We start from the raw sequence: 286,806 nt of genomic DNA, 5'->3' as shown, positions 1-286,806 counted from the left end.
ATGTCACTTTGTCTGCTGTCCATGACTGTTCTGAGAGGTTATCTGACATTGCAGCATTTCAGCAAAGTTTTAGGAATTTTCTCTTTTCTAATTCATTGTCATGATTTTTCAAGCAAATTTAGTTGCCTTTTCAATGTCACTTTCTCAGCGTCTCCTTATAGTAATTAATCTCTTGAATACCAAAATCTAATACAGAAACAATAAAAAGTTTCATTCTGTCTAAGGCCTTTCATCCCAGGAGGTTTTTCTGCATATGTGATCTGCTTCATAGTGTGGAAGGAGTGAGACCTGCCCGCCTTCTTGCTGCCTTTTCAGCTTTCTTCACAAGTTGCCAATACTACCGCACAAATAATCTCAGTGTGAGAATGAGATCAAATCTTAATACTGCTCCGCCGAATTATTCAATTTATATGCACATGGGTGTTCACTGTGCCGGTGCTGCATCCCATGCATTTCAGTGAGGGCAAGGTAATTCACACTCTGCACAGTTAAAACACAAAACTGTGCTACAACTAGAAAAAGAATGAAAAATAATACTGTCTCCAGCTGAAGGATAATACACAGAAGAAATGCTTCTTGAAATTACTGGTATCGGTCATCATTTCTTCATAAACCTGCATTTACACAGCTTAGAATGCAGCAATGTTAAAATGCATCTGATGTTTTTTCATTCCAAATGCATTTCTTTTCTACAACTGATGTTTAAAACTATTTAACTGTATTTCAGCTGTGAAAAGTATAGAGTGACTAAATGATTTAACTAATTTTGAAAATCCAAATGTTGGCCTAGTTTTTCAAAAATCACAGCTGAAATGATTCTTCTAAGAAGTTTCATTCAGCTACCAGTGCAGAGGTTGCTGTTTGTTCATATTCTTTTTCTTACAGAAGCCAACAGAGCCATCTCTACTCACACTTTCCGAGACCATTTGTGTGGTTTTTGTAACACACAAAACAAATTAAACACATCCTGGAACAGAAAAAATAATAATAAAATCTTCCTATCATGAAAACAAGTCTTCTACTTATTATTAATTACACTTTACAATCTAAAATATTTAAGGACTTAAAAAGAATGGCTTACAACCATGAAAAAAATCCATTCTATGTAGTGCATTATACATGAGTATACGCACAAAATTGAGACACACGGATTATGATTTCCTACCTGAGAGAAGACGGTATAGTATGCTAGAGTCATTAATTATGACAGTTATGCTGTTTCCATTAGAGTTTCACTATAAATATAAAAGCTGTATATATGCATCCACACGCACGTGCACACACACAGAGGTATTCATCAGTGTTGGTGACTGCAGTTCTGGCTCAGTGAAACAAACATCGTTGCAGTTCACCCCCCTGTCATGTTTACAATGACTGCAGCTTTCCACTCCTTCCCATGCACATTTATGCATTCCACAAAAGCAGAAGGCTACGCTCAGAAGCTTTTCCAAGTGATTTTGAGAGTATGGTATAAACAACATTGAAATCAAAATAGTTCCACTGCAAAATACCTCAGGTACTCAGTGGACCCAATATGCTGAGAGATAAAACATTGCAGGCACAGTTATTGATCGTGCCCGTGGGACCCCTGCAGCTTCTGCAGAACCGTATGAACCAGAACGACGAGGGTTGCGTAGTTTCAAATGCTGAAGACCCAACGCCATTTAAGCATTCCCTCAGATTAACAGAATCAGCAGGTGCTGCATTGGCACAACACGTGGCTCACAACTCGAAAAGAGCACTTAGTCACTTCGCAACCATATCCTGCATCTGCAATAGATGGCTAATGCACTCACACTATTATCTATCAGTCTTTCTGATATCCCTTACAGGGTCCAGGTATCCTTGGTTTCATTTCCACTTCTATTTCTTGTGGTCTTCCCATTTCTCCCTCCTTAAGTTTGCTTCTTCCTCGCTTTATTTTGTGACTGAGTTTTTGCTGCTCTTTACGCTTGATTAGTCTCTCATTTTGTCTGCCAAATGACCTCTCAGTTTAGATTCCTCCTCAAGACGATTAATTTCTCCACCTCTACCCTTTCCTTTAAATGCAACCAATGGCTTGGCTCTTTTAGGCTGCAAATCTTTTCACTAGGGCTTACGCTCTCAGTGTTTATTTGTACAATATCTGATTAATTTGTAATCCTTTGAAAATTCTTACTAATATTTTAGTAGGGTTTTTTTCCCCTCACGCTTAGGAAGTGATACAGTGTTTGTCTTTTCTGAAGCCAGAGAGATAAAACGGTCATCCATAACTAGATGTACAAAGCACAGTGGAAAAATTAGGTGGTTTCAGCCAGAAAAACTAACAATCAAGAACTTTTTGGCAAGTTTGAATTTTAACTTAAAGCTGCAAAATACATCATTTGAGACAGTTTCAAGCCTTGACCAAATCTTTACTGGAAATTACAGTAGCAAAACAAAGCAGAGTCTCCTGAGACACCCTCACATCTCAGCAAACATTGTTAATCACCTGGCAGCTTACGAGCATTTATTTCACATAACAGCGAATGTTCCAGATGATTCTGGAATTTGATGGAAAAGATTGTTGAATTCAATAATACTAAAAACTCTGGCAGCACTAGTCAATGTCAAACTTGCTGGGCCCAAAATATGATTTCTCTTAAAATATTATTTCCTTCTCATAGAGTTGAAATGCTGTAAGGCTCCAACTTACACTTGTTCTTTGCAAGACCAACTGGCTAGAAATTTTACAGACAAAACCCAAACAATTCACTGCGGGGCCCCACCATAAACAAAGTCATATACGAATGCTATTTTTATTACAAAAGCTGTAAAGGTTTCCTGGAAGCTCATCTGTGAAGTTGCTGAATACTACATACCTAACCAAGGTTTCCGTGATACTGCCTCCAACTCCATGGGCTTTCCAGGAGGCAGGAAGATTTTGAATATCCCTCTCCTCTTCCAGTAGAAGTGTTCAGGTTAAAGGAGAGTATCATTATGCAGAGTCTTATGAATTTATTATTCTGATTAAGCATTTCTTTTTTCATTCTGGAGATAGCAGTAGCAGCCATGCACAGATCACTTAATTGCCTTTCTGACTTCTCACTTCTGAGTTTTCATTTGAGTGCCTGGAGAGAACAATATTGCCTTTAATAAGTGGAAGATGTGACAAAGAGAGAGACCTTTTTGCACTATGTGACAAACTAGTTTCATTCTCTCTCCTCCCATCTTACATCCCCAGAGTGAGGCATTTCTTCATTTCTTCTCCAGTTTGTTTTACAATCGCAGCTGCTGTCAGTCACGCTTTCACATATAGGTCACCAGCCCTGAAAAGCAGTGGAGGCACACGATAATACAATTCCCATGAAGCTGACCTTTTCCAATAAGTTGATTTTATTTTTCCAGACCAAGCTTGTATCAACAATATCCCACCAAATAAATATAGTTGAGGAAATAAAGAGCCCAAACACTATATGGACAAGCTGCAGCAATGCTATTAATCTGCTCACCTGCCTGGCCTGCCTCCTCCCACCCCAGCCTCACATCAACCTAAGATCTTTCAGATGTCTTTAGTGTTTAGTTAAACAAAGGTCTTTTCCTCTGTTCCAAGACTTATCTTTCAGTTACTTGCCTAAACAGTTATAAGTGACAGTTTTTGGCATATAGCCTTTTGTCTCCTTTCTAGCATTATGCAGAACACCCAGCGCTTCAGCTCCTTTGCCCTCCCTTCTCCTCCTACATCTTGTTATAACTCTGGTGGAAATTTCTCAGAGGATCAACAACAAAACATGTTCAACTTGTAATAAATTCAGCACATAATAGATGAATCCCTGATCCTAACTGGTCCTTGGATGCTATCATAATACAAAGTGACACCATATATTTTTGGTTTTAAAATAAGCTTCTGATTCATGCTCCCCTGTTATTGGCAAGACCATGTGAGCACGACAGAAATAAACTGGGCGACCTCCATGTCAGCTGGATCTGTTTTAGGTTGTGCTCACAGAACAAAAATGGGAGAAGAGGGAGTCAACAAGCAGCACTTTGGACTTCAGTCTTCCTCCCCTTAGTGCGTACCTGAGCCCCCTGCAGGGCTATGCTACCAGCCTCTAGAGCTTAAACTCTGGCTTAAACTTCTGCTTGTTTCACAGCGTCATCTCTCAACATATTTCCAAATTCTACGAACAAACAGCATTAGCCTATTATTTCTTACAATCTAAAGACAAGTGTCAGAAAGCAAACTACTATCAAGCAGGCGAGCTCTAAATGTCTTTCTAAACAGAGATTACTTTGTTGAATAAAAAGCATTTCAGAACCAAGGAACGATCATGTTTATTTGCCTGTCTCCTTGATGAACAGAATCTCTTATGTTCAAAGAGATTTTGCTCAGAAAGCTCAGTTTTTAGAACTGCAACCCTGAGCATTCCCATTAGGTTCTCCTTGCAGTTTCAACTTTTGCCAGCACCAGACAGACAAACCTGCTGGGTGTGGTCTGATGCACATCCAGGAGGAGCCTCAGACCATATGTTTCTAATGGTTCTAATCTATGATCAAATCAATCTAAAAGAACAAAAGCTGTGTGAAAGGAGAAAAGAACTTTATCTAGAAAAGAAAGAAAATTCAATCGAGTGTCATTTTCTGAGGCATTTAAATGGTGCTACGTCTGTCAGCAGGTGCTAAACACATGGGAGCCTTCCCCAGTGATCAGTGCCTTCCCCTCAGTGTACAGATCAATGGCTTCTAGTCCTGAGCCACAAACCACAAGACGGGTGAGCAGCTTTTCTAGCAGAAAACATAAAAGGATTTGCCTTTAAAAAAAAAAAAAAATTATAAAAAGACCCTCCCACAAAACCCTCTCTTGTCCTTCAGAACCCTTTAGACATCCACTTCTTAGCCTTTTCTTCATATTGCCAATTGTAGAGGTGTTGAGAATTACAGGGCAATAGACATGTTTAAATAGTGTGTTTGTATGATGCGATGCACTCATTCGTGCAGAGATGCAGGTTAAGAGAGAGATATGGAATTTATAATGTGGTAACACAACATTGTAGGGGAATACAATAATATGCGACTACTGTACCTCAAGTACTTGGGGTTAAACCTGTTCAAACTGGTAAATGCACTTTTCAGAATAACCATATATACATTTATAACCATATATATATTTATAAAAAAATAATTACATACTGGATTGTTCCATAGTGGTGCCAGATGACAGTGTCCAAATTTGGGTTCCCACATAAAATACCCTATACCAGCCGCTTGTAACAAGAGAGTAAATTCACAGCTGAGCTGTCTGTATGTAGTGCCCACCTGGACGTGGTCCCTCTGCACTAGCGTCCCACCTCTCTGCCAACACAACCGTCCCTGGCCCAGACAGCTCTCTTCCCCAATACCACACGGCCTTTGCCTGGTTCTGCACCGCTCCGCTGCACAGGTCAGGTACAGCAGTGTTTTGTGGCCTCTTGGCTGTAGCGGACTGAGGACGCTGCTGTTCTGTGTGTGCCAGCACAGAAGGACAGTGCCCGTTCGGTGCAGAGAGGCATCATTAAACGTGTAGGGAGAAAAGCAGGTCTGTGGGTTTCCCTGTGCTGTGAGCCTCTCCCTCCTGCATCCCCTGAGAAGCCGGGCTGAGTCTAACCAGGGAGGTGGATGAAAAGGATCGCTAGCTTATTTTGCTACATCACAGCACATTCCTAGGACCCCAGCCCTTAGGGGCTTTACTGAACTTGCTGTGTATTACACTCATTTGGCTGTCTCATTAAACACTACATTTGGCAAATTATACCTGCCTTAGGCTGTGTCTACACTGTAAAGCTTTGCCAGAGTTTTGCACACCCAAGGTCAGCTCAGGGCACGGAAAATGCACATCCTGTAGCTGACACGGTTACATTGGTGGGACTCCAGGGACTGATATATCAGTGCTAGCAACAGAGTCCATGTCAGTGTATATTCTGCTGTTTAGGAAGGTGAAGTCCCTAGAACAGTGTAAACCTTTCTGACAGTATATACTGTGCCTCCACAAGGTAGTCTGCCTTGTAGCCACAGCAAATAATAGTTTTTGCTGGGTGCACAAGACCTACTAATTGCAAGTTCTACTTGTACATTCCCATCTGGCTTCTCTTTGTTCACTTTCTCTTCCTTATACACCTTATAGCTCCCCAGCCTTTACTTTGGAAAAGACTCACAGTTGCCCCAGGATGTAACAGAAATTCTCTGTGAATTTTTCATGTTGTGTTTACAAAATACGCAGGCTAAAACATGCTTGTGGAGCTCAGTTTCTTGCAGATACCAATTATAAGAAGGCTCTTTTTGTTAAAAATACTATCAACATTTCACTGGGGGAGACACGTTTAATACCAAGAATGCAAACTGATGGGAGCCGAGGGAGTCAGTGATATGCAAAGAGGGCAACACCAGGTCTTTTGGATTGTCACTGACACATCATGACAAACAATCCCAAACATGTTCTGTGCAAAATAAACTATGCCCTTTCTCCTTAAAATAAACATCCTTGATATACTCACTGAAACCAGGAATGTGCCATTACTAATGATAATGTGGTGCAGGAGACAGCTTTTCTTAAGGTTACCCAAAATATTTTTGCTGCTTCATCAGATGTATTGTTAGAGCTCACCAAACCCAGAGCTGTGGTGCACCTGTTTTCTCTCAGACACATCTTATTTTTCTTCCTTGGAAGTCCCAGCTGGCGTCCAGGTTTTCTTAAATTGCTACCAGAGCTAATTGCTAAATTGCTACCAGAGCAATGCCCCAGAAGATGGGGAATTGCTTTCTGTGGTGAAAGATGAACAAATAGGTGGACTCACTTGACCAGAATGGCCAATGAGAAGGAAAGAGCTGGTGCTAACACCAGCAAGGGAGGGAAGAGGGGAGGCAGCGGCTGTAGCCAGGCAGGCAACCACAGCAGTTTCAGGGGCCTTGACCTGGGGGTGCTTGAAGGAGGAGAATTTTAGGGAGGCTCAGGGGAGAAAGGAGTAGGTTGAGGCTGGTAAAAAGCTGGCAAACAGCTGGTTCTGTTGGGAGTCACTCAGTTCTGAAATCATGAACTTGGGGAAAATACCTGCTGAAGCCCAGATTTGCTCCACCTGAAGGCACAGAAGGCAGTCTGTTTTCTTCATTTGTTTTTTATTTCTTTTGATTGTTTGGATGCTCTGTGATATTATTCCAATAGTATTTTTGAGAGGTTTCTCATTTAAGTAGATACTGAATGCAGCCCAGTGGAATGGCTGCTCAGCCTGTGACTGGACTCCGAAGCATTGCTTCCCTAACAGAAAAATTAATCTCACACCATAACTGCCACAAACCCAGCAACAGAAACAGCAAATGGCAAAAGCTAAGAATAGGTGATGGTTTTGAACTTGTATCCAGTCAGGGAAGAGAAACGGAATTCAACTCACTCAGCCAGCTCACAATTTGGTAACAGCTTTGTTGAAACACTTGCAGAGAAATTATTGACCACAACACCATGCATGTTGTTAAAACCAGCAATAACAACAAAGAATACCACCACTAAAACCCTGTTCTCAGGGGCCTATAATACTAAAATAATAATGATAATTTAAAAAGTTAAGTAAATCTGGGAAATTGTATGCACACACAACAGAAAAGACTGCTTCCCTGTGATAATCATCTCAAGAGGCTGTATCGACATTTTCGCATCAGGAAATCAAACAAACATTATCCCATGTGTGCAGTGAACTTTCTTGCAACAAGAAAACTAGAATTATTTTCTTAACAAACCTACAACAGACAAAAGCACTAGTGAGAAAGATCAAGACTAAGAGAAAAAATAGTGATACTGATGAAAACAAAAGTTTGGCAAGATGCAACTGAATGCTTTCTTCCTTGCCAGTGACAAGCGGCCGGAATTTACAGACATCGATTACTTACGGCTGGTGTTGCACAGAGGCAGCTTTGCAAGGTGCTGCATGCTATGTGAACAGGACCCAGGTCACCTCACCAGAAACTGAGGTGTGCACTTCATGCTGCTGGGGCACCTTGGAAAATACCCAGAAGTAATAAAGAGGAACAAACAGATGATGCAAACAGATATGTATATAAGCTCAAACTGCCCAGTCAAGGCTAGATGGGATTTCTCTTTGGGGATTTGATCTCAAGAAGAAAACAGCTCGGCATGAGAAAACTCACAAACTGATGAATACCAAGACTTGGTATTTTTCAGCAAAAACACTGCTTGAGGGATCTCAGGGAATAACACTATAAAGGCTGTATTGCAGGGCATGCTTCCTGCATGCAAACTTGCAAAGCGTGTTAAAATGTAATGCATATTATAAGGGACAAAACTTTGTTATAAGGGAAAGCCTCAGTCGCCCCACACCGAACATGGACTATTACCTCTAAGAACACAAGCACAGTCAAGTCATGTTAAACTTTGTCTGCATCACTTTGCCATTGATTTCACACATGAAAGAGAGGTCGGGACACTGCACTAGCAGGCAGGGAAAATAGCATTAGAGATGGGTTTAAGAGTTATTTTAGGGTGGATTCTTTTCTTAAAAGTCTTCGATCCAAAGAGCATTAGTTGCTACCAAACTAAACCACACTGAAAACAGCGCAGGGTGTTTGTTGCATTTCTCTAAGCAGCCCAGCATCTCTAGATTTGTATTTGCCAGTTTCCTTTCCCTTATTACCTCACCTCCCTTATGTTAGGGAATGGAGCCCTGAACAAGAAGGGTTAGCCTCCTGTGAGGGTAGTTACATTACCAACAGTAATAAAAAAGCAGTAGCCATTTTAAACTTAGGAAGGTCTAAAAAGAGATTCAGGAAAATGCTCATTCCCTGCTTTCATTTTCAGGAAAAGGAAAAAAAAATCTTCAGGGGAATTAAGGGGGAGGGGGCAATTCTTCCCTAGAGGTTCAAATATATCTCCCAGGCAGCACAAAAAAAATGTTGGTATTCTGTACCACCCAGTGCCTGCCCACTTCTATGCTTGATTACCCCAATAAATCAGAAAACCTGTTTGTTACAGGCTCTCCTTCCATTACAGCTGTTGCTCTGGTTAACATCTTCTGAATCATCCAATTCATCAGGATCACATACATGGGGTTTTAATCCTTTGATTTTTTAAGTTACTTTGTTCTGAATTTTTCGCTTCATCCCCTTACTGACAGAGGAACTGGATAAAGATAAATAAGTCAGAGTAGCATTGTTTTTTACCCCTGCTTTTTATTTTGCAAGGGGAATAGGGAGGGGGGAAGAGGTTGCTCTCCATTTCACAGTTCTTTAGCGGTATCACTCAGTGTTGACGTTGTAGCCTGAAATTCAAAGAGTCTGAAAACCAGTGCTGAACTTCTGAAGTACAGTTAGCCCTATTGTGTTCTCACAGTCATTAAAATGCTATCTTTGAAAAATGTATATTAAATAGACAAATAGCTTGGTGGTTATTCCAAGCCCTCCATCACTACTGTGCCTTTCAGTACTAATTTCTGTAAAAGGAACAAAACAGGGAATTGAGTTACAACTGAAGGGTAATTGCTACATAAATTATACGGAGTGTCAAAGCTGGAAAGGGAAATGGGGAACACAGTAGGTCAAATGCTTGGTAATGGGCTATCGAGTCATTCACCTGCTCAAATCAAAATCAGACATGAATACACCCATTGGAAGGACACAGGAGAACATACTCTATAACACCGTGTCTTTCGGAGTGATTTTAGGACTAATGCACACAAACACACACACCCCCAATATTCATTCACATGCCTTCAGAAGTCACTCTCCACATGTCTGCAGGCCAACCCACTCCATGAGGTTACTTGCTAGGCTACAGGCAAATGAAGAATATGAGGAGACCAACTGCTTTAAGAATGGTGACAATACAAACCTGCACACATGTGGGGGACTTCAGCAGCAAGGCAGCCACCTCCTCCTCAGGGAGGGCTGAAGCAGACAAATACTAAGTCCTTGATGAAAAAACTAACTACATCCTCTGCCTGCCCAGTGCCCAGCATACAGGAATCCCAGTCTCTAGGCTCCTCTGCAATATAATAAATTGTAACAGCCCATAGCTAAAGGGAAGACACCAATCTCTAATGGTGCTAGTTGATTTTTACAAAGTAGCACATATGCACATAAAGATATGAGAAAGAGGAGTGATGAATAAACCTCAAATTGTTCTATGATTTCACTATTGATCTGACACCCTTTGTTTTGAAAATCGGACTGCATATTTCTTGGTAAAAATGAGCTCTACAGTGACTCCTGAGACTGATTTTTTCCAAGTCTTAGCTTCAGGATACAGGATTTTACCCCTTATCCCTTCACGACAGAGGATTTTAAACCCAAACGTAGACTATTTATAAGAGAAAAAAATGAACTTTGATAGAGAAGGAACGTCTCTAATATTTCACATACCTCATGTTGGGTAAGACTCACACCAGCGTTTATAAATTCTTTAAGATGAAAATATTACAGCCTTCCTTTTCTATCCTCCTCACCTGCTTTTTTTCCAACTATTTTTTCCCCTTTCAATAATGGCAAAACCTTATGCATTACAAGAAAGTATTTTATTGACCAGTATAATGGATTCAAGATCTGAATCCAAGGTCACCAAATGAAAAAGTACCTGTCTAGCCATAATATGTCAGGAGGAACGAGTCTTTAATTACTGAGTTCCTATAAATATGATCAAGGATATTGCTTCTGATTAATTTCCTGAGAGCCATTAGGAATATATGGATCCAAAAAGAAAAGTCTATGGCATCAACAAAAGTACAATTTCTGGCCTCCCATATTTAAGGTAGAGAAAGGCAGACAAAGAAAACATGAATAAAAGAAAAAAATAAAGCACGTACACGAGCCTTCCTTGAAAAATCTGTCTGCTATTTGCTACAGAAAGACTTAAATAGCTGGTTTTGATTGAATTTATCTGGTGTGTTAAGCACTCATAGAAAATATTTTGCACTAAATGCTTTGAGCTCTTGCGCTGATTGGACACAGTTGCACAGTATAAATCTCACCTGTTGCGGAAAACCATAAAATAATAAACTAAACTTGAACAGAAAGAATTTTGTGAAGATCCTCAGCAGCAAAGAAAGCAGTTTTTCCACAGACTATCTCCTACAAGTAGGGGCTCCACAAGCAATACATGTGGGTTATCAGTAATGAACTGTAGGCCCAGTCCTGCAAGGAGCTGAAGTTAGCGGAGCTGCTCAAGAGAGACATTTAAGACTTTTCAGGAACACACCTGTATTCCACAAATGACAAAGAGGACAATACTGGAGTACCCTCCCCTTACCAGAAAATGCCACCTCCTTGTTACTGTAGGAAAATTCCCTCAAACAGAAAAAAAAGATTCAAAAGTAGTAGTACCGTGCAACATCTACCCCTGGTTGCGGAAGCCAAACATAGGCCAGGGCCAAATAGTATACTGTAAGAATAAAAAGACAAGATCCACACCAAGGGAGACAAAAATGCGGCACATAGAAAGGTAGCATAAATAGTCCAGCAGGAACATTTATCAGACTGCGATGAAGCTTGTGCTGACAAACAGAAATGGCATTGCTCAGAAAACAGGTCGGAAAAGATGACGCTGTTTTTTAGAATCACTTGTTGAAAAGAAAGAAGAAAAAAAAAGCCAAATAGCAACACATCCCTGAATATCCAACTTCAAAAATAGAGATTGGACTTGGTAAACGTTACTATTATTCTTTATAAACCAGGAAAGACTTTTTACTTTTCAGTCTATAATTAGACTTCAATGGAAAGTTACATTGTAAGCTCAAGAAAATTGCCAAACTTTCAATACAATTTGAAGAATAGTACAATCTTTATTCAAGTCTGGTCTAGACACGTGTTATATTTTAACAAGTACTTTTGCATTGGAAAAGTTCTCAGTCACAGCAAATTTTTAGTACCACTGGAACCAGATATTTCAAAATATGTAGAGAAACAGATCATTGTAAAAGAGACATCAAAAGTTTTACCCTGAAGCTCTCCAAAGCATCTGAGTATAGCAGGGATAAGAATAATGAAGGCCTACTGCCCACCTCCATGCCCCCTACCCTGTGGGACTGCTTATTTTGCAGTCCTCCATGAACATCATTGGCTCATGGAGGCCTTGGTGGATGATGGGTCCTCGTCACATCATCATCATAACTTTGTACAGTTGGCAGCCTTTCTTCCAAGCCAGTCAGAACACACTTAGCTCAGATATTGAATTTCCTTTCACCTCTCCAGAGTCTGGTCTTTCCAACTCGGGGTTAAGCTTATTTGCAATTCATGGGGAAACAGATTGCTGCTGTTGCTGTTGTCTGCACTGTGCATGGCTTATGAACAAAGAACTCTGGTTTCTAGTGCTCTTGCAACTCTTTAAACAGTCACTCCCTAAACGAAAATTTCCTGAAATCCAACCCTCAGATCTGAACCTCTTGAAAACTAGGGGATGAACAGTCTGGATTTAAATGCTCGGTACCAAGTATCATGCTCTTTTTTTAAAAATTTATCCAGACCTCAATTCAGAAGAAACCCAGATCTGCTTCTAGCATGGCCAAACCAGAGTCTTTTCTTAACAAATCTCATCCCAAGCTGACAGGACCGTCCATGAAGGAGAAAGATACTCATGCAAGATTTCTGCCATCTTCTACTCAAATCTTGCAAGACTGAAGACAAGATTTCAGCAGCCAATAATCTCAGACTCGGCCAGATGAGCCTGAACATGCAGACCCACACTAAACACCACCTCCTCAGGAACTCTGCAGTCCCACAGCACAGGGAGCTGGACACTCCTGCAATCAACAAAGCCATAAGCACTTCATTAAATTTTGCCATATCTTCCCCCTTGCTTGAACATAGCAGTAAGAATGTTAACATGTACTTTAATGCTATGTACTATTACAGGCATTCCATAAACACCTAATACCACTCAAAAGACCTTTATTGAAGTTCAAATATAGCTGCCATTCTCTGCTATTTTCCAACAGGCAAAGAGATTCTCTCCAGAGGCGGTTTTGATTTTTCCGTCGGGGTCTACAGTGGTCCACAGTGGTCAGACAAGAAACTGAACTTTGGGAGCTCTGCAGAAGTCCCTCCCATCATCATAAAACAGCTTTGATGGGATCAAAAGAAAGTTCTATCAGATGGGACTCATGGGAAGTTACATCAGACCTTTATTTGCCCAAAGAAGGTCAGCAAGTCAGAGGGTTCAGAAACAGCATGCAAAACATGGCACACATTGCAGGGTGTGGATAAAGAGGAAGGATCTTTCATAAGAAAGAAAAATAATTGACATGGCATATTTCATCTGACTACAATTTTCCCTTATTTCCTGGAGAAACCAAAGCGCAGAGACAGATAACAATTCGCACACATTCATGTCTAGCGAGTGTATCAGAACACATATCTCTTGGTTTGCAGAACACATTCTCTCTCTCCTAAAACGCTGTTTCTCCGTTGCCTGGAAAGGAATGCACTGGAGACTCTCTACTTCTAAATCTCCTGCTTTACATGTTTATGTTTGTTACCCTATTGCTTGAAAACCGAAGCGTTTCTAACTGCTGGTCTTTTTATTCACAATTCTGTTTGGTTCCAACTAGCTGAGAGTGTATTTACACCCTGGAGTTTATTCGTTGGTCAGAGATACACAGGAGATTGTAGTGGGAAAGCAGCAGGCCTCCTGGCTGACTTCCCAAGAAAGAGGTGGATCCTCTGCTCTGGCACACCCAACACCTGTTGAGGGACACTGATCTCATAGGGTAGGGGGTGCTGGCCCAGCTCCTCCTGACACTCTGTAAGGAGATGGCCTTGTTACAGATTTGAAAGCGCTAGCAAGTCCAACATCTATCTCAACTTCTTTGCAGAAACTCAGTACTAAAAAGTGCAAGGTCCTGCACCTGGGTCGGGGCATCCCCCAGTACCAATACAGGCTGGGGGATGAAGGGATTGAGAGCAGCCCTGTGAAGAAGGACTTGGGGGTGTTGGCTGATGACAACCTCAACGTGACCCAGCAATGTGCGCTTGCAGCCCAGAAAGCCAACCATATCCTGGGCTGCACCCCCAGCAGCATGGGCAGCAGGGCGAGGGAGGGGATCCTACCCCTCTGCTCTGCTCTGGTGAGACCCCCCTGCAGCGCTGCCTCCAGCTCTGGGGTCCTGAGCACAGGAAAGACATGAACCTGTTGGAGCGGATCCAGAGGAGGGCCACAAAAGCGATCAGAGGGATGAAGCACCTCTCCTATGAAGAGTGTTGGCATTGTTCAGCCTAGAGAAAGCTCCAGGGAGACCTTAGAGCAGCCTTTCAGTACTTAAAGGGCTTATAAGAAAGATGGGGACAAACTTTTTAGCAGGGCCTGTTGCGATAGGACGAGGGGTGATGGTTTTAAACTAAAGGATGGTAGCCTTAGACTGGATATAGGAAAAAAAAAATTTTACGCTGAGGGTGCTGAAACCCTGGCCTAGGTTGCCCAGAGAGGTGGTAGATGCCCCGTCCCTAGAAACAGGCCAAGTCAGGTTGGATGGGGCTCTGAGCACCCTGCTCTAGTTGAAGATGTCCCTGCTCACTGCAGGGAGGTTGGACTGGATGAGCTTTAAAGGTCCCTTCCAACCCAAACCATTCCATGGTTCTGTGAAAAAAAACAAAGTCTGAACAAGAGATGACAGTCTGCAGGTAACGGCATTGTGTTCGACAATGGAAGTAAGAGTCAATTATGATTTATTATTTGTAGCAAGGTATCATCTTTGCCAGTAATACTTGATTAAGACTAACTGGCAATAATGAAAGAGCTAAGCATGTTTTGACAGTACAGCAGAAGCCACCCAATAGTCCTTTCTGACAGCAGTACAGTCCCCTAACTACACACACCTGCCAGGAGTCAACCCTGGGGGCAAGTGCTCCCCCAAGCAGTCCAGGAAGAGCAGGACCCCTGCATCGCACCGGTCCCTTCAGGCTCAGATCAGCACCCTGTGGTCGCTCTGGAGAAACTGAGCTGAGCATCCCTGATCTTTCAACTGTTTCACCTCCCCACTGAAACTGCTGATAAATGGCTTATTGTGGTATGGCCTGTAAATAACAACAGTAAAAATCACTCAAGAAACCCCTCCTATTTGTCTCCCAGAAAACACGCATTCACCAGTTCTTTTCACGTCAGTTACTATAACACAGTAAGGTGGGTTTTTTTCAGCCAAGGGGTGGGATGGAGTTTGTTAGGGTGAGAACTCCTGCTCTTACTTAATAACCTCTCCAGAGTTTGAAGGTCTTCTTCCTTTCCTATCTCAGTACCTTTAAAATCCTCTACAATGTATATAAGCTTGAATTCTCATACTGCTAGGAAAGCATAGCTCAGATTTAGAGAGACCTATTTAAAATGAGAGATGAATGCACCAGAAATTCTATTCTGCTGTTGAAAGGCACACTGACCTTGAGGCTTGCAATAATGTCCAGAATTAGCTTGTCAGCAGCCCAGAGATCCAATCTCAGTTTTCATGGAACTGTTCCCAGAGCAGGTAGATAATGCCCAATCTTCAAAGTAACTATGTCTCAAGTTTATCAAACAAGCAGGAAAAAAAATGACACACCAAAGGGCCTATTCACTAAACAGTGGCTTACATGAATCGGCCAAGCATGTGAAGATCTATTTTTCTTGCTTGGGTGACAGAAATGTTGCACTACAAAGGGCAAGAATACAACTTGCAAGCAGATTAGGTGGGTTCAGCATGGACAGAATGAATTATTTCAGCCCAATCACAAATCTACTTTGAACATCAGAGTTCAGAATTTGATTCAAGTGTTAAGTTCAGATTTGATTAGTAGAGACCAAGGAAAGGAAAGCTAGGGAAAAAAGCTAATGAAAAATGTACGCAGCCTCAGCGGCTCAAAAAAAGCAAATTCCTTTAAGCCAGTGTAACACATGCTGGACATTTCTAATCCATGAATGAAAAACTAGATGCTTCAGGATTTATTTAAACAAAATTCAAACCCCCTTGAAGAAACAAAAAACTACAGCATATGCCTGTCCCACGAGACATGCAGAAGGCCCCATAATTTTGTGGGTCTGTAAAAATAACACAAAAAACCCTAAAAGCTCTCCAATGCAAAGACGACTTTGTCTACACTTCTGAAGCCTAGATGTATTTGGAGCACAGAATGAATAACAGCCATCATCCTGAGGAGGGGTGGCTAAGCCATCGTTAGCATAAAATTAGTGTCTGTATTTCTAAAACAAGCAATGAAGACAAACCCTGACTCCTACCAAAGCTTTTTCTGTCCACAAAGGAACAGATCTTCCAAATCTGTGTATGATTTTATGCAGGTTGCTGATGCTTTGTCCACACACAAGATTTTTTTATTGCTAACTCTTTAGCAAAAGATTCTGTACTTATGTTCCAAGAAAGGCGAGTTTACGCCTCAATCCTCATAGCTTTGGCTACATACATTTTATTCACTGATGCCACTGTAGATCACCACACAGGCTTGATACACTAGACACAGTTTTCATGTAACTTACAGCTTCTAAAGTCTTCTTGTAAGGGAATGTAATACCTTATGCAATCTTCACATAATTTTGTTCATCTCAAAGCATCATTCAATATAGTTTTCAGCCCGTGGTCCTACTCCTAGATTTAGCAGTTTGCCAATCCTGGAGGCTCCTGCCTCTTCTTTTCCTCTTCCTAGCTGTCCAGCATGTACAGGGTCTTGGAGAAGATCAGCTCCTTGCCCCATGGCTGAGACAGCAGTAGCAGCTCTTTGCAAACAGATAAAGATGGTGCTAAGCAATCCCCCTTCAGTCCACAAACACAAGCCCACAGGGCCAAAAAAAGGCCAGACCCTCCCCCGCTTCCCAAGAACATACAGAAAAGGTTAAATGAATGCTCCTGGCCTCAGCAAGTTTGGGTTTCATTTAGTTCATTTTGGGGTTGTTTTTTTTTTGAGACAGGCCCTGTACTTTGACAGTGTCTGATCAAAATCCTTTTGCACTTTTAGGTTTAGGGAACAGGAGAGATCATGAGGGGGTTACGCTTTCTCTCTGCCGGGGATGAGGGAAGGCATCTGTAGCAAGAGGTAAAGCTTTGATGTTAAGCAACACGCAAGTATTTGCCACAGCTTCTGAGCCTGACACTAAGCTGCCCAAAGTAATTCACTGAAATCAATTAAATGACATCAGTGTAAAATCAGAACAAGTGAAAAATAAAGTCCAGGGACTCTTCAGCCTTATTGAAGAGATTTGCCAGCAGTGTAGAGACATTTCTGGTTTAATGTCTTCTTTGCATGTCTAACTCATTTTGGTGGCAAGTCAGCTAGGAGGAAATAAACAGTAAGAGCAAGCAAGAAACCTGTGAAGGCATGATGGGCCCATGTCATAACATTTTCGTTAACAAAGGTAAATGTAAAAGGCACATAATGCATCTGGTGCTCAAAGCCAGAGACTGAAGCCATTAAATAATTCTGGGACAATACAGATAGAAGTTTCAGTGCTGGGAGAGATGCGCTAAAGGAAGCGCATTCTTGCCTTTCATTCCTTCCCAAATTTTCCGAAACCCAATTGTTTCAAAACCAGAATTAAAAAGCCCTTACACACATTTAACATTGTAAAAGGACTAAAAGTTCGGGCAGGCCCATAACAGCCTGGAACAGCTCCATTAACCTCAAATGGCAGAGCAGATGGCCAAATATTGACCTCCCATTTCAGGGCCAAAATCCTGTTGGCAAGCATACCTCTGTCCAGTCTCAAATATGGCTCCATTTCAGTCCTGAACCCTAAAGCATTACCCTAGTTCAATCCAGATCTAGACATTGCATCCCTCAACACATCTTGATTGATAAACAGAAAGTACTTTTTGCTAAGAACACACCAATACCCAGACAGAAGTTACCACATGCAAAGTAATGAGGTGCTGAGTAATACCCATCAGGTTGATGACGCTTGCCCTAATATGGTGGCGGTGTGAAAACCAGGGCAGAAGACAGCCAAAGATGACCAGAGGGACAAGCTGATGTTATTTTAACTTAGTGCAGCTTACTGATTCTGAGTGTGGTCAAAGATGTGAATGCAAAGATTTGTCCTGGTTTAGGAAAGTACAGTGAGAAAGGGGACTAGCACTGAGACAGGAATCAGAGGACAAAGTGTAGAACACAGAAGCTGGGTGAGAGGAGAATGCAGGAGAGATCTGGCAGGAGACAGGAAGAAAATCAAGAACTTAATACATGTTAACCACTTATTCAAGACACAGTTTTGTCCTCAGTCTCTCAAAGATTAATTTTTTTTTCCCTAAAGGTGAACAGAACTTAAATTCTAAAAGAAATAACACAAGGAAATATGTGATATGCTTTCATGTGGATTGAACTCTCAAGGATCACTATTCAGTGAAGGTACAGTTGACAGGAATCACAGTTATGTTAAGATCACAGTATTTAGGGGGGGACAACCTACTTTCCTTTATAATTCAAAAACTTAGAAGACTGATTTGCTTGTAGAGGTGGGTCATGCTATTTCCTGCTGTTCCCACTTGGCATATTAGAAATACTGTTACTGAAAGAAAAACCACACAACACACTAGTGAATACCAATGCAAAAAAGCAGAAAAACAGATTGGGTCAAAACTGCAGTCTGAATGCATTTGTTTCTATCCATAATAATGATTACTATTATGGCAACACCCTGTGTTGAGGATATAAAAACAAAATCCTCTCCCAAGAAATGACTCAATGTCTTCACTCTCAACTATCTGTGAGATTCCTTGGAAAGGATTTGAGATCCTCAATGCACAGCTCTATTTCATCCCAAAAAGCTGTCGGAATTCGCAGAGCTGCAGGGGAGTGCTTCATCACAACCTCCCACCTCTCACTGCACCTCACAATGACCACTGCAGCTTGGTAGCAGAGAGAACACTGTTCGGTTTCAGGTTAGGCTCCCAATATTTCTAAGCATCTCCACTGAGAATGACATAGACAGAAATTTCAGAACATTAAAAGACAAGTCAAATGAGCTGTGGTTCTGAGCCAACGCCCATTGCACTCTATTGGAAAGCTCTGCATTAACTTTCTTTTCTTCATGGTTTATCTTTTTCCACTCTTTCGCAGGATTATCTAGAAATACAGTGACACAGCACTGAGTGCTACCTTGTTTCATCGGTCTTTTTTTTAATTTTTATATAACTGAAGTTATATTAACCAGAGCTTTTTTCTTATGCACATTCTACAAGAAAGAATAGTTTCAACAAGGCTAGAGCACCATCTTTTAGTGCAATTAACTGCCTAGAAAATAGAAAGCCCATGACTCATTCCTTTTAAGCTGAAGTTTTGCTCTTCACAGCAGAGAAAGTCTACTGTCTTCCCAGTTCAGTCTTCAGATAACACCTTCATTCAGATCTGCCACTGAGTCTCCAGGTAAAGAATCAGAAAGAAATACACAAATGCAGTAGAACGTGACTTCTGCTACACTGAGGCTGAGAATGACTTTGTGCTTAAAGCAATTCTTCTGGGCTTTTGAAAAGATATGCAAATGGCTGCAAAATCTGCTACAACAGTCATTCAGAAAAGTGCCGATGTTCCAAGTGCAGTTCCTGGGATATATTCCTAGAAATAGAAGTTTTTCTTAGGCTTGGTAGGTCTACTGACGTTTTATTTGCACAAACCTGGGGTTCAGACCGTGGCTTCAATCATGCCCAAATGGCTTCCACCACTCAACATTTACTTCATTTAGTGCACGGCACCTACTACCCCACTGGAGAAGTCAAGCTGAAAACAGCATTTAAAAAAAAAGAAGAAAAAAAAAGTGTTTGGCTCTCAATTTGGGCATAAAGTATAACGCTTGGGAGCCAAACGGATTATGCTGCATATACACAGAGTGAATAGCTGAAAGGCTTTCTAGCCTGAAAGTTCTCAGATGAGGTAGGTAGTTCGAAGGAATGTGCAGTAGCTACTGAACCTGCCCTGAGCCCAGCCAGAATGCAAGTCCAAGCTTTGGCAGAAATCTGAAAGGAGACGGTGCAGGGGGAGAGACAGCATTTGCGGGAGTTTTTTTCCTCTGTAAAGGGCTCTTTTTTTTTTTTTGTAAGCACAGCAGAAAATGCAGAAGGAGCAAACTATTTCTGAGCGCAGGATGATGCCCGGAAACATCACAGGAGGAAGGAGAAGACATTAAGGCACTACACAGGAAGGTGGACTGGAGAAGGAAAACTGAACTTACGAGAAAAAAAAAAGGGGGAGATAAATGGGTAGACTGAAATTTGAGGGAAGAAGTGACAGAAGAATGGGCAAATGTTGCACAATGAGTATTAGGGGCTTCCTGTACCCTCTTTCCAGGTGAGTTGAGGGGTATAAACGTCTTTCTCCAAATGAGACAGCTTCTGAGGAGATCATGGCTGGAATCAGTGCATGAGAAAACCCTGGCCATCGTGGGGTTTTTGTATCTTTTCCCATTGTTACTTCACCAGGGCATTGGTGTGGTCTTTGAATTTAAGCTCAGAAAAACAAGTATACATAATACACATGCCAGGCATCCACGTGATTTAGCAGAGAAATACTTTTTCTAATTTTTTGTGATTTTAGGAAGCATTTTAGATGCTGATATTAAAAAAGCCACACAAATTAATAGACCTCCTGAATTTGCCTAAGAAATATCAGATTTGTCAGCCGAGTACTGAGCTGAAATTTACTTTCCAGGTAGGTTCTTATCTGCCAGACTGATAGTTCCAGCACCCAGAGGACCCCTTATTGCCCTGACTAAATAATTAGTCTGTAGCTTAATTTCAAGGTAGAAAGTTGAGTTAGTTCCTTTCAAAATACCATCCTCAATGTGGAAACTTACTTAGAAGGATGCAAATTCAAAGCAAAATGGATTCCCCAGAACTACGCAAAAATAAATTACACCTAATATTAATTTGCTCAAGAAAGATGCCATCTGGCTTCTAGGCTTCAGAGCAAACATACAGCTGAAGGCACAAGCACAGCATACCACGTACTCCACAAACAACATTCTCATGTCCCTCTGATTATAGTGCCCAGAACACCTACTGCTCAAAACTGTCTTATGCACTTAGTCTCTTCAAGCATATCATTCCTTGAAGGTGGACAATAATTCACATTTTAACCTACATTGACTTCAGTGACTTTCCATCAGACAGGCATCTATTTTCCCAGGTTTGATATAAATTCTAAGTGCCCTGAAGTTAAGGGTGTTCAAGATTTGCTTGCTCTTGAAATTCTCAAAAAAAACCCCCAAAACATCAAAGAGAAAACATCAGACAGTCATGCTTTTATCCATTCCCGATTTTTTTTACTAAAATACATAGGCCAAATCCTGCAAAACATCTTTATGGCCATCTCTTCAAATTACAGAGCCCTATGTCAGCTGCAGCAATTGAAAATGCAACTGAGAAAAGAGCTGTTTTAAGGCCAGCCAAGTTGATATTTCATGTAATCTTTCACAGTGATGAGATCATATTCTACTACCAAGCTAATACTATAATCAAGATAAGTCCCTGTTTTAGAGGGGCCAGGACTGACACATTCCTTTCTTCTGCCTTAAAGGCACAATCCTGCATCTACAGCAATCAAGGGTCCAATGTTTTTTTCTACAATTTCTTCAGATTTTAGAAAAAGAAATCCTTATTTTGCTATTACATATAGAAATTGAAGAACTAGCTAGTTTAATGAATAAAATATCCTTGAAATCCCTGGTCAGATTTTAACCTGTACAAATTTAGCTAGTTCCCACAGTGGCCCACACTCTGCTTAACTCTGCATGTGATGCTGCCTCAATAGACAGAAGAAACTTTAAGTGCTGGCTACCATACTGCCTTCCGGATGAGGCTCTTCTCAGGCAGCCTCTAAAGAACTTGCCCTGCAGATCTTTGCACCTTATTTGTGAGTGCTCTAGCCAGGTTCACCCCAGCATATTTAGTTGTCAATCTGCAGAAGGGCAAATGTGTTTGTAATTAACAGAGTCCTTAGTTTACTGTATATAAATCAGGAAAAGGGAAAGATACTGTTAAATGAAGACAGCTATCAAAGGAATTATTTTGCTTCCAATTAGGTTCATAAGGAAAAAGCCTTTTGAATGACTGGTTTCCGTTGGATCTAACTAGATGCTCTCATTTGTTTTGCAGGGGTCCAAAGATTAGCCCTTCATTAGGGCAAAGTTAAGTGAAATGGCTAATTTAAAACTCATTCCCCTACTCCATAGATTTTTGTCTTCCTTTTAACTGAGATGATTTGCTGGTAGGTCGTTTATCTTCTCTGACAGATGCTGCCATTTAGCTTCTGATCACTTTGTAAAGTGCACACACACTCAAAACTAAGATATTTCAAGGAAATTTTATGACATGGAAACAAGAAAAAAATGGCAGCTTTGTAATGGTGTTGATTTTTCTAAGATGTTGTCCCGCCACAGTAATTAGCTAGCTATACTCTCTTTGTTACAAACCCTTCTTTGGCTTTACTTTTTTTTTCCTGTCTATTTTATATTTTAGATATAACACAACTAAGAAATCACTCAGATCAAGCAGGTATAGTCAGTAGACGAGGCAGACAGACTTCCAAAAAGCTCTTAAGTAGCACTCTGGAAAATCACATAGGTAGACTTGACACACAATAAACTTTCCACTCAAAAAGTATTAAATAAAAGCATAGCCAAAAGTACCATTTTTAAGGACAAGTACAAAACAGTAACTCTCGCCATTTGTAGCCCTTAATATAACTTTTTACTTAGGAAAGCATTTTTTTGCACAAACTATGTTCCAGAAGGCTTCAATAAGGAAGAAAGCAACTACTTCCACAGTCACATGTGATGGAAGAGAAATGCTACCCTCCCCTAATTAAATTCTACTAGAAGAATTACTTCCACCCTCTCAGACTCGTCCCACCTCATTGCAGTTTCTAATTGGCTTCCTGGCTCAAATGGCTAAAGCCTAGGTGCTTTGGTAAACCACTTCTTCACAAGCTCTACAGAGGCAGTAGCAGTACACAGGCAGTAGTTAAAAGAAAGTTCTTTCTTTGGGATGTAAAGTTGTTGGACATCATTCTAGGCAAATCATGCTGTTATTCATTGCGTTAATGAAAACACAGCCGATGTAATTCACTTATTCTCACCACACAATATGGCCCTTAATAGCATACAATCACATATTACCTCTCTTCTCTGAACTATGATACTGGGAGGGTCTCCCTTACCCAAAGGAAAGCTGAGTAGAAACATGCCGATGTTGTTTTGCAGCCCTGTGCTATTTGATTAAATCTCCATTTGTTGTGTTCTTTTGCCACCCCTTTTCTCAAGGCTGTATCTATCACACAGCTGTTCCACATTGAGTTGGGGAATTCATTTGGAGACTCAGGAAAGCAATAGCTTGGCAATTCCAGTACTGCAAAGGCAAAGCTGAAATGCCTTTATGCAGCACCTGCTGAGGGGACCTTTTACTGCTTTCATAATATGGAACAGGAGTTTGGCCCCAAGGGGGGATCTCACTATACACAGGCAAAACCCCAGGTTCTGCCTCATTATAGTTATTGGCCTACCAATTAACTGGCTTCCTGTGAGAGCTGGGAGGAAGGCATTTTGTTCATTGAGATATTCAGGCTCTACAGTTTGTGAAGTTTTTTACTTTAAGGACTGCGTATGTCCCTAATTGGTGTTTGTCACTAGCCATTCAAACCACTTTTCCTAGGCCAGGAGCTATCCAAAGCATCACGCCCCACTTTTTACAGAGTTTACTTGGTTTACTCAGTTTACTTTTTAAACCGAAGTGCAGGACAGGACATCTTACCACAGTAATGCAGCGTGTTCGTAACCCAGCCTGGTTCTCGAGACTCCAGGTACTGTGTGCCATCTGCCACCTCACAGCTTCACTGATTGCCCAGGTATCAGGTAACTGTTGGTACGTGGTTTTAATAAGGAGCATCAGAAATACTCATTCCTGGAAATGTTCTGTGTTTCAGAATATATCTGGGGTGCCAGTCCTCTGTAGGTTTAATCTAGATCTTTAAAATGTCATTCTGGTATGTCATTCAGGGTCATCCATTGGCAATACCATCTGCAACAATAAGATATTCCATTTTTAATAACTGTAAGAGTGGAAAAAAAACATTAACAAACATAAAACTGCCTGAAATAAAAGTTCTCCTCTAAATAAGCTGTGCAATGCTTGCAAACTATTTAATACAAGCAGCACATATGACGTAGCACATACCTAGAAAGTGTTAAACTGTGCTACTGTAGTAAAACTGTCAGCCTTGATTATTTAAAACGTGTCTACCTGTAGGCTTTGCTTTCATTCACTGCTGTTATTAGTACATCCCGCATGTCTGATCAGACTGGCCAATGCTGCACTCTGTTCATATTACACTTGGCCCCTGCTCCTGATTTATCAGCCACACAGACAAAAGTTTGGCTTGCCTTTTCTGAACAACAAAGATTTATTCTTGATGGCATCCCTCTGCAGTCAAATAAAAGTCATGTACATGTTTCTCAACGAAACCACGCTAATGCCATAAACATACATCAGTGTTGCAGCCAAGACAATGACGACTTGTTGTGATAAAAGATGGGTATCACACAAGCGTTGCAGTTGATTTTAATATATAATAAAGTTGACATTGCATGAGCCGTAGTTTCCAAGCTCACTTGTTCCTTCCTGCCCACCACTTTTCAAGTTTTTTCAGCTCTGTCTGCAGGCCCCGTCTCATTCTCCACACCTGCGACTCCCATTCGAGCTCAAGTCTAGCCCACCTTAATTCCACGCACCACCGAAAACAGGAATACTATCTAGTCAACCTCTACGCTGGAGTTAAACAATTTATACTGCCTTCACACCATGACAGAAAGAACGTTTATGCCATCTTCGTGTTTCCATTAAACATTACCATGCATGAAGTAATATCGGCCAGATTCTAAGCTCATTGTCCCTGGTGGACATGGGGAGTAAAATACTTTTCCTGAATGGAATTATTCCAGAATCTGTCCTTTCACAAACACTATGGTAATTTTAAAGTTTAAGAGGAGCTTTGCCTGATTCTGAAGCTTTTAGCAAAAGCTTTTTTAAACCAAAACACACCTTAAAATAAATACAGTTTAGATTATCTTTGATGTGAACTTGTAGCTGAGATTTGTATTGCTTACCAGATTAATTAGACTAGCCAAAATTTTTAATACCATTTTGCATGCCTCAGAGAGACAGAAAGATAAAGATTTACTTTCCTATGAATGGGCCATTACTAACTGTGAAATTGCTTGCTGTTATCTACAGCAAAGCTCTTTGTGGTCTAGCTGTATTTGTTCTGCATAATGAACAGAATGCCAGTGGTTTCCATCTACATACAGCTCTTCACTCAGGGCACTTTACAGATACGGCTGACTACCTTTACTAGTTAAAAATGGAGTTACCAGAGGCAAAGAAGATTTAGCGGTCAAAAACCAAGGCTGTGGCAGAGTCAAGAATAGAACTCAAAGCTTCTAAACTATTCCCAAAGGCCTGTTTTAACCACTACACAGCACTATGCTAGCAGGGTGCAACCACAGGTCGAGTTCTGCGCCAAAGGGAGAAGCCGTCTACAGCGTGTCGGCTCCACTCTAGCCGCGTATGCGCGCGCACACGCTGCCGAGCATGTGTACATGCACATTTCCTTCCCATCCCCCCGAATCTTTGTGGAGCTTTTTTTACGTGTCACAAGAGAATAAATGCCTGAGACATTATCTGCCCATTCCAAGAGTTCAGAGAATGTGTATGACATCATGGGCATGACTCCCCCACTAATCACATTATATGCTGTTTAACTTAACACTGCTAAGCTTTGTCTGATAACATTGTAAATACCATTTTATTGTAAATTAGATTATACAAACTCAGAGTTTAGGTCAGTTCTTGCGTGAGGTCCTTGTTTCCCCCTCCTCTCTATTACCCCAAATTGAATCTTTTTGGTGTCTAAGCCAGGGCATTTCTACAGAAGAAGAAAAGAAAACTAAGCCATTTTCTGTTTCTAAGTCAGCACTGCAGATTGCAGTAAGTGGACAGAAGACTCCATACATCTGTTCTTTCTCTCTTTCTTCCCTTGGAATAAAATCAATAGGTTTTGTTTTTCTCTTGAAGCTGGCTGGATTTCATTACAATCTTCCTGTGAGGTAGCATATACTCGAGACCTATCATTTCCTTCTATCAAGCCTAAGCTGAGTTATTCCAGTTGGTAGCCACTGTGTTGTTATCCTGGCCTTAGGGTTTCTGATTTGTTTACAAAGAAAGCTGCAGCAGTATTATTTTATTTTCATTTTTGCATTTGATTCTGTTTTCTCTAATGAAAGAACCAGACTCCGACTACATTAAACCATAGCCCAGGCATCAGCAAGATCGTCAAAGCGATCGACACACCGATGCTTCCCAATTCCTGAGAAGGATATTTTAATTTTCACATTTTGGCACATTTATTGCTGAGAAAGACGTCTGAGAAGTTTCTAATCTTTTAGAAAACCTCAGCAACAGGATTTCCTAACATTTTTAGACTACTGCCTGAGAAGATGCTCCTCATCTTTCTTCCCTAATTTTATCAAGGCCATAAATATCCCATGCTATTAACACAGAGGTTTGAGAATCCAGACTTCTGAGGTCTCATCTCAGCTATGCTCAGCTTTGTGCTTCTGTCCTCACTCTTAGTGTCAACCTGAATTCTGCTCCCCATCCACAGGAAAAACCCTGAGGCTGGTGATGTGTCAGCCAGAGCTATACCACCCGGGACCAGAACTACCAGCTCTCAACACCAAAACAAGGCTTTCATTTTTGATGTTGGAACCTCTTGTCAGGAAGGATGCAGACCAAGCCTTTGTGCCTTCCCCCCTTCCCATACTTAGGACAGATAAATCCTATCACAGTTAACTGAGAAAAAAAACATAAGTGAGGCTCATCCTTCCTCAGCACAAAGAACCACAGGATGTGGTTGTCTTTCGCTTATGGGATCCCCAGACAAAAAAGGCTTTGCAGCCAGCTCACTTTGTTATTGCTGCTCAGGGCCCTACACATCCTCAGGGTAACTTCCTTGCAAGACGTGGTATTAGGGAAGGCTAGCAGTCCAGGTGACTACTTGGACCAAAGCACAGCTAACACAAGTGCTAGTAAGGCACCAGTTAAGTGCACCAAAGACAGATTCTCACATCCTTGAACAAACCACCCGCCCTTTGCATTCCTACATGTTCCCATCTGGAGAAAGGCAACAGTGATGCTACACAAACACAGCAAAGGATGATGCGAAATAAATATTTTGAGATCTCACATGAAACTCAATCTACCTGAACTGTGATTACTAAATACTGCAATTGTGTAAGGTTAATGCTATAGAAACTGGATTCTGTTAACTCCTGAGTGCTCATGACAGATTTTAATGAAACTCATGTTATGAAACTCAAGTAGCTGTCCTGAAAAGAAACTCCTCTCTTCCTGAAGGAGGTTAACGCACATTTTCAGTGGGTGTCAATCAGATGTAAGCAAGACTGTGCTCTCTCGAATATGTCCTCCCTATCCTTGGCCACTTGCAGAACTCATCAAAAATATGCCTTTACAGTGGTTCTCATAACCAGTTAGCTCCCCTCTCTACAGAGATATAGTGATGAAACGACGTGATTTGTAGGGCAGTTGGTTGCTTGGTCATGGAATTCTCATACAATTAACATTTATCTCGTCAAGTTTGCAAAGTACCTGGCTGCTTTTTTGACAACAGGAGAATAATGCTGTATTTTAATTAATTCATTCATTAGAGAAAAGAACAAACCTAGTGAGGTATAAAGAATTTATATACAGAAAATAATAACTGCAGAATAATTAGCAAATCAGGTTATTTACATTTTAAAACATTTTTATGTGTTTCCTTATAAGCATACTATACAAATTAACCCAGCACTATATAAATGAACTTGAGTAATGTCACTCACATGAACCATTAGCAGTTAAGCTGAAAAGCTTCAGTCATCAAAAATGCCAAAACTGTAGCTTTTTAGCGTAATTGGGAAAAGATATTTTTTTAATTTATTTTATTTTTCCCTTTTCTGTCCCTCTGTCCTGTATTTTAGGATGTCTCATCTAATCACCCACTTCTAGAGTAACTTTTAGCTCAGACTTCCTAACTCCACCTCACTAATATATTTCAGTTTTAGTTCTCCAGTGAGAGAACCAGTGTTGCTACCCTTAAAGAGAGATACGGAGAGGTTCAGCTACTGGGCCAAAACTCCCAAAGCAGCTTGACCACAGAAAACACAGAACTCTTCCAATGTGTAAAACTGTGCCTCGGTCTGAACAGTTCACAGTACCGAGGGTTGACTGAGGTATGTAAAAAACGCTCCCAGGTGATAAGGCGAGAGCAAGAAAGCTCAATGGATCTTTGATCTATGTTTAATACAGAAACCTACAGCATTTTTGCAAGGAGAATGAATTTAAGGCAGCAGCAGAGATGAAAATAACAAAATGATATACGGATTAACTGATAATCCCCACAGGTACCACATGGGAAACTGCCAGATTATTAACTATGGTATGAAATATGGCATGCATTTGTTGGGCTCAATGATCTTGGGGGTCTTTTCCAACCTAAATGATTCTGATTCTAAATCTAGCTCATGAACAAGCCTTACAGCAAGACGAATGAAAGAGAGAATAAGTGGCAATAGCTGGTAAAAAGATCATAATGAAGAGAAATAGGCGTTCAGCATCAGTGATGTAGGGAGCGCCCCAGCAGCCTCTGAATAGGGCCTGTGATGTGACTGCTGCTGTTTCATGTTCCATAAATGATCTGGAAATGCTGTAGGTAGGCGGCTGCCGATACAAAGCCATTCCCAAAAATGAAACCTAAAATGTATTCAGTGAGTGGGTGTTAAAATAGTAAATTTAGTTCAAAATTCATAAACGAAAAATAATGGATGAAGAAAAAGCCATTCTCGCTGTGCTTTAAATCAGCTGTCACCAGCCATGAAAGAAATCCTGCAGAAGTGGATAGTTCTCCAAAAAGATTAGCACAGTGTCAGCAGTTGGGAAACCTCTCCTGTTAGGATTTTTTAGGAGAATGAGAACAAAGCAGAAAATGGCATTATTCCTCTGTACAAATCCATAGCATGCCCATCTCTGCAATACTGAGTGCAGTTCCAGGAATTGTGCAAATATGAAGCTACAGAAAGGGCAAGACCAATGGTGTGGCAAAGCCGTGCAAGAGATGTTGGAAAGCCTTAGCACAGGGAAAACTTAAGCAAGCCAGAGCCTTTCAACCTGGAAAACAAGGAGAATAACAATTAAGTTCTAGACAAGATGTTAGAGCATGGAAAAGGTAAACAGGAATGATTGTTTTAAAGTAGCCTTAACAGAAAAAATAGGGCACCAACTCAAACTGGCAGGCAGCAAGCGGGTTCAAAAGCAAACAAAAGGAAGTTCGTTTTCACACAATGCCTAATGATGTTGTGGAACTCATTGCCAAGGGATGTTATGGCAGCCAAAAACACAAGTGGGTTTCAAAAAAAAAAAAACGATTAGACAATTTTATGGAAAAAGGTCCATCGAGGAATATCAGAAACAATGATACAGCTCAGGAAGGTCTCTAGACCAGAAACCAGTGGAAGCCAGGAGGGTTTACTGAAGGAAGTATCACTCTGTACCCGTCCTGTTTTCCATACACAAGTTATTAGCCATTATCAAGAGGCAGGATATGGGGCTAGACAGACCTTTGCTACGACTCCTTTTTATATTTGACCAATACTAACCAATGCAGATATAAACACATACCCCTCCAGGGTCATGGGTAATTCTGTAAAAGGCTGCTATGGTTAAAAGGCACACACTTAGAAGAGTAGCATAATAAATGACAGCATTTTTTATTTGAGTAGGGCTAAAACTGGATTTCATGTTTCCTTAGGTATGTTCTGAGTCTGTGCTTTCCACAGAGGAGTTATGATGTTATCCTCCTTTTCATTACCCAACTTCAGCAAAAGAGACAAATGCAGTAGAAAGAACTAGCTCCAAATTTCAGCTGTGAGCCACAGAGTGACTTGCATCCTGGTGACTGAGAGCTTCAAGCTTAAGAAACTCTGGAGAACTACTGAAGTAACTGCCTATCGAGTTTGCTGAATATGGCCACCCTGCACAAGTGCTTTAAAACACAGATTAAAACTCCCAGCCATGCTCTAGGTCTAGGATAGAATTTGAAGTCATGGTCAGCCTTCAACAATAGAGTGAAACAGACCTTTAAGATCTTGTTCCTTACAGTTTCCATCATCCTGAACATGCTTTGCAACTTGAATGGCCTCCATATCTTCTCCTTCTCCATCAGTGAAAGCAGAGAAGGAAGTGACTCACTGCTAACTCCACACGCCACCACCCCCTAGCAGCTACGAGCCTACGAATCAGATGACAAACCTGATAACACATCACTTACCACCCTTTTCTTAATTGCTTGCCAAACCATGGTTGAAAAAAAAAAATAAAAAGAAGACAACAATGAAGGGATTTTACCAGGATACCCTTATTCTAACTTCTATCATGCCCCTTGGTTCAACAGCTGGGAAGGGAACGTTGCTGTCTTGGCATTAAATTACAGCATAAACTACAACATAAAAAGTACATGCGAGATACAAACACTGCGGAGAGAAAACTTGTGCATCAATCAGTAGCCGCATGGCAAGTTGCATTGGTGTGTAATATACTGAGGGGTAGAATTACACGGGTATGTATTCTCTGGCACACTTGGCCAAATACTGAAGGCCAAATGACTCAGTAGCCCTGTTATTCTAGCCCAAATGCCATGAAAAAAAATTAAAAATGGAGACAACTGTATTATGCACCACTTTACCCCAACAAAGAAGCCCTCCCCATTCCTCATTCAGCATCTAGTACTTGGAGGTGTATTAGTGGGAATAATTTGAGTCAGGACTCAAACCTGTGCTTACCCATGCCAAGGAAAGGGGTAGTTTTTTCAGGGAGAATAAGTACCTGCCATTTTCAGATGGGACAGCACCAAGGCAAAACTGTGTAAACAAGGATCAACAAAGCTCTGATATTTGTTTGCACATGCTTGTCCATAACTTGTTCCCCTGAGGACTACAGATCTCAGTTACAGCAATTCTCTCCAAATGGGGGTTCTTGGGAGTCAGAGCCAAAATGCTTCTGCCTCCTACTTGTGAATCCATACTAGGATTACTAAAACCAGCAGATCCATGTTTGACACCAAAATAAACAATAACTACAAAAGACGGGTGCTTCCTCTTTTGAAAGTCACATCATTTATTTAAGCATCTGCTCCCAAGACCCAGGTAGGTAAGTCTGCAGCTTTGTCCTTAGACCCTTACCTTCCTTCTGCGCCAGTTCTAAACTTGCCACAAAAATATATACGTACTTCTCTACACATCGACTGAGATTCTGTTGCCTCATTCATGCTGCCTTCCATCAGAAATCCTTCTGCAGGACAGAGCAGTGAGATTCCTCAGGTCAAGAACTCTGGTTTGTTACGCACTTCTTAATGCAGTATCCAGCACAAACAGGGGTCTAGGGCCTGGAAGTGGTACCACAAAAGATAATAATAATACTAGCTTAAGTAAAAACAATCAAAGATAAAAACCAATAAACCATCCTCTGCTCCCCTTAAGAAAATTTGTTTATTCACCCCCTCACAAAGGAGGCTGCCCTATTTATCTGCCAGGAAACCTCAGACATTCCTTGCATGTGCGGCACAGATGGTCGCCACACAACAAAAGGCAGAAGGGCTCCCTGCATGCACGGTGGACGTGTCTGGTTTCTGGATATACAGAAGCTTGGTCAGAGCTACTGCTCCAGCAGGGCTGCTATGCATCCAAAAACCCAAACAAATACAGAAAGCCATGAGTATCTTTTGAACATCTCTTAGTGGAAAAAGAGACTGCCTGGGAAAAAGGAGATGCACAGTGACCCTGGTTGTGAGTCTTAATTTGTTTGTGTATGTAGATTGTTTTGAGATCCCAAGGTGGGAAGTGCTAAGGAAGTAGAGGTATTATTTACCAAAGCTCAAGGCTCTGTTGTTTCTTTATCCTCAGATATTCTTCACATCTGATTTTTCATTCACGGCCATTGCTACTTCAAATTTTTTTCAGCTGTCTTGATCTTTTCTATACTAAATGGAATTGCCCCAGGCAGAGGATATGCAGTTTCTAGATTTGCTCATTGCATTTATTTATCTTATCCTTTTCTAATCGATTTACTGCTTTGACCCCAGTCCTGCTCTTCCTTTGATTTTATAGTCAGATATCAAATGTGGCTGCTCTCCATGAATAGTAATGATTTTACAAAAAAAAATCATTCATGTTTTTAGTACCTTGTTAAACATACACTTCTAGGGTGTAGGGGAAGGGGTCTGCAAGGTCCGTTTTATCAAACTGACTATAAATAACATTACTAATTCTCTGTAAATTGAAAGGCAAAGCAGTTTGGCAGTAACCCTTTCAGTTCCCAAGGGAGACAATACAAGATGTAATCAAAGAATAAACCTGGGGAACCGCAGGAACTGTAACAAAGCAGAGCAGAAAAATAATCATGTCACACATTATGTATGTTATCGTATGCAAGTTTGTGTCCTCCTTCAAGAAATTACTGAGTGCAGAACTGTATTCTGTGTAATACATGGGGAAAAAAAAATCGCTGAACATTTCTTCTTTTGAAGGAGTTATTGTAGCTTTCAGCATGCTTTTTTTTCTTCAAACAATACAGGATCCAAATCTCTCTGCTTTTTCCTCGGCTTAGTAAAAACATAAATAATCCAGGAAATTAAAGACAAAAAAGAGAGAAGAGAAAGCTACCTTTTCCGCATCCTGTTGTGCCTAAATAGAACATGTAGTACCTGGCTGTACAACTTCTCAATAAAATGTTTTGCAAACACTTCAAAAGCTGACCATAATCGTGAGAGTTAAGTGAGGAATGTCAGCACAGATGGGGGATTTCGCTGCTTTTGTTATACATTAGTTAAGCACGCAGGTTTGTGTTTTTTTACTTTATCCTGGATTTTACTGTAATGTAATTGACTCTGTTACCTTTTTCAGTATCCTAAGTGCTCCTCTAAGTGCTTGTATGGATTTGGGTTTAAGGCTATTGTAACAGATCCAGAGGCTATGCTATTGAAGTCAGCAGCAGAAGCCTCCGCAGAGTTCAGTTAGTCCTTCAATGAAGAAACTGTTTTCCTCTTGTCTTAATACCCCTGGGATCAACCTTCAGACATGTTCAGAAATAAGGTGACCGCTATGAATCCAGAGGCAAAACTCACACTTACTTCAGCAGAACCAGGCTTTCCAGAAAAGCGTATCTGATTGTAGTGGGATCATTCATATTAAATTAATTTCATGCATTAAATTCACAGCATTTACAGGATTACATCTATAATAGTAATTCCAGGTTTGGGGTGTCCCATCACTGTGTCTGTGTGTCCTCCATTTGGACCTCTGTCATTTTCACCAAGGCATGTTTATTTCCCTCAGTTACCGCATCACACCTGAGTCTTCATACAGATACTACAGAAATAAAACCACAATCTTTGCAGTGGGACGCTCAAACTCCTCAGACAGTGGTATCTCCATGTAACCATACATGATAAACAAATAGCCAACAAACACACTCCTGTAGATTTTACTACCTCTGGAGCAGACTATATTTCTATAAAAAACCACGGTTTTAGGCTCTACGTGTCAAGTTCTGCATCAAATAAACCCCTTTTACAGCCACAGCTCTGACAGGAAAAACCACCCCCACCCCCATTTAAAAACCAGATTCCTCACCCACTGCAAACACACGTGTGGGTGTTCCACACCGTAATATCACAATTTCCTTCATATCTTTGTGACAGAGCCCAGCCTGGGCCTGTGGGGAGAGGAGGCTGCATGCCATGGTCCTTTTAACTCTCCCTCTGGGGTGGATCTGGGGAGAAGAACCTCACTGTGGGGTGAGACCTCCTGAGGGGAGACCCACCAAGGGGTAGGCTTGCTGAGGGGGATACCCGCCATAGAGGGGACCCACTGCGGGGAGAGACCCACTGAGGGGAGACCCGCTGTGGGGATACACCGTGGTGGAGACCCGCTGAGGGGGGGCATGGCCGATACCTCAGCTCTGGCCGCTGTTGCTCCTCGGAGGAGCCGCAGCGGCTTGGGGGCAGTTCGGGGGGTTTGTCCGTGGTTCTCTCTGGTCCCTGACGGGGCACGAAGGAGGGCGTGGGCGACACCTTACTTCAGCGACATGAAAGCCCGGTCCGACTCCCCAGACTACCGGGGCCTCCTCAGCGCCCCGTCGGCGGGAGGCGACGACGCGGCGTCTCTGGCGGCCACCCCGGGTCCCCCGCGCCCCGGGCCGGCCGTGGCGTGATCGGCAGCGCCGCCTGGCGGGCAGGGCGGCGGGGAGCGGCGGGGGCGAGGCGGGGCGGCGGTGCGGGCCCTTCGCTGCCTCCCTCCCGCCCTGTGTCCGTGTGTCCCGTCCCCCCCCCCCCCAGCCCCGCACGTCTCCCCGAGCCCGCCTGCGTCTGTCTGCAGCGCGGCCGGCAGCTGCCGTTACAGATACGGTGTCGGCGGGCCGGGGAGAGCGCGGAAACACCTGTTTCCAACATGGGGAAGGTGGGGAGGGAGCCCGCGGCGGAGCCGGGCAGCGCCGCTCGCCCTCCCTCACCTCCCGCCGCCTGTAAAGCCGGCCGTAAAGCCCGCGGGATCGCTTTTCCAAAAGATGGCTTTCAATTTTTACACATTTCATCTGAAAAACGCGTCTCGAGCCCTCTCTTCACGTGTTATTTTTTCCACCGTGTCCGTTTCGGGGGGGGGGGGGGGGGGGAAGAGGCGGACACGGCTGGGGCTGAGGCGGCGGCCCTGACGGCCCCGGCGGCCCTGACTGACAGAGCCGGCCCGACCCTCCGCCTCCGCGCCGGGCCCGAGGGGGGGACGCGGCTGCGGGGGGACCCCCGCCGAGGACGGCCGGAGGCTGCCGGCGGTGCGGGAGAGCCGGGGCGGGAGCAGCGAAGCGCCGGCAGCGCCGCGCCGCATCCCCGGGTGCGTGCGGGGGCTCCATGATTTCATCGGCGGCTTCGCGGGGACCTGCCAAGAGCTGTTATGCCTCACTGCGATGTGTAGCTTTTTCCTGCCATTTTTTTTTTTTTCATAATAAAAGAGGGAGTGAAGCTGGCTTTTTTTCTGAAAGGAAAAAAAAAAAAAAAGCCAAATGGATCAGAGAAGAAGGGGAAAAAAAAAAGGCAATAGCCAAAGGGGATGCCAGTGAGGTGTGGCTTGCATTTAAATATCCAATATGTCAATGTAAGGGGAGTGTGTACGTATATAAAGTGCAGTTTGCATCCGACGGCGGGACACATCCAGCTATGGGAGGCGCGGGGAGCGCGGGGCCGGGCCGGGGCCGGCAGCGCAGGGCCGGGCGGCCGCAGCCCGCGCTCTGAGGGGGCCGCTCCGCTCCGCGCCGCTCCTCCGCGCCGCTCCGCGCCCGCGGGCCGCGGCCCCATGGCCGAGGTGGGCGGCTTCCTGGGCGCGTTGGACCCCGACCTGCACGGCTTCCCCCCCGCGCTGGGCGGCGGGCTGCCCCTCGCCGACTCCCCCGGCTTCCTCAACGAGCGGCTGGGGCAGATCGAGGGGCGGTTGCAGCGGGGTTCCCCCACCGACTTCGCTCACCTCAAGGGCATCCTGCGGCGGCGGCAGCTCTACTGCCGCACCGGCTTCCACCTGGAGATCTTCCCCAACGGCACGGTGCACGGCACCCGGCAGGACCACAGCCGCTTCGGTAAGGGGCGCTACGGGGGGCGGCCGGGCCGGGGCTGGGGCCGGGGGGAGCCCGGCCGGCCCCGGGAGCAGGTGCCCCACGCCCAGAACTAATTACCCCGCTAATATAAATCATCCCGGGACGGATATAATTAGGCTTCTAAACAAATGTGCTCATTCCTTAGCAATGCGGGAGTTTTTATTTCTAATTTCCTACTCTCCCGGCGCTCAACCCTTCTGCAGGTGCACAAAAACGTGCTTTAGTATGTGGGGGGTTAAATTAAAAAATAAAATTAAAAAAAGAAAATAATAAAAAAAAAGGGGGGTGGCCAGCTGTAGCCATGCCTCTGAAATTAGTGGTGAGGGAGGCAAAAGAAAGGAGGGAGCGTGCTGGAAAAAGAAATTCCTAGCTTGTTTTGTTTTGTTCTTTTTTCTTCTTTTTCTTTTTTTGGCCTCCGCAGCTATTTGTGAGCTGATTTCTCTTACTTGCGTGAATTTCATTAGAAGAGCATCTCCCCAAAGCGGGCAGGGATCAGCTGGCTGGATGGGTGTCAGAAGCTCGGTTTGGGGAGGTTGTTGGAAAGAAAAGGGGAAGCTGAGGGGGGGAAACCGCTTAGGGGACCTCGGAGAGAAAGGAGGAGATGGAACAATAGGCAGCACACCGTGGATTTACCTTGCCGCCCGGGACACAGCGCCTGTCTCGGTGTCACACAAGAGCAGGGATCTCTAATGAGACTGTATGTAATCTTCAAAAAATGCATCCCAAGCCACAGGCAAAGAAGTACAGTAAGTTTGAGCACAGCTAAGAAAAATTCCCGCTACTTCAGCATCTAGTGCAGGTGTCTGTGTAAGCTATCAACAAGTCCCCTGCCAGTGATCTCAGCTATGTTGTCAACAGGCTGCAAGAAGTGCTCGCAAGACTTTTTATAGTTTTCAAGTGATTTAACTCCTCAGGGAAGGGAATTCTTTTTTTGCCTTTTCTTGTTTGCAACCGGTCCTTTCTGATACTTCAGGAATGCCGCTGCTGCTGCTATTGTTGGTAGCTTAAGACAGGTTTTTGGAACAATTGGAGCAGTTTATCTCCATCCTGCGCTTTCCATAAACACCAGGTGTGTGCGTAGCATGTCCCTGCCTAAATCAACAGGAAAGTCGTAACCCGCAGGTCAGAGTCAGGTACTAATAGGCTCGCGGGGCAAGCGTTCTTTAATTACCTCCCGAAAGACACGCATCTAACCTTTCATGCTGCAGTACGTGATGGGCTTCCACGTTTAAAGAAACTGAAAGCAAACCCCTTGCATCTGTTTGGTTTTAGTTCAGTCTGCCACGTAGTATTCCTATCGGTTCTTTTTACTTACCTTTAGACAAATAAACAGCCAGTTGCAAATGGAAGCGTTTGTCTCAGATCCGTTTTCTTTAAAGATGGAGTAAAATGAGTGTATTTCCAAACAAACTTTGGAAAAACGCATTAAGTGGGCTAAAACTTTTCATGAATTTTGCATGCTTAAGCTTAAGTCACACAGTGCATTCAATAAATCGAAACATTGGCATTCCCTAAGTGTTTTAGCAGTCAGCATCCAGCTACGTAAATTAGACCAGACTTCAGATATAAAATATTATAGTTTTCTGCTTCAGGGTTTTCCCAGAGGCGGTGTAAAATAAATAGTTATTTGTTGTAATTGCAAGACAAAGCCCCAAAGGATTACACTGGAATCCTCATGTTCAGATAAACTTGGACTAAACCTCACTTCAGCAGAGACTCAAAGCAATAATGTATTGGCACACAGTCTTCACCATCTGCATTCAGTAGCCATGAATATTTAAATTCCAATGTTACTGGTATGGTTTGTATTAGGATGTCATGTATCAATGCATTCCTAAATTTTGCATGCAGCAGTCAGAAAGCAGTAACTTATTACAGAAATAGGCAGCCTGAGCGATTCTGGGGAACTACAAAACTGTGCTGAGGGATACAGAGCTGGACGAGGGTTTCAGGGTAGCAGTTTAAAGCTGCCATAAACCTGGGGGCATCTGGGGAAAAAACTTAGACATCCAGAATGGTGGTTTGGTGGATCAAGCTCACGGGGTTGGAAGGTGCTCCCTGATACCATGAGCAGATAATTAATGTGCTCCGTGGATGGCTGCGACACTGCAGGAGAGGCACGTATCCAGCTGCAGATGGGATGTAGGGTGGAACCGGACTTTGCATCCCTATCTCCTAGTACTGGGAGGGGCCCAGGAAAAGATGGACAGTAACTGCGCTCTCCCATGCGCAGCCATCCCAAAAGTTACCAGATGTGCAAGACATCCAAGTCTTCCAGAGAAGAAAATCAAGAGCTAAAGCCTTGTGATGCAGAACAGAGAACCAGGGTCCCAGTGGCAAGGGCTAAGGGAGGGATTCTTTTGCACCACAGCGTTCAGGGGATGTGCCCACAGGACACAGGGGAGGCAGCAGCATCATCTACCCATGCTGCCTGAGCAATCACAGTAACTACTCCCTCTCATCTGTCGAGGACTGGAGCATTCCTAAGTAACACCTGTCTTCTGGAATGCGATATTTTATACTTGTAAAAATACTGACTCGTGCAAGAACAATGGAGCTCAGCTTATTTTTCCTAGAGGAGGCTTAACGCAAAATTTTGTGAAGCCCTCCAGGGTCGCTGGAAGGAAGCTCGTTCTCACAGTAGAGAAGTGCCCAAATTTGCTCTCTGAACTGGCAGCTCCACCTAAGTCATCCCAGAAAGAATAAAGCATTTTCAAAAACATATCTGTTCTCACTGCATCTGCTAAAAACCCTCCTGTACAAAGAAATAAAGGACAGTCAAAATCTGGAGGGGGTTTGGACTGACATTAGCGCCTCTATGAGAGTCCTTTGAGAATGAAACCGAGATAAATTCGCCAGGAAAACCCCTGCCGGGAGGAATTGCTCCTTTCCTGCCTCATGTCTGTTTTACAGCAGCGTTAAACAAGTGACACCAACGGTGCTACTCTTAACTGCAATCGAGGAGAGACAAAGGCCTTGAGTTTGTACTGCACAGTAATAAAGGCAGCAAACGAAGCTCTTCTCGGGTACGGACCTGCTAACGGCTCTGTAACAGCCTCCTAAAGAAGCTGATGAAACCTCCATAGAAAGTTTTGCTGTAGATTTTGCCATTCAGACCATAGCGCACCTGTTGCTGAACAGTTGTTGAGGTTTTTAGCCGAAGCTTTAGGTTTGTAGCCATTAATACAACATCTGATGTTTCTGTACCCCTGCTCCTCGATACAGTCATGTAAGAAGAGACAGGTGCAAGGAGCTCAATTGTTCTTTGAGGGATGGTTTATAGTAAGGCGAGAGTGTGCGGGTCCGGCCATGGCAAAGCTCGGGAGATCATTCAGTGCTTTGGTGGTAAATGAATCCAGTCGGAATCTTAATCAAATCTCTCCAAATACGATCTAGAAAGGCTCAAGGAACAAACAGAATGAATAATCAACGTGCGAAAAAAGAGACAAGTCCCGGGGGAAAGAAAAAAGGAAAAGGGAAAAAAAAAAACCATGTTCTACCGCAAAAATACACCGCTACAATTGGAAAGAAAATTCTTGAGCTGGCCCCAGTGGCCGCTCCCTGCGCTGCTAGAGATCAGATGTACGAAGCTGCAATTTTGTCTAGCAGTTGGAGTGAGTTAAGGACAGGATGGATACCCGCCCACATTTTTTCAGACTTCATTCTGTCTCCTGACTTTTGTGGGTTTAAGTTACGTTCTTAATGCTATTTCAACATAGTCGTCTTCTATGTACGTCTCTAAGTGCCACTCAAAGATCAGAAAAGGGGAATACTGCAAGAGACGTTGTCCGAAGAGATTGTCATGGGCACACCTGGAAGAAATTTTGTTTGCAAAACCAGCAAGCATTCACCCAATCTGCACCAGATGAGGGGTTTCTCACCCACTCCTTCAGAGAGGGAAGGTGCTAATGCTGCTCCTGGGTTGCTCCTTACCAGGTCATTAGAGATCTGGGTTCACGTACCACGTACAGAGCGTGCTTGTATGTATACTCAAGAAAAGCCCTTGGTTTCCTTGCCTCAGACATCCCTTGGTTTCTACATGGGACCAGCAGCGTCTTCCTGCTTCCCAGGGATGACAGAAGACAAATTAAAAAAAAAATACACTGGTGCTGAGGACTGTGTTTATACACATATAGGAAGGTTCATTTACTGCTCTCCAGTTATCAGATATTTTTCAGTTGAACACCCACTTGCCTCCAGCCTGGGAAAGACTCCCCTGTTTCTGGGTATCCCTGTACTCCTTGCCCCCTGTATTACTTCTTATACTTTCTCTAATTGTCAATCTTCCTTCACTTCAGTCCCTCGTCTTCAAACAGTGGTTGTCGTCATTTCTGCCCTGCAGACGGGACAACGGAAGCACACCGCACTCCAGTAACTCCCTCCATGTGTCAGGACTGGTGGGTGGCAGAGGCAGAAGACCACCCCTCATCCTGTGCCTCTTCCCTCCCTGCTCATGCTTCTTTTCAGATAAGAAACCACAGGAACTACCAGGGAGCGGGCTGGCCAGAGCCAGGGTCCTGGTTTGCCTGTCTGGCTTGGTAAGGCTGCCTTCCCTGCCTGCTCCTGGCGTTCCTGATGGCAGTATGTGTCCCCAGGCTGGGGTGTGTAGCTGGGCACAGTTCAGCCCTGAAAACATCCGCACTGGTCCATAAAGCATGTTTTCTGTCGTTTGCTTCCCTGATTGTCTCGAGGAATTGCTGCTCCCAAGTCCATATTTCATCTCCCCCCGCACCCAACACCCGCTGGCTTCAGGGAGGGCTGGATCCAATGCACAAGCCCCAGAGTAGGCAGGAAGAAAGGAGGACCAAAAGCCTGATATAAGGTAGGAAGACTAATTCTTGCACTCCGCTTAGCCCCCAGCATCTGACTGATGAGTCTGCGCTGAGCGAAGAGGGACAGAGGCGTCCATCGCCGTCTGGTCTGTCCTATATTTAGACGGTGACACAGTTATCGTCTGAGAGTTATCACATCCGTGCCTGGCCGAGCAGAAGACACACGCCCCAAGCTGAGGAGTGACCGGGAGCTGCGACTGCCACCGAAGTCAGCCGGCTCAGGTGGCCGTTCGTCACGCGGTGATTTTAGACTCAAGGCATACTTTTAAGAGGAGCAGTTGCTCAGGACTGGATGGTTTGGGAGCTATATTAAGAGTCCTGGAGCCGTGCTAAAGGTTAGAGCAACTTTGTCCTCCTGTCAATGGAGACGTCTTGTCCAGTCGTTAGGTGGGATGGTGAAAACCTTCCTCTGCTGCTGCTTCCCAGCTAATTAATTCAGCACTGGACACAGGCAAAGACTGCCCATGACCTCTAGCTAGGGAGCGTGTGATATCGATATCCAGAGTCTAACACAGTCCCACTAATGCCTTCAGGAGGTTTTCCTGTGAAGTTTGAAAGTCTCCACCACTTGTGATGTTGGCTTTGTTCAAACCAGTTAAAAATGTACCTACTTGGGAGCTGTTTGTTCTTAAAGTGCTTCACAAAGGGTTCTCCTATTACAAGCCTGTCCACCAAAACAGCTGCCGTCGCCCTTGCCGGCAGTGGGGGTGCAGCAGGCAGCGTGGCAGACCCGCTCATTTTTTTGCCAGAGGAAACGAGGCTGCCGCCCCTCATGATTGTCATGTATCTGACACCATTGTTGTAGGCTGAAGCCCATGGGTAAATCGCTTGCTCTTGCAGGGTTGGGGATGGCTAGGACGGCTGCTGCTGGACTGGGAAGGGGCTGGCATGAGGCTGGGGCAGGCAGCAGGACATACGGGGCAGGAGGGGGTTTCTGGCAGGAACGGCGGCAGGGGGTGACGGAGTAATGGAGAAAGGACCGGCAGCTCCCCGGCTCCAAGGGCTGCAGAGGAAGATGCATTTCTACCTGCACGTATTTGAAGTTGGATTTTATCCCTGCAGCTTGTATATACATTTGGGGGTGGCCAGTACATCCCTGGAGTGCCAGAAGGAAGATGGCCCTCACAGACATCTCTTCTAGTGCTTTTTGCTTATTGTTACTGAACTTAGCACTTTTAAACATGCGGGACTATCGCCTCAAACCAGAAGCCCTGTGGTGACAAAAATCACTCTCCTTTCAGTGAATAATAAAATCCAGCGTGGTAACAGCCTTCTGAAATTTCTAGTGGGCCAGGCACAAGTTTCTACATCTGTCTTCTTGGTGATAGTTAGGAAACAACAAAACCCCAAAACCAAACCAACAAAACCTAGCAAACCTTCTTGCATTAGCGAAGGTAATTCCTCTTGGGCAAGTCAAATTTGCAGGGCTGGGGAGAAGCCTAGAGCAGAAATCAGAAGATTGCACGCATATGGCGCTATAGATTTAACAACTGTGTCGTTATAAATAAGGGAAACGGGGTCTGTAGGAAGCTCTGCAATGGCTGGGAAGGGCTGGTTTGTGTTTGCCACTGGAGCCTCGTGTTGGTTTTATTCTCTGTATGATCTGGACTTCTTTTCTGTTTTAGGGATTTTGGAGTTTATTAGCCTGGCAGTGGGGCTGGTGAGCATCCGTGGGGTGGACTCAGGACTCTACCTCGGCATGAATGAGAGAGGCGAGCTGTATGGGTCGGTAAGTTTAAGGTTTTGTGCTGATCACAACACTATATAACCGACACAGCAATACCGGCTGGGGCAGCCTCATCGGTGTCATGAGCTGTGCCCGTCACAGGCCTCCAGAGTCCTTGGGCTGCCACATACCTCCATCCTACCTGTGATGCCCCTGTTGGTAAACATAAATGATATATATGAAACAGGGTTGTGGAGGGAGGATACACTTGTGTGGCGAGAGCCCGTGGTGGTGCCCAGCCCCTGGACACAGCCTGGGGCAGTGCCTGGGGAGCTGGGGGGGCTTGTCAAGGTTTTGTCCTTCAGAAACAGCGTGGCAATGGTCCACTAAAGGCAGAGGGGAAATTTAGCATAAAACCAGGGACTGCTTGTGTCTTTTCATTGCCTGAGTAACACATCGGTGTTATTCTCCACGTGATCAGGATCTGCATTTACCTGCAGATTGTACACGTATATTATAGCTCTTTAACTAACAGAAACTGAAGTCATGGGCTGAGTGTTATTTTATTATAACATTCTCTACAACTCCTTCTAGGAGTTTACAGGAGTTGCTCATAATTTTCAGACTGAAATTTTCCGTTTTTTGCCAAAACCCAAGTGTAAAATCCGTGTCAGTTTTTCACTCCACACAAACTCCTGAATACCTACAAACTCTTCGTAACATCACCTGTAGCAGATGCTGCCTCATCCTGTGCTGCTGTAGGACAGCTCTCTGCTTCCTTCTATTTAATTAAGTGTTAAGACTTGCAGTCAAAATGTCAGGCCTTAACAATTGGGCAGAGGTGCTTCCTGCAGGTTAATTTAACTCAATTCCTAGTTATTTAGCTCAACTTAATACAAAATGGTTATTTCTAGTTAGCTAGAAGAATTATTTCTATTTTGAAAAATTAACTGCATTCTAGACAGCCATTTTTAAGTTTCCTTTTCTGTAGCTGCTGCACTTCATTGGTGCTTTTTCTTCAGATGCCCCATTGCCTTTAATTCAACCCCTCACCCACGTGTGATTTTTTTTTTGTAATGCCTCTTTCTAGATCACAGCACTACCCTGCGTGAGGATACTGATTTTTAAGGATGCATCACAGTAAATTTAAAATGAAATAAAATAAACCAGTTTTAAACCAAAGCGGAAGGCACATGCTGCTTCTAACCAGACCAGATCAATCTCACAGTGTAGAAATTTGAGCTCGTGTACTCTCCATATAGAGAAGCCTTCAGAAAACCTTTGCTTAGCAAACAGTAACAGTAAACCACAGGTTTCCATCATCTTTTCTTCTCCCATTCCCATCTGAGGAGGGTCTGCCACAGACCCTTCCGCTATTTAGGATGCAGTTGCTGATGTTTATGCAAGATAATCAAATACTAGCATGCACCGACAACTGTTCTTTTTCCACTTCATTTCTGTAGTAACATCTACCCTAAGCAAAAGTTAAATGTGGACACAGCGGTTAAATTACTAATGTGCAAGACAGATAAAAAGCAAAATCACCAGGATTCCATAAAACACAAAAAAACCTTAAAGCACGCTTTAGAAAGCAGGGCTGGAGCCTACGCCCACGCAGCAGCACCCCTCCTGTCAAACCCCGAGGCCGCTCAGCAGCTTCTGGAGAGGCAGCTTTTACTCGTGCCTGCTGAAAAGGAGGACACAAGCCTGCATGTTCCCTTCTGTGCTTTCAAACCCTGCGGCTCTGATTATGAATCAACAGTTTCATGATGGGTTAATTAAATTCTAGGGCCTCTGCTCATGTTACGACACAGGAACAAAAATAGGATAACATTTTACAACACTTCATCTGGAAACAGAATTGACCTGAAGGCATAATCATGGGAGCTCTCTCTGTCGTTGCATCGTGTACACCAGGCAATACGCTGACCGGCCGCTGCAGGGACGCAGTCAAACCGCCCATCCAGACTGTGCAGAAGTCACGAGCCAGGTCCCCAAATAACCCTGGAGTTTTAAAATCTGGGATACGTGGGTTGTACAATGATGGCTTTTCAAAATCGAAAGCCACTACAGTATTCTTAATTAAAGGTCCATAAAACAGCGCCTAACAACAGCATTAGCATTACAATGGTATTTTAGGAGATTACAGTACAGCGGTATTTTTAAATTTTCAGCAAGTTTATTATTTCCCTCTGTGCCAATTTTGCCTGATCTGTGTGTTGATATAGCCAGAGCCAGCCATGCCCGCAGCGACACGTGGAGTCCCCGCGGGACAGACAGCTTTTCTGCCTGGCCCTGTTAACCTTGGGCCAACGTTTCTGTTAAGCTTTCCACCGATTTCAGAAACACGACTAAGAGCAGCAGAAGTCGCAGGCAGCACGTTGTGCGCTGCCCTGTACGGCGTCGGGCTCGGTGGGGACATCCCAGAGCTTGGAAAGAAATAAATGGCACCTTGCAGAGTCACCCCATGCTCTCCAAACATTTTACACAACGCTGTACCTCCAGACAGCCCAGTGAAGAGCAGGTAAACTGGGGCAAAGCAGCAGCACGTGAGTTCAGCTGGTCAGCAGTCTCCAACGTATTCTGAGTAGATGGCATCCTAGGGGAAGTGAAAAAAAAAAAAAAGCCTGTATTTATTGACAGATCTGGGAAGAGAAACCCCCAGCTCTCAGTTCCCCAGGTCTCAGATGGCAAGGGCTGTGGTGTAGGCTTTTGGAGGGCTCACCTCAGGGTTTATTTAATTAGCAGCAAAACATTCAAAACAGGTTCTGAGCGCAGGTGAGCTCCTGGATCGTGTTACAAAACATCGACTGCGGGCAATAACATTTACTTAGCACTCTGTATGCTGTAGATAAGACACATTCCCTGCCCGAATAGTTTACTGGGTAGGTGCAGTGTTTGTAATATTATAGCATCCTACGTTTGCAGACTGCCTTTCATCTGAAAGGACTCCCACGTGCCCCCGGCAATCCCCGGGTGCGATGGGACAGGATGGCGGGTCCCTCCGCGGCGCTGGCAAAGCCACCCGTGCCCTCGCGGGGCAGGGCGACGGCCCCGCTCCTCGCTCCAGCCGGGCACGGCCCTGTAGCTGGCGTGGCGGGGATGGGAGGGAGAGGGAAGAAGCGATGGGCATGGACAGAAAAGCCATCGTGCCACGGCCGCTGCCACAGACCCCGGCTGTAAGCGCCGGAGGGAAAGGCCGGTTGTGGCTGCGGTGCCACCAGTGCCATCCGTTCCCCAGCCCAGCGTGGGAGGCACTGGCCGCGGGCTGGCACGTGCTCACCACATCATCTGTCGCCGCCGTAAATCCTCCCCGGGGTTAGACATCCCCGGAGCGCTGCTCCCCAACCCAGACCTCCCCGCGTCTTGTTATGGCCTCACATCACAGCTATCTGGCACTTCAGAAGATGAAAGGCCCGAGGAATGCTTTCATTCGCGCGGCACTGTATACTGTTATGTGCCTTGAACTTTCAAAGCGGTGCTCGCTCCTGTTTAAACCCTTCAGGTGCGCTGCCCGCTGCTTCTCCTGGGGTTGCCTCTCACCTAAGAGAGTGGTTTTGGGGTTTGTGTGGTACCTGTGGACGGGGCTGCACAGGGCACGGCCCTGCCCGGCGCCACGGCCACCCCAGCAAGCTCCAAACTCACGCCCCCATCGCAGAGACCCGGCTCTCAGGTTTAGGGGTTTTGCTGTGGCACTGTTTTCGCTTTTTATGGGGCACCTTTGCAAAATGTACACCCACCTTCTCCTCCTCCTCCTCCTCTTGTCTCCTTCCTCCTCCAGCTTCAGAGGTCTTTGGGTCGCGGCTTGCATGGCTTGTGCCCATTTCCAGCTCTCACGCAGGGGAAATGTCCCGGGGGACGCAGTCCCCATCCTCAGGGGAGCCAGAAGGAGGTCAAAGCTAGGAAAATTATAGGAAAATAAAGTGAAGGAAAGAGGAAAAGACTTATTTTAAAAAAAATTTTTGACACAAATGTCTTTTTCTTCCCCTCCCGCCTCCGCCCCAACGCAGAAGAAGCTCACACGGGAGTGCGTTTTCCGAGAGCAGTTTGAAGAGAACTGGTACAACACATACGCCTCAACCCTCTACAAGCATCCCGACTCGGAGAGGCATTACTACGTGGCTCTGAACAAGGACGGCTCCCCCCGAGAGGGGTACAGGACTAAGAGACATCAGAAATTCACTCACTTCTTACCCAGGCCTGTGGACCCTGCCAAAATACCTGCGACGTACAGAGACCTCTTCCACTACAGGTGATGTTCCCTGCAGCTGCCCCGCCAGTGTACATACTTGGGCTCCCAAGCTTTTTCCCAGAGCACTATATTAATAGTCATTCCATCATCCCTGTAAGTGTAGATGCCATAGGAAAGCACTTACACTGAATTCAGACACTGCTGTTCCTCCTTGTTTCAAGCGTATATCGAACCTGGGTTATTTATGGGGGCGGGGGTAGGGGAAGGGAGGGAACCCTACATATAATCTTTTGTTTTCATTCACTTTCTTTACCCGGTTGCTACAAGAGAGGCCGAATATTCAATGTTACGGTTGCTTAAAGGAACAAGCAGGTGAGAAAGCCTGATCCCCGGGGGGCGGGTGGGGGGGAATAAAGAAACAGCTAAAAATGTAGAGAAGGAAAGAAAACAAGAGACCGCAGAACCGCTGCAGATGCTGCTGCTAAGCTCGGGATGGTGACCTGCTAAGAACAAGCCTTGGGAACGGTACCCTGCTTAAGCAGCCCGGGAGTTTGCGACACGGATGATGCTACATGGACTGGTCCTGATGCGTGGGGTTTTTCCTGCTGTTGGGGTGGGAATGGGGCGAGGAACATTATGCAGATGTAAGCATGGATACTGTGCATAAGGACAAAACTATTTATAAAATGTATATGATATTTATTTTATATATTTATTTATTTCAAAATAATTTTATTTTTAATGAGAGATGCTATGACCGGATTTTCATCAGGAAGAATAAGGTCCTACTGAAACAGGAAAAAAAAAAAAAAAGTTTTAAGAGCTTATCGGCAATAAAATTGTCTTTATATTGTAGATTTCTTGCTAGCCCTTTTTTTTGGCGCTCCGGAACAACTAACCCAGTATTTCCCTATGAATATGGATATTAAGACCACCTCTAAAAAGGCTTTGTATGTTAAAGATAAATTCCCTAAACCCCAAACGCTTGTACAAGAATGCTGTAACACCTTGTACAATCAAATTATACCTGGAAGGGACCTTGGAAGCGTGACCCGACTGAACCGACCGGCCGGGTGTCCGATGAACCAGAATTTCCAAGAACTGCAAATCCAGCCTTCTCCTTTACTCTGATACGGGCAAAATAGGTCCTCAGCGAGGCCAAACACCCGGCACGGCTCAGCCTTCGTAGCCGTCGATGGGTTTGCCCCAGAAGGCGCCACCGTCGCTGCGAAGGGCGGAACCTCGCGGGCACGGTCAGCGTCCTCGGGCTCTGCCCCGCCTCTGCGGCCCCGTGAGCCTGGGCAGCGCCGGCGCAGCCCTCGGCACGAGTCGTTGGCAGCTGAGACGCTTCGGCAGGGACGCAGCCGCTGTGGATTAACTGTCCTGTCCAAAAATCAAGTGGAGAAACATTTGGAGCATCTGCTGAGCGTCTGGATGGACCCATCATTCCTCCAATGAAACCACCACATCTCAGGCGAGGCTTACCTGAAGCATCTTGGAAAATTGGTGAAGAAAAGGTAGAAAGCAACAAAAGCAATTAAAAAAACCACCCCTCTCTTATAAGCAAGTACCATGGATGAAGATCATCCCCACGGGCAGTGCGTGGATGTTCATGGCTGCAGGGCATTTGCTTCTGCAGAAGCTGCCTGCTCATGCAGTCCCATCACCTTCCCTCTGCCCCAGGGCGGCTCCTGCCTCCCGCCGGGCTCAGCCAAACCTGCCAACGTTTTGGCAGCCCCGAGCCAGCCCCGTGTTTCCACCCGCTGCCGCCGCTGTGCCGGAGAGCCGCAGCCCTTCTCGAGCCGGGCTGGCTGGGCTGGGGCGGCTCACGGCGGAGGCTTCGCTCTGCAGCTCGCCCCAGCAGCCAGCACGGGCCCTCGGCGATGCTCGTGCCACGCGCCTGCCCTCGCTGCCTGCTCGGGGCGCCGCAAAACTGCAGGGGAAGCTTCCAGGAATGATCCCCGTTTATATTTTTGTCCCCCGTGATCGGGAGAGAGGGGTTTTAGCACCTGGTGGGAGCAGGAGCATGTTGTTCTATGGACACTTGACAGCACGGATGAGAACTTGGTACAAAACGTGGTTCTCCAGAGCATGCAGAAATACGTGCAAATGCAGATGCAGCGGCTTTGAGTTGGGGTCTCCCTTACCACAGTTGTATTTCTCACAATATTGTTTCTCAGCCTCCCCCCTGCAACGCAGTCGAGGTAAAATCTCAGCCCCCTCAGCTTCAGTCTGTGACCCCCCAGAACGATTTCACTGACCTAGGGACGATCCTCGCCAGCTTCCTCATGAGCTGCGTCGCGGACGGAGCTGCAGCCCCGGTGCCCAGCTCCGCTCCCGGCCGCGTCTCGCCCTCTGCGCCGCCTCCCGCGTCCCCGCCGTGTCCCTCTGCTGTCCCATCCGCTCCGGGGGCAGCAGCCACCAGACGACGGGCTGCGGATCACGACCAGGAGATTACAGGAGCTTTACCTTGAATGATCCAGACATGAAGGAATTTAATCCTGTGTTTGAAATAAAAAAGTGTTTATTTACCTTCTTCCTCTGAGTCACTGCTGAAACATCTCACCCTCAGCCGCCATGTCGGGAGGACGATCGCTTGTGAAAAGCGCCCTAAAATGTACTTTTGACCTTCTCCTGTGCACAAGGAAATCCTTCAGACCTCGAGCTTTGCTCCGCTGCCTGGGACGATCCTGCCTCCCTCTAGCCAGGGCTTTCCATTGCGCTTGAAAATAAATCTAACGGTTAGGATCCTGCTCCTCCTCTCCAAAACGAAGGTCAAAACCTCATCTCAGCAATGCCAAGAACATTTTTCACCAACTCAGAAGGGAGCTGATTTGGCCCATGGGAGCAACGCGATGGGTGCGCTCGTCCGCTACCCGGATTGAAGAGTTGCCCCGGCAGAGCCTCCTGCTGCGAAGGGACGCGCAGGTGCGAGCGATGGGGTAAAACACCTTTTCAGGATGTGGGATCAACAAACCGATACTTGCAAACAAGAAAATCCACAAAGAATTTACTGGAAACCCCTTGGTAAAGGCTGGCATCCTCTCCCATCTGGGACATTCTTTAAAAGGGGGATTCAGCATTGCTAAATCCCACCCGAAAGGTTGTTTTCAGCAGGAATTTACTGGGTTTTGTTCCGGTTCAACAAAATACTTCAGAATAATCTGACTGACCTGGGAGCTTAACGCCAGCAGAATTAACAAGCGCAGACTTTGGCTGCGTTTTGGCGGCACGGGGGCGGCCAGCGAAGCGCGGTGGGCGTTTCCACGTGGGCACGCTCACCTCTCCGGCCCGTCCCCGCAGCGACGCGGGCCGTCCCCGCGTCCAGCTGTTCCCCCGCCAGCTGCCGCTCCGCCCGCCGAAAGCCAACTGCAGACACCGAGTGCTCCTTTGGCTCGGGCGCCGTTACGGGGCTGGCAGACGGACCCCGCAGCTGGGGCAGCGTTCGGGGCCTCGGCCGAGGTGCGGCTGCTCCGGCGGTGGCAGACGGGCCCTGCGAGGAAAGGGTTAGAGGAAAATACGTTTGCGATGCTTCAACCTGAGAGATTCCCTCCTAAATTAGCAAAAAGAAACGTTAATGTCTATTTGGGATCTCAACTCATATAGTTTCCATGTGCTTCAAAGTTACAAAGGCCAGCTGAAAAACTTCCCCCAAAGGGAAGGCAAAGGCGGCCGGTGCAGGGGGCGGCCACGGTCCCGCAGAAACCCCCCTGCGCCCTTCACCCCCCAGCGCTGTTTTACACACAAAAAGCTGTGGGTCTGAAACCACCACAGTAAAGAGGACAAAAGGCATCGCTTTCAACCCTTCCCCTTCTGCCCGAGAGGGCCGGGCACGTTGTGAGGGAAACATTATCCTGGGAACAGCTGTGCAAAGCAGGAGGGAGGCGGTCGGCGGCAAAGAGGTGGGCGATTTCCCGAGTCTGGCCATGGAGGGGTGCAGCAGCGGAGGGGAGCCCTCTGCGTGAGACACCACGGCACAAACCCAGCAAAAGTGTCCGTCTCCCCAGCTCTGGCCTGTGACCCGAGGCACGGGGACGGCCTCGGGGACGGCCGCGGAGACGGACCTGAAAGTGGCAACGCACACGTGGCCTCAGGGACGACCCGCAGAGACCCTGCTGCCTGCGGGGAGCTCTCCCGGGTGGGACAGGCGGCTCAGGGCTCCGGTCTCCATGGGGGGAATGGAGCGGAGGCCCCGGAGACTTACCTCTTTTAGAGAACGCGATGAAGAGCCCAAAGCTGCAGAGAGAGTCCAGAAACTCAGCGCCAAAAGGCAGGGAAGGTGCCTTCTGGTTGGGCGCTGCCCCACCTGGCAGCACGTCCAGAGAGACGCGTCGCAGCTGCCAGACCGTGGCTGAGATGTTCCCGAAAGGGCACCCAGGGACGGAGCATCCCCGAAGGAGAAGGGCTGAAATTCTTGTTGATGGTGAGACAAAGACATCCGCACCCCTTGGGATTGCGCCGGTGGTAGATGACGACATCCTCCCCCGCAACCCAACAGCTGGAGTCAGCGCGTACTCGGGGGCTTGGCTGAAACACCAACCACGCCGGTGCGGGGAGCGGTCTGCGGGGCCAAGTCCGGCTTCAGCTCAGTCCAGAAAGCTTTGTAACGACAAAGGTGCTGCGAGGAAATAAAGGCAGATTACTGAGCGCTCCTCCTAATTAGGCCACAGGACATACGTCGAGGGTGGTATTCGGGTTACCTGGTATCTCAGTATCATTTATTAACCAGTAGATGCGGGTAAATTACTTCTCTGCTCTCGGGAGAACAAAACAGCGCCGAGGCCTTGCTGGAAACCCACTTGGATGGGAAACAACATAGCGGGGACCTGTGCTGAAAGTAATTAACAGGCAAACACGCAGCGTAGGTGCAACGTGCTGCTTCTCCGGGTGCTGCAGGCACCCAGGGCAGCCATCAGACAGGGGCACGGTCAGAAACGCAGGCAGAGCTCGGCTCCCGGGACGGAGGCGGGACGCAGCAGGCAGTGCCGTGGGAAAAGCGCTTTCTATGGCTGAAGCTCTAAAAACACAGACCCTGATCCCGCTTTTAACGTAAAAACAAAACACACCCGCAGTCAGGAGGGGAGAACCAGCAGCAAAGCGCAGCACCAGAGCTTGTGATCCACGCGCCGCCGCCGGCCAAAATGGCAGCGTAAATTGGAATTGTGGAGAGGAACTGAAACCAAGAGGACTAAGTCATGCAATAGGGAGCATAAAACTTGATCTTTTTTTTCCAAAGCAAGAAACTGCTTCGGAGGTGTCACATTCTCATAATGGAACATACCAAGGACGTAGTCCTGTACCTGCGCTGGCTGGGCTCGGGTAAGAAACCCGCAAAGCCAACTCCACTGAGGATCCTCAGGCTCTTCCCTCACTGTGCCGGAAAGTATTTAGCGCCAAGATGCCCGTGACCGAGCGTGGCAGATCAAGACACCGCGAGCGCACGCGTCCGCCTGCGCTGCTGCTAACGGGCAGCAGCAACAATCCCCAGGAACGAGAAACACCCTTTGTGCCACTGAATTACAAAAGTAGCTGCTGTCGCTGGGTTAAGCTTTGATTAATGCCCCAGGTATCAATTACTGCTTCACATTCAGCATCTCTTAATAAGTTTCCGTGCGAACCGGTCATTAAATGCAAAGCCAAGGCGGCGTTTGAGATCAGGCCTCGAAAGCGGCCGAGCACAGACCCGAGGGGTGCCCCCACCTGCCCCCGTGTCCCCCTGCCCCATTCCAGGCGTCAACCCTTTCCCAACACCCTCCTTCGGCCACCACCTCCCCGTACGCCACCTCCTCCCCAGGCACAGCAGGCGCAGGAGCTGCGGCCAGATGAAAAACAGCTTTCTGTGCACCTGCTGCGCAGCGGCTGCAGGCGCGGAGGCGACCGGGGCCGCGCTCAGGGGGCGGAACCGCTCACCCCGCGCGCAGGCAGCCGAGCGGGGGCTGCTCCAGGCCCCTCGCTGCAGAGCGCCCGGCCGGCGAAGGGGGCACGGATGATGGATGGACGGAGGAAGGTTTGCGGCGCCTCAGAGACCCCAACCGCCCCCGCGGCCGCAGCTTGCTCCGAGCGTTTCACAGCCTGGGGGGAGCCCTGCCGGTGCCCCGCACTGGGACGCGTCTCCAGGGTATGTTCTGCAGCCCGGAGGGTGCGCGCGGGGCTACTCCTACACCTGAGCAGGTCTGGGCAGTTCAGGGGCTGCGCGCTTACGTGGCCGGTGCTGCTACACCAGCGTTCTTCCAAACATCTCCAGCTGGGAACATTTAGGACATTTTTCTCCATGAAAGTTGAAAATGCATTCCACTCCACGGGTCTTTTTGCTTGAACTGATGAATTTACTTTTATTTACCCTGCCCAGAGCGGCTCTGTGTTTAAGGTAAACACAAAAACGCATTTCGCGCCCGACGCACCACGACGTCGCTGCTCGGCGCCAGAGCACCTTGCAGGCCTGCTCTGGACGGGGACTCGTCCCAGGACACTCCCCAGCCCGACACGGACGCCAGCATCCAGCCTCCGCCACACGCACAAGCCTCCCGCTGCCCTCTATCGAAAGTTTTCAATCAAGTGAAACGTTGCAGGTCTATCTAAAACCACGTTGCCCACACAGCCCCTTACAGCACGATTTGATTATTTTCACACCAGACGCGATTTCCACGGCACCTGCCCTTTCTCAGCTACTGGCCGGAGCAGCGGTACCCCCCAGCAGAGCCTCCCGGGGCAGCAACGTGGCTGCAGCGCTGGCCAGGGGCACAGAGAGCGCTTCAGGTGCGGGGACCGAGCGCGGGGGCAGATTTAACACACAATTGTCCCGCCGTTTGTTTTTTTTTTTGTATAGGAAAGGGGTTTTTTGCCCGACGGGTGGGATTTAGTAACTAAGAAAGAGAGAAGTACAATTACGAGGTTAAAATATGCCAGTAGGTTATTCTAATTTGACCGAGCAGAGCTTCACCTCACTCTTAACAACTCGTCATTGCTGGGCGCTAACTCACTCTTCATTTTTAACAGACAGGTTGGCTGCAGAAGCGACTATTAATTCATGTAATTTGAAAACCTGGACCGCAACTATTTCCATAAATGAAACACACGGCCACATGCGGTAAGGGCACCTCGCTGCAGAGCACACGCGAGAGCTGGACCTCCCAGCGCCCTTCTCAAAAGACAGGTTCTCTCCCTGCGGAGTTAACGCTGTTTTGCGAATGTAGCACAAGGCACGTTGATGTATTTTGGTCACTTTATTAAATGAGATATTAAATAGTTTAAGTTTCAACTACTAAACAGCACTTTGAATGGTGAAAACACAGATAGTATATCGTCATACTTGAATGCTTCTTCTCTTTAAAAACACATTTCCAGTCCTTATATATATTACAAAACAGCCTTATAGGAAGAGGTGACACCTTGTCTATAGTACTTAGGATATTTAATACAGAACTGAAAAGCCATCTAATAGAAACAAAGGCAAGTCTTCACAGCTGTATGATTTCAGCAGCCAAAGCTGGTTGATGGACTGAAACATTACTATACAACTGGGACAAAACATATACAATATCACAATACTAAGCAAAAACGCTTTACATCCAAAGGAATAAACAGGTTACAAAATGTGGAGAATTTAGCAGGCAAAACTGTATTACAAGCAACATTTTTATTCGTCATCTTAAGCCATTTCATCTAGTTAAAACATCTAAAACAAATATAAAAATGAGCCTTTTATTATCTTACTGATGTACGTCCTGTCTTTAAATATCTGTTAAAGCTTGATGTTATACTCAAAGCACATCGTTATGCGGCTAAAATGTCAAGTGAGAAACATGTACGCAAAGTGGTCCAAGTTTTATTTCAATGCTTATCTCGGATTTCTTCTTATGCATTAGTCTTCTGTTATCCATAGGTTTTGTCCAGAATGAAAAAAAATGTGCCTTTAAATGTTGCCTAAAACTTCCACATTTAAGTCTCTGAGTTATGGTAAAACTCCACTGAACATTCCCAGGTTTGGTAGAAAGTATTCCGCTTATTCACGACACGTAGGAGTATCGGCGAGAGTTGCCCAGAGTACATTTGCTTTCAAACGTTTGTCTCAAAGCCTCACATTTTGTTTCTTCTAGTGTGAACGCGTCTCCTTTTGCTCCTCTCCCCCCAGATTCAATTCAATTGCAGAGCTGGCAAAGCACTAGAACATACTGAGGTTCTTTGTGGTATCTTGTAACAAAAAAGAGTCCCAGACAGCAACTTGTTAGCTGGTTTTGCAACAGATCAAACAAACTCTGTTCAGATCACAAACCCAGGCTCAATCGCAAAATGAAACGTCGCGTGAGGTTTGCGTACTTAGATGCAAAAACCGCTTGTCCGTTCAGGGCAAGAACTCAAACTCCTGCAAAGAAACTTTCCAGAAACCAAAACAATTTCAGTTCACGTCAGCAAGTCGGACGAGTCCAGCGGTACACGGAGCGCACGCCTCCATCCGCTCCTTTCTCCGGAGTTCTCGGTATTCTCAAGCGTTCCTGTCACTTTTACCCCCAGGTTACAAACTATTTTTTGCAGGGGGGGGGAAGAAGCAACCAAACCTTATTCAAAGAAAAGCCCTATTTGTTTTCAGTTAGGTCTTCACAAGCACAAAAAGGGTGGGTAAAGAGCATCCTAATGATATATAATAGGCCAGAAATTTCTCTCTGGTCTAAATTTAAAGAAAAAAAAAACCAACCCAAACAACAACAACAACAAAATCGAGCTCTTTGTGTATTAAACCAAACGAACGGGAACGGGGAGAAGTGTGTAACCAAAACTCTTATCTAATAGAGGAGAAGTATTTCCCTGTTCTGGCAGCTCTGGAAGTTGCTACAGCACTTTCTTTGTATTGATTTTAAGTGGGCAAGGGTTCTGCCGCTCTAAAGTTGTTTCTGTATCAGGGTTTAACCCTGGCCACCACCACTATTTTAACCCCCAAAATACCAGGAATCTAATTTTCTTGGCCCGTCTCCCATTGCCGGCAATGGGAAAAGACAGTAGCACCAGCATTAAGGAGTTAACAGAAATGTGCTTCGTATTGGACTCCGCATAGAGTAAATTAGCATGTGAAGGAAAAACATCTCCAACTCCGAGATCACCATATGTTATTCCATCACACAAAACTGAAAATAAAAAATGGCAGAAGACTAGGGAAGAACCACCGCCTTCCCCAAGTCACTAGTTAAGGCTGTATACACAGTTTCTATGTAACTGCACGACTCAGAAGTTTCAGAGCAGTAGTATTTAAGAATATTGCACTCAATTCTGTTTCGAAGAGCATTTTCAGTTCCTGTTCCATTCAGCACAGATGATATAGTACGAGTCCAGACCTCGGTCAAAAGGAAACTAGACTATTTCTATTATAATATTCCCACTAATATAAAGAAATGGGTAAGCAGAAAAGTATTCCATAATTTGAGGAATCAACTCTAATCAAGAACTCAGCTGTTTACAGTTCATATAGGGTATACTGAAACATACAGACCTGCAGTCCTTCCTAAGCTTCTCAAATCTGATGACGGCTTCGCAGCCACTAAAAGCAAGCGCAGGAGTTTAGACAGGAAACCTGTGGAGATGCTACTGTTACGGGAGGACTTGTTTTCACTGAAAACAACTGGTTATCTCCTGTACTCAACATATGTAAGAAGATTCTAGGCAACATCACTGACAACAGGGAAAACATTATGTTCTATTTAAACAAAGCTGAAACACTAATATGGAACATGGCGTTTAAGGGGACCAACCACACTTTTTTTTTTTCCTTTTTTTTTTTTTTTTACAGTTGAGTTCTGTTAAGCCATTGATTCCTAAAAAAATAAAAGTTCTTTCTCTGATTTTCACAATCCTTTAGGCTTTTAGTGCAAAATCACATTGATTTCCCTTGGGAAGGCCCTGGACTTTTGCCTCTCATTGGGGGTGGTGCTCGTTGTAATGGCGGTGGCTGCATACCGCCAGACACTGACTGATACATTCCTCTCATATCTATCTGTTGGTAGTTGGAAGGATTCATGATTAAATTTGGAGGCTTTGGCATCATGAGATGACTCATTGCTGCTTGCTGGTAAGACATTTGCTGCTGTTGCTGCTGATTGTACTGCTGCTGTAGTCTTCTGTTCATAAGTATCCGCTGAACACAACTGATTAACTGTGGAGGGAAAGCAGAGCTGTTACGACGGCGCGACCCGTCCCGATGCTGCGAGTATCAAGTTCAGAGTTAAAATCAATTGGTTAGGGATAGCATGGCTGAGGGAAAAAAGCACCATTGTTATCACCATCACTAATGTGGAGGTATTCACAGGCTGATCGCTGTAGAAACCATTTAGTAACACCATTTAGGGCTAAGTTCTCTTAATGACTTGCCTATTGTGTTGCATGCAGCATTTAGGTGAGTTGCTACGGCAACATGCACTACACTGTGAAATTATTCCCAGGTATAAGTTACAGCATTATTTGTCAGGTACCATTTATCTTCCCCCTTTGAAAGCCTTGCATGTGGACTGTGTCGCTAAATGTTCGTTTGCCTAAGAGAAAACTCTTCCCATTGACATAGTCTGGGCAACTTTCAGATTCTGCAAAATAATTCCAAGCTAAAAAAAAACATTACCAAAACTTCCTAAGATGCGTATTTCCTAAGTTGCTTTCTGAGCTCTGGGAATCAGATTTCTCTCTAAGCCTCATGACCTTCAAGCAAACGACTTCAACAGAAAAATCCGGTGAGGATTATTTTTTAGGTGAACTTCTCAGGGAGTCTCCCTGATGAGCCCGAGCAACGCAACCCGACTCACTGCAGAAGTCGCCATCTCCTGACGTTACGTCACATACACCGTTACAATATGCCAGCAAACATCTGACCCAGTGAAACACACATTCCGTAAGTACGTATTTATGTGCCTAAAGGTACGCTTCTGTTTTATAAACGCACACGTGCAAAGTCCGTACTCAACATCCCAGTTCAAACACGGACAGTTGATCAAGTAAGTATTAGATACTTTACCATCTGCTGTTTAGTGAGGACGTCGTTATAGATGGCTTCTCGGCGCTTGACATCAAGCTCCTGGCTTGCCTGTCTGCTTAGCGCCAGGGCCTGGACTTGGCTCTCCGTGAGTGTTACGTTTTCTTTCCACTGAAAACAAAAAAAAACCCCAAATGTTCTTAGCACTAGTTGTTTTAACAAAAGCATAATGGTAAGGTCTTGCGTTATGTTCAGAATTGCATCAAAAGTTAAAACACAGCCCAATTTCCAGTAAATGCAAAATTGTGCTTCACCAGAACCGGAACTATGAGTTATGAGTTCTTCTAACTGCTAATTAAGGTAATACACCTCTAGGTTTATAGGCAGCCAGTGAGAGATATGGCAGCCCAAGATAGGTAAGGACAAGATAGAGAAAATACATTTTATTTTTGTGTAATTATTATTTCTGGAAAATTTTCAGAGCATGGCAAATAATTATGGATCTAAACTGCTAGTCCTTTAAGGCTCTATGTCATCCAGATACCATGAAGGGTTACAGCAAGCTGCAGTGATAAAGGTCGATACAAACTGGAAATTATATTAATTAATAATGCAATTAATTAGCTGAATGGCTATATACAATAGTAAATTCTTTGTCTGGTAATGTTTAACATTTTCCCGTCTCCTTTTCTAAACCTACAACTATCCATTTCACTCACTATGGTTGAAATGATGTCTTCAAGGGGCTGAATTCTTGCTGCAGTTACACTGTTGGTTGCTTCCACAACCTTCTCTCTTCCTTGATTAATAAGGTCCTGAGAAAACACCAGAAAATTAATTAGAAAGCACAAGGGACCATTTCTTTGCCAACCTTCTGTAAGTTTTCTTCGTCTTTGCCCTGTGTACCTAGACTCAAATTACTTTTTTCCCTTAATTTGCACAAGCCAATGAGTCTAGGCTTCCACACGACTGAATTCCAGCACAGAGTAACCGAACGGCATGTATATATCTGTATATATATATGTATATGTATATATATCTGTATATATATATAGATATATACATATCTATATATATATATATGTATATATATCTGCCAATTTGTACAGTGGGCAGTATTTATAAAAAAATGTTTTTGTGCCCAAAGGGTTTCAGATCGTCACAGCAGTGCTACGGTTCTACCCAGGCAAATTTTCTGTTATATTGACTTTGATGACGTTACAGTTTCAAGTCATTCTACGTGCTCACTGTATTATCTACCATGCTAAATTACCTATTTTAGCTTAATACTGACACGTACTGTAAATATTCAACGCAGGTCCCCGATCTGCACACTTTGTTAGAGGTTTCCGATTCCTTAGCACAGACTCCTCCCCACACCAGTAGGTACCGTAAGACAACTGTGCTTCAACTCCCGCAGTTTACAGCCTGGCGTCTCGTTAGGAAGAAACGCCCTCAGCTTCTTCAGCTGAGATGGCAAACCAGGAGCCGAGGTAACTGCGGAGCAGAGCACGCGCTCCTCTCCCCCGCTGCTTCTCGCAGAGAAGACAGACGGCGGTAGAAAGCTAGATGTGATAGTTAATGTCTGCAAAGATTGCAGCGAACCTTCCGGAACCCTGAGACGCTACGCAGGTATAGGTTTGTATGCACGCCAGTTAGTCTTCAATATAGCTACACACACACAAAAAAACCCCTACTAAAAATAGGATACAATTACATAAATATCAAGATATTGAAGAACGACATTACCCATTATTTGAGACAGAAAAACCCAGGCACGCTTGCAGCAACACAGGCACGTTCGACTACTTGGATTGCTACTTACCTCCAGCTGTTGATTACTCATTGCTGACAGAGCACCCAAATTGAAAGGAATATACGGTGTTTGAGAGTTGAAATTTGTGGGAAGCATATTGGTCCCGGTTGGCATGTTGAAACGCATAGTCAAGCCCTTAAAAACACAAAATGCACTTATATTTAGGGAACTGATAATTCATGGTCTTCAATAATAACCCATGAAATACCGTACGCAGGCGAATCAGCCCTTAGGGAAGAGCCCGGGCGCTGTACATTGCGCACGAAGGCTAACCCAGCCCTGCAAACGGAAGATCCTTTCCAAACCCCAGCTCAGGACATTTTAGTCACAGAGGAACCCAAGTTCTAGTCTTGAGTAATATGGGAGTTCAGCTTAATTATAATTATTTGGTATACTAAGGAAAAAAAAAGACCAAGGGCTATTAGTGTATCTTAAGATGCTTTTTTTTTTTGTATTGCAAACCCACTACTTAATGTTCAGTTTGACCTGACTATAATCAAATTTTGAGGAAGTGAAATGCATAATTTATTAGCAGGAATATAAAGCTCATCTCCCGTATCGATTTCTCATAGGGCAATTTCGATGCTCGCTGTATTATTCCTTCCTCTTTCTCCTGCCTCACAAAACCTTCTCCCAGTACTCCATTTAATTTGTCATTTGTTCGCTCAAGATGGTCAGTGGCAATTTCTACATCCACTTTTTGTGCTTTGGGATTACTGATCAGATCTGAATACCAAACTTTGCCTTTCCAGGAATTTTCTGCTGTTAAACTCCGGTTACACCAAGTTATTGTATTCCTTTTACAGTAAAAAAAAAAATCCCAAACCTGTAGGAAATTTACAATTTTCTTCATTCTACCACCTGCTTAAATACCAAATAAACAAGACACAAAGAATAATAGGAAAAAAGCACAAGCTTTTAGGTCCTTTCTGGCAGATGCCTGTACGTTTGTGGGACAGTGGCAAAAAAATTCTGAAATCAGTTGTATACCTTTAACGGAGCTAGAGATTTCCCTCAGTAAGAGGGAGGTGTTACACACAACACCAGTTGAGTTTAATTATGAAATAGAAAAAAAACGTGTGTGTAAAAGGAAAAAGTAACTTTTAAATGAAAGTAACAAAGAAAACACACAGAGAAGACCGGCATCGAAAAAGCGAACGACATGGTATCTCCGTTTTTGATACGTCAAAATTTGCTTTATGTACCTGTTTCTTGGCCTACAAGAAAATGAATTTTCCCCAAACAAAGCGAAAAGGTAAGCAGTACTTAAATCTAGATAATTTATTTTCATATATGTGAACCTGACTGGATAGCTTTACCTTCTTTTCTGCTTCGTATTCTGCCCATGCTGCCTTCCTTTCTTCTTCAGTGAGTTCCTCTTCCTCTTTATGGTCCAGGAGCGAATCATGTTCGTGGTATCCAACTATATACTCTTTATTGATCTGAAGCAATTCTGCCAGGATTGTATCCTGTTCAAATGAAGAGATTGTGAAATGAGAAGTCAACTCAGTAGCTCTACCGTACTTTCTCTTTGTGCGTGCCTAACTTACCGCTTTGACCCAATTTCACTAACAGCAGCTCAGAGCGCTTCACAGTGAAACAAAATTAAAAAAATATTTTAAAAGTACAATTTTCCTCAGAGGGAGGGTAATGGATTAACAATCTGGTACAGAGAGGACAGTCCAATCACTTAATGAACCACAGGAATGCACTCGTATTCCGCAACAATAAATGCAGTTTAAAAACCTACAAAGAATGGAATGTGCTCAGTGATTTTTCCTTTGCTTAGGCTGGATACCTGAGAGGACCTATCAATAATCTGCATCTATAATATATAAAGAGCACTTCTACTGGATTTAAAACGCTAAGTAGTACTTTGGTCCATCAACTGTCCATCAGCATTCAACAAAAATGGCTGCTTTCTTAAAACTGTTAAGGTACACGTCGAGATAAAGAGTGCCCCACCCATCTGGACTAAGAAAGGCCAAATCACTGCTACGAACTGGATTTGATCAGCAGGTTGCAATTTAGACCCCTCTATTCCACGATACCCCTAATGCTTAATTGCTTTTAAGGTTAACTGAAATATTTACAATGTCCTTTATAATGGCAAGCTACTGCAAAGGTTTTGTTCACAGGCATACACACTTTTTATATACATATATCTGTATTTTTAAATATATATTTATAAAAGAAAGCTCCAATGTAGCTCAAAACTCAGTCTAAGATTTCTAATACAAAAAATTATACAGAAATCCTACTAGTGTTTTTTGAAATGCAGTTACCAGCACGTTGGCTATTTCCTAGATAAAGCAAACTAGCGGCTAACCAAAACATTAAGTTGCTACTACCCTTACCTAGACTACAGATGCCACATTAGGATGGATCATTATCACAGTTAAAAAATGATATAAAAAAAGACAGAGAAAACGAATGTGAAAAGCTGGTACTTCAAGGTAGGTAGTAATGGTTCTGCACTTTTTCTCCCTGAGTCAACATTCCAGTCTCCACAGTTTTTCAAAGATGACACCTCTTTGTGTTAAAATAAAGGTAACGCTGCGAAGGATGAAGAAAAACACGCTCTGTAAGACTATTAAAAACTGCTCATGCTGCACCGGAGGAGTCCCCTTTTGGAGATCATTATTGAACGTGGTTTTTTTTTAAATGCACTTGCACCACTGAGGAGCTCGCTGAATACAAAGCTCCAATAAATCTCAGCATTCAGTCTAGACTTTGTAATTCAAAAATATTAATCTCATTGAACTTTTGGACCGCTCCTGAGATGAATTACAGTGGATACACTAAATACAATTTTTGCAGTAGAATTATACAAATACCCACAGACCCACTCGACGCCACGCCCTCATTCTAATAGGCATTTGTACAAACAGGAATATAAACTGTCCTACCCTGACATTTTATAACCTAGATAGAGCAATGATTGGAAAGAACGGCTTGTACCCACAAGCAAACAGATTTTTGCAACAACCCTGGGAGCTGCATGTGGCAGCCCTGAGCGGTGGTTTTGTCACAACAGCTACAGAAAGTTGTTTGTTTCTGTGTCCGTTTAAAACTCAATTATGTTAACCAATTATATAAGCTAGTCTTTTGTTTCATTCTCCTACTGTCTGGTCTTCCTCAGTTTGAATCAATGCTTTCATCACCAGCTCCTCAACAAAATAGTCCATGTAATATCTGCATGCCTAATGGGCACAAGGAACAAATAATGGTATTTTTGGGGTGCTGGGAGAGAAGGCAGAGAGAGAAAAGGGATGCAATAATAGGATATGACGAAAACGTCTAGAGGAAGTGGGTGAAGAAGTCAAGAAGGTATTACAAAAGTAAGCCAACACAGTTGAAGCGCTCTCAGCATACCGTAGCTGTACATCAGTGTGTGGAGGGTTCCTGGACATGCATATGCATTAATTTCCATGGTAACACTATTATTGAAAACAATACTGGAATATAATCCACACTCACTTAGCCAACACAGTCTTCAAAATGTGGTTTAAATTACATCCAACTGTGTGTTTGCTTTTCTTTGCCTAAATTTTATTTTGCATTAACTTTAATGATGGAGCTTGAAAACTGGGATGTGGAAGGTGCTGCCATTTAGTGTGTTTAATTTTACAATGAAAAAAGCAATAACTTCACCTTACACACAAAAAATCATCAGAATTAGCATTCCTTTTCATTTGTTTAGCTTGTTGGTAGAACAATGATTATCAGTTGATTTATAAGACTTAAGATCAAAACCTGGTGATGAATGAAAAAATAAAGAGATACTGCGAAAAGATTTTGAACTTTAAAATAAGGTTTGTCTTTTTAAAGTCCTGATGGAAATTAAATGCTATATAGAGATAGATGTATTAGAAAGGAAATCTTCCATGAAGGAATGTGAATTATGTTGTAATTCATAAACAAGTTTTTCCTCAACCAATTGAACATTTAATACCAAGGTTAAAAATAAGAATAAATATAAATAAGCAGCAAATTCTTCTGATTCTGAGATCAACAGCCTTCCAAAATTCACAAAATTGTCCCCTAGTACAGAATTACAGAAAAACACGCCCATGCTATGTCCTGAGGTAGTATAAAATAATGATATACTACATCCAACTGAATCTGAACTACTATTTTAATCTGCTTTTCTAATCTGCATTACATGCCCTCAACTGAGCCAAGTTTTCATTTCACATAAAAATGTGACTGCGACTCCAATCCACTGAACACGATGATCTGGGGAAGAATAAGCAAGGAACAGAGGGTGCCACAACAGTGCCAGCTCCGAGGGACACACAGTGCCCCCCATTTCGTCTTTGCCCACCTCCTGCCTCATATATATCTACTGTTCTGAAATAGGTATCGCACTGGCCGAGGTAAGGCACAGCACTGCACTTACCGAGGGCGGCTACCGCTACCTGTGGTGAAAGAACCTTTCCCCATTAGCTCCGTATCAGCCGAGTCCACCCCAGTACACTATCCGTTGGGAGCTGAGCGTTAAGAGTCTGTGAGAACCTACTTTAAAAAAACCAAAACAACAGCCCGTCCCAAGATCACATTGATTTAAAAAAAGACTCCAGATCCACTGTTAAATTCAGAGCAAAGTAAAACGTAACACCCGAAATACAACCATAATACCTTAAATAGTTTTCTCACTTTACACCATCTTCTCCTTCTGAATTGCTACTCTACAGAAACAATTCTAAAGCCCGCTGATGCCTTTAGTCTGCCTTGGATAATGAGTCACTGCACCTGCATAAAGCTCATGGCCTCTATACAGTAATTATTTATATACTTAAATACAGCAAATTTGACTGATTACTCAGTCTTAAGACACCCGTTACACCTTTTTTTGGACTGAACTCCTAACGTAGTCCTTCTCAACTCTGCAAGAATAGTGGATGAATGAAATCAAGCAGTGGAAGTTAAGATTAATAATTCACGGGAACAACACACAATAAAAACATTCCATTAAAACCAAGTATCTACATTGTTCAAGATGTAGAAGCTGTTTCAGAGGGGTAAGGACAGAGAAAGGGCACTATGAAGTTACGCTGTAGTGCAACAGGCATTTTCCCCTGAGAACCGTACGCACCGGCTCCTCAGCACTTCTCAGCAACCTAAAGGTCTTGTTCTGACCTCACAGGGCAGAAAACTGCTGCTAAAATTAAAACTTGACATGAAACTTTGATAAGCTTCCAGGAAAACTACACACTGCGCATCTGCCGTGTGACTTCTATAAAATAGTAAGATTCAACATCTCCCCCTCCCCGCCTTAACAATGCCAAGAAAACTGGTGTTTGACGAAGTTGGATTATTGCAAAAACAAAATTCTTAAGGATTTATTTAAAAAAATCAAGTAGTATTTGTTTCTTCGCTCACATAACAGCTTTACTTCTGACTTTTAAAACAATATAGAATGAATTCTCCTAACCCATTAAAAGCAAAAGAACGAAAAACTTGTTTTTTCTTACATCAAAGAAGTTGAAAACTGTGTTCAAACTAGGAGTTACAAGAAGAACCCTGACACAGCTCCGGATCAGCCCTCAGCCTACGCGATTCCTGGCTGCACACCTTCCTGCTGCGGGGGGTCACCGCAGCCAAGCAGCTCTCTGACCTAGCAGACATCCAGCAGAGAACCTATCACCCCTCCCTCCAGGCCTTTCCACATTCCGGCTTAGACAGTTGGAGAAAAGATGGAAAACGTTTCACCTGATTCCTATTCATAACTCCCCCGAAAAAGCGTGCATGGAAGGGGTCAATTCTAAAATGCGTATTTTTCAAACATCTTTGTTCCGGTGTTCTGAGGAATCTCTTCTTTCAGAGCCTAGCCGTATCTCCACTTCGTGCTTTTAGTATATTTACGGGCTTCTACTGTGCACTTCACGCCAACGCTGATTACAAAGGCAATCCCTTACCTTACTCTCTGCACAACAGTAAAATTACAGAGTGATAACACTGTTCAGCAGACTATGCTTTGAAGATGTAAAAGAGGCCTGAAGACAAAGAGAGACAATTATACACAAAACCTGTAAAAGGCAGAACTAAAGCCACCTTTTAGCCTAAATGCCTATTTTGCTTTGCTGGTAATTATAAAGGAACGGCCCGGTCTTTGTAAGCAAGGGGGAGACAGCTCAATGAGGGAAGAGTGGTACAGGTAAGGGTTTAGTGGCCTTTGTTTCCAGCCAAGAGCTGCAGAGATCAGGTTGGGAGCGCAACTTACCATGAACAAAGCATCGGAACATCACGCAACATGAGCTTAAAGAAAAAGGTAGTCTCCAACGCCATGTAATTAATCGACGTTACAATAAAATGTTTTTATAAGCATATCAATAGTCTTTTTAATCAACCTTAAAAAAATGCTATGAGTGTGTTGTTAAAGAGTAATTTGTTAAGAGGTTTTATAATTATAAAGCTAAACCATGCATCTCTGCTAAGATTACACTGCAATAAGGAACAGTTAGCTTTCCGAACAAATAACCTTGCAAAATTTAGAGAATAACATCCACTGCAATATCTCCTACAGCTGATACTTGCTTTTGATTGCTTATGTAGGATTTTAGAGAATTGTGCAGACCAAAAAAAGACAGAATAGCAAATAAAACATAAAAGTTAAACTTACGATATTATAAATGAGGCATGAAGCACAATTCAATTAAACAGATCACAGGAATCAAGGCAGGAGTCACTGCGGCTACTAGAGTAGCTCAGTTTTGTGTGCAAAGCAAGAACCTAATTGTGAATAAAATGAAAATAAAATACCCCTATCAGCTGAGCTTCACAGGGAAGACAAATGCAACCAATTAATAAAGAGTGTGATCATCAAAACAGTAGACATAAGTACCAAATGAAACAGAGTTCTCCGATACAAACTCCTTTGGGACAGTTTACTACTACCTTGGCGCTGAGACTATTCACCCAGGCAAGGCAGGTCAATGCCAAACCAGCAGAGAAGTCACCCTAAATGTCACTATTCGCTTGGCATTTTTCCTTGCCTGAAGTACCCAGGATCGATCCACGGTAACTCGCCACTCGGGCACATCTGAAGGCCTTACAGGACCGACTTCACTCCCTCCCTCAGACTCCCTGCCCGAAGCCCAAATCACAAGCAGTACTTTATGTGATGTCAGCTACTGATTTTTATTAAGACTCCTAAAAACACTTCCCCCGCCCTTAACATTCTGAAGAGGTTTTCACCACAACTATGCCAAGGACACATGAAAACACCAGCTGCCACCCACGCCGCCGGCGGCTCTGCCAGCCAGCTACCGACGTGCACTGGGAGTTCGGTGCTTCCTACGCACTGCACACCTGCAGCTCTCAACTCCCAGCTTCTGCAGGAGCGGAGGGAACTCGGCATCCCGCGTGATTCCTCCTCACTACCAAGACTAATTCAGGAGGACGAAGAAAGGGAAGGAATATCTGGGGGTTAATGGCTAGCCTCCCATATTCTGTGAGGCTGTTAGGAGTGCAAAGCCCTGCTTTCAACAAATACAGACACTGCTAAAATAAGATCAATCTACCTGATGATTTATAGCCTTTTCAACCAACAAATTAAAATAAAAGAACGGATTGGAAATTTGCACACAGTATGTACTAAGATGCACATCTTTAAAAGGATGAAATTCCATTCAATACCGGTTGCTAAAACCATGAAAAAAAACCAAAGAGAATTGCAGGGCACAGATTTGCTCTATTTACAGCCAGGGACTTGCTTAAAAGCTTGTCTTCGACTTAATTTACATGAGCCTTACTCTGATGGTTGGAAGGGAATTAACATGGAACTTAATATTTAAAACTGAATGATAAAGTAATTTGGAGTTTATAAAGTTTCCCTTTTACATTGTACTTCATTAATAATTGATTTATTATTGTAAAAGAGAACAAGTAACTTTAAAAATGTAATTATTGCATTGGATTGGTCAGTGCTTTGAGTGAACAGACTCAGTCCTTCATAGGTTTTTGACCTATTTTTGTTTTCTTAAAAACAAGTAGCAGCAGCAAATGGTGGTGCGTTAGCTAAGAGTTTGTGGAAGCATAAATGTACGTGGCATAAAGTAACTAAGAACGTTATCAATTACAACCTAAGGGAAGATGCTTTAGGAGGTGAATAATGAATTTGCCATAATAAAAATGTACAACATAGTAAAAAGTAGAATAAAATTTTCAGTTATCTACAATTAACTGCTTACAGTGAGAAACACTGTAATAAAAAGAGCTTAGATACAGTCATTAAAGTTTGTTTTCCAGGGTTTTAAAATGCATGTGTAACAGTGTCTAACACAGGGCTAACACTTCCTAAATCCCCCCGGCAGCTGCACCGACTCCGTAGGTGGTCTGTTGACTGTTCCAGAGAACGGCTTAACTATTAAGAATACCAATGTGATGCCTGACCACAATTTATATTATATTATAGTCATCTACAGATAGTCTAGAACGGCAAACATACAATTTTTCCTTGGAAATTAATAGATTTACAAACTGGAAATCCTCCCTCCCCACACCCAGACACTGTACGATGATGACTTCAACATAGTAGTAACTCAAAAATTTAACCAGTTAACTAACTTCGGGGCACACATTTCCACGTTACTGTTTACTAGCCTTTCACCTGGTAAGAAGCAAAGATAGCTGCACAGCAGCTTAAAAATCAATTAGTCTTCAGCTGATCACGTACACAAAGAATATAAATTAGACAAAGTACAAAACCGTAGCCTATTCTTAAATACAAACTGACTTGGGAAAAAAGAATAAAATAACTGAACCAGTTTTTCCTTCCTCTGAAGTTTACGCCTGCCTGACTGTAGAAGTTATAGGTTTTCTTTTCAAATTCAGTTAGTATACTTTTCAGTTCTCTAAGCATCACATAGGATAGTGAACCACTACCACATGGAGCAGTGACAACGAACTGCTACTACACATGCCGCACCCATTACAAATAGGTTTAGGCAGGCCTCTGTGAAAACAAACCCCATGGATCTTAAAAGTTCATTTAGCACCAAGCCGGAAAAAGGTCTGACATCACTACTCCATACTATCTCAGAGTGCAGAATATCAGCATTCTCACTAAGTTGTGTAAATGATTGCCTACAAAAATGCCACTGGTCTCTGCTAGTACCGACAACACTAAAAATGGGTTACAACACCTCAGCTTGTCCAATTTGCCTCACTTAAACAGTAAATTAGTGCAATTTTTTCCCAATCCCTACCATATCTCTATTAATAGTCCCTACAAGAAGAGTTAAACAAGGAACTAAAAACCAAAAAGGCTTGGCAAGGGAGAGCATGGATTAATTTGACTCTTACGAAGTCTCACCTAGGTAGATAAAAACCAGACCTTGAAGTACAGTATCACCTCACAGATTTGTTGTCACTAACTGAGGTAATGCTAGGTACCACCAGCACCCACTCCGATGTCAATTTGAATCTTGGCTTCCAGTTTCCTGCAGTAAAACTTCTATTCACTCAAATTGTGTGAAAAAGTGTTTTTGTTTGTTCTGATTTAGGATTTTTCTCTCTGAAGAACTTCTTATACTGTCAATTACAGTGAAGGGAAAGTCATTATCTAGCTCATTATACCATCCGTTATATTAATTATATATTTTACTGTGTTACCTGCTATTCACCTCCATTTGAAGTGAAAGATACTGCTCTAATGTGAAAACACAGCACTCTTCTCCTTCCAAGATCCAATGCCCCATGCCCTCAAACAAATGTAAGTTATTTTTATAGCATATAATCCCTAGTGATGCGTATCGACTTACTTTTGGCAACATCGGTGTATCTCTCTTCTTCTTCTTTTCTGAATTAGGATCATCCAGCAAATCTGGCTCAAAAGTGTACAGCTCTGTAAGTTCGTTCATAGTAAAATGTCGTTCCACTTGCTGCTGGTCAACAACCCGGAAAGACAATGACTGCTTTGTTACCTGACGATCATAGATCTTATCTTCCATTGTTCCCTAAAACACAAAGACACTCACTTTTATACAAATACTCGACCCCATCATATAGGAAAAAAATTAATAACTATAAAAGAGCTAGAATAACAACACGACAGTGCTCTATTTTCCTCATCTCTTTGACCCTGTATCTACAAAGTTACCTGGGAACACTTTGTGTGCTGAGAAAAAAAGGTAAAAAAAACCCTCCTGGCAGCAAACACAAATTAATATGAATGGTGTACGTGACAGATGTCATCTATCTACTGGCTAGAGTAAGAAATGTGTTTTTTCAGTGGTGTGTTGAAGAGACCCGTTTTTGCTTCAGTTCCCCAGAGTAAGATTATGACCAAAAAGTGACAACTTCCACAGCATGCACCTTGTTTTGCTGCTCTGAGCAGCCTGTAAAAAGGAAGACAGATACGGTATCACTGGGGTGGAGAGGAGAGGGGAAGGGAAGCAGTCAAGCCTAATTCATCACAGCTGTGTATGAAAAATTTAGATCCTTGATGAAAAAAGGAAAATTACTTTTTTTTAAAAAGGATGACGGCTATGAGAAGTATGAAAACAGCACAGCCTGTCCTAAACATCGTAGTTTAAAAAGGATATCAATGGTTCAAAAGTGCACATAGAAAACTACAAAAATAGACTGAAGCCTGAAGAAAAAAACCCCATGTCTGACAGTAATGTCTTACAAAAAGCAATCTATTTACATTGGCAAGTAAATAGTGACTTGATCAAGAGTTAAGTCTACGCTAACACCTCAAGAACTAGCAGATGAAGGAAGATACTTCCCAACAGAAATAATGGCATTATACTTAAAAAAAGCATACATCCGTGACTATCAGAATTATTACACATCCTGAATATCTATAGGGTGTGATACAATTTTTCAAATCACAATTGGATGCCTTTTTATAAAAAATTCTTCACCTCCCTGTGTTTTCATCCCAGTTGGACTGTCAGGGCCCCACGGACCAGGGGTCTGTAGGAGACCGCTACACCGAGCAAGCCTACTGCCTAACAACCACCATGCTCTCTGCAGTCTATTCAATTAAGAAATGTTTGGTGGTGTGCAAATTAAAAAAGCTGAGAACACTATTCTGCGTCTGGACGTGTGAATCACTGCTAGAATTCCAGCATCTGTGTTACATGGAGTGTCAGACGAGGTAGGCTTAACAGAAAATAATTTCAGTTGTTATTTATTTTACCGATCTTTACTTCAACGGTTTTTTCAGGGGTCAAATACTGCGATCACATTAGGGCTGGAAGATGACTGGATCAACACAGACCATTACAGACTTCAACATGAGTGCAAATAGTTACAGTCCAAATAACCACAGTTTACAAGTTTGATTGCAGGACCAGAATATCACAAAAATATCGGACAGAAACCTACCTGAGCCAAAAACCTGTACACAAACACAGGTTTGTTCTGCCCAAAGCGGTAAACTCTGAAGATACTCTGGATGTCATACGATGGGTTCCAAGAAGCATCAAAGATGATGACTCTGTTAGCAGCCACAAGATTAATTCCGAGGGAACCTGCTTTAGTGGATATAATGAACAAGCGGCCTCTGGAACAGAAAAGTTGCAAAATTTTAATATTCTGGAAAATGACTATTGTTCCCATGTTGCTGTGTTACTGTGGAGTTATTCATACACTGAAATAACTCAAAAACTTTATTAAAAAACTATATTAAGCATAAAAGAGATGCAGGTTTTAGAAGGGCAATGCTTCTAAGCGGAACATACACTCCCAGAATTACCGATCAGGGCCCTTTGCAAACCAACTGTTAACAAAAACTGGTGTGCAAGGAAAAATATCTTTGGTTTTGCATTTTCAAACTCTAATAATTTAGTTACAGCAAATTAAACCATAATTTTAAACAGGCATATCCCATGCTGTTGAAACCCTTTCCTGCCTAGCAAGCTTTCAGGATAACTCTAGAATGACACCGTCTCTTTGATGTATCTGCCTTTTTTGCATATCATCTCAGTCAACTTAACTGGCTAAGGGTCAACTTAAAATGAGCTCTTGACAGATACCTGTCAGAATAAACTATTTAACAGTATTAATACCAAATTAGTTTACTGCGTTCCAAGTAACCTCTTTTTTTTTAATGTACATTATAAATGACTGCAGCATAACCACATATTTTATTTTTTAAACAAAAAGACTGCCTCTGATCCAAATGGCTTACAACCGAAACAAGGACGGGAACGGCAAGGAGCACTGAACAAGCACTGATCAGGACAAATGGAAGTAATCTCAGGAAACCAGAAGCCTATTGCTGCAGCACATTTTTTTGTGCAAGTTCTGCACCTGACAACATTGTGGTATTTATTTGCCTAGACTTAAGAGGTCATTCAGCCAATACAAGTAACAAAGAAACAAAAGAAGGAAAAGGGGGAAAATTAAGGGTATACAGCAGAAGAAATCTCACCTCACATTAGTTTCATCATTAAATTCTTCAGCCCATTTCTTCCTTGACTGAGCTGTAGTTGAACCATCTAATCGATAGTAATCAATGTTTCTGAACCATTTCCCTTCACCTATAAAGGTAATAGACAAATTATTAAAAAGCTGATTGTGTAAGTAACCAGACTGATAATACTGGATATACACAACTCTTGAAAAAGTAAAAAAAACCAAACAAATATGGAGCATAAAATATACTGTTCTCTGACATTTTAAAACAATGGGAGAGAACTACAGGCTAATCAAGAGAAGAGACCATTTTTGGAGGGTGGAGGTGCTTGCCACAGGCATGCCTTGAAAATCATGCGGTGAAGCTTGTATAACAAAATATAAAATATGTAACATGACAGAAATAATAGCAATTGCATTTGTGATGACAGTGATCATCCACAAGCCTGCAATAGCTCCTACAAACCCTAAACCAATTTTGTCTAAAATGATTCATAAATAGTTCAAAATACATTTTGTCAATAGAAGTTTACCCTGCAAGAAGTATCCAGCATCTATCACTATCCATTTCTTCTTAAGATTTTATTATTCTTTACAAAAAGGTCAACTGATACGAAATGAAACTCCTCAAAGCAGCTTTATACAGATTGGGATTTAAAGACATGAATTTACAATCAAATTATGTTCCAAAGTTAAATTTGAATCCAAGTATTTGAAAAGACCTGAGCTTTTTTGGGGTAGTTCCTCTTATTTTTCACTATTTCTAGTTGTATATACACATTTGTAGAGATATGCCTTGTCTTGCAGCCAAAGTTAGTTTTAAAAAGTTACTATAGCTAATCTTTAGGCATTATAGTACTAATTATACTTCTCTAACTGATCTGTGTAGTTTCATGTTACACAATTAATATAAGTAAGTCTCTTCCACACAAACAGCATTCATAAGTACATGCTCAAAAGGAGATTTCAAAAGTCAAGTTCTAATAATTTTGGAATTGAAATTCAGAAAAATCTTTTCGAGTGTAACTACCCTGTGAGTTGAGTTATGGCTACTTCTTGCCAGATGGGGAAAATAATATTTACAGCTGAAAGATTTTCTTCTCTCCCCAATTCATAAGTAACTTTTGACTTTCTTTGGCCACCAAGGTATATGTACATGAAATGAACCCTGCTGTGCCATTGATTATAAAGAAAATAGCATTTTTAGGAGACAGCACTGCTCAAAACAATCTTTTTTTCATAATTGCTTGTAATGTCAGGAAGGTCACTGCATGGGGAATCTCACTATGATACACAGTGTTAATTGCTTACCAAAAGAACTACCACAAATGAAAAAAAAACCCCACCCTTTAAAACATCATCTCAGGCTAAAGGCACAACTACATAAAATACAGACAGCTTGTAACATCTGAAGATGGCAAATGTTCAGAAGCCAAGGAAGCAACAGCCAGAAACAATAAATCTGCGAGAGAGAGATACTGGAGATCTTCATCTAGCTACGGTGCTGTATCACGAAGCCACATTTCTCTTATGCAACTCTTCAGCCTACTTACACAATGGCAGATTCAAAGGAATTCTTTAATTGATGCGTATTGGGAACCGAAATTTCACATAACAATGAACTGCATCATCAGGAGCTCTGGGAGGATCTCACAGAGTGAACAGAAGAAACATCCTATGCAGAGGATGTGTCTGGCTAGTGAGAAATTCCTCGCCATTTGAGCATTGCAAGGATAATGATGAATTCAGTACTTTGCTCCCTTTTGAAAGCCATAAAACGATCTACTGCAGTACATATAAAGCCTAATTCATATTTCGCATGTTCTACAAAGTTTTAAAGTAGTCTAATTTTCTTTCATTATCTCTCTCCCAGTAGGAAGGATCAGAATTTGCCACGCATCAGCATATAACATCACTTTTGTACAGAATTTAACAAAATGCCTTCTTGCCTTTCAGATGATGAACATTTAATCTGCTCAGGCTATATTAAGCACAGATGATACAGAATGAAATCAGAAGCATGAGTCCATAATGGGATAGCAGAGACCACCTGCAGAGGAGACCAATAGTTTGGCCAACTTCACGAATAGTACAGGGCATACAATACCTCGAATGGAAACAATTTCAAATCCATTCCCTTTGGACTGAACAGAGACTTGTAAAAGAGTTATTAGCTTTGCAACTGTTCAAGGTGACACTCACCTTTATAAATAGGAGGCTTGTCTTTTTCAGTCTTCTCCCTGTTTGCCAGCTCCAGAAAATCTTCTATCAAATCCAGAGATATTAGGGATTGGCTAAACACTAGGCTGAAAACAGAACCAGGGAAACATAAAATTCACCTCTGAGGGTATTTTAATTATTTTATTGCTTTATTTTTCTTCCCTCCTCACTCCAGTACTACCCTTGAAACAAACAGCCTTTCTAGACACAGAGAAAGAGGTTCATGTATGGGAAAGCTCATATAAAAATGAGCGTAGCATGCACCTCTGCTTCAGAAAACTGAGCTACTGTGTTATGAAGAGTGAATGAAGAACACTGTCAGACTAACAAATTTATAAAGTCATTAAAAATACTTCTAGGACTGACTTACACTTTGTCTCCAAGCTCCTCTGCCATTCGAAGAATTTCAAAGAGAAGCACCATTTTCCCAGAATGTTCCAACACTTCAGCATCTGCATCAGTGACAAAATCTTTGTACCAATCTGGCGCTGGGCTCCCAGGATTGGAAGAGGATGTTGCTTTGCCTATAAAAAGCAAAGTAAAAAAAGGTTTTAAAAGAAAAAGGCCTGGTCGCCATTTAAATGCTCTGAAACATCTGAACTACAGAATTGTTTCCTCATTATTAGGCTGAACTGGAAGGAAGAGAGTTAAATAAGCGAAGAAAAAGTACCGTTTGCACTATTTTTAATCACCAGGTGAGCAGTTATTAATGGCAAAAGTCATCAATAAGAGTCACAAATCCCCTTTTTGTGTTGCAGGATATTTGGACAAATAGTTCTACCATCTCCATGGTTTCCCCAACAGTGTTTATCAACAGCTTTGTTTCCAACAAGGATGCATCTTTGAAAACTCATCCATACATGTTACAGCCACTGAAAAGCAGCTTTCCATAAAGAAAATAATGTTGAATCTCAAACAAACATCTGAAATCCTTGGAAAAAAGAGTGGTCTTTTGGGTCACCTAGTTCATCTATCAAGATGAACTCTCTGGCAGAAAGTTTCCCAATGTCACAGTAGTACAAGTGTTTAAGATGAAACCCATAACCCATCTCCTCTCTGATTTAGGATCTTCTTTTCCTAAGCTAATTCAAAAGACAACATTAGCATATAGGAAAAAAATAAGTCCTCCCCCACGTTTTGTATTAAATTGGGGTGGGGGTTGGGGGTGTGTGTGCGGGGGGAGGGACACACACAGAGGCATGATGACACCGAAAATAAATACCCAACCAATTCCACCATCATATTCTGTCTTTTTGCAAAGCTGAGGAAGTGTCTTGCCTGCTCACCTGCTGACACACTATTACACTAACAAAACCTATAAAATACACAGATCAGAACAATCCTTCCTTTAACATGTGACTATCTTAAGAGTTAATTTCCTTAATTTGACTTAACCCCTTAAAAATACAGAAGTACTAGAAATAATCACAAAAATCACTTTGTCATTGTAAAAATACACCAAAATAAGCATCCACCTAGCAAAACAAGTCTGCTGGGGTCTGTACTGCCCCCTCAGAAGTGTCAGATGCTGACCATGCCGATCTTTAATGACACTCCCATTATGTTTATTCTGAATTTAACCAGGAGAAAACATATATTCAGCATTATAATCAGAACAAGACAGATGAACCATGAATTATCTTGATTTACATTACTTCTTTTATGATATTCCTATGATCTTCAATTTAACCTCCTTTGCATTAGACTGATAGAAATTGATTAATTAGATTTATAACACCAATGTTTTTTTCCACATAAGGACTTTGATCTACTGAAATATTTACTTACATAGAAGCCTTCTATCACATTAACAATTCAAAACATTTACATTTTCAGACTATGCACTGCAAAGCAATCCTGACACATCAGTAAATTTCAGGTGCAAGATGGAACTGGTCTTGACAGAACTCACATTTGAGCCTTCCTTCATACAAGCTTTTAAAGAATGTATTTTCCAATACAAGAACAAAGAATGAACATGTTAACCAAAGTAAGAGACCTAGATGTGCTGTGGGAATCCCAGAATCCCAGGTTGGAAGGGACCTCAGGGATCATCTAGTCCAACCTTTCTGGGAAGAGCCCAGCCTAGACAAGACGGCCCAGCACCCTGTCCAGCCGACTCTTGAAGGTGTCCAACGTGGCCGAGTCAACCCCTTCCCTGGGGAGATTATTCCAAGGCTGACTGTCCTCACTGAAAAATTTCCCTCTCGTGTCCAATCAGAATCTCCCCAAGAGCAACTTGTGTCCATCCCCCCTTGTCCTCTCCATGGGACTCTGTGTAAAAAGGGAGTCACCACATGGTGATGGGAAAACCCCATACACACGACCATCTATTTTCATCTTCACCCCTAAACTTTGCAGAAGGGCCTCCAACAGCTGCAATGAGATAGAAAGTCTGCCCACAAACTTCGTCCCATGCAGCACCAAACGTTTGTTTAGAAATTCTGTACCTACATTAAATTGAACAAGGCAGCATGAGAGAGGTACACACTGAAGTGATCCAGAGACAGAAACTCATCCTGCCTGTAATGCAAGTAATTACTTTAATACATTTAATCTGTATGCGTATGTATTTTACATACACACACTTGTCCCCTTACATGTTTACAATGTATTTGTCACTGGGATGGGGACCACAGAAAAAAATATTCTTACCCTAACTGTCCCCCCAAAGTCATTTATTTACAGAAAGTGATTAGACACACAATAAATGATACAATCAGAAAACTAGCTCTATAATACTAGATACAAGACAAAAGCTAGATAATTAAAGGAAAATCAAAAAAATGCAATGCTTAAAGAGATGAAAAGCAGCATCGTTTCTCTGTTAAGTTTGCATCATTTTGTACTTACGAATTAAAAAAATTAACTCTGCGGCTTCCCTACAAGACCCCTGAGCTCTAAACTGATGTCCCTTGCTTTTCCAGGACAAGTGTATTATTAGAAGTAGCGGGAGCTGAGAGCATAGAAGCAGTTCATGGAATTAAGGAATTCGCCATTTTGCAGCAAAGCAGAATTCTAGACAGTCCTCTCAAATGCCTTTTGCAAAATGCAGCTGCCTTGTGTTTTATGTACTGGTATATCACACTCACCTTCATCTGATTTTGTAACAGATGGAGGGTTGTTTCCAAGTTCTTCTGCATTTCCCTCTCCACCTCCACGAGATCTTGAATTCCAGACTTTAATGACTTCAACATCGTTATCACTGCCACTTCCACTTGAGCTACACTCTTTCTTCACTTTCTTCCCCTTGGATTTTTTTTTCCTAGAAAGGTAACATCGTACACCCTATTATTTTTTAAAATTCTACTGCTAGAGAACATATTCTACCAGATATATAGAATACCAAATAAACATTCACTTTTATAGAAATCACTTAAGTACTATTAGGGAAATAAATCCAACAAACAACAACAAATAAAAGCTCAATTACTTTGCATAATCATCAGAACTTAAGCTCATTGAAGTTTCATCGGAGTCTGAAGCTATGAACTCATCCATGCTGTCTTCATCAAAATAGCCCTCAAAAGAGAAAAAAACAGAAATTTTATTAAGGGTGCTCATCCAGAAGCTTTTACTAAACCTTTAGCCATCTGCTTATTCTTCACTTAAACAATGGTAAGTTCTACAAAGGGTTGGCCTTGCAAAATGTTTTAAGAGTGACAACTTACCCAGAAACAAAAATATGACAAAAACAGCAGCAAAATTACCCCACAGCAACAAAGATTTCCATTAATTTGATGAAACTTTACCTAGCATTTGGCAAAGCTTGTTTGGAAAGTTCTCAATAGAGAGTATTTTGATATATCTAATTTACCTTATTTTCTTTGCTAATATAGTCCAGCTGCAAACACCAAGGGTGAGTCCAGATTCTGCTCAACATCTGGAAATCCTGGAATAGTTTAGCTCCAGCTTTGCCTCTTCCACCTTCGTTGCCACTACCTACACCTGACAATAAAGTTCAGGTTTTAGAACGAAACCTTGAAGTAAGTTTGCCACATACTGCTCCCCCTTTGAACAACCCCTTCATGCAGTACTGAGTGTTCTTTCCAGATGCACATCAGATTCTAACGTCTCTTGTAAAAGAGGTCAAATTACTGAGTCACAGGCATTTTTTTCCTAGTTAAAGTTGTCAAAATTAGATTTTCCCCTTTTTCTTGATAATGAGAAACATGATTACATTTTTACATAAAAACACATTTCTCCCCAGTATAGGAATGAATCCAAAACCTCTTAAAAGGACAGTCACGTCTATTTAGGTTTTGTAAAAGCAGCCCAAGGTAGAAAACACAAAATAAAATTTGCATTTAGGTTTCCATGAATTTGGCTTACTATTTTGAGCTACCTTTATTTAATGACTTGCAACGCTGCACTATTCTGTTACAATAAAGAAGCTAAAACAAGCCCAGCCTGTCCTGTCATCGTCCACGCACGAAGTAGTGCGAAGTAGTACAATGTTGACAGAGTGAAATTTCTGTTTTGTAGTCTCAATTTCTCATTAAGCAGCACATTAACTTTAGGTTCTTGAAACAGATGGGTTTTCATATTTATGTTATGCATAATTTGAAGCATGTATACCTGCAAGAAAATAGTATTTACTGCATCACAATCATCAGATCTCTACAGCAAAACAGGCACAAGGCTTATTCGGTGCATCTGCTCAATGCACAAGACAATCCCAGTAAAGGTCTACGGAGTGTAAATATTTCAACAAAGCAAGTTCTTGCCGTGTTTTAATCATACAACAGCTGCCAGTATCTTCCCATGTGTGCTCCCCTGTGACTTTAGGAAATGGAATTGTAAGGATGACAGAAATTCTTTGATTTCTGACTTCCCTAGACCTGAGCTAACACCACGGAGAAACTTGCTGTTAACAAGTTTCAAGTTAGCAAGTGCTACAGACTTTTTAATTTTCCGTATTACAGGAGTGAGAGAAAACACATATCATTTTCATTAAATGAAGAGAAAACTTGGTAAAATTGCATCTAAAATGTGTATTTTAGTTTATGCCTGTTACAGTGCACAGAGAACGTAATTTTAAGAATTGGCAGATGAGAAGCAGCAATTCCCCTTCCATAGTAATGTCAGTAGCAAGACTCCCTTTTTTATTTAATGAAAATCAGAAAGCACATCGTCTTCTTTTGAAATACAGAAGTAATGCAAAGAATTAATGTGGGCATCAGCAACCAGCACAGAGATTTGCTCTGAAGACTTGAGCCATGGTTAGCCCAGACCGCTTTTTCCCCTCTAAAAGAGGCCGTTTGTCTTTCCTTCCTCTTGTTTCCCCTCTTCTTTCTCGTATCGCCTCTGGCACTGACTGAGCTGACCAAACTGGCAGGACACTAACCCGAGATGAAGACAGGGAAACCAGAGGATGCTTTCTGCTAGCTGGGGATTTAAGAAGCCTACAAAGGGCTGGTAAGTCATGAAACAGTACAACCCCTTTTGACAAATGCAAGCTTAGCTAAACTCAAATAATTTTGTTGAGCCTTTAAAGTCTAGGCAGATTCATTAAACTACGTGTTAGGCAGTGCATTTTCTTATAGTTAGTTACACATACAACCTGTTAATAAATTAACGGCTCCAGCAATGTAGCAAATCTGAAGCTCACTGTAAGAGGTTTCTCGTCAGAGCAAACCTTTCCTTTAACAGACACTGGACTAGGGGCTCCTTCCTCTCATCTGCTGCCTGCTTTATTAAAAAAGGAAGTGTTGAGAGCCGTTGGATGTAAAGGCTTCCATAACGAGTAAGAGAAAAACAGTTGTAAACATACAGCAGTAGCTCTCGTGCTAATCAATGATCTGTAAAAAGTGTACACTGCCATCTAACAGCATGGCAGACCAACAAAGCCGGAGCTGGGACAGTCGGAAATTACAAAACCAGCTCCGCTTTGTATTGGAAATAGGCCAGAGAGAACCTACCAAACTCCCGTAACTGTTGTGATTAAAACGTTCCTACGAAGAGCTGACAAAGATTTAACCTAAATGATTTAGATGCATGTCTGTAAAGTAAACAGCTGATGCTCATCGTTTTTAAGCTACGAGCTTTTTGGAAGGCATTTAGCGTGATGCAGAAATAAAGAGAACACAAATAACACGCTTTTCAGAACATTTATATAAAGAGCAGCTAACGCAGAACAGACTGCAGAACAGAACTAATTAGGAATCAGCACTGCACAAAGGTTTGGGCTTGTTTATACACTGTTTTGAAGTACCATTGTAAGAAGGGAGGGTGTTTGGTTTGGTTATTTTATATTTTAAACAAACACAAACTTTTCACTCCTTTAGAGTAAAAGGGCAAAGGGGGCAGTTGGCATACTGGAGGTATCAGTAGAAGTGAAATTACTTTCACTGGTCCTTCAACACTCTTTCCTTCCGTAACTTAACCTAATAGAGGCAATAGACAACAGAACTGTGGAGATGAAGTCTAGCCAGCAGTTTATCTAGGAGATCAAAAACTGCACTATCCAGAATCTAAAGCCATTAACACAAGGCAGTGAATTTTATACTGCTATAAATCATAGCTTAATCTGAGATTCAATTTATCTTTCTTGTAATTAAACTTCAGAGAGTAACTGGAATAGAAAAATATAGTTTTTTTAAAAAAAAATCCATCGTCAATGGACAGGCATTTTAAGCCAAGTGGCTTAGCAAGTGTGAAGAAATATAATTAACTGGCACGCCAGGCTATGTATCACATTTTTTAATCACTGCAAGAAGTGGATACATGCTTTAAGCTTTAGATGAAATCCCAACACAGTGCCTTAAACATTCTTGACTATGGAATTCAACCCCCGATCATTAAGTCGATTATTATAAAAGGTATTTTAAAAAACCAGAACTGCTTCAGAACCCAAAAACTGCTGCTGAGGAATCTGGCTGCAGGAAGCATGGCAGTACAGAAAACCTCACGAAGAGTTCCTTGAGATTAGCATTCTAACAGTCTATGTGGTACATATGTGTGTATCGTAGAAGTGTTGATATTCTGATACCTTGATATACAAATATTACAAGCTGCAGTGGCTTCTCTCCAATATAAGTCAACAGCACACCAGCCCACTGTAATATATTTTGGGTTGTTTCTTTTTCCTTATACGCCTTTTCATTTAAGCAAATTTATCTTTTATTAGGAAGATGCAAGTCCCCAAGACAGACCAGTCAAGATCCCAGTGAAAGCTGATGAAAAGCATGGTGGTTGTGAAAACCAGACTTCGGGGTTTTGAGAACAAGAGGTAGTTCCACAAAAAAGCCAGTATTTGACAAGTAACAGCTTCAGCTAGCATAACTACAAAAGGGAACTGCAAGGCTTGGCAGCACACTTTCACCAGTACCTCTCAATTTTGCATTCTCTCCCTCCAGCCTTACAGTCAATATTTTGTTTCTTGGAAGAGTAAGACATTAAATTAATTATGTTTTATGTTTAGAAGAGGAAGAAAAGAGAGACGAACAAAAAACTGAAGGTGGACTACTGTCAAGAGATGCAAATATTCCTCAAAAAATATTTTTATGTGCAAGCAAATGTTTTGCTATAACTCAAGTTTCAGAGCTAAGGTAAATCTTACAGGAAACAGAAAGATACGTCCATAGAGCCAGTAATACATATAAAAAACCCCCAACCTACCAACTATGGCAAAAAGCCCCTTATTTAATGACCATCAATCTTGCTACCCAAGACAACTGTGGGCACATACCTGTCAAATGATCCAAGTAGTATTGGTAGAGTTTGCACTGAATAGGTGTCATTCGGACTTCTAGAACATACTCGTATTTTGGTGGGAGGAACTTTGTTAATGCCGTGTAATCCTTCCTCTGTAATTTTACAAAGAATACTTCAGCCATATAAACATGAAAAGGACTACTGAGAACTTAAGAACTTCTGGCATCTTAAACGACAAAGTACCACGCATAAATTACAATGATTCAGATGGTTTCCAACCACAAAGGGAAAAAAATAGCCCACTAAATACAAGCCAATTACAGGCACTGTCTGCAGAAGCCCATCTTACCTAGTAAATGTGGTCATCTAGTCAAAAGTGTATGACCTGTTAACCCCATGTCCCAGTTCCAAGTCCTTCCAAAGCTGACTGCAACTTCAGTAGCTGCTCTGGTAACTACTTTTGTGGTTTTTTTTTAAATACTAAAATCTTTTTTTGTGAAAGCGTGGGTGAGTCAGGCAGCTAGTATCAATGTTTGTATCACAGATGAACTCATGTTCACGTTAACCATTTTCTGTTTGCTTGGGGCAATGCAAAATTTACTTCTGCTTTAATTTTTTCTGACTCTTACGCTAGTCTACTTCTCTCCACCTACCCCTTCATCCAAACGGTGAACGGTGTATTGATCCTGACTGAGAAGCTGTTGCACATTTAGGAGTTAAGTGATCTTCATCAGAGCTAACCTGCCTGCGCTGTGCTGCACAAACTCCTCGGCTGCAGGATAACCTCAGCCAGCTCACTGCAACAGAAGAGCCTGCAGGCAGCTCCCACCTGGTACTGGCGATTATGCCGCCTGCATGGCCTTGCTGTTATCTAGAAGTGCAGCAAGAAGCTCTCATGAGAACATCCGTTAGGAACAGAATTGATTTCTTCTAAGGAAATGATACGAAACTGCTCTCTATGGACAGGATCTGCTCTGCGCAGCACGCTGTGAGAAAATCCACCTGGGCTCCGTCCAATGCTCCACAAACACGGGGTACCCAGCACCTGAAGGCACGTAAGATTTACTTGCTATTTATGTTCCTCTTCCCAGTCTGTCTTTCGGTGTGTGTTCCTGTACTGCTGTATAGGTCTCTAGAATTATGTATGTCATCCTCTCACTACTATTTGCATTTCCAAGATAATTTTATGATAGGAGGTCCTTTACCAGCCTTACACACTTCCATAAACCTTTTTATTTCTTTCAAGGAGAAAGAAATACCTGCTTGGGGGACTATCCCACTCTGACCATTTCTCCCAGTTCATGCCCACTTGGCCTATTTAATCAACTACCAACAACTGTACAGCCAGGAAGAGGCAGGCAGCATCACACCTTCGATCAGGCTGCCGGTGCCTGGGTTTGTAACGCAGAAGAGCGGTACCATCATGCTGACAGCACACGAGGTGCAATACCATAGCAGGTTAACTGAAGAGCAAGGAACCCAGCTCTCATTCTGGAAATCTAGGCAGCTTTTGTTCGGTTTTTTTCATCTACGGTCTTTAAAGTAACATGTTCTTCACCCTTTTGGACCTGATTCATCTTCCTCCTCTTCCCCATTGTTCTGATTCTCACAAATCAGGAAATAGGAAATAGGAATTCAGAACCAAGTGACAAACTACTGATGACCAACTTTCTGCACAGTTTTTATGGCAGTTGAGTTTTTAAATGTGTATTCTTTAAATGTGCATATGGAATTGAAAGATATTATTTCAAAGCAACTGATGTCCTACTCTACCATAAATTTTTTAGTCTCCCAGGAGGAAAACAGCTGTATTCCCTAATATACGTACAGGTCCTGCTTGCTTTTGGATAAAAGCTATGAAGTTTTTGTAAGTTTTTCAGGTCACTCCCTGCAGCTAATTCAAGTAATTAGTTATAGTAAAACTGTTCTTACCTGAACACATCCAGCCAACATCTCATAGAGAATATGTGCACGCTTCTTCATTACTCTGACATCTACCAGAGTAGAGTCCGCACACTGACCGTTCTGAATTGGATTTATAAATCGATTTCGGAATTCCTTAATTGAACCAAGCAAATTCTCCTTAATAAAGTTAACCATGCAGTGATCTAGGACAAAAAGATCAGACTTGAATTGTTCAAAATGGAAGTACAGTACTGGGATTAATTCTAACAGAAAATAAATGTGTCATATCTAAAACTAAGACCTTTCTGTTGAGCAAAAAAGCCCAAACAACCATGATATTTTCCAGAAAGGGCATCTTAAATTGACACATACTTTAGGCACAGAGGTAACTTCTAAATTTAATGTCAGGTTTAAAACTACCTCATTGTGTTTGTTACACAAAATCTGAAAACCGCTGTACACCAAAGTAATCATATAACCAAACCATATTTGCAAAGATTTTTAAATAGATTAAAAGCATATTAATCAATAGGAAAACACAACAGCGTACTAACTAACAGGAGCAAATGTTACAAGCTAGTTTAGAATGAAATTCCCAAGACAGTAACATAAATCACTGTTTATTAAGTTCACTAAGAACACTGCTCTACGGTGGTTTAAAACAATTTAAATTGATGCTGCTGGAAGACCTGGTCCACCCATTTCCCTGCTGAACATTCTCTCCCTTCCCCTTTTGACATGCTGAGACTCATCTGATCCTTTGGTTAGCCAGATCAAGGAACTGAACTGTCACAAAGCCATTCACTTCTGCCTTCTTCATTTTCTGATACTCCTCATACAGGCTCCTTGAGGAGTCAGGTGTATGTAAGGCCACGCCAAGGGAAAGGATGGAGGGGAGGCCAGATCCCCAACAGTTTCATTTTAATTTGGCTTAAACCATCATGGAGCCACAACTTGAGACAATGATTTAAAATGCAAAATGCAAAACCAGATTGTTAGTGGTTTTTTAGATATAGAAGCCTAGCAAACAGCTTCACCGTATCAAATTCTTTTCTTCTAATCAAACTAAATCTATCTATATATTGCTGAAAGGCAAAAGTATAATCAAGGAAATAAATACTTCTTAAGCCAGAGAACTACTCACATTCTATAAGATTATTTTGCAGCGGTGTTCCTGTAAGAATTATTCTTCTCCTAGATCGAATAGAATTCATTGCCTTAGAAACAGCAGATGCTTCATTTTTTAGTATGTGTCCTTCATCACAAACAACAAAGTCGGGGCCTAGAAAGAAACAATATTAGATCTCTTCCACCTTTTATAACCACAAAGAAACGGGCAGCCTAAAGAATCCAAAATTTGTTCTACTAACTTGTTAATGTTTTTTTTAACTTGTGTGTGCGTGTTTTGTAGTGGGTTTTTTTAGCACTGTTAAGGTTCTCACTCATAGCATTCATAGTAGCCATTCTGGTGAACTACAGGATGTTGCCTGTAAAGCCTTCATGAGAAGGAATAAATACAGCTTTGCAATGTATTTCTGTAAAAATTATCTATCCGTGCAGTTAGTGTGCATATCTGCATTTCCATTCACCCTGTCAAAACTGCATAAAACCGTTCCTTAAATCCAGCCTAGGCTGCCATCTGCTGGTACTCGGTCAATTCTAAATGAAAGCAAAAATCAGATAACCAGTCATTTTTCATTAAGGCAACAGGTCAAGCTGTGCAATCGAAAGTCTTATCTAAAACACTATCAAACCCGATTTGAATTACAGACAAGTGAATTGCCACCTTGTAGCTGAAAGTCATCACAGAAACGTCCTCAGCTTTCTTCCAAAAGATAAAACCAAGGGTTCTAGACTGCTATTTTAGGCGAGTTGCACAAGGAATGTCAAAACCACACCACAATACATTTCCATGGTATGCAAAGCAACTCTTAACAGAATTATTAAGTGTTACAATTTGGGGTTTAAGATCAATAACACCAAACTTGGCAGAACAGACACACCCTCATGGTTTTCAGATTTGGGGCAATTTCTGGAAGCTTTTTCCTTGAAAGGAAAAGTAAAAGATACTCTAGGATCCAACTAGTAACTTAGAATGAATGTGTTACCAGATCTAAGCCTGACCTCAATTCTAGTACTACCAACCATGAAGTCAGCTGAAGTCAAGTTTATGCACCTTTGAAAAATGCTATACAAAGCCATCAGCTGGGTTCATCTATTCAGCTCTGAAAAGGCTGGTATTTGAGGTGGCAAAGGAGTATTTATCAGCATGGACAATCTAATCTTTTATAACTTGCTAAGATCAGTTTTCCTCGGACTAACTTTAAACTGCCTTGTAAAGAAGAATATTAACTCTAGGACAGTGATCAACAGCAGAGAATAAATTTCACCCTTGAACACTTGCAGGATTTAATGCCAGTGCCAGTCATCTTAAATGTGCCGTTTTAAGGGCCAAAAAGTGATTTGAATCTTACATGCTAACAGAAAAGGAATCCTGCCTTTTTAACCAAGTCTAGAAGACAATTATGAAAATCCATGTATGAATTTCAAACACACTTAAGACTTGTCCAAGCCTACTTAATTCTGAATTTTCACACCTGCCACAGAAACTTTTCCCCATGCTATTTCATGATTTTTGTACCTTCCCCATTGTTAACAGCATGCCACACACTGAGTGGCTACCCACAAAGCCTTCCTTTAATTTTAGGCAAACATCTCTTAATAGTGACAGATGCTTTCTCTAGTTCTCATTCTAATACTTCCTGAAGAGTAAGGATCACACGAGCAAGCTGTTCATGCAGTGTACAGTACTACTGAGATGGTCTGGAGCCATCTTCCAGAACTGAAGCATTTGCAAGGATTTGCAGCATCTCCCCAGCAGATGTGACAGCTCACACATTAATATGTCATTCTCAGAAATAGATTCAGTCTAGTACATCCTGTTTACAATCAGAATCAAAGTACATTAGAGAAGAAGGATAATGACATCTTAATGATAGCTAGCAATCAAAATCGTGCAAATAACCCAGAAATCAGTTTCAGTAAAGACTGTGATTCATTAACATGAAGTGGTTTAAAAAAAAACCACCACATAAAAAACTGTTTAGAGTAAATGAATGATAGTAAAAATATGAAAAAAACTATCTTAGTACAATTATTCGTGGTTTGTTTGGCAGCAGTGTAGCACTGATATCTTGAATTAACATCTTGGCTACAATTCAGTGGCAGGGATTTTCACGATTTTGTAGGTTTTTTCCTTGTTCTTAGAAAGCATGAATGCAATTCATTATGGACAGAACATTTCTCAAAATATTATAAAGGAATGTAAAACTTCAAGGGACCTTAAGGGATCATGTAGTCCTTTTCCTTCATGTGAGATAGAGAGTTACAAGAAAGGAACATATCCTCCCTGACATAAGCAGGGAACCCCATGACCTCTCTCTTGCTAAAACAGTGTGCAATAATACTCGATTTAAATGACCTCTGCTGCAAATCAGAATAAATTCTGCCCTTTCCTTTCTCCAACTGATGTAAAGAACAATTGATAACAGTCCTTTCAGTAAACAGCTCTTACATGGTGGAAAATTTGTCAGTATAGTTGTCTCTTCTAGGCTAAAAAGCCTTACTCCAATCTTTCCTCAAAGGCCATAGTCTTCATCATCTTATCTTTCTTGCTCTACTTGCACGTTAATATATTGATACACATAGAACATAGTGATAGATATATAGATATATACACCATTCTCCCTTTCCTCTGAAGTCTACATTAAATCTGCTTTATACAACTGCCAATTAAAGAGGAGTTCCCAAGTTAAACAGTAATGGAATTTTTATTACTAGCAACAAGTAAAAAAACTACAAAGTTATTGAAAAGCTGCAAGCAAAGCACAACAGCTGTCAATAAACCAAACAGCATTTCATCGGTTGCACAGAGCATTATGGGAAACCATTTGTTGCTCTGCATGCGTATATAATCCTGCTATTATTTTACATAGCAGAGCTAGTTAATTAATGAAATCACTTCTCCAGCCATAAACTTTGGCTAAACGTTCCCTCTCTGGTCCCACCTTCTGTAGGATGCACTGCAATCCAAGCTTCTACTACAGAGTATGTCTACCCTAGTGGTATTCGTTTGAACCAGACACATATCATTAAATTATTGCTCAAATACCAAATTTGCAACTTTTTAAATTAAAAATGCTGCCTGAGGCAAAGGTTTTCCTATTTACAGTCACAGCAGTAAGCCAGCACGTGGCCTCCTAACCCTTTTACTGGCAGCCTGCCATATTGCCAACGGTGTGATTCCTGAAGATAGCAAGAAACAGGTAATGGTCATTGCAAGATACTTCTCATCAATTTAGCCAGTGCAAATGTCTCAAAAAACTAATGGATAACAACAGATGAACACTTCTGTCTTTCTGTAATTAGTTAAAATAGAGAAAGATTTGAAGCAACATAAAAATAATTACAGAGTTATTTCAAGGTTAGTTTTCCTAATGGTCCAATTCCATCCTACCAACCAACTAGTCCAAGAACAGAATTAAACAGGGAGTTCCATGTTCATATGAGATTATTCAGAACTTAAAAGGCTCAATATGCTGTAGCTTCTGAACTTGACCCAGTCTATGAAAATCAATAACCTGATCACAAACACTGGTCTATCGTGTTGTCCTAAGATGTCTGAAGAGGTTTGGAAGTAGAACAGAACCACACTTATAAGCAGGATGTAAAAACCAAGAGATTCACAAGAGATGGAACAGGGAGGGTTGCACAAGTCACTGTGCCTCCTCCACAAAATGGCACACGCAGCATGCCACCTCACTCCACAGTCCAGTATTTCTGAAGTTACATAAATACAAATCCATGAAGGAAGGGACACTATTACTATAAAGACACAATATTTTCTGTTCTATATATATATCTCTATATATATATTCTGCTCACTATAAAGACAATATATTCTATTCAATATATTCATCAATGACCTGGATGAAGGGATAGAGCATAATCTTAGCAAGTTCGCTGACAATACCAAGCTGGGAGGGGTGGCTGATGCACCAGAAGGCTGTGCTGGCATCCAGCGAGACCTGGACAGGCTGGAGGGCTGGGCCCAGGGGAACCTCACAAAATTCAACAAGAGCAAGTGCAAGGTCCTGCCCCTGGGGAGGAACAACCCCCCGCACCAGCACAGGCTGGGGGCTGAACTAATGGAAAGCAGCTCTGCTGAGAAGGCCCTGGGGGTGGGGGCAGCGAGGTGACCCTGAGCCAGCACCGGGCCCTTGTGGCCAAGAAGGGCAACCAGGTCCTGGGGTGCATTAAAAGGAGCATGGATAGCAGGGCGAGGGAGGTTCTCCTTCCCCCCTACTCTGCCCTAGTGCGGCCCCAGCTGGAGTGCTGCGTCCAGTTCCGGGCCCAGTTTAAGAACAACAGGGAACTGCTCAAGCAGGTCCAGCAGAGAGCTACTGAGATGGTCAGGGGCTGGAGCATCTCCCTTATGAGGAAAGGCTGAGAGACCTGGGTCTGTTCAGCCTGGAGAAGAGAAGGCTGAGGGGGCATCTTATCAATACTTATAAATATCTAAAGGGTGGGTGTCAGGAGGATGGGCTGGAGTCTTTTCAGTGGTGCCCAACGACAGGCCTAGGGGCAATGGGCACAAGCTGGAACATGGGAAGTTCCACTTAAATATGAGGAAAAAACCCTTCCCTGTGTGGGTGCCAGAGCAGGGACACAGGCTGCCCAGGGAGGCTGTGGGGTCCCTTCCCTGGAGACATTCACCCCCCGCCTGGACGCGGCCCTGTGCCCCTGCTCTGGGGGTGCCTGCTCAAGCAGGGGTGGGACGGGGTGATCTCCAGAGGGCCCTTCCAGCCCCTGCCATTCTGTGATTCTGTAACAACCTCTACGTTTAGCCTCCCTTACACTGTCTCGAGGAAAAAAAGCCACAAAAATTAATCACTGTAAGAGCGTGTGTCATTTTATTTCATCACTGCACTAGAACACGACCCACTGAACACAGGACACCAGTTTACACCTCTCCTTCTCTAGCTTTGACTTTCCTGGCAACATTCTGAACAAATGCAATATCCCGTGCAAATCAGATACAGAATAAGACTGACAGCACAGGGTTCCCCTGCTTCCCCCCCCCCCCGTTATTTTTTTGTTTTAGTAACTGCAGCAGTAATAGGAGGAGTCAGAAAACCCACTGGCAAGAAATGCATTTTCTTCACTGCTTAAATAATGCCTGTGGATTCAACATGATCACAAAAATAGCTCATCAGCTACTATACTGGAGCTTCCCTGACTCCACAACAATTACATGATTTAGTGAGTCAAACTGGCAGAAAATTAATTAATGTTTTAGCTGCTCAAACAGGCTTTCTGCAGAGCTGGAGATGCCAATTCCAGTTGGCCAATGGCCATAATCACAAAGTTGTTTTTCCCATTAGAAGAATCCCTTTGTTAGAACAAAATTCACACCCCTACTATTATTTCAAACTTCACAAAATCAAGCTCACCAAATACAATTATAAACCAGACCAATGCTGTACTTGATCAATCAGAAGAAAAAAATGAAAGGGAAAAACTAAAAAAGAATGGAAAAAAAAAAACAAGAAAAAATTAAAAAGGAAAATCAACCACACACTGTCAAGAAACCTTTAAGTCCAGCCAAATAATTAAAACCCAAGAAAACCTGTCTCCAGAATCAAGGAAACCATTTACCCTACCTACCATATCAGCATTCGCAATTTAAAGAGAAATATCAAAGTTATGGCAAAGGTGCCTTTTAAAAACAGTTTTTAAGGTATATGGCATGCTGCATAACCAGGAGTTGTTTTCAGATGACAGTTGCCAGTTCAGAATTTTTAGGAAAATTTTGCTATTTTGGTGAAACATGCTAATCCTAAAATTTCCAGGTTTTTTTGGTGACCCCCTGATAGATTAGTTCTATCAACATGGAATATTTTCAAGTGCCTAAATAAGGTTGCTCAGTTCAGCTGAGCTTAAACCAGACATTCATTTCTTAGACTGAAAAAATAAATTAAGTGCTTTATCTGTAATCAATTCATCAGCACTTAATTAACACTTATTTTTTCATACTTCTAAGGCACATTCTCAGCTATTTTTCATGTGAAGTTGTTCCCTCCACACTAGATTTCTAACAAGGATAACCCAGCTTGTGGTTGTAACAATTTAGCAGATTAAAATAACCTTGGGTTCCCAAAAGAGACCCTTCAAAGAAAGCAACGCTAGCAAAAAAAGATATCTATTAGGAAAAGTTTCCAGTATATATTTCCATGCTTGTTTCTGTATTTGATCTAATAGGAAAGACTGCTATAGAAGTCTATTTACAAAAGCAGATGGGGTAATTTCTGAACAACCATTTCTGTAACTCAGCAAAAGCCAATAAAGAAAATCTGATAAATCTTACCAACTTCACTGTCTGCCCAAAATACTTCCATTTGCAAGAGTACTTAGCTCATATACGTAAACCAGAAAGTACAAAATATATAACGCATACTTGTATCAATTTTCACTTACCTGGATCAACTAAAGCTTTATTAAATATTTCTTTAAGTTTTCTACTCTTCACATTCCTGCCTTGTGCAAGATTACGATACATCTCATAGCCTATTATCATCACACCTCCTTCGTCTTGCCAACGCTGGAGCATATAGCTTCTCTCTTGAGGGCGTTTCACAGTTGCTAGTTCACAGACCTTTCAAAGGGGGAAAAATATGCTTGAATTTCTCTTAAAATACTGAAGTACTGGTGTAACTTTTAAATACCTAAGGCTTATTAACGTAAGTAGATTTTTCACATACTTAAACTGCATTCCTTAGCCTATATTTGAATGGTGGAGCTTCCCAATTATGTAAACCGTTCAGTTATTTCATTTTTAAGAACTCTTTTTAAGCCTTATACCTCTAGTTTTTCATCATCTTCTAAACATTCTTGCCATTTTTCAAATTCATTCAACCAGTTCAAGGCAGTGTTCAGCGGACACACTACCAGAGCTGTCCGAAAATCCAGCTTGTCACACAGCAAGACAGTGTGAAGAAAACTTACTACCTGCAAGAGGAAAAAACAAGACAAAATGCCAAATAAACCACTGAGCATTAAACACTAGGAAAGACACATCAAAGTGTATATTCACATACAGAACTTACCAACAACAGTCTTGTTCAAACATTCTTTTTCTGTTAAGCAACTCGCTACTTCAAAATTAATACGCGTGCGTTTCGAAGTGATACACTTCCTACTCTGTGTTACGTGGCTGCGCACAGCCTTCACATACTGAGATACACGTCGTTTTGAATTGCACAAGGTAACGGAACGATCTCACAAAGAAGGAGCCCTCCCTTTACATTTCACAAACTAAAAACTTCTATTAGGTAATTTTTAAGCTTTCTCCCAATACTTGCCCCAAATATTAAAGTTCACCTCCTTGGACTTCATAAACATATCAAGTTTCTTAAAAGCAAAATTTCATCCTAAATCAATGTTTTTCACATTTTTTCAACACATTGGCAAATTCTCTCAAAAGAGCTCTGCAGCAGGTTATTGAAACGCTTTCCAAGCGTTCACCCTGTAGCCAGACTGGCTACGTGTTGCACTTGATAAGACCTCCTTGAGGCCTGGAGAAAAAAAAACTTAAATCTTTTGATGTCACTCAGTGTTTCTGCTGGGCTGCCTGTTTTTGAGCAGTAGCAAATAAAGACGGGACTAGAGGTAACCTGTAAAAACCCAGGCGCAGAAGAGTCCGTGATCCCCTGGCAGCTCCAGCTCTCACGCCAGACTTTCAGCGGGAAAGACTGCACTCTAACCCACATAACTGTACAACATCCGAAAGTTCCTTCCAGATCAAATCCTGGTATCTGGCAACTCTGATTTAATACAGTGTTCAAAGTAATTTCAAACAGCATGACTATGCTTGGAACGCTGGGCAACAAACTGCTCTTAGATGCTGCAACATGGAAGGAATTACTAGTGGTTTTGCGATCAAGACAAAAGCATCTCATGTTCTACCCATGAAGACTAATCACAAAAGTCCTATGTCCTGGACAGCCAGAAAGTCCCTAATTGCTGAGCTTCCTTGATCCTTTACTGACATTCTCCTCAGCAGTTTGCAAAGCCTGCTAAAACTTCACGCCGATTTAGCCCTTTTAAGAGCTGAACAACAAATGGCATTACAGAGTACAGTAGAAGGACTGGCAAAGGACAACGTAAGTTAAAAACCAACTAAGCTACAGACACTGGCCATAAAAACACTTGATACATATTTATAACTGTGGCTTTCTTCTATTATCAAGAAGTTACAGCCAAAATGAATGTTATGAACACATCACATATAAAAAAAGCCTTCTGCTGTGAAGTATTTCATCAAACTGAAGTATATAGTATAGAAAGTATAAGTGTACAAAGTCACTTAGACTGCATTGCTACACCAAAGCACAGCAGTTCTGCAAAGCACCGCAAATCTTCAGTAAAAGGTGTCATTAACTCCTGAAGAACCACAACATCTAAGCTAGAATTAGCCCATAAAAATAAACTCTTCAAAGGTGATTTTCAAAGTATGTATGAAAGTCCTCTTCTGTAGGATTGTAGATTGTCAAAATGTTGTGTCTGTCACCCCAACTTCCATAAACAAAGCAAAAGGTATATACACTGCAGCTGGAGTTCTTAAAAACGTACTGTTCACATGCTGTGCACCACAACCAACCAAGATTCCAGCTTGTTTTACCTAACAGTACATACAGTGAATGACCACAGTCCCTCTGATCACCCACAGCTCTACATGTTACTCAGAAAACAGCCCCACAACCCCACGAAAACCCCCAAAATCAGAAAACCACAAAAACTAAGCTTCCCTTGACTCCCTGAGCCTGTTCTTTGCAGAGGGATCTAGGGGATCTAAAGAACCTGAAGATGTTACGCCAGCCTAAGAGCTCCATGACTATATCCTGCAATTAGCAGGTCGAGAAAGAAGAGTCTCAGGATCAGAAAGTCCTAAATAAAATTTGCCTGAATTAGGTCAGAGGAGAGCAGGGTTAGGTATTTCTTACGTAACTTCAGTTTTTGAAGACTCCTGGGTAGCAATGGTTTAGAGGGAAGACACAAGAATAAGGAAGCCATCTGACCCAGTAAGGCATAGCTAACATGAGCAAGGAGTAATAGATACCTCCTGCTAGATTCTCTCTGAAGATTTTCTCTTGGACCATATTTCAAGTCTCTAAAAATAATAATGAAATTACTTCAAGCCAAGCCAAGTCTGCTATCTAGCAGCACCCAGGTGTGCTGACTATGCCAATCTCCAACTGGCACGGCAGATGTGAGCGCTGCAGAGAGTAAAACTATTCAGATGCCTCATTCCAAACATACAGGTGTCGAAGAGTAACTGCTTGTCGACAGGATCTTACAGCATTTTGCTTGCTAAGTGACTAACAAGGTTGTAAAGCTGGCTGTTGTCACTTGCAGACTATGAGTCTAGCTATGGCACAGAAATGTTGAGACATCTTTCATACAGCTTGGAATTCCAGTACGCTGATATACTGACCTCCATACGAATGAACAGATCTTGAGCCTTCAGTTCAGGTGATAGGGCTTCCCAATCCAATGGGGAAGCTTCTACCACAACTGACCAAGATGGAAGAGGATGGTGAAATGGCATTTCCTCACAGACGCTTTGAGGATCCCATCCTCACTGTAGGAAGAAAATAACCTCTTTGAGAACCATCATCACCACGCTAAAAAGACTGCGCTCCAGGGAATGAGTAAAGTGCATCCATGTTTGGAGCATGTGAAGAAAGAATTTAGAATGAAGTGTAGTGCAAGTGCTGGTTGCTAACGTGATCTAGACTTGCCGCTCACAAACTCACCAGAGCACTAGGCAGATCTCCTGTCAAGTGACTTTATAGCTAAGAACCGCTCCTGGCACAGGAAGGCCCCAACTGATCCCAAGTTGAAATCAGTTCTAAACAATTTCAAGGTCTGCAGAAGCTTTAAGTTAGATTTATAATGATTCACCTTCAAGCCAGAGACCAACAAGGTTCACAGTAATTCACTTCGCTAGTCAGTTGTCCTGATAAAGATATGGGAATATCCCCCTCCTCCAGAAATACCGAAACAGCATCAACAAAGGCCAATAACAGGGAGACCAAAGTGGCCCTGCTTTTCTGAGGGTCTTTTCAAGAACGGATAAGGTTGCTACCCTCCTTTCTTCTTCTTTAAAGTTCTTAAAAATTTTCCTTTTTCTTTCCCAGAATCAGAGGAAGAAGTTCTGACACATGACTTGTGCTAAAGAAATTCTTGGGAACATACCGGGCAGCTGAGCAGCAAGACTGGCAACTCACCCCCGTTCTTTGCTCATAGTTTTGTGGTGATGCTACGTCTGGCTAAACGCAAAACCACGATTTATGAAGACAGATAGATACTTGGAAACAAGCAAACACAGAAGGAATTCAACACTACTGACTACCCTGAGAAGGTACCAGCATGAGGTGCAGGGAAGTCAAGAAAACTGTTTTTGATCTGTTACCTCTTTTTGAAGGTCAAGGGCATAAGCTTCTCCTGAGGCCTGCGATGATTATAAGAGGCCCATGAAAAAGAGCCATGAGCATTGTTTTACAGCAACTGCTTGGGTGATCAGTTTCAGAAGAAACATTTTAAGACGGGGATTGAGCTTCAGATTTTAAAGACTAATAGAAAGGCTAAGTTGTTCACTCTGTGATTTTTAACATGGCAGAAGTATCACTTGTATCAGACCAAGAAATATGAAAATCTTTTTTTAAGAAATCCTACAATATTGCGTTTTAAAGATTTTTACAAAGCAGTCTTCAGCAGTGTAAAGGAGAAGGAACATGCGCCGAAGTGACAATGAAGGCTTGAACCTGAAGATCTCAGGAAGCAAAGAACTGTAAAGCCAAAGAAAAGAAACAAAGAAGTGAAGAAGGGCTTGAAAGTATGCCCTACAGTTATCGGCCAAGGCAACGGAAGTTTCTGCTCTTAACTGTTTGTGATGCGCAACAACCCAAAAATATGAATGTACTTATGGACAGTAATGGAAACAGCTAACAGATGCCCCTCTCCCTCAACTGGAAGAGTCGAAATTGTCGCAAAACATTGTTCCTATTACAACACAAAGCATCTGATTTTAGACAATGAAAGTCTGGCATAAAAAGAAAAAAAAACCCCACCCTGATCAAGCCCTACGTTATCAGTGCAACAAATAAAGTGAAAAACCACTGAGGAAAATAAACAGTTTAAGGAGCAACACATGAATGAGGAAGACAGCAAAAACCACAACCTGCTTAAGATTATTAAACTGTCTTAGAAACACAGGTTCCCGAAGCCTGTTTCCTACTAGCTGTATTTTCTTGTTCAGAGTTGCAAGGGAGCTACACATCACTTACAACTAAATGCAACCTTTTCACATGAATATTACTGATTACCTAACTTAATTTTAGACATCTTAGCAGTGGAGAAAGCACAAGTGGGTACCAGAACTTTCACAGCTGTATACTACAAAACCAACTTCTTTCTCAAGACCTCTTTACAAAACGTTTTCCTGCAGCAACCCTCATCAAGTCCCTGCCTACGCAACAGTAAGTTTTACAATGTTCTGAAAGTCATTAAAATTGCCTTTTGCGGGATCAGCTTTTGAGAGCAAGCCAGAGACCAGAAAACAAGACGACTTTTGTTTCTTACCTGTAACGTTTTCCCCAGACCCATACAGTGAGCAAGAATGCATCCAGAACCAGGAGATGTCTTTGTTTTTTTGACAGACTCACAACAGCAATCCCACATGAACTGAACACCTGAAGAAAATTATTGAAAATTTTCTTATTAAACATTCATTTTATTAAAGTTCACCTGATAAGAGAGAGGTGTGATCGCTGTAAGATCATGGTAACTCTTAGAAAAAAATGCTTAGGATAATTATTGATTCATTTCTGTCCAATGAATTTTAAGTGGGATGATCCACGTCTTGAACTTACAGAATAATAGAATCATTAAGGTTGGACTTAATTATATTCAGTTTTCACTGAAGATGCGGTAACTGGGTTAGAAAATACTCTGTGCAGACTGCCAATGAGCGCGATCTTGGGGACAGGAAGAAAAGAGGAGACAGAACAAAAAGTGGCAAGGGCTTAATGAAAAGACTAAAATGATCATGGTAAATCAGCAAAATTATCTGAAACCAACTAGAAGTAATTCTGCCAAGACAAATGAGTTGTGAAGTTCTATGCTTACAGGTGGTGGTGGGGGAATTGAGTAAGAACTGTGACAGACGAAAAAGGAAAGGAAATACATGCTACGTAACAAAAGGCATTAACACCATGAGGGTCTGCTGGGTGATTTTTTTGTTCTTTGCAACATATTTGTTGGAGAGTTGTATTCTACTACGCTATACTCAGCACAGATGAGGCTTCAACTTGACTGCTGTGCCTGGTTCAGGGCACCTCCCCTTAAGAGTTGAAGCAAGTCCAGAAGTTTCTTGCTAAAATGGAAAGGTTGTCGACTATGAAAGTTGAGGAAAAATTAAAATAACAGAATGAGCTGCGAAGAAAATGATGATTGGTTATTCTCCTTTTCTCCTTCTTCACTAGAAGCAGAATATGGAAAGAAGCTGGCTTGATGTGCAGGACTGTCAGGTATCAGAAAAAAAATTCTGTTGAGAAAGCCAGGAAAATACTGTGAGATTTGTAAGTCTTCACTGAAAACTGTAAAAAGTAAATATAGTAATTCCTCAATAGAATAGGTAAACATATATTTGATTCTGCCTCAGTGTGGAGAATTAGATGATTCTGAGGATTCTTCCAAATTTTACGTTCCTAAGGTTCTTTGCTCGTAAAACAGAACTAGGTATTGCTGATCTCATTTACTTTTGTTCAGATGTTCCAAAAATAAAACAATAAACCTGACATTCTGGCATTTACCTGCCAGGGAGTTTTTCTTACGATTCTAATTCACGTTGCATACTGCCGGGGGCGGGGGTGGGGTGGGAATTAAAACTCTCTTCTCTTACCATCTACTTGGTGTGGTTTCAGTCTGGTAACTATATTCCTGTGAACCTGCACTAATGGTTCTTTGGTTTCTTCATCTTCATCTAAAACCAGCTTAGTTGTAATGGGACATTTCAGAGGTGAAGCATCTTCTATCTCTATCACCTAGTAAGCAGAAACAGGACATCATAGGAATACTTCACACGTGAATAATACCAAGCATTTGACAGACACTAGCTTTAGCAAAATTGGAAGTCGTAATTTATTTAGCAAAGAGAACTTAAATTCTTTACTAGGCACCACAACTTACTTCGGGAGAGTGCTTTTGCCCATGGAAAGTAAAGCAGTAGGCAATTGAAACTGCTCTCTACAGATCTCGGTAGTCTCAAAGAAAACTTATCAATGTTAACCTGCAGGAAACTGCAAATAAAACTTGTGGCTTACGAGGCTACATGTAAATACTTTTAAAATTACTTATCAAATGAAACTGAGGTAGAAATATGCCATCTTAAACATCATCAACAATTCAACTTCCTAGCATTTTGCAAAGAAAACAGAACATACCTCTCTCAATTTCTCTCTCTCCCGTTCTCTTTCTGCTATACGTTTTCTTCTTTCTTCTTCTTCTTTAAGTGCATTTTGTGTTTCTGTTCTAAGCTTATCGTCTTTAATAATTTTCCTTATTTTCTTCCTGCCTTTTCCAGGAGATTTTGAATCATCATTGTCCTCATCCTCAGAATTACTCTATTATGAATTAAATAAATTAAGTATTAGCAAGAAAATTATGGCACAGACCATCAAATCCTTAATTTTCAGACAAGCTCCCCAAAATTTTTATATATGAAGGTGGAGTTTGGCTTGTAGGAAAAAAACACCTTTTTTTTTTTAAAAAAAGTTAACCAGCATGACAAAAGTCCACCTTAACTATAATGTATTTTGAGATATTAAAGCTAAGCCCAGCTGCGCAGAGGCAGTACTGCAGGTACTGTTATCATTTGATAGTAACTAATGACTAAAGAACTATTTTTCTGTTCTAGTGGTGCTAGATCAGATCAGCTATTCCCTGCTCCACACAGGAAAAGAAATACTTATACTAGGAAAGCGTTAGTGTACTGTTTGTGTCGTCATCTACATTTAGCTTAAAAATTCTAATTATTTAAAATATATCATGCATTTTTAATCAAGAGCTAGACAGGAAAATGGGTTTAGTTAAATGCAATGTTTTTTCGGCACAATGGTGCCATTCTTCAAATTTTAGCACTGAATTAACATTGAGAAAAATTAGAATTTTTTACTGCACTTTGTACAGAGCTGTTTGATACACGCAAGCCCCTGAGCAGCTGGCAGAAGAGACAGGAACTGCTTTTCCCATTTATTAATTCAAAACACAATACAGTACCTTATTGTTGTTTTCACTTGAAGAATCCTCTTGAACCTTTATACGCCTTCGTTTCTTTTTCTGTTTGTAACTGCGCTGGTTTTCTTCTGCCTCAGCTTTCTTGGCAGATCTAGATAAAAAAAGGCAGTATTACTGTTTAACAATAATAATTCATTGCCTCACTGAAAAAAAAGGATAAAACATGAACTACATTGCTAATTAATGGAATATATACTCCTTTTGTGCCATCAGGGGCTTACTTCCAAATTCCTTCCTCCTCCTCAATTCACTGGACACACAGAGCTACTGTCTATTCCAGGCAACCCTGAAGAATCTCGGAATTGTTAAGTATTACTTTTCAACTGCAATCCACCATTCCTCAGCTGACATATCTGCTGTAACAACGCTCGTTTTAATGTTAATCTTCTTTTGCTCATCAAATTGCTCTGTGCCACATACTTTGGTACAAAATCAAAATTCTCACATCTGCTGCAAAGGTAATTAGCAATTTATAGACAAGTATCATTAAAGGTTTTAAGGACCAATCCAAAGCCTTTTAACTTCCACTATGTTACTGCCTAAACTGCACTATTAAATACCAAAAGCCAAAGACTGGGTAAGCATAGTTAAGTTTTATTTAGACCTTGTTCTTGGACGTTGGTCGTCTTCAGACTCACTGACTTCTTCACTAACTGCAGATTCATGAAACTCGGAGTCATTTGAATCATCGCTGCTCACTTTAAAAAATAAAGTACGATTTCATGTTAGCAACATCACAGGTCTTCTAATTATACAACAGACTGTTTAAGATCAACAAGCACTGTAACACTTCATTTCAGACAGTGTGGGACCCATTAAACATACCAATATGAAGCAATAGGAATATAAGGGGCACAGAGTAGAAAAGCTTAACATGTAAGCACTAGCTGAGTCCTGACAGATGGCACATTACGCCAACAAGACTTGAGGTCTTTAGGCATGAATACCTCTAAGCAGAGTTTACAAGCAAGTGACAGAAAGCATTATATTATAAAGCAACCCATTTCCAAGACAGGGGGCAAGGAGGGGAGAACCAAATGGGGTACAGTACAGAACTTCAGAAAACAAAAGATGATTTTTAGTTAAACAGAAGCTTTTGTTTCCAACATTTTAGACATAATTTTATAATCATTACTTCGCAATTCATGCAAACAACCCTTATCTACTAACAACATATGCAATTATATTACTCTATTTATGGCTTGAAGTTTCTTCAGGTAATGCAAGTCTAAAACTGACTTAAAAGACAATTAAAAATATGACCAAACTAGCATTTAGGTGTTTACCAACATTAGGTAATACTTCCATAACTACTTTTAGGAGCTACCACTGGCATTTATAGGTAATTAAGAGCACCAAGCCGTTTAGCACCTTTATAATTCCAGTTTGACCTTGAACACAGTGGAAAGCTTCACTGCTTTATGAATAACAAGGCTTAAAACAAGGACTGGTTTTTTTCACATACATGGGGAAATGCAATATTAGTCACGTAGAGCTAAAAATGGCAATAAAGTATAAATAAAGTATATCGAAATAAAGTATATTGTTCTACTTGAAACCAGTGAACTTAAGAGACTTGATCTAAAGAATCCTTAGAATTAGTCTGGCTGCATCTTACTTGTACACTGCCACTGTAATTTACAATTACTTTTCTTGAAAGAAGCACTGTTGGTAGAGTTATAATTTCATAAGGGAGGAAAAGCATGGATATACATTCAGATAAAAATGTGAGTTTTCAGGAAGGGAAGCGATAAACAAATCTTATTGCATCTTTTAGCCTACGGAACACCACAAAAGATGGCTAGCATTAGCGCAACACTAACAACAGGGAAGTACTGTGCACCCTTACTTCTACAGGCCGTGAACACTATCCACATCTCCACCAACCAACATGGCCGTAAGTATTTATCCTTACTATCGCTCCCCTCCCCGGCTCAAAAGGATTAAATGCAAGGGGCTGACGGAGTCTTTGTTCGCGCATCATTTCACAGTGCCATCTGGTGTTCAACTGCAGCCCGCGGCATTTACATTCTAGGATGGAGAAACTTGTGATGCACAAGGGACCGTCCAAGTTAAAGAGAGAAATTAGCTAAAGGATGAGATTGATTTTCAGAAATTGGACATACTGGGCTTGCCTCTGTTATTTAAGATCAATATTATAAGACTCAACAAGATGAATCCAATTCAGAGGATACAGTAAGTAGACAGAGCTGCATTTGTATTCAACATTTTAAACTAAACTATTTAACAAACAGCGGTAAGAGAATTCTAGCTTTAATACACAAGTTTATACAGAGATTTTAAAATTGCAGTGTTTCAGATCTCCATTCAGACATGCTTTGTACTTATTTTATAGAAGCAAGTATTTTTGTGACAAAAAACATTTGGATTATGTACCTTTCCTTCTATTTCTGCGCTTCCCTTCTTTTTTTTCTTTTGGTTTCGACTTTTTTTCTTCACCAGACTCTCCGTCACTCACTGTCAGCTTGTGCCTCAGCAGTCTGTGTCTGTATCTAGGCTTCTTTGATTCTTCTTCTTCCCCTTCTTCTTCTTCTTCTGAATCCGATTCAGAATTATCTTCCTTTTCATTCTCTTCTGTCAGAGATAAGAGTCAGTACAACACGCACACTGGTCATTTTTTTGTTACTTAAATTTGGCAAGAATTAAAATCTGAATTAATTTAGGCTAAATTCTGTGCTTTTCCAGGAAATTGTGGGCAACAACATACTGCTGTTCCCTTAAATCTTAAGTATTTTATCGTGCCTGAACATTTGGAATATCTGTTCCAACGACTGTATATGTTAGTCAAATCTCTACCCTGCATTTGCACGTCTGACTATTCTGGACAGATTATTCCCACAGATCCCTACGACTTCTGAATTGGTTACAAAAATCATACTATTAACAAAAAAATACACTTACAGAAGAGTAAAAGAGATTATAATCCTCACCATCATGTACCTTGGCCTCTATGTGGCAACTACCTATGCAGATCAATAACATTTTATGGTTGAAAACTGAAGAAACTTTAATAATTATAATTTTCCAAAGTGACCTTTGAAATTACGACAGGCGCCACAGCATGGCTTTTTCCCGGGGTGTTTTTTGGTGCTCACCATCATCTCCTGTGTTTTCATTTTGCTTTCCAGTTTTCTTTTTTCCTTCATCCGATTCATCATCTGAAGATGCATCCTCATCAGAGGAAAGATTGGCTTTGATTTCTTCTAAAAGCATTTTCTTGGCAATTCTTTGAAGTAAAACAGAAAAAACTATTTATTCCATTGTTCAAGTAAAGCTATGAACGATAAGTGTAATCCTATACCATTCAGAACCTCAAAAAAAGGGCTGAAAGCTGAACAAGAGAGACACATGATGAAAAGTCATTGTGGTAACACAGGATATACCAGCAAAAATCTCATGTTAAATCTAACGTGTTAACTTGCTTTTAGAAAGCAAATCTGTATAACGCTTCTTTAAAAGGACCTTTCATGTTTTACAGCAAGGCTAGAGATAGCTATAAAATGTAAAAACTTCAACATTCCATTCTATTCATGGTCTGTTTGGAAGGACTCTTGTCAGTTCTGGGATAAGCACCTATATGAATGCTAACGCCAACAAAAACCTGAAGATGCTGCAGAGCAAATCCTAATACTCAAATCATTCCCCCCAAAAATGGTTATCATGCTTACTTGATTTAAATCAATGAGATTAATTTCCAGAGGCACTGAATCTCCTTGACTAGCATATATGTAAACAGTAATTGTTTAAAACATGTTCAGGGGCACACTGTTTTTAAAACTAGGAGAAAAAGCTTATTGCAATACGCACTAACTCACAGGTTAAACAAAAAATAAATAAATAAAAAAGAAATTATTACCCTACCTCTACATAGCTTCCCTCCAACTGTGTTACCGTTCTAACGGCCTTGGCCCACCCTACTGCAACAGAGATGCTGCAGTAATGGAAGCAACTCATGATGTCTCAAGATGAACGGATATTAAGTGCCTCAGGGAAAAAAAAACAACCACTGAATCCCTCATCTAACTACAAGTACTTGCCTTAGAGCAACTACAGCAAAAAAAAATGTGTATATAACAAAAAAGTCTGAACTTCAAAGAAAAATTATGATCTTATTTCCCACTCCACAAATGGACCGCTCAGCTTCTCACAGTTTCATTTCAGCACAACATTTTCAGCTAACGTACAAGTTGTTACTATGGAAAAACAATTTCTTTACATGCTCTTGCAAAATAAAGAGAATTTTACATTAGTCCATCCAAGGCAAAATATAAAATATGTCAAAAGCACATGAAAACAGTGGACTTATCTGAGAACTCGTACTTCCAGGGGGAAAAAAATGCTGAAAGAATGAAACCAGGCCTTCCTCATATAAATACCAGAAATAATATAGGTTTTGTTCCATGGTTGTCAATTTTAAATGAAGGTATTTTTTTTTCCTAGGACAAATCTGGTCTGTCTCGCCTTTCAGGAGAATTAATGTATACTGTAGGTACATAGTTCAGAACGGGAAGGCTTTTACACCAGTCAAAACAATAGTTCAAAAACCAGGAAACTGAACCACAATCTAGGCTTCACTTGGAAATGGCAAAAGAACAGTGACCTCTCCAGCACAGCTTCTTATACATTAGCAAATTTAGTTGTTACTTTTATGTAGCACTATAAAATAGGTTTTAAAGAACATGTATTTCATTTTTCAGCATGTAACATGTCCCTAAAACAAAGGAACCTTTCAAAGGGAGTTTTCCCAAAGTATCTTTCCTAACACTTCATACAGTAATTTCTATTCTTTGAGGGGTAGTATATCTTCCAAAAGAATTTCTAATGTCTATTCAGTTACTATTAAAAGATGGAAGTAAAATGGCTTAATAAACTGAATTTAAGATTGCTCAGTGAGTCACAGACTATCCACCAGCATCCAAAACACCTCCCCCCCGCCCCGGCTTCTGAGAAATGGCTGGTGAAGAAATCGCTGATTAAAATGCACTACTCTTGGTAAGCTTTAATTCCACATGTATCAACACATCGCAGTGTGAACCCAATGAAAACTTCCTAAAGGCCACAGATAAGTAACATCCTCTTCCAAATGTTTTTTTGTATTAGGTCCTTCCAGAGAATTTGGAAAAGGGACTTAGATTTTGTTGTTTTGTGTTTTTTTTAAACCCACCACATCATGTACAATGGCAACAGGAATAAATAGCTCCTTATGTAAGAAATTAAGACTATATTTCTCCCGACTCTTAATGGTCTGAAGAACTTGTTCTTCAAAATGAAACTGCTTCGAATGAAGAACTTGTTCTTCAGAATCAAACTGCTTGGAATATAACAAGTTGGCTTCTTTTTAAAAGCTTTTAATGCAAATTATTAAACTTGAGTCGTACTCCAGGAAATGCAGGCAGCAGCGGTTTGGCTACTTTTTTTCTGGTTTAACAAAGTGACCACTATCATCACCAAAGTTTTGCTTTGGAAGAGGAAAAAAAAAAGTAGAAACACTAAAACGAACTGCAAAATTTTTAAATTCAATCCTGAAAGTACTGCCTGGTAATGCTGCCTTTGACTTATTTCCAATTGTCCTCAATTGCATTAGCAAAGTTAACACAACTTGTATGTGGATAACAACACTTACCTTTCATACAAGTCTCCCTTAAAATTTTATTTATATATTTTTAATCAAAGGTTGACTTTGGTTCTTAACAAAAGCAGATGTAGATTTTTATTTATTCTTTCATGAATTTTTTTTAGAAGAAAAAAAAAGGCAAATGTATCACTCACCTAAAAATACCAACGCACAAAATCTACTAGCCATGAGCAGAGGACGCTGTTATTTTCCTACTAGTCATCATAACCACCAACCAGAGTGGGTAAGCCTATTAGTTTCTAATTAATTATTTATAATATAAGTTATTGTTTTTATACTCTGAGATAGAAAATTAGACATATTTTTTAGCTATGATGAAGATTCAATCACTTTGAATCAAAGTGAAAGGGAACTGTTTAGTGAAAAAAGCTACATTCTCTTCAATGTGTTCTACTGATACGGTGTTAGGCTAAAAATGTAAGACATTGTTGAGATGTTCAGAATTCAAAAGATTCCTATTTTTAAATGTAACTAGATTATCTGATAGACATTAAAAATATAAGCAATGTTAGAACCAAACAGCTTAAGCCTTGTAAATGCATCTGACAAATGACTGATGTAACAAATGGCTTATATGAATTAGAATAAATTGAGTACTGGACTCTTGAAACTGGTTTTAAATTAAATTATATGCAGCTCAGAATAATATATCACACTTCTATTTTAAGATACAAACCCATTTAAAGTGACCATGTTTCTAAGCTAAGAAGCTTCATATGCTAGCTTTAATGTTTTAATATTCGCATTAACATCCAACTGCGAGTACAGAGAAAAACAAGCTACGATAGCATGAAAACTCCCCCACTCTCAGTCTTCCAGAGAAACCCATGAAAATCAAAAGACAGCGTAAGATTTACTCAGGTCAAGGACACTGGAGATATTCTTGGTCAACCAGCTGTAACAGTCAAACCTTATAAACAAATTTAATTAAGAAGCACAGAGACCTGTGTGAACTCCAGCACAGGACTTCAGGTAGTAAAAAAATTTAAAAGAAAAAAAAAAAAATTCCCTGCATTTCATTAATTTCTGCCACTTGAGCCTGTCATGTTGCCTAGTCCCATGCCACCTTATCTAAACATATCATGAGATTTGTATAAAGGCCATCTTCCAAACACATATCTACAGTGCCTTACAGAATGGGGCTGTAATCTCAACCAGGACAAAAAATAAAAAAGCCCAAACCCTCAAGAATAAAATAACGATACATATATATTTTATATAAATCAGGATTTAAATATATTTCACCTTTGTAAGAATGACACCACAATACACATTTATAAATAATGAGTTGGTTACTATGTATTTTTTTAACTTCTGCTAAAAGAAAACGTTTTTGACAAGAGAGAGGCAAGCTGGAAGTTACCCAGGGGTTGCTAAGTCACAGAACAGGACTACCTTATCCTTCAGACATTTCAGCAAAAATGGGATAGTAGGTGCAGCCTCTCATGGTGTAGAGTTAAATCCACGTGATAATTTGCACCATCCTTGTTCGTGAATTTTAGAGTGCCGATACAATGGACTTATTTATAGATCGTCAAAAATCCTGGTGAGACAATGCTACCACTGAAAAACTATTTTTACTTCTTAAAAAGTACTAATTTTAAATATTAGTTAATTATAATGATGCATTATTACCAATTAGATTATATCAACTCACACGTAGTGTTCATGAATACCTACTAATTATAGATAGAAATAAGGTTGCCCAAACAAGCCTTTGGGGGGGGGACACGGGACGGGACACGACACATTTTTATGTGGCTAATAAAAGCCATCATCCTTTCAGCTAGAGCACTACTGAATTAAATGGGCCTTTGGTACATTACTGAAAAAATTTAGAACCATTTAAAATATATTTTAAGAGATGAATACTTGGATGAAATGTCACACATTTTTTTAAAAAATAGCGAAAACTGCCAAACACCTTGGTCTAAAATACTGCACTGTCTTTGTTGAAACAGTCCGATTTTCAAGCTGTCAGAGTTGTATTAAATTAAATGCTTGGACAAGAAAAACGTTTTACAAAAATTTATTGCAACCATCAAATACTTAAAGGCATTCTGCATTAAATACACTATTAACTTCTTAATAAACAAAACTACTGCAAACATATTAAACAGTACCATTTAAAAGATCAGAAGGACCAATAATAGATAATTACACAACATAAGATGAAAGCATACAGCACTGTAAGTCATATTATGACCCACTTGGATATTGCATTTTGGCAAAGATGATTTCAAGACTATTAATATTCATGTCATGCACATCCAAAGGTATGCAAATAACAGAACATCTAAACTAGAGACTTGCAAACACAAGAGTTCCCACACTATAAATACCCCGTAGGTACTACATACCCTCTTTGGCCTGCAGGAAAATAGGCAACTTATCTGAATAGTAGGTAAACTATTTAAACACTTTGTGCTGAGTTACAGAAGAACAAGCTTTTAACTTCTTGAAATTTGTTCCATCTTTTTACATTTTATATATTTGATTTTGGTGCCAAGTACAACGCGTGACGAATGTAAAATTAGACTGCAGTTACCAGTTCACATGTCTGAAGGTTGACAAAACTGTTTATTGACAAAATACCTCCCCATCTCATAAATATTCCCTAAATAAAAACTTCAACAAGAATTCAGCTTAAAACAAAGTACAGAAACTGATTTTTAAACCCCAAATTCATATTACTGATTTGTTTGCTGCCAATTGGGTTAACTCATTTCCCAATATAGCTCAAACTAATAATTAGGATCTGCCAGTAACATTTGTACGGTGAACACTGAGCTTTGACAAAAGTGTATTGGCTTAGTTACCAACCAGCAACACTGAAGAAACAAACAAAAAAGAAAAAAGAAGGGGGGGCCGGGGATCAAACCAGGACCAAAATTAAAGCATCATTTAACAAAAACAAAAATAAAAATCTATTACCAATGTTTACATGTTCTGCTTATGACCCTGTGCTGTCAAGTCCCTAAAGAGCATCTTTCTTTAAAAGGTGAATTATTTGATTAAATTTAATGACTGAAAATAAGCACGAACTTCAGCAGCAGCAACATTTTGATGCCAAACTAAAGGACATAAAACAGTGTTTTTAAAATTTACTTCAGCCACAGATCAAAACGTACAACTCCGTGAAACGAAGATACCGTATTCTAAACTAGTAAGGCTCAGAAGCAGAAAAAGACTCCATCAGCAACTGTGCAAAGCTGTGAAGCTGGTCCCATACATGCTATATGGCAAAAAAATCAGTTTCTGAAATACTGTATAAAAATTTGTTGAACAACTCTTTAGTCTAACTACAATAACTTCCAAAAAGAAACTGTGGCTCATAATTGAGCAATACTTCATGTGCGTTCACTCATTAGGAAACGAAGCTTTTACATTTTCTAGCCAGGCTAATTTTGATAACTACAATGGTGCTCATAAAATATGACGTGTCTTAACTAACTATATCTTACACAGACTCATTTTTATTGAGCTCAAAACTGAAGCAATACATATAAGCCACAATTCTGAAAATACCTATGCAAAGACCTAATTTGTAAGTCTCTCTGATACCAGTTGAGCCTATGCACAGTGCTTGCAGAATCAAGGCCTTAACTATTGCATTAGTTACTTCAGGTATTCTTAGTGGATTCAAACTCAGTTTAATTAACAGCTGAAAGTATCTAATACTGTTTTCTCCACATTTGTGTTTTCTCTTTATTGAGAAAAGGTTTTTCAATTAAAAAAGCAAATTATGTAACAGTAATAACCAAGTTTAATCTGAAAATATTTCAGCACTGTGTATTGCACAGATGCAAATTTTTACCTTCTATTCATATAACTGGCTGAAATTCACATTTATCAGAAGTAGGTTTTCACCTGTCTGAATGAAATACTCATCACAAACCTCACACTTTCAATGGGAACATAAAATGGACAGTGCCACAGGGCATTTATAACACACCCTATGCAAGGTGTGTTAGGTAACACTTCTAAATACTTTCTTTGCATTTCTGGATTTTGGCCTCTGTTTTCTGGCCCCTTGTTCAAACTTGCGGGAAGCCCGTGAGCGAGTCTTTACAAGGCAGGCAGTCGTGGTTTTTACAACCTGCTTGCTCTTCCGTTGCGCCGGTTTGCGCCCACGCCTAGGGTGTGTTATAATCTTTTTTAAGTCCTTATGGATGGTATCATACCTATTCTCAGGATCGTCATCATCATCATCTTCCTCCTCCTCCATTGGAACAGCCCTTGTTTTAGTCTCTCCCTCATCTCCTGGGGGAGGAAGAGGAAACAAAAAACCAGAATACATGAACACCTAATACATGTAAAATCAGCAATAAATAACACAGCACATGAACTATTGTCTCCATCAAGAATCCCGATATAAAAATAGCTTGGTAATACCAGCACTTTGCTACAAGCAAACAAAAAAGCCAGTTACCTATCCCAACATATAAATATTTTTATTAATAAAAGTATCTAGTTTTTCAAGCAGCGCTTTTATCCACGTTATGCTTGCTACTACACACAACTTGCAATTCTTTCCCTATTACATACTGTGAAACTTGAGTTTTTACACCAAAACATACAGAGACTGAATACTCCACTCACGATTCAGAATTAAGTTCCCTAAGAAGTTATTAGCTCCATTTCAGAAGCCCCACTACCAAATATGTGTAAAGTGAAAAGAAGGCTCAAACAAATACATTACAGAAACACCAAACTTACGAGCTACGCTGCTGCCATTAGGAAGTACTCAAGAACAATAATCCTTGCCTATTTTTGCTTTCAGAGTATCAAACACAATGCACGTACATTTGCTGTGTTGGCATGAAGACTTAAGTTTCGAAAACTACACGAGCTCTCCCTACTGCAGGTATCAAAACTCAGCTGCACTACATGGATACAGTCTCACACGGAAAGCTCATCAAAACCAACAGTGGGTCACATAACAGAGGAATAGCACAGTACAGTACCTGCCTTTAAGCTCCTCTGCACTCTCCTGGCTGAACTAAGAGGAATTCAGATTATTTCTAGCACACTCCCAGGCCTTTCCCCTTTCTCTTCTCTCATTCTTCTGACTCACATATAAGTCAGTCATATTTCCTAGTTAGTAAAATTAATCTTAGGAAAACAGACCTCAAAATCCTAATGAAGTGAGATCCTCTCATTCATAATTTCTACAGTTTATTTTCACCTGGGGGAGCAGACTAAAACTAGGCTGCGAGAGGCTTGCTCGAAATTGTTTTAACAGACACTTGTCCTGGAATTACCACTAGCCAGATGTCTGACAGGACTTTATCAGAGGTGATCACAGACAGTCCCTCACCCTTGGGCTTAGACAAACAGAAGTATCCTGTTGGTTAAACCAGATTCTAAGTCTCATTCAACTATCTACCTACAAAGCTTGTCCAGACACAGAAAAGACTCATTTATTTATTCACCTATTAAGCCAAAAGCAAACTGAAGAGAAAGGGCAAGTCTGCCTCCTCTTAAAATAACATAACAAAGGCAGATTCTTATGGAATCATACAATAACTAGTGTTGGAAGAGACCTCTGGACATAACCTACTCCACTTCCATCCCCAGAGCAGAGCAAACTGCAAAGTGAGGTCAGTTTTCTCAGGGCCTTGGCCAAACAACTTCTGAGTATTTCCAAGGACAGAGATTCCAAAATTTGACCCGGCAATCAGTTTCAGGCTTTGAACATCCTCAATGTAAAGAATTTTCTCTTAGTATCTAGGCAGATGTTTTTTTGACAGAACTTCTATCCACGGCCTCATCCTTTCGTCATGCATCTGGCTCAGCCTTCTCTGTAACTACCCATATAGGTGATATAGAAAACAGCAATTAAGACTCCCCATTTTTAGCATTCTCTCTCCAGGCTAAACCAACTCACTTCCATCTCAGTCTGACTCTACTGTCAATCATCCCACATGACCATCTCATTTTTCCGATTTGTATACTGTTATCAGTCTCTCCCATCCAATAATTATCTAATCTTTCCACTTGTGACTTGCAAATAAAACAATCACTCCTACTGTCTCTGACACCTTCCGATACGTTACAACCAACTTTTTCCTCCTGGGCCATTTCAATACCAGCCTATGAACACACACTGTCCATCAGCAATTTTATTTTTGAAGTGTTTTCCTTTGATGGTCCAGAGGTGCTGAGAACTGTTGCACATGGGTCACTGTCACCGAGTACCATCAATTGTCTGTCTATGGGGAGTGCTTTAACAGCCGTGGCAGCTACCACACACGAGATGCCGGTTCTTCACTACGCAAACCATCATTATTCGCAAGCTCCCCCTGTAGTGGCATCACTGGGAAAACATTGTTTTAGCAGCCATCAAGGAAAAGCCCTGAAAGTCTCAGTATTACATGCACAGAGACTAAACTAAAAATACTTCACCAGAGGACCCTGAAAAACAAGCGTTAGAGGACTGTGTAATATGCAGAGTAAGAAATTAATTTTCCAGCTCTTACTCTACAATGATGCAAAACACCATCAGTCAAACTTGGCTTTCTTACAGGGCTCCAAATCCAGAGAGCCACAGCACCTGTGCAAGCAACCCCTGCATCTGCAAAGACTAACAACTCTCCAGAAACTAAGCTGCAGGAAAACTTAGGGAAGAAGTGGGTCAAGCACCAAGTTGGTTGGAAAAAGGAGGAACATTACGTTTCATTTAAAATCTGGGCATTTTGTTTGGCTGGGGGGTGGGTGGGGAGGTGTTGGGGGGTTTGTTTAGGGTTTTTGTTTGTTTTTAAGATACTACAAATAACAATAATCTTATTCTGCATTTAGTCTCTAGAAGCCTACAAGAGCTTTTTGGGGAAAGCCAAACACACTACTACGTCCCTTCTGCTATCTTCATAGACATACTGCTGTTTCATTCTTTTTTTTTTTTGTTTCTTTACAGCTTTGCAAACTACTGTATCTGAGCCAACAGTTACAGTAAATTCGTGTACGGAGTTCTACAAAACATCATTAGAGGCAAACAAAAAGAAAAAATGTTACCTGTCACAGTAATTAAAACAGCAAATAGATTTCATTTTTTCTAGTCAAAAATTCATTTTCTAAAAACATGCAGACTGTCCATGTAATGTGAAAACTACCCCTCCAGTTTAACGTCTTTAAAACCAAGTGTTCAAATTCAGCAGTTCTGAGCCTCTTTCTGATTTCCTAAAGATGCAAGATACTGATGAAGTAGTTCTATGCTGGCAAGGAAAAGATTACTAATAAACAGGCTATGAAAACAATAAGTGATGACAGATTTCTATTAACCAACGACATCATCACCATCATCATAGAACCATGAAGGTTGGAAAACACCTCTGGGATCAAGTCCAACCATCAACCCAACACCCCTGGGCCTCCTAAACCATGTCCCTCTAAGGCTACCTGGGTTTCGTGAGGCACAACGATCATCTGCTTGACCTTTAAAATGTATACTACAATACCACAAGTCTTCAGAATCACCTCTAGTGCATAACCACGAGCAGACAAATTTGAGTTCACTAGAAACCTACTGCTCAAAACCAGCTTCTGCTAAATAGCAAACGGGCAGCCAAAGAGAGGAACAAGCTTTTGAAAGCTGCGCTGCAAGGAAATACCCGGCGGAATTACAGACTACAGCTTCTCATGCCTCTCCATTTACAGTGATGTCCTTTTTTCCAGAAGTGACAAGCTCCACAAATTGCAACGGGTGCTTCCAAAACAGTTATCAGAAAAACAAACTGGCTGCCAACTTTTAAATATTTCTACTTTCTATATTACTACGTTACCCAAATCTTACAAATTTCCTCTATTAGTATATTAATACGAGTAGATGAACATCTTTTGCACACCTGATGACTGACAAAATCCTGTACCAGCAGATAGCACTAAGTTTTCAGTCACTGGCATAATTTTCTGCTCATCACTGCTTCCGTCACCTGTTGAATTCTGTTCATCATTTTCTTCCTTATCGGATGAGGAAGAGGACGTGACAACCACCTTCTTTTTTGCCACTTTCTTTTTTAAGTTACTCTTTTTACTTTCTTTCATTGACCCTCTTTTTATCTTTTTCTTACTGTCTTCATAAGACTCCTCATCAGAAGAGGACAATGAGTCATTCTGTTCTTTCTTGGAAATTTTCTTTTTGTGACTTATTTTTTTCTTTTCTTTAGTTTCCGTTTGTTTTTTACTCTGCACATCATCTTCAGAAGAACTCTCCTCTTTTAGGGGAGATTTCTCAGCATCAGAGGATAAATCGTTCTGTACCCTTTTGGATACTCTCTCTCTTAAATTCCTCCTTTTCTTTTCTTTAAACATTGCTTCATTTTTAGTTTTGTCGTTCTCAGAAGAATTGCTACTTCCTTTCTCTGGAGTTGGCTTCTCAACATCAGAAGAGGAATCACCTTGTTCTTCCTTGTAACTTTTCTTTTTCAGTTTTTCAGATTTCTTTGCTTTGCTCTCTGATCCTTTTTTACTCTTGAATCTGTCGTTCGAAGAATCAAAATTGTGCTCTTTCTTTGCAGATTTCTCCGTACTCTCTGAAGAAGAATCTTCCTGTGCTTTTTTCTTTCTCAAATCCTTGCTCGCAGCTTCAGCTAGCTTTTCACCTTTCGGACAACTCGCCTCTTTCTCCAGTGAAGACTTCTCAACATCAGAAGACTCATCGTGCTTTTCCTTCACAGTTTTTTCTTTTAAGTCTCTGTTTAGCCTTTCCTTAGCAGCTGCCCCCTTACCATTTTTATCTTTAGAAGAATGATCAATCTCCTTCTCTGGGGAAGACTTTTCAGCATCGTCATCTTCAGAAGATTTATCTCTTTGTTTCTTCAAATTTATCTTTCTCTTACTACTTACTTTCTTCCTCTGCTCTTCTTCAGAGGAATCATAACTATCATCCTTTCGTGAGTATTTTTTCTTAGCTTTCTTTGCAGACTCAATTTTACTCAAAATTTTTATTTCTTTTTCCAACTCAGAATCATAGTTTGAAGAATCTGAATAGTTTTGTCGTTTCTTTTTAGCAGCAGCAGAATTTTTAACTGATTTGCCTCTTTTAGCGTCCAAATCTGAACCAGAACTGGAACTTTTTCTTTTTCGTTTTCCATTTTCATCCTTTACTGGCTGAGTCTGTAGAAAATCTAAAGTCTTCTGATCATTTGTTGGTGCTTCACTATTGCTATCAATATCTGAAGAACTGTGACTCATCATAGCTACTTCTTTAAGAACAGCTGGCATCTCGTCAGAATCTGAGCTTTGATCTAACGTGTATGGCGTTTTTGATTTAGAAAGTTTATTAGGGCTAGGACCATCAGCAGTACTGTCAGAAGAATTTCTTTTATCATTTTTCCTCCTTGGTTGTTTTGACGATTTTCTCTTCCGTTTTTCACTACACGTGTCATTGCTGTCTTCTTCTGAATTTGACGTTAAAGGATTGATGTCTGTCTGGCGCCTCAGAGGTGTGGTCTTCACACGCGGTGATCTCCTCAGATCAGACTCCTCTACAAGTGAGACAGTTTCGTTCTCCGTGGAAGGTTCACTGCCAGCATTATGGTTCTGTTTTACAGAATCACAGTTTTCTGCTCTAGGTATTGCATCAACATCCTTCCTGTCCTTTTCCAGACTGCTGTCTTGATCTTCAGCTTTAACTGCAGACTCTGAAAGGGAAACGGGAGTCAATTTTACAATCAATTCTTTTGTTCCTTTAGCCGATGACTTTAACTTAGTACCACCTTTGGTATCTTTCATAGGAGTGTTTGATTTGGTATTTGAATTTGGAGTCTCATGATCTGTTCCTGTATTTCCACTGTCTTGCTCATCTGAAGTAATCTGAATCTCCATAGCAGATTCTAGAGTCTCAAAAATATCTTCAGGAACAGATGAGGGGATGGACACTATATCCATGTCTAAAGCCTCTGTACTATTAGGTTCATACTGAGGCTCTTCATTTCTGCCAGACCTTTTCTCTTCACCAGAAGTACGTTTGTTACCTGCTTGTTCCGTTGCCGGAACACTTTGATCCATGGGCTCACCGTCAGGCCGTTCTGATACAACTTTTTTCTGTGTCTTTACAGTGTCATTCTCTTTTAATGCCACACGTTCCTTTCCATCTTTGTTCACCTCATCTTTTTCTAATCTAACACCAGGTTTTTTCTCTTTGGTATTTTTATCTTTGATTTTAACATTCAAAGCTTGAATCTCCAGGTTCAGACCTTCTTCTAGTGCCAGATGAGCTTTTTTCATGTCACTCAACACAGATTTAAAAGCTTTTAGCTGACAAAGTTGCACAGATGGGGTTATTTCTACATTTTCTGCAGCGTTTTTCAAAAAGCTTACAAAGCTAGAATTCAGATTTGTTGTAGTTTCAACCAACTTTCTTGTTTTCTTAAGCAAGTCTTTTGGCACCACTAGTGCTTTATAAGAATACGTTAGTGAACCTGAATATGAATCATTTAGGTTTTTTCCTTCACCATTACAGTTTGAATTATTTCTCTTTGGAGAAAACTTGACTGTATGGTCATATATTTTACTTTTTTCACTTTCAACTCTGATCTTTTTTTTGTTTTGTTGCAGTAACTGTTCTAGATTTTCAAAGACACTGTCACATGCAGTGACCAAGTCCAACAAAGGCTCTGGATGGCAAATATAGCAGTGCCACTGGTTATTTTCGTCCAGTATGGTCGATAGCTCCTTTCGACCCAGGTTGCGCAAAATGCACTTTTTACAGAAGGCGTTATGGCAAAAGTCACAGCAAATCAAATTTCCACCTTCAGCACACCATCTGAAATGAGACATAAGAAATACTGAAGTCTTATCTCCGTATCAACAAGGTGACAAATTTGAGAAATTTACATATTTTTCACTATTTGATGAAGAATTTACATCTTAAAAATTCAGTTGATAAACAGATATCCATTACTTGAAAACACTGTGACAAGCATGACTGAAAGGCACTCAGCTGAGAACTGGAAAATCAGAAAATTAACGAAGTGGATTAACAGTTCGCATAGCTGAAATGGTCACTCATATCCAAACACAATTTCAGCGCCACTTTTAAATACAAGAAAAAATTGGTTCTATTTTGTCTTCCATGTTTCTTCTGAGTACTAAAAAAAAAGTTATTTATTTTATTTTACAGCAAAACAAATTAGCTTAAGTCTTTCTAGCCTTAACTGGTATATTACTACTGCAGGCACATATGAAATAAAATGGTTTTTGATCTATGATTAAATTGCATAGTCTTTGAAGAAGACCTGAAAAGTGGCTGACAAGTAAGCTCACAGGCACCTCAGACTGCACAATTTTGACTGGATTACACATGTAGCTATTTGACGTAAGGACAGAGAAGTACTTTAGTATTTAAGAAGTGGGACATGCATCTGGAAAAGTAAGTTTCTGTGGCTCACAAGATTTAGAATGCCAGATTCTGTCACTAACTTCAAAGTACTGGTAGGTGGCATGCTATCTAGTTAAAAATGTGATGTCTTATGAGTGTTTGCTATTGGATTTCTTTATAAAATATTTTCCTGTTAATTACTAAAATAAAAATCAAATATTTACAAAAACCCTGGGATCGAGCATTTCTTGGTGAGAAACAATTGCTGATTAAGCTCTTGCGTAATGGTCTTTATCTGTCAATAATTTCATTATTGCAAGAAAAAAAACCCCAAACCAAACAAAACCAGAAGAGCTGTGGGTGTTACTTCAGTTTTTGTACACTTACCTACACTGTTCATCCATTCCATCTGAATCACGGCTAATGTCATCGCTCATGTAATACTTGTAGCAAGTCTGTAAATAAAGAGATAGGACAAGGAATTTTGTATTAAATCTCAACTGAACTTCAGTAATTCATGATTTCAGCATGTATTAGAAGCAAGCCATTAAAAGCCGCAGCTGCAAGGTCTTAAGCATTCTAACCCTTTTACATTTCTGTTAATCTAAAAAGATCCTCCACAGATGCAACAGGTCCTAAACCATGACTTCTTATTTAGATGGCTTAAGGTTTATTTGAAAATGAAATAGGCTTTTGTCTGATGGCTGCATATTTACACGTTTTAGATCATCAGCTGAATGTTTCTCTTCAAATCTCTACGTTTTTTCCACCTTTTTCCTTGGTAAATCAACACCACATCTTCCCTGACACAATTAGTCCTACATAAATTACAATTTCCAGCCATACGCTTCTTATGTTAGCAATCAATCCCATAAGGCTTTACATAAAAAGGTCTTCAGTATTTATCCTGGTGTTAACATCCAAGGCCTCAATTTCCAGGTGCAAGCTAAGCATTTTCATTGAAAAATTGGTAATAGTAAGAAAAAAAAAAATAATACAACTCAGCTAGTAGTAGCAGTGGCTTCAGCTGCTGAATTCTTTAAAACAAATTTTGAAGGTATGTTTTTTTCCCAGTTGCTAGTAAAGAAAGTTCTCCCAGACTTGAAGCTCTACTTTGAACAGGGATTAATACGAGCTACTAACTAAATTCTCTCTTTTTACCCAGTGAATCAGTGAATTCAGAATCCAGAAGAGGCTTCATCACCTGAATTTAAAATTATGATGCCCCTTTATCTGGAACAGAGCTATACACCTGTTCAACTGAACTAAACTAAGCAAACAAACAAAATCAAACAACAACAACAAACACCAGTAAAGACTGATGTTTAGACACTTGACAGAACATTTAGAGTCAAACAGCTTCTCAAGTCTGGGACTGTTTACCTAATCAGGAGAAAAACAAGGCGAGAAGTAGGCACAGCAAGTAATGCAAGACAGAGTAATCAGATCAGGGACTTCCATTCCTCTCTCTCACATTTACATAAGCCCACATTCAATTAAGTAAAGACACAGAAAATTTATGGGAAACAACACGCGACATAATTATCTAGCAGAGCTCACAGTTAAGAGCTGCTGTTGAACTCAACACCCTACACAAGTTTCATAAATGAACCAGATAACTTGCATGCATCACAAGAACATGTACGGCTACATGGTAAGAATTTAAGTCTAGGAACAAGAGTTAGGACTCCAATAAAGACTGAAAACAGCTGTCTTGTAAGCTTATTTTTCTAAAGCGTATCTTATAAAAGAAACAAGCCAGAATGAACAGAAGAAATGAGCCAGAACATTAGACTGTCAACTGAATACATAACATTAACTGGGAATTCGGGGAGAAGCAGAAGGATGGAAGAGAAAGGGAATGCTAAATGTGCACTGTAACACAGATCTGTGTATCTCTAGACATATCTTTATAAATACACAATCTCTATAACTAGAGAGATATGCAAGAGAGAAATCTCTATATCTTTTTGAAAATTATAAAGAGGTCTCCAAAACAGAAGGTAGGGGTGCTTCCTTCCTCCCCTGTTCCCCACCTCTTCCCATTCCAGGCAGCTTAGGGCTTAACTGAAGCCACCATGAAACCACATAGCTGAAGACCCAGATGCTGGTTTTGGATTATGGACTAGACCATCATTACAGAAGCTGCCATAAATTAAAACAGTCCAGGAGCTGTACACAAGTAAAACTGAGATGGCTTTGAAGCTACTTTTCCACTTCTTATTCTGACGTTGTTTTACATACAATGGTTTCCCAGGAGATCATTTAACATAAAAAATTCATGAAAATTATAGCGTGGAAACTGTAAAAATAAAGTACAAAGAAACCACAATGAGTTTAACTGGGGTATAAGAAAATAGGAATATAAATTTGTAAGCTGTATTTGCCTTTCTGTCTTCTGCTTTTAGTTTCCTTAATTGTAACAGTTATTGACTGAAAAGTTTATTGGCTAATAAAGAATACTCCCACAAAACCCCCACCCAAATCAACTAATATGACATTTCAAACGAAAACAAACAGTACAAACTGTAGAACTGTTTACCACATACCTTACAAATAAGAACTTTCAGTGTAGGATGTCTATAGATTGAATCCTTTTGAAAATGGTTCACCTGTTGCCCACAAGCTGTACAGCTTACAATTCCATGTAGTCCTTCCTCTATAGAGAGGATTATAAACCACACATTAATTGTTTTCATTTTTATTTTTTCTAAAAAAATCTGTGTATACCTATTTCATTTTCTTACAATATTTTGGCCTGTTAGGTTTTTAATATGCCTTTATTACTTTACCACCCAGCAAGAGAGAAATCTTTCTATAACCACTCGCCATTTAAAGACAAAGAATTTTCCTCTAATTTCTATACTCCACCTGGGGCCAAGATACAATTTGTTTTCCTTTGAGAGATTTAATCTGGATTAACTGGTCACTTCATGAGAACACACCTAAATAAGAGTCATCACTAAAACTCTTTCAAAGCAGCCCTGATATTCTGTACAATCTTCCTTATTTAATCTGTGTTCATAAAATACCATTTTAATTCCTGTTTGTATTACAGTATTTCTTTCACATACAGTTTTAGTTTCTCAAAGAAAAATATGGGAAACCGTTACAGAAGATGCATGGAATCCTTATAATAGGTCCTGAAAAACCTTTGTTCACTTCTTGATGGTGGGGTTTTTGTTTGTTGGTTGGGTTTTTTTCGTTTTGTTTTTTAAACTACAATTTTGCCATAATACCTAGTTCTCACCACCTTGCTGATTGCTCCCACAGTTTGCGTACCACTCTGCTGCTGTACCTACATTTGGTCAAGAAAATTCCCCAATTCACTTTGAAAGGTGGTGATCTTATCTTGGCATTGAGAGGCTCGCTACATGCCAGGCTGTTAAACCGATTAATTAATGAGACCGTTTTGTTTTCAACAGCAGTGATGCTTTTAAAGGAAAATAATTTGTGAAAGCTCATACAATCAATTCATACACTTTCAAATTTGGGATCAAGCAGACAGAGGTTTGATATGGGATCACTTAACTGTGACTTGTCCTTTGCTGTCTTGTTCAGTAAGTAGTATATGGAAATTAACTCAAATGGTTAACTTCATGATTAGAGTTTCAGTACAGACTATATATAATTTTTAAAAAAATAATCACTACCACAGAATTAGAACCAAGCACCAACACCACAATGTTACGGAACCGAATGAACATTCTCAAGACACAATACAAGCTACTAGCTATTTGCTACTGAAGCACAATCTCAAACAGCTTACAGGCCAGTAAGAACAACTAATACACCCTTACAATTTAGTGAAAATAGCAGGTCTGAAATTTTGACTATAAGATTTGTTGTTTTCAATTTCAACACATGCACGATCGCATGTAAAGCAGAACTTGTGGATTTGCAAAGCACCTCTTCTGACCTCAAAAACAGCTCAAATGCCTGTTTCAAATGCTGCTGGTAAACCTCAAATAAACACATACCTCATGTCATACTATTTGGGAAATACTACCCCATTCTATGATACCAAGCAGCAGAAGCCTACCCAGACTTAGTCAAACAATACAGTCCTTAAATGCGCATAAGAATCACAGAGGGTAACAGCCAACTGACCTAGAACAAGCTATTCACCATCAGCTCCCAAGCCACTTTCCCGTTTTCCGCAACCTGAAGGGGAAGCACTACTGCCTCCTTCCTAAAATCTGCAAGTTGGCACCGGAAAATAGAGAGGATAATTTATAAGGCAAATCTTTTGTAAACCATGTTACTACTATAGATTATGACGATGCAAAGAAATTAAAAAACCACCACTAATTCATTAATACTGAGAAAATACGTAAGAAACATTCATAACAAAGAGTTTATTAGCAAAAATACAACCATAACCATTCTGCAGACACAAAACTTGAAAATAAGGACTGACAGAGTCTTGGATAAGAGCATCTGGATGCTAGAAAGGCAGGAGTTCTATTACTACTACTGTTTCTAATACAAACTGGACATACAACTCCTAATAAAAACGCGAAGATGCACTCTGCAAAGAAAAAGCCAGACTGGCATTTTTTTATTTGTTAATATTTACTTGCACTGTGCACAGAACTCAGGATCTCGAGTAGTTGCGACTACACGCTTACCTGCTTAAACCAGTAACGCTTAACTTTCTATCTGCAGAGGCTAGGCACCTCATTCTAGCAGCAAGAGAAACGTAAGTGCCACTTCACATCACTAGACTTGCCGCATGCAGGTGTAGAATAAATGGACCTGCGCTACCTCTTCTGTGCATGTCACAAAATAAAACTGGTTCGATACATTCCTAATCCAGCTGCTCTTCAGGTAGACTGCAGTCATGCACCTCGCCTGGCTACCTTTCCTGGTCTGGAAATCAGGACAACACAGGAGCAGACAGTACCCGTTCCACTTCCCTGAAAGCTGACAGGAGCTTAACACATACACTGCATAGCTTTAAAACCAAGTCAAAGATTATCAGTAGTAACACAGATATAGCTGAGCTTGCCCTGGATAAAGGTACGGCTTAAACAAACTCTTGATGTCCCTTCCAAAACTACTGCCTCATGTCAGGCACCAGTAAATGAGTAACCAGTCCAGACAGACAAAGAAAGCCTACATATTCTCTAGGGATGGAAAAAAAGAAGCTGGAAGAGCAAGTCCTATGAATCGTCCTGGGGTTGCAGGCCCAGGCCACAAAGCTCAAGCAGAAGAGTCCTATCTTTTTAACACTATAGCCCTGAAGATTTATGTTGGACCTCTTGTAAAATTGTTATAAACACAAATGGAAAAAGCATTCCAATATGCTGAACACGGCATCTTGCATGAATGGAACGGAACTGACTTTCAAAGATCAATAATTTAGAGAAAACATCAATGCTCAAAATGTGATTAAAATCATGCATGAGCCCATACGTATGCACAGGCACATTTCCACACAGTCACATTTTACTCCTCTTCAACCAGAGATGGAGAAATATCATTTATTAAATTCTAATAACACTTTAGAAGAGAGCAAGTATCTGAAACTATACAATGGGAAGAATGAATAGCGTGTACAAGAGCTGTTTGTCTGAATATTCTGGGTACTGCTGTAGGTGTGTGAACTAAGATATTGCTAGTAGTTTTAACAAAAATATCTGCCTTCTTATTGGCGACTTTATACGTAATCCTCCCTCTCCTTTACTTTTGGGGGAAAAAAAAAAAAAAAGAGAGATATTAATTTCTCTCATCACCATTATCTACCCAACTTCTCCTCAGTTTTAGCAGCAGCTGTGGAAAACCAGCTGTCACAGCAGCTTTTCAAAGACAACTTTAGAAGGGCTCACAAAAAAAAGGTCTTTGACTTGTTAGGGGTTTTAGGTACCTTGTTAGCTCACTGATTGATACTATGCCTGTACATGTCCCTGCGCAAATACGGTTGCTTTCTGGGTGAGTCAGTGAACGTTCCTGTATCAATGGTGTTCCAATATAATTCCTTAAAAAAGGAATACCTGTAACACCTGATTGCAACCAAGCAACTGTTCCGAATACAAAGCAAGAAGGGTCCATATGGAGTACCTAATGATGCATCCTATAGCTACTGAAAATAAGTTTAATGAGAACTAATCTTAGCTTTCACTGCTGCATTGCAGGGGCAGCAATGGAGGCTAATTTCAGCCAGCTAGAATCCTTAATGAACAAAAAGCCAGAAGAGTGGAGGTATTTTTAGGATAATTTATTAGAAATATGAACAATTTTTAGATGTACCAAATGTGGTCATAAGCAACAATTTAAACCCATTTTAATAAATGTTTTAAATTGTATTTACCTCCACGCTTTTTGGGAGCTTCAGGTTTCATTTTAACGGCATTTCTGCTTCTAAATTCAGGCCCTTTAAAATCATCTTTGTCTTCATTCAGCACTGGCTCAGGCTGTACAACCACTGTACCTAGAATAATTTTATTTAGAAATTGGAAACCATTACACATTCAAATGAAGTGCAAAAGTCCTGTTTAAATAAAAGTCAACATAGTACCTTAAAAAAAAACCAAAAAAGTGCAATTTGTTGACTAAAACTCAACAAAGTTTTGAATGCACAGATGTTCACAGTAAAAAAAAAAAAAGAACAAACCAAAAACAAACAAAAAAACCCCCACCACACACTTCAAACTACATCTGTTTTGCAGCTGGACGACAAAAGCCAAAGCCTGAATGGGCTGTAAGGAGCAAATTCTGCTCTCTCTGCCCTGAAGGGGCATGTGCAGAACAGGACTGTAGAACCACTGGGTGTGCGTAGTACAGGAATTTGCAGTGCAACGCTACCAAATAAAGAACTTTGGTTATGTCATGTAAAGATATGAAAAGCATTAGAGTAACTACTCTTTCCTCTCTCTTTTCCCCCTTCTATCCAGTTTCCATATTTTTCATTTATTTCAACTTGAAATAAATGAAAAAGCAACAGAATAAAACTATTTTGCCTTTAATAAAATTCAGAAATTCACTTTTTTATTTAAACAGAGAAGAGTATTTATCAAAAGTATGTAAATTTAAAACCATCTTTCCTACTTAAAAGCTTAGTTTTAATACTTTTGTTGTGAAGACACTGGAAATAATCTATAATTCTGAAAAAATTATTTTAAAGCCAGTGCTTTAGATGCTGCTAATCACGCAGTAAAAAGTAGCAGTCTCTCCAGTTTTTCCTGTAACTTTCACAGGTAAGAAATGGAAGAGATTAATCAAACTCTCACTAGAGTTAAGAGTGGGATGTAGGCTTATAGTATTAACTGTTTTAAGAGGGTGTTTAAAAACAGATCCAGAAATGACACTTTCCCCCAAGATTTAGTTTTCCTTTTGTTGATCTAATTGTTAATAACCTCAAACACAGAAGAGTAAAACAAATAAGACTTGCAAGTGACAGAGAATAGAAATAAATTATTTCCCGTTCCATGTCAGTTCTATACAGATGTCAATAGACATTTGAAATTAAGCCACCAGCACATCCTGGTGTATCCAGAGATTAAAGTATGCTGGGTTCAAAACAAAAGGTGCTTGGCTTCCTCTTTTAAATGCGCGTGCACTTGGGGTGCACGTGTGCTGTGCACAAGCACACACGTCCAAATATAAAAGCCAACATGACCTAAGACAGGCACTTCACTAACACATGTGCATTCTAATTAATTATTTATGCTGCATCATAATCTTGGCTAATTTGCTGAATTCAGAAACAAAGACAGACATGAACTACCTTTAGGCAAGCTTTTCATATCAACGTCGTTTTCTGAGTTTTCATTTGAAATATCTTCATTTACGGTTTCATCTAAGACCTGTTCATCATCTGATCCAACATATTTTGTTACAACTGTGGGTTTCCTGCATAGACAGAAAAAAACAAAAAAAACATACCGTGACAAATATTACATACTGTAATAGAGGTAAGCCTGGCGCTTTGCAAGCAAAACTCCATACTAACTGGGGAAACCTATGCTCTTTAAATTCATTTAAGACATTATGAGGAGGGGTGCCCTGAGTTATTACAATAAGCAAGCTGTAGGCTAATTTTCTTGTCAGGAATAGGAATTCTCCCATCCTACATGAAATAAAAAAGATGTACTAATAAGGTATTTTTGTTTCACATGCTTGCTGTATTTTTTTTTGTAAAATCAAGGTTTGATGTGTTTTTAAGAAGGTATGCAGGAAAGTCACGCTTTGAGGAAAAAAGCCTGAATGAAACACAAGCAATTGTCTGCTCAGAAATTTTACACATCTTTTCAAGTTTAACAGGCAGCACAAAGAGAACACACACATGCTAGCAAATGACAAAAAGCAGCTTGGCAGAAAAGACGCTTGCAAGGAAATAAAGTGCAGAAAGAAATGAAAAACCTGACTTGAATAAAAAGACCAGTTGCCAGAATTTCACACAAACATAATTTAGAACTGAATCCATTAAAATGAATTCATTTACTATGTCAGCGCAGGGAGAAAAAATGAATGAGAGAAAAAAAAAGAATGTTGAGTATAATTTTCACTAGTCTGAAGGTAATACATGAACTACTGCAGGATAGTGTCTTTGTCAGTATCAGGCTTAGTACAATAAATGTATGAGTGAAAATACCTTTAGTGATAGACAGGAAGCAAAAAACCAAGACTATTAAATGATATCAATGAAGAAGAGTTCAGCAGGGCACTGGATTCAGAAGATGAGGGAAAAATTAAAGCTGGGTATAAAACCACCCTTGCAAATATGGAATCAAGACAAACAGAAGAGGGAAAATGAAGAATATTATTTAATTCCAGCAGACATGATAAAATAAACAAACTTGGACAAAAAGGAGAGTAAAAAGAGATATACAACACCGTTAAAGAGCAGTACGGCAGCACCTATTGAAATCGTGCATTTAGAAGACATCACCTAGCTATACAGCATACTAGAATTAAAAAAAAAATCATGAAGGTCATAACTTGAATATAAGTCTGCTGTTACTTAGGTCACAAATAAATTTGTCTCCTGTAGGTTCAAACTGGTTGATAAAACAGTTAACTCCATACTTCAATTTTTTTTTAAATCTAAGAGCAAAAAAGGATTGAGCAGAGATACAGCAAATGGCAGTTTCTGCGCAGGACAACTTAATACCCCAACAGTAAGGTACATAAAGCCTTTTTTCCATATGATGCAATTTACATTTTTTGAAGAACCCTGCACGTAGAAACAGTAAGAGTGAAGGAACAATTGTACAGACACCTTTGTCCTGAAAATACAGAATCATCTTGTTGTCTTTGTTAATAAAAATCAAGCTTTAGGATCTTAACCTTTGACCCTGAAAGATCGTTTCCATTTTAAGTGCACTCTGCTAACTTAACAGATTTATAGTGGTGTATGCTAAAAGTATCTGGCATAATGCATGGACTTTTCTACAGTTTCACATGCCAAAAAGTAAGGTGTTTGTTTTTATTTTCCAAACCAACCTTTTTGAACGTGATGATCCTAAGGATTTGGTTCTTTCTGAAGAACTACTGCCCTAAAAACAAGAAAAAATTAAAAAGTCAGCACATTTGTGACCAAGTGACCTGTCAACAAAACCAGTGTCTCACATTAACTACAACACACCTCAGAAGTCACCAGCGCTCTTACAAGAAAAACAGCAGGAATAGCATTAACAAAAAGCAACAGACAATTTCAATAGTCGTGTCCGTTCAGTTCAACTAAATCTATGAAGTTTCAGATCAGTAGTAGGACTCCAAGAAGCCATTATTCTTTTAAAAACAAATTTAAAATTAGGTGTCTCCAAACTCTAAGCAAAGTCACCAATGCTCACTAACCTCCTTAGGCATATATCTTAAAAGAAATTAAGAGAGGGCACTGTTACAAGTTGAGACATTCAGAGAGAAACAGTGCTCGTATCTCAAGCACTAAGTCTTCATGAAATTGCGGAAATCTTCTCTTCGCGGTTCTCAACTTGCGCTACCTGCCCAAAGTTCTCTCAGCTTTCCAGAGAAGGGACTGAGAATGGCTCCTGATCACTGGTCGGTCCTAATCACGAGCAGCGCTGGGGTCTCCTGCTCTGCGTACCTTTGCTGCATCGTTAACTTGCACGATTAGCGCACGGAAGAATGGCCTAACTCACACCTGCCCACCTGCCTCCACACTGCTGAGCATTTTTACTTTTTCACAGTTCACCCGGATTCCTCACAGCACCTTGTGCTTTCTCTACATATTAACATACTGTCAACCGGAACATTTCCAACAGGACAGTAGATATTAATAAAACATCCTACATGAAAAATGCCTTTGATGTCTATAACACACTATGTAGGAGAAATTTGTTCATGTTTAATAAAGGTCCTGTATCTACATCTTTTTTTCTTTTTTTAGAAAAGGAAACGCTTCCCTAAAGGGCAACTAAGTACCTACTGTTATCTGAGTAACAAGATGTAAGTACAAGGTAGAGACTTATTCTTTTAAACCAAAAATAAAAGCCTGTTTACACATAAGCCAAAGAACAGAATAAGGATAAGAGAACATTAAACAAATAACTTTAAAAATAAAAACTCACTTTGCAAATATACTCAACCTGCAATCAATCAACAACATTTTGCATTTCTTAATAAACATACAATCGCATACCTCAGGTAAGTAAAACCTAACTCTCTAAACTGTGCTGGAGGCATCTGTCCCAGGAATTACTGTGCAGCAGAAGGACAATGAAGTTGCCCAAGTAAATTAGTGTTTTATAATAATTTAGGAAGGGGGACGGGGGGAGAGGAGGAGGGGAAAAACAGGATTGCTTGCATATGCCCAAATCAAACTAAGCATTCAAAATTTAAAATTTAATTTTAAATTTATTTTAAAATATTTTACAGCTACTGTTTCTATTCAGCAGATACGATGGCATTTACTGCATCGTTCTGACAATATTATTTAAATATTTATTGTAAAAGCAACACAGCGAACTCAGCATTTCATATACTAGCCATTCTGCACTAGTCATGCAACTGAAATTCAGAAGGATTTTTATTCCTACCTCCTCTCTGTTGTTCTCCATTGAAACTGGACTACTTTTAGGTTCTCTACTTTTACCTATGGAGAGAAATTAAATGAATCCACTGAAATGCAAGAAAAAATAAAAGTTCTTCACATTGTACGTCATAGCATTGTTTGTTTCACCACCCTGAATAAAGATGACAGTGTGACTTTGAGAGACAAACTGCTGCACAACAAAACACAGTCCACTGTATGGCACAATTTTTACAGAAATCATTTAGAAATTACTTTCACTTAAGTCGCTGATAGGCTGGAAGACAGCCTGCCCACTGGTGAAGAAATACTGAAGAAATGAAAGTGCAACTGCATATGCAGCAATCATGTAGTTAGCGCATTTATTTTGATCTCTAAGATGTTACCTTCAGTATTTTCTCTTACATATCCTGACACTAAAACCACAAATTTAAAACTGGGATCATGGAACCACAGACAAAACTCGGATTTGATACAAGGTATGATAGAGAATTCCCATTTCTCAGCTTGGGAACTGTGGAATATAAAGCCCAAAGACATGCAACCCTTTAGCACCTATTCCATCCACCGGTCCAAGTAATGCAAGGGAAACCTTCAAATTCAGTGATCTGAATACTTGTATGCATTCAGTATCAGTGAATGTATCAGTGATCTGATACTTGTATGAAGTTGCGCAAAAGGCTGAGTAATAGCAGTATTTTAATAGATGCACTACTAAGGAACATGCAAGTAAAGTGGCAGTATAATTACAGGGTACATATCATGACCATTTGTGATTTTAACATAAGACTGCTAGCACTGCAACCTACTGTATCCTTATACTTCAGTTTTGGGAGAAAAAAAAACCCGGTTTTCTTTTACACTTTAAAAAAATGAAATCACTTCAATTAGAAAATCTGATGCTGGGTATTTGACCTAGGCTGAACTGTCTGGGTAAATTTTAGCCAAAATTATCCAGCCTTTTCTGCATGTGAAGCGAAGGTGGGGAAATAAAAAATGGAAGCAAAGTTTTTGGCCGTTTTAAGTACCTGAAATTTCTTCTCTGAACCTGAAATTTGGAAGAAGGGTGAGATTTCTTCTCTTCTGCCCACCTTCTACTCTCGACCAATTTTGTCCAAGTGATAAATCCATGGAAAATACCAGTTTACATGCTCAGTAAAGATTTCTTTGCTTCTGGTAGCTACAATCTCTGTAGATTCTGCATTCAGACTGCTAACCAGACTGCACGGGCGCTGCTCCCAAAAGCAACTGAACATGCTCCACAGTCAGTTTCTACGTGTGACGAGACTATACGTGTGCCAACCCCACAGAACAACGGAGCATGCTGTGTCCCCTCTCAGCCCCTCATGCTGACCCAACCACACATGCTCCATCCACTTCAGGGCTATGAGAGCCCAGGATTTCCCGTGACTGCTGCTCCAGGGCAGGGGCTGGTCACTTGAAACAAGAGCAGGAAAGTCAGTCTTCCCTACACTCTCAGGGATTCTCCTGCTGGCACCCACACAATGTGGAGGAGGGAGACATCCAGTTTGGATGCAGACAGGATAAACAAGCATTATTAAGTCTGTAAAATCAAGTACTCAGAAAACTAAGAAAAGCCAGAATAAAAGTTTCCAGTGCAATTTCACTTTACTTATCATTCCTAGCAAATAAGCATTACAGTGCAGTTCAGCTCCACAGCAGAGCACAAGATGGAAGAGCTCAGCGAGCAACTTCTTATTTTAATTGCCCTGTACATGTGGCAGGGACATGTTCCAACTCTTTTGAGCCACACTTAACCACCTTCATCATCATCTCCCTCCTCACAATGCTCTATATAGTAGTTCACATATCATCCAAATGCTGGAACAAAACGAGTTCCATTACTGTATAAACCTCATTTGGCCCCAGTCGTGTCTATCACTTGCACACTGAATGAGCACCCTGTAGTTTAAAAAAAATAAACACAGTTGCTAAAGACACTATCATTATGCACAGAAAGTTAGGAGGGGAAGTAAATTTCTGTGGTTACTTCTGACATTTCCTAATATTTAAGTGTTTAATTCTTGACTTTTCAACTTCAGTATGTTCTTTTTTAAGAAATAAAATCAGATATCTCAAAACAACACTGAAACATGCCTGCTATTAATTAATAAGTGTACACCTGTTTCAAAGTACATCTGTATTTTAAAGCAAGGAGCCAAATTCTACTTTGTAACTACACAGGATAAAGGGAAAAGATTTCTTTTCCCAGTATGCTCCTCAGCAAAATTTCACTTTGAGATGCATCTAACATCACAGTTTAGGTTATAATTTTGCTGAAGTATCACATGCATAATTTCTTTTTCCTATGTTAACAGTTCAGTTTGATGCTGACACAAGATTAGCACCACATGGCAGCAGACTCTCTCTCGAGACAAAAAATTGAAAGATGGTAACTACACACAGTTTATTACTTAGAAACACAGGAGTTTGCAAATAAACTCCATAAGACAGCCAACACACTCTCATTCTCCCGTACTCTACCACTTCAATACACCTTTTAGCTCCTTAAACAATAGGTACTGAAAGGTTTTGTACCTGTATCCAGTCGTAGTTAAATTAGGAAACATACTTAAACCTACTTAAATTTGGAAATAAGTTTTATTCAGTACTGTTATGAAATAATTTCACTTTTTATGACTGTAATCAAAACAGTGTTTAAAATTCATTACCTATTTCTAACTTTTAAGTAAAAATTTCTAATACCAAATTTGACCTAGTGTAGGACTCAAGGTTTTTCAGAAGTATTATTTTGTTTCCAAATGTTTCCAGATCACATGTAGAAAACTTTTTCAAATAATTATGAAAGCATAACCTCCAAAACTTCTTCCACAACTACAAGGACTGCAAAAGCTTTACTTCAGCATAAAAAACAAGATACTGCATTTACATATTCAGGAAAACTGAACAAGGAACCCCTACCACAGGAAATACATGCATGTTCGCCATCTCATGTTTCATAGGAGGTAAATTACCAGTAGGATTAGCTTTTTTTTCCCCCACATTTAGAAAAGATTCAGAACTTAAAGAAATATTGTATCAAAGGCCTATTGTACATTTATTAAGATATCACCACTTAAATCACATTAAGACTTTGCATAATTGCCCCAGTGAAGTGTGACATGGTGGAATAACAACACAAAGTTATTTCACTCCAGGATCATATATACATTGATAATAAAAACATAAAATGTCTTTTTACCTATGCTTTTTGTTTTAGATAATGCTGGAGGAGAGTTTGCGTCCTCAGATTCTTCCGATGACTGAGCCAAGAAGTCATGAAGTTTCTGCACCAATGTATTCAACTTGCTTTCACTGTTAAAATACAAGTAAAACTTGAAGTTACCTTTACATCTCACTCTAATTCAGCAAGCTTGAAAGAAATTATGTTTAATCGCAATTAATGCACACCTACAAAAGAAACTCAGTTATTCCTTAAACATTTGTTTCTGCAAGAGAATATCAAAGTGAATAAAACCATATGATTTTGTTAAACCCTGAGTAAAATAACAGGTGCAGCCTTATTGAAAAAAAAAAGCACTAAGGACTCTGTTAACACTAACAGTGAAAACCCTATTTTAAATAGTTTCTACTGTTTCAAATTATTTACAAGATTCCAGAAAGTCTGAGTGGTAATGCTGCTATGAAGATAGCAAAAAAATTAATTTAAGATTCTACTCTGTCAAAAGCTAAACAGGTAGAAATAATAACATCTTTATTTTATTACCAAAAATGTAACCTTTGGGGATATAAAGCACTAGAAATAATAGCAACATTTCACCTACAGCCTCAGAAACAAACAGGTCCGTTGCGTACGACAGATCTATGTGCTTATGCAAAGCTTGTATTAAATCAGCCACGTACATATACACTGTGTACCCTGTATTGATTTTGTCAGAAAACAACCATGTAGGATCAGATCATTTCTTGATCTGATTGTACGAGTATTCTAAATTAATTTATAAAAAAATATTACCCTGGGGAGTTTTCACTAGCCAGTTTTAGACACCAGGAACGTTAACCTCATATATATACTCATTACAGTAAAAATGCAACACCTTTATCCTATGTTTTTGTTAAAAAGCTATACCGCTTCATTATCTACGTGTTATCCCCTCTCATTTTACGTTGTTTCTTTCAGATTGTCTCCTCCCAAAGCTTCTACAGTTTCCCGAGACGAGTGCCCTTCTCTGGCGGCAGGTGCGCTGCAGCCCCCCCGAACCAGAAGTTACTGCGCTCAGCTGTTCGTCACCGCTTTCCTCCCCGGACACTATCAGTCCTCTAAAATCTGCCAGCTGACATGTCTGAGTCAACATACCTTATCTGCTACTAGGTATGGGTTTTCAAACGGCTCGACTGCACTACCCCCTGCCTAAGTTAACCCAGATGAAGGATTCAGGCTTCCATCCTTCTCACTTTTATCTCCCTATTACTTTCAAAATAGTCTTCTGATAGCACGAAGCAGCAAGATTTTCTGTCCCTGTTTTACGGGTTGTAGGACCTTTTGAGTATTTACCAGAAGCTCAATCCACTCTCTCTACCATCTCTACTAGTTCTCTGAACGCATCAGTTTATTAACTTCTGCCTTTCAATTTAACTGTTATTGCTAAAAAAACCCTAATCACCTCTTTTATAAGGACATGCAGGTGAGTACTTTTTTGAGCAATGAGTGAAAGGTATCATGGCATTAATGCAAACTTTTTAAACCAGTGAAAATAACCACATATAAAACAGAATAAACCATCCATTTAAAAAAGTAATCTGTAACTTCTTTAAATCTTCTGAAGTACTCAAAATAAAACTAAACAGCACTTTGTAATGGAAAGATTTTCCACGTAAGTAAAGGACACCTTTCTTTTGAGACTATGTACATACCATCCATCACTTGAGCAACTTTGAAAGAGTGTGTAACAAAGCCTGCTTTACTCTCAAGTGTATCCTAAAATTTTTCTCTCAATCTGTCTAAAAGTCTTTCCTTCTAATTACTGGACACGTGCTGCTACACAACTGCCAGTCCCTAAACTTGGGCGTCCATTTTTGTCATGGATGGAGCGCATACTTGGAGAACATTACAGAACACGATAATGGTGCACTTCAGTTTTAACAGATTGCATGCTCTATTTCAGAAAGGATATTTAATAAAAAATTTATTCACATCAAATTAAAAAAAAAACAAACCCCAACCACGTAAATTGTTGTTCAGAATTATCTGATAGTAAAAGTACAGAAAAGAGATTTTATATCCATTCCAGACGGTCTGACGAACTAATGTACATTTAGGAAGGCCACAAAAAACATACATTTTTGGCAGTAAAAAGAAAAAAACCCACATGTGGAATTCTGCTCATTTACTTTATAAATAATTTGTTTTGGTAACAGCATTTTAAAAAAGAAAATGGGAACTATAGAGGAGTTATTATTGTTCTCTACACAAAACAAATTCAGAACAGCATGCGTCTCTGTGACTCACACTTGGAACGTTATCTACTACATTTATTAACTCTTATCCTAACTAGCCTAAAATTACATTTTTCAAAGAAAAATGTTCATTCACAAACAACAACCAAAACCAATTAAATCTACAAACTACTACTAAAAAGTCTTCTCAACTTGCTTTTCCTCTTGATTATTCAGCATTTAGTACCATAAGCCTGTCTTAAGGAATACCAGGTCAAATATAAGTAGAGGTGTTACACTCACTATACTTCACCACAATGGAATTTTAATTTAGGGCAATGCTTTACCTATTTCTGTCCAAAAGCAATTTTATTGTCATGCATTTATAGTTGAAAATATATGATCTATAATCTTTTTCAAACCTCCTGCTGCAAAATCCTTATTCTTTGTAATATATTAATAGACCCATCCACTAGTAAATTGATCAACCTATAAAATGCATGTTTTTTTTTAAAAAATGTAGGAGCCTAAAAATTCAGAAACACCTCAGAAGCACTAAGTGAAGCAAGCAGTCTCCCTCTACCATACAGCAAGTCCCTACACCATTTATTAGCATTTTCAGGCTTGCGCGTTCTAAGCAAATGGCTTCACCATCAGTCTAGAGCTATTTCAACACTGTTCAGCCTAATTAAAATAGGAATGAAAGGAAAGGTGTCCTACTATTATTGGTTTGGCCATGAACCTGATTCGTGACCTTGAGAAACTATCTTATAAGAACACTATTTCTTACCTAAATTCAGAGCAAGTGCTGTAATCTTGAACAGTACATGCCTGGCTCTCACTAGGATAAAAAAAGTACGTATTAGGCAAACCCCGTACTGGGCTAAATGACTCTACAAATCAACAGAATACTTAAGAAGAAAATGAACGGACAGGTGGTGTCATAATCTGGACACAACATATTTAATTTAGTCTGGCTGTTGACTGCTGTCCCCTTGCATGTGCTTACCTGTATTGGGTTTGCGTGGCAAGGTTTGGTAGTGGGGGGCTGCAGGGCTGCCTTCTGTGAGAAGCTGCCAGAAGCTCCCCCATGTCCGACAGAGCCAACACTGGCCGGCTCCGAGACGGACCCGCCACTGGCCAAGGCCGAGCCCATCAGCGACGGGCGCAGCGCCTCTGGGATAACGTATTTAAGGAGGGGGGTGGGGGTAAATCTGCTGCGCAACAGCAGCCGAGAGCGGAGTGAGAATATCTGAGAGGAGCAGCCCTGCAGACACCGAGGTCAGGGAAGGAGGGGAAGGAGGTCCTCCAGGCGCCAGAGCAGACTCCCCTGCAGCCTGAGGTGAAGGACCATGCGAGGCAGTCTGTGCCCCTGCAGCCTGTGAAGGTTAGCGGTGGAGCAGTTGCATGCACCCAAAGGAATCTGTGACCCTGTGGGAAGGCCACGCTGGAGCAGTGTGCTCCTGAAGGACTGCAACCCTGTGGAAGGGATCCAAGCTGGAGCAGTTCATGAAGAACTGCTGCCCATGGGAAGAACCCATATTGGAGAAGTTCATGGAAGACTATCTCCCGTGGGAGGTACCCCACGCTGGGGCAGGGGAAGAGTGTGAGGAGTCCTGCCCCTGAGGAGGAAGGAGCGGCAGAGACAGCGTGTGATGAACTGACCCCAACCCCCATTCCCCTGCACCGCTGCGGGGGAGGAGGTAGAGAAATTGGGAGTGAAGTTGAGCCTGGGAAGAAGGGAGGGGTGGGGGAAGGTCTTTTTAAGATTTGGTTTTATTTCTCATTACCCTACTCTGATTTGACTGGCAATATATTAAATTAATTCCCCCAAGGCAAGTCTGTTTTGCCTGCGACAGCAACTGCTGAGCGATCTCCCTGTCCTTATCTCGACCCATGAGCCTTTCTTGGTCTTTTCTCTCTCCCCTGCCCAGCTGAGGAGAGCAGGGACAGAGCGGCTTTGGTGGGCACCCGGTGTCCAGCCAGGGTCAACCCACCACGTTACCTGATCACCTGTGTTAGCTGATGATCATGCTTCTGCAAAGTGAGTCAAATCACCTTGGAAATATAAAATTTTAAGGAACAGTTTTCATTTGCTTCCGATTTGCCACACATTCACATGATTATTCTCTCTCATGGCAGGTGAGGTGCTGAGAATTCATAGCCAGGGCAAGGGAAAGAACAGGACCACCCATTTCAGCAGCAAATGCGGGTCATACTGGACTATACTGTGATACTACACTGGAAAAAACTTGTTATTGTGCTCAGTTTTTATCTACTTTCTTCAGACACTTCAAAAATGTAGGCGGGGAATGTCCCAGTTATTGTCAACATCTGGAAGAATAGTTTTAAAACTGTATTTTCTTTAAACAACTGAAGTTCTCATTCTTCTGCAGGATCCTACCAACATTTAGTGTAATTAAGTGTCCCTCATCTGAATTGCAAGTGGCTCCTGAAGTCAGTGAAACAGGAGCGCTTTCCAGCTTTTCACCTACCTCAATGTCAACAAATACACTTTTGCAAAATTTCCTACCTTAAGAACTCACCTTAAGTTCAACACTTGTCCAAAATTTTTCTGTTTAAATTTTTTAAATAGTTCAAAGGCACGAGTTTTTAAATTCATCTTTATAGTTGCTTCAAGTTAAGTCCCAATGCTTTTTCACTTTTGAAGTTGAAATGAAATACTGCAGAACAAGTATTAAGCAGACTAAATTAAACAATCCTTAGGAAAAAAAAATTAAAGAAAACTAAAACCAGATGTGCTTTTAAACTGCTGGTCTGTAGACTACCATCCTCTGCTTCAGTCTGTATGTGAATGACAGAAATCCAACAACCCGGAGCAAAACTCTGAATATTTTAATTAAGACACTGGGAAGAGGAAGGGAAAGAACAGACTATGTCTCCATTAGAACACAGGAAGGTTTGGTGCTGATGACCCAACATCCATGCTACCTACGTTTCGGTAATTCAAACTAGGTGTAGCCTGGTTCTGCAGACTGAACAAGCACTAGCAGTTGGAGCACATTTTGCAGCTTAGTTCCACCTGGAAAGAATCCAAATTGTGCACTCTAAGCCCCTCTCCTCGCGTTATCAACAAAACTGACTAAGCCAGGACAATCTGCAGACTTTTTTGAAACATGCACTACTTAATTCAGAGCTAATATGGATGCACCCGAAGCTCTGAAGGAGATCAGAACATATTTAGACACAGAAATGCTTTGGAAAATGTGTTACAAACATGATCGCCTTTCAAAATTACTGGTTTATAGTAAATAAAGCTGAAATTTATATAATTAAACATATGATTTCAAAACTGGTACTAGGCAGTACCCCCAAACATGTAATTTCCTCTCATACTACCTAAGCCTTGATGTAATCAGGCCAGTTTTCTGCCACCTGCAAATCTTCATAGAAGTTTTTCCTGATGAAAAGGGAAAGTGGTAGCCTTACCCCAATTCAAAGATTTCAGTGACAACAGCAGAGCCTGCATAGTCGTTCCATACAAAACGTGTCAAGATTGTGGCTGAACACACATGAATGAAATAGCTTAAGGCTGTTGGAAAGAGTGAAAGGTGATAAAACCTACAATAGAAGTTGTTTGTTCTCTTAGCCGTGATCAGAGGAGGAGTAAACACACCTGCAATATCCTAAGAAGCCCACTTTTCTCAGAAAAAATACATAAGCAGAAAATAAAAATCAACCTACCATCATATCAGTTGAACCAGTAAAAGAATATGGTTTTATAAAGGTGGGAAAAGAGAGCACTTCTAATGGTTGTTTTTTAACTCAACAATGGTTTTCCAAGGGCAAAGCTACATGCTACTGTAGAGCCTAAATCAGATTAATATTTTGTAACTTACTGAAACTGATATACCAATTATGCCAAAACAAGCGAGGCTTTACAATCAGGATTCACAGTCTGTTCAAGTTGGCACAAACCAGCTCTACTGCCAAAGGACAAGCCCTCATGCCCCAACGCACACCCCTGAAGCCACCCACACTCTCAGTCCTCTCCTTTCTCCTCCACGTCAATACACATATTTGTTTTGACCTATGCGCAGAAGCTGACCCATATTAAAAGTAGCCATTTTTTCTACTAAATGTAGATAATTTCCCTAATCCAGCACAGTGCTCATTGGTACAGATGTTAGTGCAGGCAGAGGTGACGACAGTCAAGAGCCGGGGAGGAAGGGAGCGTACCTTCGGCAGCAGCAACACGCCAGGCGAGGCTGAGCTATCCCACAGCAGCAAAATTAGAGCTGGTCAGGTAAATGACCCCAAGAATCACAGAATCATGTAGACTGAAAGGGATCTCTGGAGATAGCTTAGGCCAACCCCCAAACACAAGCAGAGACAGCTGCAGGAGGTCGCCCAAGAATACGTCCAGTCAGGTGCCGAGTACCTCCACAGACGGAGGCTCCACAGCCTCTCCGGGTGACCTCTTCCAGTGTTTGACCATTCTCACAGTAAGAAAGCTCTCTTGTGTTTAGACGGAATTGTATGACATTAAACTAATTTAATCAGATACAGCCAGAAAATACCTGAATACCGAAGCTTTGGCTGAGAAGAGATGCAGGCACCTAGCACTTCACCAAACCCGGGGAATCTACGCTTAAGACTTCATTAACACAGATTCACTCTTTTACTTTGTTTAGAGCCGACTTTAAATCCACAGGGGCTTAATCAAGTGATACCTAGCACAGTTGAAGACACTTGATGATGCGGACAAAGCAACTTTGGAGACTAAGTACAGCATAACAGGTTCAGACAAGTAAACAGAATTATTTGGCTCCAGACACACAAGGGGAATGAGAAAGCAATAGCTCAAAGTCACTAAGAGACCCTTTATTCTATTCAAGGAAGATTACACATTTTCTTTTTGTTGAGATGGTATCCAAACAACCAGATCAGGGTTTGGCTAAGAGTTACCATGCTTCACCAAAAAGTGAAAGATTCTTTGCTTTTTAACCTGTTTCTTTTGTGGAAGCTTAAAAGGAAAAAAAAAAAAAAACCAAAACAGAAAAAAGAAAAAAGCAAAGACAAACCATCTTACTCTTAAGTTGGCTTGAATGCCACACAGGAGTTTGTAACTTCAATGGCAGAATAATCTGCAAGCTGAAAAAGACCAACTGAAGTCAACAACTTGAAAATCTAAATACAGTATTTTCACCTTTATGATACAAAAGTAATGGCAAACTGAATACCTTACTACATAAATTCAGGAGAGGAAGCTCAAACTAGCATATATAACATACAAAACAACTGTATTTAAAAAGCTTGAATGTGCTTTGTTTAAAGGGAAAGAAGGGCTCCACATCCAACAGCATCATGCCCCTCTAACTCTAAAACTGCTTCTCTTTTGCTTCATTTTCCTTCAGCTTCCTGGAGTTTATCACAGATTCTCAACAAGACATCATTCGTTACAAGCTCTAAGAATTAAAGCATGTCCCTTCAAGTCTCCCAGATATTGCCAATCACATTTGCTTCAGGTTTTAAGGGTTGTAAGCCCATCTGAAGTGTAGGTTTTTTATTTTACAAGATAAAAGTCACCTCAGTTTGCCCCACGGTCAGTCCTGAATTTATTGCCTAATTTTTTTGGTTTTGCTTTACATGGTAGATGTATTTGCCCAACAAGGCAGATGGTGCTTCTACAGCTGAACCTATTAAGACCTACAGCTGGACCCACTAAGATAGAAATTTCTACAACTATGCAGCCTTCAGACTTGCAAATAAACTGCCTGAAGAGCACTGAAGTTGACACTGGTCAACAACCTGGCTAATCAAGTTCTTGATTTTTTCAAGGTTTCACTCCTTTTCTAAAGAAAAGGACAAAAAAAAAAAAAGAAAATATATCGCCATCAATCAACCTATCATCCATCTTGAACAACAACTTCCTGGTGGTGAGATGTTGTAACAAATTATGAAAGCTTCAGACTCTCCCTTCAGCAAATCAGGGCACTTCACCTACCATCTTTTAAAGTCAAGTAAAACCTTCCATTATATTTACCACTGAATTCCTACAATTTCTTCTTTCCCCTCCCAACTCACCACTGGAACAATGTGCCACTGACCTATCCATGAACTGGCTCGTGTTGCCAAATCACCTGCACAAGCTGAGCTCCAGTGATACGAAATGTGATTTTGTGAGATTCAGCAGTATCCTTAGCCTTCCCTGTTTATAAAAGACACATCTAGCGATCCAATCTAAAAAAGTACTTTCTCACAGACTGCAGGCATTTGTTTTAAACACAGCACATTTTAATGTTATTTTCAGTATTTTCTTTTGGTGAGGTATATCTACATAAAAAGCCCTCACTTTTCCTCCCTTTGCGCAGAGGGTGCAAGTGCTCATCTATATCAGAACCAGGAATTTCACGTTACCACAACGTTAAGGCCATCCGACTGCAGAAGTTGTATTACGCACCCCTCTATCACACCAAATCACTGCACAGAAAATGAAGATACCTTCAGTTACACCCTACAGCGACCCTGACACAAAGCCTACAAACCCCTAACATAGACAGGATTATACTAAAACAGAAATAATGAAGCCACACCAGTAAGTTCCTCTCAGAGAATTTCATTTAAATAGCGCAACACATTGGCTCTGGGGCACAGCAGATGACAGCCAGCCTCCAGTTTTGCTCTTTTTGGGGGAAGAGACAAAGAATCTGCTTGTGCCCATTCCACAGGATTGTGTGGAAGCTGGCTCACTTACACCTCACCCTCAGAGAATATCAAAGACTGCTGTCGACTTATTTCCAATTAGATTATTGTGGCATTAAATAGCATGGCTCAAACCACCCCATAATATCACTCAGAATGAAGAAATTCAAGAGACTCAAAAATTTAACAAAAATGTTCAGACCAAGTTACCAAAATATCACACTGAAAGTAGAAAAGTCTGAACTGTCAAAAAGTGAAGTTTATTTCGCTAACTTAAAAAAAGAAATATCTAATACCGCTATGCTGACTACCAGATGGTTCAAGTGGGTAAGATTAAAAACTTGTCTTCTTTTTCTATTGTTGTGCTTATTTTGTACAATGTATGAACTGATTGGTAGGACCAGGTTAGGTCTCCGTGACAAAGATTCCTCCACTCCAAAAGAAAAAAAAAACAAGTTTTTTTGGGCAAAAGTTGTAGAGCAATCTTTATAAATGTTTACAGAGGCAGTGTTTATTTTTAAAGTTTTTTAAGTTTTTAAATTGGAGTACGTTTTTCCAGATTTCACCATGTTTTTCAGCATTCCAAACCTCTCACCCTGCAGATGGGAGGCTCCTACTTTCTTTATATTAAATAGAAGTATTTCTTGTAACAAAGTTTAAAACTTCATAGACAGCAGACTAGTATTGATTGATTAATTTCCTTTTGAACACTATAACTCTGTCTTCAAGAAGCACTGGGAAAAGATTTTCCATCAAAGGTCTGCAAATCTTCCAAAGAATTCTAGCAACAACCTCCTAGCTTTATTCCTGTACACGTCTGACGTGAGCAAAAATGCAAATAGCAGAAGATGAAATGAATGTGTAGGGTGACAGTGCAGGGTGACAGAAACGCAGGCAGCTGACAGGCCAACAGGACTTGCGGGAAATGGGGAAAAAGAGAGAGCACGCGTGTGTCTCTCTTCCCTCTCATTCCCTCCAATTCCAATTTTAAGTAGAACTTGAATTGACACAAAATAAGAAGCAGCCCGTGCAATGCGTTCGCTGGCTTACAACCCTGAAACTACGGTACCCTACATCATCACGCCCAGCCCTGGCATAGAACTGTTCTTGTAAAATGAAAACAAACTGGTCAAGGTAAGCTCTGTGGGATGAGAATTATAAAACACATTTAGACTGAATGAGAACATGACCAGAGGAAAAGTCTGGAGCACCATAAAAAAAATTTTATGCCCATCTACTTAGAAGTAGAATGGCACAGGGCCTGCTTATTACGTGGGACAGACCCAGCCCAAAGACTACATGCAGTCTCAAATCTACTTTGGCCATACTTCTTGATCTTAAAGATTACAAATAAACTGAAATAATCTAATTTACCTTTCCATCTGCAGGTAATCTGAAAAATTGCATGGAAAATGTATGAGCTTCCGAATCCTCTTCCACTGAAACACCAATTAAAGCAGCCCCTTAGCAGTAATGCTAATTTTTCCACTAATGACAACATAAGAAATGTGGAAAGGGTTAGGTACAAAACCTTCGTACTGTAGACAGGGAACAAATGGTTAAAAAAAAAAGACAACACAGGATACAGGAAAACAGGGAACAAACTACGATAGTCACAGTAAAATAAAAAGCAAAGTGGTCCAAACGGAAGAGCATTTTTCAGAATGTGTAATGCTAATTATGACAGCAAAACAGTCAGTAAAAAATTACTAAACCAAATCTTTTCGCTATACAGAAATCTAAGTCTACCCCTGGTTTTCAGGAACTGGGGAAGAGAAAGCCCCTTAACTAGTACTTCAGTCTACGCAGGAAATAATCAATCCAAGACAGAAGTGGTTTAAGCTTTCAAAATACTTTAAGAACACATAGGGGAGAAAGTGGATGTGAGAACCAGGTTGTCCATCTCTTTCTCCTTTCTCTATCTTACAAAATAAGGAAGAAAAGATAGCCAGAAGGAACCGCTAAGTCGTGTAGCAAACAATGTGTATTTGCAATGCTCATGACTTACGTGCAGCATGTGATCAACATCAGCAACGATGATAATCTTTTAAAAACCTCTTTTTGTTAGAAGGAGATTACATAGGCATTACTTCCTCAGGAACATTAAGGCTTTAAAATCAAGCAAGACACAAGAGCAGGGAAAACTACCATCCTTTTAACTGTGGGCTGAAACTCAACAACAGTTACGAACTACACAAAATAAGTCTAAAACTGGGTGGTGAAGATACACAAATACAACCACAGAGGAAAACTTTATCCAAGGCTCAGTACTTAAGGCAGCATGACGCTCCCCTTTCTTAACGCCGTTTGATTTTGATGATATGTGTGATATTCGTGACGGTCGAGCGACAATACTTTATTGTTTATACAGCGCCTTCGGCATCTGGAATATTTGTGGGTGACGGGGTGTGTGGATCAGCCCCCTGAGACGCGATGAACTGAAAACGTTCAAAGCCAACTATTTATTAATAGTTTAACATGGCGTCTTCCTTAACACTGACTTTACTCGGGGTTTTGTCAGCTTACTGACTTTACGGAGCAAAACAGGAGCGTTCGTAGTAATTCCCGCGGTAGGAGACAGCTCTTCGAGGGTGGAGGGGGTGGTTGCAACCCGGCAGGAAAACAGAGCCTCGGCGGGGGATGCGCGGCTCGGAGGGGGCACTACGGGAGGGCGGTGGGGCGGGCGAACGGAGGGCACATCCCCGCGGCGGCCGGCGGCGGGCGGCGATGGCGGCCCCGCCCCTCCGGGCCTTCCCGCCGCTTCCCGCCTGAACGGAACGGGACAGCCCGGCGCTTCCCGCCGCTCGGGCCGCGGCCCGGCCCTTCCCGCCGCTCGGGCCGCGGCCCGGCCCCGCCGTGCGTGGGAGAGGGGGCCATGCGTGTCGCCGCGGCGAGGCGAGGCCAGCCCGCCGCGCGGCCGCCTGCGCCGCCGTCCCCTTCCCCCGGCGCTGCCCACCCGGGCCCCGCCGCCATCCCGACCTCCCCGCGCCCGCCGCCCCAGGCCCGTCCCCGCCCCGCCCCTAGGCCGCGGGCCGGGCGGTGCAGGAGGCGCGGAGGCCGCCCGCCGCTCCCCCCCCGGGCCGGCCGTCAGGGGCGGGCTCCGGGCCGTACCTCACGGGCTCTGCGGTCATGTCTCCGCCGCCGCTGCTCGGTGCGGCCGGCCGGGCCGGAACCGGGCTCAGGCGCTGAAAGGAGACAAAGCCGTTATTGCCACCATCGCAAGCTCCGCCGCCATCTTATCGGAGGGAGGCCGAGGGAGACCTGCCTCCTGCCGCCTTCCTCCTTCGCCGACTCCCATTGGCTCCTCGCCGCCCCCAGCGATTTTCTAATTGGGCGGCTACGACGGGGCCTGTTGCTAGGGTCGTTCACGTCACCGTCCCAACCTTCCCCGCTCTGATTGGCTGGAGGGAGGGTTACATCACCTGCAGGGGCCTGACGTCACGCACCAAGTCCCGTGACATCATTTCAAAACAAGGTGTATTGACGCCTTTGCCCAGCAGGGGGCTCCAGCCAACGGCTGCCCCGGCCGTTGTGGCGGGAGCTAAGCGCAGCCACGTCCCCCATAACGGGCGGCAGGAGACCAGACGAGCACCGACAGTGACGGGCGGGTCTGCCCCGTCCCCAGCCACCCACCGCAGCGTCAGGGGACTGCGGCTTCAGGCAATTCTGCTACCTGGATTCAACAACACCAAGTCAATTGTGGCATTTAAACACAAGGGCCATACAAAGAGTAACACTGTGATGCCGGAAAAACTCCAATAACAGCACCAGAATGACCCTAACCCTCTGTGGGGATCAGCCATTGAACACAAGGCAGACCAGGACCCAAGGACTTAAGCAAGCATTGGAGGAGCCAGTTTCCCAAGTACAGAATGAAAAGGCAGCAAGAGATGAACAATGTAAGCTACATGGAGAATTATCAAGGTTCAACTTGTTGAAGAGCACCCAGCTTATGCTGGTAGCTGGAGCTTCACTTAAGCCCAGCTTTGCTAGAACATTTTTCTTTTTATAAAGAAAGAAAACTCTTTAGATAAGGAAACACATCATCACCAGCATCACACAAGTATGCCAAGATAATTTTCCCTGCTTGCACTAGCAGCTTCTACGTTCCTGTCAACGTTAAAAATCTGTATGTAAGAGGATTGGAATACATCCCTATCCAAAGGAAAAGGAGTTACGTGCTTTTGTGAGAAGGCTACTGGGCTCAGCTGGCTGGGGTTTTCATGTAAACAGAACAACCCACCAAACCCAAGTCCAGTACCACAGAGAATTTGAACCAGGTGACAACTATTAATCACTTATTATAACCAGTTTTGAAAATTAATGTATTTTCCTGCAGAAACTAAAAAAAAAAGTACCAACTCACCTGGTTTCATAAGGCAATGTGTGAAATAAGAGAAAAAAATTGTGAGTCTTGTCATCTTAAGTCTAACTACTCCTTAGTGTCCATTTCATTCTAAAAGGCAGTGATAACAGAATAAATAGCATTTTCGTACTTCAGCAGGTACAGCTTATACATCCCAGGGAAATTCTACCAACTAGTCTAAACAGAATTTGCTTTAGAATTTAACATTTTACCCAAGAACTGCATCCTGTGTCTGCTGACTTTTAATAATACCAAACAGCAGATTTAATAACAGCTTTTTTAATAAACACTACCACATGGTCAATGCTACAGTTTTAAAAGACCAAAGCATCACCTGCCTTCTAGCTAAATTTTAGGAGAAAAATATAAATCCATGTTAAGTAACTGCTACAAATTCCATTGAAAAATTGCAAAAAAAACCCCAATTTTTTTTTGCCACCAGACAGATGAATTAAACCAGAAGCGTTACCTGTTCTTAGCTCTGCATTAGTGTTCCAATTGTGGGATTAAAATAAAAACACAAAACATTTTCCTGTTCAAGGGATTTAGTGTGCTTTATGGACTAATATCCTACTGATTTAGAATAACTACATAGGTATATTACTTTTACTCTCTAATATTTTCTTTTTCTTCTACTATTTCCTTGGGGGACGGAAGAAGGTATTTGAAAACAGTCTTAAAAACCAAATTTAATTGCCTCCGATTCATAACATATTGGAAGTTGCACATGAAAAAGAAATCCTATTGTGAGAAAAAAGTCAGGATAAAGTAAGAATGGAAATGTTTCCCTCTCCCAACAAATACTCCAGAAGACAAAACCTAATACTATATTGTGAGGTATCAGGACCCCTTCACCCAGCGCTCTACTAACAGACGCTGCCGGCTGTTCCAATGTACCTGGAAGAACGAGGATTCAGAGCTTAGTTTGCAGGACAAACCAAGGGCCACTGTAGACTCCCATCACACTGATTATTTTTTTCCCATAATGATAGTAATTAGTTTTCTTAAGTAGATATTAGCCTACTTTTAAGAAAAATGGCTGAAAGACATGTATAGTAATCAATTGACAAGAGAATATTTTAATAACTTTATGTGCTCCTGACCTAGAAATACAAACTACATATACATCTTTTTCAGATTATTGTCTGAGGTAAAAGTAGCACAATTAATCCAGAACAGTAAAACACTATGCTTAAACTTATTTTATAGGAATGGTCAAGATCTGAGCTTTTAAATGGAATAGGTTACGTGCCATGAAACTCATTTTCTATTCGTCAGAGAAAAAGCATGGTAAAAACAGAAAACGTGTCTGCTTACTCAGGAGCCTGGGTTTGGGTTTTGTCTTGCTGTTTTCTAGTCCCCATAGTAAAGTTCAAAGTGATGGTATGGAATCAGTTGAGTAGTGGTTTGTATTTGATAATTAAACCTTTTCAGCATGAGAAAGCAGTAAACATCAAGGTCCAATGCAGAAACAACGTGCCAGTACCTTTCCAAATCCTTTGTGAGAATTAATCTCTCATAGCAGATGAAAGCACTTGGAAATTTTAACTTCTTAAAAAAAATCTGGCTTCAGCAAAAATTTTTCTCTTACAGACTGGATAATTTTTAAAACACAGTCTAAGAAACCATTGTTAATAAACCATAATGGAACACCGCAGACCATTCTTTTCTGCTGGCAAATTTTGGCTACAAGATGCCACGATGGAGCACAATCTGATGTCATGGGCAGCACATCCAAACAAGCATATGCGATTCAGGCACCTGATTTTCTTTGCGTGTTCCAAATATTTAGAAAGTTAAGCAATTGACTGTCTTCAGTACTTCCAAAACGTCTACTTTGATTTGTCAGGAATATAGACCAAGTATAAAACAAATTACTGTGATGCTTATTTTCACACTTTAACAAGGCACAGAATAAGCCTCGCTGTACATTTAGTCAGATGCCCAGTAGCTGTGACCATAAAAGTATCTACATTTTTCTCCAAAAGCCCCGTGGCAGCTACCATCTCATCATATTCCCCAGACACTGACAGCTATCCCCTTGCCTGCCAAAAGGTTTAACTTGTTCTTACCCTCATGTCTGAATGTGTGTCGTAATCATGTGTTTGCACATGTGCGCTTGGCCACACGGATATCACCAGCCACGGGATTAGTTAAGGTTATTTGCACTAGCAGCAAGCCACACATGGCAGATGCAGAGCTGAGCACATTTTCCATCATGTTGGAGGACTAAGCAGTTCTGGCTCTGAAAAGCAAATGCTTGTGAAGCTCCTCTGTTGAAGACGTAACTGCAGGAATGACTAGTAGGCACCACCATTAAGCAGCACATTCTGTGCTGAACACTAGAATGGCTTAAAGACAAGAGCTTCCCGTAAATTGTAGATAACGGAAACCATTACCTAGATTAATCCAATTAGATTTACTATCTTGCCTTGGGCTTAGCTCATCAGAGAACTGCCTATTATTCCAAAATAATTTTTAAATACACCACAACCCCTTCTCAAAAGCAGAAAAAGCAGCACTGTCTGAGGCTGGCCACATTAACAAAACCACACAGTCCATTTACAGCTACTGAAGATAGCATTTCCTCCTTTTATTAAAGTGTTCTCTGAAGGTGAGCTTTTACTGTACTTCTGAGCTGTTTAACGACTCACTTTCTAAAGAAGATGGCCTCATCAAACTCCCAGATTTAGCACACCAGTTCTCCAACGCATGGTCTCTTCCACCTTTGTTCAACTGGTCCAGAACTATTACACTAACTAGTTAGTGAGATGCACATGCCAATAGTCCCAAAGAATCACTCTGGGTACCAATTACAGCTGGCCATAACCTCTCAACTGCTGCACAAGTCAAATCTTTCTAGAACTGCATGCTCTCTAAATCTGCTTCAGGCCCTTGCAAGCACTCAATCTTCTTCTGCTCCACGCTTGGTCCTTCCTCCATGCACATCAGTTACAGCCTAGGGAGCAGAAAGACGGTTGGAAAAAGCAAGCATTATTTTTATTTCCTACGTCGGCATGGCAAAAGAGAAAAATCCCGAACTCTCAACAACTATACCACCTTAACTGGAAGGCCAACATGTCTCCACCATCCACCAGCATGATGTGCAACTGTTTAAAGTTGGTTAATATATGATTAGATGCTTTTTAGAGAGATCAAACAAAATATGGACCATGTCAGAAAAATAAGAAACAACCCTGAAAGTTTAAAAAAACCCGTTACTTCTTTAGACTGAGATTGTAAGCCACTTTCACCTGCACTCCTAATAAGTGAAGTACAACCAACCTACAAGTTTATTGGAAACATTATACCAACCGGGCAGGAAAATAAACAACAGGTATGGCAGTCCAGAGTTGTTCCAGGCAAATCTATAGTGCTAACTAGATGCCACATCCAGAAACGCTATTAGTGGATCTATCGAACTCCAGGAAGCCAAGATTTTCACCTCAGGTGACAAGTAAAAACCATGCAATCTTTATGCCATCTGTTGGCTACATGAGATGATCTCTAGTATCAACATTTTGGGCTGTAATTTCCTGTGCAAAGACAAACCTGCTACTAATCCACTCCACTCAGCCATTCTCAGGTTATTTACTCTATACAGGCAATTTTATTAACACGTTAAAGTAATAGCAGAAGAAAAGAGGTTTGTTTTGGTTTTTTGTTAAAGTTCAAAAGACACAGGAGCATGGATTAGACTAAAAAATTTTATTGAAACTTGTCCAAAATCCAGTCAGGCACAAAATTTATCCATTCCACTAAGGCTTGTCATTCTGTATGGCATAGAAAAACGCGTCTCAACAAGTTGAAACATCAAACAGCTAAATTAGTGAAGTTAAGGCACTTGAGATGTGTGTTAATTTAGCAAAATTGTGTAAGAATAACATTCTACTTTGAACGATATAGTCCTTTCCGAGATTCAATGCAAAGTGTCCAAATTCTGTAATCCCTTAAGATAGGGGTGAGGCAGAAGCAGGAGACAAAAGTCTCATCATATTTTCCTCTGACTAGTAACCTCCACAGCCTACAGAAGGAAGTATTACTGAATCAGGCTGCCAAGATCTCCTGTAGTACAGGTGCTGAACTACACAATAGTTTGGGCTGAGGCACAATGTCTTCCACTCAAGAATCCTTAAGGCAAAGTGTTTTTGTGAGATGAGACAAAAGGGGAGAGCAAAAAGCACACGCATTCGATAATTGTAAGGCTAACAAATCTTTCCTGGGGTAGCGATACTTAGCCTGGGATTAGATATCTCTGCCCACTCCCATATCCTGCCCAAGGATAAAAAACTTGGAGAAAATAAATGGAGAACGCAAGAAATTGCATAGTGACCAAAAATCTGGTACCTGTTGGTTTGTCAGGGCTCCGAGCAGTAGCTTGAAAGCCCATTGGTAACATTCATGCTGCAGATAGCTAATTACCTCTGTAGTTCTGGGTTCTATTTTTGAGAGTGTGAGTTTCGGTCAGTTTATTTTTTTTTTGGCTAGGAGCCAATACTTACAACTTAAATCTTGCAGCTTCAGCATTTGGCAAAGAAAGTTTTTAATGAATAATTGAATTAATAACTCAGTTCCACCTGTCGAAAATTCTCCCTTCACCTGTGAAACACCCTCTTGCATCATATAGCAGCTAAGTACTCTTCTCAAAAATGAGATACAGCTCTAGGATATGCACATTCCACACTGGAATTTGGAGTATGGTCCAAGGGTTGCACACAGACTGAAGGAAAAGTTTTCCAGGTGCACAAAGATGTTTTCTCAACCATGAAAAGGCACGACAGAGAAGCTATTTTCACCTGCTATGCATGAACAGGAAATAAAGTGATAAATATCTGAGGGAAAAAGAAACATAGGGTAAACAGACTATCCAACTGAATTTAAAGTACTGTTTCTAGTTAGTCTACAGAAACGTTGTTCTAAGCATTAAGTTCTGAATTTCGCTAGAAGTAGAATTTAAGAAGATGTAAAGCTTATGAAAGATTGCATCTTAATACTCTGTGTCCTTCAGAGCAAATTGTTTGTTATATTTAAGGCACTGCATGTCATCTTTGGTTCAGTGTTCAACTATCTCATTCAGTGTAAAGAGAGGTAGCACGAACCATACGTATTTAGCTCTTCCATTCAGTTACACGCAATTTCAGAATCGCCACCCTTCTGATGCTCCAGATTCTGGAATCCTTTAACTCATTAGGAAACTGCAGGAACAAAACAACATTCTTATTAATTTTGTAAGAAACAAAAGGTGTGCAACGTTCCACTTAGCTTTCCAATATGCCAAGAAAATCAGAATGAGAAACTGGGCCTGATGCGACTACGAGGTTAAGTAGCTGTGGAGAAGTTGCTTAAAAGCAAGCCTTCTGGTAACTCAGAAGCCAAGACAACCACATCTTATCTACAGCAAAGTTAGCAGAAGTACATAAGACTACTGCATAGAGCAGAATAAAAGCTGATCAGTTTATAAACAGGAATAAGTTCAGCTCTCTTCTGGCCTTAAGAAAAGTCTTTATGAAATAACAAGTTTTATTATTTAGATGTTTTTAAATAAGAACTGACTTTTCATAGAAAGGGGATAATATTTGCCTATGGGATTAGCCTTCCAGACAATATTAAACTCTTTGCAGAAGCCGAGATGTTTAGAAGCTGGTCCCTCAACGTGTATTTTGAAGGAATAAATACATAAAACCTAGTAAAAGCAGACAAGATTTTATGTATATATGTATATATAAAATCGGTATAGATATGTATAAAAAGCAGTCAATTAACAGTGCTATAATCTTTACAGAAGCAATCCCAATATGTATGCAGCTTTAAAGCATCAGCCACCCTCCTTGTTCTCACAAAGAAGGTATAATAATCAAGATGTATGAATATGGAGGAAGCGAAAGGTAGGAAAGAGACACGCTTGTTTTCAGTGTAAGTTGGCCGAGACATCACTATGAAAACAGAAATATTTTATAATATGTTACAGGATGAAAAGGAGAGTACCACAATCTTTCCTTTGGGCAGACTGAAAAATTCTGATATCCAAATACCATTATTTCTGGCGATTTTATCAACCAATATTATCAGTCTTTGAGAAGCAAGTGGAGCATTTTTGAAAGAGTATTTCCCACCAAATTAGATTTCAGAAAATAAGCCCTTTGCGTATTTCTCCATTCTGGTTTATATTAATATGACCAGACAAGGAAATACCACTCAGCAGGAACAGATTAATTTATAACCATACAATCCAGATAAAAACCCCAAACTTCTAGTATCGCTCTCAATCTTTAAGTCCTCATTTGTGTTTACCCACTTCCTTCAGAAAAGCTCTACGGTGTAGTAGCTCTACTGCAATACACGCCTGAAGCAGCAGCGAAGACGTACCTGTATGGGTAGCCATGGTATTTAGATCTGAAGACAGACAGCAACCAGCTGAAGAACAACACCACCAAGCCAATACCAGCAATACACATGACTGCAAGAGATGCAGAGTAAGATTTTGGTAGTGTGACAGCTGTCCCCAAAACCACCACCGTGATGCGGGTTCTCTAAAGCATTCTGTAATATTTAATAAAGGTCTCATCTGACCAAATCTGTAGAGTCAGGGAGAACCAGATTAACACCAATTTTCTTTCAAATTCCTACTGCAAATCAATTGTACACCATTGCTTTAAGAGGAAGTAAGTCCCTCCTCCTCTCCCTTACTAGCAAAATGCTGCAAAGCCTCTTTATATCTCCCCTTCTCCCAAAAGGGGCTTTGAGTTTTTCTTGCAGTTTGCTAAGCATCTCCAAACTCTGCCGAAAAACCAAGTGATTCACTTCTGCTTAGAGGTGGGAAGTACAAAAAACCCACAGTGCAAAAGCATTTCTATTAAATACTGTAATCAAATATCTTTACTGAATATGCCTTCTCTTAGAGACAAAAGTATTAGTACTTACTTTTTCTTTTCCCCACATCCATGTCAGAAGTAGCAGCTTCATGGAGGAGTACCATTCCTAAAGTAACACCACCATCTACAAGCACTGTTTAAGGCTAAATCAACAAAATACAGTAGACTCAATACAACACACTCATTCCTAATCCCCTAAATAGAGCTCCCACTCCATACCTGGGGCATAATAATGCACTGGAAAAATTAAAGGCTTCCCAGCCAAACCAGAAACTATAAGGGTGGGAAGCAACTCAGAAGCATCATGTCAACTTTTAAGAGAAAATCAATACCAAGTTTGAAATACAAACTGGTAGGTACAGGAGGCCTTGACATAAAATTAAAAACATGCATTATAATGAAACAACATTCCTTCCCAGAGACCTCAGTCCACTCCTACTACTGTTCTACTCCACTGGAAAATCCCCAAAGGAATTAAACTTCTGCATTTTACTCAGCTAACAGAATGAATAAAATGCATGCAATATTTATTCTAACAGAATGTCTTTCAAGTAGCAATATTTCAGTCTTTTCTAATTCTCAAGTTAAAAAACCTCAAAGCTTGTAAAATTAAGGAAGCACAGACAACTTAAAAGGCCTGCCGTCTGCAAAGAATGAATCCTAGCAAAGCAAAATAGCGGAGCCATTGGAACAGAAGACAGAATTCCCAAAGATTTCATCCCATTTCACTATAGATATTCAGTCCCGATCCTCTTCCTGAAATGAGAAATGCTCATCGTTGACTGCAACAGGACCGTTAAGAAATCTTTCCGTTACAGATGCGGTCTACCTTCAGCATAAGAGAAAAGTGACTTCAGCCTACAGGAACCTTGCCAGTTTTCACCATTTTAAATGGCTCCAGCAACTGGTAGATTGAGTCAATAATGTGATGGATAGCAGTAACACAAATAAACATCAACAAAAAGTTTCTAAGTTGAATTTGACTGAGTGTATCAGAAATACAGTAGTAATTAGAAAAAGATCAGAAGCCCACCTCCAAATGGACGCTTTGAGTTTAAAAAAAAAAAGCAATCTTTGACAATGAATACACAGCAAGAGAGTAAAGTTCTTTTAACAGCAGCATATTTAAACACCAACTGCTTACTTTATATTATTACAAAAAACCCAAGGCATCACTTGCTGAAATTGGGATTTTGAATAGATAAAAAAGAAGAGAAAAGGGAGAAATTAGCAGAAATCACTCAGTTAAAGAACACTGCTGTCGCAACAGAAGAAACTTCTTAATCATTGTCAAGCAGTGAAGAGGACACATACTTTGAATAAAGTTTTGAAATGGTGTGCGTGTAATAAGTCTGCTCTTCTGTATACCTGTGTAGCATAAGACACAAACAATTTGGGACCATGAAGCTGCAAGAAAAAAAAGATTATATTAAATAAAATAGAAATTCCTGAATAAAAGCTGAAAGAATGCACAGGGTGACACAGGTGACGAGACAAGTAAAAAAGCTTGAGTCAGAGATGACTAAAGTTACAGATGATGGATCAAAAACATAATTGTGGCAACAGAAGAAAAGAATGGTGAATTCTAGAGTACTCCTACGACTCCACAGATACATTTTTATACAAGTGCGAAAGGCAAAAGCCCTCAACCCTCAAGTTTCCGCTTGCCTTTCTTGATGGCATAATGTTGGCTTGGAAAAATCCTGAATCGTTAGCATGAACAAGTGGCAAGATTAAAAGTAAAGAAGGTAAGCAAAAAATAAAAGGAAGAAAGATTGATAATAGAGGAAGGAATTCAACACCAAAACAAGACCTAAGTAAGGGAGATCAAAGGGGACGGGGGGACAGAGGGACGGGGGCTATCCTGAAGAAGCTTACGATTCCACAAAGATCCACACCTTTAACACTGTATTCAATTTGGTCATTAAGGAAGGAAGAAGGTGGTGAGAAAGCAGTAAACATTTTTCTATTCAACTTAAAGATCACCAGCATAGGAAAAGCATAGCTGTCAACACAGAAAGGCTCTACAAGCTCCTGCATCAGTCTTAGGTGACAGTTAGGAGCCTTGACAAAGTACTCTCATAGAAAAGGCAGCAGCATAAGCTAACAGAAAAATCGTCACTGACCACATGCTTCTCAGTAGGAAGGATACTAAACAGAAGAACAATGTGTGTTTCTGCCACAAATTGGGCTTGGCTGCTTCCATGGATATAGCTCTGTAAGAGACAAAGAGGAATTGAATTTAGAAAAGACTGGAGTCAACTTTGGCACGATTAACAAAGCTATAGAGCTTGGAACTGGGCTTTGCACTCTCTTTCAGGAGACAGAAGTTGGAGCACGAACAATGTCATCTATTGGCCACTGATTTTTGGGGGGAGCTGTGTCAGCATCAAAAAAATCCTTCTGTTATCACGTGCAATCAGCCCAAAGTACCATTCCGGTTATAATGAGCACAAGTGCAGCTAAAATCTTCATGGTTCAGAACCCCTGTTCGCCAGGGCAAAACTCCATAATTATGCCCTCCTGCACCCACTGCGATCCACGTCTGATCCATTCCTTGACTTTGATTCTTAGGTTATGTACGCTGCTCCTCAGCTTAGGGACAGTCTCCTCAGTCTGTGTGTGAGCCCTACTCCCTTAGCTCCAGAACCAGGCATCTGAAATCTTTTTCATGGCATACCAGGAAAAGAAACATCACTACCAATTATCATTGAAGCTTTATTCTTCGGTCTTAAAAAGGCTTAGGAATGATGTAAACAGAAGAAAAAAAAATGGAAGCATTTTAAAGAAAACATTTAAAATATGAGAACTTCCACTCAGTAAGTTGACTCAATTTACATTAATAGTTTACTAACCAACTGGGTTAACAGGAAATTCATAAAAGAATACCATTTTTTATTCCCTTTTGGGAAGCTTTACACCACTATTGTTGTGATGTTGTATCTAAGTAGAAAAGTTCGATAAGCAGATCCACTTTTTATGGAAAAATACAGAGGGCCTGACCCACATAACCGGGCATGAAAGGACATTTCACCAAATTAATTCCCTTCCAAGTAAAATGCAAGAGAAAAGCCAATACGGGATGTGTAAGCACCTGAAGAGATGCAACACTCTCAATACATTCTGACTGCTTTTACAGTGTATTTCATTCTGTATTATGTACCCAGCAGTATATTTCAAGTGATGTTAAACCTCATTTTTCCCAAGAATGAGATGTCTTAAGTCTGAGGTCACTAGACATTAGTTTACCTCAAGAATCTCAAAGAAAGATGTTTTTGTATGGAAGTCATTACATGGGTGTACAAGCTAAAAAGACCAGGTTAAACATGAAATTGCCAGGCTCAGCAATGGGACTGTGTAGCATGTAAGACACAACATAAACACCTTTGTTTTGCTGTTAGCAATTTATAACTGTCATGTCTCTTCATCACTAGATACAATTATGTACAAGACAGAGGAAAGCAAATGGCCCAGGTAAATAAACGACCAAAAAGAAAAGACAAAAAAACAAATCAGACTGGTTAAGAGAGGCATAGGAGGTCAGAAAGATGGAAGAGATCAGGTAACTTAAAATAATAATAATCTACTCTCAGAACCTAAGCAAAAAAAGCACTGCCATCATGTTTCCTCCAAAGTGTATCACTTCTTTTACACTTTGGAGAGATGGGGAACAACAGGAAGGATGAAACAAATGCTTACCTCAGGTTCTGAAGCAAGGGAGAACCACCCCCATCCAAATAACTTGGTAGCAAATAGTTTTGGTTACTTTGTGTGTTATCCTCTTTACCCTAGAGCATTTAGTACCTTCTTAGCTTTGTGCGATTACTCAAATAATCACAGTTTCCACACATAAAAAGACCCTGAACTCCCTAGGTATTAACACAACAAAAATGGATTCCAAGGTAACACACTTGAACCAGTATGTCCCATTTAAGGCACAGTACCGTCCGCATGACTGCTGTCTAATGCCTTATTGCATGGAGAGCACTCTGAGCAGTTTCTAACAATAAACTGAACATGCTGCTAGGTAGTAAGTTAATATTTCTCGTCTGATTAAGAACTGCATTTATTCTATCTCTTAAAAGCTGATTACCGAGCACAGTAAGCAATACACCTAAAAAACCCCTAAGCAACATTTGTCCTTACTCTTAGAAGATCACAAAGCTAATGCCACCATTCTTAGAATTAATGGATCATTGAACAAAAGACTGTAGGAATGACTTTCCCATCAAAATGGAATTCTAGGTAATGGTTGAAGTTATCACGCAGCAATTACACAACAGCGCATTTTGGTGTGGGTTAAGATCAGTATTTTGTGATTTCTTAGAAGTAAACTTCAAGTTTGCAAACAGTTTCTTCTGTTCGAGCTAAGAAAAGGATAAAGCTAATTGGAAGAAAATCTAAATCTTGACTGAAGCTCTAACACTCCTCCTGTTCCAAACAAAACCAAATCCCTCTTTTACAGACAGAATTTAAGAGAAGATAGATCCTCTCTGAACTAATCAACAGCTCTCTGATTTGCCTTGCTCACTGCAGGAGAGGTTAGCCTCACTGACCTACAAAGAAAGAAGCCAAGAATGTAATTTGCACTCTGACTTGCGTCTTTCAGTATCAGCCTTATTCTGTAGAAATAAAACAGAAATGCAGAGAAAAAAACCAAAAGAAGAGCCCCAAAAACTTACCACTTGTCCAGTATGGGGATTCTTATGGGCATAGGGTGGGCCTCTAATGTGGTTCCACATCTGGCCTGATGTCATTGCTAACACAAAACACTGACAAGGAAAGAAGAAACTCTATTTAATAACGATTTTTTTTAACCCTATTTCTTTTTATTCCATACCAAAATGTACTGGTTTGAAATACAATCTTAGGTGAGACATCATCCTACCTTCTATTTGTAAAAAAGGCAGCTAATCAAGCATTAACTAAGCTGAAAAGACCAAGATGAAATAATATTATCAGACTACCAAAAAGTAAAACTAAATGCACCTCATTTTCCTCTACCAGGTTTAAGCATCTTTAAATAAAAAAGCTTTTAAAGACTTGTCATGGGTTTTGTAGCAATTCAACAGGCAGACAAGAGTTACAATTACTCACCAGAGCAGCAAATGCCCAGCCAGTTTTGTTATACAGAAAATCCAGATTGCTTCCACGCAAATATACAAGGCCTCCAACGACAGCCAGCAGCAGTCCCAACATCAGTGGTCCAGCATAGTTTGGTGGCCTTATCACACGAATCTAAATAGAGGATATTTAAATTATTTTCCCTCAGTGGGATTATACATTATACCCGCACTCCTGCCAACAAAAACCACAATATATTAGAGTGGAAAAAAATATCAATACACACACGCGCACAAATTTTTTATATAATAAATCTGACTCAGGGAGTAATGCTGTAACTTCAGTTTTATACGCCTTTACTCAACCTAATAATTTAAAGACTGTTTTTCTTCCATAGGAAGAGAGGAGGGAGAAGGAAGAAGATGAGTTTTACCATCTTATCAAATACAGAATTACACAAAATATTAGAACACAGAACGTAAGGAAACTTAAAGATGTAGTCACGTCCCCAAACTAGATTTTGTAGACAACAACCATTTAGAGAATGAGTAGAGCATTAGCCACAGAACACAGCTAACATATTTCATAGCTGGAAGTACATAATAAGGGAGCACTACAGAGGTGGTGATGGGGAATCTCCGTACACACTTACATTGACATCGGTTCTGTCAGCCACCCAACGAGCAAGCTGTTCAGCTGCAAAGCCGCGCACCTGAAGCTCATATGTGTCACCCCTTTTAGGCTTCCCTTTAGCAGGAAAGTTAATGAAGGTTGGAGCAGAATTCATGTTCAGCTGTATTTAGAAAAATCATATAAGGATCCGTACCATGACAGGTCTACTTAGTAACACACAACTCTATTCCATTTGTAGCTTGCAACGTCATCACTAAATAAATTAGAAAAAGTAACAATGCAGTAAATAGGTTTCACTGACAATGACTTAAAAACAAAAGACTCCACACAGAAGCTAGCATTGCTGTATTTCATAAAACTAATCAATATACTCCTGCAATTCCCCTTCTGTGTCTCATGCTGTTTTCTCCTTTTAATATTGCAAAGCAACATTTTTTAGCTCTGCCAATAGCTGTTCTGGATGTCTTAGAAAAAAATTTTAATTCTTAGTAGGCTTTTTTTTTTTAATAACACAATTGAGCATGCTTTCTTAAGTGCTTGACATTTCTTTGTTAGTACTCGCATCTATAGCTATCAATTCAAAATTCGGACCAGTTAAAGGGAGATTATAATAGGCAAATAAAAGTAGAAACTGCATTTTATAAACAACTATCGGTTTTTCCCATAGCATTTCAGGTTTTTTGAACCTGTTTCTTCTATAAATGCTGCTCTTGGGAGAGAAGTCTGCAATACAGAAACATATACAATAATCTGTAAAGGCCGTAGCTTGGTGAATGAGGTTATGATGTAACACTACGGGAAAATTTTTATCATCATTATTATTACTGTTAAGACAACCCTTTCCACTTCTCCAATCCAAAAACTTCCATTTAATCAAATATCATTGCCTAAATTGTGTAGCTTTTAAAGAGGGGAGTATCTCTTTTTGAAAAAAAAGTGTTAAGATTTGCAAAACTACAAAGAACTATTAATTTGATCTACAATTGCAAGCGTAGATGGAATGTTCTCATACATTTAAAAAGAATCTGGTTATATAATGTTAGTAGAAGAGCAAAATGCCTGGGTACTTGAAGAGAAATAAATTAACTAATCCTGAAAGCCTAATCTGTCATTCTCTAATAATCTAAAAATTGTAATAGCTGTTCCTAATGACATCAGTGCTTTCTACCTTGCCTCTGTTCATGTCATAGAAAAATTCCATTAAAAATTACACTGTAGGTTATTATACTCAGAAAAAAAAACAGTCAGAGAAGTCAGTTCGCTCCTTGTCCCTGTTCCAGATTTGTCAGTTATGTTAATGTTACTGCCAACATGCTACTGCCCTTTGCTCTCCTCCTTTTCTCTTCCGAGAGCGGCAGCTTTTAACTTTTCAGTTATTTCTGTAGTCGTTGTAATGCTAAATATTGTACATATCTTCACGTTCGTGCCCTCAGTCTCCAAAACCCAACTTAAAAATAACGTCGTAAGAGGAGAAGACAAACATTACCATCTGAAATACATCTGAGCCTTCATCAAAATCTACCATAGCAAAAAAAATCTTATTGGTAAATGCACTGGAATATCGCCAGGAGTTTGCCAGAATCTGGTATTCCTCATCAGCTTGCCTGTAAAACACACAAAGTGAGATGCTGTATCATACGTCTGTCCAGAACACAAGTTTCAAAACAGCTGAGGGAGCTGTAGCCACCCACCCCATTAACAAGTGCATCCCACACTCGCCAACGTTAATTTTCTAGCACTGAAGTTTAAGACCAGACACTCATCTAACAATCAAGTGAAGCATTTGGCACCGCTGGTTTCTTATACGCGAGGGCAAGTTTTGTCGAGTCCATGAACACCAGCAGTGGTAACTCCCAACTGAAATCTGAAATGGAACCCAGCAGCTCACGATTTGCTAGTCCACAGAGCACCAGAACAGGTACAGGTGTGCCCTCTTTTCCAGTCACAGGATGGGAAACCAATTAGTTTCAACTCACTAGGTAGAAAAAGCATCTTACAGACCTCTGCCACCTCTGGATTAACACATGAAAGCCACAATATGGTTAAGGATCCAGCACACTGTAATTGTAAATAAATAAGTGCCAATCAACCTATTAATTAACAGCAACTTTTAGACTGCATGGCCAGCAGTAATTCTACAAACGTTTCTTCAGCAGCTCATGCCAGGAAAGCTGAACTGTCACCCTGCCTTTCTCCAGAATCCTGTCAGTGTGCATATTGTTTCCCAAAGCAGCGATTATTTTAGGAGGGAGATAAATAATTACAGACTATGTTGTTTTCTCACATACATATTACATATATATTCCTACACATTTAATTTCAACGATGATCCTACTATAATGCACCCTAGAACATTCCTCCCACGTACATGCAAGTTTTAGCCTATTCTTGAATTGGATTTCCCACAAAGCACACGATGACTTTCAAGTTCTAATTTAGGACTAAATTAAACCCGTACTTGCACACAACACACTGTCTGTGAGGCTGAAGAGCAGTGAACATCACAATCACCGAGTAATTTCTGGGTGGTGCCTTCACAAGGCGGCGAAATTTGTCTCCATTCATTCGAATAACGGATCTTTTACTAGCCCACTCCATTAGCTGGTTCACTTTTTCTGACAACACCATCTGAAAATAAAGTCAGAGAAACAATGTTGGTGTTTTTTTCAGCCCCAGCCTTGCAGTACAATCTTCAAGGTTTTTAGATTTGATGCAACAGAGAGCCACACTGTATTTCAGAAGAACACCAACCACGTGATGTGACGCTTCATTAAGATTCTCGAAGGCATTTACAGATCCTTTTGACAGCCACATAAATATTATTCATTTGCTTTAACCGCTTACTATTACACATACTTTAAGCACTCTGCCTTTAAGCACTTAGTATTACACATACTAGCGAAGGGTGTCAGCTCACTAGTCCTTTTTCACGTTGCTAATTGTACATCTTTCAGACGTACAAACTGCCCCAAATCACTCCTCAGTATTTATTTGATACTGAGCATCATATTCAGTTTCAGATTTCAAAATCTGGTGGAAGTAGAATCGATGCTAGAGATGGAAGCACTACAGAAGCGAGCTCAATACCTAATTTTCAGCATTGCTGAAAAAAAAAACTTGGTTCCGTACATATTTGGATAATTCAGGAGTGCTCAGCAAGAAGCTCTTCTTTTAAAAAAATCATCCAACAAATTCTGTAACATTATACAGTGAAGTATTAGGTAGGTGACAAACCCCCAAACGTTATACCCATCATAAACTACTTCTCCTTATTAACACCCTTCCTCAGGTAAATAGGGTAAACAATAAACGACTCTTCTCTGACTTACAGTTGACCCAAGCGTACACAGAGGCGTCTTTTCAAGCCCCAGGAGCCGAGTGGGTGGAAATAAGCAACATCTTTGTGATTACAGCCAGAGACACTCGCTCCACCCACCCTCCCGCTCCGAATCTCGCACTGTAGGAGGACAACACTCTCACACCACTTTTTACGAGAATCGAAGAACCCGGAATTAAAGGCACTCGAAAATAAAATTTGAAAAAAATTATGATTGTACGGTCCTACAGAGACAACCGCTCCGCTGGGAACCCGGGCGTGCCCGCGGGCTCCCCCTCCGCGCCCGGCCGGTGCCGCCGGGGAGGGCCGAGCCCCAGGCGGCGGAGACCAGCGGGCGGCCCAAGCGCCCCGGGCCCGGCCTCCGCCTCACGGGCGCTGCACGACCTCCTCAGCGCGGAACGCCCCGGACCGCCGCGGTCACAACGGCGGCCGCCAGCGGGACGAGCCCGGCGGCCCCTCACCTCCTTCCGCTTCTGCCCCGCGGCGCCCGGCCCGCCCCAGGCCAGCAGCGCCAGCAGCGCTAGCACCGGCAGCGCCGCCATCACCGCCCCGCTCCGCCGTCTCGCTCCCATTGGCGGACGCCGACCAACCGGCAAGCGCGCGGGCACTTCCTATTGGCGGACGCGCCGGCCGGCGGCTCGACGCTGGCCTCCGATTCGTTGAAGCCGTCTCCAGCCCGGGCGGCCCATAGGAGCGAGGCAAGATGGAGCCGTTCGATTGGCGGAGACCCGCGGGAGGGCGGGCCGTGCCGCGCTGAGGGGCACCGGGACCCCTGGGAGATGGCGGCAGGCTCCTAGCTGCCCGCCTTTGCGGGGCTGCTACGGCTGCCCTGCTACCGCAGCCCCTCACCTCGAGGGTACACCTGGGCTTTCCTCACACCCCTGCGGCTCTTTAAACGTTGCAAACTGCTGCACAGCCGCGGCGTGCTCGGGGGCCCGGGGGGCGGCACCGCGGCGGGAGGCTAGGCCGCGCGTCTGTAAGCCCTAAGAAACAACAAAAAGGGAATCTAGAGTAAAACTCTAAGGAACTTAATCGACAGCTCCCCAAAGGCGTACGTTTGCTTAATTTAATGCACGTACATTGCGTTTATGCACGAACGTCTAGGCGTTAAAAAGAGTTAAAATCATAAACGCGCTTAGAGTCTTAGAACAGCATCATTAAGGATCCAGTTCACTTGGGAAATCCTCAAATGGTCTGTAACGGGTTATGGGCTCTCAAGCATAATCGTCACAGGAAAACGGTTTTACTCATGCTTCGTGCTTTATTTCTCTAATTGAGGACGTGTACACTGTCGAAATTATTTCTAGCGCTGCGGGCCTCGCTGCGATTTCTATTTGCACTAAAATCTCTGCCTTTAGGTCTTCGGTCCTTTAATGACTTTAAATTGACACAAGGGAGAGGAAAAGAAAAAGATGTGTCAGAAGTGGGATTCGAACCCACGCCTCCATACGGAGACCAGAATACCCAACCCGCCGCGGGAAGGCGCGGAACGCCTTGAGTCTGGCGCCTTAGACCACTCGGCCATCCTGACACCGCGACTGCAGCCGCCGCCGGGAGCCCCTTAACGCTCTCCACCGGCGCGCCTGCCTCCCCTGTACCCCAGCCCTTCCCGGGGAGCGCTCCCGAGCCCGTGGATCGCAGAGGAGCCGCTGTGCCCCTCCCTCTCCCGGGCAGGCAGCGGCCCCGCTCCCTTCAGCCGCGGGGAGGCGGCTCCCATGCCCCCGCTACCCACAGGGCCCCGCTCCGCAGCCCGGCGCACGGCCGACTTCCGGCGCCACCATTTTGTTTTTCACCGCTCGCCCCAAGGGTAGCAGCGTCCCGCCGGCGGGAGGGTCGTGCTCCGCGTGTCACCATGTTCCCTCTGGCTAGGGCTGCTCTGAACCTCGCCGGTAAGCAAGAAGGAGGCTCGTTGGAGTGTGGGTGTGCTGAGGAGGGGAGGGAGGGTCGCGGGAGTAGGCGGTTTCCTCAGGGGGTTCTCACTCCGGTTTCTTGCCTTCCCTGTGAGGACTGCTCCTGAACGGTCCCTCGGCTCCCTTCGCCCCCGGGGGAGGGCGGCTGTCTCGCCCTCCTTCTTCTGCTGCCTTTTTTCCTTCCTTTTTTCTGCATCTCCTTGTTTTTACTTGAGTTGACCTTGGGTTCCCTTCCTCGGTCCACTTCTTCCTTGATAGTAACTAAAGGCACATCCAGGTTTTGTCACCTGAGGTGGCAGGGTGAGCCAACGACTAGCCTCTAAGGGTAAAGTTACCTCTTCGGTGACAGACTCCCCGGTGCTTAACCTCTCAAATCTGGTCCAGCTTCATGATGTGCTTAGCCCGAGGTGCATGCACCTAAAAAAACATGCTTAGTAGTGTTTCAGTAGATGTTCAAGCTTCTTTTTTCTGTTTAAAAAAAAAACAAGTTTGTGCAGCCTCAGATAGCATGCTAGGGATGTAGTAGCATTATGGGTATTGTGATTTTCTCATGTTTTGGGTAAATGTGAACCAATGACCTGAAACGGAAAGTTTGTATTTTGTAATGTCAGTCTTTACGCACAGATCACTGTCTGGTCAAGTGCTTTGTATGCAACTACTAAATAATGTCTGGGTTTTGATGCTGGTGGTTTGATTCTTCACTCTGTCTCCTCCTTAATAAATATACCTTTTACAGTGTACAGTTATAACATACATCATACACACTGTCATCTGAAGGTACCCTCCTTTATTTTTTCTTTATTATTTACCTCATGTGAAGGCCCACGGTTATTTCCACTTCCCTCTTCACCTCCCTCCCCTCCCTTCAAAAATCTTGAAGGAATGAGAAGAGTGTTACCCATACCCACTATCTTCAACCCCTTAAATTGATGGTAAGCTTCATCCTGAAAATGCTTATATTGGGTATTCATACTGGCAGCACAGATACTTACATATAGAAATCTGAATCTTTTAAGTACTAACCATTATACTTTATTAGAGAAGTAGTGATACCTGAAAGTATACTTGAACTTCCACACTGAGGGCCCAGAGAAATCTCTTCCATTAATAAGCTAACAGAGGTTTTTCATACTGGAATTAGTCTTTAGGATTAACTTTCTAGAGAGAAATTGAGAGAGCTGAAACAAAAAGCAAGGCTTTCTGTTTTAGGATCATTCCAAAGCTCTAAGTCCAACAGATTAATTTTTTTCAGCTTTTCTTAAGGTCTTTTAACGCTTATGCTTGCCTCTCTGGTGGTGGGAGGTGAGGATCGTGAATGGTTTGAATGTGTATTTTAGTTGGTTTCTGTACTTCTAATTCTCTTTAACATTCATTAGCTCGTGGCGTTCAACATACTGCAGTAAGACAAGCTCATCGCAAATATGAGCCTAACTTCCATGACAAATATGGAAACCTGGTACTCCTTGGCGGAGCCACAGTTTTTACTGCTGTCTGGGGATATGTAAGTCAACCTTGTTTTCACCACTGTTGTGACTATAGCTGTAAACTTGCAAGCTATTAAGTTTCATGAGGGCTTACTTGTTTGAAATAACTTAGGTGGTCAGAATTTAGAAGCTTTTTGTGTGAGTGAATAGTAATGCGATAGAGACGAAAGTTGTGTTAGTTCATATTTTGAGTTTTTACACAAATTCCTATGTTGGTCTATTGTTTAGGTTTAAAATGTAGTAGAAACACAAGCATTCTCTGTTTTACTTGGGAATTCTAAGCTATACAGGTAAAGGTTTCAGCAGAGAAATTTATAGTTGAAAATAACAGTATGGTGATGAGGTTTTACATTCCAGATTCTTTGTTCTAAAGGTCGATATTTTGAAAAAGAAAACTGAAGTATTTCAATTTATTCAATATAAATATATTCAACTTGCATTATTAAAAGATAACAAGATGTCATGTTCCAATACAAGAAATCGAAACTGCAAACAGTAGAAATAGCCCGTTATCAGAAGGTTTCTTTGATTTCAGAGTTAATAATCTTGATTTTTATCCTCCTACAGGTATTTACACAAGCTGGAATTGAGTGGGGCTTGTCGCCTGTTGGCAGAATCACTCCAAAAGAATGGAGGGAGTAACAGCCTTTGCTTGTAATGAACTGGTCTAAATTTAAGTGGAAAAATCATCACGTAATGGCATTTGTTCCCTGATTACCACTTGTACAGTGGCATTCCTGGTCTAATAAACATACCTAGAAACCTGTCTGGCTCTTCTAGGTTTCCTCTATGCTCAGTGTCTGCTGAGGTACAAGAAGTGGTGTAAAAACTCAAAACAAATCATGTTGTGGGTAGTCCCGGCTTTTCCTGTGAAGGTCAGTCATGGATAACGGCCAAATCCAACGCATCGCGTAGGTGTCCGTTTAACAAGATGCGTGTGCTTAGATGAACCTCGTGTGCACTCCCGCTGCAGAGCTCATGTCACTTTACCTCTGACTTGTGCTGCGCGTCTAATGATGACGTTTGTGTTTTCTGTTGAGATCACATTTTCTTCCACAGAAGTATTTTTATGTCTTGAATCTCTCTGTAAATAAGCTGTTTCTCTCTGCGGCCTTTGAGAGTTGTGAAAAACGTATATTACTTTGAGTCAGAGATGCTCCACAGAGTAGGCAGTGTCCCGGCATAGCTGGGCACTGATGCTGAGAGAGACGTAACGTTTTCTAATGAGTGTTTTTGTACTCAGAATTTGTTAGGAAATAGATTAGGAGTAGATGCAGACTCTGTAAACATCAGAGTCAGCCTGAATCCCTGAAAAACACAAATACAGCAGAGATGCATGAAATGGCTGCTTTTACTCCTCAGAGATTTTAATTACCAGTTTCTTCCCAACTGCTGCTTTCCTGGGGCTACTTTACTTTGAGAAAATTGGAGTGTTCAAAGCAGGCCGGCTGTTGGCATACTGCAGCTAGGAACAATGGAATAGGACTCCAGCTCTGTCTTGTTGGTTTTCAGGAACGGGGCCAAGATTAAGAGGGACAGCAAGGGGACGAATGTATTGTGCTGCTAGAGGTGAAATTCCTGGACTGGCACAAGATGGCCTAGAGTGAAAGCATTTGCCAAGAATGTTTTCATTAATCAAGAACAGAAGTCAGATTTGAAGATGATCAGATACCGTCATAGTTCCGACCGGCGATCCGGTGGCACACCTTGAATCCTTTGCTCAATTTTGGGCCCCTTGGGACAAGAAGGCCCTTGAGGGGCTGGAGCGTGTCCAGAGAAGGGCAGCGGGGCTGGGGCAGGGTCTGGAGCACAAGTGTGCTGGGGGGCGGCTGAGGGGGCTGGGGGGGTTTAGCCTGGAGAAGAGGGGGCTGAGGGGAGCCCTTCTCGCTCTCTGCAGCTGCCTGAGAGGGGCTGGAGTGAGGGGGGGGCTGGTCTCTGCTCCCAAGTCACCAGTGACAGGACGAGAGGGAATGCCTGGCCCCAAGCTGCGTCAGGGGAGGTTTAGGTTGGGTATTGGGGAAAATGTCTTCCCTGCCAGAGTGGTCAGGCCCTGGCACAGGCTGCCCAGAGAGGTGAGGGAGTCACCAGCCCTGGGTGGGTTCAAAAACCATGTAGATGTGACACTTGGGGACATGGTGGTGTTGGGTTGGAGGTTGGACTTGATGATCCTGGAGGTCTTTTCCAACCTTAACAATTCCCTGACTCTAAGGTGACAGCGCCGCTCTGACCAGCGGGCAGGGCCCCCTGCCGGGCCGACGCCTTCCGAGGCCGGCGGGCTTCGCAGCGCTCCGGCCCGCAGCCTCCCGCGGGCGGGCTGAGCCGCAGCGCCGCCCGGCGCCCCGTGGAACCCCGCGCTGCCACCCGCGCTCCCCGCTCGACGGCGCCGCCGCCCCTCTACGTGTCCTGCGGCGCCGCCGCCGTCACAGTACGTCACGCGGGCGGGAGGGGGCAGGCGCCCTGCGGCCACGTGACGGCGCGCTCCCGGTGGGGCGGGGCGAAGGGCCCGGCAGTCGGCGCCGCGCGAAGCCTCCGGTGGGTCCGGGCCGTGGGCGCCGCCGCCGCCGCCGCGTTCCCCCTCGGTCCCGCCGCTGCCCAGCGCCGGCGGAGCCCTTGGCGCGGGTCCCGGGGCTGGTGCGGCGGGGGGGCGGGTTTGCCCGGGGCTGCCCGCGGGCGGCGGTGTCGGGCTGCGCTACGTGTCCCCTCAGCGCCGGGGTGGGGGGCGTCCCGCCGCGCGGGAGCGGGCCGTCCCGCAGCGACCCGCCGCCGGGGCAGGGTCTCGGCCCGGAAGGGACCCCTCCCGCGCCGCCGAGGGACGAGGAAGTGCGGCGCGGTGGTCGCCGTCCCCGGGCGCTGAGCGGAGCCGCGCCGTGTGGCTCGTCCCGGGGGAGCTCGCCCGGGCCGCGGGGGTGCGAGCGGCGGGTGAGTACCGGGGTCACTCGGCGTTTCAGAAACCGACCGAGCTGTCGAGGGCTCCGCGTCCAAAACACGGCTGCCGATCAGAACGGTATTTCCTGCCGAACCGCTTCACCCTCTGCAAGCTGCTCCTGCCTTACGCCTCTTTCTCCCCCCCTCCGAGTTAGCAAACCCCGACGGCCGGGGGTCACACGGCGCTCGGGCGGCTTCTCGGGGATGGGGCAATGCCAGCGGGCGCGGTGGTGCCAGACGGGGCTGGAAGGCAATGGCAGAGCCCGTTCTTGTCAGCGGGCCCCCACGCTCGCGGTCTCGCTGCTCTGCAGTGAGCGCGCCCTCGCTGATGGGCGTGCGAAGGTTCCTCGGCCGCCGCCGGTGGTCTTCAGGGGAGGGCTTGTAACGAATTTGAAAGTGCAAGTCACGGAGCCTCTTCTCCAAAGTCCTTCTTCTCAAATCTGAGCTGCTTAACTTGTACCTCTGAAACAGCTTAGCTTGGGGTTTTGCCTTCTGATGGCAGCACTCTGTGCACGGGTACATTTTTATTTTTCATTATTTTCATTAAAAACAGGGTGTAGATATTCTGGAAAAGGGCAAATAGCTGTTTAGGATGCTTTGGGGTACAATCTCATGAAAATAAGCAAGAGCAAACCCAGGTTAACTGTTGCCTTTCTGTATCCATGTTCTGGAAATTGCACAGAAATAGTTATTGTTAGTGTGAATTTCCTTAAAACCTTTTATGCAGTCACCAAAGATGGTATTTCTCTACTTAAAATGCTTGTTGAGTGGTGTTAGAGATGTATATAGGCCAAGAAATAACCTTTTCTGTTTGGTAGTGTGGAAGTTAGTTGTGTGTATTATGATGAACTGTGTGAGCAGAAACACAGTTAAATCAGAAATTAATAATTATAGTGTATTTTCCTGTAGAGAAAAGACCTGAAACTTTTTTTCCTTCCCAGGTGGTGAACTGGGAAAGTAAATCTAGTGTTAAGTGTCGTTTACTGTTTTATTATTATTTTCATTTGTATAATGCATTCCACATTGTTCTGCCTTGTATTTTGAGACCAAGCTCAGGAATGAGGCGCCTTAGTACGCTCACATAACAAGGTGTTATAAATTATATTCTGCTCCTAATATTTGCTGTGATTCTTCCAGGGAAACATCCATGTTCTCTGAAAATCTGACTTGTAGAGGTAGTGGAAGGATGCAAACAAGTAGAAGGAATTATGAAACTCCTGTTAGAAGTGAAGTGGAATGTTTTCATTGTGTGTTTCTGGGTTGTTTTTTTTTCCAGCTTGTATAGAAATAAAATCCCTCAGAGCAATTTCCCTGGTCTGCTGACCCAGCAAGACTGGTTAAGGTCTTGAGCAACAGGAATTACAATCTACTTAGAGTATCACGTAGCTCTGTGTGACAGATATTTATTACAGATGTGCAGTTTGTCCCTCAGTGATTAAGCCTCATCTATCTGGTCATACTTTCACATGTATCTGGTTGCCAATGAAGGTAATAAAACCTCATTCTTCCGTACTGAACCGGACCTCCTGTGACCCATGCTCCAGCACTTTTCTAAGCCCAAGGGTGGGATGATACAGCCTTTTCATTTCATGCTGTCCTTTGCTCTTTTTCGTAGGTCATTGCATACTTTTAGGGACAGGTACCTTTTTTTCCATTTAATGTAATTAGTAGTTTATCTTTGTGCTGCCATAAATAAAGCGAGCTATAAAGTAGAACTCATCCATTTAGAAATTTAATAAAGCCCAAAGGCTGTAGTTAAATCTGACAGATTGTTTCTGGCGTTTGTGTGGTTTTTGCCTAGCTTTGACCTCTTTTAGATTCAGCAGCTATAAATTCAAGATCATTATAATATAGAAAACCTTGGTGAAAACTGAAGTTGTGCACTTAGGAGAGACTTTGTGCACTTCTCCATTAGGTATCCCGACTGATCCTGGAACAGGCACCGAGCGTGACTGTGGTGCACAGTGCTTTGTTAGGCTGTGACACGGGTTAGCTCGGAGGCTGGGTGTGCTGAAGGGTGTTTTTGTGGGGTAAAGTGAGCGTCTGGGTCTTCACCAGTTATAACTTCCTTTTTGTGTTGTTCATTTTTTCTTTTTTTTCTTTCTGATAGTGTGAGTTTGTGAATGACTTACCTTTGCCTTCATCAAACCTTACCTTGCTTCACATATTTTACTTACAAAGACTGCTGTTAGCACGTCACGTAAAATAAATGGTTTAGAGAGATGAACCTGAGTTTTTCGGTCACCTTGTGCTTGATCACGGTTTAATTTTCATTTCCATAGGAAGAAATTGCTGACGGAAGTAGAAATTATTTCCCTTTCTGTTGCTTCATTTACTTAATAGAAGCGCCAGTTGACCTTCTTCAAGAAAATGAAATGCTTGGATTTTAACTAGCACGCAGGCAACCCAAGCGTTAAGCCTAAAACTGTACCTGAAAATAAAAAGAGCATACAAGGACTTACGTCTATTCCCAAAAATTGTTTTGGTTTTAATTATTCCTTGTACACCTCCTGCTCTGCCACTGAGCGTTGCTCCTCCACGTATAGCCTACCATGTTCGGCTCTGCCTATTGCAGAGCGAGGTTATAGGGCTGTGCTGCTCCATTGACGGTGTCAGTATACAAACCAGGAAGCGCTACTGCTTTGTGTACTGCAAAACACAGGTGAAAGTAATGAAAGAGAACAGAAAATGTGAGTTTCTAAAGGTATTAAGCAGTAAATTGTAAAAGCTTTTTGTATTCTCTACTATACTAAGGTTGTTTGAAGCCAAGGCTCTTCATATGATGAAGCCGCTGTAGATGATACTCCAAAACAGCAGTAGTTGAATATAAGCAGTTTGGTTTCTTGTGTTCTAGAGATGTAGCTGTTAGATTAAACAGGTACAGGGGCTGCCACTTGGTCACATCATCAGATCCTGAAATTCTTTACTAATTGGTGATGAAGGTGTTTTATAGATTGAGGAATGCATTGGTTAAGAATAAAACCATTGTTCTTCTCTTAAAACAATGTGTGATCCATAACTCGGCATCTCACTTAAAAGAATATGTCCATGATAACTTTGAATTACAAGTTAGTTATTAGTAGTCATTTGCCTTGCCGCCAGTGGTGGTAACTGGGATTAAGTGTCAGCGTACAAACTACGTGTTGTCACCTAGAAAGCTTTTTAGATATTGCAGAAGTTTAGACTTGTTGATTATTTTGGCTGCATCCTGCCAGACCTATAACTGTCCCTTGTGGAGTGAAGCTCTCTTTTGAGCTAATGCATGTAGATACACACGTGTGTATGGAGGCATTATTTCTTTTTATATACATGTAAATTTTAAAAAATGGGGGGTGAAAACAGAGATATATAGCGATGGATAACAAGAGTGAGGAAACAGTGCTCCAGGTTCAAGCCATCGCTGTAGTATACACGGGTTGCTGCGCAGCCTCCTGCAGATCTTTTGACTTCTGCATCCATTTTCCTGTGAACTTGGTAAAATATCAACACATATAAGGAGCATTAGGATTAAATTGTCCATATTTGTACACCTCTTGTGTGCATCTAGTCATAATTTATTGGTGTAACAAATACTTCTCAAGCTGCTTAGTAATAAATTTTCCTTAATGTTGTCAGAAGGAGGAAATTATGACAAAAATGTTTCATTTAAGTTTCAGTCAGAGTATTTCTACCAGGAAGCACTCGTAGGGGAGGCAGAGCGTTAGAAATGGAATAAAATATAACAGACTACCATCTCAGATGTAAGCATGTATTAGCTTTTAAATTTAACTCGTTGTCCTGGGCATTTTGTAAGGGGAGGAAAAAGGGTGTGTGTATACTCACAGTCACTATGTATTAACCTTATACTTTCTTCTGAGAACAAGATCTCTGAAGCGTCAGGGGTCCTGGAAATGCAGACAGTTTGGTCTGCAGAAATCTCAGTAAGGCTGTACAGAAAAGTGAGACTGTGAACGTGCTGTTCCTCAATTCAGTGTCAATAATACAATGTAACTGATATAAAGAATTGCTTACAGATAGCTCATTTTCTGCCTTTAGATCTGGTCACATCCCATTTTTTTGGAGAACACCCTGTTCTTAAAAATGGTATGAAAACTGTTAGCAACTTGCAACAAAGCGAATAAAAATCCTTGTTTGTTGTCTTCCCCGCCAATGGAGAGCTGTTAACGATGCGTGTGTCGTATAGATCCAGTAGCATTTCTTAATTAAAAGTTGGGGAACAAAAAGAAGAGACAGTTTGATCCAGCAGATAAATTCTGTGATGGAAGTTCTGGATTCAGTCCTAGTACTTTGGGGCCTTGAGGGGTTAAAAAAAAAAAACTTTTATGCCTTTATGCATGTTTGAATTACAATCTGTTCCAGGAAAGGATTTTCTCTGCTGTGTTTATACAATGCCTAACGCCATGGGGCCCTGATCAGTAGGTCCTAGGACAGCAGTCTTTAAAAAAACCTCACCAACCCAACCAAAAAACCTTCTTGGGCAGTGGAATGATGGAAGCTTGATTGCTTTTGATTTATTATTTAAATCCAAACACAAATGTCAGATGATTTGTTTCATTTTAAGGGAAAGATTGTGTCTGTGGGAAGCATACACTTGAAACATAACCAGGGCATTCTATTGACATAATAGGATTCTAACATGCTTTTAAGTGGCCCTGAGTTACTGCAATCGGAGTATTTTCTTCCACTCCTGTAAATACCATCTCTCATATTGGAAGCCCCTTACAAACTTTATTTAGTTAATTAGACTGCTAAGGCAGAATACCTTGAATAATTCCCATTTCTCTTTCCACATGCTGCCTTTTAAGTAGGAAAACCTGAGGCCCTGTGAAAAATGGTGGAAGGGGTTATATGTGAAATGAACAGCAGAAGGGCAAGGAAATGAACTGAGAAAATGGAGGAAATACTTTGTATAATGTTATTTTTATAGATATAAGCCATATATATAGTATAATGTTATTTTTACAGATACAAGCAATTAGATTTTCTGTGGATTGGTGGGCGTTCGGTAGCAGCGCTGATGGCTACTGCAATCACTTTAATAGTCGTAGTTGACCATATTACACACGTGGCTGCATGTAATAGTTTGACATATGACTTGCAGAGACGACTTTTAACGCTGCATCCTAGTTCCTTGAAATAATATTATTGTACTGTAGCTTGAGTCTCTTAAACCAAAGGACAGGCAAGATGGCCAGGAGCTCAGCGGGCTTTCTCAGGCTGGCGTACAGCTGTACCCCAACTCTCAGCCACGACAACATCTTACCAACCTTTGATCATTGCAGATAGCAGCTCACAGCCAATTATTTCCTTACTTTATTTTTTTCCCCTCAAAACACAGTAATAGTGCAGTTGTCGTACCTCAAATGCTTTTAATTCATTTCTGTCCAAACCTTACTAGAGGACAGGTTGACTCTGTGATACACTACTGTGTCGCATTTTAGTTAGTTATGTGTGTCTGGTCGTGCCCACACAACACACTCTAACTCCAGCACTTCTTGAAACTTTATTTGTACATCAGCCTTGTGGGAATATTTGTTGCTCCCTGACCATGGAGGTACAATTATGTCTCTGTTTGTGCTGTACGGACTGAGCATTCCTTATGGAAGAACTGAGGTAATCAGTGAGGGTTGTATTTCAATATGATGACGTGAAAGTGTGCATTTTCATGGGTAGCTTTAAAACATTTTTAAAAATACCTTGGACCTCTGAGTGTGCAGATGAGCCTGAGAAAGGACCTACCATATGAAGTTTGCTTAAAATGTACCCTTCTGCTGATTCATAATTATCTTGTGTGTCAGGTGGCAGTTCTGTGTTTCTGTAATTTGCAAATATTTATGTACAGTCATTCATGTGGGTGTTTATAATAATTCAGATCTTGTAAGAATAGCCGGGAAGTGAGATCTGTAATAACTTCAGGTAGAGTTGTCGTATTTCTCTTCTTTTTGAGGGTGAGTTATTACTTTCTAGTGAGTACAGCCTACTATGGTGCCATCTTCAGTAACAGTAACTTACTGTCCTACCTTCTGAGGCACCAGCAGCCAGTCAGCACAGCCCATGCGAGTGTTAATGCTATTTTCTTGGCCAGCCTTAGCAATAATCAACGTTCTTGTTGCCCAAGGCCCCACTTTGTGGAAGCTCTTTCCTCTGTCTCCTTGTGCCGAGACCACATCATGCCGCAGCGTGTCCCGCGTGCACCCACACCTGCATCCAGGCGCAGGACGAGAGCGGGACGCAGCTTTTGATTCTGGTCCCGCAGCCACCGACAGTCTTGCGCTTGCAGCCCTCGTGCTTCCTGACTCCATCTGTGACCGGGGTGGAAGGATGAAGCGTTAGTGCGTTACGATACGTTCAGAGTAAATACGTGCTGCCTTTCAGGAAAGTCAGATGTCGCAGGTGGTTTGGGGTGCTGATCAGATTTAAATATCTGTGGGAATGCTGCTCCAGCTCTCCACGTGTGTCAGTGAAAGCTTCCTATGTTGTTGCATGCAGGTGTTCAAAGCCCTTATGGCTACCAGGCTTCCTTTATGCCTTGCCGAATGTTCCTGTCCATTAGCCGTGCTTATCACTAATGTGCGCTAATCCTTGGGTTGTCTAGTCATGTACTGCGTAGTTTTTGAACAAAACTCTGCCTATAAGAATATGAAGGTTCGTGCCACAGTTTAGGTGAATTAGCTGGTCACCTGAGGATTTGAGGAGATGCACCAGTGAGGTCAACCTCTTTCTACAATGAAACATGATACAGACTTGTGTTCTTACATGGTTTGTAGCATGTCTCAAAGCGAAACCAGAAACTTTCAGAGCTTCTGTAACAGGGAATGGTTCTGAAATGTCACCAAGGAGCAAGAAAATTAGTGTTACTAAACATTGTTAATACTTAATGTTAATTTAGTTTTCCAAGACAAGTTCCCAGGGTAAAAAAACAAGTTAAGCGTGGGCTTAACTTTAGCTGTTCAGTTAATCATCAAAATTTGCTGTTGCTTCCACTGCAGCCAAACATTAAGCAGTTGACTGTGATCTTTTTCCTGGTCACTAACCTCCCTGTCCTTGGAAAAAATAATGCAAATTTTCACAAGGTTAAAAAAAAAAATCTGGAAATCACTTCTTCTGTTCTCTTTTACCCTCTGTTACTTAACAGTTTATGCATTGGAGAAAAGAAGTCCTTTGCATTAGTATTATTTCTACAAATTCATTTCATTTTAGTCACTTTTTTTTGGGCTTGTTTTCCTGAGCAAAAATAATAATTATAATCTTCAGAGGAGTGGAAATTAGACTTTTCTGAATGATTTGCTTCCTGGGGCTAATTCCAGTATCACTTGTTTTTGCTAGCATAGGATAATACAAGAGATATAAATGTGGAGAAACATGATCATCACCGGTGCCACTGTGGCTTACCTGCCGTCCTCTAGCGTTCTAGCATTCCCAGAGCTGGTGTCTCTCTTTCTCTCTTGCTTCTTCCTATAGTTTCACCTCACACACCAGTGAATCGCAGCTTGCTGTGTGCGATTAAATGATCTCGATTGTAACACCAATAAAATAATAAATGTCTGAACACTTTCCCTTTCTGAAAATTCATAGGAATAAATACCTAAAGTTCTCCTTCCTGTTTTTGACACCTACTAGAGTTACATGTGGCAAGTACATCATCAGTTAAATGCTTTTACTGATTTCAATTCTTTGTGAAATGATTTAAGGACAACCGTCTTAATTGTTTTTGGCCAACAGCAATGAGAAGACTTGACTAGAATTTGACAATGGAGGCAAAATCCATAGTTATCGGCGTGGAGGGGATGACGTGCAATTCCTGTGTTCAAACCATTGAACAACATGTCGGGAAGATGAATGGTATCCATAACGTTGAAGTAAGTAACACTACCGCCCTTTCTTGCAAAGCTTCGTTCTGACGTGAGAAATCATGATAAAGTGTGCACCGAGGGAGGAAGATATGTGCAAGGAATATATTCTGTACATTTCATGGGCAGCTGGTGTTAGAAGTCCGTGAGTGTATTTCTGGTGTAAGAGAAAAACAAGTTCTTACTTTACTGCAGGGGGAGCTGAGTCATTATCTGTTACTCTTAAGTAATTTTCTGCTTTACAGTTAATTCAGTACTGTAAATTAATGGGGGGAAGTAAAAAAAAAAAAAGAACAATAAATTTTTTAATAAGACAAAACAAAAGCCCTAGAACTCACACTGGTGAAAAAACCAAGCTGTCCTTGTCCCTTATACTGAATAAATGTCAGTATTTGCTCACAAAGCTCCAGGCCTTTTCTTTGAAACTGATAATACACAGAGGTCACTTGCACAGGTTCAAAAGCATTTGTGGGCCTGAAGTGTCCAGTTAATCATGTGGTAGTTGACCTAGCGTGAAAAATAGAGCTGCTTTGTTGTGGTTCATGAAATAAGAGTAGCAGGTACTCCAGGTGACAAAGGAAAGCCCTGCTAGCTCTTTCATGTGTTAGAAGTTTCCCTTCCTTTGTACTGCCCACAAGGAAATGAGAGGAAGGGAAGCAGAACTGGAGTCTTGAACTGTTATCAGACCTACTTGGTCTGCCCTTAATCCAGACTTCCTTGATCTGAGTTGGTTTTAACTTTTCTTTTTCTCTAAGCTCAGAGGAGATATCAGTATTTTGTCAGTGTTTCTTTCTATCCTGGGCAAAATATCGGATTGTAGAGTATTCCAGGGTGAGCTGGTTAAAATCATGTATTGTGTAGGAATACAGTAGTTTTAATGATGGAAACAATTTAAGAGCTGGGAAATTCCTATTAGTTTTATGACCTAATTTGTGCTAGCAAGAACAGTCCTAGCAGTAGCAGCAACAGAAAATTGCAGAGTTTGGTTCCTTAGTATCTAGGTTCTGAACTCATGCTGTAACATTGTGTAGGGGTTGATTTTACTCTGAAGAAAAGATGATCGTCCTGGCTTCATCAAAAGATGACTTCTGTTTTAGTGGATGTGTCTCAGACCAACGCTTTCCCTCCCAGAATAGGGTACACTGTCGTAATTTGAGGGGCGTGCGATCGTTACCTCTAGCTGACTTTGAAGGGCTCGTTGTGATGCACCATTCTGTACAAAGGCAAGCGATGCACTAGTTAGTACCGTTTCCTTTTGCCTGAAGTAGGTGTTCATGTACACACACAGAAATCTGGGTGAACAGCAGCGATATTTACAAGACGCATCATTTTTCTTCCCCCTTCAACTTTAACGAAGCTTTACTGTGATACGGCACTGTGCTCTGACACCAGAACCTTGGATCACTGAACGGACCGTTCTAGAAATAAGGATGCCGCTGTTAACATCTGTGGCGTGGTGTGGTCAGACGAATCACTATGTACCCGCAAGCTGGCATCACATAAAGGCTAAAAGCAGCCTGTAAAATAATACCCCAAATAACCTGACTTCAGAGTCCTCCCTTTCCCCCTTATTCTAGCAAAAGGTTTAATCTTGTCAAACTTGCATTTTGGTTGTTTCAGCTAATTTCTGAGAATATACAGATGACTTGAGATAGGAGAAGGAGAGACTCTAACTTGACTGAGGACAATGTGCGTCTCAAAGTATCTTTTACATAATGAATGAAGCAGGTTTTTAAAAGGGCAGTATTAAGACTTTTGTGTTTAGGTTTTAAGGTAAATAACATTTCTAAAACTACTCTCGGCAAGAAAATACATTACAAAAACTTAGTCTGAGTAGAACAGGACTGTAAGAAACTTTAAAAGGTCGTATTTAGTAGTTATCCTCATTACAGCATCGGACCTTCAATTTAGCCAGATCATTTGTTTCAGAAAATCCTCTGAGAATGGTAAAGCACGGTTTTGTTTAGTGATTATGAATGAGGTCAGCAGGGGCGATGAACGTTAGATGGCTAATACAGACAAACAGAGCCGCATTTAGGTTATTTTGCCTCCAACTGCAATGAAACCAATAAATGTCCATGTGGCTAATTCTGCTAAGGCCTGTAATTGGGACAAAAATGAAGAAAGGTGGTTCTTAAAACAATTTAACTGGTCTAATATAATCATGACTGTGGTCTTTAGGTTGTACCTTTGCCCAGAGGAAAGATAGAATTGAACGATAGTGTGTTGAGCCTCTGGCAGGCATTGGCTTTCCCTTTTGGAAACTGCAATAATTATGTTTGATATATCATCAGTTGGGAGCAAATTAAATTGAGGATATTTGTACCGTCTGATGTGAAAGGTTAATACCAGATCAGGGCGTCTCTGGATCACCAAAATGTACAGAGAGAGGAAAAACAGCTTATTTAATGTTCATCATGATCAATTTCGAAACTGAATTTTGTTCTGTGAAGTCTGATGCGCTTTATTGCTCATAGGGAGTTAACAGCCTGTGCCTAAGATGCCTAGAAATACTGGCCTCTTTCACTGCCACTTAAATCTGGGGCTTTTTCAAAGAGGGTTTTCTTCCACCGTTGTAGCCTAAGGGTAGTTACTGCTAACTGCAGAACTGTACATGTGATTAGAATTTTTTTCTGTGAGCTGTTTTGCTTTTGGGATTGAATTGGGTTAGTTGTGATAACTCAAGAGTTTGTCTCTGGAAGTTTCATTCAGTGCGTTGATGCTCTCTGGATGTCATAAGTAAAAGTGGCTAGAGAGAGTTGTTAAGGATTCTGGATTTGGGGGGTGGGGGGGGAAATCCGTTCTTTCTAACGGTGTTGTTGCACAGATGAGCAGAAGTTGCTTTATGGTGGCTGTTGGTATGGCTTTACCAAGCTGAGTAGTGATGAATAAAATTATAATGGACAAGTATTACTAATCTCTGCAAATAAAAGCTATTTCTAGGGTATTAGTTGTCTTTTTCTTTTTGTTTGCTGACTTGTTTTGATTTATTTTTTCCTTGCAAGGTATCTCTAGAGGATAAGAATGCAGTCGTCGTTTATGACTCAAAACTGCAGACTCCAGCAACACTGCAGGAAGCAATATATGACATGGGATTTGATGCTACAATACCTGATTCGAACCCACAACCTGTTTTACTTGACACTATTTTTCTTACCATTCCTACTCAGTCAGCTCTAACACCTAAACAGATTTGTAGTACACTACTAAAGAACAAAGGTATCATGGATGTTAAAATGTCCTCCGATCAAAAAACTGCAGTGGTGACTTTCATTTCTTCCCTTATAAATGGCAAGCAGATTATCCATATGGTCCCAGGAGTAGATTTAAATATCTCGGCACCAGAGGTAACGCCTGGAACTTGTGAAGATTCCAGCTGGTCACAAGCAAGTAGCGTTGTGCTGCGCCTGAAAGTAGAGGGGATGACCTGTCATTCCTGCACCAGCACCATTGAGGGGAAGATTGGCAAATTGCAAGGGATTCAGCGGATTAAAGGTAAAACTTGAGTGTATTTTTATGTAAATTGGAGTTGACCATGCTGTTCTCTGATGGCGCTGTGGAGATACCTTAGGTTTAGATAAGACAGCTTAGTGTGGCAGTTACTCTTTGTAGTCCAGGTATTTGGTTATGTGTTTAATTTGGACTATAAGTGAAAAAGGGGACCCAAATTCTGGTGAGGCTGTTGCTGTTAGGCGTGTGACAACATTCAGTGGTTGCTTTGTGTTTTGATAGGGAGCCTGGTGTAGTCCACAATTTTATTAACAGTTATAGAAATCTCTAATACCAGATGTCTTTTTTGTACTGTAATTAATATTAATTTGTTTTCAGTTCAATTAAAAATTAATATTGGTATATATCTGTCATACACCTGTATTATCTGCAGTGTTACAGGTTGTGTTTATTGACACACTTCACTGACGAGATGCCAGGCAGTTAACATATGCCACTATTTTATTAAGTTTTCCACTGTCCTTAAGCAAGTCACCTAAACCCATATAGTAAGCTCAATACATAATAAGACAAAAATCAGTAGAGCAAGATACATGAAGTCAGGGGAAGGGGGATACAACCTGTTTGGCGTTCCAGCAGTCCGCAGCACGGTCAAAGGTGGTGGGGGTCTCAGGCCAGCTGAGAGGGAGCTCCTCCGAGTTGCTCCTATTCTCTGATTTTATACACAGGAGCTGGTGTGAAGCCCCTAGTCCCTGCGTACCTTTGTACTCAGAGTCGTAATTGCCACAGCACACCCTGGTACGACTTTTGGAGCTGAACGTGGGCTGTGTGGGTAGATAAATCAGGGGAAAGAGGAAGGGAAGCCGCATGGTTCAGCAAAAATGTTCATACTTCTATAGTTTAAAAAAAGCAACACAACTAAACCCTCAGCCACGAGTTGCGCTTGTGATTAGTGTTTAGCTGCGAGTGGGTGACAGCTTCTTGATTTGTTTCAAATACTTTCCTCAGTGTGTTTTGTTAGAAACTGTCCAGGCTCTTGACCTAAGTTTAGGCCTAATTTTCTGGCAGCTGATAAGCAGTGTGGGGAGTGGCAGGGGCATATTATAGGAGTCTGCACAGTTGGGGCTGCGGGCTAAGCAAGGGGTGACTACCAAGTCTAAACCTAGTTCCGCCCCTCACCTCGGCCTCATCGTGGCTTCCCCTCTTCAGCAGACCCTTGGCGTTAGTCCTGTCTCAGGGTCAGGACCCCCCAATAAGTGACTGTATCTAAAAGGTAAGACAAAATTATCTGTATACATAGCTTTGGCATAAATGTATTGCCACAGAGCCCTGACAAAAGGATATATTTAGTGAGAGATGATAATGCCATTTGTGGAAGTTCTGGGGAAAGAGAAAAAAATTGAGGAAAAGAGGACTTGAAAAATGTCATAGCACTAGACAAAAGATGGCTGAAGAACTGAATTGATATTTACCAAACCAATTAAATCCCCTTTCCGCTGCAGTTGTGTTTCTGAGCATTTAAAGCATTATTGGAAAGCTTTGACATGATCTGTTGCTCTTAGGGCAGCGTGCTTATTATGCTTAGGGCAGTAATGCACACTTATTTTACTGATTAATTTTCAGTGTCCCTGGACAATCAGGAAGCTGTTGTTGTCTACCAGCCTCATCTAATCACAGCAGACGAAATAAAGCATCAAATTGAAGCTGCGGGTTTCACGGCATCTTTCAAAAAGCAGCCTAGACCCCTCAAGCTCAGTGCTATTGACCTGGAAAGGTTGAGGAATACTCAGACCAAAGGCTCTGAGACAGCACCGAGAGAAAACTTGAATGTGAATGATACAAAGACAGTTGTCTTCAGAATTGATGGCATGCACTGCAATTCATGTGTCCTCAATATTCAGAGTACCGTATCAGCACTCCCATCAGTAACAAGTATAGTTGTTTCATTAGAGAAGAAATCTGCTGTTATAAACTATAACCCAAAGTTAATTAGCATAGACATGCTGAGAAAAGCCATAGAGGCAGTGTCTCCAGAGACATTTAAAGTCAGCCTTCCTGACGAATATGAAAACGTAGCACTTTTCCCCACACTGGCATCCCCACTGAAGTCTCCTCATCCAGCTCTGAAGGATGCTAGCCAGCCACTTACTCAAATTGTTGTGATAAATATTGAGGGAATGACTTGCAACTCTTGCGTGCAGTCCATCGAGGGAGTCGTATCCCAAAAGGCGGGTGTAAAATCTATTCATGTCTCTCTCACAAATCGTAATGGGACTATAGAATATGACCCTCTGCAAACGTGCCCAGAAGACTTGCGGTCCTCTATAGAGGATATGGGATTTGATGCATCTTTATCAGGTAATGACATATTAAACTTCTAAACTTAAAAGGATTGTGCAGTTCTGTTTAGGATTTGGTACCACCCAAGGTGACATGTACTTTGTGCTTGCCAAGAGAAGCTTTATATCTTCTCTGTCAATGAGATAATTAAATATACATGCACTTCCTTGAATGCATCAGATTAATAGAAATTATTGAGATATCTGGAAATAGAAATATGTCAGCTAAATACTGATGGTTGAATGGTGCATCAGTTTGCTACTGTGTAGTATTCATGGCATGAATATGGAATTGGAGCTTTGCTAGCCAAGAAGAATATTACAGATTACTGCGCTGAATATTCTTTTAGCGAGTTATCAAAGGCTTGGCTCCTGTGGAGTCACCCACCAGTGAAGGGATGTTTAACCAGGCTGAGGCGTGACCGGGGAGTGACAAGACTCTGAAGAGCGTGGGCATCACTGAGGAAGTTAATCATGCTGTTGTGAGATAAGGCAGCTAAGCACCACCCAGCCGCTCGCTCGCTTCCCCACAGAGGGATGGGGAGGAGAAGGGTAGAAGAGTGAAAACTTGTGGATTGAGATAAAGACAGTTGAGTAGGTAAAGCAAAAGCCACGCAAGCGAAGCAAAAGAAGGAATTAATTCCCCACTTCCCATGGGCAGGCGGATGTTTGGCCACCTGCAGGAAAGCAGGGTTTCATCACGTGTAACAGTTACTTGGGAAGACGGATGGCATCTCTCCACACATCCCCCTTTTTCCTTCTTCCCCCAGCTCTATATGCTGGGCACGATGTCATATGGTGTGGAATATCCCTCGGGTCACTTGGGGTCACTGTCCCGGCTGTGTGAGAAACAGAAAAGGCTGTTGATGCTGTCTAAGTACTGCTCAGCAGTAACTGAGACATGGGTGTGTTCCCAACGCTGTTTGGGACGCAGATCCAAAGGATAGCACCATGTGAGCTACTGTGAAGAGTTAACCCTGTCCCAGCCAAAACCAGCGCAGATGCTTGCTGTGATGGCTGGGATGCTAAAAGTAATTGCACAGTGGGAGCAGGTGGCTTGGTAATAGAATGCAGAAGACTTACAGTGAGAATACGGGTGAATATTAGTAGGAAGAGAAGCTTCCTGAGGGGACAGGGAAGCGCCATTTCTTGATTCAGTAAGATTAAATTTTGAGAAATACAGCATGTGAGCTATTTTGTGGCAATAACTGAAGAAGTGGTCGGGTGCTCCCGTTTAATTCCTTTCATACTGCTCCTGCATGTAGGCATGTATGTAGCGTAGCATCTCCTGGATTGCTGTAAGAAGCAGTTGTCTGTAGTTTGAGGGCCCTTCTCTAAGGTCAAAAACCACTGACTTTGCTTACAAAACATGCACTTGCTTACAAATTCAGCTTTATGCCCCAGGTAAAGTGAATAAAATTGTGTGTAAAACTAAGGTTGCAGTGCAGAGGTTTAGCTTACAACCTGCAGAAGAGGACAAAGGATGTGCAACAGAACAAATACAATGAGGAAAGGCAAAATGGAAACCAGTAGCAGAACAGTCAGGAAGTTAATCAGCGGCCCAGTTCTTTGTCTTGTTTTCTTTTTCTTACTCTTAATTGACAGACAGATGGATGAATCTGACTGACAAGGCATAAGCAGTTACCGTTTTTTGGTCTAAATTTACAGCAACATATATTTATGGCTGGTGTAGCACCAGCTCAGCCCTCGTTGCAACGGCTACTCATGGTGTCGTGAACTGCAATCTCCTTTTCAGCCGAGGCAGAACTACCTGTGGCAGGAGCTCAGCCCTCGCCCGAAGTGCAGTTGGAATCTCACAAAACTGAGCCTCCCTCCAGCATGTCACCAACCCACCTTGCTAGACAAGAGACAAAAACTATATCGAAGTGCTACGTCCAAGTCACAGGAATGACATGTGCTTCGTGTGTGGCCAACATCGAGAGAAATCTGAGAAGAGAAGATGGTAAGATATATGCCAGTGCAATCTGTTAAATTTCAAAACGTTTCTTTTAGAGAATCCGTGTAGCTTTTGTACAGCGTTTTTAATGTGTGGCTTGTCAAGAGAGGTACCATTGGTGTGTTTCCTGGGTGGGAACGTTGGCTGCTCGCTGCTGGTTCGTAGGATGAAAACAGCGGCGTTCTGGCCGTTGTGCGGGCGCACTGCCCTTGCTAAAGCTCCAAAGAGAACATAGGGATCAGGTACGGATCCTCCTGAAACTAAAACCTTTTCTACAGGAGGGATGTGCCCAGGACTGCAGCTGAAAGGCAGAAGTACACATGCCTCTATTGGAAAGGGAGCTATTAGAGAGGGACAGTATTAATATGGTTTATTAATCTCTTAATTATTAGTCTCTTAGACATAAATTCATTTTAGCTCTGCGAGTCAAGACAACTATGTCTGTCTTCTGTCAGTGTGATGATTATATTTGCAGGAACAAATAGTTGCATGACTATGATGTAATGAGGAGTCATTAAGGTAGACGGTTTAATTATTGTAATGAAGATGGATGTGTTCCACATTAACATGGAACCTAATTTTTTTTCATCCTAGAAAATGGATGAATCTAAATCCTTTTCACTTAGCATACACTAGGATTGTACATTGTTAGATCTACCCTTTCTCATACGCGTTCTCTTTTGAAGAAAAGGCTTTTAGAAATGCTAAATGCAGTTGAGAAAGTATGCAGAACTGTATTTTAGAAAACCTTCTGAAGTAAAAATAGATCATATTTTCCTATAGCATAGGTTGAATGTTTGTAATTGGACTGTTAAAAATATGCAACTCCTGTGAAGTAATACTTTCATCGTCGCACCTACACCTAGATGCTTGTGTTGCCTTGTTGATACACCTCCCCAAAATGACGACGTTTTTCTTGATATGTACCTATAATACGGTAGCTTTCTCAATTTCAGTAAATTGCCATTATCCCATCATGTTACCATAAATGCAGTGTTTTCCTTCGACCTGATCTGCCATTCGCACGTTTTGTTTTCTAGGAATACATTCGATACTTGTTGCCCTAATGGCAGGAAAGGCAGAAGTGAGGTATAATCCTGCCGTCATACACCCTTCAGCTATTGCCGAGCTCATACGGGAACTGGGATTTGGAGCTACTGTGATGGAAAATTGTGGGGAAGGAGATGGAATTCTGGAACTTGTTGTAAGCTAGTAATTAAACCAGCCACTCCCATCTTTATTACTTTTATCTATTGGATGTGCTTATGTAAGCGTCCACTCCCTAAAGTGTTAATCATATAATAGAGCTTAATTTACAACTTTACAACAGTCTTTACTATGTAAGAGTGCATCAGGTATGTATCAAAAACTGTATCTTGTCCTGCAAACTGTGCTGGCTCCCTCCTACACTGAAGTTGGACAAATATTCCTGTGGTTTTGTGATTACTCTGCCTGTTGCAGGGATTACGTGGGGTTTTTTGGTAGCTGAGTCTAGCTCAGTGTACCCCAGCTCTGAGCTTGAAGAGCCAGCAGAGCTTAATAACCTCGTCTCGGTGCTACGCTTCCTCTTTAGTGCTCTGACCCTTAACTAGAGAGCTCCATCTCGCTGCTTCAGACTCCAGAAATATGCAAGAACTAATTCAAGACAGTCATAAGCACTTTTCCTACTTTTTAAGATGCATTTACCAAGTAACCTGTGGTTTCGATAACAGGAAGGAACCTTTATTTTACAGGTGAGAGGAATGACGTGTGCTTCTTGCGTACACAAAATAGAATCCACCCTCATGAAGACAAATGGTGTTTTATACTGCTCGGTAGCTCTTGCAACCAACAAAGCACACATTAAGTATGATCCTGAGATTATAGGTCCTCGAGATGTTATACAAGTGATAAAGGTAAGTTTCATAGAATACCCAGCGTCCTTTGAAGAGTTACAAACCCCAGAAACAGGAGGCTATTAAAGGGAAAAATCTGTCCCTCTTCTTCCATCTGCTATCTTCCGAGGGCAGGTTTCTGCAGATAATAGGTGTGTTCTGGCTCAAAAGCAGTGCTCTATTATGACTTTGCCTAAATTTTTAAAGGGAAATACTGGGAAAGCCAGACTGTGGTAGAGTTGAAGACACAAGCTGTAGGTTTGCAGGAAAATAAAGCACATCCATCAGTACAGTAGCAGGAGAGAGGTGAAATAAGTTTCTGGGCTTTCTCTCTCGATTTCTCTACTTCTGTGCACGGGGATTAACCGTTTTGGAAAGCCGCGTTTTAGAATAGCATTTTAATGTTCTAGAAGGGTTGATTTCTACATCAGATTGCTTTTCTTTCTTTGCAAGGTAACTAAAAATTAGTAACAATCATATTGGAAATGTTAATAAAGTAAATCAAATACAAGCCTGGCACTGTCAGTAATCTGGCAATAACTTTATATGAGCACAAAGTGTCTTTTAAAATTGATTGTCCTTGTTTATTATTATACTTTTTTTCTTTAGGATTTAGGTTTCACTACTTCGTTAGTCAAAAAAGATAGATCTGCTAGTCACCTAGATCACAAGCAGGAAATAAGGCAGTAAGTATTCCTGAACATATTTAGACTCTATAAACATCTTAGATTCTTCTTTTTTTAATCAACAGTAAAATATTTAATAATTTTTAACTGTGCAGACTTTTTAGCGAAAATGTTACCCAGCACTCGACTGCCAAACAAATCTTTTTTTCTTCTTTTTTTTCTTTTCTAAATCTGAGGTGGAAAAGGTCTTTTGTTGTGAGTCTCGTTTTCTGTATTCCTGTCATGGGGCTGATGATTTACATGATGGTTATGGACAGTCAGCTTTCAGATGCTCACACACGTCACAACATGAGCAGTGAGGAAATGGAAGCCCTTCACTCCTCTATGGTCCTGGAATACCAGCTCCTACCAGGATTGTCTGTCATGAATTTTGTGTCATTTTTACTCTGTGTCCCTGTACAGGTAAGAGGGAATATGACATCGCCTAATTTATTGGGGTTAAGCACTCAAAATGGAAGGCGATGAAGAAATGAAACTTGAAAAGTGACTGTAATTATGCTGATTCAAAATGCTTTTGAGGCTGTGTGCCTCTGCCGTTGCCAAAGTAAGCGGTGCTGGGGCCCGCCACGGGCAGGCCCGTCAGCGTAGAGGTGCTGTGCAGCCAGGCAGCGCCGCGGGCGGCCGCCCTGGCGGGCGTGGGGAGGAGCTGGTGGAACTGCATGGAGGTGAGAAGACCTGAGAGTAGCGTGGTGGAGACCATAGCCCTCAGCTAGAGCTGGGGTTTTGTTCGGGAAGAGGTGGAGAAGGCAAATAACACAGATAAAGCGGGTGTCTCCCTCTCTCTCAGAAATGCGGCTGCTGCATGCTACAAGTGTGTGTATAAAATACAACTGATGCTTTTACTGCAGGTATTTGGAGGCTGGCACTTCTATATACAGGCGTACAAAGCGCTGAAGCACAGAACTGCAAATATGGATGTGCTCATTGTTTTGGCAACCTCCATTGCCTTCCTCTACTCGTTTGTTATCCTTCTAGTGGCAATGGCTGAGAAAGCAAAAACAAACCCTGTAACTTTCTTTGACACACCTCCTATGCTGTTCGTGTTCATCTCATTGGGCCGGTGGCTAGAGCATGTTGCAAAGGTAAGGAAAATAAAAGCCCGTGGTACCTACAAGCTGCAAGACACTAAGAATCACTTCAGAATGTTGTGTACCTTTAAAAAACAAGTCCCATGAAAAAGCTTTCTTAGGTTCTTTTAACCTGCTTTGTTGTAAAATCATCTTCAGTAACTGAACTGGTAAAAATATGAAATGCCTTAATGTAAGTCTGTTTGCAGAAAGTATTTTCTTAATAGGGTAAATTGCAACATATGCAGTTGTCATTTACCCAGCAATTTTTGCAATAGCATAGTCAGAAAAATATGAAAATTATTATTCTAGGGTAAAACATCAGAAGCACTGGCAAGACTAATTTCATTACAAGCTACTGAAGCTACTATTGTTACCTTGGGCCCTGGTAACGTTCTTTTAAGGTATCTTGCTTTGTCATTTGCTTTTTCTGTTGTTCCTTTTTTATTGTTAATATGCTTAATTCACATACGAATGTTACCATTCTATAGAACTATGAAGCAAACCTCAGATTTGCTGGCAGATTTGCCAGATATAAATGTTAACATGCACGAAAAATTAACACTGCTCTGATTTGTTTTATTGGAATCTTGCTAATTTTTGCTGCGATAAGAAAATTAGTGGATTTTCTCAACTGGAAAGTAAATAAAATAATGATAAAATAATCATAGTGCTTTTTAAAATGGCCTTTCTGCTGACAATTTCTGCATACATTGACAATGTCAACCAGTGGGATTATGCTTTGTGTACAGCGACGGCTCCTTTTGCCTGGGTAACTGCAGTTAACAATCTCTACCTCGTTCTAGTGAAGAGCAAGTTGATGTCGAACTGGTTCAACGAGGTGACATTGTCAAAGTGATCCCGGGAGGCAAATTCCCAGTGGATGGTCGTGTTATCGAAGGCCACTCGATGGTAGACGAATCTCTTATCACAGGTAAGCGTTTGCTTTTTGCAATTGTAATGATGTTTTTCTTTTCCTTTAAACAAATCTGAAGAAGGGAAGCCAGAGCTGCTCTCCTCACTCTCCTAATCGCACGTTAGGAGTTGGTGGCTGTTAGAGTATCGCTGAAAATAGGATCTGTTGTTGACCTTTCCTTAGGTGAAGCGATGCCTGTGACTAAAAAACCTGGCAATACAGTTATTGCAGGTTCTATTAACCAGAACGGATCGCTGCTGATCTCAGCAACCCATGTCGGATCTGATACAACTCTTTCCCAGATTGTTAAACTTGTGGAGGAGGCCCAGACCTCAAAGGTAGAGTATAACCAAAGTAAGCGCTTGGGTTTGTCTTATCGTTCAGGCATCAGCATACCAAATCGTTTGAAGAGTGGTTAAGGTTGTTTAGATCTGAATTGCAGTTGCACAATGGAGTATCCTGCTGAATAAGCACTTTGATACAGTCTACTGTTCCAAGTCATTTTATTAAGTGAATATGTAACTGCAAAGTGTGGAATGCTAAACACGCTGCAGGAGGAAGCTGTGATTACACCTATGTCTGAAGGCACAGCAGAGAGTAGGCATAAAGTTGCTGGAGCTGACGTGCTTCTCCTTCCTAGGCTCCTATCCAGCAATTTGCAGACAAACTTAGTGGCTACTTCGTTCCTTGTATTGTGGCTGTCTCTGTGGTTACCCTTTTTGCCTGGATTATAATTGGATTTGTGGATTTTGAAATCATAGAAAAATACTTTCGGGTGAGTAAGTCTCCTTAAACGCTTTCTGAAATACTTAAGAAATGGATAACAAGTCTATTAGACTGCAGTGGTTCTCTCTCCGAATTATCCTTGCAGGCAGTTGCTGATTATAGATGTTGTTGTTGTTGTTATTGTTATATTTCACCTTATATACTTTTTTTTACACTGGATCACTCCTACCTGTATACTTGGAGAATCTGCAGTAATTAGTCAACTCCTGAAAGTTAGCATTCGAAAACTAAAAGTAAATACTAAACATCAAAATTTCCCTCTTTCCATTCCTCTCTGTAGGGAACAGAAGTCCCTTGTGTTACAAGCTCCAATTCGAGTTTTATTAGCATAGCTCTGTGTAAATTCAGTCTTTGAAATCGGTGGAATTCATCTTCATTGCAGGGGCCAGAGGAGGGTCAGGATCCTAACTTGTACCTTAGGGTTGCTTAGATCACAGGTTTCTTGGTTCGTGACTATTTCTGGTTAGAATTTATTAGTTTCCAGGAGAGGAATCTTTGTATCCTCTGTCTGTATGTAGTGTTGATAGAGTAGTTTTGTTACATTGCAGTGGTACCTTATTTAGGAAAATGTCCTAAAAATAAAATGGATCATGGGTATGTCCCGTATAGAACAGAACTTAGCCATTCATTTAGTCATTTATCTTACCTTTGCATGATTTGCCTGTTATTTACTTTCTAATTTTAATACTTTGTATATTTGAAGATATTTCGTTGTTTCTATGGTTCAATTTCTTCTATTACTAAAATAAACTTCTGTCACTAGGGTTACAATAAGAGCATTTCTGCAGCCGAGGTGATAATCCGCTTTGCTTTCCAAGCCTCCATCACAGTCCTGTGTATCGCGTGCCCCTGTTCTCTGGGGTTAGCCACCCCGACAGCTGTGATGGTTGGTACTGGAGTAGGAGCTCAGAACGGCATACTGATCAAAGGCGGAGAGCCGTTAGAGATGGCACACAAGGTAAGAAGTGCGGGTTATTGTTACGAGACGTCGAAAGGCTGGTGTCGGTGGCGTTTTGCCGCTCGCTGCCTGAGCAGATCCGTACACACCCGTCGGTACGCGTTAGTGTCGTGTGATCAGAACGCGTTAGCGAGTTTGGGTAAACCGGGCGGCTTTCTGAGGCAGCTCTGCACTAAAGCTTTGTTCACTGAAGGAAGTCTTCCTCTTTTGCTGCAGGTGAAGGTGGTTGTATTTGACAAAACAGGTACTATTACTCACGGGACTCCAGAAGTGATGCAGGTGAAGTTTCTGGTGGAGGGTAACCAACTACCACATAATAAAATGCTGGCGATAGTGGGGACTGCGGAGAGTAATAGCGAGCATCCTCTTGGAGTAGCAATAACAAAGTACTGCAAAAGGGTAAGTTATTTACGCAGGAACAGAGTAGTTTGTGTTATGGGAGAACCTCTCTCACAGTACTTAATGTGCATGAGTAGTTGTGTGTTATTTAGAGAGTAATTGACGTATTCAATTGGGAAAGCTGAAAATTGTGGAGCCACGTAAATCCCTTAATACCATATTAGATGCACTGGATGCTCAAACTTATGTTTTGATGATTGAATGTTTCTCTTCTTCTTCTGTTAGTTAGTTTGACTGCACTTTGTGAGGTTTGTAAATGCGGCATGCTTTTATATATTTTAAAAATTTCTCGGTTTGCATCCTTTTTCTTTAGGAACTGGACTCGGAAACCCTTGGGACATGTGCAGATTTTCAGGTAGTTCCGGGCTGTGGCATTAGTTGTAAAGTCACCAATATTGAAGCATTGCTCTACCGGAAAAATAAAATGGTTGAAGAAAAGAATATTAAAAATGTGACACTTGTGAAAATTGAGGAAAATATGGACGAATCCGTGCAGCCTGCTTTGATTATTGATGCTGAACTACCAAGTAAGCTAACTCTGGTTTGTAGAACGGAGTGGATAATTTCTGCTTTTGTGTCTTTAGGATCCGTAAGAATGAGGTCACTTTTTTGCCCCGGAGAACTGGGCTTGCATCAAGGCACACATGAAATAGTTGGTCATGAATTTATTTCATGCTCACACATCACTCAGGACATTTTTTATTACATATAATTTGAAGTTCCGAGTTGAATATGGGACTGGAAAATCACACAGGAATTGTCTTTCATCTTTCTCTGTTTTTACTTTGCTGCATCTCGAGTTACCATTTGCTAGCCAAAATTATGTGTATTTGCACAACCGACTGGTTTTCCACCACAAAAAGCTTGTTGTTAGATCTGTCAACTATATCGGGCGGTTACATACAAATTTAGAAGCACTGGGGAAGGGACTGGGTCCTTTACTGTCCTTTGACCTTGGTCCACTGCCATGGTCCCCACCCATTAATGAGGAAATGTTAGGTCTGTCTTGTCAAGAACATGTGAAAAGTCTGGTAGGGCAGAAAGTATTGAGCAAGTCTTTCTGTTTGGATTCTCTGTAGTGATATTTCAGTGTGTACTGGGAGAACCGGGACAGGATTAGCCGGAGGGAAGCTTCCTGGTTACTCATGTGATGGTAGGATTGTATTTTCTTCCTTCAGCTGCTATGAGTTCTCAGAAATACTCTGTTCTCATTGGGAACCGGGAGTGGATGAATAGAAACGGCCTCCTTGTTACAAATGAAGTCGATAAAGCCATGATGGAACATGAGCGAAGAGGTCGCACAGCAGTTCTAGCAGCCGTTGACGGTAAGTTCAGTGCTGTCTGTCTTTATTCAGAGGTTGGATTTGTCAATATTCAAATAGAAAGTTATTAGTAATGTCATAGCAGTTCCACCTGAAGCAGAATAATGGGATGGAAGGAGCTCATTTAGCTAGTTTCATACGAGAAAGACCCCTTCCTGCCTTTCATAGTTGACAGGAGAGTTGGACGTAATGCAAGGGCTTCAAAGAGAGCAAAGGGGAAGAAAGGAGAAGAAAGGAATTTTTTTGTTCTTGATGGACAGTCCATGCTCTGTGTTGCCTTAAGCATCGCTGCCCTGGTATCTGTTCTCATTTGGCTTTTTACTGTCGATACTACTGTTTCTGGAATTGGTCTTACTGGGAAAAAAGAGTTATGTGTTTTTCCTAAAGCAATAAAGATCTTTATTACAAACACGCTCTTTCTTTCTGTTATTTTAGGAGTGCTTTGTGGCTTGATAGCTATTGCTGATACTGTGAAACCAGAAGCTGAGCTGGCAGTCTGCACTTTGAAGAGCATGGGATTAGAGGTTGTCCTAATGACTGGTGACAACAGCAAAACAGCAAGATCTATTGCCTCTCAGGTGAGCTATACCGTAAGATATACCTGTGTTCGGGTTCGAAGCTTGCTACAGCCCGCTTACAGGAAGCGTGTTGTGCCACACTGATACTGCTTGCGGCTGGCATAGAACTGGTCCGTTGTGGAAAACGGTAATGTCAACAAATTCGGAGGAAGGGGGGAACAGAAGAAGCCTTTTTGAATGGAAGCAGCATCAACTTTGCATTCAGAGCAATTTTCATATCAGGCGGGTTTGGTCTTTAGCTCGTGAGTGATAACGTGGGTTTCGAATTTCCTAGGCCCATTATTTAAGGCAGAAGCTTTGGTAGCTAGGAGAAAAGCTGCAAGAGTTGTGTGCTTTCTCTCTCTTCAGGTTGGCATCACCAAAGTGTTCGCAGAGGTTCTTCCCTCCCACAAAGTAGCCAAAGTGAAACAGTTACAAGACGAAGGAAGACGGGTGGCCATGGTTGGAGATGGTATCAATGACTCCCCAGCTCTTGCAATGGCCAATGTGGGCATTGCCATTGGCACAGGCACTGACGTGGCCATTGAGGCAGCTGATGTGGTTCTAATTAGGGTAAGAAATAAAAGCACCTCATTAAAATGAGATGATAAGAGGGCTTAGAAGGTCCAGGATGTCTTTAGTGATCCAGACCACTGCTGAGGTGTACAACCTTCATAAGCCAGGAGGACTGGAGCAGAGGAGAGGTCGTCTTCATCGTGTTTGTTTAGTGTAGTGGTAATTATCCTATGAAGGAAACTTCCCCATTTTCTGGGTACTACAGATTTTGGGGTAATTAAAATTTAACAGTGGGCAGGGAGGAAAAAGTGACCGAGCCGTTGGCGAACATAAGTTATATTTCAGTAACATACCAGAGTACCTCCCAGGTTAGCGTCTCTTCTTCCTACATATCACCAACACCTTGGCAGAAATTGCAGCCCATGTCTAGGGCTGTGCTGTGCGGTGCCGTGTGCATTATTTGGATTACGATGACGTCTGGAATAAGATCAGCGCTGCTTACGTGGCTCTGTGCAGACAAACTAGAGCAGCCTACAGAATACTTACTACATATAGCCTGTTACATCCAGTATCTGGCAGTTAGCCTTGAAACAGGAGTATGATGACACTGCATGTAAGCTTTTTTCTCTCTTTGACTTCTCTGATAAACTTATTAACTTGCAGGATGACCTGATGGACGTGGTAGCAAGTATAGATTTATCAAGGAAAACTGTGAAAAGGATCCGGATCAACTTTGTCTTTGCTCTAATTTATAATCTCATCGGTGTTCCCATAGCCGCTGGTACGTGGACGTTTCCCTGCAGTAACAGGGTTGTGCTGCGTGACTAGGAGATCGCAGCGATTCACTGTTGTGTGGAAGAGCATCCGTTTTCTTTGTTTCTGACTGTCAGTAAGCGCAGAGTTCTCTGCCTGGGGGCGTTGCGGTGGTGCGTTCGTGAGCTGCCCTCCTCCCCTGTTACGGATATGCCCAGCACATCAAAATAACTTTAAGATAAAGGGTTTATTGAATGAGCTTGATCCTGTGACCAAGCAGTTTACCGCAAGGCGGGCAAGACATGCCTACCTCTGAATTTCAGACTGTGTAAGTGGCACATCCAGCTGTATTCACCTGTGGGCTCTAGCTGAGGTAGGACACAAATACAGATGTATTAAATACTTCTTGCTTAACGCTAAACTAAAATCCTATTTATTAACATATTGAAATACAACTAAAATTAGACAGTCTGTGTGAAATAGTATGTGTTAATATATGAGTAACGCTCTGTTCCTGCTCTGAACTTACTGCTGTTTTATTTTTCTAGGTGTCTTCCTGCCCATCGGTTTGGTTTTGCAGCCCTGGATGGGATCTGCAGCAATGGCTGCCTCCTCCGTTTCTGTTGTGCTTTCTTCTTTGCTGTTAAAGATGTGAGTATGAACAGTCTTGTGGTTTGTAATTTGGATTTGAGGCTCAGGTCTTTCACTCTGAGTGGCAGAAAATAAGCATGAGGCTATGAGAGATTTCAAAGCCTTTTGAAGAGCAGCTCGTGCAGGTCTGTCGTTCGCAGCAGCTGGTTTTGTTCTTGCTTGAGGAATCAGTTGGTCCAAAGCACTTCAGAGAGTAGCGTTTAAAGATGTCATTTCTAATGTGAAGAGAAACGTACAAATGAGAGGTGTGTTCAGAACAGAAAAATTCCTTAGTGGCCTTTGTGTATTTGTGAGAAATCTTGTCAGGCCACGCTGGCTTCGGAGGCAGTGCAGCTGCGAGCTCCACACTGACACGGAGGATTGTTGCAGTCGGGAAACTGGGCTGCTGCGCTTGTCATCGCCCTGTTGTTCCTTACCCCGCAGTCGGGAGCAGCAGAGCACTGTGGTGGGAATGGGATCTTTTGCTTTTTAGTTAACAGAGGAGGTTTCAGAAGGAGAGGAGAAGAGCTGGTAAATGACAGCTACGGTGGTGTGCTCTCGGTGGATACGTTTTGCCGATACGTTTTGCAGATGCTGAGCACCACCGAAGCAGTTAAACACCAAGTGATGTGTGTCAGCTTTCCCTGTTCTTCTGCATCCAGGCCAAAAAGCACTGAATTAGCTTCTGGTTGTGTAGTAGCCTTGCAAAATCTGAAACTTCCATCACTGTGTAATCGATCAAATCATGTCTCTGCTGTGCGTGATGATAGCACGTAGGCTGGTTTCTTTCCATATTTTACTGTACTTTACTTCAACCTGAGATATATTGTCATCTTCTGGTTTTTTTCCTTCCTTAGGTACCAGAAACCAAGTTCTGAGAAACTCGAGTTCCGGGCCCGCGGCCAAATGCGGCACAAGAGCTCGTCAGAAATCAGTGTCCACATCGGAATTGATGAGGCTGGGACGGGCTCTCCTAAACTGAGCTTAATGGATCGAATCATCAATTACAGTAGAGCCTCTATAAACTCGCTCTTTTCAGACAAGCGTTCAGTGAGCAGCATAGTTCTTAATGAACCAGATAAGCATTCGCTTTTGGTGGGAGATTATGGAGAAGATGATGACACGGCATTGTGAAAGACTCGCCCCTCTCCTCCCAGCCCTGCTAAGCAGAAAAAAAAGCCCTGAAGCAAAACGAAAACACAACCAAAAGAGCTGGCTAGAAGTCTGTGCATGTACTGATCGTTTCTGGAGGTCTTTTCAGATGTATTTCTTCTTTATGTAGAAAGCTAGTTTATTTGCGATTTATTTCCAGGGTTTGTTTTGTTTTTTTTTTTTTAAACCAGACTTACCAAAAAAACCTGCTGCAGGGGCTGCTAATACTTGCAAACAGGGCCGTGTTACCATTCCATGAAGCTTGCAGTATAGCTTTTTTTTTTTGGCAAAATGTCAAAACACAATTAGGGAAACTAAGGAACCAGAAACTTATTTCCCAGCCTTATAACAGGCTACTTTATGCATAGTCAAGTTTAGTACTGTGATAAAAATACTCTAAATTATTGCATCTGCAAAAATACCGAAGGTTCTGTGTTTGCAGATAGATGTGCCTTACTTCAAAACTTCCAGGACCCCTCTTGTTTCCATAGTCTGCCTTCAACCCGAAATGGTTGCTCGCAAATGCCTTTTCCTTTGACAGACATCTGATTCCAGCTTTCCACACTCCTAGCTTCAAATCATCTCGCCATTTGTGATCTGGATTCCTGCCAGGCGGAGATCACTGAGAGGTTTTGGGTTTGCTTTCTGACATCCTACCCACGTTTTCACTCTATACATCCGTGCCCCAGTACGCTCCTCCTAAGACTGGCTGCTTAAAGGTTGAATGTGTCGGGAGGTTCGCTCGCTCCCAGCCTCTCCAGAGCCAAAAACTCCTGCAACACCTCAACGCGGTATGAATGTGATGTGGCATTAGGCGAAATGTGTAGCTTTTTAAGAAGGCGGCAACGTAGTTAGTGCTCACTGCCAGTATCTACTAGCACTCCTTAAATGAGCCGGAATGGTTTGGACGCCGTCACGTAGACTACCATTAAAATCGTTACAGTCCAGTCTTTGCAGATATCTAACGCCATCCAGGAATTTATCATGTGTCAGGTACTCCGTAACGTCACTTGCTTGTAAAGATAAGTGTCGTGTCTGTATACAGGGATGGTCCAGAATCCACTCCATAGACTGATCCAATCCTCCTTTGCTTGGGGTGTTCAGGTCCAGCTTTGTGAATTCAGCCTTCGTTTGTTACTGACCTGAAATATCAGAATGCAGGTTTTGATCAGTAAATCATTAACATTAAAAAAATATTCTCAGTGAGAGATAAAGGTGTTCAGCACCCAGTAGCTACCTGTTTGTTACTTAATAAACCTTGCTCTTCAAGTCCTCTGCCAAGACAGCTCTCTGAAGCGATTACTAGGTTCGATGGCGTTGAATTAAGTTACGAATTAGAGTCCACGGTGTAAACGTGATTCCAATTTGTGCTTCTAGAGAGGGAATACTCAGTTTGGAGCACGGTAAAGACACCTCTGTAATGTTCTTGTTCTTAACCTGAAGTCCGAGGTCAGCGCATAGGTTGTGTATGTAAGAAGTCGGAAGTAAATAGCTCTTGCGTTTTATCTGAGAACTACCAGAAGATACCAGCGTAGGAAAACAGAGGAGTTGTGCTGGGGAATAGGTTGTTAGTAAATCAGCGATGCCTGTTACGTTGCAGTGAGGAGAGCACCACCGTTGTTTGCTGCCACTAGCTGAAGAAACCAAGTATTTCTGTTGCAGGATTTAAGTTCTTAATATCGCTACAGGAATATAGATTTTTTTTTTTAATTAGATTATTACAATATGTTCAAGTCGTACTGTTAGGAAATGCTGAGATACGCTACTGCAAAGCCATTCCATAAGATGTTGTTCTCAGCTTTCAGCAGCAAAGCTGTTCCTTACAAAGCAGTTACCTTAAACAGCTTGATCGTATTGCGGTGGCTTCAGCGCCTCGCGACCGTGCAAGCAGTTTCCAAAGATTTCAGTTCTCTTGTTTATCCACCCTCGTTCTCAGTGGTGTTCTTGGCAAGGTTCTGCCGATGAAAGGGAAGTATGGTACATATTTTTGCCTGGATTGTGCTGACGGGTGGTCTTAATCGTGCAGCGAAGAGAGAAGGCAGATCCCAGCACGCTTTTGGATGGGAGTTTCGCTACTGCAGGCGCTGGCCCAGCCCCTGGTTATGGGATATATGGCATGTAAAGGACAGGCGTCATGCTCTTACTGCAGCAAACGGTGGTTTAGGGCTAAATTCCTGGTCGGTAGATAAAGCAGAATGAAGAGTTTGTTAAATTATTTCCGAATATATTTTTTAGAGCACTTTGGCTTCAACCTTTTGCAGTGCAAACTGTACGTAGGTTGAACGCTTACAGTGGAATGCTGGGTCTATCACCAACTTTTTTCCCCAATATAGATGTTTTTCTAGGCTTTTCCATTTTCTATGAAACGCAGCATTTCTTCCAGTTACAGCAAAATCAGGCTGCTTTGCAAAACCAGGATACTTAATGGGGAGCAGAGATGATTACTGGGGAACAGGAAACAGTAAAGTGCAGTGGGGTGGCAGCTCCTAAGTACAGTCAGAGGAAAAAGCTCGAGAGAGAGAGGAAATAGCTAAGCTTAAGACCAGTGTTAGCTCAAGAAATGAATGGGTATAAGATGGGTGAGCTGAGACAAAGCTTTTTAACAAGTAGGGGGTTCTGAGACAGCTTCTCATAGTGCGGTGGAGAGCAAATCGCTGTCATGTGTCTGGAAGAGGCTCGCATGAAGCGATGCCAGCAAACGCCGTGGGCAGGAAGTCCCTTTCAATCCAGTTTTCCTCTTCAGGAAAATCTGTCTGGACTTGCCTTTTGAACTTGAATTTAGTACACAGTGCGTCTGAGTAACATACAGCTGATTAAGAAATTCAGAGTCCAGACCTTTGAAAATAGGTTGTCTGTCCAACACCGCCCCCACCCCCCAAAGGCATGACGCTGACTTAAAGAATATTTATCTTGTGATTAAAATATTATCTAAGGTGCTTTATGTTGAAGAACCAAAATATTTTTCAGTTTGAATGTACAGTGCAAGCGAAATAATGTGGGAGCTAAGTGTTTTCCCTAATGTAAATGTTCTAATGTGTAAATATGTTCCTCCCGTCGGAGACAGTCTAGATTCGGGAATTTAAAATATCGCTTGGAAACACACAGTTACAAAGGAAATTGTATTACTAGTTTGTCTATTTTATTGTTTTCTGTAACTAGCTATTTATAAAACCTGTGCTCTATTTAAAGAAACAAAGTACATACGCTCGAGGCTTTAAAAATTGCTCTTTGAATCTTACCGATAAACTTTTAAGAGTAGACACTTGAAATTTTATATGAAAAAGAATGTGAAGCTGACAGAACACAATGGAAGCAAGCATTTTATTTATTAAAAACTCTGTGTTTTCTTGCCTAGAACTTCCAACGAAATGTTTTGAACTTGAGATTTTTTTAATTCACTTTTGGAATGAAGAATGGAGAGATGAACGCTGTTGTGGAGCGTTCAGTTAGCGCTGTTATTTCCTTACATCTAGAAACGCGTAGTCTCACACTTCCTATTCCTTCAAGCCTGTGCCTCCATCATTATCATGGCAATTATAAGCTATATAATAAAAGTGTAACAGCCAAAGCCTGTTTTAAATCGTGTCCCATGATCTCCTTGAAATATTTCTTTTGCTGACTTAACAGATCCTACTGCCAGCTGTGCAAAAGTTCTCCCCGTCCCTTCCTCCGCGCTGTTCAGTTGAGGCCGGGGGTGGCACCTCGGGGAGGCGCTGAGGCCGGGTCGCCCCACAGCAGGCTGGAATGTGCGCGTACGGGCCCGAGGCTCTGAAAGCAGCTTCACCTGCCCCAAGTAAGGGCGCTCTGGGTGAAACGGGAGGGCTTGAAGCACTGTTGCTTTGTGCTTGTTCAGCAAAAGGCTGAGGATCGGAGCTTCTGAACTCTGTTTCCAGCTCTGCTAAACTGCGTGGCCTTGAGCAAGGCACTCGGGCTACGAGAAACCGTAGGGCTGTTGGCAAGTGGCGTTGGCGAAAGCGGGGAGTTGTGCAGTAGCGATGTGAAGAGCCCCGCCGAATTACGGAGTCACGGGGTAGCTGAGGCTGGAGGCGACTGCTGGGAGGTCACGTAGTCGAAACCTGTCGAAGCAGGTGAGCTACAGCCCAGGACTGAGACTTTCGGTGTCGCCACAACCTCTTTGAGCTGCCTGTTCCACTGGTCCGTCACCCGCATAGTAAAAAGGTGCTTCCTTAGGATTAAATTGCCCGTGTTTCAATTTGTGCCCATTGCTTCTTGTTCTTGCTCTGGGCGCTACTGAGAGGAGTCTGGGGAAGGGCGGTGGTTTGCGCAGCCACTCCGTGTCCCAGAGCCGAGCGTGAAGTGGCGGGGCAAGCTCAGCGTGAGCGCTCCTGCGTTCCTCCCGTGGCGATGGCCGGGCTCCCATCCCCAGTGTAATGACTTGGGTCAAAATACGGCACAAACCTCCTGCCAAAGCTTAGGTAACTATCCTGAGCAGCGTGTGAAGCGATGAGGAGGGGTAATGAGATCCCCTTCCCAGTTCACTGGCTGTTAGGGGAGGGCTTGGCTGCCCGACTGGCCCCCAGGTTGTGGCCTGCGACGGCCAGCGCATCTCCCAAGGGACCTTCCACCTTCAGTTTATCAGGGTGGAAAAAATGTGTGAAGCCTGAACAACTCTCACACATTTTGAGTTTTCTAGAAGCATCTCTCGAGCATTTTAAGTAAACAATGACTGAAAGCTCTAGTGCTCCTATGAGCTGTTTTTCTTACTTTCATTTAGAAACAACCCAAATCCTGCTGTGTCCAAAGCACTCCTTGCTCCCTGCTTTTGCCTCTCCACTGTGCCTTATGCCTCTTCGCAGGTAGATTTGCCAGGCTGGCTTCTGGAGTTCCGTGGTGCCACTTTCATTGTATTGACAGAAGAAGAGTTCCTTTTTCACGTTTCTGGATGGCTCAGGCCAGAGTCCTGCAAAGATCTGCTCTGTCCCTTGGGACCTCGGCTTATCCCCACCTGGCGCCGAGTTGGTCTCACCTGGAGATAGCGTGGAGGTTTTGGTGCGATGCTGCGTGATGAAGAGCTCCCCTCGCGTCTCCTCCTTCAGCGCCCGAGGTGACTCGCTGCTTGGCTAGAGCTGGGTGGGCAGATCCTGCGGCACTGGGGAGTAGGCGGGGAGCGAGAGTCCTCAGACGTGTTTAGTGACCACTAATTTTAGGCAGAACGAGTCTTCACTAGCTCTGCTGTTGTGTAAAAGATGAAGTTTGCATCCAAGTCTTTCCAAGATGAAGAATTTTGCTTTCAGTTAAGACACAACCCTGTAATTCCTTCGTCTCAGACTGACTCTCATTGGCCTAATATGCCCCAAAAGGTGTGGAAACCTACAGGTTTAGCCCTTGTGGTTTTGAAAATACAGGCTCGTTGCACAGAAATAGTAACCAAACCCTTCAGGTCTGCTTAATATAGGCCTTTAGTTATTTTGGCTTAACAGAGTGTGTGAACCTTCTCGTTTTAAATTGAACAGTCTGTTTTAGCTATGACTGAATTTAAAAAGTACAATAAAAATTTACTATAACTTTTTTTTGCATATACATCCAGCTACAGTTTTGTAGCAGATTGTTTAGTGAAGTGGATCAAAAGCAGCTCAGTCCGCAGCCTCGGGCTTCTGTCGCTGTGCACGGGATCGATACGATACTCGCCGTGTAACTTGTGTAAGGGAAGTTTGAGTGAAGCCACGGTCAGTCTGCCAAGGTACAAAACACATCTCGGCCTCAGTCAGGATAAGATCAAACATTTGTTTTCTAAAACCTTTTGTTTTTCAGCAGCTTTAGAGTCGCAAGGATAAACCAGAATAAAATAAGCTGTATCAGTGAAAGTGCATTTTGAGATTGGGAAAATATTTTTCTTTTGAATCTCAGAGAAAACAGCTCATTTTCAGGAGTCGGTCCAGACTGGCCAACCTAGCTGCAGCGGCACGGGAAGGTGGCCGCATCAGCAACCCAGGCCTTTACCCCTGGAGCACAGAACACAGCCGTATAGCCAAACCTCTCACGTCACTGGTGGCGTTAAATGTCCCCATACACGAGAGTCTTTCGTCTAACACCCAAGGCCTTTCCCTTATAAGCTCTACTTCCAGATTCTGGCATCTTGGCAAGAGAAATACCCAAGTCAAGTAAGTTACCCTGATGTGAAGCTGCACGACCTCTCTGAACCCAAAACTCGCCAGATGAGCACATCTCAGTTTATCCCAGATTATCTCAGTTAAAGGTTCCATAGTTTCAGGGAAGATCAGTGATTAATCTGGAGGACCCTGATCTGGACTCATTGAAACATCTTATTTGTAACAACCTGTGTTTTTAAAAAACAAACAAACAAAAAACCCCCAAACACTCAGACACTCGTTAAGTAGCTGGGAGTCCTCAAATCCTGTGTCAAGGGTCCTTGGGAAGGAGGTGCAATACAAAAATCTCTGCCTTCATCTGCCCAGCATACATCATCTGTGATGCAAGTAACAGCAAGTTTAATAGGTAGAGAATTAGAAATTATTAAGACTGTCCTGGAATGTGAAAATGCCTCTCCTTCCCTGAGATCTGACAAGTCAGTGGTGTCTCCCAAGTGAAAACTTCGAGCGGTCACGGAGCAAACTCTGTCGCAAGCCACGGATTTCAGTTTTCTGTTAGCTCGTGTAGGTGTCCGCTAGAGCAGCCTCTCACCTGCCTCACATCCCCTGGGCCAGCAGGCGCCTGTGAGAGTGCAGCGCGGAGCGCTCCCGTTCGGCAGTCCTGTTTTGTGGCGGGAGGGGGGGAAAAAAAAAGGTTACACTATTTGGATCAAGTATAGGTTCATTTTACCCTGCGTGAAATCAGTGGAACAAATACCAGCTTCTAGGGCTCTGATGGAAAATTATATAGTAGATAATGATAGGATTAATGTTATTCCGAAGCGTATGCCTTGTTTGGCATTACAGAAGCGTACCGAAACGCTGCGTTCCGGCAGCCTGCCATCGCCAGGTACTCCGCTGGTTAATGTTGGAGCCTCTGCAGCTGCTGCCTGAAACGTCGCGTTTTCAGGCTTGATGGAGTCCATTTTACCAGCGCGCAGTTCCCGCGTAGATTTTTATTTTTTTATAACCACTCCCTAGGTGCTTTAATTTTAGTATGGCTACATTATCTTCTTTTAAGATGCTCTGCTTTTTTTTTTCTTTTTTATGTAATGTTTTTAGAAAGCATCTCTGCAGAGCAGTTTGACAAACCCTAAAGGTCAGGCTTTGATTCAGAATTCAGCATTTGTCTCAATACCAGAGCTGTGCTACTGACAATATTATTTTGTTTCTCCTTCCACCTGGCTGGATAATTTAGTAGTTGTGAATTTGTATCGTACCTCCTAGGTCATGAATCAGAACCGCTGAAGGACGGGGTAAGTTTTTTTTTTAATCCTATTAAACAAATATCACAGAATCCCAGAATCCCAGGTTGGAAGGGACCTCAGGGATCATCTAGTCCAACCTTTCTAGGAAGAGCATCTCTAAAATAAATCCCGTAAGGAGAGTTGGAGAGCTGTACACACACGAGCTCAGATGGAAGGAAGAAGAGACAGCATGTATAGAGTAGGATTCTCTAGCATTTTCAGTTTAACTCCCCACACAATTTTATACTTGGCCAGACCCGAAGCCCTTCATTCCCTGCTAACGTGAGAAACGAGATTGCGTGCGCTCATTTGCCAGCCTGCTGCCGTGAGGCGGGTGACGGCAGCAGCCAGGAGATGTACAGGTTTGTTCTCTGGCTACACCTGTGCTAGAAGCTTTGGATTTTGCCCACACTTTGGGCAGTTTTTCCTATGGTGCCAGACTGGCTACTCAAACTTCATATCTCAGCAGATCATGAGATGGAAGAGATGGGAAGGATTAAAAAAACCAGACAGAGCTAGAGTTGGTGAGAACATATGGGATTTGTGTTCACCTAAACTTTAATCTTCAGAGCAGTAGTCAGTTTGTGGATATAAATCTTAATATTTTTGCCTAATTTGTCCTTAAATTCCAGTGTTCCCACCTGGTAGTGCTCACAGTGCAGTGAGTGCTTTACGATCACACACGGAGGCAGAGGCCCTGAAGAGCAGAGAAGTTTGCCAGCAGGTAACTCCACCTTTTATTTAGGATAAAAAGGCAAAAGCTAACCCTGCGCATGCCCGCTGTAACGAATGCCATGTAATTTCTCAAAGTCTTTGCTAATTCCACAGAGCCACAACTGGCTGATAATTCATAGAGCATGTAAGCAAAGGTTCTCTGCTGTAAAATGATTGAGTTCAAAGCAGGTACGGTCACCTATGGAGGTGAGCTCGGCAGACATCCATGGCAAACGCAGAATAGCCTGAAATTAGCGGCATCTCCTGTGTCCGACGGGCCTGATGTGCACGAGCAGCAGAGAACTCCCAGGAGCTTCTTCCCATTGCTAGTGTCAGGAGCCAAAAGCTGAGCAGAGCTGAATTGGTGCTTCCTCCTGCCTCCTCCCTTTTACTTGGTGCTGGGACGGCTCCTCGGTGGGGTGTCACCTCCGCAGCCTGCCTACCCCGCAGCACCAAACTGTGGTTTGTGCTGTTAGAAACTGCCCTCGTTAAGGAGGTAAGAGAGAAACTGAGGAGAAAAAGGCAAGATCCGCTTATTCCTTCAGCGCCCGGTCGTTTGGGAACTCAGCAAATTGCAAATTGACAAAGCAGACTTGTAATTTCCACAATTTAAATTAAGTGCAATTAAAGAAATATATTTAAACATCATAAAGTGGAAAGCCTATGAGTGGATTAGGTAGCTAGAAATAGGGAAAGAGCGTAAAAAGAGCACCTGGCAGAGTTTTGGGGAGGAATTTTCTCACCAAAAGGCAGAAAAGCCCTTCCATTGCATCTTGCAGGAACTGTGAAACCACAGAGAAATATTGGTAGAGCGTTCACACTTCCCAGTGCCTTCTCACCCACCTTCCCCTAGAGGGCCTTGTTTCTTAAAAAGTCCAGAAACAGCATCTGCTTCATAAGACACAGGGATACTGGGACAGGCCAGGGGGATGCTGGGCTCAGGCCGCAGCCCTGGCGCAGGCAGGAAGATGCTCCAAACCACCCTCACCTGGGCTTTGTTCTGGTCACTGAACCCACAGTTCAATGATGAATCTGTTGGGAGGGTTAAACCGGGGATTTTGTTAGTCATTTTTGTTGGTAATTATTGTTAGACTAATTTGTTAGCCTTTTTTTAAGTAAGCAGCATTAAAGGTCTAAAGGAAAAGATAGGAGCCGTTTGTATTACAATAGAAAAATGTGCAGTTAAGATTGATGAGGGGAGTAAGTCTTGATATTTATATTGAATATCAAATTGCATGCCCCAAACACCATCAGCTTTGATTATCCCAGCAAATCTGTATTACAAATCAGTTCGATATATGTTAAATAATAATTCTTTTAAAATCTTATTTTTACATTGTGGTTTTAAAACCCCATAGCGAAATACGTGATCCCTGTGTAAAAGCCTTTTAATATAAACAGTCTTGCTCTAGGCTCATTTAGTGATGCTCTGTCTCAGAAATCTAGGTGTCTAAGGTTGAGAGCCAGCATTTGGGAGGGGGAAGGAAGGTTATTTCTCAGTCTCCCTCCTGAACTTCTTCCATCTCTCTCTCAAGAACGCTCTCTTTCCCACCTGCGCTCGACTATTGCACTACTGCAAGGAGAAAACTTAGAACTTGTGCAGAAGCCTGTTCTTAAGTAGAAGCTTAAAATGCAGAGCGATACAGATGAAGATGCAGATTATTGGTCTCCGATCCACAGCCCTTCAGTTCGATTCATATAAACACAGGCCAGTGCATCAAAGCCCGTGATCTGCCTAAACTTGCCGTGATCCCATTCCTTTAGGCTAAACGAAGCAGGCAGGATCGTGCAGGCGAGGGCTATGTCAGTCTAAAGTACAGCTTCTGTTTCATATTCCTAGAAATTTACTTCCTCGGATGGTCACAGGTCTAAGAACAAATCCTCGTTTTGTCATCACCAGCCCTTTGCCCTCCTGGCTTTGTGGTAGTGATTAATTTAAAACTACTGGTTTTGAACTGTTTGCAAGGGCTTTATTCTTTAAATATTTGCAGTATATTCTAAATATTTCACAACAGGAGAGAGGACAGAAAGGTGACTCAGGCGTGGAAATGAGCTTTGAGTCTCGAACACGTGCCTGTAATACTTCCCCTTTCTTTGTAACTTCTTTATAACGCACAAATTCTGGTGCCCTGGCCATGTCCCATCTGGAATTATGTGCTGCCACAAGTTCTCATGTGACTTCCTCCCTATTCCCCTACCTCATGTTCTTCACCAAAAAATGGAGAAAAGGTATAAAACCAGAGTACACCCCATGCTCATAAGGTGTTTGTACAGCTGCAGTCCTGCCCAAAGCAACAGATCCTTATAACGGGGCTAAGCTTCTAATTTCAGATAACCGCAGACTTCTTACACAATACTCTGCTAGCCTATCAGATGTGTGTAGTTGTAGTGGCGTTAGTTCTATTGAGCAGAGTGTTCTTGGTGGGTTTTACTCATTTATTTTTATTTATGGCTCGCTTAGTCCATTATTCCTGAATGCTCTCTTCTAGCCGGGGGTTAGCAAGTGTCCCATGTCCCCCCTCCTCAGCCAGCTGTGGTGTATAGCTGTCTTCCATCTTACGTTACTGTGGGTCCTCAAGTTACCGTGTTTGTGCCATGCGCTGTGACATTTCTCCTCCGTACTTTTCTACCCCTAGGAGGTGGCATGCAAGCTGTTTAAAATACAGTCTCCTACTAATGAATGAATCCATTTACCAGGGACAGTAATAGGTGCTTCGAGGACGCGGTTATGGACTGCAGCTGAAAGGAGCCTTCCTTTCTGAGTCAGCATCAAGGAATTTAACCGTTGCCTTTGAAGGAAGCAGCACAAAGTAGAACGGAGAGAAGGAAATGGATTAATTTCAGACCAGTCAAATAGTTACAGCTCCTGTGGGTCTGGAGTATCCCTTCCTTATCTTCTTACCCAGAGTCCCTTTAATGTGAGCATTTGTTCACCTGCTATCGGCTGTGCGTCAGGCTCAGCGGGTAAAAGCAGGTCTTAGCAGTCGTACTTGTCTGCAGGCGATCTCCGCTCGTCAGAGAGCTCTTTTGCTGAACAGACCCTGGAGGAGGGTCTGAAAACAGAGCACTCCCAGATGCCGGGAAGGCTGGATTCAGGACTGATTTAGGATTTGACTCTTGGGCCTTGGTGAATGCTGTATGAGCATCAGTACTTCCAGACATCCCTGCCCACTGGTGATACTGCCCGTGCTGCCCAGGTCCGCTGGTTTACAAGGACCCTGCTGGCTGCAGCAAGTTCAGGGCTGGTTTACTAATTTGCAGAAGGGACCTTTGGATACGCTCCAGATTTACTCTGCAGTCAATATTGAGACCAATACTGGACCTAATTTAACTTGAACTCTGATTGTATGAATTATAGCTATAGATGATAAACTACGTTGACACACACTGGCAAACTAAGGTCTGTTCTTCTCCATCCTAACAGGTGATTTCACATCATCTGTTATTTTGTTCCCACTTGTGTTATTTCAGCTTTTATTGCTGTTGGGATTGCTGTATAACTTGGGTAAACTGACGTCTCTAGCCTGCCTTTGAGGCCCATCCAAGCTCTTCCGAGCCTTCTGACAAGTCTTGCAGCCTGAGGCTCCGGCCCTTGATCCTCTGCCCCAGAGCCCACACAGGCTGGATGTTTTCATCTATGGGCAAGAAATGCATTAGTTTGGCTCTTGATAGATCTTCCTATTTTGTTTCTTGTAAGTGCACGCTTGTTTTCTTCTGTTTTGCCTGCACTTTGCTTGCCTGTCATAGGCTGTTCCTCTAAATTTGGCCTTTCTGTCAGCAAAGAAGCAGTTTTGTCAGGCACTCGGCTTGCTATCACAATTTTCTTAGCGGCATCTGTATATTTAGTGAGTGTGGCAAAAAAATAAACCTGCCAGCAAACAGAAAGGCCTAGCTATCCTATGGGTAAAAGTCAAAAGCCCACAAGCTGCTTTTTCATGGAGCGTACCGTCGTGATGTTGCATTTTGGGCTACATGTATGCTGGGCTGGGCAATTTTTTGACAGCACACACACAAGCCACATTTCTGGAAAGTGTGTCTCTCTAAACAGTTGTTTTTCCTAGTTGTCTTGGAAAGTATTAATCTATCCACGTTGTTTAAAAATATGCTGGGTTTTGTCTTTTGGCGGAGATGCCCCAGCCCCACCTCTCAGCTGCGCAGGTGCCTGTCCTTCGTTTGAAGGATTCCTGCGCCAACATTCAACATTGAACCCTCAAGTAAGATCCAGAACTATTAATTTGGGCTTTTAGAGATTGGAAATGAAAGAGGGTTTGGTTCAGTGAAACCTGATCAAGTCCTTGAGGAGGAGACAGAACAAGTAGGTGATTGTTTCCAGAAGCTGTGAGACCGGGCAGGTTTATGTCACCTGCAGGAACTGCCGTGCTTTGCTTTCCTCAAAAAGCGCTCTGGAGGTTTATTTTCAGTCCTACAACTATATTTTTGACTCGGCGGCCGGCCCTGCCTCCCGGCCCCGGGCGACCGGCCTCTCGGGCCAGGGCGCGGTAAGACCCTGCGCCTCCCCAAGGCCACGGGGCGGGCGGCTGCGTGCGGTACGTGACCGGGCCTCCCGCCGCAGCCCGCCCTCGCGCGGGGGCGGGCAGGCTGCAGACGGGCAGGCGCTTCGACCAGTAGCGACGCGCGGCGGGCGGCGCGGCCCAATGGGTGTCGCGCAGGGGCGGGACGGGCGGGGTGCCGGGGGTGGCTGCGGCAGAGCGCGGTCGGCAGCGCAGCGGGTCGGATCTAGCCGTGCCGGGAGCAGCCATGTCTCTCTCTACCAAGCTCACCCTCGACAAGGTGGATGTGAAGGGCAAGCGGGTCGTCATGAGGTGAGGAGCTGACGCCCGCCGCACGCCTTCCCGCCGTGCGGCGAGGGGAAGGGCGGGCCCGGCCGCGGCGGTGCCCGGGGCTGCCGCCCGCGGTGCCCTTGTCCTGAGGGCGGCCCTCGGGCCCGGCGGGAGGGCGGCGGTGCCTCCCGGCGATGGAGGAGCCTCCCGGGGGCGGAGGAGCGGAGGGAGCCGCCCGCGGCCTCTCGGGCCCCGGCGGGGCTGGGCTGGGCTGGGCTGCCCCCCCCGCCTCGCCCCGCCTCACCGGGCCCCGGCGGAGCTGGCCTGGCCTGGCCTGACCCCCCCTCGCCGGGCCCCGGGCGGGCGGGGGGCTCCCCCGTGCAGCAGCGAGTGGCCTCTGCCCTCGGCGGCTTCACGCCTAAGCCCGGCGAATTATTTTTTGCGCGGTTTTGGTTTCGTTCCCCCCCACCCCCCGGCTCCTCACGTCCTGCGTTGCCCGTCCCAGAAATGGGTCTGTTCGTTCGCGAGGGGGGATGCGGGGGGTGAACCCGGGCACAGCTGGGGCAGGCCGTGGCCAGCGCTGCCCGAGGTGGGGGGGCACCGGCGGGCCCCCACCGCCCACCCGGGGCTGAAACCGCAGGAGCCCCGCCTTGCTAAATTCCTCTGCCTGCACGTGTGTCATCCACGGGCTGTTCGAGGGGAAAACTCGCCGATCTACAGCGTTTTCATTCGGGGAGCACTGCAGAAAAAGGTTATTCCCCAGCTCCCCCTTTTTCCTTCCTGCAAATCCGGAAAGCATTGCAATAAAAAAAAGTGAAAATATGGCTCTGGCCAACGACCCAAATAAAATAATAATTCTGCTTTTGGCAATAAGAGATGAATCACAGGTGTTCACCATGTCCTCTTGTAAAACCCTGAAGTGGGAATTCATATCTTATTTGTAAAACATCAAAGCCTGCTGAAAGCCTAATGTTGGAATTGCTGCCAAATACTGGGAGATAAGGGCACCGAGGTACATCGTGATACATCCTGCTCGAAATATTCTTATTGGTGGGATTCTTTTGTCCAAGGTCACCATAGCGTGACTAGCATGTGCCTGTTGCCTTGCTTGGCGAGTCAGCAAGATATAACAAAATTATAACTTCTCTTCCTTGTAGTCTCCGTCAGGCAACTCACTCTTTTTATCTTGTCTCTCTGTCATCTTATTTTGAAGTAGTTCCCTAGAAATTTCATTACCAGAAACTGGCCCCCCTAATGAGGACTGAAGGAGCTGGCTCAGAATTTACATGCGCTCCTAAATCTGGTACAGCAAGATCTTTTTATCTCTGTAGCAACTGATTCTTTGGGTTTTTTTTCTATCTGACTGGTTCTTTTTCCTTTTCTGCATCGTCTTACAGCATGGCTTTGGCAGAGGATGGGTTAGCCAGCTCCTAGCCTCCGATAGTTAATGCACGTATCTGTCTTTGCAATTTTGTGGCGGGCTACTAAAACTGAGCGAAATGCCAATCTTTGTTTCCCACCTCCATCTTTTTTCTCTGAAAAGAATCACCATGTGCTCTCAGTACTACTAAAATCGATACTTCTTTTTTTCTTCTCATATCATAAGTTTTGGCTTTCTCATAACCAGTTTATCTTCCAGTCCTAAGGCCAAAGCTTCGAGGGAAGTTGGGAATGGGGAGGAGGAAGGGTTGAGGGGAGCTCAGATTTCAGTTGTCCTGCAGTGGGAGGAGGAAGGGTGAGCCGGGTCTTTCTTTTGTAGCTGTGATGGCTCTGTAGAGCAAACCATTCTTTTATTCTCTCTCTTTAGAATAGTAGCACGGTAATGGTGTGTCTCTTTCCCCTTTCTAGAATTAGTCTGCTGTACTGTGGGGCTGCCAGTTCAATTTGTTTCTGCTCAGCTACTCCTGGTTTGCTGGCAGCTTTTGTTGTTCTTTCCATCTTGTGCTGAGCAGGCTGCAAGAGAATTAAAGCAGCTTCCTGAATTTCGTTGTTCTTTAGTATAGATACAGACGATGAAGGGTGAGCTGTAACGCTCTCTTTCACTTTCTCATTCTGAAACGCTGTTGCAGGCGGTGAGATGTTCCCTTCCCTAGGTCTGTGAGTAATTTCTGCCTTTAGCTGTTACGCCACCCGGCTTCCTGCCGCTGCTAGTCAGCACGTGGGCACAAGGTACGCTAGTGAGAAGTGGCTGATGAAACTCCTCCCTTCCATCCCTTCGTCTGGCGCGAGAAGGGAAGCTACCTCTCGATCTACATCTGGCCTTCCAGGGGGAATGTGATAAGCCGCAGCCTCAGCTGCAGAGAGTGAGAGCTGCAGAGGACAGAAATTCGAAGCTGTAGGCAATAACAGGCCAGCTTCCTTGAGCCTGCCTGCTTGCCGGAGTAGTCCAGCCACTTGTTTTAAAGACCGCACTAGAGAACGCCATGTCATTTTTCATTATTTGCTTCCTTTCCCTTGGAAGCTCCCAGCTGCTGATCTGAAAGCATAAAAAGGTTGTGGGGAGCTCATTCAGTCTCAGTTTTATTTCCTGTTTCAGCACCATTGCTACTGCCGTCATGAGCATTAGGATGTATTGGTGACATAGCTACACTAAGTCATTTTACCAGATGTTTGTTTTCCGTTTGTGCTCTGTTATTGCAAGCAGAAATGGCTAATAACACACTGATTCAAAATGGAACTTGTGTACAAGGCAAAGCTAAAAATCTTACTCAAATTGTAATGTTGTGTTTCTTGCCAGTGCCTTTACTGGCAGGTTCCCTTGCTTTTTGTAAAAGAAATTTATTGAGTATTTAATTATCTTTCTGGTTTTCTTTAGGGTTGACTTTAATGTTCCAATGAAGGATCACAAAATAACCAACAATCAAAGGTGAGCCGTAATTTCCATCGCAGATGGAAGCCCCAAAGTCTGTTTCTCTCTGATTTTAGCCCAGTTCTGTTAGCTCGTACCAGAATGTTAAAGGTGTCTCAGAGAAGGTCCAACAATTGTTAATTAAAACCCCTGCAACTATTAGCAGACTACACTAACTACAAGGTGGCTTTTCACCGTAGCTGCTGTGGAAGGCACATAGAGAAAGTCTTTTAATTGTACAGATCCTAAACTCCATTCTTCAAATATGGTTGAAGGGTTATAACCATTTCACAACCACATCCCTTTGGGTGCATGTGAAAATTTGCTGTATTTGTTGGTAGTATCCAGGAGACCTTCTGCCTCCTGGTTACCCTGCAGTTGCCTTAACTTGTTGGCTTAGGTTAGAACAATTGTTCTAGCGCAGCATGCAAAGACACGGCGTTTAGAAACAGTGATATCAAATGTCTTGTCTTGCTTGTCTGTCGCATGCAGGGAGATGCCAGTTTTGTTCATAATAAGTTCGGTGCTCAACATTCACATAGTTTCTTTAGTGGGTCAGGATCATGGGCTAAACCAGGAAGCCCGGTAAATGTTGAAGTGTGTCCTGGCATTTCTTAGCTACGAGCTGTGACAGAATTGAGATTACAGAATGTATTTTATTATCATATCCTACATCACATGGAAGATAACGGTGGAAACAAATGCAAACATACCGGGATTGAGAATTTAGATGGTGCTTTCTTGACTGTGCTTCAGGATTGTCACAGTTCCTAGGAGAGAAGGGTGGGCTGGGTTAGCTCCACAGGGAAAGCTGTGCTCTGCGGGGTGTGGTTTGTCTCCTAGACATTTGGTCTAGCCAGAATAGGTTGCTGAGAAGCCCAGTGTCCCTTTTGGAGATTTACTAGTGGTGATGCCCTGCTGTCCTTTGAGGGGTTGGCTGAACCATGCGAGCACCAGAGGTAGGATGGAATTCTTCAGTATTTTTGAGGGACAACTCCCAGAGCTCTTGTGTAAGTGGTCAGTAAGGCTGCTTGCCTGGTAAAATCTACTTGAATCCTTTCTCATTTGATCTTCTCTGCCATTACAGAATCAAGGCAGCTGTTCCTACCATCAAGCACTGCTTGGATCACGGAGCCAAGTCGGTGGTTTTGATGAGTCACCTGGGGCGCCCGGATGGCGTTCCCATGCCGGAAAAGTTCTCCTTGGCCCCAGTAGCTGTGGAGCTTAAGGCGCTGCTGGGCAGGTGAAGTAGAAGAGCAGTCCAGTGTGCATCAGGCCCTCTTTGTCAGCGGACCTGGATGCTTTCCTACCTGAAAGGAAGAGTCACTGGTGGAGTGACAGTGTCTATCTTCTGTTTGCAGGGAGGTCTTATTCCTGAAGGATTGTGTTGGTCCTGAGGTGGAGAAGGCCTGTGCTAATCCTGCAGCTGGCTCTGTCATCCTGCTAGAGAACCTCCGATTCCATGTAGAAGAAGAAGGAAAAGGGAAGGATGCTTCTGGGAACAAGGTGAAACTTCAAGTCTAGCTTTTGTGCATGCCTGCTCTGGTCTTGCTACCTTTTTTGCTGCAGATTGACAAGGAGGCAGCAGCCTGTCTAAAATGCTCTTTCTGAATTTGCTCTCACAAGGATGTCAGAGATCTTTAGTTCAGCGTGTCCCATCACTTGTACTGTGCTGTGCAAAAGTTTGAGTCAAAGGCATTGAAATTCCAAGGTGAAACAGCTCAAGTGAAAGGCTATAGGTGATGTAGTCCGTAAGAGAAGGAAGAAGGAGCGAGATGGGGCTGTGCAGGAAATTGGTTGCTGCTTATTGGATTTCATTTTGGGATGCCTAAAACAAAACAAGGTCTGTTGGAGATAGTTTGTTGCTACGGGGTTCACAAGAATGGTGCATCTTTCCTGGTTATCTGGCTAATATTTTAATATAATGTTTAAATATTCTGCAACGTAGGGATTATCAAATCCTTTTATAAGCCTGTCTGCTCTTCCGAGTAGTCATCTAGAACCAGGCTGCCCTGCACCTCTGACATTTCCTTGAAGGTCAGGAAGAATGCTTGCTCCAGGCAGCTGCTTTTCTTAGCAATGATGACCCCATTGACTTTACACAGGCCTTGGCTCCTTTCAGATTCAGTGTGTGGAGTGGAATGCTGACATCATGTGGTGCCCTTTAGGGGCTGACACAGGACTCCCATAGCTTAGAAGAATAGCCCAGAGAATCAGTAAGCCTTTGCAGATGGCGACAAGAAACTGAGCGAGTCTGGAATTACTCACTACTAGAACTGTGTGCCACTGAAAGCCAGTATGGCGGCAGGGACAAGAGAGGGGCAAGAATTTAATTTGCTCTGGGAAATGGTTTTGTGCATTTCCGTAATTCTCAGATTGTTTAACTGGGTGTGCAGAAACAGGAGCGTGCGCTGCAGTTGAGCAAAACAGGTGAGGTGCTGTTGACAGACCTGTTTCTTGTCCTAACAGAGGTAAAAGTCAGCACTGTGGGAGCGGTGGTGTCATACAAGGCTGCAGATCACTAACTGGTGCTTGGAAACTGTGGCTTTCCAAAGCAGATCAAGCGGTAGTGGTTCCTTCATTCAAAGCCTCTTGTGTTCTGCTTACATATGTTAGGTTTTAACAGCAGCACTTAATCTCTGTGCGCAAAGCCAGGCAATTCACCAAGTGAAGGTGCAGTTGACAGCATTGTTCCATAATCTGTGTAGTCTCTTTGGCTTGTCTTCTGCTCAGGCTGTGTGATTAAAAGGTCACCCAAAGCCATACTGAACCCATCTGCCATGTATTAGCGTACCTTCCTGCCATCGTCCCCATGGTGTGACATCTGGGTGCTTGCAGAAGCCTCCCTTGGGATGGTGAGCTGATAAAGCAGCAAGGCACTTGGAGAGGTGACGGCTTGACTGCCAGTCTGGGCAGTTCTTTAAGAGCAAGTGGCTGTAAACGAGGTCCAAGCAGTCACTTACTGTCAAAGTGAGCTCTGCTGTCTTTTCATGGTGGGAAAGAAAACAACTACATGAGCGATCCCGTGAGGCTTTGGTAGGATGCTTGGAGGATGGAGAAAAGGTCTTTTAACAGAAATACATCTGCTCTTACCACTATACGCTAAGCTGATCTCCAGCTCTCTTATGTTGGCTGCTTTCGCTGTGGCCTGTTGTAGTGTGCAGGCTATTTATAAGTTAATCCTCAATGCAGTCGCTAAATCAATCCTTCAGGAGCTCATCCTTTTACCTGTAGCTCTTGGAGACCACACTTTCTTTGTTCAGTAAGCAAGCACGAGTTTATTTAGTCTTATCTCAGCATTACCTTGTCTCTGTGCACTCTTTCTGTGTTAACTATGATTGCTGCACACAACTAGAAATCTGTTGGAGAGAGACCGAAAGGTTGGTAGGATGGCAGTCCGTTCCTGCTCTGCTGATGGACCAGAAACTTGAAGTGGGAAGAGTCCTCAGGCCTGTAACAGCAGTCTCGGGGAGTATGACGTGGAGTTTCAACCTTTCTGTTGCTCCTACTGGACTGGGAAAGAGCATATGAAATACAGTGATCCATAGGAGGAGCTGAGGTGTTTCCCCAGCTGACCTTTCTTTGCTTTGGGTTTACAAGTCAAATTGCTTACTCTGACTTTAGGTTCAGAATCAATGCGTGTACCTGAATAGCATCAACTTGTCATTCTTTCTCTTTTTAGATCAAGGCTGATCCTGCAAAAGTGGAGGCTTTCAGAGCCTCTCTTTCTAAACTGGGAGATGTCTATATCAACGATGCTTTTGGAACTGCCCACCGAGCTCACAGGTATGTGTCCATTTTCCTTCCATGGCAGAGTGACGTCTGCCATGGAAGCACATACAGCTTTGCCCCTAATGAGTTTTAACTTCCTTTTGGGCTTATCCCATTATTGTTCTGCTGTGTTTGTTCCTGAGCAATGGATTTAGCGGTGGTAGTTGTCAACAGTGTATGCTCTTTCAAGTTTCCCTCTGGGACCAGGAGACAGATGAAACTCAGAAGACTTGAATTGACTTTTTAGGCTTTGAAGATATAAAAATCACTTGCTTAGTACATGTATAAATTGTCCTGCAGTTACAGAAGACCCCTTTTCAAAAAAATGAATAGGTCCAGACTGATTATTCTCATGGATCGTGTTTTGATATGTGTAATTGCAAGCTCTAGTGGTCCTCTTTTGAGCTTGACTTCATAATCCAGTGCTATTGGAGGAAGACATCCCTGCTCTTGCTATGCTTGCTTGTCCCTCAGTGTTTTGGATCCCTAGTTAACACTATAAATGGCTTGTGTATCAACGTGTCTGTGGAGAAACAATCTCAGAAAGTAAATGCGTACAGCCATCTTATTGAATCCAGAAAACAAAACCCTTGTGTTTGTTTTCATGCAGGTAGTGGCTATTCTCATTGCTGCAGCTGACTAAAGGATTGGCTTTGTAATGCTGTGAGACACGGGTATTTGGACCTGCACTGATAGAAAACTTCCTTTCCTCACTCTTACCTTTATTCTGCAGCTCCATGGTAGGTGTCAACCTGCCTCAGAAGGCTGCTGGCTTCCTGATGAAGAAAGAGCTGGATTATTTTGCTAAGGCCCTGGAGAGTCCGGAGAGACCCTTCTTAGCAATTCTTGGAGGGTAAGACTCAAGAACATATCGACTCCATATTTCTTTTTAACTGCTCTGTAAGGAATGAAAGGTTATTTTGGCTTGGTTCAAACAAGGGCTTTCCTTTTAACTGTACCTACAGTTTGGTAGATAAGTCCTGAGATCTCTATAAGACCTGGATTAGGGAGGAGCTAACTGATGGCATCTGCTCCTGTGATGATACTGTCGGGGTCTGCTCATCATATCTCCTGACCTCTTACATTCCCCACATTGAGATAGCCCGCAGCAGTTTGTTGTACAGATGAACGAGAAGAGCTGTTAGATACACTTGATGGCCCTGAAACAGTGTCGGTGACCTTTCCTCCACGGTTCAGAGTACAAGCATCCTGCAGGCTCAGCACTGTGTAAGCTGACACAATCTGCCATTATGCAATGGTGACCTGCGGTAGCTGGGTGGGCCTCCGCTCTTCCACAGCACTAGTGTGCAAAGAAGCCTGGAGGTGCAAAGCCAAGTGACTGCTTTTGTGTAGAAATAACTTCCCATCACTGCCGACTTTTGTCGCGTGTGTACCCAGTTTAGCACTGTAGTTCTGTGACAGCATATTGCCGTTCTTCAGGTGAATTAAAATACTTTGTGAGGTAACGCAAAGCTGGGATGCTGTAATATTCCCATGTTCTTGACAGAAGTACGTGGCCTGTTCTTGCTCTTTGCACCTATAAATGTGTGTTTTAAGAAGTATTCAGCTCTCACATAAAGCTTTAAACGTCCATGACCTTGGTAGTACTGAACGATGCTTTTTTTCTCTTTTTATTAGTACCCTTCCAAGGTTTACAGCTGCAGGTGACCCATCATTAAGTGCTATACACTCCTCATTGCCCTTGATGGAAGTTGCAGGTATATCACCAAGGGAAAGTGTGTTAGTTACCTTATCGGATGCTTGAGTGAGAGCGGCAGCTAGGACGGCCAAAATGTTAAAATATCAGGCCTATTAGTGAAGTGTGGAAGTGCGGTAAATCCAGTGGGAACAAAATAACCCTTTCTTTGAGAGGTGCATAACAAGGGTGACCAGCATATCCCAGTCTAGGAGCTTGACACTGAGCTCATTGTGTGGCTGAGTGATGAATGCCGACTGCACCTTAGTGAGTCATGGGAGGAGCTCTGAGAGCAGTTCAGAGCCAGAAAACCCCTTTATCTGTTTGAAAGCACCACTTTTCCACTGGTGGTGCAGCTTATTCCTAGGTGGGATGGCGGATGGAGCAACTCTTGCTCAATTGTACCAGAGAGAAGTCACTCTTGGAAGCTGCATGTAGTCCAGCTGCAGGTTTGCTACTTCTTATATATAACACAACTGGGCCTAGAAGATAAATTGAGAACAACTTTACTAACAAGTAAAGTGGAAAAGAAATGTGCTGGCAAAGAAAGACCACATGCAGGAGGTTAATTCAGTTCCAGGAGCAGGGTATGTGGAAGGGAAAGAAGCAAAAATCTAATTCACTGTCACTCTTTTTGCCTGGAGCTGCACACAGCAAGTGGGGCCCTGCAGGGTTTGTGGCTCCGAACCATCCCAGCAACGCCTGTTTACCAGTTCAGCTCCTGCAGCGTAGCAACGTTAGCAACTTCATGGCTTAAACTGGGGCTGGTGGCTGGTTCACACCAGAGCTCTCCGTGGTCGCTAAGGCTGGATTTGTAGAGGCAATACCTCTTTCTTATGATTAGGTCTGAAAGCATTTTATTAATGAAATTCATATCGTTATCCCTGTTTTAGAGATGGGGAAACTCAAGCAAGAAGAGGAAATGGTCTTGTCTAATGTCACCAAGCAGGGTGTGGTCAAACTAAGATTATAATGCAAGTCTCAAGAGTGTCAGCCTAGGTTTAGCTCAGGGTTGTTTCCTAAGGTCTTGCATGAAGCTTTCTTTTAGATGACGACAAAAATGCCATATGTGGCACTAAAGAGGGAAGACAGGAGACTTGTGCCTATTTACTGCCTCCTCTGCCATTCCTACATAAAGTCATTTTGGCATTGTTGTCCCATTATCATTTGTATCTTGTGCCAAAAGCAGCCATCTGCTTTTGGGCAGGGCAGTTTTGTATCACGGCTTCAGACTACTGGGATGACCTGTGCTGTGGGTGTGATGGGTGTCGGACCTGCACAGGTTACAGGAGCTGGACAGTGATTGTGAAAGGCAGTGCTCTGATCTCTGCTCTGCCTTGCTGGACAGTCAGGGGAAATCGGGTGCTAAAGCGCCAAATGAGGTTTAGAATTAAACAGGAAAAAAATGGAGGCCTGAATAATGCTCTGGGAAGTTGATGTTTCATGCTGGCCTGCTATGTTGCCAGATTCCCTTTCAGCCACTCCCAACAACTCCTCTGTTGGTTTGTTCTCTCAGAATGGCCTTGACATGCCACAATCACAATATTGCCACTACTGAATAGCAATAGATTAATTCTGCTTTGATCCAAGAAGTCCTTGTGAGGCTTCATGCTGTCTCAGCTAAAGATGACTAGGGAGTAAGTTCTGTCTGAGGAGTTCTGGATAGTGGCTACATTTTTCACTCCTTTTCCCTCTCTCTCTTGCCAGAGCCAAAGTTCAGGATAAGATCCAGCTGATCAGTAACATGTTGGATAAGGTCAACGAGATGATCATTGGTGGTGGAATGGCGTTCACCTTCCTCAAAGTGCTCAACAACATGGAGGTATGAAAAGAGCAATTCTGTGTCTGCTCCTCATAAAGAATATGGTCAGAATGTCGCTTATATATTCTGGTATTGAGAACTGCCTATCCTGACTCTCTGCAAGAGAGCCAGTTTGCAAAAATTGGATTACTGCCTACGTCTAGCTAGGTGCTTTAAGGAAGCAGTCTTTCCAAAATTGCTCTCTGAGCAGTTTGGCTTGACTGCTGCTGTCCTGTTCTGTAATCATAGAATCATTAAGGTTGGAAAAGACCCTTAAGATCATTGAGTCCAACCACTAACCTAACTTTTCCTAAATAATTTCTCTAGATTGGCAACTCTCTGTTTGATGAAGAGGGATCAAAAATTGTCAAGGACCTGATGGCCAAGGCAGAGAAGAACGGTGTGAAGATCACTCTGCCTGTTGACTTCGTCACTGCAGACAAATTTGATGAGCATGCGCAGACTGGGGAAGCCACTGTGGCTTCAGGCATTCCTGCTGGCTGGATGGTGGGTTTTAAGAGGCAAGGGACGAAAAGAAGTAACAGGCAGCAGTGGGGTGGGAAGGACGCCCCCTAAAGGGGTAGAAAGAGTAATTGTGATCCTTTGCAAATGTTTCTGAAGGCAGTCAAGCTGTGTAGAGTGTGTTGGTTTAATGAAATTGAAGCCCTGTTGTTTGTCCTGAATCTTTAAGTCTAAAGTAGCTTTTGAGAGATTTGGATTAAAACAGCAAAATTTTTCTAAAACCTTCAGATCTCAACACAATAGAAATCCCTTTTATTTGACTGGAATTTAGGTAGAGTTGGCAAAGGTTTCTGACTAAGGCTTCAAGCATCTGACATAGATTTAAAAATTACTTAATTTGTCCTAGGAAGATAAATACCACACCAGACTCCGCCCTACCGCAGCAGCTGTTGGCAAATCTGTCTCTCAGTATTCAGTGCATGCAGAGAAGCCCTTGCTTCACATCCAGGGGTGAGGGGGAAGCTTCTGAGGATCCCAGCTAGGCATTGGAGCTTTGAGATGAGGGCTGGCAGCAAGAATACCTGTGGCTTCTTGTACTTGTCTTAGGGCTTGGACTGCGGCCCTGAAAGCGTGAAGAAGTTTGTCGAAGTTGTGGGAAGGGCCAAGCAAATTGTGTGGAATGGGCCAGTTGGTGTCTTTGAGTGGGACAAGTTTGCCAAAGGAACCAAAGCCCTGATGGACAAAGTGGTAGAAGTAACTGGAAAAGGCAGCATCACCATTATTGGTAAGTAGTTGCATTTGTTCTCACCTTTCTAAATGCAGCAAGGAAGCTTCTGCTTGCCAGTACCACATTAAAAATACTTGCCAAAGTGTTATTCTTTCATAACCTTTTCACCTGTCCTTCAGCTTGGAGACAGGGCTTTAAAGGCTGCTCTGTGTACCAATGCTGAGTGTCTGGGAGCAGGACCAGCCCATAACAAGGCTACGGCCGTTAAGCCAAACAAAATCTGAACAACTTCTGTGTCTCATTGATTTTGTTTGTACTACAGGTGGTGGAGATACAGCGACTTGCTGTGCAAAGTGGAACACTGAGGATAAAGTTAGCCATGTCAGCACGGGAGGTGGTGCCAGCCTGGAACTGCTAGAGGGTAACTGTTCTTTTAACTCGTTCGAGCAAATCGGGTAGTTCTGGGTGCTCTGCCACGTGCTGATATTCAAGAAAGCACAACAGTAGCGTGAATGTCTTTTCTGTTCCATCACATGGAGTTGCATGTAGCTTTTGAGCAATGAGCCCCCCATTGCTCTTCTGTAGTCCTCCTAGAGAGAGGAAAGAAAATGGAGTGTTCTTGCAAACAGCACAGTCTGCCACTCCCAGACAGCAAAAATGCTGGCATAGAAAATATAACGGCCTTGAGAGCGGGCTCTGTTTTGCAGATGATCCCCTGAGACATGCTAACCAGACTGTTGAAAATGCCCAGTTTCTGTTAGGGAAATCTCATCAGAATACTCTCGAACTTTTGCCAAAAGTCTCCTTTTCAGCACATTGTTTCAAATTCCCTGGTTTTGGGGAGCCCTCTAGTGATGACTTATGAACCTGCATGAGGGTACTTGGAATTCAAAATGGTGAGAATTTACAGGATTCTTCTAATGAGTTACATTGTACTCTAAATGAGTTTTCATTTCCTCTGGTAATTAGCTGTTTCCCAATATGTGTAAATTATCTAATGCTGTCAACTTCTCTGTAGAAGAGAAACTGCAATAAACTGCATTGCAGCTGTTAGTTTCCAGCAGTTATATGCAAGACAGAGCTTTTGTTTCTGTTGCCTGGGGAGTGATGGTAAAGGGAAAGAATGCAGATGGCTGGAAGGAAACACTGTGCAACCGATTTATTCAAAAGGACAAACTTGTCTAAGTTTTGGCCCAAAATGTGGGCTTGTGTGTGTGATCTTTTAAATGTAACGGAAGTCTAGCTAATTAGAAAAGCTTCTGAAGATGAGGGGGAAAAAAAGGCAACCGCCCCCCAAAAATCCCATCAAACTAGCGAGTTGTGAACGGTGTTAAAATTCAGTACTGCCACACAGCTTGAGCATTAGGAGGTAGGTTTTCTGAAAAAAAGCAAAACCAGAATGGTCTGTGTTCATAATTAAAGTAGGACAAAGAGCTAAAAATGCTTTAGAAAACATTGCACTTTAATCCTGGGCCCTCATACCCAAAGATTAGCATATTCCTTGCTTCCGTCAGTTGGAATGAGGCATGTAAATATCTAGACCTGGGTGCTTTAGTCCCAGTAAAAGACATGAGGCTTGTAGGCAGCTTTGTTTCTTTTTCTTAATTCATTCTTAAAATTTCCACCACACACTCCAAAATTCTATTTATGTGCCACTAGGGATTGAAGAAAGTATGCAGCAACTCCCTAGATCCAATCAAAAATCTGTTTGCCATCAAACTTAATGGAAAAAGATCTTAGGTGTTTGGATCTGACCCTAGCAGAGACTTGGATAGAAATTTACCATTATTGTTAATTGAGAATTGATGACTGTGGTACGTTAAGAATCTGCTGACATACGAGTGCAGCTGTGCTCTGGGTACTCGCTACAGCCCCACAAAGTATTTACTGCATTGAACAGTTTAAATGCAACCCATATGCCTTAAGAGCCGCAGTCTTCAACAGGAGTGTACATAGAGCCAAGCTCTTCCATTTTTAACCTATAATTTCTGGTTTATTTTTTTTATATGCTTAAACATTGTAATCACAAGTGTAAAGCTTAATTGTTTGAGGGCAGAGGGTAACTTTATGGGTATTTTTTAACTGCTAACAGGTAAGGTTCTTCCTGGTGTGGATGCCTTGAGCAACGTGTAGAGAAGAGAGCATCGCCCCGCTTCCTGGTCCTGTGCACAGCCCCTGAGATTCAACACTTCAGCGCTTCTGCATTTCAACTCTGCGACAGGCAGATCACAGAATGTAAACCGAAACTGGACAGGGTTTGAGGAGAAGACAGCAGAGATATTTTACGACTGCAGTTTACGTGATGTGGATTTGTCCACTGTTACCCCACTTGAATTAATGTAGTGAGTTTAAACTGTTGTTGTGAATTTAGAGTGTATATATTTATATTTTGCCTTTTCAAAGAGATTAATCCCTGTTAGACGTGTCTGTTTCTCAGAAAGGAGTGCACTACTTAGCTTCAATGTTCTTAGCAGGCATTTTCATCACTTGACACGGTTCAGAAACAAGAGGGGACTCCAGTTTTTTGGAGGCTGATTGTCATAGCTGCTGAATAAACATATTTAAAGTGCTCCCAGTTTGTATATGGTCCTTCTTTCAGATTTTTAGAACGGGCTACATTAAAATACCTTTTCTCTAGCATCAGGAGGCAGAGATATTTTTCCTTTTTGCTTTAATTATAATACTTATAAACATCCTCTTTGTCCAGTGGATTTATAAGCACCCAGTCATTACCAAAGTGAGCTTTGTTGGTAAGGAAGTAAATTGGTACAGATGTGCTGTTATGTTAAAACTTCCATGCCATCAAGTGATACAGAAAGAAGACATTTTGAATGTGCAAGTCTAGTAAAAAAGTGCAAATTTAAAAGTGTTTCTCACCTAGAGAACTCGCCTTATAGTAGGGAACTAATGCATCTAATTGAACATAGGGGAAACTTTGAAGACAGGTAGGTAAAAGCCAAGTCACAGGCAAACAGAACAGCAGTGCACCTTTGCTCAAGTTTGTGGTCCTAAAAGCACTAAAACTAGCATAGCAAAACCACACGGTTGGACAAATAGGCTTGCGTGTGTGGCTTAAGCGTGTTGTAGAACTGCAACGCTTGTCAGTGGAGGACCACCAACATGCTGCAAATGTATAAAGTTGGGATTTCCATTCTGACCGTCATGCGTTGGCTCCTACACTTGCTGCAGGACCCAAATGTGAGCACAGGGGGGCTCTAAACCAAACCCAGCTCTACTCCAAACTCAGAGTGGCTTCTGAGCATCCAAAAGTGTGTTTTGGATTGTGTTAGCAGTCATGGCTCTGCTCATAAGAACTGTAGGAATATGCAGTGCTCCAGCTGAACTGCTTGTGTATCTTCCTGCTGGATCAGAGAAAAACAAGCGATGTAAAAGCAGCAATTGCCTGGTTTTATTCCTAGTGCTTTCCCAGCAGTGTTGTTAGGGTGCTTCCCAGGAGGTTTTGTGTGGCCTGAATAGTATAAAGCAGTCAGGACGAACTATGGAGAGAATCTTTGAGGTAAGCAGTAAGCCACAACACAGAGTATGCTTTTAAGTTAATTTGTATGCATGTACATAATATTACCAAAACAAAACGAAAGCATGTGTTATAAAGAGACAAAGCCTATTTGCCAAATTTTACTCAGTCGCGGTGGGATGCGAATTAAAACCCAGTAAAGCTGAAGTGTGTATAAAGCTGCGTAGGGAATATATACTCATTACGTTTTAAAGCTAAAAGTGTCTATTGCAAAGAAAAAAAGCTAGAAATAATGCAAATAACTGCAGTGCTGTGGTTTTCTCCTCCTCCCCTCCTTTGTAAATCTCCCAAGCATTGTCTGATTACGCATGAATGATGCAGATTTTTGCTAGGATTGCTTTCTTGCTGTTACTCATGTTTTCCAGGCAGGGGTGCAGACCTCCGACAGCTGCAGTAATGAGGCAAAGAAAGGAGTGAGCTTGTCAGCCACAAAAAGATGATGGATTTTGGAAATCCAGTACTACAAAAACAAAAATTCCACCATGTTTTATAACATCATTCTTGTCTGGCTCTGGCAAACAAGGCCTCGTGATAGCATGGCCCATTTTAGCATCATTCTCATACCTCTGTGTTGCTGGATTCCCATGGAGGAATAACAGACTTTACCCTCTGTAGCCTCTTTCTTGGTGCTTACAGTTCAAGGTTAGTGTGTGGCCGCTACCTCTGCTGGGTTTTTTCTCCACTTCATCAAAAGCAACAGAACAGTTACCTGTAATCAAATATGACAGGGAGTAGTAATGTTCCATGAACACAGATGTCTGCAATTAAAAACATTTTTCCACCTGACTTTGGATGCTTGCTACTCACATCTCTAAAACGTTCTTTTGTTTCCACATGGCTTGTTTTAACTAATGCGATGTTCAGGCCTGTGCGCTCAACATAGCAAAACTTGTACGGCAAGTCCAGAGAGTTGCTCAGCTTTATGGGTTGTACAGAAAAATGGACAACATCTCAACACGAGATGGGAGGAGCTGTATGCTTCATGACCAGCAGCTGATTACTTGAGTGACAGTTTCCAGATATTCTTTTTTAAGCTTTGCCTATTAATATTTTTTAGCACCTGGCTGTCACAGTGATAAAATATTCTTAAGGCATCTAGAGGTTCCTTCTCTCACTAAATCTTACATGCTCTGGAGTTATAGTTCATAGGTGTCTTCCTAGGTTATTTTTGCATGTGTTCTGACAACTTTTCTAGACATGAATCTTTGACAGTTCCGCTTTCACATTTTTATTGCTTTTCTTGAGGGTGTTTTTGGGGCCAGGAATGTTGCTAGTTAGAAACATTGTGGAAGACATTAGAAGACAGAGCTGTCACAGAAAGCTCATGATCTTATGAAGGTAATAGATTTAATACGTAAGTGGGCTGATAATAAGTCAGGTGAAATAAAAAGTGAAGAGCTTAAATCCTCATGGCTGTGATTATAAAAAATTTCAACATTAAATACTTTAAATTGGTCATCAACAAAATAAGCTCCTCTTAGGCTGAAACATGTGAGCTGTTATACTGGTGTCTCCCCGCATAATTTACCTTCTACTGTTAAATACAGACGGTAGAGAGAGCGTTTCTCTGTTGTAAAACGTGCAACCAACGGTGCTTGAGAACGTTGCTCAGTAGTAAAAATGCAGCCCTGGTGCCTTGGCGGCTGTGGGCAGGGACATCAGCCCTGATGTGGCTGAGGGAGCATGGGACATCCTTAATATTTGTGGACCTGGCTGGCCAGGAGGCCAGCTGTGGCAAATGTACCCTTGTAACTGCCAAAACGTCAAAACTTCTTGCTACAGCTCTGCCTTCCCAAGGAACTGGGCCTCCTGTGGGCAGCGGCCATTTTGTGCAATGCCATGAGGGTGGGGACGGCATCCCCCTCCTGGGGTGAAGGATGAACACCTCTGTCCCCTCATTGTCTGTGCGTTCCCCTTGACGCCTGCCTTCTTGATGTTCCTCTCAGCACAGCCAGTGTTTCATGAAGGACCTTTGCGCCTTTAGCCCCCAGATGCCTGTTGGAGAGGAGCGGCCTCCATGGAGGACCTGCCTGGACCACCTCTCCCTCATCGGCCAAGACGTGGAAACCTACAGGACTCTGCGGAGGCAGCTCCGTTCCGAGCCAGGACTTGTGTTCCCGCCCAGCGCCCGGGAGATGAGGGCAGGCGAGGCGGGCCGGCAGCTCCCGCCGGCGGGCGGGCGGTGAGGCGGCGGCGGGGCGGGAGGACTACACTTCCCGGCCGCCTTTGCAGGCGCTGGCCCAGCGGGGGATGCCGGGTGCCGTAGTTGCAGCCGCCTGGTGAAAGTTAATAACTGAATCTGGGGTAGGCACTTCCCAGAGCTCCTCGGTGTCTCTCATTGCCATGCCGGCTTTGTCACCTCGGAGGAAAGAGGAGCAAGATGGATGAGCGGGCGGCCGCTGGGGCAGGCGCCCGCGGGGTAAGGAGCGGGGTGTGGAGCGGGGAGGCTCGGGCCGCCCTTGCGAGGCCGGCTGCGTGAGGGGGGAGCGCGGCCCCCCGCGGAGAGGAGGGAGGGGGCCGCGGCCGCCCTGCCCGGCCGAGATGCCGGGCTCGGGGGCAGGTGCAGCGGGGAGCGGCGCCGGGGTTCCCCCCCCGGAGGGGCTGCTGAGGCGGGGGCGGCTCCCGCCTAACGGCCGCGGTAGCCCCGGCCCTCCCGTCGGCGCCCCGCTTCTGCCCGCGCCTGCAGCCTGAGGTAAATGCCGACCCACCCCCGGCGCAGCCCCCTCCCCGCACCGCCCGGGACGGGGCTGAAGGGCCCCGCGGCTCCCCCGCGGCCGGGGTCCTACCTCAGAGCCCGCGGAAGAGTCTCCCGGGTCTACCCGCTGCCCTCACGGAGACCTCCTCCTTCCCGCGGCGAGCTGGGCGGGTGTGGGCCGGTTCCGTGACCACGTCCAGTGTTTGGGGGCCGCCGCAGACACCCCCGGTGGTCTCGGGGAAGTCTCGTCACGGCGGGCGGCGAGGCGAGGAGAAGGCGGTGAGGGCGTGCAAATGGGGACTGTTTGATGCGGGTGGTGGCGGGGACCTAGGAGTCAGTGCCAAGGAAAGAGCAGAGCCGTCCTATCCTTTCCCAGGTCCATTTTCAAGTGTAGGTAATGCAAGGGGATGTTTTGCTACCTGCAGTTGTGCAGAGCAGGTCCAGGGCCTCTACCCCTGCCACAGCTGCAAGAGATGGTGCCTGCTACGCCCTCCTCTTCCCTACAGAGTCCTGCTGGGCCCAGGCACCCACAGGAGCTGATCTGCCTCAGCCCAAACTCTGAATTAAGCAAAAGTGACTCCAAATCCTCCTGCTTCACTCCCTGAAGAACAAAATGCTGGTCTGTGGGTGATAATCTCCAAAGAGTTAAAAGCTTTGGGATTGCATCCTTGCCTGGTATAGAGTGGGATTCCATTAGCCCCTCGAGGCTCTGGGTTTAACCATCCCCTCTGCTACTTCAGGCTCTGCGCTCAGGTTGAAAGATTGTGCCTTTCATTAGCAGACTGATTCAGGTAGGCCCATAAATATTCACTGTCACTTTTACCACGTGGTTGAAGCAAAAGCACAAATCCCATCTGTCTCAATTCCAGGATACTTTTTGAGGAAAGGGAGGGTTGGAAGGCTAAATCTTTAGTGTGCAGGAGCTGTGGTGGACACAGGAACCTGGGGGACCTTAAACACCTTTTGCTTTTGCTTGGTGCTATAAATAGCCAAGAACTGACTGAATCGCCAGTGTATGGGTAGCCCAGCACTTCCACAGTGCAGGGTCCTGGCGGGCTGTTCTGACTTCTCACGGCAGTCGGGCCCAGGCTCTGGCCCTTGGCATCATCACGTGGAATCTCCCAGTATGAGATGCATAAAGAAGATCCCCATTCAATTTTCAGGTTAAAATTTTCAGTGTGTCACCTGATGAATGATCCTAAATCCAGCCCTAACGCAGTATAAAATAGCAGATTCCATTTTAGTTCACTTTTCATTTTTATTCCACTTTGTAATGATAATTTTTCATTAAGCATCTAATCCTGCCCTAGCATTTCTCATCAGTAAGGCTCAAGGTGCTTTACAAAAGAGGTAAAAACATGATTATTCCAATTATCCTTATTAAGCCTTAGGGTTTGGGCAGCTTCTGAGATAATATAGGTCATAAATAATTAAGAGTACAGTCTAATTAAAATAAATCCCCAGCCGTAAACCACAGTGCCACACTGAAGAAGCCAGTCTTCAAAGGCACGGCCTTGTAACCTAATCTCCCTGATCAGAACGGTATCCCATTAACCTGCAAATCTTCACTCTCCTGACCTGTCTGCCCCCACAGCAGGTACTTCCATGTGCCTGTGCAGGGCCCAAGGGAGGGAGAGGGTCAGGGAGTTTCAGTGACCAAAAGTAGTCTGGAGAGTGTTCTCCTATTAAAGATAAGGGAATCTTGTCATTTGAATAAAGCTCTTGTGTTCGGAGGCTTACCAAAATGTACGGCCTGAACTGAGCAAGGTCAGGTGTTGAACTGATTTAGTTTTTTAACAGAAATAGTTATTGGAAATCAGAAGTGTTGCTCAGGCTGGAGTCCGGAAGATACAAAGAAGGTTGTGGCCTGGATCCAGTTCATACATGACCTAAATAGAATTCTCACACTGAAACTTGCTCTGAACACCTTGTCAAATTTCATCAAAGTTGGACATGAACTTTTGTGTTTGGGAGTTTAAGCTCTAGCTTTCTAGTGCTAAACTGGGTCTATGCATCCTGACACCTGCGTGACCCTGCTGGAAGCTGACTATCTCAGGACCACTGTTTATCTATATAATTCAGCAGTAGGGCTACGTGGATGAAATCCTTGTTCTCATTCCAAATACCTGCTGTCACATATTACTTATTCTGTGGGAATGTTTTTGTTCCTATATGTGGTTATGCAGTGTTCAGTGATGACCTAATTGCAACATTCTCATTAGGCAGAGAAATTTCTGAGTTTGGCTTTATAGTTCACCACCTCAGTAAGTAAATCATTGCTTCATAACACTGTCTACCGTCAGTATTGTCACTTTAGCCCAGTGTTTTATGAGGGATCATAAGGCTGATGAAGGCACTTTGAAGCATGTCTATCGGCAAGAGCTTCTCCCACTTCACCATTTTAACGTCTAACTTAGCTCAGAGCAAGCGCAGACCATCTTGTCAACAAAAATGCCTGAATCTGATGATGTATAGGAGCTTTCTTACCACTAAAGAAACTACCCCTATGTTAGTTTGGTGTTGGATAATTTCCTTGAAAGTTGGCGATATATGAGCAGCTACAAATAGAGCTGAAAAAGGCCAGGCTGCCTTTCTGACTGTCTTGGGATGAGGCTTCACCTTGGCCAGGGAACGTTAGTGTAATTTTCAAATGTAACTCAAAAGGATGTTGATTGCAAGTTACATTAAAAGGAGTCCCTAAGTCCCTTAGAGTCTTGGAGAGACCTATATCTTGATATATCTGTGCCATAACTTCTTAAGTTGTGTTGTGTTAAACTACTTCGGTCTTACATGCTGGAAGCTTTGACTAGTAAGGCATAGCTGGAGCTCCGAGTAATGCTGGTGGTACTGGAAGTGTACTACAAATGAGAGAAGGGAACCTACAGAAATAAGCAGGGAGTGCAGACATTTTGAGCAACAGAAAGAGGAATGGTTAGAACAGAAGAAAGGGGGGAGGGACAAAGAAAGGAAAAATAGAAAAGAAAAAGCAGCAAGAAAACTGAAACACCACCGTTCTAGGTGACGATCGGTGTGGTGAGGGTGAGGCTTTGCATTTGAACCAACATTCCCTAAGAACATTATCGTGTGCCACTTACGGGAGGGAGGAGAAGGGAAGAGGGTTCCTGGAGAAGTGCATGTGCACACAATGAAGCCTTTGGTTTCTTCCCTTGCACATTTGTAGAGCGCTCACGTCTTTCCCTTACCCCAGGAGACATTCCCATTTCCTTTCATTGACCAGGGTTTGGAAGGCGGAAGGAGATGAGGCACTGTTGGGTTCCCTTATTAACTTAATCTGTGGGAAGCCCTACATAAATCATTGGATTTCCTAGTCTTGATAGAACGAGATATTTGTACAGTGAAGTCAAACAGATCGAGGTTCCTGCACAGGGAGGTTTTGACGCTGTTCCAGTCCTGTGCCTGTGACTCTTACGCGTGCATTTCTTTGAAGTCTGAAGCTTAGGAGTCTGCATTAATGATCAAGGGACAGAGCTGAATACAGAATTCATATGGTACGAAGGTAAAGGTGTGGGTATGAATGTGGGAAGAGAATATTTAAGAGCAGTCTGGCATGTGTAGTTAATATTATTAAAAAAAAGAGTAATGTTAATTTCCTATTGTTACTGAAGTTCTCAAGGCTTTTAGCATCTTCTAATTCCTTGTAGATCAGCGATCTCTTGCTGGGTCCTGTCATGTCCAAAATATTAACTTCCCTGGAAAATAGAAAACTTCAGGTTTGAAATCTTTTGTCCTTTTCTACAATGGGAAACTTGCTCCAATTCCTTAGGCAGGAATTTCTGTTCCTCATGCAGTGTTTTAGAGTGCTGTGCTTGGCATTTGGCTGTCACTCTGTCCCACTCAGCCAAGTGTCGGTGATCCCTGAGTGCTTAAAAAGTTCCTTGGGACACTCTGCAGATGTGAAACTCTTCTGAAGTTGAGATTTGTCAGGAGCAGAATGCATTAGAACAATTATTTCTGATTTTGACTTACGACTATGTTAAAACTCACTTATTTTTACCACTGTGTTTGTTCCTTTTAGGGCTTTAGCTGTTTCTCTAATTCGGGAGCTGTTCTTCCCGTTTTTTACTTCATAAAGTGAAGTAGTCAAAGTAAAAAGGTGTGTATCTTGCTACGCTTCTACATATAGTTATCTTCTGACTGAAACAGTGAAATAGACCCTGTGTTTCAATTTCTGACCTGTTATTTCAACTGCTTTTTCCAGAACTCCACTCCAATTGCTGCTTTTTCTTGACTGAGCAGCAAATCAGTTCCCCCCTAAGCCCCAGGATTACCAAATTCAGATTTTTCTGAAGCAGTGAAGGTCAAATTTTCAAGGCTCGTCTTATGCAGGTCCTAAGGTAGTTAGTATTTGTGTCCTACCAGACATGGAGCTGCTTTCAAAATACTGGCCCTAGGCACCAGGGGACTTGCAGTCTTGCTCTGGATGTCCCCCAGGTGCTGAAGGGGTATAGACCTACCACAGGGCTTTGGGGGCACTGGGACCCCACTGGTATCACCCATGCTGCTACATTGCTTAATTGAGCCGCACTCCACCTGATATGAGGGTTGACTGTACCCCTCAGGTGGAAAAACTGGAGACTGCAGGCCTCTCGGTATCAATGACTGGGACCCCTTTCTCCACCCTAACGCTGCTGCTGTGAACTGAATCTCTTCAGCATCCCAAATGCTTTGAAGCCATCCTCATTAACAAGTTCCCGAGTGCCTTGCAGGCATTGAAGGGGAGGGATGGCAGGTCCAGCCCCAGAGATGTGGAGCTGAGCTGGGGCAGCGGCTCAGAGCTTGGCGGCTGTTCTCCAGTAATGGCTTTACTCTGACTCAAATGGATAGGGCTACATTATGAAGTCTCATGTTTGGTTTTTTTTTAAACATTGGATTTCTTTATGTATATAATAACATATAACATAGCATAAATTAATATTTATGAAGGTGTCTGAGGTCTTTGGATCAAGTATGTCGTATGAAGCTCTGATCCAAAGCCCACTGTAGCCCAGCAGAAAAAGCCCATCTCTGACATTGTTCTCCCTTTTGCCCCCAGGGAATTAAAAAGACAAATTATTTTAAGCAGTTCAACATGTACTGAGCTTTAGTTTGTTAGCTAAGAAAGAGTATAATGTCTTTCCAGGACTATGTTCAAAACTAAAGAACAAAAAGCTACCTTGAAAAATGGCCATTGGGAAGCAGACCAAGCAAAAGCCAAGAAACTTGAGCCCTTTGCTAATGAATACTCTGTCCTTAACTCACATTGTCTCTTTTGTTTCCCACACTTTCATGAGCTGCACATGGATTCAATTTGCCAGTCTTTAACCCTTCTTGCTGATGCCTGATCTGTGCATAGTTTGGAAACTGGGACAGCTGTCACTTAGGTACTTGGCTTTGTTTTTATTTTTTTTTTTGCTCCTGATCTGTTTGTCCCCGTGCAGTCTCTGGCTCAGATGCGGTAAAGTAATCCACCGTGGGTGTGGACAAGGCTTGGGTGCATGCTGGGGAGAGGGAGTCAAAGCTTTTCCAGCTTCCTGGCAAAGGGTGTAACAGAGACAGGGCTGGGAGCAGGTTTGCTTTGATTAAAACGCAGTAGCATTTCCAATGTGGCTACCTCAGGGAAAGATGTTAGTGCTATACTAGGATTTTTTTAAGAAGAGCTGTTTTTCTTGGCATAGCTCTAAAATTGATGGAAAGTCAGGGTGGAGCCAAGGGATTTGGCATCATGGGAACTTCTCACACCAGCTTGTCTTTGTGCTACAGCACAGCAGAAATGCTTTCTGCAGAGAGAAGCATGAAACATCAGATGTTTATTTGCAACAGTGAAATTTATTCTAGTGAATGATGATTGCCCATAGTAAATACACTTCTTAGTAATTACTGTATTTTTTCCAAAAACATAACTAGCTCCTAGAGTTGCTATTTGCTAAATTGATAGGGATCTAGTTAATCATCCATTTAAAACAAAAATGGCATTCCATATCAAAAACATAATGCATTTTCATTCCTCATTTTTCCTCTAGATAACTATTGAACAAAGATCACCAGCAGAGAGTGCTGGTGCTCTTCCAGAATGTGGCAGCAGCTTCTGAAATGGATTGTAAAATCTAATCAGACTTTGCTCCATAATTCTATTTTTAGTTTTTCATTTTTGTGAAAATGAAATGTTAATCAATTATCTGTAACTTGATACCTTGCTGTTTCTAATTATCAATCTTTCTGTAGCTTGCTACAGGAGACAGATCATTTTTCAGAGCACAACTGTGCTCAGAAAATTATAATTGCCACTTTTCGAAGCAATTATTTAACAGAATTTCATGTATTTTGTTCAAATGCATTTGAGCTTTTTTGTACATATGGTTATTTCTCCTTTAATTTCTATTCTTTAATTTCATGTTCAAACTAATCTGTTTACTATTCAGTACAGGTTCTCTGTAGTGGAGGAAGATGGTCCTGTTCCTACAACTAGTAGAGCTCTAGCATCTCTGTGGCGTTCGTTGTTTCACAGAGACCATAGTTTTAACGTTCCCAGGCAATGGAAGGTTGCTTCCAGCCACAGATCACTTTTGGCTGGGCCTCTTCCGTTTCTCAGTTCTGAGTCTTATTGACATAGATATTAAAAATGAGTTGCAAAAGCTCTAAATCAAAAGCACCTCCTCTCCCCCGTCCCCATGGTATTTATCAATACAGTCGCACCACTGTAGGTCCTGGAGACTGTGAAGAAGTCAGGCTTTTTGGTTTTGAATCAGCTGTGGTTTTCACCTCTTAAGCTTTATGGTCATTGAAATATCAGGATTATGAAATGTGTTTTTTGCTGCAGAACCTGCTGTACATCTCGCTCTCTTGTGATTTCATACATTCTTTAGTCTTTGAGAGCAAAGACTGTGTTGAAGTGCAGGGCCTCTGTGCCTTGCTTTTACAGTCCTCTCTGATCCATACCCATTGTAGTTGAGGGAATCTTTTAATTCATTTCAGCAGATTTTTAAGAGACGTCTCTTTTTAAAGAGGCATGAGAGGAAGGGGTGCAGAGAAATGAAGGCGATGGTCAACTTTCATACATCAAGATGTTAACATCCAATAGACATCAGTTAAAGGTTTACAGGTCCTTCTTTGGGAGAAGAATGGTGTCTTGTAAGGGAACCCCTTTGTCCAGACTAACCCTGCTGTCTTTTTTTTTTCCCCAAAACTACATTTAAGTCTAGGGGACGGGGGTGTGAATGCATTTAGAGCAAAGCTAAACATTTAATTTGTTTTTCCATAGTTGGCAGTTGTTTACCACTTTTCTGGTTACACAGCTTTCTTCCAGAATACTGCATAAAAAGGGGCCAAGGTTCAGCAGTTAGAATAATTCTCTTTACAGGTGGTACCTGATCAATCAACTCATGGGTGACACATCACTGCTGACCTCTGTATTGCATTTCACTCTGGTAGGCTGTTCCTTTTCTCCCCCTTCCTGTGCAGGCCCTTTCTTCACCCAAGGAACTGTACTGCACTTGAGTTACACTCCATTAGAGGTACCACCCAGACTGACCTACTTGTAAAAACCTTCACATGCAGGAGCATACAAAACCTTAGATGAGCAGGAGCCATGTTACAGTGTAAATCACAACATAGACAGGACATGAAGTTGGCTATGCAGAAGGCTCTGTAGCAATTACTTCTCTCCCAGAAGTTATGTGGTCATTAAAGTTTTACTATGTAGACTAATAAACTTGTGTAGAAAGACACAGCAGTTACTTAGTGAAGGGCAGAGGCATACATAATGCATAACTATTCCTGCTCTTGTGTTTTGAAAAGAATTTTTCTAGTGATTCTGACATGTCAAGTTTCGTGGTAGTAATTTCTGGTGGTGTTGGTCTGTGAATACCTGTTGTTACCATCTGTGGGTGAATGATAACTGGTTTTACATGTAATTCATGCCTTGGTCTCAGGTCTATCAGACTGATTTTGTTTCTCTTCAGAAGTCGTAGCTGGTCTCCAGCTGTACCCAATGGCAGGACCTGAGGGAGCCTTTTGAGGTTTGTTACGGCTTGGGGCTGGATATAGCAGCAACATCAAATCCTCTAAACACAACTTAAAAATGGCCATGACCACCCTGAAGGCCCTGGGTGCTGTCCAACCCTGTGGTAAAATGGCAACAAAAGCTGCAGCACTGTACGTCCAAGCTCACCGTACGTGCGGGCAGCAAGGCAGGTCCTGTGGCCTGTGCTTCTGAGGCTCTGCGAGTCTAGACTGAGCTCCCAGCATGACTTTGGACAAACCACTTACCACTCCTGTACCTCAGTGCCTTCTCCACACGTTTCTTGTGATTCTTACATGGGTTTGAAATCTTCTGATCTTGTTTTGATTTGTATCCCTTAATGTATTTGCTCATTTACTTCCTTCAAAGAATATATCTGTCAAACTGACTATTTGGCCTCTGGCAAGAAATACAAACCAATCTCCCTTCTCGGAATTACCTACTCCTCGCTACTGCTCACCTAAACTTGGCCTTATCTCGTCCTCTTAGTCTTTTTTACTATTGCTTGTGTTACTATTTGTTTACTGTAGGGCCATTATTTCACCTAACAGCATATTTACGGACTAGACAAAGAACCCCCTGCCTTGGTGGTCGTGGGGATGTACTGTCTGGTCCCAAGAGTGAAATGGCATTTCTGAGCACTCTTAACAGTTTATTTTTATGTGCAAGAAGAAAAGCTCAGTTAAACTGGCCTGAGATCAGAGATCCACAGAAATTAATTTACACCCCTCTCAGCCGTGCTGAATGGATGCAGGACTGAGCGGCGATTTCTCTCTGCACATGAGGGATAATATCAGCAGCTTCCTGAGCTCCAGCTGCTGTGGACAAAGGACGGCAGAGTTACAGCGATTCCTGGAGGGAGGAACTTTAAGATGGAGGAATTTTAAAGAATGTGAAGGACAACCTCTTAAAAAAATTGTAGGTGGAGCAATTCCAAGTCATCCAAACGCTTCGTAAGCCCAGGATTTATTTTCCTACTTTGAACTAGTTGCCATTGTGGCATTTATCTTTTGTGCTTTTTAACGCATCTACCGTGACCTTTGTATGATTGCATAAATTGGCCCGAGTACGCTGGAACAGTTATTAGGAACCCCTTTCTTGTGTTGTTTCCTGAATTCCCACATTGTGGCGTGATGTGTGTATGGAAACTGCTCGCTTCCTCCACTGGCAGCTGTTCAGATGTGTGCTGGAGCTCCTGAGGACTGGGCTGGGCGGGGAGCTGGGTGAAGGGAGGATGCAGGGGGAGAATGTTTTAAGGAAGAGAATGTGGATTTCATGCATCTTTGTTCTTTTCCAGTTCCGATAAAGCTGTTATCTCCAATTGTGTGGGTTAAACACGGGCAGTGCTAGCGCTCTGTGGAATAAACAGAGGCAGATGAGCTGAGGTTAATATGCCTCGGGCAAGGCTAGCTGCTTTTCAGTGTCTGCATTAAGCAATCTTTTTACTTTCCTCATGACTCTACCTTCTCTCTTTACTCCCCACTATTTTCTTTTAGCATGTGGGAGGGAGACGGGATGTGTGATTGAAGCATAGTTTATAACTCTCTAACTCACTGAGGCTATATATTTCCCTTACAACTCCACCCCACAGTGTCTAGCAAATGTGTGCTTCATTAGCTCGTTCTGCGTTGTCTTTTTTTGCGTTTGCAAACTGTAAGGTTACGGGATGTTAATGAACTGTTTACATGCATTTGTACATTTATTCCCCTGAAATATTCCAATGAACGTGTCAGTTACAAGAGGAAAAAATAGGTGTTTATATATGCTGCATTTGGGATGTCTGAAATCTGACTTTCTGATTTTTTTTCCAGTTCTTTCTTTTCAATGTTAAGAGTTGGGAATGTTGGAAAGGATTTGTTTGCTTAGAGCAGTTAAAAGGTAAACAGCTGAATCATGTTGTCTCTTCTCACTCAGAAGAGCCCTAATGACCTCCAATAGGCCAGGCTTCACAGTGCAGGGATTTGACACGTGGCCACTTCTTGCATGTTTAGTACTTCTGGAAACTGGTGTCATCTTATGGCCAAACCTTACCAAACTGGGGCTACTTAACAGGCTTAATGTTTGTGTGGTTGGGCCTAGTGTGTTAAGTCAGCAGTGGACACACTGTGACAGCTTCTCTCATTTTTCGTTCTGCTCTTTCTTGAAATCACACGTTAGCAAAGGGGAGCCGGGAGATGAGCAGAAGCTGTCAGTCGGAGTTCAGGGAGAGGAATGACCTCACAGTGGGAGGATACGAGTGCATTGTATGCAAAAGGCAGAGGAGGTGGTCTGAGAAAGGCAAGGTACCGCTGCTTGTACACAGACATGTCCCTATTGAAGGACCAGTTTGTTATCTTGGCCTTGTTTAGACTGGGGATCTGCCCCATCGCAGGCATGGGGCTAGAAGTTAAAGTTGCTTACACTGTCTCAGTACAAGAGCTTTGCTTCGCTGATACAGGGGTTGGTACCACTGCAGGGGTGGCTGCATTATTGCCGTCACCGAGTGCTGTGAGAGCTTCCAAAACAGGGAAACTGGCCTAAGCCTTTCTTTTTATCAACGTTTTGGGCTCCTTTTACTGGCCTTTGAACGGGCAGACATGCACAAAGGTGATAGGTTCATGTTTTTCTTTAAAGCTTGTTACAAGTTGAAAGCCAAACTCTTTTTTTGGCTGAAATTCCAGGCGTCGAAGCCTTCAAACAAAACCCATCTTCGAATGTGGCTACCGTCTTTTGCCATGCAGAAAAATGATGAAACACAGCAAAATTGTGATTGCATTTGGGTGAAACACTGAAGTGTCTTCCATCTCCGCTTTCCATACTGACCATTAGATCCAGCTGTGGCAGAGCAGTAGAGGTCTGTGGATGTTTGCTGGTCAGGTGGACTGAGCCTTGGAAGACTACATGATGTATATTTTAGTTTTAAGCAGAATGCGATGTACAGGGAACTGTAACATCCTGCTTATATGTGGTTAGTCATGATCAGTCCTTGCCACGCTTTCAATTATTTTCAGCATTTGGCCAGCAAGAAGTGGGTGAGTCAGATCCTTGGCTGGCGTACATCGGTATAAACCCGTGTAACTCCACTGACTGAGCAGAATGGTTTGAGACTTTGGGGCTAACTCCTGCGAAGCCCAACTCACATGAAGCCCTCGCAGCCCCTCGGGGGCCGCAACGGGGCTGAGCGGGGCCCAAACGCTCCCAACGCCTGGTAACACCGGGTTAGCACGGCCGGAGCTCCCGGGCGCAGCCCGCAGCGGGATGCGCTCCCCGTTTAGGCCAGGCCTGAGCCGCCCGGAGCACCTTCCCGAGGGCACGGAGCTGGGAGCGGCGGAGGCCGCCGCTAGCGCTGCTCTCCCGGGACGGGACCGGCGTCCCCACCGCCGCCGCCCCGCACACAATAGCGGCGGGGACACCTCCGCGGCGGCGGCGGCGGGAGCGGGGCGGGGCGGAGGCGGGGCCGGCGGCGGGGGGCGGGCTGTCTCCGGGCGGGGGCGGTGGGGCGCTTCCTGCCCGGCCCGGCCCCTCCGCCCGGCCCGGCCCGGCCCGTCCCGACCCGACCCGACCCGCGGGGCGTCCGCGCCGCAGAGCCAGGCGGAAGGAGGCGGAGGAGGGAGCGGAGCTGCCCGGCCGTGCCGTGCCGTGCCGCCGTCTGTGAGCCCGTACCGGGGGGACCCCGCCGCCCCGGCCCCGCGGCTCCTCCGGGCTCGCCTCGCCCCGCCGCGCACAGGTAACCGCGGGGAAGCAGGCGCGGAGCGGAGCAGCCCAGCCTCGCCTCGGCCGGCCGCGATGCTGCGGGCAGCCGTTCCCTGCCGGGGCCGCGGGCGCTGCCACTGACAGCGGAGCCTGCGCCGCGCCGCCTCCGCCGGGACGCGGGCTTTCCCGTCTTTTTCTTTATTCTGCCGTTCTTGAGATACCGCTATCCTCCTTCCAAGGACTGCGGGCAGGTCCCTGTCTGACCGTACCGGATTTTTACCCATCTATCTTCATTGCCTGTCTTAAAATATATTTATTTTTAATAAAAGAAAAAGTGGAGCCACAAATCCGGTTGGTATCACGTTCCCCTTTCTGTGGAGTCCGGTTTATTTCTGCGGTTAAAAAAAGTTTACTCCCCCCTTCCCCTCCAGTTTTATTGACACTGAGGATGAAGAAGGATTTGCAAGTGAAAGCGCCTTGAAATGCAACATCTTTTAGAGAGAGCTCTGCAGTTCGCCCGTTGAGTCTCGAATTCCAGCCTTTGCCCCTGCTGAATCCACTGTTCTGCCCTTTACTCTCTGGGGTAAAAAACCAAACAACAACAACAAAAACCCGAGGGGAAAAAAAATACCTTTGGCAGCAGGGAAGCTTTGTGTGACTGACCCAACGAGCTACAAGTGTCCAGTTTCTGAAAAGAAGAAAACCCTTTTGTCTTCAGCAGATTGTAGGTAAGAGCCGTGCTCATGGCGCAAGGGACTTGGCATTCATTCTTGCAGGCTAAACCTGGGAGTTAGACTGGCTCTCTTCTCTGTCAGCTTTTGCCCATCACTTCTCACTCCTGTAGATTACTCTTCATCTTGCAAAATTCTTGCCAAAACAAACCCCCAACACACTCATGCACCCATTTCACCACCGGCGGTAAATAGACAAAATCAATAGCAATGTACTTGTGTGTAATTGGATAAAGTAAAATTCTGCGGAAGTCACTCAAGTGGGTTTGAGCCAGGCTGTGTTTGCAAGTGGCCGCGTTTCTTGTGGTGCTCTTTTGAGAAAATAATTGCAGTCATTGTGCTTATAATCCACGTGTCAAGATTGTCTTTGCTCGTCATGCTTCACAGAGAAGCATGTATGTGCATTTACGTATGCACATGTGCAAACAGGGCTTCCACAATCAGTTGAGATTTCTTGTTTCATGCTGGAATTTGTTTTATATTAAGTCCTTTACTACTGTGTCACAAGGTGTAAAACTGTCGAACCTGTAATTAACACGCCTTAACAGATGATTGAACATGGCTAGGAACATGCTTGGCACTGTACAAAGTGAACGTGAGGGTATGTTTTCTTTGTTTTGAGTTTTTTTTTTAAAGTAAGACTGAAAACGCAGCAGGGACATGTGCACATAATAACTGGATGGAGGCCCAGTCTCTGTGCAGGGAAACATATTTTGTAGCATACTCCTTTCTCTAGGGACCAAGTGCTGAACGTGTGTTGTTTTACAAGTGATAATGCCACTTTGAATTTCTGGTTTTCCTTCTCCCCCAGCTCTGCACCCATATGCCTTCTTCCCCATGGCCAGAGTTTCATCACTACCAGCCTTTTGTACAAGGGCAGGACCTGTGGAATTTCATGTGGCTGGTAGTAGGACTCCTCTTTGCAGGGAGGATTATATTGCTCCCTGTGGAAACATGCAGCATCCCCCAGCAGGAGGATCTGGCTGTTTATGTGGTGAAACCAGCCTTGACATCATGCTCTTCCCCACTGCGTGGGTTTTTCCTGTAGATGATACAGGAAATGCTAAATATTGGTCTGTTGGGGTCCCTGTTCCTCTTCCTTCCCCCTCGCCGCCTCTTCCCTGCAGGGATTGCGGGGGCGGGGGGGAATGGAAAAGGTGTCTTCTTCCTCCCTTGGGGAGGGGGGCAGCAAGTCAGCGTGCTCTGAGCTGATGGACCCTCAGAGAACTGAGGGAGCCTCAGCCTCTTCTGAGGTGCAAAAGCCAGTGGGGCACCTTGCGAGGGGACTGGGGCAGGTGACTGACCAGGATCCATCTTGGGGGAGAGTACATGGCATAGGTTTTGGCTGCTGTCTCACTTTTTTCCTCCTACCTTTGACCTTTTCTGCGGACCGAGCCTTTCAGCCAAGTGAGGGTGGGAACACAAGAACCATCCTCTCGAGCTTTTCCTACACCCTTGTGCTGCTCCTGCGTAAGTGATGGGCAGCATCATGTTGGTTTTTCAGGGCTAATATAAAAAGAGGAACCCTACCATCAAGCCCATAACCCTCTTAAATCTTTGGGTCAGACTTTCACCAGGGATGCCTCAGTGACTGCTCCTCCTGGGAGCAGAGTCATGAACTGACCCTGGAAAAATTTGTCCCATAGTTGATGTTGCAGGTTCACCTGGTCTCCCTCTCTTTTTCTCCAGGACACTTACTTGCAACGTAACTCCTGTCCTTAGAACATTACTAGGAGCCACAAACACAACACAGAATTATTTGTTGTTTCTTTAGCGCTTTCTTGAGGAAAGGGGAGGATTTCCAGGAGGGGGGAAGGGGGCGCCTGGCCTTCCCCCAAGCCTGTCTCTCTGATTCTGGAGATGTTTTGCAGGCACTGCAAAACAGCACTGCCTGCCCTGGGGAGGAGACTGGAGGCAGAAAGGAAGCTGGGCAATGCGGAGTAGGCAGAATGGGCCCTACAGTGGGACAGGGACTTGCAGTGGTGCTGGCACCTCGTAATTTTGGTGTTGTTTGCATGACATGTATTTACATTGTGATGGCTGGTTAATATACTGATAGCATGGTTCATCGTTCTACATATTTATGGTGACACATGACATCAGATTGTGCCATAAGCATGGGAAAGTAGAAGCATTGCCCTTTCCTGAAGCATGCTTGAGTGACTTTGGACTAATGTATGCTTTGTAGCACAGAATGCCACAGCTGGGCCACAAGGTTTTCATATGCCTGTAATACAAATGTATAAAAATTCTCTGTAGTCTGTAATACAGCTCAAAGGGCAGCTGATTTAGACGTGCTTGAGTGTTAAGGTCAGGAGATCACATTCCATAGGTTACTAGATGAAAGTGCTTGAAGAGGGTGTAGCATAAATATTTGATTCATACAGAAGGGATTGGTGCAAATCCTTTTGTCCCTTCTCCAAAGATGCTCTGTAGGCAAAGCACCGTTAGGAGAAAAATCACCAAACAACAGAAAACTTGTAACTTTTTTGTGCTGGAGAAAGCAGGACAGGAAGATAGTGTATTATTGTTGAATTCCACTAAAATTCTTCTCACGGGATACGCCATCTTCAAGAACAGCTAGGAGAACTGATGTTTTTAAATGTAAAATGACTCATAATGCATGGGCTCTTGAAGCTGGGTTTAACATTGTATGCAAACATTGCCAGCTGGTGGGGATCTTTCTGGATAAATAAGAACTATATTTGTACAAGAAGGCTTGAATGATGTATTTCAGATGCATCCTGATTAGCATAAGCCATTCACTTTTCAAAAGAATAGCAAGAGTCCCAGAAGTGTAGATAATTTAATAGTTCTCTTGTTCTCTTTGTCCTGTTTTTCATCAGCAGACTGACCAATCTTTTTGTTTATTTAGAAATAAAGTTGCATTGCTTTCCTGTCACATTTTCCTAACCATGACAGTGAAATTGAGAATTTGCAACCCCCAGGTTCTCAAAACATAAACGCTTCTCCCTCTTCTGTTCCTTCCTTTTGTCTCCAGTTGAGTGTAATATGATTTTTTTTTTTTTGAGGTGGTGGTGGTTGTTCTCCTGATGGAACAACTTGCACCATTTAACTCTGTATAGCACCCAGCACAGTGATGTTTCAGCCCATGGCTAGGGCTCATTGTCACTACAGTGTATGAACAGCTGAAGTAAAATTTCAGCTCGTTAAAGGCTTTATTTTCTTAACATGGAGCAAAATCTGACCTAAGTTTAGGTTGTTGCTGTATTAATGTATATATATAGAGAGGTCTTGAATTATCAACAATCTGAGTGTATGTTAATGTATAAATACTTTTGGCAGTGAATGAATTTATCTGTTCATATCTCTCTTGGGGCAGAACTCTGTTTTGCAGTTCTTGCTTCATTCTTGCTGACAGCTTTTAAAGAGCTGTAGAACTGTAACCCAACGGAAAGACAAAGCCCAGTATAAGAGAGTTCTCAGATGTCAAGAGTTTGTGTTAAACTAAAACCTGGCTCCAAACACCTGTAAATTACGAGATTCTCCATTCAGTGCAGAATATGGTGTGTGTTAGGTTCTGTTCTGAATTAAAAAGAAAACTAATACCTTGTTCTTGGCAAAAGGTTCTTGGATTATTAGATGTTCCCACTTTGGGGTGAAATGTAAATGCTTTCAGAATAACAAAAGATGCCTGTTTTCTCCCATTTAACTGTTCTTGCATATTCCCATATTTCAAGGTATTTTCAGACATTTACTTTTGAAGAAGTCCTTTCACAGGTTTCCTAATCGGAACAGCCTTATGGATTTTCTTTTTTTCCTCCTTGTTATTGTGGACGATATAGTGGGAGTGGAATGTCCTTGGCTGCCAATGTTTGCTGCTAGGTATCCCCCTTCCATGGAGACCAAATGTTTATAATAGTGTGAGAACAGCCATTCTTGGTGATTGGCAGTAAGGTTGAAGGCTCTCTTTCTCCTCTTCTATCCACTGAAATACAAGAGAGGACTTGCATCTCTTGGTTCTTCATAGAAGTGTTCCAAATTGCCTGTTGCTGGGGTTAAAAAGTTTCAGGAAGCACTAGAGCATTTGTCAAAATTATTTAGTCCATTGTGTTGAATCTGGGCCACAACCAATTTCTGTAAGCTCATTTTCTGCTTTCAGGAATCCTTTGCTTGTCTCACTTTCTGATGAGTAGTTACTTTCTAGATTAGACTTTCATCTACCTCTTGTGCCCCATCTTCTCTCTGTATGTGCCCCATATATGGCATCATCATGTTGTAGGTTTTAAATCATTGTCTTAAGGAGAGAACAGTCACATAGCTGCCCTATGAGTCCAGTTTGGCTCCAGGAACTTCTCAGTTGTTAAACCCTTTTATACAGGAGAGAGTGTATTCCCAAACAGCTCTGGAATGCAGTGCTGGCCACAGGAAGAATTGCACACTGCAGCCTCCATGCTACAGCCATACCTTCGCCTTTTACAAAAGTCTTTGGTTCATGCTCTGACCAGATCTGATGCTAAAACTGTATCCATGTGAAAATACGGTACTGTATGGAGAACACTAAAGTCAGCAAATATCCAAATCTTGCGCATTACTTGGCTCTCCAGAGTAGCCTTGAAATGTAATCTTCAAGACAGAGAAAAAAAAATCTCGAAAACTTTGGGGAATAATAATGTAAAGGAGCTCCTAGGAGCAATTCACTTTTAAATATGCAATATAATATTTGTCTTACTTGCCTACTATGCCTGTAAGTGAAAGGAGTTTTTCAGGGCTGATGAAATTTGTGTTTACATAGACACTTGGGTGTAATTTTTAAAGTAAGAATATATTTGAATCTTAACCGTATATAAATGGCCATTCAGGCCAAACCAGACATTCAGTGTAAGCAGGGGATTGGTGAATGAGGAATGAATAGGTGAATAAATAGGAATGGAAAAGAGAAAGTTGTGAACAAAACAAAAACCTGAGAGCAAAATAAAAAGGCCTGTGGAAACAGAGTTCTCCAAGCCGTAAAATCGTGTCCTAGTAGAGTAGTGGTTATGTGAGGTGCTTAGCTTAAGTGAAGGAAGAACATGTGTTGGAGTCTGCTGCAGTGCCGGGGGATCATGAGTTGTGGTCATCCTTCATGATGGTTGTTTGATGTGTCATGCTTTGTTGTGAGCAGCCCCTGTATTGCTGGGCTGGCACTGGAAGAGCGAGGGCTCTCCCCTGTTTCTCATAGCTGAACCGCCTCATATTTTACTGGCACGCAGTCTGCATTCTCGGTCCTGCAGAAGGGGTTCAGAGATAAATACTGCCATTCATACTTGTTGCTTTTTTACTTTCTCATCCTCTCTCAGAATGGCTGTTGTCTAGTTTGGTTGTGTCTAAGCTTAAAATAGGCTTTTATTTCTTTAAATACTAAATATCTGAAAACCTTTGGGAGTTTGGAACGGTCTTTGGTCATTTTCCTTGATAACCACTGTTGGACTATAGAAGGTTGGTCAGTATCGGTTAGGGTATAGAACCAAGACTTTGTTTAAAGTTCATCGATTTTTAAAGGTCTTGTGATAATTTGTATTAGCAAAGCATTTACAGTGTCTAATTGTAGACCACAATGTTGTTGAGCAGTTCTCTTATATGAACATCTATGAATTAAGCCAATTTAAGTTTTGTTTAATGAATTAATTAGCATTTGTAAGACCTTGTCTAAGATTTGTATCACTGTAAAGTTTGTTTGCTTTAAAATGCTTTGTGTCTCTACACAAATTGTTTTTTAAAAGAATTACTGAATCTCTTAGAATTATGTACTGTAACCCTCAAGGAAAGTAATTCCACATTTCAGTGGCTTTGTTCACTCAGGGCTTGGTGGACTTTTCCTGCTGTTCTAATTTGGGTGGTTCTGTGTCCAGCTGAAACACATTTTATTGCTTCATACTAGGGCTAGCCTGTCTTGTTGTAGGGCTTGGGAAAAACATATCTTCCTAGTTTTCCCATTGTCTTTTTGAAAAGAAACAAAGCTGAAACCTCCTCCGTATTGCTGGAGAGACACAACATGTAAAAACAGTGTAAGATAGCCTGTGGAGGTGCGCAGGGAATTGGGCATCTGTAGTTTACTACAGTCATCACAACTTTATGCTGATCTCTGTATTAGGTAAAACCAAATTTGAAACACTTTTTACTGCAGAACGATACAGGTTGAAGAGACTGAGAGCAATTACGTCTTCTATTCCACCCTTCCTTTGGGTAAAAGCAGGGAACTGAAGAGAGCAAAGTAACATAAAAAAAAAACCACCCTAGCTTTAGCTGTGGCCGAGTTGAGATTGTTTGTGGAGCACTTGGGTGTTGTTTAAAAAACGAAAAAGTAATAACAAAAATCTTCGCAGCCATGGAGGGAAGAGTGGATTTACCACCTGGCGAAAGACCAGTGCATTTCTGACTGGGGAAGTAGGGATAGCAAGGGAAGATTGGTATGGGAGGCCGCTGGCCCCGTCCCGAACTGCTCAGGTGGCGTTTTGAAGGGATGTTGCCATGGAGCAATCTCAAAAGGCTGAGATGGAGATCAGGGCCCAAGATGGTGCTTGTGGGAAGCGGATGGTTCTGAGGGAGCACTTCAGCTCTGCGATGCCTTGCGAGACACAGGACACCAGGTTTCCCAGCCGGAGCGAGGCCCTGGCACTCACATCCTTTCCCTGTTCCTCAGGCAGGGGAGAGCTCGATGCATTGCCTGCTGCAGGCACCACTGGCCTTGACTACAGCCCTGAGTGAGAGCTGGGGCAAGGTTAACTATTTTGGATTTGTGCTTAAGGAACAGTGTGTTACCTGTGGTTTCTGCGCATACAGTGAAGCTCATTTGGGGGCATCTCAGTGCTTAAGGGCCGTAAGATCACGGTGTGTTATTAGCTGCTAACACTGCACCATCAAAACATGAACGTACAGATTTCCTTCATTAGGGGAATATTGTGTAGCTCTAACTTTTTGTTTCTGCAGCTGCTAGAGATACCTCACAGAGGTATCTCCTCCAGCCATAGAAAATACTCAGAAAGTTCCCCTGCCTTCTTCTTGCACAAGTTCTGGGATGCCAAATCCTTCATCAAAACCATTTAGGCAGGATCTATGCTTAAATTATTTCCTGTTCCAGTTATAGAAAATCTTTCTAGTAGTGATGAAGTTTGTATTAGCAAGGAAGAAGTTTTGCTCGTATGGTTTACACAAGGTTTCTTAAGTAATATACCTAAAAACAATTATTTCCTACTGTAACTGCATCTGCTTTAGAGTGGTTGCTGGAGTAGTTACATTGAAAGAAATCAATTCCCTGGGTGACATAGTTGTGGCAACAAAAGCATACACATAGGGCAGGACTTACCAGTCGATGCTGCACTAAAATGACTGTAGTAATATCTTCCTCCCAGTGTGGTGGTGAGGCTTAATTAATCATCTTACAGGTAATTAAAGGGTTTTACAAGGTGCACATGAAAAACCCAGGTGGTTATGATAAAAGAACAACACCAAAACCACTTTTATAACATCCTTGCTTTCTAAAAATTTGGTGGTCTGGATCTTCTGTTGGGTTTTACTTAAAAAAAAAAAAAAAAAAAAGTGGATCCATCTTTTTAAGCCATGCTACCCATTATGATCCCAAAATGGGCTTGCTTCGTGATATTGGGTTGTCCCAGTACTGCATTAGGTTTGTTCCCTTCCTTGAGCCACAGCATCTCAGAATGAGCATTGCTACCTCTGGCAGGCTGACTGACAACTGATAAGTTAACTGTACTTTAGCTGTTTCTTTTTATATAAAAAAAAAAAATTAAAAAGCAGCCCTTTGGAAAAAGGAGGGCCCATGCCTGCTTGCTTTCGTATTCTGTGACTAGTCCCGTTAAATTCTGTAAAACTGCTTTGTGAAATAAGAAGAGCTCCTCCCTATGGGGGCTTAAAATAGTTTAAATTGTGGTAATGCTAGAAAAAGCCAGAAAATTCCATGCTAGAGTTAGGCCATGGTGATTGTTTTCTTCTCTACACCCTCCTCCACCTGTGGTTTTTATTTGTGTCAACTTGCGATACAAATTTTCAGGATGTCACAGCTGACAGATGAGGAGAAACTACCTTAAGGGAGCACAAAACGGCTGTATCTGCTTGGGGAGTGTATTTCCATTGTTTTCAGGACTGGAGCTTTTAGCTTTGAATTTTAACTTTATTTTTAATGTAGATGGTGATTCTAATCTTTTTTTTATCTTACCAGCAATTAAAACAGCCTGATCCTATCGGTAGGGACAAATGATGCACTGTCAACGTTTTGCTCCCTTCTGATAATGCACATGAAACTGGTTTGCGTGTTTGAAGATTACATTTTACTCTCACATGGTTTTCATTATCTGAGAGCCCCGAGGAGAGGCCTGGACTAAATCAGTGAAGGAATGGAGAAACCACACAATGCAATGAAAATGGTGCTGAGGCATACTTGGGATAGTTGTGGGACAGGGGCTGCTGACGACAGAAGCAGGGCGCTGCCTGAGTGCTAGCAGCAGCAAGAAGTGGAGCATTCTTAAAAGACAAAACTTGATGTTGAATTAAAATTGTGGCTTGGGTTTACAACAATTCCCCAGTTCTACAAGGATAATTACTGGAAATCTGTGAAGTTTGAAGCAGATGAATCTTGCTCGGTACGCGCTGAGAGGCAGTCCTCTGAAATGAGACCTGGTGTGACTCTGTAAGCTTGATCTGGTTTTATGGAGAAGACATCTAAAAGGTGAGGTCTTAGCCTTTATGAAGTTAGTAGCGGAGCTCCCGTCGCCTGGGCTGGAATTAGCGTTTCATTAAATACGCAGAAATTGCAGCACATGCCACTGAAGGGTTGTCTGCGGATGTGTGAGTAGTGCTTGGCAGTGCTGCGTAACAGTGTAAGTGACTGAACGGTGTGATGTATCCATGTAGAAATATTCCCAGTAAAAACAGCTGGATGAATATACCTGGACTGGTTTTTGCTAGTAGACCAGTATATTCAGAATAAATCCTCCTGCCCTCTGACTTTTGAAATTTTATGGAGGAACTTGAAAATCCATAGCAGTCTTATCAAAATGCTTAAAAGCCATGAAGCATTCCTATTTATACCAGGCTCTAAGTGTTTATTCTTCTCTTTTTATGTTTTCCTTTGTAATAGAAAACCTAAATTTTGTTGGTGAAGATTATAGGTACTTCCCTGTGAAGAAATTGATACTTTACAGTGAGGGAGCAGTAATTCAAGGGTCAAGTAAGGTCTTCTCAGGTTTTTTTCTTAGAGATGTTATTTAGAGGGGGTCTTCCTATGTTGATGTCTTGACTTATTTATCTCAAGCCAGACCAAGTGACTTGCTGCTTTTTATTTAGGCCTGCCAGGCTTTCTCGTGTTTTTCTGTGCCCAAATCCCAAAACCATGAGTGTTTGAGGGGAATGGTTAGGGGCTCTCAGTGAGGAGATATAGTCCTTGCTGAAGGTGGGCTTGGTTTGGCCCAGAGAGTTATTAGAACCTGCAATCAATCTTCAGGTGTTCTGGTGGCCTCTCGCTATAATTGCCTGATGATCTAATATAATGGGTATGTGTATTATTTGTACCCCTGCGGGTGACATTGTTCTTGTTTTTAGTTAAAAGAAGGAAGTTTTTCTTGTTTGCTCAGTGACTCTGTCCTTCTGGTATGAAGATGAGTAACGCTGGCGCTGCTCCATGCACCTGCTTGGTGCCACCCTCCAGGATCACCTGAGCCACAGTCAGCAGATCTAGGCAAGCAGGGATGGGGTGGTTGAATGAAAGTTGGGAAGTGTTTATGGTTGGAGCCTGAAACCCACTTTTGGTTAGGAGCAGGTGCTAAAACGCTATCGCAACTCTGGGATTTGTTGTATGCCGCCTTGCAGGTTTGGGTGTTGGCGCCAGACGCTGGGAACCTTTATTCTCAAGGACTATCCTAGTGCGTATTCTCTCCCTTCCTCCTCCTTGGGTAGGGCTGAAATGAAATGAAGAGCATTCAGTGATAACCTGCACTATTCATTAAATAATTTTGGACCTCGCCCTTGTGAGTCTGGTGCTCCTAGCCACTTCAAAGTGAGTGTGTGTGCAGAATAGCCACGGCTCCAGTGGTCTTACACTTCAGTTAAGCGAATTTTGCAGGATCTGGCAATCAGCCTGCTGGGTTTTGCTTAGGCCATGTAGCAAAGGCATATTTCTGTTAAACAGTGGGTGACTCATCATGTGAGCTGGTCTCTGCGATTGCCCGGGGACTTCACAGCCAGTCCTTTTTATGCTATCTCTGTTTTGTGGTCCCCTCCTCTATGACAGTGTGCAGGTATGTCTGAAGGTAACTCTGCACCTAAAAAAACAACCTGAGACTTCATCTCATTGATAGCATCCCATCACCTGTTGCCAACCAGGATAAGCAGTAGTATCACATGCACATCTTTTAAGAAAAATACAATTGCTTAGCCAAATCTACTGCTTGAGTTTGAAGTTTATCACTGTCACTGGATTGTTTTGTGGATGAGTGACACAAAATTTAGTAGTAAAACTGAAAGTGCTTAACTGTACTCCAGCCCTTTTGAGGTGGTGAACCTGTTCTCATCCCACCTGATGCGTAAGCTAATTAGCTTCTTGGCTAAGCAGTAATTCTGGGCAAGTATGTACAGGCTGTCCTCACAGGGACTCTTGCATTCCTCTTAGTTTCACAAGCTAAAGAAAGATGCTTCTCTTTACTTGTGAGATTATTATTGCTCCATGCAGGCTAATTGAGCTATAGCATTATAGCCACTCATCAAACAGTGGTGAGTAGCTCACTTGTCTAAGCTTGTTTATTTTTATAATGCTGAAAAATATTTGCATGCTGTACAGAAATGTGCTGCTTTGGTTCCTTACAGCCTGGCAGTATTATCATTTTAAATTCTTCATTAATCTTTCGTCCTCACGAGGGACTGGCAAGGTTCCTGTGCATAATTACATGATGTTTAAGACAGAAGCTTCAGCTACTGAGTTTTTACATAGTGCCCTGCAAACATGGGTCTTCTCTTAAACAGTACTTACGCTACCTCCCCTTTTATGCCCATTCTTGATCTCAGCATGGTTACGTGCAATGTGCAATTCCTGTGTTAGCTCTACCAGTTCTAGACTCTGATGTTTCACTCAAGACCATACAGATATAAAGTTACCATGAATAAATTCAGACTAGAATTTAGAATAAGGTAGTAAAATGATAGAGCTACAATGCTGAGGAACAAACGGCGAAATCGGTTCAGCCTGGGAAATCTACCTCCCAGTGGTTCCTTGGAACAGTCTAAAACTGAATTTTCCACTTGAAAAGCAAAGTGTTTCTAGGCTTTGTGGTTATGAAGAGTGCACCATCCAATCTATAAGCCAGTACATTTTTTTTGCAGAGGTGTTGGTAGTCTGAATTCAGTCCTATTCATTGTAATTGATTTAGGCTAAACCCCCAAATGTGTCTGTTTAAAATGTCTATGGAATCTATTCCAATTTCCTTCCAGGTCTATCATAACAACTTTTCCAGTGCATCTCACTAATTTCCATCTTTGGCATGCTGAAAACTGAAATTGCTGGACGAGCCTAACACAAATAGAATTTGGTGTCCAAATAAATAACACATGGGCTTCAGTACAGATTTATACTGTTCATTTTTGTGTTTCGTTACATAAAAAAAGTTAACTCAATGGTTCTACCATTTGCTTCCAGCTCACTCAGAAAGCAGATTCCAGGAATGCTGCCACCCTAGTTAGTTCCACAAGATTTTGTTTGTTAATTAAAAATAATGGGATAAACCTGGAAAAAATAGGCTTAATGCTAATAGTTGGTATTTAAAGAAAGTGGATTTGTTGGCCAGAATATCTTCATATTGTACTTCAGTCCTCCTTTTGTTTTGCATTTCCAGGCTGATTCCTAGTTTACATCCACAGTAAAATTAGTAGTATTCAGTTCCAGTAAATGCTTCCAGAGAGGACTGTGCCTTCCCTTCATCGGATTGGCAGAGTAAGCTTGTGTTGCTGTGAAGTGAAACTCTGTGTGTGAAATGGTCGCATTCAGAATTACCTCCTTGAATTTTTGAAGGAGTTAAATATGCACAGATTGAATTTGTCTGTTGAGAAAATCTTTAAGGCAGAGAGGCAGAATGTCAAGCTGGGTTGTATCTTTGTATTAAAAAAATAAACAGCCCCCCCCCCCCCCCCTTACATTTTTCCAGTTGAGAGAAAAGAAATCTTTGGGTGGAAAGGCAGCATCATATTGCATAATAAAAGCCTTTTTATGCTCTAATAAAAAGGGTTGCTTAGGGCAACTTTGTTTAAAAAAAAGTCGGTGATGATAGGGGTATGAGGGGGACAAGGAATCCCGAACTTCTGTTGTGCAACACTGGGAAAAGAGGCTAGAAATTGCTCTAGTTATCTGCTATCTTAATGCCTGGTTTAAGGGTTCTTTACTGCATATTTGCTGGCAGCTGTTTTCAATATAACCCTCTCGAGCTAAGTCACCAGTTAAGAATTTGACATTAGATGTTTTTTTCAACCACCATCTTGAAGTACCATACCACACAACACAGCCTTGTTCCCTAGTTAGATATTGTTCATGTGCCTTGACATTGCTGTTGACACCTCAAGTATTTAACTTGCAGATCTGAGATAATTTTTGTTGGGTGTGGATGTGTGCCATAATAAGACAGAGACAGAAGTATCCATGTCTGCATTCCTTCACTACATTTGTTCACTTTATTTTTGCAGCATTCCAGGAAATTAAGTTAAATTGTACATCCCGATTAATATTTTTTTTAATTTCACTAGTTCTGTTTTAATTGCCTTCCCTTAAAGTGTAGACACACCGAATGCACAAGTATGTTCCACTTCTTTTGTGTCATTTGCCTTTTTGTTTAGGACACCTTCAGGAGTAGATTTAACTGCTTCTTGAGTAAGACACCTAAGTACACATTTTTCTATGTTCTGATTCTCCCCTCAATGGTTAAAGTTTCTTTAGTGCTTTATGTTCTGAAAGGGAAAAGTAACTTAATTAAAGAATGTTTTGGGAATTAGAGCTGTGCTCTGCATTATATTTTTGGCATATACTTTGTCAGTGTCCCTTCCCCCCCCCCAACTTTCCCAGTCTGTAAAATAAAGCTAATATTCATATACTGATCATTCTCACAGTCATTTCTGAGGCATAATTTGGTAAAGTTTATAAAGCATTTAACCATATCACCTTTCATCAAAGGATTTCTGCTGATATAGTTTGAAGTATACAGCACCACTGGAAAAAGAGCCATAAACAGAGTATCATCATCTGTGCTGCAGCTTTCATTCTTAGCAAAAAATAAAACAATGGAGTTAAAGAATTAGCGGGTTTTAATCACTGTTTCACTTGGAGGCACAGATGGGACAGAGTATTACTTGGCAACATTTAATCTTGGAGCAGAAATTGTCACGATTAAAGCAGCAGCTGGAGTAGATTGCTAAGGATGGGGGGTTCATTCATCCTAAAGGGATCAAAATTGTTGGGCTCTGGGAGAAAACAAGAAGCTACAAAAGAAAAACCTGATATATGGGCCAAGGTTTTTTGTTTCTAGGGTCTCATCTACTGATTAAAATGATGTTTTCAATGCTTTCCTCAGAATTATTTTGGAAGCGAGGAGAGTATCAAGTGATCTGGCCTACTGAAGAGGAGACTGAAGCCATCTCTGAGTGGAGATTTTGGACTTGCGGGAGGAAGGCTGCGTGTCCCGCCCATGTGGCAGAACTGCTCCTCCTTACCAAGGAACTCAAAGTGAAGGAAATAGGTATGTGCCACTTCAAATAGGATTTCAGAAGAATCATGTTTCTGGACAGTTAACAGGGCTGAATTCCTAGTTTGAGGCAGCCTGGAATGAGGTGGTTTTAACTTTCTCTTCATTAATGTTTGCAGAAGTGTTCTGTCTTCCTGCTGCGTCAAGGCCTTGTGTTACAGGGGTAGACTCCTGCGGTACGCTGACCTGAGGGAGGAAAATGGGTGGCTGTGGAGTTGCGGAAAAAAGCAGACCCTTCAGGTCTCCTGACTCCTGCAGTCCATCCCCGGCTTTGCCACAGAACAAATTGTTGGGAGCAAGTTACCTTTTGCTAAGGGGCAATGTTATGAGAAAAAGGGTGTAAAAATAAACTGCTGGAATACCAGCGTGTGTTCTGCTGTCAGGGCAGAGCCACATCTTAGCCAACAACTAAAGCATACTCTATTCTAAACTGGTCTAGCTCAAAAGTAGCTCTGTTTTTAGTTAAATGTCTCAAAGGTATCATTAATTTTGGATATTTCAACTCATGCAAGGCCAACGGGCTTGAGTTTCCATGACAAATTCCTGACTCCACTGGGAGACTGAGCGAAGTGTAATCACGGTTGGTAACTGATTTAATCTGTACTTAGGATGTGCTTGACATTGGCTCTTTGTGTTTCTCTCATTGGTACACAGTGTTTTTTCCTGCCACTCAGAGGTCTTTTTCTGTTCCTTAGATCAGACAACTCTTTTTCCTCCTCTTGCATTTGCATGCATTCAGCTGACGATATTTAGATGTGTGAGGATTTGGTTGCCTTTGTACAGCAGGAAGTTAGAGTCCTCACTTGCCCCAGTACGTAGTGTTTTCTGCAGCAGGGAGACTAGGTGCTGATCTCGCTCTGGGTATTTCATAATTCTAAAAACCTGCTGGCTAACGAGGTATTCATTAATTGCTTTAAATGATCTAAGCGAAGAGATTTCTTTACTTCCTTTCAACCATATAGTATCTCAATGGACCTCCTTCCCCCCCCTCCCCCCCATATCACTGACAAATTGCTGATTTTACCCTTTAAGCCTTGTCTGCCTGGAAATATGGGAAGTGTATCTCACTGTTGGTAGCCCTAACTGTAAAGCAAACAGGTCTTAGGCATTTTTACCATCATCCTGTGAATTATAGGTCTCCTTTCTCCCTGAAAGCAGCCTTGCTGTCTGAGGTATCCAGAATGCATCCCTACAGCTTGCAGTCGATTGATATTCCTATAAACTCACAAGGCACCTTTCATCACCTTTCAAGGCCTTGCCCCCTGGCATGCAAGTCCTTCTTAGGTCAAGGGCCTTAATGACTCCCATTGTTATGGGAACCTTTGGTAATCTAACCTGCTTTTTTTCTGTATTTCAAGCCATTGCTCTTAAATGTCTCTTACTTGATCCACTCAGGCGCTAATAACCGTGTCTCCTTTCCTTAGGTCAAGGGCAGCTTTTACATTCCACCCAAAAGGCACCACAGTTTGAGATGAGGAATTCAGAAGAGCAAGCAGCTACGACAGTTTTACAGCGCCTGCTGCAGGAGCAGCTCAGATACGGAAACCCAAATGACAACCGTAACCTTCTTGCCTTACACCAGCAAGCCACAGGAAATGCCCCCCCTTTCAACAGCACTGGGAGTCCAGCATCTCAGAACGAAGGGCTGAGCTCCCAGGACCACCAGCTTGTGACTCATGCTGCCCGCCAGGAGCCCCAGGGCCAGGAGATACAGGTGGACAACAGCATCATGGAGAAGCAGCTCTCCCCGCGACTTCAGAACAGCGAGGATCTCCCGACCTATGAGGAAGCCAAAGTCCAATCACAGTATTTCAGGGGCCAGCCGCATGCTAGTGTTGGGGCAGCGTTTTATGTAACAGGGGTCACCAACCAAAAGATGAGGACTGAAGGGCGACCCACGGTTCAGCGGGTGAGCCCAGGGAAGGTCCACCAGGATGAAGGACTTAAGGACCTCAAGCAAGGGCACGTCCGCTCCTTGAGCGAGAGGCTGATGCAGCTGTCCTTGGCCACCAGCGGTGTCAAGGCCCACGCGCCTGTTACAAGCGCGCCGCTCTCCCCCCTCTCTCCACTTTCTCCTCAGCAGTCTAGTGACCCTTATAAAAATTCTGGCTCCAATGAGTTCTACAAGAACTCAGTGCAGCCCCCTTCCCAGCCCAACATGAAAGGAATGGAGCAGCGGGGTCCTCCTCCAGAGTATCCTTACAAAAATGTGTCTACTCCATCTATGAACTGCAAACCTCAGGACTCGGGACATTTCTATAGTGATCATCGCATGAGCCAGCAGGGAAGATCTGATGGGCCTATGATGAGGTATCAACACCCCCCTGAGTATGGGTCAGTCAGGTAAGCAAGATCTTAAAACAAACTCCACGACAGCCTCCTAAGGAAAGACTGTATAAAACTCAGTCCGTTGCCCTCACTCCTGAGGCAGATTTTCTTTCAGCAAAGATCCCATTTTGATTATGTGAGATGACATTTCGCGTTCAGCTGCAGACTGTCTGGAAGAACTGTAACCTGTTTCAGTAGCTCACCTAGAGAGGCCTGACTCTGTCTGGAAAAAAAAACCAACCCCAAACCAACCCACAAATGAAAAAAAAGAAAAAAACAAAACAAACCCAAAAACCAAAACAAGCCAGCTTGATTTTATGGCATGGGGAAGTTTAATGCTGAGGCTCCAGATCCTTACAAAAGGCTTGCTATAAAAGCCAAAGTTATGGTGTGATTCATTGTAGAAACGTGCAATTAGTTATTGCAAGACTTAAGCAGTTCTTTAATTACATTTGCCCAGACAAAAGGTTTTTTTTTTATGTTTAGACTGCATCTGAATGCTGCATAAGAAAGGAGAAAGTGAATGAAAGCAATAATGGTGCAGGTAACAAAAATCACCTGAGATTCCTTTAGAGTTTTTCAAATTTTATTCTCAGTGGACCAAAGGGTAGAAGTGGAAAATGGAGCGTGCTTTGTGCCTCATCCCAGACTTGCTTGTTGAGCTTTCGCTCATTTTCCTTGCATCGTTTGAAATCTCAGCCTGCTCTGGTTTCCTCTAGATAAGGAGCTAGATTTGGCTTGAGCCACACACTGATGTCCATGGGGGTGAAGATGAGGTTTTATTCAGGTGGGCTAAAAATACAGCTTTACTTTACTTGTTTCCTAACCACCTCATCACTGTCCAAGACCAGGTGGGATTTGGTGTAATGATTTTGGCCTTATTTTGAAGCAAGAAGGGTAATACAAAAGAGCAACGGGGGAGCGTTGCTACCTAAGTAAATGGTGAGGTCTCTGCATGTTTGTGTTTGCACGTATTGTATTGTGTTTTGAGGGGAGCACGAAGAAGAAACTGGTCTGTATTTGGGAACAGAGTCTGAGCTTTGGGGAATTTGAATCTGCTCAGAACCTTCCTAGTTCTACGGGGAGCTATTTTCAGAGTTTGTCCACCATTGTTTGTGATCTGAAATGACTTCAGCAGCATACAAGCCTGATGAAAAGGCCCTTTGATCTGGCTAAATAAATAATAAAGAGGCCAGGAAAAGGGGAAGTAAAGGGTTTAGGGGGGGTAATGATTGTAGAAGCTCGTTGCAAATGTTTTTGAAAATTCAAAGGCCTCAAATCTCCATGCACACAGGAAAGGGAAACAGATCCTTAATGGTTATGCTGCATCAGAAATACTCATAATATTATATATAGCGAATCTGAGACGTAGCCTGCTTGCTGTTTAAGGGAGAGGTATTTGAAAACACGCCAACAGTCAGCTCCTCTAGACAGGGTGATTTTTGTCTGTATTGGATGGATCCTGGCTGCTTTGAAAGAACATGGGGGGGGAAGGGGGGGAGGAGAAAGGTTCAGCTGGCAAGATTTCCAGTAGGGGAAGCAACTGAAATTTGTCTTCAAAGCACTGGGAATCTAATGAGGTTACTTTTTAACCTAAATAGCTGCACAGAGAAGAGGTTTCCTTTGCAAGCAAATGCTGTAGCACTAGAACAATTGCAAGACTAATCCATAAATTACAGAGCAGCGTAGCAAAGGAAGGGAGCAAGTCCTCTATTCCCCTCCCTCTCCCACACACTTTAAGAGAAACTGTCATTTAGACAAGAAACCTTCTGTGTTACTAAAGGTGCAGCTGGGTAATGGTGTGAAGATTTTAAAGGCATACAACTTTCAGGAGTGCGTTTGCCTCGCACCAGGCAGTGCTAACGAGTGTCTTTGCAGCCTCGCTGGAGTGATAAAGTATTTTCAGAGACTCCAGTTTTCCTGTGCTGCTGCAACTCTGTGTTTATCGGGATTAATTTGGATTGGTAAATGTGTGCATTTTTTGAATTGTGCGTCAAGGAAACAAAGCCCCTTCTTTCTGCTCATGAAGCCACACCCTTTTCTGCGGGTTTTCCCCCTCATTGTTCGGGGGAATTTGAGGGTGACCTAACGATGCGGTTAAATAAAACTCGTTGAGCAAGATAAACATTGGGGAATTCACAGCATTCTCATGCTTCACCCTCCCCAGTCTGGGAAAGGAATGGGCTGTGTGGTAAGTTTAAACCAGTCTGCAAACAGTTTGCCTCACCTGCTCTTGGGCGGTGTAAGTTTGGGAACACATACATGTTCGTAATGATGTTGGTTTAATGTAAATACTGGGCATGCCGGAGGCATCTGTGCTGTTATTTGGAAATTTTAAAGAAAGTTCAGAAGAGGGTTGGCTGCATATGAAGCTCCAAAATCCCTAATGTCTCTACTGTACTTCAGCATTGGTGATGAAATCAAACCTTCAGGTCTAAGAGGAGAAGGCAGGTGCCTTGGGCTCAGTGTCCTGTGGGACTGCAAGGTCTCCTGTGGCAGAACAGCGAGAGACGGGGGAGAAGGGGCTCGTGTTGATAATAGTTTTGGGTGCAGAGGAAGCTGGCTGTCTCTCCGATTCAAGCGCCATCCTCTGTTCGGAGCCCAAATGACTGAGCTCCTGCTGTGGTGATTAATCCCGTTGACTTCACAGAAACTTTTTGAGAAGGAGGTCTGCAGAATTTGTCCCATAATTAGTAAATCACTTCTGTGCACTGTGTTCCCCTGAGCAGCATCAAAGTGGGGAATAATCAGGTATGACTAGGAAGCAGAACAAAAATGCATCGGTTTGATTTTGACTGTCTAATCAAGTGGAGTCTGCTCCCTCCTGCAGTCAGCGTTTCCCAGCTTGTGCAAGGGGGCTGTGGAAGGGAGGGGAACTGTAGCTTCTTGAATGTGAAACAGGCAAGAGAAACTGGGAAGGCAGCAAAAATTTTAACGAGCCAGAGACCTTTCCTGATCTCTTCATTCTTCAGCCCTCCCCACTTTGTTGCTCTACCCGCAGATCTTCTGCGTGACTTGATGTTTGCAGTCCTGGCAGCCTCAGGACTCCTGATGGCTAGGTTTCCTTGCAGAGCTGCCCTTACTCCATACCTCTGTCTTCATGACTTAAAAGCTGATGTGATCCTTGTAGTTGCAGAACCATAAATCCAGGTTTGTACTCAGCCCGCATGGTGTGTTTCTCCAGTACGTGCCAGGCACTGTAGGGGAAGCAGAGATTCTTGCGTGATGCAGTCTTCAAAATGAAGTGGCCCTTAAAGTTATGCTTGCAAACTTAAACACTTGTGGGAATTATTGCCCTGAGTTTTTTTCCTGTGTTTGGGGTTTTTGGGTCTTTACAACACTGAGGCAAATGAAAGGAGATTGCATAATTTTGTTTGCCATGTCTTTTGAGAGTCTTTCTGCATTTTTGCCTGAAGTGGTTAGTTCGGATATAATTTTCATTACTACTGCAGGGTTACCCGAGGACTGATTCTCTCATGGAGGGGAGTTTCTACTGCCATTCTATCGGCAGTTCTGTTAGGTGACTCCAGTAGTGATTTGTACCTTAAAATTTTGCAGTCTGGCTTAAAAATCTTGAAAATTCCAGCTGTGTTCATTTACCTTTCTGAATCTCTCAGTCCAGAATTGATTTACCAGAGAAATAAATTCCACAATTTTCATGTTAATCTGAGGGATCTCAGAGCCAGGTGTTTTGACCCCACAAAATATATGTAAGTATTTTATAAGACAAAATTGAAAGTAGTTGAGGTCATAAAAAGTTCTTTGAATGTGTATGTAGAAGTTTGCGTGCAAGGTCTTAAAAGGTCCAGTTGTCACTCTGAGGTTACTAGAATTTAAAATTTTTTTTTTAAAAGATAGGCTGTATTACCCCAGTTGCATTACTTCATTTTGCTGGGGCTATAAACACATTTGTGACATTTTTGAAAGCTCTAATGTTGTTGGTAATGCAGCAGACTGGAGGATCCCAGCTGTCATGGTATAGCTTGAATCCACAATTTCAAGATGTTGAGAGGCTTCGGATGTGAGTGCCGAGATGCTGGAAATCTTGGAAATGTGTCTTGTTTAGAAATGCTCAGCCATGATTTCCTAGAGTTGTTCTTTACAATAGGTTAAAAAAAAAAGTCATTACCCGGCATGTCAGTACAAAGACTGCCCCTTCAGAATTTAGCTGCTGCTGTTGTTTTGCTTTGGCCATCTTTGTGTTCCTTTTGTTAGTGCTCAGATCCTGTGGAAATGGCAAGAATCTGCCCATGCATCTCTGATGGTAGAATAATGAGATGCTTTTAGTCAAATAGCTCAAATTGTTACAATTGGCATCTAAATGGTCCTCATTAGGCTTATGATATTGACACACTGAGATCAGCAGAGTCAGTCTCTCTGAGTAGGTGCTTCAGGTTGTTGTCAGACTGGAAGAGAGTATTTTGTAGGTTCAAAATTGGAAAGGTGGTTTTTGCATCCATGAGGCAAACTGGCAACGTATATCTTTTGATCTAACCTCTGTAGGTCAACATAGATTAAACGTCACAGCAAGGTTATTCCCTAACTGATTATAACATCAAAAGAGAGGTGCGTGACGATAGGTAAAGAATAAGGTCAAGGAGATGAGTGGTTTCTGAAGATGCAAAGTTTTAACTCTGCACATAACTGGGTGAGCTAAGAAAGGAACTGGAAACTACCTGAGACAAACCAGACGACCTTGAGCATTGCATGTGATGGTTTTGCCTCATTCTTCATTACGAGAACTGGCAAATAAAGGTAATGAAATAAATTCAATAATAAGTAGAGCTGACCTCCCAGGAGAGGAAGAACCAAATTGCTGCTGCTAAACTGAATATTCCTGGGGAAATTAACCACACATCTCTCTTCTGCATGACCCCCGAGATCCTCATGCTGCATATGATCATTTCTAGGAAAATAACAGCTCCTGAAATGATGTTGCTGACAGGGACCACAGTCACCTGAGTGTGAGAAAGAGAGAAACGGCAACTACAGCAGTAATTATTTGTTTTTCCCTAAGTGACAAAGGCTAGATTTGATTCCCTGTTAAGGAATTTGAGCACCAGCTTGGAGGTTTCTGTGCGCCTTCTCTGCTGGAAAGCAGGGAAAATGAGGCATAAGATGCATGATATTGAAATAGCAAACACTGCACTGGGCTGAGAACGTACGAACTCCTACATGTGCTGCCAGCCAGATGTGAGTAATGCAGACGTTTCCTCTTTGGACGGGTATGAAGAGTTGATGCGTTCTTTCTGCAGAGAACAGGAAGGATGATGCTGAGTGTTTTCACATCGCTGAGAAGCCCGTTGTAACCCCTTAGTTCCCAGTTCAGCTTCAGGCTTGCTGTTATCAATTGACATGCTGCCAACGCTCCTGGTGTGGTGGGAGAGCTATGCTGCGGGCTGTCTAGTACATCTAGTACCCCAACTGCACTCAGCAGAGCAAGCGCGTAGGTCCTTCCTGCGAGCACGTACAACCGTGGGGGTATTCTGTAGCAGCTATGGCCAGGTGAAACAGCAGCATGTGCTTTTCCAGCTGCAGGGTTGAATTGCATCCCAAAGGGTGGGAAATTTTATCAGAAAGACAAGAGCATTTCAGAACGCATTGAACTGCAAGACTGGGTCTGCACCGGGTGGGGGGACTTGCTGTAGCATGGAGAGGGAGTGACTTCGACTGTTAGAATAAAGAACATCCAGAGAAGTTAAAGGTTGAATATCTTTGGAGGAGGAAGCAAAACTTGCCTCCTGAGGTCATCCAAGCATGATAAATCCACGCAATCGTCTAAGGTTTCTTACTTGGCTAATACAACAGAAGTTAAGCTGAGGATCTCCAGCGCCTGGGAAATGTCAGGTGGCATAGCTTGGAGTTACTTCTGTGACAGAATCAGGCATACTATAGATTGCTGGATCTGTCTTTGATATTGTGAGGAGCAGTAGGCATACCTGCTGTAAAGGACTGAGGGTGGTTCTGAATCGAAAGGTTGCTTCTGACTCTTAGGTTGGTTTTCAGATCCTTTAACTGTCTCATTTGACCAGGCTGCAGCTTGTTGGTTGATATTTCAGAAAGCTCGAGTCAGTGGCGCTGGCATAGTAACACAGAGCTTAGCCAATCCCTTTAACTCTGTATCCTGAGTTGCAGAAGAAAATTCAGTGTTTTCTCCATGAGAGATGGCACGTTTCAGGACAGAACAAAAGACCCCGTTCCCAACAGTCCTCAGTTTAGCCATTTTATCCACAAAGCGTGGAGGAGAGTTACAAAAATAATTTTGGTTAGTAGTTGTTGATGGTTCTGTTGGTGCTTCTGTACAAAACAGGCTCAAGAGGAATGAGCTTCGTGCACTTAGAATATCTTTTCTGATAGTGATTTGATTTTGAAGCATTTTTAAAAAAACTTATAAAAATGAGGAAAACCTCACATATGAGTCTTTTGTGTGGGAAGACCTATGCATAGGAGCTGCACCAGTCATCCCACACCTTGACACTGCGTTTGTGCACCATCTTCTGCATGACTCTGATGGAGCTTCTGCTCTCTGTTTTCCAGGCAGAACCCAGATGTGCAGCTGCAGTTACAACAGAGACCACCTCACCACCACAGCCCAACTTCTTCCTTGACATCCCTGGGATCTTTGACTTTGCTTCAGTCTCCGCCACCATCCAGGCTGTCCCCTTCCCAGCATCAGCAGCCTCTGACTCCAAGCCAGGGAGATCCTGGCATCCTGCCACGGACCCAACAGCCGTTCTTGTCAAACCAAGTCCATCAGGGAGATTTGTACCGACTATGCCAGCCCTTCCTAGGCCCGCAGCAGCAGCAAGGCGACTCCTATTCAGTAATGTCCCGGGCTCAGCAGATACCTTCCCCATATCAGCAGATGCAAGTAGATCCTTTTGCCATAGTTTCCAGGGCCCAGCAGATGGTGGAAATCCTGTCAGAAGAGAACCGGTCTCTACGACAGGAGCTGGATGGGTGTTACGAGAAAGTAGCCCGGCTGCAGAAGGTGGGTGGTTTTGGATATCAGACACTCTCCTGTGTCTAGTATTGTCCGTAATTGAATCATCTAATCTGCAACTGTGACATTCCTTGCTTGAGGGATTGATTATCTACTGTAGAGTCTTTTATATGTAGATTGATTAGTCTGTGTCCTGTCCCTTTGGGCAGCAGCTTAACTTTGTCACATGATGGAATTCTGCCTTCAGTTTCATTCTAACAGCTAATTGACCGTGCTCAAAAGAGCATCCTCATCAGCTGTCTTGAAGAGGCTGACTGCTTGGCTTGCTTGGTTAAATTAAAGCTAGTGTTCTTGCGTCCAGGATAGCAGCAGGCTTCATTTTGCCATCAGTCTAAAAGACTTAAGGTAGTGCAGGAAGGGCCTGTTTGGAATGACATGAGACCATAGTCACTCAAGGAGACAACAGGGGACATTGCTACAAAGCTGGTTGGCAGGACAGTGTGCAAGACAAGTACTGCTGCTATGGCTACATCGAAGATATTTGGACTGTAGGACTGAAACTAACACTTCTTTTGTCACTCCCTCAATACCACACAACTTCCATGAAAACTAAGTATCTTGCTTTGGATTGAGCTATTCGCCACCTTTGGCTTTATGAAACAAGTAGAGTAAGTAATGCTAAAACATTTTAAAGAAAATATCCCAGTGAGAGCCGTCAGTAACGTGCGTGTGTGGAGGTATTTCATTGCAGCCTCATAGAAATAACTTCTTGATGACCAGTGGTTTAAGGCTGTGCAGCAGGTCAGCTCTGCTTTTGCCTTGCAGCTGTGAAAAGAGTGATGCTACTTGCAGTTTAGGACTCTCTGGGCCATGCTGTGCTCTTTGCACTGAGCAGTCTCCAGGGCCATATAAAATGTGTGGCTGCTTAAAACACTTGTTTGAGTTCAGGTGACCAGTGTGGCTTTCCACACTCGTTTATTCCCTATGTTACCTCTTTCCAGGGACACAAGTTCATTTTGTTGTATTTTTTTTGGAAGGTTCCTGGCCAGGAAATGCTTTAGAGAAGTGTTTGACAGCTTCCTGATAATGAAAGAAGGATAAAAATGTGCTTCCCTCCACCCCACCTTGTTGATCACTTGCTGTAGACAGTGCTGGTGGGGTTTGCTATTATGTGGATCCATACTTCCATAGCAATGCAAAAACATGCCTGGTAAGGAGAGTTGGAATTAAATCTCCTTCTGCTCTGGGTGATCAGAGAAGCTTTACACTGAAGTCTAGAAAGAAGGATAAAACATATTTTACCGCAAATGCTTCCCTCCCCCCATTTAGTAAATTGAATATTTAAAAGCAGAACGAAGTTGTTGAAGTGTAAACATAGACATCAGAAGGTTTTACTGTGAATTTTGGAGCATAACGATTACAGATCTGCAGAGTTCATCAGTAATGCAAGATCTGCTACTAGCATATTTTTTTAGCATAGTTTTGTCTGCCTTTCTTGTTTTATTTTACTTACTCAACTTGGTATCGCATCAGATATTTACAGAAATGTTTTTTGCCCAAACTAACAGTGGTGCCAAGCTGCCCCAGTCTTAGGAAAAAATGGATGACATTTGCACTTCTTCAGTTTGCTCTATCTATGCTCTGATCATATTGGGGAAACAGAGCTAGAGTCTGGAAGGAGAGTCCAAGTCCTTGTTTCAACCATTGGTATTCTTTACATGGAAGGATCCATCACAAACCTGAAACTCTGTCGTTTTACTTCATGTATAGGTGTAGGTTTCTTTCAATAAAGAAAACTTGAGAGAAAGTAATCTCCTTTCTAAGGCTGCATGAAAGGAATTGTTAGTGATAAAATAGTAAGTGCTTGTTTTCACTTCCACTGCAGCTGGAAACAGAAATTCAGCAAGTTTCAGAGGCATACAAAAACCTGGAGAAATCATCCTCTAAGCGGGATGCCCTGGAAAAGGCCATGAGAAACAAGCTGGAAGGAGAAATTCGTAGGCTTCATGATTTCAACAGGGATCTAAGAGGTGAATGAAGTAAAACTACTTCCTTTTTTTTTTTTTTTTATTGTTGTACTTACTTGGCAGGACAGTGTTTTGCTGCAGAACTCACTGTGTCTGTTGAAACAACTAGAGTATGGCAGGATACTCAGGTATATTCAGTAGTCTGAGGTCTTAAGTGCTTGCTGGGAGTATGGAAAAGACAGGTTTAGGAGTGTGCTGCAGTCTCTCATTTCCAGCCTGTTTCTCATTGAGAAGAAACACGTGATAAGCCAAATACCATAAACCAGATGCGAGCCTGGAATTCTCTCTTGTCTTATATCCTAGACACAATTTGTACAATTTGTTCAGTTTATACAAATGGAAAGACGTTTCGCTGACTGCCTAATCCCACACCAGCATGTTCACTTTATTTCCTGTCCAGTGACCCTTTTGCACTGACATACAAACTGCAGACTGTCTGTTCTTCCTGAAGGTCTTGTCATTCCTTATCAATGTAGGCATCTGGTTTTTTGGATCTCCCTTCCTTTTCCAGAGTGAGATGTTATTAGCGTCTGGTTCTTGCTAAGAGGCTAAGGCAGTACGGCGGCTGGCAGTGGGGAGTGATGTTGAATGGTATTTGACCTTAACGTGGGTCAAAGTTTAAGCGTTAGTTCGAAAGGCGAAAAACGTCTGCAATTTGAGATTTTTAAAGGTGCACAATCAGTCTTTTAAACTGTAAGTTTAGTTTTTTATGAAAGCCTTCTGATTGCCCTGCATGTTGTCTGCTCTCACTGCCCCATGTCTCTTACTAAGACTGTATTCCCAGAAATTGTTTTGCATGCAAGAAGTAAGGCCATACAGTGCCCAGCGCTATCGAGAAGGACGGTACGCAAAGGCCTGCATTAAATAATATTATTCATAATAAAACACAGCATAAACATTTCATTCTTATTTTTGTAGACTGATATACATTTCTAACAGCTTGCAGCAGCAGAACTGTTAAGCTGTCCTCAGGGTCTTACACTTTTTCCTTATGTCAGGTAACTGGACAAGAGTGATTTAATCTTCTAACTATTAAGATTTAGCAAAGATTTATAAGGGAATCTTTTAATTGCATGGTGAGATTTATTTGGGTGGAAAAAATAAGGTGTCTCAACATTTGTAAAAACTGAAAAAATAACCTTGTGTGTTACAGTAATTTCTCTGGAACTTTACTTAACCTGTTTTGTCTCATTGTGAATATTTTCTCAAGGACTTAATTAGCCCTTCAGAAGTGAGTGCCAGCTTCTGATAGGCTTTTTACTTTTCCTGTGTAGAATTAGGAGATCCTAGCTTGCATTAGAAATGTCCTGAGCAGACGTGACTTAGTGCTTTTAAATTTTAAATTATTTAGTGTTCCTTTTGTTGAAAAATTTTGCAGAACGCATGGAGACAGCCAACAAGCAGCTTGCAGAGAAGGAATTTGAGGGGTCCGAAGACAATCGGAAAACCATCTCTCAACTCTTTGCACAAAGTGAGTTATGCAATCATTATGGGTCAGTAGAAATGCTCCGGTCATCCTGGGAAGGGTAACAGTGCAGCAGGTTAGCGTAGTTCAGAGCTGTTGGTTTTCTACCAGGAAAGAAATCAAGGCAGTGGCAGTTCAAAACTGGCAGTGGAGAATGAAGGAGGGATTCAAGAATTCTTTTTCTCTCAGTATGTAAAGTCCATCTGATAGCATTTATTAGAGATTTTGGAGCAACTGTAGTTTGCAGTTAAACTGTAAAATTAGTGTTTACCCCATAACATACAGGATAATTTGTCCACCTGTTCTGTCCCCCAAAAGCTTTGGAATTAAACCTTTCCAGGCTGGCAAGAGTCCTGGCATGAGTGAAGGCCAGTGGGAGTGGAACCTTGTAGGTCTCCTGTCTCTTTCCTCTTTAATTTGCCACTGCCCTACCCAGTTCAGCAAAAATAAAGGGGATGAACACTGCCTGCAGTCTGCTGCGCTGGGTAGGGGTCATGAATTCTGTCCACAGCAGTGGATTTATCACAAGGCAAACCAAAATGACGGATGTGAAATGCTGCTTTTCCTTTGTACTGAAATGTCTCGAGGCCGACGGCGGCAAGCCAACTTTTCTCTCATCCCACAGTGTACTCCACCCTTCTGACAATGCTCACTTTTCTCCAATTGTTATATAAAAAGGTAATGCAATAAAATTGCAAAATAGGGATTTTCTGTGGTGTAACACACACTGCTTCTACTCTGACAAATGCTGGTATCCCTCTCTTGTGTTGTCTTTAGCTTATTCCTTGTGGCTTACGTTGCAAGCAGATGGCTCTCAGGGTGTGAATTCAAAACTCCTGGTGGCAAAGTCTGTGAGTTTAGTCTCGCATTCAGACTGTTTGTGTGGACTTTGAGGTTCACAGGCTCACCCAGAGCGGTGGGAGGGTCAAAGCTGTGAGGCCTTACATTCAATTTCTCCTTTTGGATGAACATGGAAACCGTAGTGCTACATTTCATCAGTCCCAGCATTTCTAGGGGTGCTGTAGGCACTTGTCAAGCCAACCAGTACTCGTTTTGGGAAAAGTCTGGAACAAAACCTCCGAAAGCCTCGCTGCAAGCACTTACAGATCAACAGTCTGCTGGCACTGATTGATACCTGCTGGCATAATGCCACCCTGTCTCATCTCTGCCTGTTTTCTGCAATACATTTTAGCATGCTGACACGGCCAGAAAATCATTTCCTGGGTGGAGGAGAAATACTGGGGTGGGAGAGATGGAGAAAAGAATAGGCAAGTGGTGACATTAGCCTTTGTCCTTGTGTCTTATGTCACAGGCTTGCTCTGAGTTGCAGTCAGGGTTTGCTCTGCAGAGGTCTGGCTGCTGTTGGTGGACAGGTTTGTTTTGCAACCGGTGTGTGGGCTGTGTTGATTCCCTAACAGAAGGGAATCTTTAGCTACTCTGTGTTGCTAAAGCTTTGCTCCTGGCTCTCTGCTGGCAGAAGAAAGGGAATAATTGTGGTCCTGTAAATATAGTTATGCACATGCTTGCACAAACGGGCCTGTGTACTCCATATGCAGTCTGTCCTAACACCCAGGATCTAGTTCCTGTTTTTCAAGCCTTCCACTCCTTGTCCTCATTCCTTTGTCGTGGGATATTGGTTTCTGGAATGCAGTTTCTCCAGTGTCATCAGTGCTGGGTGTAGATCACTCCAGGGAGTATTCTGTGGTTATATATCCAGCAAGGGTGTTAATGTTATCATTGTAGCTGGCTGGCTTCAGCTAGGAATGACAACATATGCAGAGGACATCAGCTCTGTGTTGTGGCTCTGCTTTACACCCCTGTGTGATAATCTCTCCAGTCCCCAATTATTTTGTCGTATTTATTTTTTTATGAAGGCAGTTGCTCTGTTCCTGAAACACACGGCATAGCTGCTCACCTAAGTCCAGCTCTTTCTGGAGAGCAGCAGCAAAGGATCAGCTGCTGTGCTTGGAGTAGCCTTAAAGCATCAGACATGAACTCTTAGTGCTGGGCAGAAAGCTTTCCTGAACTGCAGGTCTGCTTTGAGGAGAGACAGAACAGATAGATGTGCCTCAGGTCTGGCCCAGGGGGTTGTTTTTAAGGTCTGTAGGGGAAGACTGAGGAGTTCTCAGTGCTCACTTGTTTTCTGACTCCTCTTCGGTACTGCCAGCAAAGTGGGACAACTGGGTGTTAACTTTGAGAAGGACGACAGCTGCCCCAGGCAGAGCAGCCTTCCTGTTTGTGGGGTCAGTGCGAAAAAAAGGAGCACAAGTTTTTCAGGCACAAAAGTCTGCCATCTCCTCTCCCAGCCTGGGATATTAAAATTACCCAGTTTGTTCTCCACTGCTGAAAGCTCAGAGGTAAAGAGGTGCCAAGTTTCACTAACCATCTGCATAATCAGAGCAAATTACCTAACTGTACTGAGTGATGCACATTCTGTTCCTTCTCGCTAGTGCAGTGGCACATTGTTACTTGAAGGTACCATGCTTGTTTTTCAGGGTTGCAAGTCCTCTTCCTTGAAAGCCATGTACTTCCCCCCCCATCCCCCCCACCCCTTAGGACTACATTTGCATTTTCTCTCTTGTGAGAAGTTCCAGTACAATCTTTCCTTCACCTCTGGAGTGAAAGGCTCCTGAAAGCCGAGTAGAGGTGAGTGCTGTCCATTGATAACTCTCACTTTGTTTTGATAGACAAGGAAACACAGCGGGAAAAAGAGAAACTGGAAATAGAACTGGCTGCTGCACGCTCCACCAACGAGGACCAACGAAGACACATTGAGATCCGAGACCAGGCCTTGAACAATGCTCAGGCCAAGGTGGTGAAATTGGAGGAGGAGGTAAGGATGCTGGGTGAGAGATATTAGGGTAGCTTGGGTTCAGGTAAAAGTGACTGTGGGAATGAGTTTGTCGTGTACAAATTATAAGGAAGTCTCCTTGCTTCAAAGCTATTTATGTCAGCTTAGCTTTGTGTTGGTTAGCTAAACCACTGAACTGTACACAGATAAGGCACAAATCTGTATTTCTTTGGAAGTGCTTTCGCCGAAGCAGCCATGTTTCGTTTTCTTTTTGTTTCAACTGACAAAAGTGGGCTGGAACTGAAATCCCATTCCTGGCAACCTCCTGAACTTGGCACAAATTCAGATCTGGATGGACTTTTAACTAATATCGAATGAATGCAGCTTGTCCCCTTGCCAGGTATTCCACTTACACCAGGGTATCGGGGTGCACAGTGCAGATCTCTGTATGCGCCCGGCATTCGTAATAAGCTGGGCATGACCGTGGTTGTTTTCTCTCCCTTTCCTCCCAAGGGGGGGATAATGCATTTGAGCTGCTTAGCTGGGCAGCTTTCACAGCAGTTTCTCTTGTAGCCTTGGCCCTGCCACTCACACATGGCTCTCACCTCGCTGCCCTTCTGCGTCATAGTGTCTGTCCTCTTTCCTCCCGCCTACTCCTTTCCTCTCAAAGGCTCCATTTCCCACTCCCAGCCTCTGCTTCCTTTACTCCTACTCTTCCTCCATAGAGAGCCTCTGAAGGAAATTTCATGACCAAGCACACTTCCTCCACTGCAGGGTTGTTCTCTCCTCCTTCAGTTCTGCCATCTTCCTGCCCAGTAGCACTCACCATCACCCTCAGTTGAGCACAGCGCCCGTATGCATCTGCATCTTCCTGTCTTCAGAGACATTCCTCAAGCCCTCCCCTTGCCTCCTTCTACTCCTCTCTCCGTTCAGGATCCCATTGTGCCAAGAGAGCAGCAATGAGCAAATATGAAGTGAACATCCTCCTGTGTTGTCTTGCCTGCCTTCCTCCTCTCCCAGGCACAGATGTAGCTGCCTTCCTAATTTTAGCCTGCTCTTCTCTAAGTTCTGTATTTGCCTCAGTAGCCCTTCCCCTGAACCTTCCCTTGTTTCTCTCCCTGCTGTCCTTAATTTTTGCCCCTTGCAGTACCTTTCTTTTTATCTCTTCAGCTTCATGGAAGCCCTCCTTCAATCTGTCCCCTCCTGGGTCTGCTCTGCTCATTCAGGATGTTGTTGCAGGGTTACCTGCCATCATGCCTTACTAGCCTTTCTCCCCATGCTTTCCTTTCTCCATCACACCAAATTCAAGCAGTTCCTCTTTGCTTTCCAGGCCCCTTGTGGATACCCAACCCTGTTTCTCTTCTCCCCCTGTTGCTGAGAGGATGCCTTCCAGCACTGTCCATCTCAGTTTCCAGCTACCCCTTCCCTCCCCACCCCAAATAAGCACTCCTCTGCTTTCTCCCAGACTGTCCTCACCTTCACTGCAGGCACTGGCACGGCTGCTCTGAAGCATCCCTTGCTGTGGTGCTCACAACGTGGTTGGCAGGGGCTGGGCCACAGATCATGCTCACCCAGAGACCGTCTACTTGGGCTGCCCTACGTGTGTGTTTCCGCCTGTTGTCTCTGGTCCCTGACTCAGGCTGTGAGCTTTGAGGGCAGGGAGCTTTAATTTGTGCAGCGCTTAGCATCGCCAGGCTGGGATCCATCACTGGGGAACCAGGTTCTGTGCAATACAAATTGTAATAATAAAAAAAGAACAGAGTCAGAGGAATGCTTAAGTATCACTGGCCGCATTCAGCCTTGAGCACAGTTGACAAGTCCATTGATTTCACTATGGCAAGGCTGACTTGCACCTTTGTTTCTCAGGGGGACAGGGGGCGTTAGGTTATAGGGTAATTTAAACATGACATGATTCTCTTTGGCTCTGAAACTATTCCGTCATTTAATTCTGCAACATATTGGAGCTCTTCAGCTTATATTCAGATTTCAGCACTTACTACACTAAAGGTTTGATGGTTCACTAACTTGAAGTACACAGGAATTCCTTGTGGCTTCCCTGGAACTATTCACGTGCTTGGAGTCACCATGTGTAGAGGTGCACGTATAAGTCATCCAGCATGCGCAGCAAGTGGCTAGGTTGAACCTCTGTGTAGGCACTAATATTGGCTCCCTCACAGTAAAGTTTAAGCCTTTAGAGATAATCATAATTGTGTGTTTTCTTTCCAAAAGACGTCTCTCGTTTTGCTAGAAGAATGGGGTTCAGTGCTGTTGCAAAGTATTTCTGTCTAGGTAGAACAGTAAAATATGTAAGTAACTCTGGGCTAGATTGCATCGTAGCTTAAAAACACACACATATGCTGATATAGAGTGAAATGCCCCTGTCTCGATTACTTGAGGGCTTGTGGTCATTTGCATCCAACCTTTGCTCGAATCCCAGGGAGCGTAGGAAGTGCCACCCTTCCTGTTGTAGATAAATATGGAAGCGTCTCAGTGAGGGAGCAGGAATTAACTCTGCTTTTTCCTAGAGGTGAGGGGGAATAAAGGGAAACAGAAGGGTAAGGAGTTGCTTTTTCAGGTTTCTCAAATAACTTTTTAATTAAATACTTAGGATTATAAAGCATTTGTTGCCTCATTAGTATAAATTGTGGGAACTGCTCAAATTCCCGAGCTGTTTGGTAACTTTCCGAAAGACAGCCAAGCAAGCTGTTCAGTGCTCCAGGCACCGTTTAGAAGGGACTGTACATGTCACCCTGAGTTAGTGACATTCAGTGACCAAGATATAGGAAAAAATTTATTTTATTCCTGCCAGCTTAATCTGAGTTACTAGTCCCTCTAATTGTCAGGAATTTCCAAACTAGTCCTGCAGAAGAGGGTGGAGTTTCTTACGCTAAGATTTGGCAGCCACTCTGGCTCAGGGCCTGAGGGGGGTGTGTGTGCATATTTCAGTTGTTGCATCCTGTAATGTAAGTTTTCAGCTTTTTTTTTTCCCCCCCCTTCCGTTTTGACTTCCTATTAAGCAGAGCTACCCTGCCTTGTATTCACCAGATCCTTTATAAAAAGAATATTTCCGTTCTAATGAGAGCTGTAAGCCGTATTTCAACTGTAGCTGAATTTAAATGTTGCATTGGAATTGGAACTTCCAGATACTTTTTCAAATCCTTTGCCTGAATTGCCAGTTTGGGCAAAACCACCCATCTGTAAAATGTAGGTGCTTGTCTACTCCTGTGGAGCTTTGAGAGCTTTTGTATATATATTGCATTTTAGCATCCAAGTTAGAGGGAAGGAGGAGAGAAAGGGATGCTAAATGTGATGGAGAAAGGAATGATCTTGGTGATACCGCAGTGTAGTGTGAAGCAGTTGGAAGCAAAAGTAGACATTTGCAGAATACTTTCCCTGGTCTGTTAGCAGGCGGGAAAAGACTCTTCAAATTTAGAACAAGCTGCCATTAACGTTTTTGATAGTGTGGAGTTTATTTCTGCAAAGTGCTAACAAGGGTGAGTGACCATGAGTATTTAAAACCAACTTAAATACGTCTATGAACAGGCTTGCTCAGTATGTATATGTTTTATATGTAATATTTAAACATTACTACTTCTCTACTCTACGTAAAGATACCCAGTAATTAGCCCCTATTTTAACTACTCCATTTTCATTCTTCCCTTTAGTAGATGTTCCACAGTTATGCATAAGTCAGCAGCTTATTAAAATGATTTCTAGTGAAGTATTAGTCCGTGTTTTTTTAAAATCAAAACTTCAGATCATTTTAATTACATGCAATAAATTTGAGATGAATATATATGAGGTCAAATACATGTTGGCTTAAAACACATAACATGGTCAGAAATGATAATACTATTTGCAGCTAAAGCAGTGAAAAATCCTTATTTTGGAACATGGATTGCCGTGATAGTCTCAGTTTTGATGAACAGTTGAATGGCTGCAGTGTGCAGCAGGTGGGTAGCTGGTAGACAGTCACAGGTGAGCTTTTAAAATAGTCATGTTACCATGCTTTCACCAACGTCTGCTACCACACACCTTGAGAGCCTTTAGCAAACAGAGCAGATGGTTAAACTTTGCTTTGCTCTGGGCCAAAGGCAGAATTGCTGGGTTTGCAGAAAGGACTGTCCTCACCAGCCTGGGACTCTGGGTAAACGCTGGCTTATTGTGAGTCCTTACCAGGCTTGTAATATTGCAGCGGGAGTTTGATGCCAAATGCTTTATCGAACCACAACTGCTGGATGTACAGGGTACAATTGCTACCATTTTTACACTAAAAAAAAAAAAAAAAAAAAAAAAGAATTTCCAGAATTTCTCTTGAACTTGGTCATTTCTGCTTACCCTGGTTAATTCATACCCTGGAAGACCACACTTCAACTTAAAAAAAGTGTGTGGGTTTTTTATAATAGTGCAACTTGTGCTTCTTTGCTCCACCACTTTACAAGCCACTGTTTTAATGAGTGCCTTAAGGAGACAGCTTTGAAAAATAGTGGCTACCACTAAAAAGATACAAATAGCTACTCTTTTCCATCCTCATGCACACACCTTGTGATGGAAAGAGAGGCCAGACATCCTCTCTAATGGTGCAGATTTGGGGGCGGGGAGAAGGGAAGAAGTTTGAATGAAATATCTTTTCTAAAAGTGGCTTGTATTTAGAAGCTATAAGATCTTTCAGCCATCAGAATCCAACATAAACCAGATATCAGAGCTAAGATATTATATTCATTTCCCACTGAGCTATTGTGGAGAGAAATAGCGCACTATTTCTGATAACACTGAGGGTTCTGTCTGTGGGGAAATGTAGAAACGTTCATTTCCAAATGACATCTATTGTACTTTATATGCTGTGGCTGAGATACTTTCAGAACAGAGCTCTGGCTTGTAGGGAAGAGACCCAAAGGAGAGTTTGCGTGCTTGAAGGCTTGTCTGTTTTTTCCAGTCGCTTCCCTGGGTCTATAAAAAGATATTCCTGGTCTCCACAGCTTTCTCTCACTTAAATGCATAGACTCTCAGAGCTACATAACTACTCCTTTCAGGACAGAGTTGCTTTTAAAGGGGACGCTTTTTGGATGGCTTATCAGTCATGGATGGGTAGGGTGGAGAGGAGAGAAAACGGCTTCTCCTCCCTGCAACTAGTATGTGCGTGTGCCTTTAGTGACCTGCATTCTTGTAACAGTGCAGAACTGGCTTTTTATTGCCGTGTTGCTACCTCTCGTATTCTGTCTGTTAGTAATTTTCCAGAGGTGGCTTTGAGAGTTATAACTTATTTTAACACAAACAAACGGAGAGACGACATTATGATATTCCCATGCAACAAACAGTATTCCCTAGCAAGAGGATAGTGTTACCAAATTGCTTTAGCATGAGTTCTTGCTGAGGCCAGTGGCGCCTTATTGGGCCTGAATTCAAACAAACTGAGAGTTCAAAGGCATCCTAGAGGAGTATATTCCAACTGCAAGAGGGAGAGGTGGTTTAAACATGCTTGCTGTCTTTTTTTTTTTTTTTTTTACTGCATTTCTGCCATAGCAGGCAAATTCTTGTGGGGAAGCGCATTTTCAGCTGCATCTGAATGGATTCAGCTTTAGGATAAACTCAGAATGTAATGAAAACACCCTGAATATATTAAACAAAGGACTTTGAAGACATCAGGAATAGTGGGTGGGAGACAAGCAGATGCTGACGAGTGTTACCAATTTGCTGAAATAGGAGCTGTCCAAGATGAAGAGGGTAATGGCTGGGTTTGTCAAAATGCCCGGGAGGGTTTCTGAATCATTCCTAGCTATGCAGGAAGTCTTCTCTTCTTCCCCAGAAAAACTCTTTGCTGAGTAATGCATCTGGAAGCAATGAATCTCTTTACAAAAGAAGATCCTTTCCCCTCACCTGCTATGTCCAGGACTGCATTTGTCCTGCAGAGGCAGCTCCAGTCCGGAGGATGTGACAGCCTCTACCTCCCTTGCTTCTAGTGGCTTGACAGTGAAAATTCCTCATTCCTGTATGCCCCTGCTCCCCATGCTGTGTGCATGAAACCTCTTCAGAGCCTTTCTTCTGCAAGGACCTGGGATCCCTGAAAGAGGTTGTGTGGTTTGTCGAAGCCTGAATCAAATGAAGTAACAGGATTTGTTTGGCTTTTAGAATGTTAATCCCTTTTCTGCTGGGCAGTTGTAGTGATAATCAGATGTCCCTATTTCTGATAGGACTGCGTTGTCCTTGGCCATTGATTCTACACCATGCAAATGCTCTCTGTAGCAGAGAAGCCTGGAGGTTGCCTGCTGCCAGGCATTATGTTGTCTCAGGAAGTCTTTTCTCCTGTGACTGAGGACTAGTTTCAGTTTTCTAGGTTTAGTGAATTTATTTAATCATTTCATCCCTGTATGTTTAGAGTGGTTGATTCATTTTCCATTGCTGGAAGCCCTGCAGTTTGGGGATATCGGTGTGCAGACGTTTGCAGGCAGTAAATCTGTCTGGCTGACTTGGAAACAGATTGCTCTTCAGGTCAGCTAGACTCTTGTGAGCAATGAAGCCTCTGAATCCCAAGCGTATCCTGCTTCTCCCAGCTGGCTTTCAAGTGCAGAAAGCAATCTAGAGGAAAGAAAATGAAGACAGAAGTACTTGATCAGGAGGCCAGGGAATCTTTATGGGGGTATTCCCTACATCAATCCACGCTTTTGTGTACTAGATTTCTGCATCGTCCCATGCCAGTCTTTGCCGTCTTTATTCTTCTTGTTCTCAGTCCTGTTGCAGAATTTATGTAAACATCGTAGTGGATGTGAACTGGTGAGTGACTTCTCTTGTTTACAACGGCTTAATTAGAAAATCCTTTTGATAGAGTTAAAGCCTGACCTCTGATGCTTGGTTAAGACATTTTCCAAAGCAGTCAGGGATTGAACTGGAGAAGATATGCACACGATTGAAGTTGTGCCGTGTGCTGTAGGAAGTGCTGGGAAGGGATACAGTCATGCTGAAGTGCTCTGCTCTGCTTCCAGACGTGCACTGAGATTAATTGAGATCTTACTGTCTTAAGGAGGTGTTATAATAAAGATATTATTATGAGTAAAATGCTCTGCATTTTCAGAGCAGCCTTCAAGGCAAAACAGTTACAATACATTATGTGAGCATGGGCTTGCTTCTTAGTTAAATGCAGTACCATCAAAAGGAAAATTACTGTCTTGTCAAATTTATTTAAAATTATATACCGAAGGGAGTGACTGCATCCTTGTAAAGCTTCAGGAATGAACTCTTATCTAGAGCACGTGTTCACTGCAAGGCCTGTTGCAGAGGAGAGAATTCCAGTGTCCTTTGATGCCAAGTGCCCCATGGTAGATGCTGCTGTGGCCCTTGGCACTGAGCAGACAGTTTTGGTTCTGTGCTGGAAGAGACAGGGTGGGGAATCCATGGCAAATGACCAAGAACAAGCCTCAGCATGCTGCCTTTTTTCCTTCCTTCCATCTCACTTATGTCTGCGGCACCTTGGCAATACTCGGGAAACTGTTTCCAGTTCCTGTCTTAGGAAGACACGATCATACTCTCAATTTATAGAAATGAAAACCTTTGGAAGAATTATTCCTGATCCTCTTTACATTGAGGACAGATCAAGTCAGAAAGATCTAAAAATAAATAAATAAATATTTTTATCTCCACTCCTGGAGAATCCCGATTGACAGAAAGGTAAATTGTTCCTCACAAACAGTCACAGTAGCAGGGATGGCAGAGCTGGAAATGAATGACACTGCCAGAACACGCGGTGGGGTGACTGAGTGCAGTGAGCGCGTGAAATGGAACAATCTCATATATAAAGCATAATTGTGTCAAAAGACACGTTAGGAAAGCTGTGTAGTCTGGAGCACATACATGCCTTCAGAGCTTAATGAACATCTGTGTTCCAAAAAACCTGAAAATTATTTGAGGGATTCCTGAATTCATTCTGGTTTTAAGCCGTAAAAAAAAAATACACACACAAACCCCAAATTTTCTGACATTCCTGATTCTTCCTGATGCTGGAAGATAAAGTGTATTTTGTGAAGGGGAAAAAAGAAGTTGTATTTATGAAAAGCCACTGAACAAGCCGTGCATGTACTTTAGGTCTGGTGCATGAATTAGGCATGTGCAGGCAGTGCTGGTAAGTTGGGCAACAGCTTGTGTTGCAACATTTCACCTGCAGGTTCGGCTGATGGGAGCACTTTCAAAGTGAATGTTTCAGTGGAATTTCTGTGTCCCAATTCTTTTTTGGCTAGGCTCTTGGTATTCTTTGAGTGCAGGCCAAAGTGTTAATCCACACATATGCATACTCAGGTTTATTAATTATGAAACTAGTAAAATGTTGTCAGCGGCTACCTTCTGCAAGGAGAATTTTACCTGTGTGTTAAAAAAACTTTTCAGAAATTTAAATGCTTTGTGGTAGGTAATAAGAGATCAAATGTCCATCCTTCCTTCCTTAATTTTTTATATAGAAGAGTGGGGGAGGAGAGCTGGTTGTCAAGAGATTATTGTTCAGCTTGATGCATGGTATTTCGCTGTAAGGGAGTTTATTAGGTTGTTCCTTACTCTTGTCCAGGTCAGTAAGCTCATATGCAAAACCAAGAGACTGGGTGCTCTCCATTTCTAGGTTCTGCTGCTGACTCATAGTTTAATATTTTTGGCTAGTTACATAACTACTGTGAGCTGCTGTTAATCTAAGTGTAAAACTAGTGTGTTAATATACACTTTATTAGAGTCTGAGAAAGCTTAAATCAGTGTTATTAACCACTACGATCTGGAAAAAAAGATCTATTAAGTATAACATCTTCATTGATTTTCTGCAGAGCAGCAATGGAATATTAAGTTGTATTAAAATGTTCTTGTCCCTCCCATTCCAAACAAGCTTGAAATCTTGAGCAATCAAGGAATAAAAATACCTTTCTACTGTACATGCACTGGTGGGAAGGCCTTTGGCAGGATTACTCACTATTTATTGTAACTTTTATTATAAAATACTTGTTTGGGGAAAATCCTCCAGGGCAGCAACATTCATGCTGTGAGATTAGATGCCTGCTGACTTTATGAAGAGAAGAAAAGGATACCATGTCTGGGATTAATCGTGTTTGGAGATTTTTCTCTCTCTGCTGTTCACATTGAAGTCTCTGGATTGCCTCAAGGAACAAGAGTGTGAAAAGGCAAAATTCTGAAGAAACACATGATAAGACCTTTTTGGAAGGAAGGTGCTATGTAAGAATGGCTCATGTTGTTCAGATCAAAGCCCAGCAAGCCTGGTGTCCTGTCTCCGCCGAAACTTAGCACAGATTCCTAGGGAACACTATCAGAATGGGGCCAGCAAACAGCGATACTTTCCCAGAATACTTTCCGCTTTCAAGAAGGACTTCCTGAGCCAAAAGTAGTGTCTTTTGTCTTTAATATCCCTCAGTGGACTTTTCTTCCATGAAGCTGTAGAGTAGTTCTTTGAACTCACATAAGGGAGTCTGTGTTTTTCATTGTGGTGCTTCTCTAGACTTTGGCTCTGACTGTTGGGAAAAGCTGCCTCCTTCCTGCTATTTTTGTATTTCAGGGTTTATGACAATCGTAGCTAAAAAAGCAATGCCCCAGATTTGCTGCAGGAGGCCAGCTAACTGTGATTGTTAGTCTTTTCCTTAACAGAAAATTATGTCCATATTCTAGGTGTTAGATCAGAACAAGGTCCTGGGTGTGTTTTATTCTTTTTTTTAAATTCGTATTTTAGTTTGGTTTTTTTCCTGTCTGAACTCTGAATTAACCTTGCTAAGACAGTTATTGGGGGTCTCAGCATGGTAGTTTTCATTGCTTAACGTGAGGCAGGATGGCAGCTTGGTTTGCAGGATGAACGATGGAGGAAGACAGAAGGGCAGGGAACGGAGCAGGACCTCTCAGGTTACGCTGGGCCAGGATGACCAAGGTGAATGTCCAGACTGCTGGAATAAACCTGGCTGTAGGTGTGGAGAGAGCACAGGCCATGTTTGATGTATGCTTTGGTCCTATTCATTATTTTATCGTTATGGAACTGGAATAGGATCCTGAAAGCTTTGATTCTGTTTCTGCTTAATCTCATAAAAACACTGCCAGCAGTTTTCAGTATTGCACTGAAAAGTGTTTCCAACTTGTGGACCAACTCTAAATGCTGTCTTTGCTACGGTTACCTTGGTGCCATGTGTCAAGTCCCTTAAACACTCTCTGTGATGAACCCAGATGCCCTTTCTAGCCCATTGCTGCTCTCAATCATTTGCAAGAGATAATTACCTCAGTTTCACCATCATTACCATGGGGTCGCTGAGGACAAAAAGAAGAAATATACCTAGCAGGAAAGCAGAGGTGGGAAAGACTTGTAACATCCTGAGCGTCGAGGCCAGAGTACGAGCCTGAGACACACTGACAGCACTCATCTGGACATGTTCTTCCCGGCTGGTGTTCCTGTGCTCTGCAATGTATACAAAGCCAGAAGCTCACTCACTCGTTCTCTTTATTTAACTTATGTTGCCTTTTTCTTCCGTTGTTTCAGCTCAAAAAGAAGCAGGTCTATGTTGAGAAGGTGGAGAAGATGCAGCAGGCCTTGGTTCAGCTGCAGGCAGCGTGTGAGAAACGGGAACAGCTGGAACACAGGCTGCGGACCCGGCTTGAGAGAGAACTGGAATCTCTCCGGATGCAGCAGGTACCCGCTGTTCCCCTGTGCCATAGCAGGTTTCTTGCAGGATTGTACGCTAGACCCTACAACACACATAAAAGAGGGGCAGTGGTTCTTTTCCACTGTGTAAAATTAACAAATATTTCTTTTGGTAGCTAGAATCATGGATTTGCTGCCCGTTGTATTGGTTTCACTTGATTTAATTCTTCCATTCCAACCAGAAAATTTAGATAAGGAAGCGATAGGGGATCCATCACATGACAAGATTCAGACATGGCCGCATAGTTACATGGTGTTCTATCTTTAAGTAACCTGGTTATATTTACTTCTAAATTATTGACAAATAATGTTCACAGTTTGAGATTTTGGATAAAAATTCATTAACAACTGGCCTGAAAAGAGACCTTTCAAAAAGCTTTTGCATTTAAAAAAAACCAAACAAAACCAAAACAGCAAAACCAATTCTATAAATGCAATTGATGGAAATGGATGGGAGCTTCATGGGGAGGGTTGGGGTTCTTCAGCCTGGAGAAGAGAAGGCTTTGGGGAGACCGTATTGCAGCCCTTCAGTACTTAAAGGGGGACTACAGGAAGGATGGGGACAATCTCTCTAGCAAGGCCTGTTGTGACAGGACAAGGGGTGATGGTTTTAAACTAAAAGAGGGTAGACATGGCTCTGAGCACCCTGCTCTAGCTGAAGATGTCCCTGCTCACTGCAGGGAGGTTGGACTGGATGAGCTTTAAAGGTCCCTTCCAACCCAAACCACTCTATGATTCATGTAGAGTATATTCTTACGATTGTAACATGAGTCTTTTTCAGTGAAAAGAATGAATGAGAGGTAGATTGTGCAGTGGTGTTATGAATTGGGTGTGAAGTTTTAGTTTTATTTCAAACTGTCAAACACAGGTGAACTGTCAGGTTTGTAAATTTTACTGGAAATAGGATGCAGGCCTGTGTTCTAAATTGCATTTACTTTCAGGTTATGTTTATCCCCCAACTTCTACCTCTGCATAGGAACGGTTATTTAAATCTCACTCATATTTTTATATTGGTTTTAGTAGGAGTTACAGCAATTTGGTAAACTTTTTGATGTTACCTTTAGAAGATGAGGCACTCCGAACCCCTCAATTTTGACATTGAGCCTGAGTCAACACAAAAAAATAGCTTTCTTGTCATCTTTAGGAATTCTGAGCTGAACATAAAATAGCTTGTCTGCCCAATTTCTTTTAAACTATTTAAAAATTATTTTAAAGCCAAATATCCTGCCAATCCCAGATGAGACTTCCATATAAAACTATGCATTTTATCTGTTGGAACTATGAGCTCAGCAAATCTCCACTCTTTCTTGTTTTGAAAGGGATCACTGCCTGTATTCCAAATCTTGCTTTAGAACTGAATTATTTTTAATCCTCAACTACTTAATCCACAGGTATACACTGATCATATTGATTTAATAACCAAATACTTTAAAAATATTTTGGATGTATTTTTTTTAAAGGTGTGACAACTCTCGTGTACTGGTTGGTGTTTTGCTGGAACAGTGTTGGAAGCAAATCTGTGTTACTTTAGGCATTACGGATGGGCTGTAGACATCAGACCTGAATAGCATGATCTAGCTCTCGGACACATGTGGGGCTTTGTGTATGGAAAAAGGGAGTATTTCCATCTCAGATATTTGCTTGTTAGTACCGACCAGCTCTGGAATGGCACCGGGAAGCACTCTAGCATGAGTGCTGTGGGTTAAGATGTCTTTTTCTTGGGACCAGTGCTTGTTTTATGCCTTTTGAGCTTCAACTTTTGGAAAAGAGAAGGAGCCTTTCTTGCATTATATGAATTTGTTTCCTGGTTTTGACAGAGTGAGGCTGAACTGCCTGGGCAGACATTTCAGATTGAGCTCTAAAGGAGACCATTACCATCACCTAGTCTGCCCAGCGTGGCACAGGCCACTGCATTTCACTCTGGGGAGTTTGTGCGACAAGCCAGCGCTGCTCTGTACCTTTTTGTCTGCCCTTCAGACAAATAGTAAACAAACCAACCCTGAGACTTAAAGATGCATCCTGAGATTTTTTTTTTTTTTTCTCCTTTTGGAAATCAGCGTCAGGGTACATCTCAGGCTGCCAACGTCTCGGAGTACAATGCCACGGCGCTTATGGAACTCCTGCGTGAGAAGGAGGAGAGGATTCTTGCTTTGGAAGCTGACATGACCAAGTGGGAGCAGAAATACCTGGAGGAGAGTGTGATGAGACAGTTTGCTTTGGATGCAGCTGCAACCGTGGCTGCTCAGAGGTAAACGAGACTTTTCATAGTACAGGGATTATCTTCTTTTTCCAGTTGAATGTCAGATTTCCCACCAAGGAATGTTGTCATACCACCCTCCCATGATACCTCGCCTTGTGGTCTGAATGGCTTCAGCATGCAAGCGGAGCTTGGCTGCTTTTCCTGGGAGCTGTGCAATTGCCAACAATTAGAAACTTTTTTCCAGGGGAAGATTCCTCCCCATGCAGGAGCCATTTTCCAAACTAGAATTGTTCTGAGCCATTCCTGGAAGCTGTTGATTCAAAAATAGGTGTATGAGAAGGGTTTTGGCTTGTTATGTTTTTAAACAGGAATCAGTCCTCGCTGAAGTCATGTGAGATGGGGTAAGCTTGGTGATTCACACTCTTCACCCTGAATGGCTTAGTTGTTCTCCAGAATGTTTTTGCAAATTACTTTGTGGTATTGTCCTCAACCAGAAACACCTACTAGGAAATTCTGCTCAAAACATTCTGCTGTGTATGGAGAGCACTGCTTGTGGGGGTGGGAAGGGAAGGGTGTCTGAAATTTGGTAACAAGCACATGTTCCAAGACAACTGTACAGAAACACTTATTATGGCTGTAAGTAGGCCCAAGCGCTCCAGCTAGTTGGTAAACAAGAGCTGTTATTGGAGCGCAACTCTTTAGCATTAGGTATTGCTTACACATAATTTCATTGCTCACTCGTTTCTGGTTCTTGATGGCAGATTTTAGTTTAGATTGTTTCATGAACCAGATTCAAACGGGATGTTATTGTAACTGGCTTCCTAGCTTGTAAGATCATACTAGAATTACAGGGGTAAAGTTGCAGATCTGCTGTGTTAGCGTTTAAAGACTTATCTTATCTTGCTCCAGAAGCAAGCTGTTATTTTAGGGTGTTGATGCTTCTTGTGCACTGTTTTCCACCTCCCCCGAGATTCTCTAAAGGCTCTTGCTACTGCTTGTCCTTAGAGGCCATGTTATATTTTCAGCGTGTGCTGATAAGTAGGGGTCTGGTCTATTGTTTATCATGGAATGGGAGGGGATGTGTTAGGCCTGTTCAAGTTTTGTTAAATGAACAAGAATGCCTTCCAGTCAGGAAAGAGCCAACCTCTGTTTTTCCATTTCCTTCTAGCTGCTTCTCCCATAAAAGAGAGTATTCCATTAGTGTCAATACTTCTGCAAGTTGATGTGCAGTTGGCAGCTCTAGTGTCTCCTTCAAAATTATAGGCTGTGAGGGATTCCACTAATTTCAGCGGCAACCTCATCTACACTGTGCACAAATTTCTTTCCCTTTTCTGGGATAGCAGAAAATAGCATCCCTTAGGAAGCTGACCTTGCAGGAAGGATGCTTTACAGCACAGGCTGCAATCTGGGTCAGGTCATCGTTCTTTGATGGATGACCTTCTTAGCCCTTCACATTGGTGCTTTGCTGTTCCTGATCTGAACTTTTGCAGAGTTAAAGGTACATTTACCAGACAGTTCTTAGACCTGCTGGGTCTGAGAGAACAGATTCTTATTACAATGAATTGGAGCTCTTGGTACCTCCACATTTCTTTGTGCTTTTGTTTTTTTTCTAATTATGTTAATGCACAGCTATGTCAGTAACGTGCTCTTAATGTTATGAATCATACAGTGATACACAGCGTAGCAAAGTGACTTTGTTCTGACTGAACAGCAACAAGTACAATGAAATACTCATGTTTTGATTAGTGGACCGAACAACTATCACAGTGTTAACGTCAGGCACTCTATGGAATCAGTCTAAAACTGTTTTCAGCCCACTCAAGTTTTTTGGACAAAGCTGCTTAGGATCGCTTAAGAAACTTCCATGCCTAGTTCTCTTTGATACTCAGATTCCTTGTATGATACTGTTGGGAAGGGAAGGGAAAAAGCTTTATCTTGAAGTGAACTTTGCACTATTTCAATTGAAGAAAAGTGACAAGTGTTCTATACCATCCGTCCCCCTCCCCATGTCCTTGGTTTTGCCTCTGCAATCAGTTTACAATTGTCTGGTGAATCACTTAGATTGTAGAACTGGCCTGAGATGGACAGTAGATTGACTGTTGTTGTAGTGATTTGCATATTTTTGTAACCCTTCTTTCATTAGGACTGGGAGTTGGATTTTTTGGCAGACACTGAGCTAGCCTAAACTCAAAAAAAGTGGATATTCTTGTTTGTTACTTCTGAGCAACAATTTTGTGCTGCTAGGAGGAAAGCAGCAAACTTAGCTGGTCCTTCATCTGCTCTACTGCTTGTTCTCAGGGACACGACAGTGATCAGCCACTCGCCTAACCCTAGCTATGACACCTCGCTGGAAGCTCGCATTCAGAAGGAGGAGGAAGAGATCCTGCTTGCCAACAGGAGATGTCTCGACATGGAGGGAAGGTAAAATGTGGTTTGGTCCTATTTGGCTTCTTTAGGACAAGGATCTTAAATTAATTGTCTGGGTAGATGCCTCAGAACCAGAAATTCTCATGTCTTCACCAATAGCAACAATGTAGGGTGCTCATTTGGCCAAGGAAGTATCTACATAGCCATCCAAAACCTGTCTTGATACTGAGGGCTAATGCAAAAAAGCCTTGTCTTAGATTGTTTGCTTCTAGCTTGTTCCTCTTCTCTCTTCAGGGTATCTTTATCGGACCTCAGGCTCCAGCCACCTCTTAACAGTCTCACAGAACTGTTTTCCCTGGGGTTAGGTCCAGTGCAGACTCCCCAAAGTCTGTTAATCCTCTTCTTTCTTTTGGTCTCATGTTCTGCCCATAACTCTCAGCTTTGTGTCAGAGCCCCTTGCGTGGCTGTTTAGAGCAGCTTCCAGTAGGTGGATGGGTATCTCAGTGCCGTTCTCTCATGCATGTATGCAGGAAGTCTCACGCATGACCTGCTCTGATGGGCCAGTGAGCAGCCAGTATTCAGGGCAATAAGCTCACTGGCATCTTCTCTCTGCCTCCCCAAATGCCTAAGGGAGCCCCAGTCATAGCGATGGGGACTCTGAGGCCTCGGTCCAAGGAGACAGGATTACAGGTACATTGTTCTTCTTTGTACTTCTCCAAAAGGATTAAGACTCTGCACGCTCAGATCATTGAGAAGGATGCCATGATCAAAGTCCTGCAGCAGCGCTCCCGGAAGGAGCCTGGTAAGACAGACCAGCTCTCCTCAATGAGACCTGCCAAGTCGCTGATGTCCATTTCGAACGCTGGCTCAGGCTTGCTGTCCCACTCGTCGACACTGAGCAGCACTCCCATCCTGGAGGAGAAGAGGGAGGACAAGAGCTGGAAAGGCAGCCTAGGTAATTTTTAAACAACAGTGGCAATTCAGATATGTGAGTCACTGCTTAGAGGGGAGGCTGGAGCAGCAGGAGGAAGGAGGTGTGTTAGGCAGACAGATGAGCAGGCCTAGCGTGCAGTAAAGCTGATGGCAAGCAAGACGGGACACATTTGGAACAACTCCTTGTTTTAATCACTTTTGGGAAATAGTGACTTCTGATGTCCAGGCTCTGTCATTAACATATGTCAGCCTTTATTCCCAATTTGGTACTGACTTTAGGGATATTTGAGATACAGTTTTCAGAGTTCCCAAGCACTTGCTTTTGGCTGGGTGCTTACAGCTGCCTGAAGGTGTAAGGTCTCCCTGAACAGGAGCAGAGATACTAATCAGGATTGCTCTCCTGTAGTGTTGTGCCTGCACTAGCATGACTCCTGTCTGGAATGGCTCAACACTATTGTTCAGAGGAAATGAATTGTAAAAAACCAAATCTTAGATGATTTTTTTTCAGGGGGGAAGTTAGGAACAAAGACCCTCCCCATGAGACTAAAAGACCCTGAAATGTAAATGAGAATCTGTTGCAGCTGATTTCAGAGTGTGCAGAGTTACCCTGCCGTAGATGGGCCACTGCTTAGAGGCAGGGAGGTAAGGTATTAGTGTCCACTTGCAGCAACATGAGGGTGCTGCTATTCTTCAGGTACTTCGGCACCCAGTGGTGAAAGGTGCTATAGAAAGGCAAATTAGTGCTGTCTGCTGAAGCATGAAGCGCCTTCCAGATCCTAGAGCAAGTACTACAGAGGGGTGCAGAACTGATACCAGTTAGTTTCCTGGGACTGTGAAATTTCCTTCCCTTTTTCCATGAAGGTGTTCTGCTGGGAACAGAATATCGCTCCGAATCCATTCCCTCCACCCCCTCTCCTGTTCTTCCTTCCACGCCGTTGCTGTCAGCCCACTCGAAAACAGGCAGCAGAGACTGCAGCACCCAGACTGACCGGGGGAACGAACAGAGCAAAGCTGCATCTTCCACTGCAGCTCCCACACCAGGACGACTCCCCAGTACCAACCTGGCCTACAGCGCAGACAAAACAGGTAACAAAGCCCAGCTGCGCTCCCAGAGGGGCCCCTGCCACTGTCTCGCCATCAGTTCTGCTCTGTGGGGCAGGCCCTACTGTCTATTTTTCCATTCAGGAGAACTGGGTTTAGTTTTTGTGATGACAGATAGGTTTCAGAGGCAAGCTTCACAGTGTTCTGAGGGGTTTCAGATGCTGTGAAGGGGAAAAAAAGCCTGAAGAGTGGTAGCGTAAGCATGGACACACTGGGTAGAGAGGTATAGTGAGATTCAGGAATTGGAGCAGGTATATGCAAATCCCAGGATAGTCCCTGAGCCAGCGTCTGCTCTGAAGTAAATTGGAAGTAGCACGTGGGGTTTAAGTAGCATATGAAAATGGGTTGTAGGAACTGGCTGTTTCATTTTAGTGGGTTTTCAAAGCAAAGGGGACTCAGATAAAGGGGAGGAAGAAGGAGAGGTAACTATCGTGATAAAGCTGTCTTGTTATTGTACTGTCCCAGTCGCAGGACCGACTTCAGCATTGGCACAAGTAGATCCAGTTGACAGTGACTGTCACAGAAGCTGAGTTTGCTTCCCACAGAGCTCTGAGCTGGCAGGAGCTGCTCATTTTCCAGCCCACTCTGCCAAATCAATGCAGATTACACAACCTTGCCTTTTCTACTTACAGACAGATTACAATTATGTTGTTCTTCATGGAAGAGTGAATTTGGCTTGTCTGCTGTGCATCTTGCCCATGCTATGCTATTTAATGGGTATCGAGGGAGACAGGGGAACAGGTTTTGTGGTGGAAGGCTACACTGACTACATTGGTTTAAATGCAGTCACTCCAGTTTTATATGCCATTGTGTATCAGTGGGAGATACCCAAAGGGAGTTTGATAAATGTCTTTATTTGTCTGGCTACATACATGAAGAATTGAATTTTTTAAAATGAAATAAGGAGTTGTTAGCTGTGTTTTGGCCGGTGATAGAAGATGACTTTTAAAATGTTAACGTCATTTTTCTAACCTCATTGAAGTTACAGCTGTGATTGTCTGTCTCTTGTTTTTCCTCATCACGTAGATGGGCCACTCTTCCACTCCAGCACTCTCGAAAGAAAAGCCCCTGTTCAGACCATGGGGCAGGACCTCCCAGATGGAGAGATGGTAGAATACCTCATCTGAAAGGCTGTACCGGGATCTGAGCTGGGATGCAGTAGCAAGAAATTTTTCAAAGACATTTTTATTGGGAAAAAATTGTAGTACCTGAGTAATAAAAGAACACTCAGCTGTTTGCTCTTGTATATTATGTCTCAAAAGTATGGACAGGTTAATTTATAATTTGTTCTAAATTATAAAAAACCCGTAACACTTGTTCTTTGAAAGTTTCCCCCTTTATTTTTTAAATACTGGATCTGGTGACATCTGGAGAAAAAACAAGAACTTAGGTGCACTACATCTGATATTTCATTTCAGTATTTTTTAAGTCTCTTAAACAGAAGTACCTGCTCTCACAGCTGTTGGTTAAATGTCTAGCTTGAATGCAGTACGGTGAGCGTAATGGCCTTATAATAACGCTCAGAACCAGGGACTTAGTGGTGAGCATCACTTAGTGCTTTTGGAATACAGGTGTTCTGAGAAACTTTTATAGATTTCAGCTGTGATCAAGCTGTGATTTCTCTCTACACTCAGTGTAAGAACTCAGAATAGGTATTTCACATCCGTAGGCTGGAAAGATGGAAAGATTTCCATTTTCAATGTGGTAACATTCTTTTTTTTTTTTTTTTAACTTCCCAAATTGTGTTATTTCTTTATTAAAAAAAAATGACTCCGGTGATTAATGTCGCATTTCACATTTTTAGTATCGTTGAAAGATTTGCCACACTTTTATACTTAAGTACTTTTTCAGTAATTTATACAGTGGATAGTAAATAATATATTGCATTCGTGTTTTACATAAATTAAAAAAAGGAGAGTTTACAGGCTCGGTCGTGATCTGTTAGATCAGATTCTGCCATTGTGATTCCATTGGCTTTAGTGGAACTTCTCCAAATTTACCGTAGTGCAAGTGGCAAGCCCTGTTGCTTTTCAGTGTTAGCAACTTAATCTACTGCATCTGTGGAGATCTTCCTCCAACCTTTTCTGGATTTTTCTGTATTTCAGTTGCCCTTCTGCTTTGTATGTCCCTCCTTCTCGGAGATACTAGATTCTTTTTTATGTAGTAAAGCCTCAGAGGTAGAGCTTTAAAGAGGAGCTCTGTGTAAAGTTTCAGATGGCAAATGCTTTCCTTCCAAAGTACTTTTTTTTTCTTCATCTAACTGGAGAGAGCAGCTTGAAGGAAGTCCCAGAGGCATTACAGAAGAAAGTTACACATTTAAGACATCGGGTTCACTTCCAGGTTTTTGGGAACTAGCTCAGATGCAGCAATGCTTTGGTTGCAGATGCTGTAAGGAGATATTAAGACCTATAGAAGTAAATGAGTATTTTTTTGTTACTGCCGTTGCATTGTATTAAAACACTTCAATATTAATTTCTGTTAAAAACTATTTTATTTTTTTTACCTGAGTGTTAAAATATTTAATTAGCCAGTGGTCATGTGTTGGGAACCTGGCTAGTCTCAGCTTTCTGTGCAGCATTAGAGTAGCCAGATTTTCATTTCAGATCACTTCACCCTGGAAATACGGAGAATCGGCAGTTAATCATCGAACAGTTAGTGAATGTCCTCCGTTCCTACTTAGTTGACGCTACTGTTACGGTGTCCAACTGAAATGGCCTTACTGGATCAACAGATCCAGTAAAGATTGAATTTCACAATGGAGGTTGGGAGGTGAAAGGAGGTGCCTTCTGTCTGCTGCACGGGTGACTTAGTGGTGCCTAAAGATGAGCTGTGAGTTGGATTCTGTTCATCTTCTAGTGATAATAATGTAAGAACCAAGGAAAACACTTCCCATCATTTCTAGCAGATTTGCTGCTTGTTAGCGTCCTTCGGGCTGTGTTCTAGACCCACAGAAGTTAGAGATGACAGAATGCATACGGAAAGGTATGAACTAAGTCTATATCTCCTGCCTTTACCAGGGAGTGCACTAACAGGCAGCACAAGCTCCCTTCCCTCACCACCATTTAAGACACTTCAGAGCTGCACTTCAAGGCTTTGGCTGTCTCTGCCGTGTGGGACAACGTCTTTCTGGGCAGTGCGGTAGACCTTCCCTAAGTGTATTCTAATAACCTGTTTGAGTTAGTTCTCCATGCTTTTCTAGACAAACTCTTCACAGCCTCTTCATTCTCATCTCTCAGAATGTCTTATATTTATTTCTCTTCGCTTAATTCCGTCCCATTATATGAAGTAATGCCCGCTCTGGATGATTTGAAGTGATTTCTCTTCCTCCTCCACACCTGCTGGAAATGCAGGAGGAGCTTTTCTCGTTAGCTCAAGGTGTCCATCCCTCTGCTGTTTCAGCATAATTTTCTATATTATATTTTCTGGTTTGGGCTTAGAATGAACAATAAAGGAGATCAAATGCTGTTGAGTGTTTGTGTGAGAGAGGGAGAGAGATGTCTGAGTGCTTTTCTGTTCTTTTAAAGTCAGGAAAAGTTATATTCCATCTTTACAAGTACTTCTCAGAAGTAGGAAAGAAGTTTTGCAACCGTAGGACTCTAGATAAACCGTTCGAACTGGCTGGATTCACATTAGCTCTAAAATGTCTGGGAAAATTCGGATCCTTTACAGGTAAAGTCTGTTTTAGATAACTGATTTTCCCCAATCGGTATTGTCAGTTGAGCTGGACCAGGTAAAAATAATTTGTTTACCCTCCTTGCAGCTTATTGTTTTCAACCTGAATGCCTCTGTAATCTGTTTTTGCAAGGAAAAAAGGACATAATGGCTTTCTGTGAGTAAAATACAGATTATGGACAGCAACTGTCTCCTCCAAAAATGGAAGCCAGGCGGTCTCTGACAGTCCGAGCCATCAGGTTTGCAGGAGCCTTGGCAGTTCTATGCCTGTGGAAGTAAATTTGGAAGAAGATGGTGCAGTTTTACATTGTTTAGGTCAGGTTCTTCACCCTGTTTTGTAGTTTTGATTTCTTCTAAAAGCAAAACCCCCAAAACTTTTGACACGGAAGTTTGAGGTCGTCTTCCTGTGCTGACAAACTAGGAGCCATCAGGAATGTAGTCTTTCCCTCGAGCTTCCTCAGAGCCATCCTGATGTGAATGTAAAAGAGCTGCTTGCTTTGAGGAAGATGTGTACTATAGTCTTCAGTCTCTCTGTACAGATTTTTATTTTGTTTTTAAACAGAAACTGCTTTAAGGAGACAAACTGCACACCTAGTTCCTTTTCCTTCTGTAGAGCTTATTTCTAGTAGAAAGTGATTTTTAACACAATGATTGCAATGACCTTCTTTGCAAACCAAAATTTTAGACTAAGAGTTTTTCTTAAACTCGGGTATTAGAAGCAGAATTGTAGCTTTTATAAAGAAAGCCACATATTCTTCTTTGTAGAGCAAAACAAAAAAATCAAGTTTAGTTATTTTTCCTCTTTCCTTTCACTGCTTACAGAATGGCCGAACTCACAAGTCCTTCCCTTGCGCAGTTCCTTCGGGATTTGACGGCTCAGGGAACTGCCTGAGATCTGGAGGTTTTTGTTCCCATCGGCCCCATGTCATTATTAACTTCAGATAGCTCCTACCTGGCAACTCTCGTGGGGTCTAGAGCAGCAATTTTCGGTCTGTGGTCTAAGGACTTGGGGACCTGTGAATTGCTCCTCAGGAGCCTGCAAAGCCTGGCTGAGGTCAGCAAGTACTGTCGGGAGGCTGAAGCTCTTCATGTGCGGTTTCTGCCTCTCTTGGCAAGTTTGTAGAGTGAGAGGCTGAAAACTGGCATTAGCTTTGCTTCGTTTTTGGGGCTGCCTGAGTGAGGGGACTTGCAGAGTATTAGGCCAGAACC

At 42.5% G+C, this 286,806-nt stretch overlaps 7 protein-coding genes, 3 long non-coding RNA genes and 1 other non-coding gene across 30 annotated transcripts; 5 read left to right on the top strand and 6 right to left on the bottom strand.

The window, feature by feature from the left end:
* Positions 1–34,935: 34,935 nt before the first annotated feature.
* Positions 34,936–47,226, top strand: FGF16 (fibroblast growth factor 16). Its single transcript, XM_064463400.1, has 3 exons — positions 34,936–35,669; positions 42,145–42,248; positions 46,196–47,226. The coding sequence occupies exons 1-3, from the start codon at positions 35,150–35,152 to the stop codon at positions 46,439–46,441; spliced, it is 870 nt and encodes a 289-aa protein (XP_064319470.1). The 5' UTR covers positions 34,936–35,149; the 3' UTR covers positions 46,442–47,226.
* On the bottom strand, positions 43,769–49,249 carry LOC135315385 (uncharacterized). The gene is made up of 3 exons (XR_010374848.1): positions 47,405–49,249; positions 45,926–46,084; positions 43,769–44,784 (listed from the first exon to the last, which is right to left on the bottom strand). It is a non-coding gene; the product is annotated as an uncharacterized LOC135315385 (long non-coding RNA).
* Positions 49,250–53,585: 4,336 nt separating this feature from the next.
* Positions 53,586–142,052, bottom strand: ATRX (ATRX chromatin remodeler). Of its 6 annotated transcripts, XM_064463397.1 has the most exons (37): positions 141,879–142,051; positions 132,892–132,942; positions 129,907–130,019; positions 126,691–126,746; positions 125,135–125,187; positions 123,417–123,541; positions 122,001–122,120; positions 118,237–118,346; positions 116,075–116,142; positions 114,342–115,132; positions 112,212–114,008; positions 108,552–108,630; positions 101,828–101,958; positions 101,109–101,306; positions 99,316–99,409; positions 98,694–98,802; positions 97,859–98,038; positions 97,318–97,459; positions 95,997–96,106; positions 91,215–91,361; positions 90,831–91,008; positions 84,439–84,576; positions 83,322–83,497; positions 81,424–81,541; positions 77,551–77,681; positions 77,167–77,255; positions 76,826–76,998; positions 74,104–74,257; positions 73,716–73,819; positions 71,530–71,638; positions 70,482–70,659; positions 68,909–69,103; positions 60,461–60,610; positions 59,151–59,276; positions 58,045–58,140; positions 57,368–57,496; positions 53,586–56,518 (listed from the first exon to the last, which is right to left on the bottom strand). In XM_064463397.1, the coding sequence occupies exons 1-37, from the start codon at positions 141,896–141,898 to the stop codon at positions 56,240–56,242; spliced, it is 7,017 nt and encodes a 2,338-aa protein (XP_064319467.1). In that variant the 5' UTR covers positions 141,899–142,051; the 3' UTR covers positions 53,586–56,239. The 6 variants fall into 6 exon arrangements, with proteins under 6 accessions (XP_064319467.1, XP_064319463.1, XP_064319464.1 ...); XM_064463393.1 differs by having other exon boundaries at positions 112,212–115,132; positions 141,879–142,052; XM_064463394.1 differs by having other exon boundaries at positions 101,109–101,303; positions 112,212–115,132; positions 141,879–142,052.
* Positions 142,053–146,826: 4,774 nt separating this feature from the next.
* Positions 146,827–159,626, bottom strand: MAGT1 (magnesium transporter 1). 5 transcript variants are annotated; one of them, XM_064463387.1, is made up of 10 exons: positions 159,501–159,626; positions 158,161–158,330; positions 157,189–157,306; positions 155,722–155,862; positions 155,103–155,243; positions 154,688–154,777; positions 152,158–152,221; positions 150,055–150,129; positions 149,500–149,590; positions 146,827–148,328 (listed from the first exon to the last, which is right to left on the bottom strand). In XM_064463387.1, the coding sequence occupies exons 1-10, from the start codon at positions 159,609–159,611 to the stop codon at positions 148,313–148,315; spliced, it is 1,017 nt and encodes a 338-aa protein (XP_064319457.1). In that variant the 5' UTR covers positions 159,612–159,626; the 3' UTR covers positions 146,827–148,312. The 5 variants fall into 5 exon arrangements, with proteins under 5 accessions (XP_064319457.1, XP_064319459.1, XP_064319462.1 ...); XM_064463389.1 differs by lacking the exons at positions 146,827–148,328; positions 149,500–149,590 and adding an exon at positions 151,320–151,412 and having other exon boundaries at positions 150,128–150,148; positions 152,132–152,221; XM_064463392.1 differs by lacking the exons at positions 146,827–148,328; positions 149,500–149,590 and adding an exon at positions 151,320–151,373 and having other exon boundaries at positions 150,128–150,148; positions 152,132–152,221.
* An 828-nt stretch (positions 159,627–160,454) lies between these two features.
* Positions 160,455–160,570, bottom strand: TRNAL-CAA (transfer RNA leucine (anticodon CAA)). Its single transcript has 2 exons — positions 160,533–160,570; positions 160,455–160,500 (listed from the first exon to the last, which is right to left on the bottom strand). It is a non-coding gene; the product is annotated as a tRNA-Leu (tRNA).
* Positions 160,571–160,773: 203 nt separating this feature from the next.
* Positions 160,774–163,199, top strand: LOC104051132 (cytochrome c oxidase subunit 7B, mitochondrial). The gene is made up of 3 exons (XM_009512126.2): positions 160,774–160,928; positions 162,326–162,450; positions 163,001–163,199. The coding sequence occupies exons 1-3, from the start codon at positions 160,892–160,894 to the stop codon at positions 163,073–163,075; spliced, it is 237 nt and encodes a 78-aa protein (XP_009510421.2). The 5' UTR covers positions 160,774–160,891; the 3' UTR covers positions 163,076–163,199.
* A 1,239-nt stretch (positions 163,200–164,438) lies between these two features.
* Positions 164,439–196,155, top strand: ATP7A (ATPase copper transporting alpha). Of its 4 annotated transcripts, none has more exons than XM_064463385.1 (23): positions 164,439–164,858; positions 173,081–173,217; positions 176,214–176,703; positions 178,282–179,016; positions 180,754–180,960; positions 181,995–182,158; positions 182,688–182,849; positions 183,438–183,514; positions 183,691–183,916; positions 184,363–184,596; positions 184,894–184,985; positions 185,388–185,515; positions 185,681–185,835; positions 186,138–186,272; positions 187,047–187,241; positions 187,458–187,640; positions 187,954–188,167; positions 188,819–188,965; positions 189,398–189,540; positions 189,889–190,092; positions 190,699–190,816; positions 191,337–191,439; positions 192,276–196,155. In XM_064463385.1, exons 2-23 carry the CDS (start codon positions 173,110–173,112, stop codon positions 192,550–192,552), a joined length of 4,497 nt encoding a protein of 1,498 aa, XP_064319455.1. In that variant the 5' UTR covers positions 164,439–164,858; positions 173,081–173,109; the 3' UTR covers positions 192,553–196,155. The 4 variants fall into 4 exon arrangements, with proteins under 4 accessions (XP_064319455.1, XP_064319454.1, XP_064319453.1 ...); XM_064463384.1 differs by lacking the exon at positions 164,439–164,858 and adding an exon at positions 164,898–164,965; XM_064463383.1 differs by lacking the exon at positions 164,439–164,858 and adding an exon at positions 164,899–165,352.
* A 4,234-nt stretch (positions 196,156–200,389) lies between these two features.
* Positions 200,390–204,230, bottom strand: LOC135315302 (uncharacterized). Its single transcript, XR_010374736.1, has 3 exons — positions 203,544–204,230; positions 203,336–203,430; positions 200,390–201,120 (listed from the first exon to the last, which is right to left on the bottom strand). It is a non-coding gene; the product is annotated as an uncharacterized LOC135315302 (long non-coding RNA).
* Positions 204,231–205,314: 1,084 nt separating this feature from the next.
* LOC104042422 (phosphoglycerate kinase) lies at positions 205,315–219,297 on the top strand. The gene is made up of 11 exons (XM_064463382.1): positions 205,315–205,464; positions 208,238–208,288; positions 209,358–209,513; positions 209,632–209,776; positions 211,953–212,056; positions 212,775–212,894; positions 215,445–215,559; positions 215,866–216,045; positions 216,607–216,784; positions 217,050–217,148; positions 218,820–219,297. The coding sequence occupies exons 1-11, from the start codon at positions 205,400–205,402 to the stop codon at positions 218,858–218,860; spliced, it is 1,254 nt and encodes a 417-aa protein (XP_064319452.1). The 5' UTR covers positions 205,315–205,399; the 3' UTR covers positions 218,861–219,297.
* LOC135315384 (uncharacterized) lies at positions 217,049–223,433 on the bottom strand. Of its 3 annotated transcripts, none has more exons than XR_010374846.1 (3): positions 223,049–223,433; positions 220,827–222,621; positions 217,049–217,317 (listed from the first exon to the last, which is right to left on the bottom strand). It is a non-coding gene; the product is annotated as an uncharacterized LOC135315384 (long non-coding RNA). The 3 variants fall into 3 exon arrangements; XR_010374845.1 differs by having other exon boundaries at positions 220,827–220,971; XR_010374847.1 differs by lacking the exon at positions 217,049–217,317 and adding an exon at positions 219,332–220,650 and having other exon boundaries at positions 220,827–220,971.
* AMOT (angiomotin) lies at positions 222,547–286,276 on the top strand. 6 transcript variants are annotated; one of them, XM_064463377.1, is made up of 14 exons: positions 234,556–234,680; positions 235,078–235,374; positions 248,940–249,104; positions 250,535–251,453; positions 257,976–258,429; positions 260,267–260,411; positions 261,787–261,879; positions 264,561–264,706; positions 275,163–275,312; positions 277,382–277,572; positions 279,823–279,945; positions 280,614–280,846; positions 281,686–281,910; positions 282,952–286,276. In XM_064463377.1, the coding sequence occupies exons 4-14, from the start codon at positions 250,582–250,584 to the stop codon at positions 283,050–283,052; spliced, it is 2,733 nt and encodes a 910-aa protein (XP_064319447.1). In that variant the 5' UTR covers positions 234,556–234,680; positions 235,078–235,374; positions 248,940–249,104; positions 250,535–250,581; the 3' UTR covers positions 283,053–286,276. The 6 variants fall into 6 exon arrangements, with proteins under 6 accessions (XP_064319449.1, XP_064319451.1, XP_064319446.1 ...); XM_064463379.1 differs by lacking the exons at positions 234,556–234,680; positions 235,078–235,374 and adding an exon at positions 222,547–222,681; XM_064463381.1 differs by lacking the exon at positions 235,078–235,374 and having other exon boundaries at positions 234,428–234,680.
* Positions 286,277–286,806: the final 530 nt, after the last annotated feature.

This window comes from Phalacrocorax carbo, chromosome 11, assembly GCF_963921805.1.
Source record: "Phalacrocorax carbo chromosome 11, bPhaCar2.1, whole genome shotgun sequence".
NCBI lineage: Eukaryota > Metazoa > Chordata > Aves > Suliformes > Phalacrocoracidae > Phalacrocorax > Phalacrocorax carbo.
This window is presented reverse-complemented; position numbering and strand designations above follow the sequence as displayed.

What these genes read in the sequence shown, in the direction of transcription:
- FGF16 (XM_064463400.1), top strand. Translation starts at nt 35,150, where the DNA reads ATGCCAGTGAGGTGTGGCTTGCATTTAAATATCCAATATGTCAATGTA. An exon ending in GCAGGACCACAGCCGCTTCG is followed by an intron (nt 35,670 to 42,144) that starts GTAAGGGGCGCT and finishes TTTCTGTTTTAG; the next exon opens with GGATTTTGGAGTTTATTAGC. An exon ending in GAGGCGAGCTGTATGGGTCG is followed by an intron (nt 42,249 to 46,195) that starts GTAAGTTTAAGG and finishes GCCCCAACGCAG; the next exon opens with AAGAAGCTCACACGGGAGTG.
- ATRX (XM_064463393.1), bottom strand. Translation starts at nt 141,898, where the DNA reads ATGACCGCAGAGCCCGTGAG. An exon ending in TGTTACAAAATCAGATGAAG is followed by an intron (nt 74,258 to 76,825) that starts GTGAGTGTGATA and finishes TGCTTTTTATAG; the next exon opens with GCAAAGCAACATCCTCTTCC. An exon ending in AATACGAAGCAGAAAAGAAG is followed by an intron (nt 59,277 to 60,460) that starts GTAAAGCTATCC and finishes TGTGTTTTTAAG; the next exon opens with GGCTTGACTATGCGTTTCAA.
- MAGT1 (XM_064463387.1), bottom strand. Translation starts at nt 159,611, where the DNA reads ATGGGAGCGAGACGGCGGAGCGGGGCGGTGATGGCGGCGCTGCCGGTG. An exon ending in CGGGGCAGAAGCGGAAGGAG is followed by an intron (nt 158,331 to 159,500) that starts GTGAGGGGCCGC and finishes CTTTATTTTCAG; the next exon opens with ATGGTGTTGTCAGAAAAAGT. An exon ending in ATCCCCATACTGGACAAGTG is followed by an intron (nt 152,222 to 154,687) that starts GTAAGTTTTTGG and finishes TGTCTCTTACAG; the next exon opens with AGCTATATCCATGGAAGCAG.
- LOC104051132 (XM_009512126.2), top strand. Translation starts at nt 160,892, where the DNA reads ATGTTCCCTCTGGCTAGGGCTGCTCTGAACCTCGCCG. An exon ending in GGCTGCTCTGAACCTCGCCG is followed by an intron (nt 160,929 to 162,325) that starts GTAAGCAAGAAG and finishes AACATTCATTAG; the next exon opens with CTCGTGGCGTTCAACATACT. An exon ending in TTACTGCTGTCTGGGGATAT is followed by an intron (nt 162,451 to 163,000) that starts GTAAGTCAACCT and finishes ATCCTCCTACAG; the next exon opens with GTATTTACACAAGCTGGAAT.
- ATP7A (XM_064463385.1), top strand. Translation starts at nt 173,110, where the DNA reads ATGGAGGCAAAATCCATAGTTATCGGCGTGGAGGGGATGACGTGCAAT. An exon ending in AGACGAATCTCTTATCACAG is followed by an intron (nt 185,516 to 185,680) that starts GTAAGCGTTTGC and finishes ACCTTTCCTTAG; the next exon opens with GTGAAGCGATGCCTGTGACT. An exon ending in CTGATGTGGTTCTAATTAGG is followed by an intron (nt 190,093 to 190,698) that starts GTAAGAAATAAA and finishes ATTAACTTGCAG; the next exon opens with GATGACCTGATGGACGTGGT.
- LOC104042422 (XM_064463382.1), top strand. Translation starts at nt 205,400, where the DNA reads ATGTCTCTCTCTACCAAGCTCACCCTCGACAAGGTGGATGTGAAGGGC. An exon ending in GCATTCCTGCTGGCTGGATG is followed by an intron (nt 216,046 to 216,606) that starts GTGGGTTTTAAG and finishes TACTTGTCTTAG; the next exon opens with GGCTTGGACTGCGGCCCTGA. An exon ending in AGGCAGCATCACCATTATTG is followed by an intron (nt 216,785 to 217,049) that starts GTAAGTAGTTGC and finishes TTTGTACTACAG; the next exon opens with GTGGTGGAGATACAGCGACT.
- AMOT (XM_009512622.2), top strand. Translation starts at nt 248,927, where the DNA reads ATGCTTTCCTCAGAATTATTTTGGAAGCGAGGAGAGTATCAAGTGATC. An exon ending in ACTCAAAGTGAAGGAAATAG is followed by an intron (nt 249,105 to 250,534) that starts GTATGTGCCACT and finishes TCCTTTCCTTAG; the next exon opens with GTCAAGGGCAGCTTTTACAT. An exon ending in GCAACCGTGGCTGCTCAGAG is followed by an intron (nt 277,573 to 279,822) that starts GTAAACGAGACT and finishes GCTTGTTCTCAG; the next exon opens with GGACACGACAGTGATCAGCC.